This window comes from Cyprinus carpio, chromosome A9, assembly GCF_018340385.1.
Source record: "Cyprinus carpio isolate SPL01 chromosome A9, ASM1834038v1, whole genome shotgun sequence".
NCBI classification, from domain to species: Eukaryota; Metazoa; Chordata; class Actinopteri; order Cypriniformes; family Cyprinidae; genus Cyprinus; species Cyprinus carpio.
Window position 1 is genome coordinate 22,662,723 of NC_056580.1, and position 265,373 is coordinate 22,928,095.

The window sequence follows — 265,373 nt, forward strand, 5'->3', positions numbered from 1 at the left end:
TAACATTATAAATGACTTTCATTTCTTATAATTTTAATGAATCTTTGCTGAATAAAAGTATATATTTATTAAATAAATAAATAAAAAATAATAATTTTAAAAAATCTTTAACTTTTTAATGATCGTGTAGAGCAGGGGTTTTCAGCACCTGTCAAGGAGGGCGCGAGCGTCAATTAATTTAGATACGTTCCCTTGAGGATTTATGAATATGAGTTAGCAAATCTTTAGCCATCCACTAGGAGGCAATCTGACTCCCACTGCTAGTCAACAGTTAGAGCAGATTTGGCTCGACTATCAGTTACGCTTATTGACAGTGTAAGATGATTTACGGTTAGCCGTGTCGGAAATCCAACCACGGATTGGCGTGTTGTTATCTCAAAAACAGGCTCAACCATCACATTGAATGACGTAAACTGGTTATTTATTTATGTTTCAGTATAATTACGCACGCTATACCAGGGGCGGTTCTAGACCCCCCTCCCCAAAACTATCTTACCAATCAGGTCAGTGCTGCTTCCTCAAGAACGTTTGTCAGTTAAACATTAAAGTAATTTTAAGCCATTTGGTGGCTTATGGTGGGCGCATGTCCTAAAAGGTCATGTGTATATATATATATATATATATATATATATATATATGTGTGTGTGTGTGTGTGTGTGTGTGTGTGTGTGTGTGTGTGTGTGTGTGTGACCCTGAACCACAAAACCTTAAGTGTCGTTTTTTCAAAATTGAGATTTATACATCATCTGAAAGCTGAATAAATTAGCTTTCCATTGATGTGTGGTTTGTTAGGATAGGACAATATTTGGTCAAGATACAACTATTTGAAAATCTGGAATTTGACGGTGCAAAAAAAATAAAAATACTGAGAAAATCGTCTTTAAAGTTGTCCAAATGTATACAAATCCTTAGCAATACAAATCCTTAGCAATGCATGTTACTAATCAAAAATTTATCCTAATGATTTTTGCCATAAAAGAAAAATAAATAATTTTGACCCATTCAATGTTTTTTTGGCTATTGCTACAAATACACTCCAGCGACTTAAAGCTGCCTTTCCACTGCTCACGACATTCGGGCAGTCGCATATGGTCTAACCGCAGAAGTTCAAATATTTGAATGCATCCGAAGCTCAAATCGGAATTCAGCTCCCGCACTACTTTCCATTGGAAATGAATGACTTCCGGTCTGTCGCTTGTCGGAGACAGTGGAAAGGCGGCTTAAGACTGGTTTTGTGGTCCAGGGTCACATACATACATACATATATATATATATATATATATATATATATATATATATATATATATACATACATATATATATATATATATATATATATATATATATATATATACACACACACACACTGCAGAAAGCAGGAGTGAAAGAGAGACATAGACAGAATACTTTGGAAACAATACATAGTCTATACTTACACTTCATTCCATTTGTCAGGTCCAGTAGATTGAGAGATGGTCTGCAAATACGCTAAAATGCTGTTTTGCAGAAAGAAAGCACCAAGAATATTGTTAACCACATCCTGAGGTAGAGCTTTGGTTTCATTAGAAATACTCTCCAGAACCACTCTGACTGTGCTAATGACAGCTTCTGTAAAGTTTTCACTTTGGAGACCACCATCAGTGCTAGACACATGCAAAGTGTAGATTAGCATCTGAGAAACCTGCTCAGCAACAGCCAGGAAGGCTCTGTCCTCAGGGGAGAGTAGGGGAGCCATGGCTTGCAAAAGTTGGTCAAGATTCACCCCAGCTCCTGCAAGATCTACAGAGCTAAAATTCCCCTGGAAGATTGCGGCGAGTGCCATTGTCACTTGTTGGTTAATGATCCAGTCTTTTGTCAAGCTGCCTTCATTTGAGCTCAGAAGGTTTTCTGTGACCTTGATTATCATTGATATTATGGGCTGAGCTGTGTTGTTTGATGGCAGGGAATTCTGAAGCTCTGTCATCATGTTTTGATCTGCTGAAAAACAAAAAGATCATAAGTACAATTTTCATCTCTCCTACAAAATACATACAGTATATATATAAAATATAATTAGAAAGCAAGAGCAAAACAGAGAGAAAGAACAATACACAACAAATATATAGTCTCTGCACTCACAGTTCATTCCATTGATCAAATCCAGCAGGCTGGGAGATGTTATTCAGATAGGATAAAATGCTGTTTTTAATGGGAACCAGCACCACAACTGCCTCCGCTGGTAAAAGAGTATGAATCACTGCATCTATCATCTGGATAGTCTCATGTGTGAGGGTGCTAGTTTGGGCATATCTCATATTGGGGTTTAGGATCAGCTGAAGGGAACCATTGAAAGCACCAAGAATATTGTTAACCACATCCTGAGGTAGAGCTTTGGTTTCATTAGAAATACTCTCCAGAACCACTCTGACTCTGCTAATGACAGCTTCTGTAAAGTTTTCACTTTGGAGACCACCATCGGTTCTAGACAGATGCAAAGCGTAGGTTAGTGTCTGAGACACCTGCTCAGCAACAGCCAGGAAGGCTCTGTCCTCAGGGGAGAGTAGGGGTGCCATGGTTTGCAAAAGCTGGTCAAGATTCACCCCAGCTCCTGCAAGATCTACAGAGCTAACATTCCCCTTGAAGATTCTGTCAAGTGCAATTGTCAGTTGTTGGTTAATGATCCAGTCCCTGGTCAAGTTGCCTTCATTTGAGCTCAGAAGGTTTTCTGTGACCTTGATTATCATTGATATGATGGGCTGAGCTGTGTTGTTCGATGGCAGGGAATTCTGAAGCTCTGTCAACACATTTATAATGCTGAAAAACAAAAAAGAGCTTGAGTACAATTTTCATCTCTCCTACAAAATGCATACAGTACATATATAAAAAATATAATTAGAAAGCGAGAGCAAAACAGAGAGAAAGAACAATACACAACAAATATATAGTCTCTGCACTCACAGTTCATTCCATTGATCAAATCCAGCAGGCTGGGAGATGTTATTCAGATAGGATAAAATGCTGTTTTTAATGGGAACCAGCACCACAACTGCCTCCGCTGGTAAAAGAGTATGGATCACTGTATCTACCATCTGGATAGTCTCCTGTTTGAGGGTGCTAGTTTGGGCATAGCTCATATTGGAGTTTAGGATCAGCTGAAGGGAACCATTGAAAGCACCAAGAATATTGTTAACCACATCCTGAGGTAGAGCTTTGGTTTCATTAGAAATACTCTCCAGAACCACTCTGACTGTGCTAATGACAGCTTCTGTAAAGTTTTCACTTTGGAGACCACCATCGGTGCTAGACAGATGCAAAGCATAGGTTAGTGCCTGAGACACCTGCTCAGCAACAGCCAGGAAGGCTCTGTCCTCAGGGGAGAGTAGGGGTGCCATGGCTTGCAAAAGTTGGTCAAGATTCACCCCAGCTCCTGCAAGATCTACAGAGCTAACATTCCCCTGGAAGATTCTGTCAAGTGCAATTGTCAGTTGTTGGTTAATGATCCAGTCCCTGATCAAGTTACCTTCATTTGAGCTCAGAAGGTTTTCCGTGACCTTGATTATCATTGATATGATGGGCTGAGCTGTGTTGTTCGATGGCAGGGAATTCTGAAGCTCTGTCAACACATTCATAATGCTGAAAAACAAAAAAGAGCTTGAGTGAAATTTTTGTGTATAATTGTAATTTCTTATAGTAAATGTATATAGTAAATATATTTAGATATAGTTAGAAAGAGAGAGAGAAAGAGAGATAAAGAACAATTATATAGTCTCTGCACTCACAGTTCATTCCATTGATCAAATCCAGCAGGCTGGGAGATGTTATTCAGATAGGATAAAATGCTGTTTTTAATGGGAACCAGCACCACAACTGCCTCCGCTGGTAAAAGAGTATGAATCACTGCATCTACCATCTGGATAGTCTCCTGTGTGAGGGGGGTAGTTTGGGCGTATCTCATATTGGGGTTTAGGATCAGCTGAAGGGAACCATTGAAAGCACCAAGAATATTGTTAACCACATCCTGAGGTAGAGCTCCGGTTTCATTAGAAATACTCTCCAGAACCACTCTGACTGTGCTTATGACAGCTTCTGTAAAGTTTTCACTTTGGAGACCACCATCAGTGTTAGACACATTTAAAGCGTAGGTTAGTGTCTGAGACACCTGCTCAGCAACAGCCAGGAAGGCTCTCTCCTCAGGGGAGAGTAGGGGTGCCATGGCTTGCAAAAGTTGGTCAAGATTCACCCCAGCTCCTGCAAGATCTGCAGAGCTAACATTCCCCTGGAAGATTCTTTCAAGTGCAATTGTCAGTTGTTGGTTAATGATCCAGTCCCTGGTCAAGTTGCCTTCATTTGAGCTCAGAAGGTTTTCTGTGACCTTGATTATCATTGATATGATGGGCTGAGCTGTGTTGTTTGGTGGCAGGGAATTCTGAAGCTCTGTCAGCACATTCATAATGCTGAAAAACAAAAAGATCATAAGTACAATTTTCATCTCTCCTACAAAATACATACTATATATATATATATATAACAATATAATTAGAAAGCGAGAGCAAAACAGAGAGAAAGAACAATACACAACAAATATATAGTCTCTACACTCACAGTTCATTCCATTGATCAAATCCAGCAGGCTGGGAGATGTTATTCAGATAGGATAAAATGCTGTTTTTAATGGGAACCAGCACCTTAGCTACCTCCACTGGTAAAAGAGTATGAATCGCTGCATCTGCCATCTGGATAGTCTCCTGTGTGAGGGTGCTAGTTTGGGCATATCCCATATTGGGGTTTAGAATCAGCTGAAGGGAACCATTGAAAGCACCAAGAATATTGTTAATCACATCCTGAGGTAGAGCTTTGGTTTCATTAGAAATACTCTCCAGAACCACTCTGACTGTGCTAATGACAGCTTCTGTAAAGTTTTCACTTTGGAGACCACCATCGGTGCTAGACACATGCAAAGCGTAGGTTAATGTCTGAGACACCTGCTCAGCAACAGCCAGGAAGGCTCTGTCCTCAGGGGAGAGTAGGGGTGCCATTGCTTGCAAAAGTTGGTCAAGATTCACCCCAGCTCCTGCAAGATCTACAGAGCTAACATTGCCCTGGAAGATTCTGTCAAGTGCAATTGTCAGTTGTTGGTTTATGATCCAGTCCCTGGTCAAGTTGCCTTCATTTAAGCTCAGAAGGTTTTCTGTGACCTTGATTATCATTGATATGATTGGCTGAGCTGTGTTGTTTGATGGCAGGGAATTCTGAAGCTCTGTCAACACATTCATAATGCTGAAAAACCAAAACAACATAATTACAACTGTCATCTATCCCACAAAATACATACAGTATTTGTATAGAAAATATAATTAGATAGTGAGAGAGAAACAGAGAGAAAGAACAATACTCAACAAATACAGTCTCTATACTCACAGTTCATTCCACTGATCAAATCCAGCAGGTTGGGAGATGTTATTCAGATAGGATAAAATGCTATTTTTAATGGGAACCAGCACCACAACTGCCTCCGCTGGTAAAAGAGTATGGATCACTGCATCGACCATCTGGATAGTCTTCTGTGTAAGGGTGCTAGTTTGGGCATATCTCATATTGGGGTTTAGGATCAGCTGAAGGGAACCATTGAAAGCACCAAGAATATTGTTAACCACATCCTGAGGTAGAGCTCCGGTTTCATTAGAAATACTTTCCAGAACCACTCTGACTGTACTAATGACAGCTTCTGTAAAGTTTTCACTTTGGAGACCACCATCAGTGCTAGACACATGCAAAGCATAGGTTAGTGCCTGAGACACCTGCTCAGCAACAGCCACGAAGGCTCTGTCCTCAGGGGAGAGTAGGGGAGCCATGGCTTGCAAAAGTTGGTCAAGATTCACCCCAGCTCCTGCAAGATCTACAGAGCTAACATTCCCCCGGAAGATTCTGTCATGCACAATTGTCAATTGTTGGTTAATGATCCAGTCCCTGGTCAAGTTGCCTTCATTTGAACTCAGAAGGTTTTCTGTGACCTTGATTATCATTGATATGATGGGCTGAGCTGTGTTGTTTGATGGCAGGGAATTTTGAAGCTCTGTCAATACATTCATAATGCTGAAAACCGAAAAAGAACATAAGTACAATTGTCATCTCTCCTACAAAATTTGTACAGTAAATATATAAAAATATTATTAGAAAGCAAGAGCAAAACAGAGAGAAAGAACAATTCACAACAAATACATAGTCTTTACACTCACAGTTCATTCCACTGATCAAATCCAGCAGGCTGGGAGATGTTATTCAGATAGGATAAAATGCTGTTTTTAATGGGAACCAGCACCTCAGCTAACTCCGCTGGTAAAAGAATATGGATCACTGCATCTACCATCTGGATAGTCTCCTGTGTGAGGGTCCTAGCTTGGGCATATCTCATATTGGAGTTTAGGATCAGCTGAAGGGAACCATTGAAAGCACCAAGAATATTGCTAAACACATCCTGAGGTAGAGCCCCGGTTTCATTAGAAATACTCTCCAGAACCGCTCTGACTGTACTAATGACAGCTTCTGTAAAGTTTTCACTTTGGAGACCACCATCAGTGCTAGACACATGCAAAGCGTAGGTTAGTGTCTGAGACACCTGCTCAGCAACAGCCAGGAAGGCTCTGTCCTCAGGGGAGAGTAGGGGAGCCATGGCTTGTAAAAGTTGTTCAAGATTCACCCCAGCTCCTGCAAGATCTACAGAGCTAACATTCCCCTGGAAGATTCTGTCAAGTGCAATTGTCAGTTGTTTGTTAATGATCCAGTCCTTTGTAAAGTTGACTTCATTTGAGCTTAGAAGGTTTTCTGTGACCTTGATTATCATTGATATGATGGGCTGAGCTGTGTTGTTTGATGGCAGGGAATTCTGAAGCTCTGTCATCATGTTTTTAATGCTAAAAAAAGAACATCAGTAACTGTGATAATTCCTCCAAATATACATGCAGTTCGCACACACACATACACACACACACACACACACACACACACACACATATATATATATATATATATATATATATATATACTGTATATCTGTGTGTGTGTGTCAGTGTGTCAGTGTGTGACCCTGGACCACAAAGCCAGTCTTACGTTGCACAGGTATATTTGTATCAAAAGCCAAAAATACATTGTATGGGTCAAAATGATCGATTTTTCTTTTATGCCAAAAAACATTAGGATATTAAGTAAAGATCATGTTCCATGAATGTATTTTGTAAATTTACTTTTTTTGGTTTATAATGATTTATTTTTTTTTTAGTAATATGCTTTGCTAAGGACTTCATTTGGACAACTTTAAAGGCGATTTTCTCAATATTTAGATTTTTTTTAATGAAGTCCTTAGCAATGCATAGTACTAATCAAACAGTTTTTATATATTTACAATAGGAAATTTACAAAATATCAAAATATATAATCTCTACACTCACAGTTCATTCCACTGATCAAATCCAGCAGGCTGGGAGATGTTGTTCAGATAGGATAAAATGCTGTTTTTAATGGGAACCAGCACCATAACTGCCTAGATTTTTAAAAGAGTATGAATCACTGCATCTACCATCTGGATAGTCTCCTGTGTGAGGGTGCTAGTTTGGGCATAGCTCATATTGGAGTTTATGATCAGCTGAAGGGAACTGTTAAAAGCACCAAGAATATTGTTAACCACATCCTGAGGTAGAGTTCCGGTTTCATTAGAAATACTTTTCAGAACCACTCTGACTGTGTTAATGACAGCTTCTGTAAAATTTTCACTTCGGAGACCACCATCAGTGCTAGCCAACTGTAGAGTGTAGTTTACTGCCTGAGAAACCTGTTCAGCAACAGCAATGAAGACTCTGTACTCAGGGGAGAGAAGGGGAGCCATGGCTTGGAGGAGCTGTTCAAGATCCTTCCCAGGTGTTGTGATATCTACAGAGCTAATTTCCCACTGGAAAATTCTAGCAAGTGCCGTCATCAATTGTGGGTTAGTGATCCACTCCCTTGCCAAGTTGAGGTAGGTCATGATCTGAGCTTCAATTTCAGCAGGAATACTGGTGTTCATTGGGGCGCCTAGAGAATCGTAGAACGCCTGCTGGATCTCAAGAGTTCCTTTAATCAGTGCCAGTTCACCCTGCAGCATGGTCATGATTGTATTGGCAACTTGTACAAGATCCTCGCCTTCCAGAGGAAGCCTCACATGGGTCAAGTTCTGGATCTGATTCATTGTTAGTGTCACCATATCTGCTTTAGCATTGATGAGTGCCACCTGCATTTCAGTCATGCGTTTCAGTTGATGGAGAATCTCTAAAAACACACTGCCACTGGTGTCATTTCCAAGCTTGTTTAAATACCACAGTGTAATTTCTCCATACACCTTCTGTGCATACTGCCCCTGCACCATCAATGTCGAATTAATGGTGTGGTATGGGTATTGTTCTTTGAATACATTTTTCAAGAGGTCCTCCAGAATGTTGAGCTCATTTGTAATATCAGTGATGTTCTCCACATCAAGACCCTGAAGGTTTTGTCTGATGGCTGACAATGTTGTTATCAGCACTTCTTCTGTCATTGCAAGTGGGCCAGATCCAGAGATGGACTTGTTATTTAGTTTCTGATACTCTACCGCAGTGATGTTAAGCCAATCGTTAAGAGTCATTTGAGCATTCTTTGCCACAGGTATTACTCCAAGTAAACCAGAAGCAGTCTGGATGAGCTGAAGGACGCATTTGGCCTGTCCATTAGCAAGAGGCTTTTGGGGAGATTGTGTGGTTTGAGTGTTCACGCACTGTGGGATCTGAATGGCCATATTCAGAGCCTGCAGAATGGATGCTGACCAATTAGAATGAATTACAGTATTGACTTGTTCTAATTCAGAAATGGTGAGATTGGAGGCTTGTAGACTTTGACTGATGTTGAAAATAGGAGATGCATAAGCCTGCTCAAGAAGATATTGAATCTTCCTGGAAATTTCCATTGAGGCTTCTGCTGGCCAGGACATGTTCCGTGGCAGGAGCAGAGCGAGTACATCAAGCGCAACAGGGAGAGTCATGTTACCCCAAAGAGGTGTTGTTGGCATGGTGATATTATTTCCAAATGCAAGCATTGCACCAAGATTATCAAAGACATTCTGGATATCAGCTACACAGTCCTGGCCAAGAGCTGAACAGATCTCTAGATCTCGAATGAGATCATGAGTCTTATTTAGCCCTGCTTCTAACTGATACTGCTGCTCTGGTGGCAAGATGGCTCCAAGTTGGCTCAAAATTGCTTGAAGAACTGCAAAACCCTCCTCTTTGTTTAGAATCTGGATGGACCCATTGTTCAAGACCTGAAGGACGCCCATGATGACTGGGTGCATGCTGGTTGTCTGGGAACCTCCTGACAACAGGTTCTCTATCTGCCCCAGTCCAAGAGCCGCCACAATGTCGTTTAAGAGCTGAGTGTCAAACTGTTGTGTAGAATCAATGTTCGAGAGGAGCTGAATTTCTTTATCAACAGTATTAATGAGGACCAGCAACAAGTCTTTTAGTGAAATGTCACTACCAAGTAGCTGACCATGTAGGCCATTGGCAATGACTTGCTGCAAAAGTGCCAAGTAACTGTTTTGGAGGAGAGCCACTGTCCCCTGGAGAGGTCTGAAATCAAAAGAATGTAAAGTCATTATCTATAATAAAATAATCTATACTGTATCACCAATGGGACTTTTTATGTAATTTGATACATTTTGAAAATCAAATATGCACGTAGTAGTACAGAAGTTAAAAATTAAATTACTTTGGTATCAGTAAATGTCTTGCACTAAAAAATCACTACCTTAACAGGCTGGCAGGTTCTCTTGACACTTTAGAGATCAAAGAATGAATCAAAGGAACAGCTGTTTCCCAGGTAAAGCCAGTCTGACAGGTGAAGGCAGTGGGGGTAAGAGTGCCTGCAAAAACGTGCACAATTCAATGCATATTATTCATAGTATGGTTGAAATAAATAAAATACTGATCATGCAATAACTTTAGTAATTCTACTATGATGTTAATTGATAAGTAAACTGGATATGATAACACTTTGCTGTACATTGTAAATACAAATATCACATCAATAAAATTAGCAACACTTTACAATAAGACTTGCATTTTCAACTTTAATTAATGCATTAGGTATCATGAACAATTGTATGATTTCTTTCAACAATTTTTGATTTTTCAGCATTAATTAATCTGTTAAATTTCTAATAATAATAATATATATAAACAATAAAAACATTCTAGATTTAAAAACCATGTAACAAGATTTCTCATTTTTATAAAATGAACAACAATAATCAGTTGTTAAGAACCAAAGTCTTCTGATTTTTGAAAGATTCACAATTATTTTATACTCACAGTTTGGTGATGCAGTAGCATTAGGTTGGTAGGTCAAAATCCAATAAGCCATATGGAAATATGGTTCCATTGAGGGCCACAGAGAGCTGTTCTCTAGCGGAGAACCCATGTTCTCCAATATGCCAGTAACCCTTTTACACAATAAATTAAAATACAAATAAACATATAAAATTAGTTTAATATATGATAAAGGTACTTAGCTAGGCAAATCTCTGTTTCTACAGGGACTGTTATAATTCTCAACAAGTAACATCCTTGTCACATAGTAGTTATTGACAAATAGTAGGTTTCTGACCTGGTCAACAGAATCTGGGATAATCCAACTGAAATGTTCCCTGGGATCCAAGCTGCAAAATAGTCCTCATTCAACTCAGTTTGCAATTTCTGGAGGGCAGTGACATACTGAAGGGAGGTTGTGTATAGACTGTGCCACTCTGCCATTAGTATTGAGGGTGTGACATTGTACATTACAGTTCCATTCACTACACCAACCAACTGTTGAACCTGTGAAAACACATTTAGTTTAGGTAGTACTTTATTAATTCATTTCTACTTTTTGTCAAAGTTTGAATTATTCTGGCCATCTCTTCTAAATACACCCCCTTACCTTCTCGTTTACTGGCAAAAGTGATGTTAACAGCATTTCCTCAAGACGTGTGTCATTCCCAGCGCAAACTAGAGTGCCCCACAACTGAGGGTTTATAGAGCTGTAGGTTGACATCCAAGCCCAGGGACCAGAAAGGTCTTTGCAGCTAGTGTGACCCTCTAGAACCTTTATGAAGCATTAGAGGACATCCAGTGTGACAGATGAAGACTTTAATGAAAACTACAAAAGCGCACACTTTTTTTACCAACCTTGGCCACGGTTTGCACAATAGAGTCCATGGCATGGTCAGCCCAGGCATTAGCAAATGTCTCATTCTGCATTAGAGAAAGGAAGGCCTCCTGGACATACTTGGCATCCTTCAGGACCACATCAATGAATGCTGTGAAACAGATAATGATAATTCAGGTAATCAGTGTGTCAAGCATTGGAAGCTGTTTGCACAGCGTAATTCTCTGCACATGCTGATGATACATACGTAGCTGTACTTCCATTGCAACTCTTGCCACCTGCATTGACGAATGGCCAGCCATCATAAAAGTCTGAATGTATTCCCAACCAGGCATGCCTTGTAGAAAATCAAATGCTGAATTGCTTAATCCGAAGATTCTAGTGGGGAAAAATTATAAACAGGTTGGATTTCAGGTTTAACAACTTTAATAACAAGTTTTGTTTGTTCATTCAGATGTCAGATGAACCAGCAGGAAATGGCAGTGAGAATTAAAAATAAATAACCTGTTTAATAATCCATTTTCATACAAAAGGTAGTGGACTAATACTTGATAAACATTAGTGATTGATTTAAAAATCCTCCTACCAAAGTTCAAAACAACCTACATCCTGGAAGTAAGCTCTATGATATCTATAGCACACACATGGAATAATCAAACCAGATTTGGCAGATGTCATCAAAGCCAGGTTGAGTGACATGCACTCATCCTCAAAAACCACAAGCAAATCTATGTAAGGTAAGTGAAAATTCAACCCATACAATACAAAAAAAATGGGTTAGATACTGTGTTGGGTCAACACTTGGTGTGAAATACAGATCCTGAAGGAAAACTGTACTTGTTACAGAAAAACAGATCAATTTCACATTTAATTACTGCATCAAATTCCATCTAAACAGATGCAAAGTAGCCTGGGTTGACATACAATTGTTCCCCCAGGCTCTGTGGCTGAGCGTCACTGCTGCGCTGGGACCTGCTGTGTTTGAGAAAAGCATCCAGGCTTGATGGAGACACTAGGCCCAGGAAGCTGCCGAACACCTCTTTAGTGAAGGCCAGGTCAGCTGAGGCAGAGGTCTGACTCCAAGCCAATAGTACCTGTAGGGATGAGACATGAAGATGTTACTGGTATGGGCATTTACAATATTAAAACAGCATACATAATTTAAATGTGATGCAGAGTACATATGCAAGAAAGAAAAACATATGCAAGTGGGTTTGTTACAAATATAGTATGTAATATTTGTATGTAATGGTCAGTGTCACAGTCTTACTAATTACTCTGCATGTTATTTGTCACATGCTGCATGACTTCTGAATGCAAAATCATGGTGACTGGATATTGTTGTGGAGTTCCCTCTGTGTCGAGGGGAATATCTAATTGGCATTCCCTGAGGACTGCTGCAAATACATGCTTTTTTTGCAATCAGTCTCAGTTTGGCTAGCATGTTGTTTTGTGTTTAGACTGAGCTGGTTTCCTAGGTAACATGCGCAGCAGATGTTTGTGTGTTTTCCCACAAGACAGCAAGTAAGGAGGAGGAACCACAAATGAGAGTTTTTATCACCCTCTCAACTACAGCACAGGTTAGTTTGGAAGAGTTATTTAATATGGATTATTTCTAAAAAAAAAAAAAAAAAACAGATATTTGTATATACCAATATATGTAAAATTTACCTGTTCAACAACTTTCCACGTATTTACCCCTTCAAATACCTGGCCCGCTTCCCAACTCCAACAATAGGAGGCAGTGATGTTTTGGTCACATAAAAAGGTACGAAAGTTTGCCTCGTTGAACAGCACTACAATCTGAGAAGGTCAAAATATGCATGAGTTTGAATGACTGTGTGTGAATGATTTGTGTTTGTTTATATAAACTCCTAATCTTCTAACAATATAAAACAGATGAGCTAGTTCTCCGAAAACCTAGCCTGCGTAAGCAACAATAGGGCATTATACGGCAATCCCCATGTGAAAAATGTTGCCAAATATCTTTGGTGAAAAGTATTTTTATTGTTTGTCATTGCTAATCAAGCTGTCATTTTGTCAGTTTATGCAATTCAATAACTAAACGTATCAATGGTGGAAATATTCATGAAATATTCATGACATTTAGAAAAAAAATAAATAAAATAATATTAAGACAATTCTCTTTTGATGCATGCATATACACAGTTGGATGTAGTTTGTGGACAAATTACACATCAGTTAGATGGTGAAAAAGTGTATCAAAGGAATTAGTTTTCTCAAAGTCTATGGAGCTTTTTGGCATTGTACACATAGTTTAATGCATACTCATATTCTGAACATAGAATCTGCGCTGGGCAGCCATGAGAGTCCTACCTGATCGAGAGGAATCTTGATTTGGTTGATAAGGTCCTTCACGTCTGAGCTGAATAGAACAGTGCTGCTTGGGGTCATGACATCACTCAGTTTGAAATATACATCTATTTAAAACAAGAGAAAAATATGACTGCACTTTTGACCAACACATGAGAGCTCTTCTGTGACTATGCAGGCTGGCAGAGAGCATTCTAAACCACTTGAAAGTTGTATGTCTATGCACATTTTGGGGAATATGCTGGTCAAAAAATGGGGAATATGCTGGTCAATTTTTTATTTTTTTTTAAATGACTGTTTTCAAACTGGTTTCCTGAACACTCCCCCTTCCTCCCAATAGTCAAACAACCAGATAGACCTGCCCTAAACTCATATGATTGGACGAAAGCAACCTATGAATGGCTTGCATATGCATATCAGTGCATATTAAACAGGGATTTAAAAAAAACACTTTAAAAATGAAAAAATTACACCCTTCTGTTTTAGGTACTCAAATAATAAAATACATTTAGCTTTCTTCTCTAAGAACAGGCTGTAATTGTCATGTGATGATAATTTTTCACCTTGCCAAGTAGGATGCTCACCTTTTATAAGACAGGGTGTGGTGCACATCGAACACGTAGTTCGGACAGGTTTTGACAATAGACTGATTGGGCTCTAAATCCTATAATAATCAACATCTCTCCTAAAATAGTAAGCAACTTGGCAGCAAGCAACCTGGGATTATAAACCTTACTCAAGGGCAGAATGATCGTAACCATAAAAGGTTTATTCTTATCTAATGGGGGAAAAAATTGAATCTAACAAATTCAGCGTGTCCAGAGGGACTATAGTGACATTTGATCAAAATTGTGCTATGTGGTACAAATATTTATTTAGTCTTTCCAAAGCCCAAGGTTGCTTTACACAGTTAGAGGAAAAATGCGCTTGAATCACATTTATGAACCAAATTGTGTGTGTGTGTGTGTATATATATATATATATATATATATATATATATATATATATATATATATATATATATATATATATATATAGTGTGAATCACATTTATAGTTCTTTAAGGGTGACTTTTCTGTGAGTTTGTTGAAACTTGGCAGTATCTAGTCCCTGCATGCTTTTGTTTAAATGGGTGTAGATGGTCTTCAAAACAGTTTGAATAAATACTGGAATAAATACAGGTTTGGAACATCATAAGGGTCATCACAGCACATGTGACTAACATTTCCTAGCTGAAACTTTCCTGACACATAATTTCCTTATGTACATGTACTTTTTGTATTATTGACACACTTTTTGCATTATTGACACACTGTTTTCCTAATTAATGTTGTTCAGTTGCTTTGACGCAATCTTTTTTGTTTAAAGCGCTATATAAATAAAGGTGACTTGACTTGATTTGATCTCTAATTACTGAACATTTCCAGTGGTAGGCTGACTCATCAACCAAAAACAATCCTGAGCAGCCTGTGAGTGCCAATACAAAAAAAAAAAAATAATTATGAAACTACTTTCAGTTTAAATTAATAGGCATTGTCTTGTTATTAAAGAAATGATAGGTTGCCACAAATACCATGCAGTTCACAAAACGTGTCAAACAAGACATCTTCAACACACCTCTCCCTTTCCAATCACTCATGTAGTTGAGAAAGCCAATGCCTTTAGTGATGACTGGGTTTGTGGCATCAGTAGAGATGTTGGTCTGAGGGAAACTTCTTCGAAGGAAGGTCAAGGTACTAAATGCAAATAAGAGATGCTGAGATTCTTTTAAACCAGTCAATAAACACAAACATTATAAACATGTAAGTCACACATGGTGTACTGGTGTGAATATACACATCAGACTGAATTGGAAAACCAAGCTGAGCACCCCCATACTTATGTGGTTATGGAATTCCCAGAACCAAAAAACATGCACAAGAAGTAAATAGGCAACCAATTGGCTGAACTTTCCAGTGCACAATAAGTACATACACAAAGTGAAGCCTTCAGTGTCACATGATCTTTCAGAAATCATTCTAATATGCTGCTCTGGTGCTTAAGAAGTGTTTCTTATTATTTTAACATTGAAAACAGTTGTGCAGCTTTATATTTTTGTGGAAACTGTGACGCAATTTTTGTTTTAGGGTTATTTAATTAAATAGGGAATAGCATTTATTTGAAATAGAAATCTTTTGTAGCATTATAAATGTCTTTACTGTCAATTTGATCAATTTAATGCACCTTCGCTGAAGAAAAGTATTAACTGATTTAAAAAAAGTCTGACCCTAAACATTTCAAAGGTGGCGTATGTGAGCAATTTTTATTTAAACAAGTTCTCAACACTCACTTCTTAAGGTTTTCCAATTCCCCTGCTCCAACATTTAATATTTCTTCATCTGTGGGCTTCAAGAAGAGATCAGGCAGGCCAAGCAGGAAGTCCCACACTGACGTCTCCTGTTGAAGCATATCTAGGACCACCACAGTGCCTCCAATCGATCCCAATGCTTCTGTCGGGTTACTGAGCAGCATTTCTGTCAGCACCTGGTGACCCACACAAATGAACAGATGAACATCAAAGTGATGTGTAATGATTCATTTAATGTCTTCGATATTTGTGGGCATAATGTGACTAGACTGAAAGATTATAAAGAGTGTGGGAGGTCTGACCCCACCTGGTTCAGGGTAAGTAAGGATGCTTCCAGAACAGTGTCATTGGAGCTGCAGAAGTTTATTAAGCATTTTGTAAAGAGATCCTGTGAATTGGCTGATGTGTTGATGGCAGTCATGGAGAAGCTGCATAAGGATTTTTTCAAGACATTCACAGATTCCCACACTGACTCCATTGTCTATAACAAAGAAAAAAAGCAATTAAGTAAGTAATTGGACATTGAAGAATGTTGATATTTTGAAGAATGTTGAAACAGTTGCTAGTAGCCACTGATTTACATAGTATGGAAACAAATACTGTGGGAGTCAATGGCTACCAGCCACTGTTTGGTTACAGGTTTGGTTACATACACAAACACACACAAACATGGATATGTCAAGAATATGGAAAACACTCATCACTAACCTGATCAACAAGTGCAGTGTTGTTAAAAGTATGCATGACTGAAGTCACATTGGGAATGTTTTGAAAGCTGGAATCTAAAAAAAAAGATAAATAACAGTTAAAAAACAGAAACTGATTAATTTATCAATACTTTAACAAAGAGTAACTTTGTTTTAAAAGACTGATGAAAATGTACATACTGAGCATCCTATCCCATAGCTCTAGGAGCTCTGGATTTGATGTATCCCTTTTAAGGATTGAGTGAACCAGTCCTCCCTTCTCTAGATGGGCCAGTGGAGGGAATCCATGAAGCAGTGTTGGTAAACTGAAATATAAAGAGGACCATGGGAATACAAGAAGTATAATTAACTATAATAAACTAAAATGAAACTTTTGTCAAAGGACAAACTATAGTTTTGTTTCTAAAATATACCATATGGTTATATACTCTCAAAATATGTCATATATCATAGTTATGTACACAACATAGACATGTAATGTATGATTATATAAATGCTGACATTTTTGCACAAGCCTAACCATACGTCACAGTGAAGGATGGAGCATTATTTAATGATAACTAGGTGAAGGATTATACAAACAAGTCCTGTGAATTCAAACCCTCCTACACAGTATGAGCTGGTAGTGAGTTTGTTCACAGCACACAACGAAACTGAATTACTAAAAGGAAGTAGAAAAGAAGGGAATGCTGCCATTGGGAGTTTCTGCCACCCCCTTATTTTTAAATGTATTTTTTCAAACACTCAATGAAATCTTCTATTGTGTATGTTAAAGCAAACTAGTGTCTTAATGCCTTTTCTACATTTCTTCAACCTTCATTAAACTATAAACCAAATAAATTAACAAACTTTATTGTAATATTGACTCTTTCACTGTTATCTAATTTTATATATACATTTCTTTTATTTAATTTTATAAAGGCAATTCCACAGAAAAAAAAATTGAAACAAAAATTTGTTAATTCTTAATTGTAATTAATACTTTTTTAAACTTTTAGTTCATCTATATGTTAGTCTATTAATAAAGTTTGATTTGGAAGCAAAAGGACCAAATGCTTACCTAAATGTAAGGGAAAATATTGACATTTTTTTTTCTCCTTTTGTGTTTTACAAGGAAGAAACCATGATGGGTAGATCATGACCGAAATCAATATAAAGCAAATTATCTTAATTAGCTAACTTTAAACAATCTAATGTTTTCTACCACAGTGCTTTAGACAATTTTTTTTTATTATTATTATTACCTATAATCATGCAATTTATTTTCACAAATATTTTTAAGTAGCACTTTTTAAGTAGTTATATTTACAGTGTGTTTTTTGTGTGTTAATGGAAAACACCATGTAAAAAATTCCATTCTTCTTCACCAAACAATGACCCAGCAAAGGTTTCGAATACATATCATTGTTTACTCAACCTGGACATGATACAAACAGCAGTAAAAGAACTTTTGAACAAACAGGTTTAGTCAACATTTCTCTATACAACAGCCAAACACTTTTGCTGATCAACTGATCAAATAAGAGAATTCTTAGCTCTATGAATACTGACTAAGCCAAAGGGAACAGCAATGTCACAGGAGGTGCAGTATTTTGCCATGAGGTCCATTATCATCTCATCAGTGACGCATCGACTTACAGGTGTGGCCATTGTCATTATGTACTGAGACATCTTTATCAGACATCACATAGCATTGACATACAGCACATGAGATGGCTCATATGGGCGCTGACTCATAAATATCACCATTAATGTACACATCTGATCATTATAATATACCCAATATTAAAAAAAAAAAAAAAAAAAAACAGACCTCAGACTTTCTGAGAATATGGTACAACATGAAAAATCTGTTTCTGGAAATATGTTATTGTTCACAGTGCATTTACCTGTGAGATTCAGCATCCCTTCGTTGACGATGACCCGTGTACCAGTGCATTTTGGACTGTCCTTCTGTTAGGTAGGATTTGTTGGTGCATATACTGTCGGTGTTACACATGAGTGTCTGCAGGAAAGGGAAGAACCCGGCACTCGGAAGATTTCTAGGTGCCACATAGCCTGAAAGAAACAGTGCAGAGTTTTTTTTTTTATTTATTTATTTTATTCTTTTCAACTGTTAGGGGTTAAAGGAATAGTTCAACAAAAATTTGCAAAAAAAAAAAAGATGTAGAATGTAAGATGTACATGAGTTTGTTTCTTCATCTAAATAGATTTGGGGAAATTTTGCATTACACCACATGTCAGAAGAAGAGCCCAAACAACTGATAAAAACATTACAATCATCCACAAGTAATCCACACAACTCCAGTCCATCAATTAATGTCTTGTGAGGTGAAAAGCTCAATTTTTGTAAGAACAGATCCATCAAGGCATTTTAACTTTAAAGTCATGTGGATTACTTGTAGAAAATTGTGATGTTTTTATCGGCTGTTTGAACGCTCATTCTGACGGCACCCATTCACTACAGTGGATCCATTGGTGAGCAAGTTATGTAATGCTAAATTCCTCCACATCTAGTGAGTAAATTTTCATTTCTGGGTTGAACTATTCCTTTAAGGACACCCCATGGCATGAATTGTTGAACACCGTTCTTGTGTTGACATATGTTCTACTGAAATGGGACATTATACAGGACATATCCAATTCATGATTTGCCTTTGCTAATCCATGGCAGATGGTATAAGTTCATGATCTCATTCTAAAAAGAGACATTTGATTGGACAAAAATGTGTATATACGCCCATGTGTGTAAGATGAGTCATCAATATTTTGTTCTGCTTTCTAGGAAGAGAAAGACTCTAGTCTACATTTTAAATGCATATGTATGTGCTAAAAGTTTATTTAATCAACTTGTATAGGTACACTAGTATACAGATGACCACAAATCCAATAGTCATGAACCAAAAGCCGCATCTTTAGAAAAAATAAAAATATGAGTGACTGCCAATAAACTTGTTTAAAGGTTTGGTCTATAAAATAAACATCTGCAAAAACTGTGTACAATGAGGTGTCTTTATTTACTCACTCCTTAACCACCAAACATCAAAAGGAAATTAAAAAGTGTAAAAGTATTAACAAAAAAACCCCAAATGAACTATTTACTACTAATAAAACTATTATTATTTCAAATAAAAGCTTTCACTGTAATAACTACTGCAGTGTCGCTAGTCTGGAATATTAAGAATATTAGGCCTATAAATCCCGCATCAATTCAGTCTTGTACTCTATAGTTTACAGAAGCAAACAAATTTAAAGTATATAAGCACTGACACCGCAAGACAATCTGCACTTTATCTCAGTGTTTGACAGCACAGTTTGTGAATCAAAGGCTGTTCTTTTAAGTCCTTCAAACCTAGCGTAGACCACAATGAGTTTGGCCAGTCAATAAAAGTAATTTTCACAGAACGCTAAAAATGTTTAATTTTTATCTTGTTGATAACATGACACACTGAACGTTGTAATCACACTTGTAATTGTATGCTTCAAAGGGTTAATTATGACATTTTAAAATATCATTTTTTGTCTTTTGGAAGCAGCATTCAAATTAATTTGGCTCAAAAATCTGAAGGGGAACTGTCTGGAGAAAAACAATGAGATCTCAATCATGTTTTCTCAGCTTGGGTTGGTTTTGCTCTCCCTGGAGAGGGAGAATATTTGATTTTCCTGTCTTGTTTTATTGGTATAGGGCTTTCATAGAAACAAACACAATGCTTTGAGTTAAAAGGTACATTACTATAGACTATGCGTGACCACCTAAAAGGTTTCATACAGTAGGATTATTGATCTTATGAAATGTTTGTCCAGCAAACAGTGCTTGAATGAACCAAAACCATAGAGAAACTATGGAGAACGATATAAAGTAAACATGACATAATCTACTTAGAGTGTGACAAGTAAATAAATGATTTGATCAGCAACTTTCTAAAATATAAGTTAGTCATTAATACATTTAAGTTTAATAACAGATGTGACTATCATCATAACCAAAAACATTCTCCTCATATTCATAAAGAATATTAACTTTTAGGCAAACTATTCCTTTAAAGTTGCTTTTCTTCTAACCCATATATATATATATATATATATATATATATATATATATATATATATATATATATATATATATATATATATATATATATATATATTATTCCAAAATAATTACTCAGGGCAGTAACAGTTTAAACATATTTTATTTGTGAACTTACATTCAGCTATTCTTTTTAATAGTTTAATAGATTTTTTGGGATCATCAGTCATCAAAGCCCTTAAATATTGGTCACAGAAACAGAGAAAGCTGGTGAAATTCATAAAATATTCATATATTTTATTTATTTATTACCTGAAGATGACTTAAAAGAACACATATAAACCATATATTGTCACAATCGTGTTTCTTTTCTTCATGTTTCATCACGTTTTCAACAAAACATTTCTGCTTTTTATATAGCCTAGCTACAGCGATAGCCGGGTGCCTTTGTCCACATTAGGGCTTTCCTGGCACGTCATAAGTTATTACTTCAATAAGCAGTTTTTCACACTGCATGAGAGTGTTTAGCACTCCATAATAATCTAGATTTATTCACACTGGCCCTTGAAAATCTCTACACAAACATATGCACGAAAAAAATATGGGGGACGAATTTACAACAAAGTGGTTATATCTAAGTGTGTGAGTTGTTTACTTAATTTTTTTAATAAGTCTTCCCATTAATGCCATTATACTGTTAATTCAGACTGATTCGCGAATGCGCACAAACACAAGAGGTGAGATTTATCACATGAACCAATCACAGCTGAATATAATCAGCCATATCCAGGCATATCATGATGGAGGCATTGCCTGCTCTCACATGACTTCCCCACAATTACCCCCAACCAAACTCACCACACACTTTAGGGCAGGCTTCCTCAAATCTTGCCCTGGAGGGCCAATGCACTGCAGAGTTTAGCTCCAACCCTGATCAAACTTACCTACCTGTGATTTTCTAATGATCCTGAAGACACTGATTAGCATGTTTAGGTTTGTTTGATTAGGGTTAGAACTCTGCAGGAAAATGGATCTCGACGGGCAGATTTGAGGATCCCTGCTCTGTAACTTTACCCGCTGGTGTCGCTGTTGGATAATGTTTATTTAGAAAAATGAGTGATAATGTTATAATTTATAATATTGGTTGTTTTATTTTTGTACTAAGTATTTTTTTCTTATACAATATTTTGAGGAGGCACTGCTTCCCTTGCCTATTTGGAGCAAACCCCCGTGATATTTTATATATATATATATATATATATATATATATATATATACAACAGTTCTTTCTGGTTCCCGAATCTGATTGGCTGAGCGCCTGTAATATTGTAGTGATAACAGAACTCCAATGGTTTCACCGTTTGTATCACTCCGCTTGCATTTCTCACAGCGACTATCATGGCAGACACCCAAATCCACCATAATTTTATAAATAATAATGTTTTTGTGTCATTGAATGTAGTTTTAACTGTTTTTTAGGTGAGAATGTATTGTTTAGATTTCAACAATGTGGTTTGTTAATAAGGATAACATCTATTTGAAAATTTGCTTCAGCGTTTTCTGCGATGTAAGCTCCATGTAGTCAGCGGCCATTCAGCACTCATGAACCCACCGAGAGCAGCCTTACCTCGGCCAGAATTTCCCGCTGGCTTTGATGTCTCTAGTGGTTAAACATGAGATATAATTGGTTTTGGGTAAATCTAACTGGCAGTCTTTGGTCTCAATAATCTATTATTTGTTCCAGAGCAAACAGTTTTGGCTGAGGGCGAGTCTCATAATGTTATATTTTATAACTGTAATCCTGTATATCGGAGCTCTGCCTTTGTACTTTTGACTGAATTTCCTAGCAACTTTTATGATGGTTGTTGTTGTTGTTTATTAAATATTAAAATTATATAAATAATAGTAGTATTTAATAATAGTATTTAGTATTTATTTACTGTTTGAAAAACAGTGTGTGTTTTGTGGTGATTATTTTAGTTACATTATTCTGGGATTACATGGCGACAAGAGACTGTTTTTATGAGTGTGTCCACAGTAATGTACTATAGAAAATGCTAGTCTAGAACATTCCCAAGCACGAAATGGTGTATAATGTCAAATGTTCTCAACAGATATATGACATCAGCCTGCTTAAGATCTGCACCTTGTTATACACATTTAAATACTTTTAAATAAATCCAGGAAAATGAAGTAAGATATGTTCAGCTGCATACAGAATCTTCATCAAATCATGAATCAAACCATTAACAATGTTACTGTTCCATGCAAACAGGTTTCACTGTAAGGAAGTTACAGCACACTAAGTGTAATGACAGTCCCAAAGGGATAACCTTAAAGATAAGTGTTTTGCTCATGGGCATAACAGTAATAAAGCAGGATTGTGATCTCCACAGCTTCTGACTCAGACCTTCTCAGGATTGAAGCCAGAACCTTTATGTTTACACCATCTCTACCCAATGCAGAATGCCTTCAGTAACTGTCACACCATTGGGATCACAACAAACTTAGATACTTAGATGACTTCCTTTTGCAATCTAAATATAGGATGATGTTTAACAGTGGTACATACATGTGTCTGTGAGTTTTGGAGGAAACTGTGACGGGTGATTGCCAAGATAATAAAGATCACAAGTGGCCAGACAAGAAGAGCCAGCGACCAGGCCTGAAAAAAATCAACAAACAAAAGTGCTGTCAGACTTTCCTGTTGGTTATATTGTACATGGTTATTAATCTCAGTATAAATAGGAAGGACTACTAATAAAATTATGGTAACATATATAGCTCACTCTTTTAGATATGCCTGTATGTATTTATGTAAAACAATCTGAACATATCATAAGATATGCATATATATATATATATATATATATGTATATATATATATATATATATATATATATATATATGCACACACACACACACACACACACACATTGAGAAGACCTTATCGAACAAGGTTTTAAGAACACAGAGAATGTTAAAGTGATTATTCACAGCTAATCTAATGATAAAGAAAAGATCAAGAATTTAGAAACAGTGCCTTGGCATGTTAACTTAATTTTATTACAACAATAATGCAACCAAATCAGCTAACCAAAGGTGTGCAGTAGTTGCTTTTACATTTTAAAATTCAGTATTGAAAATATGTTATGTGGAGTCTGTATGGTGATATGTAGGCAGGAATCCTGAACCTACAGAGCTCCACAGAATCTGATCATCTGGTTTTTGTTGTTGTTGTTGTTCAAGTGTACAGGTACAGGTACAAGTTTACTGGTTTACTCACAGGCTGCCGGGTGACACTCAGGCCATTTTTCCAAAGAAGCAGTCTTAGTTGTTGTAAGAAGGAGGCCATCAGAGGGGAGGTGCTGATATAAATGAAAGACAAGAGTAAAATTCAGATTTAAAAAAAAAAAAAAATTATAATAATTTAATATCAAGAAACTATCAAACATAAAATTCATTAATAATTACCACAATGGTATTTATCATTCTGAAAATGTTTTCATTGAAAACGTCATAGTAAATAAAAATGTATGTAGGTTTGTTTTGAGATATCCTTATTGAACCCATCATTGTACGTTGTACTAAACTCTTGATTGGCTTCAACCAAAATCCTGAAGGCAATATCACTGGTTCCAGTTTCTTTTTAAATGCATTCATTTTAATTGTCCCTCCTATTTAAAACAGTTTTTGGTTCTATTTACATCCTCCTGTCTCCTGCGACATATTCATTTCTATTTTCATATTTGCACTAAAATGTATGTTTGTTTAATACAGTTGTAGACTGTAGGTGAAAGATTAGGGGAGTGAGCTGCTTGTCTGTATAAGGTGCCATAGAATGCATTGATACAATATTTTAAATTGTTCTCTGATAGCTACATAGAAGGTATGTGGCTTAGGTAAGGGCAAAAAACTCCACAAACTGTTTTACATGTCTATTTACAACCCTAGGATTTGTCCCTAGGTTGTCCCTGTTTCATTTTCGAGATTTGCGATTGCACATGATCTGTGTAAACTACAGCGACAGTACTTACCACACATTTTACAAGATCAGATGCTTGTTGTCAGTGGTGCTCAGGATCTGTGAATCATTTGCCATCATCCTGTCATCTCTCCTTACTCTGTTTATGTGGTAAGTGAAATCTTATGTACAGTAATGTCACAGGCTACCGCTGGCAAGCAGCTAACCATGTCCCTTCAGTGCCTCATGTTATTTTCTTAGAATGCGTATTATTTGTTCCCTTTCAAGGGAACTTCGAACTGATTTGTCTGTGTTTTGCTATTGTGTTAGCCTCATCGTGACCCGTGTCTGAAGCATACATTGAAAAAACACCAACGAGTTGGCCGGCAACAGCCTCTGACGTCACTACCGGCGCGACTATAAACAGGCAATGGGAGAACATGTCATTCTCTTCTTCGTCTTCACTGACTGTTCTGTTTGAAGCATTCATCTGAAAGAACCGGTAAGAGCGCTCTTTCTCTGTCTATCATGGCGACTACTAGCAAGCGTTTAGACAATCTGTGCATCCGTGTCGGCGTTATTTGACACCCGATGACACACAAGATCTTGCCGTCATTTGTTTGGGTTAAGAGCATGCACGCAATGTCTTTGAGGAGGCAATCTGGTTGGACTTGCCATGAAAGTGCGCTAACAAGGTGACGCCTTGAGGCCGCCTCAATGAGCGTTATCTTTCTGACCATAGCCCTCCACCTCAGGTGAGCCTTCCATTTCTGCCTGATCTCCATACAGAGATCGAAAAGAAATGAAAGAGGCAGTTTTCTTCTCGCATCCATCGGTTTCGGCATAAAAGTTGTGCTGACATCGTGGCGATGCGCGAAAACAGCTATGAGAGGATGCCCCCTGTAGAAAGAGCTTTCTTTCTGTGGGGGAGACATCCTCTCTTAATCTCCCTCCTTGCCATCTAAGCCCCTTCAAGAAATATATCTCGCTTAAATGGCAAGGCATACGCAGCAGCAGGTCAGGCTGTGGCTTTATTACACACGATGGTGGCGCTTCAAGCATATCAGACTGATCTGCTAAGAGACCTGGATAGAGGTGAGGGCCTTTTCCTGATCAGGTAGCCGAGCTGCACCGCACCACAGATCTTTCTCCAGGCTACCAAGTAGGCCGCCTCTGCCATGGGTAGGAAAAAGTATGGCGGTCATGTTGGTAGCGGAGAAACATCTGTGGATGAACCTGACAGACATCGGGAAGAAAGAAAAGGCTTTCTTCTCGATGCTCAGGTTTCGCCTTCTGAACTTTTTGGTATTTCCGTTGAGACAATGATCGAGAAGTTCTGGGAAATGAAGGCGCGCTCCGCTACTTTCAGATCCTTCATTCCACAAAGGTCCAGGTCTGAGCCCAAACAACATAGGGGTTCTGGCCTGTCTCGATCTGAGGATCAAAGACGGGCACAGAAGGCTAGTGTCGCAACTCGGGCTCCTCCCCCACCTGTCGGCAGGGGTAAGAGGAATCGTGGGTCACAAGGAGGTAAGCAGAACCTAAGGGATGTGATCCAGATGAGGCAGCATTCTCATCTGAATCAGAGCGATACCGAGGTATCTACTCGTTCCCTTTAGGGACCATCCTAATTCCCCTGTAACCACCAGCTCTCCACCTGATCGAGGTTAGGTGGAAACCTCTCACATAACAGTCTCCTATGCTGGACCTATGATGTTTTTGGCTGGTTCTATGTCTTCCTTCCATCACCTTACTGATGGTCCGGACTAAAAGGAGGCACCCCTTGAGAGGGGCTCCAGCGCAGGAGGGTGGATGGTAACCCTTTATGTATATACTTATGTGTATTAAATTGCTGGTGGTTATGTGTCTACTAATAATCTCTGTGAGTTTCCTTTGCAGTGCTCAGTTACAGTGTTTACTAAACACTCATCAGCACCAGCCATCCGGCTTCATGTTCCGGTTTTAGGTGGCTGAGATCACAGGTTTCTGCGGGAGCCTCCTTGATCATCAGGCCTGGCACAGCACTGCAGGGAATTTCATGGATGTCTGGCCAGGTCACCCTGAGGGGTCTCCTGGCCGCTTAGTTGTGCTGTCGCATCCAGCAGGAAGTGGAGGTGGCAGTTACAGAAGTCTTCTTGTATATGCTGCCGCAGGTGATGCTCCCCTCGCCAGAGGTTTGTAAAATTTGAGCTTGCCTCTCCCGTGCGGCTCAGCGCCTCTGCAATGCTTAGCAACCTCTAGGTACACACGCTAAGCTCTGTGTACTTTCTGAAAACCACATGGTGGTCAGTGTGCATGTGAACACTTTGCACACTTTCTAAAATCCACATAAGTGGTAAGTGTGCATGCAAGACTCTGTGCACTTTCTGAAATCCTGTACGGTAAGGTTATGCACTACGCCTCATTCCCTTTCTTGAGATGATTAGACCTTGGTTCCTTGGGCTCCATTCAGCCAGTGTGTATTTGTTTTTACACTTCAAGCATCACTTCGTGCCCTTTCTTGAGTTGGTAAAAGACCCGTTCATCTTGGGCGCCACTCCACCTATGTATCCTCGGTTACCTATCTAAACAGGGTGTTGCTACTAGGGCTCTGTTGAGACAGCTCCTTCAGAAAGCTTATGCGAAAGCAAGAGGTAGCCCCTGTGTGACAGGCAAGACTTAGTATAAAATGCTAGGTTCTTAGCCATATCCCTTTAAAGGAATCTTTCCTGATTCCAAGCCTTCAGCTCTACCCCGGGCTGAGGCCCTAACAGGTAAGTTGGGTATGTAGCTTAGGCCTTTGGCCGTATGGGGTACTGTCACAGACAGTCATCTAAACGTCCCAGGGGCAACTCCCATGGGAATGGTAGAGTTGGTACTTAGTGTTTGCCATGATTCTGGCCTGCACTCCCCTCAGCATGGCGGCGTGGGTATACTTTTCCCCATAGCGACCCCTAGAGGACGCAGTTCGAAGTTCCCTTGAAAGGGAACGTCTCAGGTTACGAATGTAACCATGGTTCCTTGAGTAGGGAACAAGACACTGCATCCTCTAGCTCCCTGCCATGCTTCGGACGCAAGCTTCAGACAAAGAAGTGAATGACGTGTTCTCCCGGTGCCTATTTATAGTCATGCCAGTAGTGACGTCAGAGGCTGTTGCTGGCCAACTCATTGGTGTTTTTTCAATGTATGCTTCAGACACGGGTCATGACGAGGTGTTCCCCATAGCGACCCCTAGAGGACGCAGTGTCTCGTTCCCTACTCAGGGAACCATGGTTACATTCGTAACCTGAGACGTTTTCCGTGCCTTTCTGAATACAGACACCAACCCATCCCTGCACATCACATCCCCTGCACAGTCTGGAACATAACATTTATTTCCATGATCTGCCATTTTTGCTATTATGAAACATGGGCAGTTATATGCAAATGTCGGGGTGTAACTATTAGTGATCCCGACTGTAACGTCACAATCAGTGTCATGTTCAGATTTGCCTTCTTTTCAGAGCTCTTGCATGCAAGAGATTTACATAAGAAGGAGGAACATTGGTGTTTGAGGCTCACGGTATGTCATTTCCATATACAGAACTGTTATTATTCAATTATGCCAAGGTAAATACACTTTTCCATTCTATGGCACCTTTAAGTGACTTTTTTTTTCTTTTTTCTGTTTGTTTCAGGTGTTGTTTTTTTGTATTGTATTATGTATGTGTTCTGGGACCCCGTCGAAAAAGAGATGTTAAATCTCAAGGGGCGATCCTTTCAATAAATTCAAATAATCTCAAATTCAAAATATTTTTATTGAATACATCTTTGTAATTTTGGTTTTGTTTTTTGTTTCATTGTCCATTGTCTAGCTTTGTTGCCTGTAACTACTGTTAGTAAGTTGTGTCCATGTTCTTGTGTTACCAAGTCAAATCAAGCCAAGCCATGTATGTGTGTATTTTTTATCTGCTCCCTTTTGGGCTATAATAAAACCGCACTTGGGTTCTCACAACCCTCGCCTTCAGTGGACTTTTTTTTTTTTCAATCTTACATCCACTGTCAAATGAGAATGCTGCTCTTTAACAGCAGCCTCTACTGTATAAAGTCAACCACCTGTGTTGCAAATATATTTTTTTGTAATATACTACATGCTACAAAAAAAAAACTAAATAAATACAATAAAACAATCTGACCACCTTAAGCATTATATGATATAGTATGTCTTATTGCACAAACAAAATCTAGATGTATATACTTTTATTATAATGTATTTTGTTATTTATATAAAGGTTAATATAATAATAATAATAATAATAATAATAATAATAATAATAATAATAATAATAATAATGGTGGTATATTTAATAAAATAACAAACAAAAAGTATTTAAACACAAAAATAATAATAATTCAACAAAATATAATAAAAAGACGATGATTTAAAGTTTGCTCTCACTACTTGTCTTAGTGCGCTTTATCTAAAACTGCTCGGAATCATTCATGTAAGCATTTCCTCACTGGATTGCCTTTTTTACGTCATATACACCTGTATTTCATTATTGACATATAACTGAATCTCAGATATTCACTTTATTATCGCACCTTCAAAAGTAATAAATATGCAGTAAATATAAAATTAGTATACTACTAAAAGAATATAGATGACGTTACATATTTACCTTGTTAAGCCTGGATTGGATTTAATGTATCGTTATTGGGTCCGATGCGTTTGATGTAATGAAGACATTTTGCCAGCTTATTCTTAGAAAAAAAACATTTCCATGTGATATGCCACGAACTGACAAAAAAAATGAATAACAAAAACAACGAAAATCAAGTATGTAGAGTTTATAACGCGCAGGAGATTTCTCTCTCTCTCTCTCTCTCTGTGTCGTCAGGTGTTCGCACCGCTGTCTACAGTACACACTTTTCTCTGTTCTGGACGCTCATTGTCTATACAGCTGAGGCGGGTGTTTCTCACACGTCGCATGACCGGTTTGAGGATTCCGCGCCTCATGTGTGGGTGAGAGGACAAATATGCAATCGCGAGAAATTTGATAGGTAGGCCTATTCAAAAGATGTAGGCTATGGTTGGATAACTACCCAAAGCTGTGTATTAGCGTACCTAGAAATATCCAGTGTTGGGAAGGTTGGGAATGTAATAGGTTACAGGTTACAAGTTACCTTTTTTAATTATTTTAATATAATAGTATGTAACTTTTTCAATTACTTTATTAAAGTAATGTAACTGATTACTTTTGATTACTTTTTGATTACTTTTCTAAATTTCCAATGAATGTTTATTTGCAACTGTTTATCATTTTCAAACCTTACAGTAGTGCTCAACACTGTCAGACTTTCACAATCCTTCATCACCTGAATTAAGATGATCAAATTTGAACACATCCACCACAAAATCAGACTTTAGTACTGTCTTTTACTTTGAGATTGATCTGAAGTTCAATGCAGATTTAAAGGGATAGTTCACCCAAAAATCAAAATTATGTCATTAATGACTCACCCTCATGTCGTTCCAAACCCGTGAGACCTCCGTTCATCTTCGGAACACAGTATAAGATATTTTAGATTTAGTCCGAGAGCTTTCTGTCCCTCCATTGAGAATGTATGTACGGTATACTGTCCACGTCCAGAAAAGGTAATAAATACATCTTCAAAGTAGTCCATGTGACATCAGAGGGTCCGTTAGAATTTTTTGAAGCATCGAAAATATATATTTTGGTCCAAAAAATATCAAAAACTACGACTTTATTCAGCATTGACTTCTCTCCCGGGTCTGTTATGAGCGCGTTCACAGCACATCCGGTTCGCGAATGAATCACTCGATGTAACCGGATCTTCTTGAACCAGTTCACCAAATCCAACTGAATCGTTTGAAACGGTTCGCGTCAACAATAAGCATTAATCCACAAGACTTAAGCTGTTAACTTTTTTAACATGGCTGACACTCCCTCTGAGTTCAAATAAACCAATATCCCGGAGTAATTCATTTACTCAAACAGTACACTGACTGAACGTTGCCAGATAACGAACGAAACATTGACTCGTTCTTGAGTCAAGAACCGTTTCTGTCGGACGCGTCCGATTCGAGAACCGAGGAGCTGATGATACTGCGCATGCGTGATTCAGACTGACACACAGCGCGTCTGAACCGAACTGGTTCTTTTGGTGATTGATTCTGAACTGATTCTGTGCTAATGTTATGAGGGCGGGTAAACCGAAGGCTTCAATCAAGGGCAATCATCGCCAATGAAGTCATTACGTCGAGCGCAAAAGAACTGGTGAACCGTTTTCGGCAACCGGTTTATTGAATCAAACTGTCCGAAAGAACCGGTTCGCGGAGAAGAACAGAACTTCCCATCACTACCGGTGATCCGAAAACCGATGCAACCGGTTCTTGACTCGAGAACGAGTCAATGTTTCGTTCGTTATCTGGCTCGGTCATCAGTTCAGTCAGTGTACTGTTTGGGTAAATGAATTACTCCGGGATATTGATTTATTTGAACTCAGAGGGAGTGTCAGCCATGTTAAAAAAGTTAACAGCTTAAGTCATTTGTGGATTAATGCTTATTGTTGACGCGAACCGTTTCAAACGATTCAGTTCGATTTGGTGAACTGGTTCAAGAAGATCCGGTTACATCGAGTGATTCGTTCGCGAACCGGATGTGCTGGTGAACGCGCTCATAACAGACCCGGGAGAGAGTCAAGTCAATGCTGAATAAAGTCGTAGTTTTTGATATTTTTTGGACCAAAATGTATTTTCGATGCTTCATAAAAATTCTAACGGACCCTCTGATGTCACATGGACTAATTTGAAGATGTTTTTATTACCTTTCTGGACGTGGACAGTATACCGTTCATACATTCTCAATGGAGGGACAGAAAGCTCTCGGACTAAATCTAAAATATCTTATACTGTGTTCCGAAGATGAACGGAGGTCTCACGGGTTTGGAACGACATGAGGGTGAGTCATTAATGACATAATTTTGATTTTTGGGTGAACTATCCCTTTAAAATCAAAAGAAATTGTTTACTGATACCATTTTTGAACCAAATCTTTGCATAACAGGGAACACTGCATCTACAATGTTTTGAGAAAAAAATGTTAATTTAAAAAAATGATAAATAAAAACATATACATCAACTCAAAAACGGTTATCTAATAAGCATGTGTCCTATTCTGTTTACTAAACTCCTGAAACATTGCTGTCTTTTTGTATATCATATGACGATAGTTTTCTTAAAATAAGTGAAATGCTCATGAAGTGATTCAGAGCAGTTCAAGAGATTATGTTTATGTGTTCATACTCATATATTGAGGCTGAAAACACCGCAAGCCTCAGTAGGCCTATGTGTGGTAAATGAAACCGCATGTCTGCGCCATTAATTTCCATGAGGGGCGGACTGGGAAAAAAAAATCAGGCCAGGAAATCTCACACTCATACACCAACAACAAATTCTGAAACATGACCTCACATAAAAAAGGTTTAAATGCTTAAGTTGGGGACATGCAAAATAATTAAAAATTCTCTCCTGAACTGCACCTTAACTTCCATTTTTCTTCCTGATATCTATCTCTCTCAAGATTTTAATACTCAAGATTTAACAAAACTATACTTTCTAAATTGCCTACATGTCAAAATTAGTACATCACTACAATATATTTATAGAAAAATCCTAATACTGAACATGAGTCATGTTTTTCCCTTACAAAATTAACCATGGTTTTATTAGGCTATAATAAAAGTATAGTAACCATGTTTTTTGGGCAAATGGATTACCATTTGTATTTATTTTTATTACAAATCCCATGGTTAAACTATGGTTAGTGTAGCAAAAACCATGGATAATTTGTGGTCACCATGGTTTAACAATAGTAACCATTGTCTTTAGATTTATAGTAAAATCTTACCTTAAAACCTTAAAACCTTAAGTAAGGCAGCGAACCCCCAACTGAAATTCCGTTTTTATGACTGGATTCTACGAACCAATCTGTGTTTTCCACTAGTCGGTGCAATTTGGGAAAGAAATCAATTTAATCTGTATGTGGATGTGTAAATATTCAAATGTAATCCCCTTTGTAATCGTTAACATTTTCATAAGTAACTGTAATTTAATTACACTTATTTTTCTTAGTAACTACAACTGATTACAGTTACATTTATTTTGTAATTAAATTACATAATGCCATTACATGTAACTAGTTACTCCCCAACACTGAAAATATTGAAGCTATAATTTTAACTAAATGTCTCATTGGCAATGTGGTAGCATAGCTAGGTTTAGTTTATGTGGTTGCCGTAGTTATATCATTTAGTTTCACTATATTTCGCAAAAGCTATGTGCGGTGGAAACGTAGGCTACATCACTATTGTTCAAGCTCTGTAGTTTTCTGTAGCCTATTTTTTTCCTTATTTCCCATGTGCTATTCACACAGTTATTGTTATTGAGGAAATAAATATTTATGTCAGGTTGGGAAGATTTCATAATTAGAGTGATCATATGTATGCTATCTGAATAAATTCTTTTACAGAAAAGTTGAACTGTGTTCTCATGATAAAAGTGGAGTCAACAAAAAATATAACAATATTTGTTGGCCAAAGCAGTTTCGTATGTTAAAATGTATCATCAGAAATACTGTATTCACTGAATAAAGTGTTTGAATAGGTTATTCATAATAGAGATATTATGAATCATTATGTATGTGTGCAACAACAGTACATTTTTTTCAGCCATTTCGTGATATACTTTAAATTGTGGTAAAGGACTGGTTAAAAAAAAAAAAAAAGTTCTCTATTCTATACACTGAACCAATCAACCAGTACCAATTCTTTTGTTCAGTCTGTCTTGATCAGACTATCTGGTTTTCTATGACCTTTAGATCACATTCAGTGTTTTTTTTTTTTTTTTTTTTTTTTTTTTTTTCATGATGGTTGTACAGGTTGTGAAGTTCGTAAATATTCCCTTTGTCTTTAGGTTAAAAGGAAAAAGACAATAACAGTACATACATTATTCTGAAATACATCACCTAACATGTTAATCAGTTCTAAGGCTGATCATAATAATAAACAGCCAAGATTAGGATCCACATAACACGCTATTGTTAAAATGACTGGAACTTTGGAAAGTTTACCAGAAGCGTCAACAGAACAAAAGACTGAAAAACATCTCATGCTGCCCTCTTTTCTGTGAGAATAAGTCACAAAGCATTGTCTCCACTCACAAGTTGAGGTCAAATGATAAGTATAGCTTTGAACTGGACAGATTGGCATCATATGAAACCAGATTCATGCCCCAGGAGAGAGACTGAAAAACATGTAAAAATGAGCAGAATCTACAGCAAATGTATTCTTTTATAATGTATCTAGCGGACAACTAATTACAGACAACTAGAAATGTAATTAAGAAAAAAAAAAACATTTATAGAAAAACTGCACAGATGAAAATACAGTAATGGTGACTGTGAACATAAATGTACATTTCCAAACAATAAAAGAAATATACAAAACAAAAACCTCAACTGCTTATCATCAAGTTAAAGGTGTCATATGAGGTTGCTAAAAAAGAACATTATTTTGTGTATTTGGTGTAATGAAATGTGTTTATGCGGTTTAAGGTTCAAAAAACACATTATTTTCCATGTACTGTACATAAGTGTTGCTCCTCTATGCCCTGCCTTTCTGAAACGCATCAGTTTTTACAAAGCTCAACGTTCTGAAAAGCAGGTGTGCTCTGATTGGCCAGTTATCCAGTGCGTAGTGATTGGCCGAATACCTCAAGCGGGTGACAGAACATACTGTGATGCTGTCTCCCGGTGTGACAAGACAAAACCAATAAAACCCATTACAAACGAGGCATTTGTTGCTTCCAGTGGGGACATAATTACTGATTATAAGGACTTATACTGTCTTTTTACGTGTTGCATCATGCCGCGTAAACATAAAACCATGTCTGCATTTGTGATCAGAGAAACAACAAACAACAAGCACTACTCTACACTGCTCAAAACTCGCGTTTGAATCATCAGTAGAAAATCCTTTAAATATGAAAACGTACTTACAGGCTGTAAGTCAGCTTTATTTGTCAGAACACCGGCATTGTAGGCTACTATCCAAGGAAACAGTCCTTGTCCTCCATAAAATGTGTTGCACACATCTGAATATTTGGGTTGAACTGTTTTGGAACAGAGTTGTAAATACAACTTAACCACTGATTTCTAGTTGTGTCCTCTTTTGGAAGGCCAAACAAAGTAGCTTCGCTTTTACTACAAAACACACGGCATATCCATGACATGGCAGTGGCGGCAGCAACAATAAAAGTTACGCCTTCTTTCTTTGCATGAACATTTGGGAGGTGTTATGCAAATCTTCCCACACAGTGACGTAGACATGTGGGGGTGTTTTTAAATGAGGCGTTTTAGAAAGGAGTGGACGAGTCTTAACTTTTATAAAGAAAATCTCTTTGGGTTTGAGACTTCAGTCTTTGCAACTTTAAGGATTTATCTATTCACGAACAGCTTGTAACACTCCAAAGAGAAAAGAAAACTTGAAATTGCATCATATGACCCCTGTAAGAATGCTACCATTCCTGAAGCTTATCTTTACTGACTGTGATTTTAGAACATGTACTACTTTATACCGGGATATTTTACATCATCTATTGAAAGGAATAAACACTACTGAGTGTAAAAATATTGTATGGCAAAGTCTGTGAAAGCACTTTTTTTTTGCTTGACAGGCACAATACTGACAGATACATCAAATAAACACTTATACTGTATATTCATACATATTTTTTCAGAAAGGCATAAAATGAGCTGAGACAAAAAATAATTGGCAAGTAGAGCATAACACAAAAAGCTAGACTTCAAAGGCTGGAGCAGGGGTGAAAAATCACCCCTGACCTTTTTCAAAAAGGATTGATCACAGTGTTATACAAAGTTCATCTTGAGTATCAACAATCCGAATCAAAGAACTGTGAGAACAGAGCAGCAGCATTCCATATGGACACAAGATATGAGTCAAAAGCCATTTGATATATTCCACTTTTGGCTAACCTTATCATCTTTAACTTACAAAGGTCGTACAAACTTGTTACACAATCAAAAACCACTGGCACTGCCATGAAACAAATACAAATGAAAATTTGCTGAAAAACAACTACCTTCAGGACATACAAGATGTAGATGAGTTTGTTTCTTCATCAGAACAGATTTGCAGAAATGTGGATCCTCTGCAGTGAATGGGTGCTGTCGGAATGGGAGTCCAAAAAAAAATAAAAAATAAAATTCACAATTATCCACAAGTAATCCACACAACTCCATCAGTTAACATCATTAGCTGTGTGTTTGTAAGAAACAAATCCATTATTAAGCAGTTTGAACTTTAAATTGTAGCTTCTGGCCAAAATACCAGTCCATAATAGCAATTCCTCAAATCCATTCAAATTGTCCTCTCACATCAAAATCAGGAGTTTTGAAGTTAAAAACATCTTAAAGATGGATTTTTTTTCTTACAAACACAATGCTTTTTGAGTCACAAAACGTTAATTGATGGACTGGAAATATGTGGATTACCTGTAGATTACTGTGATGTTTTTATCAGATGTTTGGACTCTCATTCTGACGGCACCCATTCACTGCAGAGGATCCATCATTGAGCAAGTAATGCTAAATTTCTCCTAATCGGTTCTGATAAAGAAGCAAACTCATCTACATCTTGGATGGCTTGAAGGTAAGCAAATGATCAGGACATTTTAAGGTGAACTATTCATTTAAAAATTTGTATTTTCAACATTGTCAGCAAAAACATACAAAAATATAGAGAATCCTCTTAAATCTGAAAAATCAATTGCAGTCTATATGATCAGCGTCAAGTTTTCTGTGTGATCAGTAGACAATTTTCCAGTGTGTTGGTTGTTCACATTCATTCTCATCATCACCACAGAATCGGTTATAGGTGGTTTTAGGATCGAAACCTAGGATCTCCCTTTCCTCGTGTATTCTGAAAGAGAACGTTGAAACTGATGTCCCAGTGAAATACCTGACAAGAAAGTCAATGCAAATGTGAGTGGGTGATGTACTCTTACAAAAGAGATAAACCATTGCAAACAAAAAGATTGCAAGATATATGTACAGTAAAATGTCATACAACAGCACGTGATATGTAGGCTCGAAGGTTATCATATCAAACAATGAGCATTTTTTCCAGTTAAGCAGGTGCTTGAGTTGAAATGATCAAGACATTACGTCATGAGGATATACATTTCCTGTTTTTAATGGAAAGAATCTTTTGAGTCACACCCAATTCAATGAAACAACAAAAAATCTGATTAGTAATAGTTATTGCTAAATAAACTTTTAAAGTTAAGTCATTATTTGAAATATTATTTTTGCAAGTGACAAAAAAAATTCCAAAACAATCCATTTTGTCATTATATTATACTCAATTCCCAATACTTGGTTTGAATCAAAACAAAATTGCATATGTCCTCTTAGACTGACACTTAATCTTCTAGAGACAGCATTGACAAAAAAAATTTTAAATTAAAGAGAGATAAAGAAAAAAAGAACTAAACACTTAAAGAAAATTCTGGCTTGAAAAGCAACTCTAAAATCGAGTAGTTGATTCATCTTTCAACACAGGTGATAAAGCAGCTTTTGTCCACCTAAAGCATACAAAAAAACTCAATGTCATTCAGTAAACGCTTTGTTGTGACGAAAAAAGGAGGACAGAGGGTGGGATTCAATACCTCGCATGAGCACAGATCCACTGGTCTATGATGGCCACCCCTCCATCCTTCAATAGCTCCAGGTCCTCCCAGGTGGGCTCGTACCGAACCATCTCAGGTAGCATCCTTTTCAGTTTAGCTAACTCTAAAAGCAGAAACAGCCTGATCTCACATACAAATACATATATATACACACTACTGTTCAAAAGTAAGATTTTTTTTTTAAATGTCTTTAAGTCTCTTATGCATTTATTTGATCGAAAATATGGTAAAAAAACATCATATTGTGAAATATTATTACAATTTAAAATGACTGTTTTCTATTTTAATATATTTTAAAATGTAATGATGGCAAAGTTGAATTTTCAGCATCATTACTCCAGTCTTAAGTCACATGATCCTTCGGAAATCATTCTTATATGCTGACTTGATGGTTAAAAATACATTTCTTACTACTATAAATGTTGAAAACCGTTGTACAGCTTAATATTTATGCGGAAACCATATTTCTTTTTTTCCTTTGATGAATAGAAAGTTAAAAAGAACAGAAATCTTTTGTAGCATTATATGTCCTTGCTGTTACTTTTGAACAATGTAATGTGTCCTTGATGTCGTTTTATTTATTTATTTTTTTAATGAAATTTACTGAACCCACACATGTAAACAGAAAATTTTAAGTGAATAATAAAAAAAAAAACGCAAAGCATTGTCTCCCCTCACAAGTTGAGGTAAAATGATAAGTAGGTTTGAGCTGGACAGATTGCATCATATGAAACCAGATTCATGCCCCAGGAGAGAGATTGAAAAAACAGTCACGTAAAAATGAGCAAAACCTACAGCAAATTTATTATTTTATAATGTATCTAACAGACAACTAATTACAGACAACTAGAAATTTAATTTAGAAAAAAACATTTAAAGAAAAACTGCACAGATGAAAATACAGTAATGGTAATTTTGAACATAAATATACATTTAAAAAAAAAACCTCAACTGCTTGTCATCAAGTTAAGAATGCTACCACTCCTGATGCTTATCTTTACTGACTGTGATTTCAGAACATGCTTTTTACCAGAATCTTTTACCTAATCTAATGAAAGGAATAAACACTACTGAGAGTAAAAATACTGTTTGGCAAAGTCTGTGAAAGCACTTTTTTAGTTTGTTTGACAGGCACAATACTTCAAAGGCTGGAGCAGGGGTGAAAAATCATTTTGACCTTTTTCAAAAAGGTTTGATCACAGTGTTAAACACAGTTCATCTTGAGTATCAACAATCCGAATCAAAGAACTGTGAGAACAGAGCAGCAGCATTCACAAATTCCATATGTGACACAAGATATAAAAGAGTTAAAAGCCATTTGATATTATTCCACTTGAATTTTCAGCATCATTACTCCAGTCTTCAGTGTCACATTATCCTTTAGAAATCATTCTAATATGATGCTTAAAAAACATTTCTTACTATTATAAATGTTGAAAACTGTTGAACGGCTTAATATTTATGTGAAAACCATCAAAACATTTTTTCTTTTTTTTAGAATAGTTTTAAGGTTTAATATTTTTGTTTTATTTTTTAAATTTTTATGTCCTCACTGTTACTTTTGAACAATGTAATGTGTCCTTGATGAATAAAAGTCGTTATTTTTTTAAAGAAATTTACTGAGCCCACACTTTTAAACAGTAGTGTTTATGAATAGAAGATTTTAAGTGAATAAAAACATTGGCCATTTGGTAATACAAAGCTGTTGGGTGGCTTCAGAACACTTATATAATAAGTATTTTACTTAATATAACACACAAATCACGCGCTACTTTTAAAGTGCTTTTACTGTGTTTTTTAGATATGCATGAATATTTTTTAAAACGTCTCCTATATTCTGCTGAACAGAAAAAAAGGCTTTGGAATGAGATTGGTTTAGTAAACAATAACAAAATGTTTCCATTTTTTTCTATTCTGTGAATGTTTTGTAACATAAATAAATAAATGTGTCTTTATGAAAGCTTAAATAATTCGTACATTGTTGTTTTAGCCTTTTTCAGTCTTTTTAATAGTGTTTGTACCTTCTTCGTCTGCATCGGTAGCAACAAAGACTTGTTGAAGCTTGTGCTTCTTCAGGAGACTACGGATCTTTTTCACTGCTGCTTTGAGGCTGGGCACATCTTCTCTGTGCCCCCAGATGAAGTCCTTTCTACGCAAGTGGACTCCCAGGTAAGGGCCTCCTTTAGCAATGCCCAGCCTGTTCTGGGTCCAAGAGTTTACAAAAGGTCATGCAACAAATATGACTGCTTTGTCACATTGAAATGACTGTGGGTGTAAAGCACATGGCAAACATTCCAGAAATGAACTGTCCTGACATGTGAACAAAAGGTCTGACAAAGCTCAAATACTTTATCTTGTTACATAAACACCAGTTTGACTATAGCTATTATGCTGGAATTAATGCAAGTGAAACATACTTTCATTTGGGTCCAGTCTTCGTTGTACGGCGTCTGGTCCTGTTTGTCTGTGGAGTTTAAATACTTGGCCCTAAACTCGTCTCCTATGATACGCAAATGTTTGGCAAACACCATACTTCGCCGCGTCTGCAGAACAATAAAATGAGATAGGTGAGATATCTTTCAAAAAGCCTAATTAATGCTACATTTTTAGCCAAATTATTTCAAAAACTTGAGAATATTAATTCATGGACTTACATCCCAGTAATCCTTCCCAGCATAATGATCATGAAGTACAGTTTCAGCTCTGTCTAGCATTATTGACCTGTGGATTAATGATAGCACGTGTATAGGACCCCATTTGCATTTAAAAGCTTTTTAATTCAAACTTATTTTCAAATTGACTTACGTAGCATTTAAGTTATTTTGTAAGACAGGAGCCAAGGTAGAGGCATGACCCTGAGCAGATAAACAGGTGACATTCAATGCTCTGGTCTCCTCATAACCCCAGAACCAACCTCTGGAGAAGAAAAAAAAAGATTTCATTAAAGAAATTGACTGAATTTCTTTTACTATGCATTTCGTTTTTTGCCGTGGAACACAAAAGAAAGTATTTTAAAGAATGTTGTTTTGTTTGGACTTTTTTTTATGGGAACAAAGTTCAAAATATATTCTTTTGCATTCAACAGAACAAAGAAAATCATACACTGAAAGAACATGAAGGTGAGTAGAGTAAAAAAAAAAATCACACAAACTATCCCTTTAAATTTTGGTTTGTTTCTCACTCAAAGCCATTGTTTGGCTTTAAAAGATAATAAAATTTAATGCATAATAATTTTCCCTTTCTCAAATTGAGCCGATCTCAGATGCCTGTCTGTGTGACGTCTAGGCATTGGCTGGTATGAGATTCTGACAGTATGATAACCTTAGATAAAAAATATCAGAGTTTCACGGTATTGTGATTACAGCTCGAAAATACGTTTTTTTGAAATGCCTGGGTAAAAACAACTTTTTTCCCACTGAACACAATATATTTTATTTTTAAGAAACATATAGAACATTTTGGAACAGTAAACATAACAGGCTATTAAATTCTTTTTAATTAAGTGCAGTCACTTAAGTGAGCCTAAACCTGCAGCTCAAAAATAATCAGAACATAAATAAATTATTTTCTGTAATAAAAAAATAAAAATAAAAAAAAATCCCTATAAATGAAAAAAATTGCAGTCACTTAAGTAAGCCTATACCTGCAGCCCAATAAAAAAAAAAAAAAAAAAGGAAATTAAAGTAGCCCAATTTTGAATTTCGCTGGAAAACCACGGACTTGGCAACACTGGCTCGCACCAACTGGAGAAGGAGGGGTTGTGTGACTCGTTACGCTCTTAGCTGCACACAACTGAGGGAGTCCTGCACTTTCTGTCTTTGACAACACGTAACTGTGCATATCGCAGGAACAGTATAACAAAAGATTTTAGTGGTTTTGAAACCGTGACTTTTCCAAACCGCGGTATACCTTGAAACCGGTTATCGTCCCATGCCTACTGACGTCACACAGACAGGCCCCTCCCACGATTGTTTCATTGACTAGCGTTTCAGCACAGACTGGACCGGCATCTTACCTTAGCTCCGCCCTGAGTGAGCTGTCATCAGTCCACCATTGTTTCATTGCCGGAGCAGATGTAGACAAGAATGACTCCTAATGATTGAGGTGTTTTGTTGTTCAATGTAATAATGAACATAGCAGTCGTCATTTACTCCTGACATCTGAGCCACTGAAGATGCAGTGGATTACGTTTGTTTTTGAAGGGAATGCGTCCCCGATCTACCTAAAGATTTATAATATTTATAATATATAATACTTGTATTTATTCAGCAAGGATGCATTAATTTAATCAAAAGTGACAGTAAAGACTTTCATAATGTTACAAACAAAGGTATTCCAATAAATGCTGTTCTTTTGTACTTTCTATTCATCAAAAATCCTGAAAATCATGTTTCACAGTTTCCACAAAAATATTAATCACAACAGCTGTTTTCAACATTTAATAATATACTAATGAAATGTTTCTTGAATACCAAATCAGCATATTATATATATTACAGTATTCTATTTATATTTACACACACATACAGTATATTTTGAAATATTTTATATTTGGGTGAACCGTTCCTTTAACAATTATTCATGTATGGCTTTAAAACTTGCAGAAACAATACCTTGCATCCTTCTATAAGTATGTCTGTCAAGAGCACCTGAACTGCAGTACCTGTAATAACCCTGTTTGTCTTTTGAGTACATTAGCTTTTCGATGCATGTACGTTCATCCACCTTCTCCTCCCATTTCCCATCTCTCCAGCCCTCGGCATAGCTCTGCAGCACAAGGATCTGATCAATAAAGGGTCCTCCAGACTCTAAGATCAATAATAAAGACACAGAATGTGGGAATCATAATTGAGTCTCAGCTTTTACTGTTTATTAATGCAGTGCTCCTACTCATTTAAATAATATGTTTGAGAAGAAAATACTATTTCAAAAAAATTGTCTTTCTACTTTACAATTCCATGTTTAATTCAGTGTGTTACTTGGTATATCTTTGTCTTTATTTGTGGAATTTACTAGCAATTTCTATTCAAGTTCAAGTGAAATTTGATTGAATATGAATAACTAGACAGTCACGCAAACTGTCCTGCATTTTCTGTGCCACTAGCGCCACCACATGGAATTGCATGTAATGTATGTTTTTTTTTTAAACCTGTTTTTCCAACGCTCCTCCTGTCTCAAATAAATTAATGACAGGTAAACGAAGCTAAATAATAAGATGTAATTGTAATCTCTCTCAAACACACAGAAACAGCATGGCTCACCAGCAATAAACTCCTCATACTCAATGACTGGTATGTTAGCCTGCAGGCTGGTTATGCTGAAGAACTCCCCCCACGGGATGCGAACCTGATGTATATCAGGACTCTGCCAGTGATACAGATGACCCCATGGAGGCAACACTAGCACCCAGTCACCATTTTTTCTCAATGTCTTCAGCAAAGAGGCCATGCGAATGTACACATCTCGGCGAAGATTAAAGCCCTCGGGTGGATTTACATCATATAGGAGGTATCTGAGCATTGCATATAACAGGATCAATGTATTTATATATATATATATATATATATATATATATATATATATATATATATATATATATATATATACAGCCTTGGTAAATAAGAACAAAGAAGGCTGTGAAAATAAACCTGCATTATTAATCCTTTTGATAATTTATTTAAAAAAAAAAATCACAAATATCTAACCTTTCATTGAGCTAAAACAATTGAAAATGCGGGGAAATCTCATTATGAAATAAATGTTTTTCTCAAATACACATTGGACACAATTACTGGTACTGGATTATAAATAGGAGGGAAAACAAATTCCCTTAATCATCCATCACAATAAAAAAATAAATAAATAAATAATATATTTCTGATGTGCAGCAAAAGATAACTGAGCTTCACAAATTACAACTCAAAACAACTAATTTTTTTCATTACATTTAGTGTGAAATATCTTCATTTTTTTCTTTTCTTTAATCAAAATGTTTCATATTGTAAAATTTGATATTTTTACTTTATCGCATTGGATATCAAATTAATACCAAACTAAATTAATTTATAAATTACAGATTTCTCAGACTGCTATCTCAAATAAGTTTATAATGAACCCAAACAAATTAAACTTTCAATAATTTATTTGGAGCATTTTTAAATAATTAAATTTTTTTCCAATAAATTTAGAATGAAAAATTAAAAGGGGATTTATTTATTGCATTTCCTCCAACTAAAATGTTTTTAAAATAACGTTTTTTTTTCTACCTCATTGAAAGTCAAATCAATACCAAACTAAATGCATTTATAAAATCTGATTTCTCAGACTGCTATCACAATGAATAATAATAATAATATATTCATATATTTAATAATAAAGTTAATAAAATATCTCAATAATTTAATTTGTGCCATTTAATTATTAAACTCAGTGTGAAATATTCCTGGCGATTTTTAATTTTTTTGTCCTTTCTCTAATCAAAATGTTTCAAACAAAACATGTTTTATTGTAAAATTATGTGTAAAATAATATGTGTAAAAATCTATTGTTTTCATATACTTCTATCTCATTGGAAATCAAACCATACTAAACACAATTCTTTATTTAGAGTAGGGCTGTGCAAAAAATCGAATACGATCACGTGCTGGAGATATACTACTAATCACAGGAGCGTCTTTACTGAAGAGATGCGCATGAAAATCGTATTCGATTTTTTGCACAGCCCTAATTTAGAGAGATATAGACTTTTTACTTTCTTACAGTATTTTAGTGAATAATGACCTTTTTAATAATACTAATTCTAAAGCTGATGAATGCGATCCAGTATGATATTAATATTATATTAACGTTACATAAAGGGGAAGTCAAGCGTTTTACTTCTGAAAGTCTCTTATAACCTTATAATCATTTATATTTAAATTACAGCATTCATATGGCACTACATTATAGGAATAAACCATCACAAAAGGACTTAACAGCTGTGGACCTTCGCCATGTAAAAGTAGGAAGCATCTTTTCCAACAAATGATTCCTACCGAACATCCCGCGATGCTGCAGCCACCGGAGACAATATCGACTGTCCGGCACGAAACGCATCGTCCTCTGTACCCGAAGATAATTTAAAGAATAAAATAGTTAGGATTAATACCGAATAATGTCGTAAACACTCATGAAAGGGAGCAGACCCAGCTGTTCCCCCCCTGTACTTTATTATTCTTTCTTTTTATTTTTTTTAATCTTTATTAAATCTTTACGATACAAACAATAAGAACACCACAAATAGAGTCATTAATACAGAAACAAAAAATATATATAAAAGAACAGATCCAGGGGGAGTTTCAAATAAATACATTAAAGATAGAGCATAACTGAATGGTTTTTTAGCAGCCTTCTTATTTTTTTGAATCATGGATGGAATTGATGTACTGTTCCGTCTCCTTACCAAACGCAATAAAAGAAGGTTTAGAATTACTAAATTTCGCTTTGTGAATATGATATTTCCCTAAAATGATCAATAGATTAACTAGGTATATTTCTTTCTGTTTTTTACTCTTGTTATCATGGAAACCAAACAGTACATTTTTCCAAAACAAAGAAAAATCAGCAATAAGATTAACAGAAATGTATCGGGACAGATCTTTCCAGAAAGTGATGGCATAGGGACATTGCCAGACCAGATGCACCATTGTTTTCTGGACATATTCCACAAAAGAACAGTTAACACATATGTCAAGCTTAAAAAATAGTTAGGATTAATACCGAATAATGTCGTAAACACTCATGAAAGGGAGCAGACTGGGTACAGTTGCGTAGCAACTCAAACGCCTCTTTACAGAACCGGTTTATATCGGAGTTTACTCCTTTTCAGAGTCATCAAATCCATTTTTTAAAGTTAAATGTAGCTTTATACGTAACATAATTAATTGGCGTATACTTGTATACTTGTTTGTTTTGTTTTTTTCTATGAAAGAAGAGCATAATCTGTGATGTTGTTTATTAGCAAAGCGCGAATGATACTGTAGTGGGCAGTGTTCGGCAGTTGTGACACATCGCGAGATTTCCTCGCTGGTGTCGCGCCACCATGACATCATGGAGCATGGCCAATGAGCAGGGGCGACAGACAGGGAGAAACCTCTCTGTACAGTGATCCAGAACATCACCTGGATCAGAGTTTTAACCATGGCATTAATAATCTTAACATCTGCGCGCAGGTGAGTGTTCCTCAAATCTCACAGGTGTGATGCATACAGACTCCAGGATTAAAGAAATATTATATAGGTCTCTTTTTAAAAAAAATAATGAATGAGATAAAGTTTGGACGTTGTCTTATGAATATAACACAATAGCTAATACAGTAAGGAAAGGGTCGTTTAAATGTTTGCATAAATTGAACCCAGCAAAACATACTTTAAAAGGTTTTAAAACATATAGAAGCAGTCTACACCTAATGCATCATATAGAAAATGTTGTGCATTGGGTTCTTGTCTACTAATGAAAGGCATGAACATAAATAAATAAACAATAATAACATACTGTGTATTTGAGGTTTCAGTTTCAGAATGTTCTGTTGCCTTTAATTGAATAATTTTGAAACCATTACCCGACAATATGTATAACAATTTGATGTTAAGTTTTACAAAAAAACAATAACACCACGGTTGATTTTTATCTCATACAGATTACGATCAGCCTGCAGATTGCAGAGAATACAAGGACACGTGGTAAGTTTGAGCCCTAAGCAGGCATCTGTATTCATGCTACATTTTTTCAGCCAGTATGGAGTATGGGCACACTTAACTAAAAGTATGATCCTTTTCAATTAATTTTTTTATGACCCTAAAAGTCTGTTGGTCTGGTATCTATTTCTGCTTGAAATAATTTGGCCTTTTTTCATCTGATGTCTTATATATACTATTATTATTATTATTATTATTATTATTTAATCAGCTTGTGATGTACATGTTTTAGTTTAGTAATATCGTATTAATTCTACATGTTTCTCCCGTTGAATATTGTTTTATTACTGTGTCTCAGATGTCCACTAAAGCGGGGTCTGAAGTTCTGTTTGAGAAAGTTGGGAACGCTGGAGTCATTACACTAAACAGACCCAAAGCTCTCAATGCTCTGAATCTCACCATGATCAGACACATCTACCCTCAGCTCAAGGTTAGGGGAGACTGGAAAGCTTTCTCACAACATCAATAATAGCCCTATTTGATCACCAAATCCAACTGTTAACCTACTTTAATCATTGTGTTTTTGTAGAAATGGGACAAAGACTCAGAAACAGATCTAGTGATCATTAAAGGAGCAGGGGACAAGGCGTTCTGTGCTGGTGGGGATATCAGAGGTAATTATGTAAGATAATCATGCAGTTTGGTTTTTCATTCACTCTTAAACGGATCAATGCATAAATGATACAGTCAAACAGATCTGACATTCACAATGAAATGCAAAAAAATATTTTCCCAGCTATCACAGAAGCTGGAAAAGCAGGTGATTCTCTCACTCAAGACTTATTCCGTGAGGAATATATTCTTAACAACACTATTGGTATGTTTTCACACTTCTGTTGCAGATTTTGAGGTTTAATGAACAGACTGATTGATTGATTGATTGATTGATTGATTGATTGATTGATTGATTGATTGATTGATTGATTGATTGATTTTAACTCTTCTTAGGTACATATCAGAAACCGTATGTGGCTCTAATCGATGGAATTACAATGGGGGGAGTAAGTATTTATCTGAAATGCTCGTCTTGCTGCACAAGTTCACCAGCAGGTGGTGCTGTCTGTTTTAATTTAGCAGAATATGGCATTAAAGGAACCAGAGGGCCAGAGGCAATGTGGGCCAGCTTGTCTTGTTTTTACAAAATATCAAAATAATTGAAGGACAAAACATCCTGCTTTTTATATAACAGTATATATAACTGTACCATTCTTTTCACTTTGTCACTATGAATTTGTCCAAAAACAGAAGGACTTATTGATACTGGCTTCATGCATGATGCACAATCTATGTATTTTCATTTGTAAACATATGCATGAAAATACTTAGACGTAAGGACCCATGAGCTATTATTATATGTATTCTTAGTGCAATTTTCAATATTATGCAGTCATATTTGACCATATGAGCTGCAAGCCAGTCGACGCACTATGAGTCATAAACCCCTCTTTTAATCCTCTTAATTTCTGTCCTGCACTGTGTATGTTATCCAGTAGGTGTCAGCAGTGAGCTGATCTTGCACACAATCTTTGGGTTTCTTAAAAATCAGTTCTCAAGTGTCCTCCCAATGGTAGGCTTTGGATTTGTGTTTGAGTAACACTTTATATTTACATTCATGTTGTACATTACATTTAGACCCAAAAGTCTTTCATTTAATAATTACAGTTGCAATTAGAGATGCATCACAAATGATCGGTATTCAAAAATTTCTACTCAAAATTTTAAATCAATTATTAATTGGGGGGTGGGGGGGGCAATTGAGAGGTGCCTAAAATTCCTTTTAATGCTTAAAGGAATAGTTCGACCAAAAAGAAAACTATTCACCCTCAGGCCATCCAAGTTGTAGATGACTTTGTTTCTTCTTTGGAAATTTATCATTGCATGAACGAATGAGTGGGAATGAGTGGCAATGAACAAATGAATGAAATGTTTCACTCCGTCTCGAATCACGCTCACGGAAAGCGATTGACAAAAAGTGTCTATTTCGTGGCTCGGTACACTTTCAACACGTTTTTTTAGTCTCAAGCAAGACTGTACGACATTCACATTACATTATGTGACTGATTTTTACGTAGAAAGGGCAACCACGCACTGCATTAAAAGAAGTGATCATTCATGTTTTCATAACCGCTGGCCAAATTCAAAAACAAAAATGAAATCATCTTTGAGAGCAAGTGGGCCCTCTGGTGTTTTGGGGGCCCTAAGCAGCTTGCTTATTTTGCGTATAGGGAGGATCGACTCTGCCATGAGCTATAGTTGTAATTTTGTTCTTTTTAGTTGATTTATTTATTTTATTAGCAGTCTCCGTTATGTTAAATATTTGTAGCTGTTATTAACGGTATAGTTTTTAATAAATTTAAGATAAAACCCTGAAAATCTCCTGCTGAATTGGGTTGACAGAATGTTCACTATTCATAATTTAACAGCTAGCAAAGGTGTAAACATTATTTGCATACTTTTTTGTGATTGGTTCTCTTTGTATTTATTTGCATACTAAATTGTTTGTTGTCTTCAGTTGTAATTATTGCATCCACACTACATTTGGGGTCAGTAATTTTTTTTTTTTTTAAGAAATTGATACTTTGGTTCAGCAGGGACACATTAAAATGATCAAAAGTGATAACAAAGACGTTCATAAATAAATTGTATAAAACATTTTTTTAACACTGATAATATAAAGAAATGTTTCTTAAGCAATTCTAATCCAGTTTTATAATATAAAGAAATGTTTCTTTAGCAATTCTAATCTAGTTTTAACACCCTGAAGTGTCTATGAGTTCCTCTCATACTTACTCTAAATCAGCTTTCCAGAAACCCTATTTAGAGATGTGAGGTAGGCATAATAGTCGCATCAGTATATGTGGTAGTAGATTATCCAATAAATCACCATGAACATCAGAATGATTTTCTCCAGTGGTCCAGCTGAATCACTGTTTATGGAACACATTTAGTAATAGAAGAAATATGCAGTCACTCAGATATGAGGCGTAACATCATATCTCACACCTGCAGGGTATCAGTCGGTGGCTCAGTGTGATCTATGAGCATCTCTTTGATTCCTCACACAACCCTGTCAGAGGGTGGCTGCGCCGCACCTTTAAAATCTTCCTGACCATCGCTTCTTATCAGCTATTCATGTTTTTTTTTTTTTTTTTTTTTTTTTTTTTTTTATTCTGCATATTTCTAGCATTTGTAAGATACTCTTTTGCTTTGATTACATAGTCAGCATTTGTGGATCACTATAACGACAGTCTTTTGGTCCCCACTGAAGCTGCATTCTCATTAACTTGTGCATCTGTGTTTAGTCTTTTGGGACAGAGTTAATTTCCAGTCACAGCTTGCAAAACTACTTTTTGGACCTTGCAAAGAATATGGGCAGCAGGATGTGACACCACACTCATGGGGGCAACTGTTATGAATAAAAGACGAATAATAATAAATTCTGTGTTACAGATATTGGAGGAGCAGTTAGAAGTAGGCCAGATCAACTTCAGATTTAAACAAATGGTAACACTTTATTTTTATGTCTCTTAACTAGTTGCTTATTAGCATGCACATTACTACAACATTAGCCATTTTTTGGTACTAATTAAGCACATATTAATGCCTTATTCTACATGGCCTTATTCTACATCTCTAATCCTACCCAATACCTAAACTATTAATAAACAGCAAATTAGGAATTTATTGAGGGAAATGTTGTAGGTAATAGTGAATAAGTGTTCCCTATTCTAAAGTGTTACCAAATAAATCATTAAACTCACATTCAAAAGATCTTTCATTTGACCTGTGCTGAGTTAATTTTGACCATCTCATTTATGTAATGAAAATCAAACCTTAAGTGCTTCTGTAGCTTGATGCTCACCATATGGTAAATCATAGTTAAGCAGAGCCACAGGACAGATGCAGTAAAACAGAGGACCAGAAAGAGAATGGCATATATATGTTATATAAAAAGGCAGCTTGAGTGCTTCTAGCTTCACAGAACTGGTGCACTGTTCCATTCTGAAATATGTAGACCACATTTCATAATGTAACTTTGTTTTCTCTATAGTGGACATGAGTATAAACTGTTGTCTTCTACTTATGTATGTTTTTGACCTTGTTGGGCATAGAAGTTATATTACCATTCAAAATTTGGGGTTGCTTTTTAATGTTTTTTTAAAAGCCTCTTCTGCTCACCAAGTCTACATTTATTTGAAAATACAAGAGCATTAATATTTTGAAATATTGTTAAAATGCACAACATATGTGAATATATTGTAAAATATAATTTATTCCTGTGATCAAAGCTGAATTTTCATCAGTCATTACTCGTCTTCAGTGTCAAATAATCCTTCAGAAATCATTCTAATATGCTGATTTGATACTCAAAGAATTCTTATTATAATCAATGTAATATAAACAAAAATTGTGCAGCTTATTGTTTTTGTGAAAACTGCAACATTTTTTTTTCAGAATCATCTGATGTCATCTTTATTTCTAGCTCTTTACAGAGAGACAGGGAAATAAATGAATAGAAGGTTCAAAATAACAGAAATCTTTATAAATGTCTTAAATAAAACATAAATGTCTTTACTGTCACTTCTGATCAACTTAATGTATCCTTGCTGAATAAAAATGTGAAGTTTTTAAAAAGAAACCCCAAACCTTTGAACAGTGGTGTAGGAACTTTTGAACTAGATTCTAACCCGTGGCTGTGTTTAAGCATGAATTTTCTCTTTTAAGTTAACAGGAGCTTTTTAGATATTTCCACCTCTGGCATTTTTAGATTCAGAGGTTTGCCAAGTGATAAAGCGGTTTGCCTTCTTTTAGGATATCTGTGATGAAACATTCCAGAACGCTTTCATATTAGAAAACCACCAGATTAAATTTTTGGCTACATTTATGTTCCATATTAGTCTCCTAAAGAGGAGAGGCTTGTGTTTTTGATAGGTACTGTTTTCCATCCTGGAGTTGATTCTTAAATTTAGAAGCTGTCCGCAAATTTTCGGTCGGATTCCAGCCAAACGTTTTGGACAACCGATGAAAGTTTCCACCGCTTCTAGGTGAATGATTTGATGCTTCCAGCTACAACATGTGCTTCCCGTTTATACATGAAAATGCTGTTACCAAACTATTCAGACAGTTTATTCATTTCTTCTGCTTCTGCTTTGGCTGTGTGACAGTTTGGATGGTTGTTCTCACTTTATCATAATCACCCTAATGAGTTTTCATGTAGGGGACATATGGGCTTCTCTGATCACAACATGCTTCGCAAATCCCCCAGGAGAAGATGATTATTGTCTCTAAATGAGCAGCCCGTTGAGAACGCAGCCCCCAGTTGGTTTCATAATAACTGATTTTATGATGTGTATTTTCTTTAACTAGATGAGTCCATGTCAGTCATGCTCTGTGATCTGATGAGTCACATCAGCTAAATATATTGAAGTGATTAAGATGACGATGCTGTCTTAGACTCATTTGTGGATCTTTTTTATGACAGAATCAGGTGGAGCTTTGCAGTGGCAACAATGAATAAGTTGTAGACTCTTGGCCATTTTATTTTGTGTAATGAAAAGTTTTCAAATTTTGCGCTTTCTGATAGTCCAGAATGTTTTCTTCAGAAGTTGCTTCTAATTTTTTGAGAATAATTTATCTACAGAGCAAGGTTGATGGTTGATATAACGTTAATATACACTATCGTAAAAAAAAAAAAAAACATGGGGGTCATTATATTTAATTGTTTGGAAAGAAATTAATAATTTTATTCAGGAAGAGTGCATTAACTTGATCAAATGTCACAGTAAAAACATGTTTAATATTACAATATTATATTTTGTAGCAAGATTCAATATCAGTATTTTGTAGCTGAAATATTAGATTTCTATTTCAAATAAATGCTGTTCTTTTGAACTTTCTATTCATCTAAGAATTCTGGAAAAAATGTATAATGGTTTCCACAAAAATATTAAAGGGATACTCCATCCCAAAGTGAAAATTTTGTCATTAATCAATTACCCCCATGTCGTTCAAAACCCGTAAAAGCTCTGTTCGTCTTCGGAACACAATTTAAAATATTTTGGATGAAAACCGGGAGGCCTGTTACTGTCCCATAGACTGCCAAGTAAATAGCAGTGTCAAGGTCCAGAAAAAGTATGAAAGTCGTCATCAGAATACCCCATCTGTCATCAGACGTGCAATCTGGGTTATATGAAGCAACAGGAACACTTTTTGTAAGTGAAGAAAAGAAAAATAACTTTATTCAACAATTCCTTTGTCAGTGGTCTCCTCTGTGTCTCTCCATATCACCGTATGCTGCGTATGCTCTTCTGTGTCAACTGCGCCATAAGGATGTGCTGTTTCTACATTTATTTAGCTTTGATTTGAAAGAAAACAGCACGTTCTTGTGGCCAAAATATCTTTAATTGTGTTCCGAAGACGAATGGAGCTTTTACTGTTTGGAATGAAATGGGGGTAAGTGATTAATGACAAAATTTTCATTTTGGGTTGGAGTATCCCTTTAAGCAGCACAACTGTTTTCAACATTAAAAGTAATAATGAGAAGAAATGTTTCTTGGACATCAAATGGCCATATGAGATTGATTTCTGGATGATATTTGGCCAATATTGATAATTTCAAAAATAGTCATTTATTTGTGCTAAAAGACCTGACAACTGTTCAGCTGTGTCTGTAATGCACCAAGAGTATCAGCTGTCTGCAAGGGTTGCTGTGTTGTTGTTGTTGTTGTGTCATGTGCACCATTTGTTTCTAATCCTACACGGTTTGTGAACAAGCTGTGGAGTTTCAGAGCACATAAAAATACAGTGTGCTGTACATCAGTGACTGTTTGTTATTCCATTCCTGCGTCTGCTGTTTATGGTTTATGTCGTGATTTATGGTCTCATACACTACTAAATCATCAAACGTGGTGTTGGTGTTTCACTATGGTTACAGTGGTTAGGAAGAGCCTTAAGTTCTAACACTGTACATATGGTATACTTTGTCCACTCTTTTTCTGCTGCACATTCTGTATTTTCACACAATAGGAGAATTTTGACATATTCATATAGATTGTTTCCCTAACATGACAATTTATAGTGACCATAGGCTTTAAAACATCAAGGTTTCCACAGAAATATTAAGCAGCACAACTGTTTTTAACATTGATAATAATAAGAAATGCTTCTTCAGCACCAGATCATATTAGAATGATTTCTGGTCTGGAGGATCGTGTGACACTGAAGACTGGAGTAATGATGCTGAAAATTAAGCCTTTCTATTACAGGAATAAATTACATATTAAAACATTAAAATAGAAAACTATAATTTTAAATTGTAGTTATATTTCACAATATTAATATTTTTACTGCATTTCTGATCAAAGAAATGCAAAACATAAAAAAAAAAAAATTGAGCAAACCCCAAACTTTTGAAAGGTAGTGTATATCTAGACACACAAGTCATATGAACCATACATACAGATTTGAAACATGAGGATAATTAATTAATTTTTATTTTTGGGTGAAATATTGCTGTAGTGTCTTATAGTTAATTGGATTTGGGGATTTGAACCCTCATTCTACAGCTCTCTCCATCTGGTCTGTGAACATTGTACCCAATTATTGATCTGTACCGGGGTTTTTTTTTCTCTGCAGGGCGTGGGTCTTTCAATTCATGGACGGTTTCGTGTGGCCACTGAGAAGACACTGTTTGCCATGCCAGAGACGGGGATTGGTAAGAGGCAGCCTGTGTTCCTCTCTCCCTGTGGGCTATAAGTGGGTTATAATCTGAGTTTTCATTAATAATGCAAGATGGCTTTGGCTTCACAGGAATCAATAGTACTTCATCCAAAAAAATAGATGTGACAAGTGAATGTAAAGCATACCATTTGCCAAAAAAGAAACTGTAGTTTTGGCATATCGATTTAAAGGAATAGTTCACCCAAAATTGCCTAAAATCTGCTCACCCTCAGGTCAACCATGATGTAAATGAGTTTGTTTCTTTATAGGAACTTATTTAGAGAAATTTACATTTACATTAGATCATTTGCTCATCAGTGGGTCCTGTGCAGTGAATGGGTGCCGTCAGAATGAAAGTTAAGACAGCTGATAAAACATCATAATAATCCACATGACTTGAGTCCATCAATTAATATCTTGTGAAGTGAAAAACTGAGTGATTGTAAGAAACAAATTCATCATTAGGGTATTTTAACTTTAAATTGCTGTTTCTGGCTAAAACATAGCTTAATCCATAATAATGCTTCCCTCAGTCTATCTCCTGTTTACATATTTGTTTACAGCTGTTTTTGCTGGTAAACAGTGCTTGATCTGTGTATATTTCTCTCCTGATTCAGATTAAACTACTTTTTACTGAAGGAAGCAATGTTATGGATAGAGGACTCGTATTTTAGCTAGAACCAATGGTTTGAATGTCTTATGATTAAAAATGTCTTATGATGTCTTAAAAATTATGATTTTGCTTATTACAAACATGAAGCTTTTCATTTCACAAGACCTTAAATGATTGATTAACTTAACTTAACTGACGTTTACTTGTGGATTATTGTGATGGCTTTTTTTCAGATGTTTGAACTCTCATTCAGATGGCACCCATTTACTACAGCGGATCCATTGGTAAGCAGGTGTAATGCTAAATTTCTCCAGATCTGTTCCAGTGAAGAAACAAACTCATCTTGGCCTGAGGGTGAGTACAATTTCAGTACATTTTCATTTGTGGGTGAACTATTCCTTTAAGAAGCAATCTATTTTTTAAAATTATTTATTCCACTTATAATTACATTGAGTTTTGTGCTTTTCCTACAAAAATGTTACACAAATATTCCTTTGCATCTTGACTGTTAGATATGTCCAATCTTTCAACTCATGACCAGCCAAATTTCAAGCAGACCAGCGTGAGATGACACAGCACACATTTCTTGTAGCTGAAAAAAAAAAACTTTTGTGATCTGCTTCATTCCCTGGCCCAAAGTCCTGACCCAAAAGCAATCTTTCACAGCAGATCGGTCAGGTCAATTTTATGTGGAAACAGTGTTGCGAGATGGTGCGGATCGAAGCACCTGTCTGATGCTTGTGGTCTCTGAATGAGCGGCATGCTAAAGCACTCCACAGACATCGTGAATCTCCCTTTTGCTCATGGAAGGAATTCTGGCGATGTGGACGGCATCCGATCAATCTGCCGCTGATATGTAAGTGGGTGGGTCTTGTTCCAACCCTGGAGCCAACAGATGATTCTTGCCCTGCAGTATGTAGATTTAATTTCCTAACCTCTCATCTGGTGTAGGTGGACAGCTCAGTTCATAATGACATAAATTGTGTTACAGAACAAAGTATTTTAAGTAATTGCCAAATTTGTAAGGTTGTAAATATATATGTTTTTTCAAAATCAAGACAAGAAGTTTTGACACTTTCAGCACTACAAATCACCTTCAGACCATTGTCATTGCAAAAATTTCTTGTAGATGCAACTTGCTTTGGTAATTTGTTGTCTAATCATTTTTATAATTTTTTTTAAGCATGATTTACACTACCGTTAACACTACTGAACGTTTGGGATCCGTAAGATTTTGAAATGTTTTTGATAATTTATGCTCACCAAGACTGCATTTATTTGATCAAAAATACATGTGATACATTTTCTCTATGATTCTTTGATGAATAGAAAGTTCAAAAAAACACTTTTTATTTGAAATAAAAATCTCTTGTAACTTTTTTTTTTTACTTTCACTTTTGACCAATTTAATGCATATTTGCTGAATTAAAGTATTAATTTCTTACTTTAAAATGTTAAATTCTGTCATCACTTACTTATCCAGAAAATACGTGGTTAGACCTGAAGTTAAGAAAATGAAGACAAAATGTTCATTTTTGGGTCCAAAGTGAATGTTTCCACATCCATCTTTCATAAGCATCCTCCTAGAATTCATCCATGTGTGCTGCATCTCGCTTTTATTGCACATGCTTTAGATTTTTCGTGCATCTTTTCATTCCATGTTCTAATCACACGCTGTGAATGGTATCTCTGAAGCCTTGATGCGGTATAAATCAGATTGTCTGTGATGAATACTTTGCCCTTGCCCCATCACATGCTCCTACACATGTAGGAAGATGTCTGCCTCGGCTATTGTAAATCATTCTGGACTCTTAATGAGAGAATTTTACAGCATTTCCTCCTGAGTTGTACAATGTCCTTCACTCTTGCAAGCCGTGGGCAAAGACTCCCTGCGGAACTGTTAGAGTGGCAGGAAGTAGTGCTAATCACGGTCTGTGACACATCTGTTGAGCATCTTTACACGTTTGTGTGTGTGTGTGTGTGTGTGTGTGTGTGTGTGTGTGTGTGTGTGTGTGTTTGTTTTTGTGACATATCAGGACACAACTCTGTATAATGACATGGGTATGACACAGGTATTACAAGGAGAGGGTGACTTATGAGGACATAACCCATGTCCCCATTTTTCAAAACGCTTATAAACCATACAGTATTAGTTTTTTTGAGAAAGTAAAAATGCACAAAGTTTCCTGTAAGGGGTAGGGTTAGGTGAAGGGTTGGTGTAGGGCGATAGAATATACAGTTTGTACAGTATAAAAACCATTACGCCTATGGGATGTCCCCACTTTTCACAAAAACAAAGAAGGAGTCACTTAAACAGAGTGTTGCTGGCAGCAACGTGTGGTGTGGTGTGTGTGTGTGTGTGTGTGTGTGTTTGTGTGTGTGTGTGTGTGTGTGTGTGTATTTGATCGAGTGAATGCACAGTGTCTTTGTGCCATTACCCGCTAATTCCATTAAGAGCTTGTGTCTCTCAACCCCAACTAAATGAATAATCCTCTTTGGGTTTGCAATTGTTTTAATGGTTTATTCTGCGGTAAGGTGGGCAGATTAATTTGTCTTGTAGCCGGGTACTTCCTTATAGTTCTTCTTCCTTGACATGAGGTGGTTAAACAAGTACTACATCATCATGTGCACATCATTTGTGTGGATCTTCAATTCACCTATTGATAAAAAAAATAGCCTATTACATTTTTTTTATTGTATTATTTATTTCAGATGAGACTCTAGTCAATGCTGTATGTTTGCCAATTTGCTATAGTTAAGTCAAGTCACCTTAATATACACCTTATTTGTATAGTGCTTTATACAATACTGATTGTCAAAGCAGCTTTACTGGGTCAAACAGGAAAATAGTTTGTCAATAATGCAAGGGGACAATAACAGAGTCATTTTCAGCTAAAGTCAGTTCATTGATGATTCAGTGATTTCATCATCCAGTTCAGCTCTCTTTCAATAGGGTCTGTGCAATTTTCTCCCAATAAGTTAATATACAGCCTATTAAAAGAATGCTATAAATAATAATCTGAAAAGAAAGAAGCTTCAAATAAATATTTTAACGTGCATGAATAAATCCAACCACCCCTATAGAGTTAAGTTTCACTTTCCATAATAAATTAAATAAATAATTTTAATAATTAATCTTATTTTAGTTATTTTGTCCCGGAAAAGTACAGAAAAATGTTTTTTATGGTTTTAGTTTTAGCTAGCAATAATAACCCTGGACTTGACAGCGTAATAAAAGTTTCTATGAAAATCTGCTTAAATAATGATTTATTGGCAAATGTTTTAAACAGGTTTTAAACATGTTTGTCTATTTGCCATAGATTAAAAAAAACCCCTAACTAACACCATTGGTTGAGCCACTGTTACCATGTTGTGTCTCTTAAACAAACAATGTTTTGATAGTGTTTACACGTTTCTGGGAAAGAAGTGGTGCTGGGAATCTTGTGCAGTTTTAAAGTGGTTTGAAGAACTGATTTTTTTTTTGTCCTGTATGCTTTAAATGCACCAGGCTAAGTGGGATTCCAGAAGGAAAAAAAACAACATGAACAGCATGGTAGCAGAAGCCTTGAGCCTTTTGTGCTGAGTTGTGGCATTCGCCCATGGTGGCACCTTCTCTGACAGTGTGCCAGCCATCTGTGTGCCGAAAATGCCCCCCTCTCCCCGTCTGCAACCTGGTTCCGCCCTTTCACCCCCTTCTGCTGATGGATTATGGGGCTATTTGAGTTTTAAAACTATGCCGGCCACGAGACAACGGCAAGCTTAATCTGCATTTATGATATTACATTTGCCTCTTGGAATCAGGTCGGGGACCTAATCCTGTCCCGCCTTATTCAAAATTGTACCTCATACTGTGTGTGTGTGAGGGAAATTATGTTATTTTTCTCAGCCCTTGCTACTAAAAAAAGCACATTGGGTTAATAAGATTGTAGCACCACACTATGCCATTTCATAACCACATCCTGCAGACTGAACAATGCATTTGATAACTGTTTATGCAAGGGTTTTACAAACTAGGGGCAAAGGACCCCCTTGCAGGTGCCTGGAAAATAGTGTAAAAAATATTTATAGAAAATGTTAATATTTAAAGAATTTAACTTTTGACTCAATAATTCATAATTTGACTTATTGTTTCAATTATTTTATATTTGTAGTGTAGTGTCCCTATGTGGCTTAAACGGTGAATTTTTTTATTTTTTTTTTAAAGAGTAGCGAGGACCAATCGTTACGGATTGAAATACAGTGGTGTCAAAAATTGTTGGCCCCCTTCCTGATTTCTTATTTTTTTGCATGTTTGTCACACTTTAATGTTTCAGATCATCAAACTAATTTAAATATTAGTCAGAGATAACACAAGTGAACACAACATGGAGTTTTTAAATGATGTTTTTATTATTAAGGTAAAACAAAATCCAAAACTACATGGCCCTGTGTGAAAAAGTGTTTGCCCCCTAAACCTAATAACTGTTGGGCCACCATTAGCAGCAACAACTGCAATCAAGCACTTGCAATAACTTGCAAGGAGTCTGTTACAGCGCTGTGGAGGAATTTTGGTCCACTCATCTATGCAGAATTGTTGTAATTCAGCCACATTGGAGGGTTTGAGCATGAACCACCTTTTTAAGGTCATGCCACAGCATCTCAATAGGATTCAGGTCAGGACTTTGACTAGGCCACTCCAAAGTCTTCATTTTGTTTTTCTTCAGCCATTCAGAGGTGGACTTGCTGGTGTGTTTTGGATCATTGTCCTGCTGCAGAACCCAATTTTACTTCAGCTTGCGGTCACGAACAGATGGCCGGACATTCTCCTTCAGGATTTTTTGGTAAACAGCAGAATTCATGGTTCCATTTATCACAGCAAGTCTTCCAGGTCCTGAAGCAGCAAAACAGCTCCAGACCATCACACTACCACAACCATATTTTACTGTTAGTAAGATGTTCTTTTTCTGAAATGCGGTGTTACTTTTACGCCAGACATAATGGGACACACACCTTCCAAAAAGTTCAACTTTTGTCTCGTCAGTCCACAGAGTATTTTCCCAAAAGTCTTGGGGATCATCAAGATGTTTTCTGTCAAAACTGTGACATGGTTTTATGTTCTTTTTGCTCAGCAGCAGTTTTCGTCTTGGAACTCTGCCATGCAGACCATTTTTGCCCAGTCTCTTTCTTATGGTGGAGTCATGAACACTGACCTTAACTGAGGCAAGTGAGGCCTGCAGTTCTTTGGATGTTATTGTGGGGTCTTTTGTGACCTCGTGGATGAGTCGTCGCTGTGCTCTTGGGGTAATTTTGGTCGGCCGGACACTCCTGGGAAGGTTCTCCACTGTTCCATGTTTTTCCCGTTTGTGAATAATGGCTCTCAGTGTGGTTCGCTGGAGTCCCAAAGCTTTAGATATGGCTTTATAACCTTTTCCAGACTGATAGATCTCAATTACTTTCTTTCTCATTTGTTTCTGAATTTCTTTGGATCTCGGCATGATGTCTAGCTTTTGAGGATGTTTTGGTCTACTTCACTTTGTCATGCAGGTCCTATTTAAGAGATTTCTTGATTGTAAACAGGTGTGGCAGTAATCAGGCTTGGGTGTGGCTGGAGAAATTTAACTCAGGTGTGATAAACCACAGTTTTAGCAGGGGGGCAAACACTTCTTCACACAGGGCCATGTAGTTTTGGATTTTGTTTTCCCTTAATAATAAAAACCTTCATTTAAAAACTCCATGTTGTGTTTACTTGTGTTATCTTTGACTAATATTTAAACTTGTTTGATGATCTGAAACATTAAAGTGTGACAAACATGCAAAAAAATAAGAAATCAGGAAGGGGGCAACAATTTTTTCACACCATTGTACATCGCCGAACCGTTTGTTCACTGACCTTGAGTTCGTAATTATTTTTTCTGCATTCATTTTCACAGTAAGGATTTAAAAAATAATAATAATAATCTTCAATAAAGAAGCCTTGAACCAAACCACCCAGCTCTGAATTACAGCACATTTGATTCAGTGTAAAATATTGTTTGAAAATATGAAAAAACATGCAGACTGAAATTACAGACTATACTAAAAGAAAATCAACTAGTCATCCCATGAAGCAGTTCAATCAATTATTTAATATTTAAATAATATGTTGTTGTTGTTGTTGGTTGTTGTTGTTGTTGTTGTTGTTGTTGTTGTTGTTGTTGTTTTCAGTGGAGAAAATTATTGGGATATTTGTGTCCAGATTTGTGCTTCATGTCATGCTCTAAATGGCTTTTGTTTTGTGTGTTTTGTTTCTATAGGTCTGTTCCCCGATGTTGGTGGTGGCTACTTCCTGCCCAGACTTCAAGGCAAACTGGGCCTCTTTCTCGCCCTGACTGGGTTCCGCCTCAAAGGGAGAGATGTTCAGAGGGTCGGGCTGGCTACTCACTTTGTGCAGTCTGACAAGGTAATGCACATAGACTAGAGATTGATCAATATTTGGCCATTTTGAGATTAAATAGATATTCGATTGTCCAAATAATTGGCTCTTTCCCTTGCATCAGTTTGTCAGCTTCCATTAATTTTGTGTACAATAAAATATTTTATATTTTTATAAATAATATATAAAAAATATTATATCTAACAGATTTTAATTTATTATTTTTTTATATTATTTATTATATTAATGTATAATATAAAACATTTTATATAATATATATTTATAATCTGCATCATAGACAAAGCCATATTTGACATATTGGCTGTGATTGTTTCACGTTGTGCAATGGTTTGACATGCAGCTCCTGGTTAGGACACAGTGCTAAGAAGCAGCTATTACAATTGTAGAACAGTTTTAAGACTGTTTCGAAAGGATGAAACTCAAATTCAAGGTAATGATGACTGGAAGGGAGCTGTGCTGGTGCTGGCCTCCTGGGCTTTTGGGCTGCAGTTCATGCATTTGATGCTGAAATGAGAGAAGTTACTGAAAGGAGAGGACTTAGTCAGCTTTTCGCAGGCTTGCCAGCGAGCTTTCGGCAGCAGGGGGCAACTGAGCCCTGACACTACGCCCAGTTCATGTGCCAAAGGTGAAAATGAGGACCAGGGCTTGGCACTGCTGGAGAGAGGGGCATACAAGCCTACACACACACACACACACACACACACACACACACACATCCTCTGGCCAATGACAGATCACCAGCAGGATCTGGTGTACACGCTACACACAGAAGTGACTTGTGATAAAAATAACCACAAAAGGGCTCTGAGGACAGGGCGTTAGTTTGTAGCGCAGAACTAGTCGTGAGCTGATTCAGTTTGTTTTATGAGCAATGTAACACAACCCTGACAATTATATATTGAGTCAGACCACAAGGGTCAGGGAATTTTAAAATTGTGATTTTTAGGCCTGGAAATCTGTGTAATTTGATAAGATGAAATTAAAAAAAAATAATAATGAAAAAACATGGGATTTCTATAATGAATATACATTTTCTAATCCTATGAAATATATAATTGATTAGAAATTGTTCTTTCCAAGTCCAGTCTCTTTAAAACCTTATCCAGTAGTCAGAAGTGGAAGAAATCAATTGTTTCCAACATGTGGGAACCTGATGGGAGAATTAAATGCCATTCTTCCTTTTATATCCTAGTGTAATGCATTCTCTTCAATATGTTAGTGTAGTGTGTTTCACAGTGCGTATACAGTACAGGTCAAAAATTTGGAAACATTACTATTTTTAATGTTTTTGAAAGAAGTCTCTTCTGCTCATCAAGCCTGCATTTATTTGATCAAAAATACAGAAAAAACAGTAATATTGTGAAATATTATTACAACTTAAAATAGTAGTTTTCTATTTGAATATACTTAATTTAAAAAAAAAAAAAATTATTCCTGTGATGCAAAGCTGAATTTTCAGCATCATTACTCCAGCCTTCAGTGTCACATGTAACATCCAGTCTATCACGTGATCATTTAGAAATCATTCTAATATTCTGATTTATTATGAGTGTTGGAAAGAGTTCTGCTGTCTAATATATTTGATGAATAAAAAGTTAAAAAGAACTGCATTTATTCAAAAAAAAAAAAATTCTAATAATATATATTCTAATAATATATTTTCTTTACTATCACTTTTTTTTCAATTTAACACATCCTTGCTGAATAAAAGTATTGATTTTATTTAAAAAAAAGAAAGAAAAAAAATTACTGACCCCAAATTACTAACCAGTAGTGTATATTGTTATTACAAAATATTTATATTTTAAAAACATAGCTTCTTTTTTTTTGTTTTTTGTTTTTTTTTTTACTTTTTATTCATCAAAGTATCCTAAAAAAGTATCACGTTCTGAAAAAATATTAAGCAGCAGAACTGTTTCCAACTTTGATAATGAATCATCATATTAGAATGATTTCTAAAGGATCATGTGATAATGATCATACAAATTCAGCTTTGCATCACAGAAATAAATGATAATTTAAAGTATAATAAATTTAAAAACAATTATTTTAAATTGTAATAATATATCACAATATTACATTTATTTTCTGTATTTTTGATCAAATAAATGCAGGCTTGATGAGCAGAAAAAACTTCTTTCAAAAACATTAAAAATAGTAATGTTTCCAAACTTTTGACCTGTACTGTAGTTCCAAAGCAGCTTGAGAAAGAATAAAGGCTTACAATTCCCTGTGAGAAATTATCCATGCAATTAGGAGTTTCATGTGAGGGCGAAAAAGTTCCTCATGCAGATTTCTGCAAATTGTCTGTGCTGATGACACTAGAAGCCGCTTGGTTTTTATAGTGACTTCTATGTGAGCAGTGTTTCATATATCTCCTCACTGTTGACAATGGACCTATTTTTGTATGCAAACTTTAGCTGAAGTGACTGCACCTTTAAACGCAATGTTGGGAGCACACTTGTGGTCCCTAAAAGGCTGTCCTGCACACACTACGTTTTGCTGTTTAATGTTGTGTATCATTGTGCCCCTGCCCATCAGGAAACACCTTGTAAAAATTCCCTTCTCTTCAGTCTCTGATCTAGACCCACTAGATTTTTTCTACCTGTGATGTTGAGAGTTTTATCATTTGTCTCACCCATCAGATTGTGTCTCTCCAGAAGGATCTTGTTGATCTGAAGTCTCCATCTAACAGTGATGTGGCCCAACTTCTGGATTCTTATCAGGAACAGGTATGTGGCAAAAACAGACGTGACCCTTTTTAAAAACTTTTACAACCTGAGTGCCTGCTGTTACACTACACAGTGGTGGACTTGTGTAAGCTGTCACCATAACAACAGTATACAACACTGATGGATTTGCTTTCAGTGGATCTTTATATAGTTACAATTAAATGTTCAGCAAGCACCAAATGTACTTGGCGACACAAATGTGGAAGATTTTCTCACATTAAAGGACCATTTCACCGAAATTACATTCTGTCATCATTTACCCACCATGTGTTGTTTCAAAGCTGATTGACTTTGTTTCCTCTGTGAATTACAATTTCTAATTGATTAAATATTTTCTATATAATTTAGAAAAATGTGACAACAACTTTTGGTCCCAGGTTTCAGTATGCTATAATGAACATGAAGTTCAGTTCCGTGACAGTAGCAAGACCGTCCAAAAGCTCAAAGTCCTCAAAAAGCTGTGTTTTACTATACTCATTACACTCATTATGGCTTGGTGGTATGGATTTATGGCCATCTGTGTTTAATGCTGTGAAGTTGTGTGTGCCGAACAGGAGTGTCTAAGTGAGGATTATTGTGACTCGTACAGTCTTTACATCACAAACCTTTCCAGAGATCCTCGGGAGGGAGGGACTTTCATGCTCCGGACAAAGCACTTTCACAGACCCTTCCCAGACCTCTTTTGTCATTCCTTTTATTTTATTCTCTTCTATTCTCAACAGATTGTAATAGTAGCCTAATTAAAAATCCAAACACTGTGATTATTTACAGGTAGTCTTTGCATTATGATTAAAATGCACTGGATGTTATTTATGTCTGCCAATGCTCCTGCTTCAAAGAGAGTTTTATATACAGCAGCTGTCACTAAACCATAAAACCATACACTCATTTCAACTTTGTTCATCAATGTTGTACTTTAAGGCCTGTAAATTGTTTGATACTGAAGATTAGATGGGGTGTATCCAGACCTGAGCAGATAAGGGAGGAATATAGACACTTTGACACAGTGAACTGTGATTCCATGTTACGGATTCTGTGTCAATGTATTGAAATAGATACAGTATATCCATGTCTGTGTATCTCTAGAGCAGTCGTGAAATGAAATGTCACTGGGATTCATGTCACAGCTTTTAAGCACTAGGAGGGTGTAAATTAGTTTGACCAGCGGTGCACGCCTACACAGAAGATGAAATGATAAATGGCTTGAATCTGAAACAGTCAGCCAACAGTGTGCTAGTTTATATATGCTCTACCAGTCAAAATGTGGATTTTTTTTTATGGTTTTGAAAAATGTTTCTTATGCTTATTCTTCAGCATCAGACACAACCATGGTGTCTGACAGGAACAAAAATGACCTCACACAAATAGTTGAGGATTGCAGTTGTCTGGGTTGAAATACAGCCCTGTATATGTGCTTCAGCTGGTGTTTAAACACAGACTGCTGTTATGTCTCCTCAGAGCTGTCTGGATGCTGAGAAACCTTTTGTGCTGCAAGAACAGACAGAGGCCATCGACAGGTAAACCTAAACGCTCTTCTCTCCTTGCTTTATTATATCCAACCCAAAATAGAATGAAACTAAAGCTCTCCCTTGAAATGGAAAATTAACCTGTGGTTAGGTGTTAGGTTTAAAGTATCATTTAAGTATAATTTTCAGGCTGATATTGCTTTTGAAATAGTCATGTATGGTTTTAGTGATGTTATAAAACGTTCGTTACACTTGCCCTATAGGCTTCCAGTGTAAGTGCACTACGTTTTTTACAATTTTTTTATTTTTTACATCTTTTCAGAATGATCAAACATTTATAATTAAGAATCAGTGTTAATGTTTTCATGCTTTTTTTAAAAAAAAATTATATATAGTTTGGTTCAACATTATGTTGCAATTCTTTTGAGATTCTGGATCAGTCCACAAGAATTAATGATCAGAATTGTAGGTTAAATGTTGATAATTCTGTTTACTGAAAAATGAAAAAGAGGACAAAACTTTATATAGATATAAAATATTTAAATGTCTATACTGTGCAATTTTTGTAGATGTACACTTTTTTGTATCACTCTGTCCTTAAGAAATCATTCTAATATACTGATTTGGTGCTTAATAAACATTCCTATCATTATCAATGTTGAGAACAGTAATAATTTTGTGAAAACCATGACACACTACCATTACAAGTTTAGGGGATAGAAGATTATTTCTTTTATTCAGCAAGAATGCATTAAATTTATCAAAAGTGATCAAGTGATACTTCACAAGTGATGCTTTTTTTTCAGGATTCTTTGGTAAGTAAAGAGTTCAAAAGAACAGCATTTATTTGAAATGGAAACCTTTTGTAGCATTATAAATGTTTTTACCATTACTTTTGATCAAATGAATGCATCCTTGCTGTATAAAAGTTTTAATTTTAAACACAAACCACAAACTTTTGAACATTAGCTATATCTCCCAGCTCCAGTATAAATCAGCATTGTATTTAACCTGTAATATTTAAGTATGAGTGACTCAGTAATTGTGTAACTGCACTATTTGCATACTGTGATGGTGACAGTGTGGTAGCTGTGAGTCAAAATCATCTGCAGGAGCAGTGCTGGCCTAATATCTGTACACTTCACACTTTTGAAACCGATTAGTTATACTTCTGGGTTTGTGTCTGTTTCACTGGATAAGCTTTAGACACCAGCCTTCAGGTTCTGGTTAAATTTGGAAACTTCCAGGCAATTTATGGCACTCTGAAAGGCCCATAATTCCACTCACAGGGAAAAAGTTGGGTTTGTTGATCAAAGTCCTGAAATGATCAGACTGATAAACACTGGACATGCTCCAAAACTCAGTTTCCACCATGACCATGCAGTGTTCCCTTCCGGGTGCTTGAGCGTTTAGTGGAACAAATTGCCATGAGCCTATACAGCCCTTGTTTACCTGTTTTTGTGGAGTTTGACTCTGCATAGCATATGAGCCTTACATAACATCAGTTGATGCTGCACTAATCTGCTGTCCCAGGATTAAATCTGATGACTAATTTGGCTTGACTGGATGAGCATGATGCAGAAAACTTCCACAGATGGGTTTTTTATACATGTTTGTGTTTGTAGGACTGTTGTTGTTCTGTTGTTTCAGGCTCTTTTCAGCTGGAAGTGTGGAGGAGATCATGGAGAACCTTAAGAAAGATGGCTCTGCTTTTGCACTCAAACAGACTGAGGTGGGTTCAGGGAGGGTGACTAAACAACACACAAAATAATGAACCAAAAGTGAAAATTACTTACAACTTTAGAAGATGGAATATAGTGTATGCTTTATGATAGATCAGTTTTATAATATTTCTATGGTGTTTTTTTATATTTTTGTATTTTGTTTAATTTTTTTGTTTTGTTTTAATCACTTCGATGTTTTACAGCCCTCAGCCCTAGTCCTTGTTCACTTTCATTATATTGAAAAGAATGGCAAGTATATGACCTTAATGGCCTTTTTGTGTACTACAGAAAAGAGAAAGTGATACAGGTTTGGGACAACATGAGGTGAATAAATTATGATAGTATTTTTTTATATATTACTTTCTGGATAAATTATTCAATTATTTAGCAGTGTAAGACCCATACGAAACTCACATGTACTCCCTACTGCAAGTGATGTTTTAATGAATCTCATAAAATGTCATGGCAATAGAGAAGGTCATAGCAAGGTTTGGTTTGTTCTTCATATAGGAGTGTGTTTCCATGTCTGCTCCTGCAGCTGGGTAAAGCGTTTGATGGTTTCTGGGATGTTTAGTGAGATACAGAATGAGCGCGTATGGCTTCTCATTTGAGGTCTGCGTGCTCTCTGCTGCATGCAAACCCTCTCTTCTATTGCGTAATGGGCCCTGAATCATATTATACCTCATTAGTATTTCAAAGCCATTCTGTTTTTCCTCCCATAGTGCTACTTTGTCATGCATGACTTTGTTTAGAGTGAGCTGTAGATAAGAAATTGATGTTTGACATTGTGTTGTTTTATTGTTGAATATTTACAGTTGCTGTTGCTCAGTATATGTCTGGACTATTATTTTTTGAGTGAAATTCTGTTTCCTGTTCTGCTGTTTTTGTCCTTTCATGACCTAAACAAAGTTACAAAATAAATAATCGTAATACCTCATTATACTGTATAATACAAAGTGACCCTGATATAAACAGAACATGCCGTTTGAATTGAATTTGAAGTTTTACGACCAAACAGGTCATGCAAGGTTCTCTCCAAACACTGTTCATGGACTGGTCCTCTGCTCATGTGGGGCCTCATTTTTTCAACAGTTCACTTGGCCATTACCCTTGTGTAACCTCCCTGTTCATACTTTTTGGTTATGTCTGGACCATTTCATGTTTTCACCAGCTCAATATTTTTTTTTTTTTTTTCATTTTATTTTAGATGTATTTATGTATGTATGTATGTATGTATTATTTAAAATTATGACCTTGTTCACCCAAAACGACACATTTTTGCAGCGTCTGTTCATTTTTGTGAAAACTTCAGCAAAAATCCATCCATCCACTGTTTTATAAGTCTTTCAAGGTCTTTGATCAAATCTAAAACTAATTAAAAATTAAATTATAAAAACTTTAGCTACTCGGTCTATCCAATTCTAATTCTGCTGCAAATGAAAAAAAAACACGTGCAAATGGGAAAAAAAATACATGCAAATAGAAAAAAAACACCTACAAATAAAGAAAACATTTTCATCAATTTGACAACACGCTGCAAATTCTCACAACACAAACAAATACAGAAATGCACTGCAAATGTTCAGAACACAAGCAAATACAGAAACGCGCTGCAAATTCTCACAACACAAACAAATACAGAAATGCACTGCAAATGTTCAGAATACAACCAAATACAGAAACACGCTGCAAATACAGAACCACAAATGCACTGCAAATGTTCAGAACACAACCAAATACAGAAACGCACTGCAAATGTTCAGAACACAACCAAATACAGAAACGCACTGCAAATACAGAAACGCACTGCAAATACAGAAATGTGATGCAAATACAGAAATGTGATGCAAATACAGCACGTTTCTGTATTTGGTTGTGTTAGTGAGAATTTGCAGCGCGTTTCTGTATTTGGTTGTTTTAGTGAGAATTTGCAGCGCGTTTCTGTATTTGGTTGTGCAATGCGTGTGGTTGTCAAATTGAAGATGTTTTCTTAATTTGCAGGTGTTTATTTACCTTTTTGCATGTGTTTTGTCATTTGCAGCACGTTGAGCTCTCTCGGCCACCGTACATTTCAGATTAACGTTTTTTGAATTTGCTTTTTTTTATTTTGCATTTTTCAATCCACGTTCATTACTGCCACACAAATCAGCATGCTCTCTGTTGGCTTTCATGTTGTAAAACAAAAAGATGATACTTTGTTGATACAGTTGGATATTTAAATTGCTATTTATTTATTTTCATTATTAAATTTGGGTTTTTGTATTGGATTTTACAGACTCTGGCCAAAATGTCCCCAACCTCACTGAAGTTAACTTTCAGGCAGATTCAGGAAGGAGCGAGAATGAGTTTGCAGGCGGTGTTGGTGATGGAGTATAGACTCAGTCAGGCCTGTATGGTATGTAATGCAATTTCCTGTAAATGCTATGCTTTATCATTTCATTACCCAAATCAAATCACCTCAAAGCTGTGTTGGCACATTTTTCACATGCCAGTTATTAGTTTAGGGGAAGTATTTGTTATTTGTGTCATGAGTTTTTACTCTTGCTTTGCAGAGAGGTAACGATTTTTATGAGGGAGTCAGAGCAGGTAAGACACCTTTTCTTCAAAAATTCACATATTAGATCCTATTAATAAACTGTATATAAGGTGTATCAAATCAGAATGTTGATTTTAAAGGGTTGGTCAGATTTAAAGTCTTTAAAGTCATGGTTTGAAATTTGAATTAAATTGGCCACAACCATAGGATGTTGAATTAAATTGAATTAACCTGAAGAATACATTTCTCTGAGTTATTTAAATTCAAAGACATTAAAAATTTTGTAAATTAAAGCAATCTTGAAGTATAATGCTCTGCCAGAATAATCCATAAAATTAAAGTTTTTTACACATTTTACACATATATATGTTACATACACATTTCTATCATCTAATGTTTCTGGAAATATCCCATATGATGTGTCTATCATAGTATGTTTATGATTAATTCATATTTGTTTTAAAACTACATTTGAGATGATGAGTTTCTCACATTTCTGTATATTGTCAGTGCATAACTGTCCGATTTTTTTCCCTCTCTGCTTGCAGTACTAATCGATAAAGACCAGAGTCCAAAGTGGAAACCTTCTACCCTGTCTGGGGTCTCAGAGCAGGCTATAGAAGAATGTTTCAGCTCCCTGGGTGAAAGAGATCTCAAACTATAGAAACGCTCCTCAAAAATCCTGTAAGCTGCTTTCACAAACCTCTGAAATTTATCAAAGAAATCTGCATTGTTATTTCTGTCAATATAGCTGACGAAAGCAAAAATAAGTCTGCTGCTTACAGCTAAAGCAAATTTTCCTCTGAGACTTCTGCACAGATTCACTGATCTTTGTGATGAAATGAACAATGCTAGTTTCTTGTGTAAATTCAGAGGTTTGGGGAGTTTTCTTTGTGCCATTCCACTGGGAAATGGAATTTAGAGTAAGCTAACAATTGAGAGCAGCCTATTCATAATTTAAAGGGAAAGTTCATCCATAAATGAAAATTGTGTCATCATTTACTCAACCCTGTTTAAAATGTAGGCTTTTACTTCAGTTTTTTATGTTAGAATGCTGGTCTTTCTCACAAAATTAACTTAAAAGAGGTTCTGCAAATATTCCAGTTTTGAGTTCGGCAGGGGGAAAAAGCAAACAGGTTAAAAATTAGATTAAGTTGAGAATATAATGACAGAACTTCCTTTTTTGGGTGAAATATAGGACAGTACGAATTTACAGCACTATTGTTGGGGTGAATCTTGTTCTGGGAAATATCTTGCATACTTTTTCCTCCATGCTGTGTAATCATTTGTGTAAACGCTGTGGAAAGAGAATGGCAGACACTAATTTTTGCACTTGCTGCAATCCATGATTAACCCTGACAACCTTGACACATACCCTGGCCATGATTCAGTTTGGTGGGATTAAAGTATCATCATGTGATGCATAATATGACTGCCATTAAGCACAGTGTTTACTACACAAGCAGTTCCACTGGCCTAGACTACAGAGTATTAAGCCTGACAGAATAAATCTGAATGGTTTTGAGACAGCGTGATGCCTTGAATTCAAATAATTTGGTTCTCCTCTTCTTTGCTCATGTAACTATGTGGATGTTCATAAAAGGTGTGCGACCTATATGTGTGCGAAAAATAAAATTATAAAATAAAATTTTGTATGTCTGTTTTTGGTTTTGAAAGCTTTATAAAGCATTGCTTATACTTAAGGTTAGGGATTTAAACAAGCACCCAAGTCAGGCACGTAATGCGCACATTGTGCTACAGTATGGACATGAATAATATCTCAAATCATGACATTTAGCGGAGAGCTTTGCTATTAATTTTCAAACAAACAGCATTTTTCTCTTGGTGGTTAATAAAATGACATTAAAATTCCCATACACTTGCACAGAAGGAGGGCATTTTAAGTCATATTTTAAGTGTTGTGATAAATATGAAACGGAAGAAACTGAAAGAAGGCAACAGTTGAGGTACTGTCAAAGGCCATGGTTGGTTTATTGGTGTAGCAGTGTTTTTCCCTTTTCTTTAAATTACAGAACTGAGATTGCACAGACTACAGGTAAATCACTTATGTCTAAAATATACACTGAAATATGAAATACAACAATTTCTGTCAGAATCATCAGCAACTCGTCAAACATTTGTGAGATGACTGGAGATCCTAGGAGAAATCAGCTTGACAGTACACGCTGGTACAAAAATAGTCTGAGACTGCTGTTTATTTATACTGGGTTTGAAGCACTTTTTTTTGTTATAGGTGATTACACACTTTTGGCCTAGTAAAAGAATGGAAGCTAATGATAGTAATAAACACCAGTGAATCATGTGCTGATTGTTCTTTTAGATGCTGAGATATTCTGATGTTCTACACTGAGCACATAACATAGTGTGCTGAAAGGCCTCATAAAATACTACTTTAAGTCCTTCTTTCATATCTTAAGATTTCACTCTGCATTTATGACTTTCTATGCAAAGGTATAATGGTCAAAGTGCAGTTCTTGCTTACTTGTCTTTGCAACAGGCCGTAACAGTGACTGCCCATGTCTTCAGTGGCCTTGGTTCCGGAAGTAATTTTCTCATTTGTTTTCTCCATAGGGATTTGAAAAAATTCTTCAGCTAAGAGTTTCTAAAGTCATTAACAAAAACAAACAGCTTCATCAACCTTTGATTTGAAGCAAAAACATTTTTGGCACTCTGAATAACGTAATTATTTTATGACTGAATTTGATAATGATATAATATAAAACAAAGATTAAAAATTAAATATAAGTATAAAATAAAACATTCAGATATGCACAAATATAGAAATTATATGAGTTTTTAGTAGTTATGTGGTTGAAAACACACTGACGTGATCAAGCTTATATCATCAGTTAACCACATCAGAGCTCATGGTAGGTCTGTCTTAAAAGATTTTTATATTATCACTAAAAATCTATTTCTCTGTGGAGAAAACAAATGTGACTTACTTCCAAAACCCCACTGTTGCACTGTATTGCCCTGGAGATCATTAAAGGGAGTATATGGCTACCTGACAGCATGGCACAAGACCCAGAAGTGCCAATATCACATCAATAAAAAGCATTGGTGAGCAGCTGTTAAAATACTACCAGAAGAGTAATTGTGCTTGTATTAACAATCATTAATGACATTGGCATGTTTGGTCCCCTGTCTGAATTTTGTCTCCAAGTGAGGGGTTCGGCAACCTGGTAGCACTAAGTTTGTTTTTATAATGTCTTGGCCTTTAAGAATTGCATATCTCAGCTGGACAGAAGAAAATCTTCTATTAACGAAATTGTCTAATGGCTTAATTTGGGAATCCTTCTCTTTTGAATGTATTCTTTCATAGCATCATGAGAATGCAGGATGATTTGTAACCTCTAAATTTAAGAATCCATGTATCATGTAGAAACAACATCTGGCCAGTGTCCACAAGGTTGTTTGTAACAGGAATTACAGTTGACAGAGCTGTCATGTCAAAAGAATTAGCAGTGATGTACACTTATCGATCCCTAGAAGCCAGCATTAGCCCCTTAAATAGAAACCGTAACCCCTGAGCAGGCGTTCTCTAAATGTGTGGTCACATTTACCATTTTTCAATGATTTTTCACGGGCAAAATCCAGTCATGTCAATAGGAATTTTGCATCAAGGGCGAAAGATTTCTGCACACAGATTTTGATATGGGTTCAAGTAGGTCACTTGAATTCTCACTGCTGACCAACAAATATTCTTGGTTTGAAAGTCATAACTACACTATTGCCAATGGACCTTTTTTGCCAATGAAATTTCACTAATGTGACCAAAACCAATGGATGGATGGAAAGTAAAAATGAGGTACTGTGTGATGTGCTGAGCCACATGAACATGAAAATACTAAAGGCAAAAAGATGAAGTATGTACTAAACATGGTTGGGATGATTGTGACCAATTAAACCACTGGGCTTTGAGGATAAACCAAAGATGCAGTCTTGTGGTATAACAGCTCTTAGTCCATTGGGCTGAAGTTGTCTATCTGAAAGCTCTCCTTTAGATACAGGAGGAGTGTAAGCCAGGCCAATCCAATCTTATTCCATCCAGTTGAAATGTTATGGCACATCACACTCAATGTAGGGGATGTCACTGTACCGGCTGTCCACCTCAGCCCACTGTTGTACTGCCCGGGCCACAATTTCCTCTGAGAGTCTCTGGGCATAGTCCAGCAGCACCGGATTGACCCGTACCGGGTCCTCCATGGAGCCAATCTCTGAGAAAACTAGAACTGCTTTCTCTCCTTGCTTTCCTGGCTTGCCATCCACTTTCTCCGATGAGCTGGAGTTCTGAGTGGGGTCGCGGTGCTTGGATTTCATGCATCCCATGATATAAATAATGTAGCATTGGTTTGAAAGCAGTGAGGGGGAGAGATGCAAAGATGGCGAGATACCAAGGTTATATTCCCTTGTTTGGCAGTTTATAGGGTTTTGTGATGTAAGGATAAGAAGCTAGGATAAGGACGAATTTCTGTACAAAGTGTAGCTGAGACACTCCAGATGGTCAGCCATGATGTATAGCCTCCTCATGGCCACCTCACACTTGCCCTGTGTGAAGAAGATGCATGGTTATTGTGAGTTATTTTGTCTTCGCCTGGCTAAATATATATTTTCAAGATGACTATTTTTCAGTGTCTTGGCAACCTTGTCCATGACATCTTAATGACTAAATCTTCACAGGAATGAGGATTTCCTTATGAGGCAATATAAAGAAAAATGTGCTTTAATAGTCTAAAGCATGTATAGTCGACTAGGTATGGTATTTATTAGGAATGGCAAGTCTGGCTCATCAAACGTTTTAAAGAATCAGTCTAAAAAAAAATAAAAAATAATAAAAAAAGATGCAGTGGTTGTTTATGCAAACACATAATTCCTCATGATAATGCTGTTCATTGTGGATTTCCTATTTATAAGGGTTTATTTTTTATTTTATTTATTTTTTGTTTGTTTAATCCCAGATTCAGACCTAATTTAAAAGCTAAATATAATTTGTATTCACATGAAACAATAGCCTACTACAAATCTACTTTCAGAAAATAGTTTTTATGTGTTAATATAATACCTGAAAACAAAACTATATTATGTTGTCTATAGCAAATGCATATATCAAACGTGAATGTAACGTTTCATAAGTAAAATTTCTGCTTGAATTCCTGAAATTTAAATCTGCTTTTAGCCTCATCCGTGACATGAGTTCATTTGGTTCACACTAAAATGCTCTTCCATCCGTTCTCGGTTCACTCCGAATCGGATTCAGTTGGTCGGGGTGTTTTGGACTGGAGAACCGCTCGGACTGATTCAGTTCGATCTTCGAACAAATCGTTCAGATCGATTTTGCAAACAGGTTCAACCTAATCGTTCAAATGATCCGACTCAAAAGAACGATTCTTTCAAAACGGTTAAAATGTTTTAACAATAATATTGTTACTCCCAGCAATATTCTCTTCTCCTGATACGCGAAGCCGTTGTAGTCTATAATGCACAGCAGCCAAAGACAGCCGACAGTCACTGTCTGGAAATCTTTCTTCGAGTAAATTCCATGGTCGTATTTGTGTCAATAAACTCAAGGTCAAGGCAAATATTTTTCCTGGTTTTACAGAATGCACAATGATCTATTTTTTTTTACATATATATTTATAATGTAATAGTAAAAGTGCAGATTCTAATGAAATACTCAGTGTGGGTACATACCTATTCGGACTGCAGGCTATGATCGTCAATATTATGGATATTAAAATCGCAGCAATGCATTAAATCCAAATCGGAATGCGTTATTTAAAATGAAAACTGGCATACATCCACAATATTAACAGACAGAAGCTTCCTCCTGTATACCAGTCCTGGTTACTCCACAGGAGAGTGAGAAAGCATGTTGATGAACTTGCTCTTGTAGGGTAAGTCCGGAGTCCACATACGATGATAACGTTTCAGTTTCATTCCAATGACAGGACAGCGAAGCAGCTCAGCAGCGCATTAACCCGTCTTGTTTTTGCATTTCTCTGTGTCCATTCAGTCATGGCCATCTATATGACTCAGTTTGAAGCTGGGAGATTCTTCACGTTTCTATTCAAGGGCACACTTGCTTAAACATTTGTTTGTAAACTGGGTAAAATAGGTTACTGCCACACACGCAGACACAGGTTGCGCCTCGGTGTGTTTTTAAATACAATCTCGCCACCTAGTGGAATGACTGTTTTCACTAATACTATAAATAAATATTTCTAACAGAGGGGTTTCCCAAACTTTTTCAAGATATAAGTGATGTCATCAGCTCATTATCACAAAATGTTCCCAGACTCTAAGCAGAGTCTTGTATTACCTTGAAAAAGTTCATTTTGCAATAATGACCAGATGACTGCACATTATCCTGTTTATTATACGGCTCCTTGCCAAATAAATAAATGGACATGAAATATTGATTTGAGGTGAAATTATGTTATTATGTAAGAAGTAAAACTGCGGAGTGGTTTTTGACATGCACAACAGCTGGCCAATCAGAATCAAGCATTCCAGAGAACTGTAATAAAGGTCATTTTAATCATAACTTATTTTCTTGCCATAATCCAACACAATTATAATTTCTAATGTATATTAGAATTTTTTTGTTTTTTTTTGTATATTTTTATTATTTTTCCACGTTTACTATCTTTATATGTATAATTTTACTGATAACTGTGCAAAAATTAGAAGGTCAGGGACATACCTCACCTGCGTTACACAAGTTATCCCACAAGATGGCGCTACGTATCTTACCCACGGGTCTAAAAAAACTTAAGAACTGCAGCTATGAGGGAGTGTTGAACAAATAAGATGAATTGTGATTATTCGATATCTTACGTTTAAAACTTTACATATGTAGTTTGAAATTAAATTCCGTTGCATTGACAGAATCTGCATGAATATTATCCAAACACATATTTTTCAAATATTATAGGCTACCACATAAAAATAGGATATAAGCAAGATTTATGTATGAATGTACTTTTAAGATTAAAAAATAAATAAATCTGTCGATTATGATTTCATATGCATAAATGCCACATGTAGCTTTTATATTAGGGGTCAGATGGATAGTGAGTAGCCTAGATGCACGCACTGAAATGGTATAGCTAATAAATATGAGTATTTTTCATATACATGTGCATGATTTGTATTCAAGTTCGGCTGATTCCTCCACGACTCCTCTAAGATGTGTCATGCCGCTTTAAGAACTGCGAAAGAAGTCCAGCTCTGTCCATTAGGTTTATTGTTGCCAGCTCAGCCAATCATTGAATCTTACGACACAATAGAGTGGCCAAAGTTGCAGTATAAAAAGCCTTGCCGAATTTAAGCATGACATCTACTTGTCCGGTGCGTGGTGAGGTTCATTTCCATAGCAAATCAGATCAAACATCCTTTAGCACGCTTTGGAACATGCATTTTTCACAGGTATTAATTTCTCTAAGTGTATTAATTGCATGCGGTTCAGTGGGTCATGGAGATATAACGGCGCACCAGCAGCCTTCCACAGCCACGGAGGAAAGCGAGCAGTGCTCCACATGTGAGTTCAGACAACACAGCAAGCTGATGAGACTGCATGCCATCAAGTCCCAAATTCTTAGCAAACTCCGACTCAAACAGGCTCCAAACATCAGCCGGGACGTGGTCAAGCAGCTGTTACCCAAAGCACCGCCTTTGCAACAACTTCTGGATCAGTACGATGTTGTGGGGGATGACAGTAAGGATGGAGCTGTGGAAGAGGATGATGAACATGCCACCACTGAGACCATCATGACCATGGCCACAGAGCGTAAGGATCGTATATTTCAAAGATTCATTCAAGTAGATGTATCCTCTTAACAATGGACAAAAAATAGGGTAGATACTTGGAGAGACCCTTTACGCAGTAAAGACGGCTATTGTGCATTAAATGCACAGTTAATGCAAAAATAATTCGCGCTTACTGATTTTTTTAAAGGCTTTGTGTTCCTCATTTATCAGCCTTGCTAAACCGATTTTACGCACGCTGAACTCGGAAGCGCAGCAAAGCGCACAGCGTCGGTCAGAAGAAAATGATTTCACCTTTACCACACGTGACATTTACAAACTGTAGTTGAACCTGGGTCATATCTCAGGCATTCTTTTTTTTTAGGTAACAAATGCGTATTATCATATAGACATTATAAGTATAGCCAATCCATTAGTTTTTAAATGCATAAATGTTTCCTTCCGCAATGCCGTTTAAGGTAATTTTAATTTAAATAACTATATATCTAAACTATATATATAGTCGATACATTTTTACATATAACTGTCTGCTGTATGTCTGTAATGTATTGTATTTTGTGGGCGTAGTCAACGTTATTTCTTTAAAACGTTATTTTTGTCTATATCAGTGCGCCACATCATGAACCGCTTTAATAATAAATCTGTCACTGAAAACCAGCAGATATAATCATATGAACAGTCCCTATAATCGCTCTTTCTCTCTTTTTTTTCAGCTGACCCCATTATTTATATGTGTGTGAAAACCAGCGGTACTCAGTACCGCCACTTCCAAATATAGGTCTTGAGCGTAAACCGTGCGCCCAGAACGTGCTTTTAGCGTACCGGTACGCTCATTTGGACATCTGTTTTAATAGAGGTGTTAATCCTTTGCCTGCGCTGCCGCTTTTCAGAGCGCCCTTCATAATGCAGCTTCCTAATTCGTCCCACCTAGAGCAGAGACTACATTACCCATACACCCTTGAGTTTTACACGTGAAAAGCGCATCGCTTTTGCCGCTTTCAGTGTCAACAACTCAACGTGGCCGGAGATGGTGTGTGAAACGCGCACACTCGGCTCGGTAAAAAATACAAATACAGTGAACAACACTTAATATGCTCTCCTGGCTTCGGACTCTGAGTACTAAAAGAACACGGTCAGAATCAGATGACTCGCTGGCTGACACCCTGTTCTACTGTTCTATGGTTATGTTATGTTTTATAATTTATTTTATTTACATTTTGTTAAAAAAAAATTCAATACCCTTTTTGCACATTTTATTTATGTTCAGTAGCTCTTTCTAAGGGTATTTTTTCAAAATCCTTTTGCACATTTTATTTATGTTCAGTAGCTCTTTCTAGCTCAAGCAAATCCACAAAATAATAAAAGGATTTATTATTTTTTATAAGGTCGTCTGTTGACTGCTGTATATAAAACCCCTTCAACATAGTTGTTGTTACCTCAGGGAATGAGGGGAGTCATCAAAAAAAAAAAAAAAAAATAAAAATATATATATATATATATATATATATATATATATATATATATATATATATATATATATATATAGGCTATAATAGAGTACCGGCACCTCTTTTGGGCCACTTAAAGCACTGGCTGACCCCATCGTTCAAGTAGATCGGAAACCGACGTGTTGTTTTTTCTCCTTCAGTCCGAAGATCCAAGCGAACCGGATCGTAAGAGCGCAGCTGTGGGTTCATCTGAGATCGGCGGAAGAAGCGACCACCGTCTTCTTACAGATATCACGGCTGACGCCCGTCACGGACGGAGGAAGACACATACGAATACGATCTTTGAAGATCGATGTGAACGCAGGAGTGACGTCTTGGCAGAGTATAGACGTAAAACAGGTCCTGACGGTGTGGTTAAGACAACCGGAGACCAACTGGGGCATTGAGATAAACGCGTATGACGCGAAGGGGAACGACTTGGCCATCACCTCAGCTGAGCCTGGAGAGGATGGACTGGTGAGTTCAGCTGCTGTGGTTACCAAGTGTGCGTTTTTGTAAAATATAACCGCTTTTAGACAGAGCTTTGCCAACATTAATTGTTGTGAATGGCGCTAATGAGAAATTATGTAGATGGTTTAGTTCTACAATTCTTTGTTTTAAATAAATAATCTTTTTAGTAAATTAATCTGTCTAAAAAAAAGTTAACCCTCATAAAACTTAAACTTAAATTTAAACTTGGGGTACTCAGTAGTACTTTACAAAAATGAATTTAAAAAAAAGATAGTACGTTTTTCTTTTTGTTTTAGTATTTTTATTTAATATACATTTTATAAAAAGTGTATTACAAAAAAGTATTACATTTATGTTTGTATATTGGTTCTGGTGATATCAGAAATGATCTTGTGATTTGCTGGGGGCCGTAACTGCAATAAGAATTAAAAAAATAGTTAATGGCACCATTAAGCAATAATAATCATGTGGAATTGGAACCAGAATCATTAGCATACATTAATGGTTGGACAAAGCTACTTTATGGTCAGACCAGGAGTTGGCAAGCGCCGTCAGATAGGAAAGCACCAACAGTAAACTGAAACACTGGCTTCACTTTGGTTTCTTTCACTCCCAGCTCCCCTTCATGGAGGTGAAAATTTCAGAGGGCCCAAAGCGAATCCGGAGGGACTCTGGATTGGACTGCGACGAGAATTCGTCAGAGTCTCGATGCTGCAGGTACCCTCTCACTGTGGACTTCGAGGACTTCGGCTGGGACTGGATTATTGCTCCAAAACGCTATAAGGCGAATTACTGTTCAGGAGAATGCGACTACATGCACCTGCAGAAATATCCCCACACCCATCTGGTGAACAAGGCCAATCCGCGAGGCACCGCCGGGCCCTGCTGCACCCCCACCAAAATGTCTCCCATCAACATGCTTTACTTCAACGGCAAAGAGCAGATCATCTACGGCAAGATCCCCTCAATGGTAGTAGACCGCTGTGGCTGCTCATGAACCAGTGCCCAGACAGGACTTGATCCATCTCATAGACCCGGACATCTGATCAAACCATCCACCATTCATTATCAGTGCTTTCCGCAAGACACTGTGCAATAGAAGGACGCTCACTCACTCTCTGGGCACTGCTTCATTTGACTATGTTTTTTGTCATTTTCCTCTAAATCAGTATCTCTGCTACAGGAGTCCAATGTTACATGGATGTACTAAAGGAATGCCATTCTGGCTGGACTTGGGAATGGACACTATTGAAATGGACGACATTCTCTGCTTTAATTCATGTTTTCACCTTGTCACAATACTCTCATTAGGATATGCAGACAACATTTTATTATGCAACCACGCCAAAATACAATCATTTAGATCTTTGCTGTAACAGGTGAGCTTATTTAAGAAGAGAAACAGAGAGGGACTCTTGAACATTGATCAGAGCTTGAATACAGTTATCTGACGCAAACTTCCACATACACTGCAATAAACACACAGTTCGAATTGTTAATCATAGCTTTTGTCCACAACTCATCTGTCGAACAGCCCTACACACTTGAAGTATTATTGAGATCATTATTAGGGGACAGAAGGACTTGAAGCAGAGGCGCTGTGAATGCGGTCTACACATTGAAATGTGTTCGAGACAGAGATATCGGAACTGTAAGAATGAATGTTAATATCACGCTAACACTCTGTCTTCAAACCACACAGTTTGCACTATGGCAGACCAATAGAAAGAATTGGTTGCTAAAAATGTTGTAAAAACTGATTTTGATATGTTTGCTAATTGTATTGTATACTTGCCATTGTTTCCATTAACAGTTGCCTTTTTTTAACCACGGTTAGTACATGTATATGAACACGAAATAGCAAAAAAAGTGTACAATATAAATCTATGTATCTGTTCAAACAAATAAAGGTGCTTGCTTTATATGTTTAACTCTATTATTTCAAATTGTTCAGAAAAAGGGTTCAAACTGCACTGAGTTTGGAATGTTTGGAAACATGCAGTTCTGTACTAATAATCAAAATCATTTGATAAAATGTGTTTATTGTCAAACTGAGCCATATTGGATGTGATCAGAGAGTTCAAAGGGGAAGTCGTTCCATGTCATGTCTTTTTCTAAGCAAAGGTGAATGTGGGGTACTGTCCAAACTGAGTTAAGAGGTTCCTTTTGGGTTGAATTTACTATCATTTGACCTTTTCATTTGTTTTTCCCGTAATGGCAGCTATCTGCGGTCTTACATAAGCCCAAATTAACAAATCTTCCCTCTGAATAGTTCAGTGTGAGCATGCAGTAGAGTTTTCTAAAAGTACTTGTGCAGAAATGTTTTGACAGCACGGCTAATTAGACCAAGGCTTATTGGAGCCCTTACTTCCGTCCAGAAGAGGGCGAACTCAGCACTGCCGAGATCTGCTTCCTTTCCTGCTGTGAGTTGGACAGATGCCATGGAAACCAGGTGGGAACTGCTCTGAAATGAACAGAGGGCTGTGGGAGATTAAAAGTCCCTGAGCAATAACATTTCTTTCCACATTTGGGTTGAGATAATGTGCCGTGGATTCAGGATCATTTGCCACATACAATAAAACTTGGTTTCTGAAAACCCCAAACAACTCACATGAACGCGCTTGAAACTATCGATAAGCGTTTTAACATCTGAATGTGCACCGATAATCAGGTGCATCCCTTCGTAATTCATCCTGATGTACATGCAGGAGCGTCCGTGCTATGAATCACGCTCAGAAGAATGATTGATTTGTTTTCTTGTGCATCTGACTTGCAGCACCGTCCTTTGTGCCAGGTAACAGCAAGTGTATGATAAACAGGAACAGTAATGGTTTCCCCGAGTTGTTATATCTGTCACACGGGAAACATTTTCCTTGTCTCCGTGGCTTGACGGCTGCCAGCACATTCCCAGGTTGACATGGAGAGGAAGTGACTGTGAGAAAATGGGAAGGCAGCGTGGCTCCTCGAGGGACAGGAGACTCCGGGGGGAAACACATAGCTCATCTCAGTCACCAGGATTCCCCATATCCGTATGAGCTGCAGGGGAGCTGGGTAGAGCTGCATGTGCTTGGACAAGAGGGAAGCACCGTGTACAAGGGGGAAGAGGGACAGCTGCCAGGTGTGGTCAAACATCTGCATCTTCACACTAACGTACAGTCTCTGGAACAGCTGGAGAAACGCTTGCTTTTGAGTGATGAGTTAAAGGTACGCGCTGCCATGAGGCATCAGGTCGAATATTGATGGCGAGGTTGCAGACAGGTGGCAGATGATACATGTTGTGCTATTGACATTTCATCTGGTCTGCTGCTGTGGTAAACATGAGCTGTACTATTACCTGTCTGCCAAAAAACAATCAAATGATGTCAGTTTTTCTTCTTAAGTTAACAGATGTCATTCAGGATTTGAGGATTATTTGCTCTAAAGATTCCAACTGCATTTGCTTATAAATATATGAATTTTTATTATTATTATTTTATTTATTTTTTTATGCTGGCCCAGTAGATTTATACATGCCCTGCTGATATTATGTGGCTTCACCCCAAAAAATAATAAATAATAATATAAAAATAATAATTCAAGTTTGGGGTGAGTAATTTTATTTTTAAGAAATTGATGCTTTCATTCATAAAGGATGCATCTTATTCATCAAAAGTGACAGTAAAGACATTTATGGTGTTTAAAGGGATTTTTTTTAGTATAGGTGCTGTTCTTTTGAAAAAAATCTTTGATTTCTGACGGATCATGCGACAATGATGATTGTAGTAATGGCTGCTGGAATAAATTAAATTTTAAGATATATTCAAATAGATTTGTTTTTAATTTTTTGACTATTTTTGATCAAATAAATGCAGCCTTGTCGAGCACAAGAGACAGAAATTTTGAAAGGTACTGTAATTTGGCTGGAAGGTCAAAGCATACAATGATCATTTAAAGAAGCAACCTACTATTTTCCCATGGTAACATATTTAAACCAGCTGAATTTGCATCATCAATCTTCAATAGACTACATCACAGAAAATCAAATGTTTAGGTCTGAAAATTAAAAAAAAAAACATGCATATGATCAATATAATTCTCAGTGACAATTAATTACTGTCAGCTGGCCCAAAACTCAAGCTTATTGTTGAGCTCTGCACTGATCTTTTCTAATTCAGTCAACAATCAGGTCCACTCAACAGGCACAATCGAAAATACCTTTAATTTAATGATTAATCTAACATTTTGCAATGCAATAATCACCTCAGTTTCCGAGGGAGGTGTGATTCAGTTCCACTGAACTTGTGCTCTCATCTGAAGAAAGCAATGAAAAGCAATAAAAGACATGGACCTCGGGCACATGGGTGCAGATGTGCAGCCACTGATGGCTGGTTGTCAGCGCCCCTGATGGATTTATCCAGAGCATCCACACCGGGCCCTGCCTTCAACACCACTTGTTTTTTCACTTAGCTGAGAAATCGACATCCGTCTCTCCCGAAACTCTATTGACCCTTGTGGAATCAACATTTGATTAATTACATCGTAAAGCTTCCGGACGTCGAGGACGGGAATGTGTCCTGTTTTAGTAATGTGTAACTCAAGATCACATTTGGGCTGGAATGAGTCATTCAGCAAGTTTCGTCCATAAGTCTAAGTTCATTTACAAGGCACCCTAATGACTGAAGTGGAAAAGGTCTGTGGCAGTAAACCATATGCCCCCAGGAGACCAATGACTGACAGTGATGAAGGATAGATGCTCCTCTGAGGAGACTGCGAGATGTCTGGATCATTTGGAAAAATGGAAACATGTCCCCTCCTGTGTCATCACAACGCCTGTCAGACAGCTGGATATGCAGGAATCTGAGGTGTCTTGTCATATGGAGAAGCAGTTTTGCTTTGTTTTGCAATCAAGGCATTAATGTCTGTATCAAAATAAAATATTGCCCATTGAAAAATTGTCTGTAATTTCTTATACAAGAATCTACTACATCTATCTATCTATCTCCCTGTCTATCTATCTATCTATCTATCTATCTATCTATCTATCTATCTATCTATCTATCTATCTCCCTGTCTATCTATCTATCTATCTATCTATCTATCTATCTATCTATCTATCTATCTATCTATCTATCTATCTATCTATCTCCCTGTCTATCTATCTATCTATCTATCTATCTCCCTGTCTGTCTGTCTATCTATCTATCTATCTATCTATCTATCTATCTATCTATCTATCTATCTATCTATCTCCCTGTCTATGTCTGTCTGTCTGTCTATCTATCTATCTATCTATCTATCTCCCTGTCTATGTCTATCTATCTATCTATCTATCGCCCTGTCTATGTCTGTCTATCTATCTATCTATCTATCTATCTATCTATCTATCTATCTATCTATCTATATAATTTTATCTGTCTGTCCATCTGTTTCATCTGATTTCTATCTATTAGTGTCATTATACATGTCAATCAAATATTGTTCATATAAGAAAAATCGTCTGTATTTCATAACTATCTACTATTTGTTTGTTCCATCTGATTTCTATCAATCTCACAATCAACCCTAACAATCATCCTGAAATCCTTAGAAACTGACCAGCAGCATGCTAGCAACCACTTAGTAAGAATGAACCTACCTTGTTCTTCTGGATTCTTCACAAGCTTTTCGACAGTTAGATCTGTAAGGCACATAATGAACACCAACTACATAAAATTCAGATACTGAATAAGCAGAGGTAACCCCTATTCCCTCACATAGCATAAATCCAACACTTATAAAGTCTCTGAGGACAACATGAAAACCACAGTTGGTCATTATACAGTGGATGCTGCCAAGTACCACAAGTCATAGTGAGAGCATTAAGGTGGTTAGTATGCAATCCACCAATTAAGGCAGCAGCAAGACTGCACATTTAAAAGAGTGGATCACCGTATGGACACATGCTTAATACTGGTTAAGAATACAATAAAATGGGTCATTATTCAACTCCATATAGAACTATGTTTATTATGAAAATTGCTAAACAAATTGTGATTTCAGCTATAAAGCAGGATGATAATATCCACCCAGTCCTCATGGTCATCTGTCTTCTGAGCCACAATGTTTCTTAACCTTCGACCCCTGTTGCAGAGGCACTGGAATGGCATTTGGCACGCTCTCTGACCACAATGTGCAGTCCATCTCATGCCAGAGACCCTCCTACAGTACTCTGCTTCCACCAGTGCCAGCTGCTCGCTCTTTAATTAATGAATGCCATTTGCCGGCTAATTGTATACATTACGAATTTACAGCACATTATGCTGATTCGCACTTTGATTGTTTGCGAAACATTTGGTTGAAAGGATAAAAATGGCATCTGAATAAACAGTTAATAGCTGTAAAAAAAATAAATAAAAATATATGAATGATTAGTAACACACACACAAACACACACACACACACACATATATATATAAACACAGAAAGGAAATGTCTGAAATCAAAGCAGCTCCAGCAGCTACTACAGACAACCTGTCTGGTGTGCAGATTATTTAAGTCTTGTAGCGAACATGCCTCAATCATCAACTTTCTTGAAGACTTTGAGGGAAAGAACACTTTTCATGTGATGTACAAATCAATAAAAACATTGTAAAAAATAACAGTAGCTAAGGCTACTTCAAGCTCGTCGATGTAACAACTCAAATGGGATCTAGCAATTGTTGTTATGGTTACGTCCTCACACAACTTTAAAAAAAACTTTTCTTATGATGTACAAATCTATAAAAACCTGGAAAAATTTAATGTACTTGAGGTTTGTCGATGTCGATTAATTCACAAATACAAGTGTGTTAGAAAGTGCTTGACCACTGATATAAAAACAATATTTAGATTTTTAAATTTAAGAATGTATACAGTGTATATTTGCTGTTATTGATTTTATAACAGTGGTTAAACATGAGTTAATCATGATTAATCATATATATATATGTGTGTGTGTGTGTGTGTGTGTATATATCTGATAGATAGATATTCAATTGCAATTATTTGCTTAATATGCATTAAATGTAGTTAATTCAATATTTTATTGAGTAATAGCACAGAACTGTTCTTTTATTTTATGATTTCTATTAAGAGATAAGCATGTATTTAAATTTTCACTTATGGCTAATGCTCACTTAATAAAATAATAATAATAATAATAATTCTAGCTAATATGACGTTATATTATGTTGCTACAGTCTCCAAGACATTTGCCTTAGCAGAAACATTTAGTCTTTTTTCCAGCCTCAAAATTTTGTTGGCTTGCATTTCCATGTTAAGTTAATGGCTTAATGATAAAGTTGGGCCAGTGCAGATTTCACTTCACCCAGGAGCCTCAAAATCCAATAAAATGTCATTCTTTCCCTATTATTTGACAAAAAGCATAATTGCCTTGCATTTACACTTATAACAAGACTAGACTAAAATAATAAAGTAAAATAAAATAAAATGTTTTGTTTATACCAGTTGGCATGCTACACCATGTTTATACTGGCTCTAATGAGCTCACATGTGCTGAACCTGAGCGCAGAGCCCACGTGGCAGTCAATCTGATCATGTAAAGGCGCTGCAACTCAATAGCACGTCAAATGATAATATTGTATTTAACATAGGGAAAGGTCAAACCACAGCACACATTTTAGTTTTCACGGCCCTGTGCTGCGACTTCAGCACTCGCTCTCGCATAGCCACAGGGTGCAAATTCTAAAAGCAGGGGAGAGGTGAGGCAGCACTCAGGGGCCTCATTTCTCATTGACCCTTGTTTGAGACTTCCATTAAAGCTGGGAATATGTGTGCCTGCTCTCTCGAAACAGCCAGTGCGGCGTTTCCCAAAAGCATAGTAAGCGTATGTTGATCGTAGCTCCATTGGTTTCAATGGGTCTACGATGTACTTAGGCTTACGATACTTTTGGGAAACGCAGCCCAGGACAGGCTGTCTGATAGTCGGAATTAACCGACGATCATCTCAAGAGCATGTGAACACTCAGTTAAAAAGATCACACTGGATTTATTTTACCAGCTCTCATTGGTTTTAGGTCAAAAATCAGTTTCCTTCAGAATACAGATGCAACAGATTTGCTTATTGCACTGTGGTGTGAAAAACCGAGCCTGCCGGATAACATGGGTTATTTTGATATAGATGCTAGCTCCCCATCTGGCTTTGTGTACAGTAACTTTGCACGTTAATCAGGTCCAAAATGAAACAACACATGCTACGTGCATCTACTCCGAGCTATTCTTAGTTCAGTGATAAGAATTGAGAAAGGCCAGATAAGCACCACACCCACCTGTTTTGATTTAGCAAACGGAAACATGGCACAGTGCATGACTGAGCAAAATTTGCTGAGACAATGCACAAGAAATAATGTCATTATTTAAATCTTGTGCTGACTCAGTATGTATTGGTCAATTGCAAAGGGGGCTATAATACCTGGAAAATAATAATAGTAAAAAAAAAAATCTATAAATTAGCAGAAAATCTTCAATATATATACCATATTTCATTTTTAATTATACTTTCTAAAATTCTAAAACTTTTTCTAAAATTCTAGTTCTGGGTTTAAATGAAAAAATAAAATCCCAGATGTTTTGGGCCCAGTTTAACCTTAAGACTCCAGAGACCTGTTTCAAAAGGCTTTTAAGAGCTTAAATGACAATAAAGACTGACAGCAGTGACATTTAACACAGAGCACATGTTTCTTGAGTCCCTGAGTTAAGCAGTGCAAGGTAATTGCTTTACAGCAGCTGATTGGCAAAATTATGGCCGTATGAGGACATGCATCAGAGTAATTTAGCTCTGCATTAGAGGCTGAACTCAATAGCTCCGTTAATTATGTGTAATATTTCCTTGCTCCCAAAAACAACCACCTGGCGCAACCGTTAATTCTAGACAAGAATCACTGTGAAACCAATATAGTGACACTGTGGACACCAAAGGGACTGCAAGCATCAGGTGGGATATTCTGAATGAATATAATAGCTTTGTGAGCTGTTATTTACTGCTGCAACCACATTGAATCAGTGAGAGATCAATCTGATTATTGAGTCAATCATTCAGACTTAATCAAATGGATCAAACAATTCATAAAAAAAAAAGATTTGACTCAAAAACAGATTCATCAGACATTTCATCCTTTCATGTGAATAATTACGAAATCCTATTCCTCACAATACTTTACCAGTTCACCTCATAAATTTTCTCCAGATGTTTTTTTTATTACTAGAGACACTAATGTTTATTTTTTTATTATTATTATTTTAAAATATTTTTTAAGGTTTTTGAAAGAAGTTTATGTTCACCGGCTGCATTATATACATTTAAATAACTGTTTTCTATTTGATTATATTTTAAATTTAATTTAATTTATTCCTGTGATGGCAAAGCTAAATCTGGTGCTCAAAAAACTTTTCATATTATTATCAATGTTTAAAACAGTTGTGTTGCTTAATTTTTTTGTGGAAACCATGATACATTTGTTCATGAATCTTTGAAAAACAGAAAGTTGAAAAGAACAGCATTTATTTGAAATATAAATATTTTGTAATATTAAGTCTTTTACTGTCACTTTTGATTCGTGTCCTGCTGAATAAAGGGATTAATTTCTTTAAAAACTAAAAATTAAGAGTCAAAATTGTGGACTCATGTCCTCTATAGAAGGCGAAAATGAATTACTGGGTCCCCAGAGGTTAAAATGCAGTTCGTGGAACTGATCAAACACTGAAAAACCACAAACCATATGGCTGCAGGGGAGCAACTGTTAAAACTTCACAGCATCTGAGCCTTATTATCAGCTGGTAATTGGAGGTCCCTGACTGTGATTGTACACTTTTCGGCAAACCCCAGAGGCCACCCCTTTTGGCTTTATGGCCCCCTAGCACCGACTTTCATGATCAGCATTTAAGGTGCTGATTTTTGGGGGAGAGTGAATTTACAACCACACTGGATTGAATTTTGTGGTTCACTGGCATCTGCTGTGGGGTCAGTAGTTCTGGCTTGTTTTCTTTTCTAATCAGAAGTCAACAAGGCAAACTTTTAAAGTCTAGCACTTGCCCTTTCCTTCATTACCTGTAATGGCAAATGTTCCCACAATAAATTAAGACAGAAAAGCAAAATACATCAATTAACATCACTGAAATGTGGTTTCAAAATCTTAATGTGTTATAACTGATATTCAAAATTTTTTAGCTTTGCCCTCATAAAATCGTTCCTAATATGTAAAATTACTCATGACCCATCGCTGTCATTTCTGGACTGAAGTAGCTACTTAATGCATTATAATTACAGCTATTTTATTTGCATATGATGTTATGAAAGATAAAATGGTGATGGTAAATGGTGAATACATACAGTACGCATCTCGATTAAACATTCAGAATCCAGTTTAATAAGTATTTATACATCAAGTCATGAATAAAAACCATAATTCAGTAAGACAAACATTTATTATTCCAAATGACAACTTTCATACTACTATATGGTATAATAAATGTTAGTGTGCCATTTGGGTCTTACAACAAAGTCCTTGAAATCCTTAGCAAGAATTAGACATGATTTGCAGAGCTTCCTGCTCAGTTTCAGGAACAGTAACCAGATCGTGAAAAAATGGTCGTCCATGAATGCAGACCCAACTTTCTTCTTCAAGATCCCGTTTCATTCGGCAAAGCGTGTTTGTAACATCAGCTCTGGAGAGGTTCAGAGGTAACTGTCTAGCTAGTCTCACAGCTTCACTCTGAAAGAAAAAGTGGGAGAAAGAGAGTTTTTAAAGCAAAAAGGAAGCTAAAAAGATACTAACGCCAGTCTAATATTATTAAAGAAACAGTTCACCCAAAAATGTATTTATGTTGAAAATTTGCTCACCCTCAGGTCATCCTCTGCAGTGAATGGGTGCCGTCAGAATGAGAGTTCAAACAGCTGATAAAAACATCACAATAATCCACACGTCCAGAAATGAACATCTTGTAAAGTGTAAAGCTGCGTGTTTGATGTGGCATTTTAACATTTTAACCATCACTTCTGCCTCCAGTGAAAAAGTCCATCCCCTGTTGTCCTCTCACATCAAAATCCATAACCATATTTCTTTAGAACTGTTTTTGCTTATAAACAGTGCTTGATCTGGGCATTTTTCTCTCCTGATTCAGATGAGATTACTTTTTCACTGGAGAAAGCAATATTATGGATAGAGGAGATGTATTTTAACATGAAGTTTGATGATGAATGTGTCTCTTACAAACATGCAGCTTTTTTCACTTCATAAGATGGACTGGAGTCGTGTGGATTACTTGTGAATTATTGTGATGTTTTTATCAGCTGTCTGAACTCTCATTCTGACGGCACCTGTTCACTGCAGAGGATCCATCTGTGTGCAAGTGTAATGCTACATTTCTCCAAATCTGCTCCAGTGAAGAAACAAACTCATCTACATCTTGGATGGCCTGAGGGTGAGTACATTTTCATCAAATTTTCCTTTTTTTTCCATTAAACTCTCTAAGTGTGCTCATATTTTGATACTGTGATGGCAAATAAAAAATGGATCATTAAAAAGTATGCCCCAAGGAGCATCCCTCAACCTCTACGTAGTTTGAGAGGTCTACATTGCTCCACGGTTTTTGCAACCCGGACCTTTATGGCCTGCAGAATCTCCCTCAGGTCTCCTATCCCGAGGAAAGGCATGCAGTCGGCCATGCCCGTCACTTCAACATGCCTCTCAGAGGACGAAGAACCTGGCCAAGAAAAGCAACAAGCAAGGATTAATAAACTCCAAGTACAACATTCTCCAGGAAAAAATAATAAATAAATATTGTGATTTACACTCTGGGTAGAAACCAAGTCAGGCGGGCATTGCACCAAATTACGCTATTACCATGTCTTTGTGGACTGGAAAGAAAAACCAAGGTGGAGGAGGTTTTCAACAGATGATTTAAAGATGATTGCTTTTCCCTAGATGCATCTCAATGAAGAGGTGAGATGTATGGAAAGGTCATCAAGGAAGCACAGACAAAACATTTTCTCCTTCCCTATGCACTTTAAAAAGAAATCTGACTTGATCTGCCATTCTTACAAAATTATATTATTGGTAATGTGATACAAATTAACTAGACACTCCAAAAGTGACTTTCCCATTGCAAGTACTAAATTTGTATTATTTATTTCACCAGGGCATTGCTACAGTAAGTGGTTGCTAGGGTGTTTTTGGGGATTGCTAGGAGGTTTCTTACTACAGGCCAAGTCAACCCAGCTTCACGTCAGTGATATTGTAGTATTTATTAATATTTTTATATTTTCGGTTTTTCAGCAATTTTGTGCTTTTGTCTTTTTTATATTTTATTTTATATTTATATTATTTCTTTTTACTGTAGCATTTTTTCAGCTTGAGTTTTAGTCATTTTAGTACTTCAGCTTATTTTCAGTTAGTTGCCAATGCAACATTTATCATTTTACATTTTTTATAATTATTTTTATTCTAATTTTTGAAAGCTTTATTTCAATTGACACAAACATTTTTTTTATAGCTAACAATAACAACACTGCAAGTCTCTATGATATTCTGTTCAATGCAAGACAGGATTTTTTCAGAGCAATTTTATCAGCCATGTGTAAATTTGATCATTTGCAAATGAAATAGGACACTTCTCCTCAACAAGCTGAACAATTTGAGGTATGATTCATATTTGTAGGACAAACAGTGCGGGGTGAGTTTTGTGCCAAGGTTTAATACTTTGGGGTTTCGAAAGGGCTAGAAATCTGGTGCATGTTTTTGCCAAATCCCTGGAAGTTGGCTCCGAAACTATTCCCTTTTGTAAAGGGCAATTTTTCTCCACAGCACCACACTTTAGTGCAAATCTACTGTGTTGGCAAAAGCTCAGGCAGTGAGCCAGCTTCGACCATGATGACCCTTACCAGTGCCAACACGACACTTACAGGAACAGGGCTGAGGGGGAAGTCTTGAGTGCATTTCATAACAACAGGCAAAATAAGGTCAAATGAGGACTAAGATGGCAGCCTCCTCAGAGAGAGGACAAAATTACAAAATAAGCTGATTCTAAACCTGGAAAAGTGTTTGCACAATATATAATTATTAACACATCAGTTATCTGCTCATTTTTTATTTTTCAATGTTGGATATTAGATATTTGATTGATTCTGCTGGACTTTTGTTAATATCAAACTTAATTTAAAGGGACAGATTAATGGAAAAAACAATAATAACAATAAAAATAGGGCCTGGGCATCCATGCATATAAATGAGTTTATTTCTTTAACATATACCTATGTATTACCATTAATTTAAAACTAATAATTTTATTGAGCATGGATGCAATAAATTGATTGCGTGACAGTATTGGTTGTTTAAATTAAATTACACTACCATTCAAAATTTTAGGTTCAGAAAGATTTATTTTTTTTAAAGAAATGTTAAATTAAAGGACACGTTAAATTAATCAAAAGTGTGAATAAAGACAATGATAAAGTAGAATACTATTTCAAATAAATGCTGTTCTTTTGAACTTTCTATTCATCAAAGAATCCTGGAAAACATATCAGTTTCCACAAAATATTAATCAGCATAACTTAATAATAAGGAATGTTTCTTAAGCAACAAATCAGCATATTAGAATGATTTATGAAGAATCTTGTGACACTGAAGACTGCTGAAAATTCAGCTTTGCCATTACAGGAATAAATTAGTCGAAATATAACTAAATATAATCTGTTTTGCCTGTATGTTATGAAATATAACAATAAATTGGTCAAATATATTTAAATTAGTGCTTTCAAATGATTAATCATGATTAATCGCATCCAAAATAAAAGTTTTTTTTTTACAAAATATGTTTGTGTACTGTGTATACTGTATAAATTTATATATATATATACAAACACACACATATGCATGTATATATTTAAGAAAAATATGTTACGTTTATATATCAAATATATTTATACATTATATAAATTATATTAATATAAATATATTCATGTAAATACATTAAATATTTTCAAAATATATGCTGTATATGTGTGTGTTTATATATACATAAATATACACAATACACACATATGTAAACAAAAACTTTTATTTTGGATGCGATTAATTGTTTGACAGCACAGCACTAATTAAAATAGAACAATTATTTTAAGCTGTGACAAAATTTCACAATATTACTGTTTTTACTGTATTTTGGATCAAATAAATGCAGACTTGGTGAGCACAAGAGACTTCTCCAAACTTTTGAACAAGAGTTTTTATTAATGTTACTTTGAAAATCTGAAAATGCATTAATGTCTCATTTTATGAACTTATATATATATAAATACATAAAACACTAAAAACTAATAGTTTGTGAATTAAGAACACAGGGCATTTATTAAGCACTGTATGAAATCAATAAGGCACTTGATGCCATGGCTCAAGTGGCTATTGTACCTCATTGCTTACTTAAAAATATGCAAAATGAAAGGTGGTTACATTAATATTCTTTTTACAATAAGTTTAAAAAGTGAGGTAATGATTATGCAGTATTGGCACACTGACACTAGAAACCCCTGCAGTAACCTAACAGAGCTGTTTTTATAATATTAGAAGGCATCTAAAAAATGCCCACGAAAACATTTAAAGCAAACACATTTCTTTCATTCTTCACTAATCAGACACAAGCAATTCTGTCAGAAATAATTGACAGTAATCCTGTTATTCAAGCCGTTATATTTGACATTTCAAAACAATTTGTGAACTGTGGCATTAATGATGTCCAGTGGGTCCAACCTTTGTTAAATCAAATTGGACAATCCTAGAGACCTTTAAACAGCATGACCCTTGAATTAATAAAGCCACATTTTCTCAAGAGAAACCTGGCAAAGAAAAAAAAAACGAGTAACATTAATTCAGAATCTCTCCCACTCCAGTCCACAGCACATGATAGTGAAGTGTGATTCAAGTGAACGCACAAAATGACCATCTCAAAATCCCAAGGCTGAGTCATACAGGAAATGAACCGATCCCTTAGAATCAAGCCCCCTCTTTTTAAAAACAATTTCATATGATACATGTGCCCACACTGAGCTGTGTAGGGGAATAGAAGTGCTGACACAGCACTTTCCACTTAAGCAATTTGTATAAACAATGACTTCATCACTCGGCGCAGAGGGAATTAACGTCTCTAAGGTAATAGCATGGATATTAAAAGTTATTAAAAACTACAAATTAAGCATTGTCATCATACAATGGAAGCTGAATTATATTTTCCAATGCCTATAAAGAAGTAGTTCACTCCATTTAAAATAAGACTTGCATAAGGGATGCATATGTAATGGAAAAGTGAAACACAGACAATTGTTTAAATTTGGTGACAGGCTCCAAAGCACCCAAACAGAACGTGTCTATGGAGGAGGAGCAGTGAGTCCAAATCAAATAAAACATTGTGTAATGTCAAACATTATTTTTTTTATGATCATGACTCTTTTAGAGTTATATTTATAAAACAGGTATGATGGATTGGCTGAAGAGCGTTTCAAGAGTGTTGATATACAGACCGTTCCTTTTTTTCTTCTTTTTTTGTATTGTTCTAGACTATTTTGTGAAATAAGTTGAATGTAATTTTTTATGTTTTGCCTGGGGAAGTCGAGCTGATATAATGCCAGTATATACATAATATGATATAATGACAGCAAATTAGATTTGCACAAAATTTCAGAACATTTTAGAATAATTATCAAATACAGCACAATATATCAGTCTATCACTAATTAAACAGAAGATAAAAAAAGATATTTTGACTAAAAAATATATATATTTTGAATACTACTGGTGAAAAGCTTGGAATAATTAAGTTTTTTTTACAAGGCTGTATTTATTTGATCAAAAATTCAGTAAAAAGTCACAATTTAAAATTTAAAACTGTTTTCTATTTTAATATAATTTAAAATGTAATTTATTCTTGTGATGGCAGTTGAATTTTCAGCTGCTGTTATTCCGGTCTTAAGTGTCACATGATCCTTCAAAAGTCATTCAAATATGCTGATTTGGTGCTCAGGTAACATTTCTTATTGTTATGTTGAAAACATTTGTGCTGCTTAATTGTTTTTTTTTTTTGGGGGGGGGGGGGTGTAAACTATGCCTTTTTCTTCTTTTTCTTTTCTTTTCTTTTCTTTTCTTTTCTTTATGAATTTAAATGTCTTTGAGTGTTACCTGGAATCATCCTAATCTCAAAACCATTTGCCACAAGCCTAGGATCAGTAAAGTAGACATCTCCGTTAAAGCAGGGACTGTCTTTCTCCATGTTCAGGAGAACATCCATGTACTGTGGCCCACCAAGCACCCTGGGAAAGGAAGTGTATGTTAATATGCAAATATAAATGATAAAGAGTCGATTATGTATTGCAATTTAGAATAGAGTGGATTAATACAGCTATTACTAACTAAATGAATGCATTTATGCATACTCAAATCCTTATTTTAACATTTTCTTTCTTTTTTTTTTTTTTTTTTTTTTTACATATTTTTACAATTACATTGTACACATCCAGAATGTCATCATTAGGTGAGAGAATGAGACAGGCTACCCATCTGTCAGCTGTACAGGGGTCTGCAGCCTCACGGTTGGAAGTATATTATTCTCCAGAAGTCTTTTAAACAGCAAGGCCTCCTCCACTCGAAACGGGTTCATCACCATGAGCTTTCTGCCGCATAAAACGACCCAGGCACCGTGAGAAGCCAAGCGGTTTACAAGCCTGAGGCCCTGCGCACTTGAGCTGTTCTGGTAGGAGAGGAGGTTAAAACTCTGCTTGAGGGTTGCGATACTGAACGGGAGGGGTTTGGAGAGCTTGGCAGGGCTCCTCTTACTCGAGGGCTGAGAGGAGAAGAGTTTGTCCAGGGCCTGCTGGTTGGCGAGGGGGGCCTTGCGCTTCACGCCTTGAGCTTTGTTCAATGAAGACTCGGCACTCATCTGCTTCTTGCCCTCTTCACACTGGCCACCTCCCTCTGCTGCCCTCTTCCTTTGAAGGTTGTAGGCGTTCAGAGACTTTTCTGCCTTGCTTTCATACCTAAGATGGGATGTGATAGAAGAACATGTATTTGTTATAGTCCTAGTTTTACATTTTGTATTTCCTTTGTATGTATGTTCGAATGTGTTTGGAAATAACACTTTGTGAGGACAAAGTAGTTGATAAACACTTGATCAACATTTTGGGCTGAATTTATGTTAATGCACTTTTATTTAGGCATGAGCTTAAACGTTTGAAGAAGGGTTCTTATAATTAACTCCAAACTAAATTCGGCTGGGTAAAAAGCATTAGACTGAAATAAACATTACCTGACATAAAATAACATATAAAAAAGCTTACTTTATTTCACGTAGTTGCCAAAGCAACATTTTTAATTTTCATTTAGTTGAACTCAATGTACAAAAAACTAAAAGTGAAATTAAAAAAATAAATATATAAAAACTACATACAGGAGGCATATTTAAAAAATAATAATTAAAATGACAAAATATACAACAAAATTACTAAAACTTTAAAATTAAAGGAAAATTTAATAACACTGGTTTCGTAGACAATGTGAATTTCTTCACAAAATTAAAATGTATTTTTTTATTTGCTCATTAATAATGATCCAACTAATAAGATATATTTTTTAATTATTAAAATAAAAACAATTTCAATATTGTTTAAAAAAAACTGTCCCAGAATGCAACCAATGCAAAAGTATGGCTACTTTTGAAGAAACTAAAATTCTTTAAAAATAGTTTCTAGGTTTCTTCCCTTACTTCCAGTTTTGTTGTTTAAAATTTGTATTAATTCATTGTTATACTATGAAAAATAGTAATAATAAAGATACACACACACAAAAAAGAAGACTGATTGTTTGAAACACTGCTTTTGGTCCATTAATTTGCACTAAATATAAAGACTAATTAAATATCCTCAATTCACACAAGAAACCTTGATTTAAGTTGTTCTAGTGATTCTAAGTCGACTGCTGTAAATCAGAGTGTAGAAAATGTGCAGAAACAGGCGAGATAAAAAACATCTGCTACCTGTGACCAGATGGGGGCCGGAGAGCAGCGAGGGAGGGAGGAGAGGGCCTGTAAAAACATGCAGCCCTGAGCCTCCACTGGACGTTTCTCGATGGGCTTGCCAATTAACAGCTGTGCCATTGCACAGAGCTTGCTACTGTACAATAGACCAGGCACAATTTCAAACACATTGTATGGTTTCGGAGCATAAGGCTCGGGTGCAAGAAAAAGATGCAAATCAACTTGCAAATGCTGATGAAACCAGACCAATGAAGACGAAGGCATGAAATGTGCTGAATGCAAGAGAAAAGCAGTAGGGGGCCAATGGGGGAGATAAATGATTTCATAATGGAGCAGAAGGTTGAAGCTTGAGGGTATCCCCTGCCATGTACACTGAAATGAGTTCTTGACCTGAGGGCTTTTGGACTTAAGTTTGCATCTTGAACACAGTGAAAATATATAAACAGGCATTGTGGCTGACATTTACATGCACAAAAAAACAGGAAAAAAGCTACTAAAAATGGCACATTATTTTTCAAGACATTTGACCAGCACCACAGACAATTATTTTGACTTGTGTATACATATACACTAGTGTTCAAATGTTTGGGGTCAATTAGATTTTTATTTTATTTTTTCAGCAAGGATGCATTAAAGTGATTAAACATGACAGTATATTTATAATTTTACAAAAGATGTGACATTTAAGATTGGAGTAATAAAATTTAGTAAAATTTAGCTCTGCCATCACAGGAATAAATTACATTGTAAATTACATAAATTAAATTGTAATAATACTTCACAATTTGACTGTTCTTGTATTTTTGATCAAATAAATGCAGCCTTGGTGAGCCCTTTTCAGTGAGACTTCTTTCATAAACCCACATCGTTTTGCCACTAAAGCAATTTTCTCAATTGATGGCCATATAAAAGTAGCTGTGTCTGTGCAGCAAAGTGAAATATTTTTATATATTTTATATACATATAAAATAGGACTGAAACCACAGAACATTCAGATTATAATACTTCAGTTAAAAATCTTCAATAATTTATTATGACTTTACAATTTAGAATTTAACTTAATATCTCTGCATTCATTTACCAATAGGCTTTAATTAAGGCACATGAAGCATGATGCTTCATGCTAATCAGTGGCTGCATCCAAAATCACATACTTTCCTGCTATATACGATGTGAAAAACAGAATGTGAACATAGCAGTATGTTCATATTTACATGTTTCATAAAACAGTAAGTCCCTAGATGACCTACTATTTCATCCCAAATTCTGAAGTGTGTATTATAAGGACACTTCACTATCCCATAAGGCCATGGGAGAGGATTTGTGGATGGCAGTGATGCGATGCAAATGATGTTCATAGGTCACATGACACATGTAGTATGTCTGGATTACATTTATACTACTCACATTCATACTACACAGAACATAATTTTCTAATGATTCCAAACTTATTCAAAAGAAGTAGCAACATTTGATTGGACACATAGCCTGTGTTGTGCAGAATGAGTCATCAACATTAGCCTGTTTTTCCAGTAGAGAATGATTGTAAATTTAGTGTATATCAGCTAGAAGTGAATTTTGAGTAAACTCATCCACTAAAGCATACAAAATTCTCATTTTGATTTCATGGGGTGTCCAAATGTTATGGCCTCAAATCTCATCACAGAAAGACAAAATGTAGCCATAATTAAGACTGTGCACCAAGGTTATTATCTTTAACTAAAACTAAAACCATAAAACATTTTTGTGGCTACTGGTAAAATAAACATTAACTAAACTAAACCAAACTTAGCTAAAACCAACATGCTATGTTAAAAACACATGCTAGTTAAAAAGTTACTTTAGTTGGTTGCCAAAACAATATTTCCATTAATTTTAACTTTTAAAAAAATCAAAAAATCAAAAAAATCAAGTGAAAACAGAAAATCTAAAATAAATATAATAATAATAATAATAATTCAAAATATTAAGAAAAACTAGTATATCAACAATACTAAAATATCACTGCCATGCACATCAAATAGTCAACCAGAATATCTCCAATGAGAGAATGAGTGTGGAAACAACACAGATGCAGCTCTTGCCTCCTGAGATGGACCTCAGTGGACACTCGCATACATGATGAAAGCCATTTAGGGAGCACGGTTTGCATTTTCAGCCTGGAATTCATAATGAGGATCAAACGCACATAAACCGTTGCAATAAGAAAGCAATGTTCCCTTGGCGTGGGCACTTTGGATGTAAACCAAGTTCATATAGAGTCCCTGGATCAGCGCCAGGCATTTTATAGCTGCATCAGACCACTGCAACCAAAATATAACAAGCATGGTACTCCCTCCCCCAAACATCCATGTCAACAATCTCTGACCCTTTAGCTCAGCATGCCCATATGTGATGCTACATGCATCCATGTAAATATAGTAACTCTCAGAAGTGCGTGTTACCTGATAAGGCCTATTTCATCTTTAAGACGGCAGTAATGTGCAACAGCATTCAGATGTCTTTTTCCATGTGTTACATAAATGCCACTAACAGTGCCGAGATACACTTTCCATTCATTTAATTATGCTGACTTGGCACGCTATGATTTAGAGTATTTTATAGGAGGGGATATCCTCTTTTTGTGATATTGTGATAACAGTATTTCTGATGTAATTTACTCTTAATCTGAAGTTAGGAAATTACAAAAATCATGGAATTACAAAGACCTAAATTTGAGCTGCACAACTTTAAGTTGTTTTGAGGTCATCTATATGCTAGTGTACTTGACAAAATTCACTTGTAATAGATATAGCCACATTTATAGTCTTTCACCGTGTCTACATTGGGCACCACAGTTGTGTCGCACCGCGCCGCAACAGCTAAATCTTTCTACACTGGACATGACAAAGCAACCGTTGAAAATCATTTGTACTTTGTGTCAGTACGTCAGAAATAGAACGAGGCATCAGTTTACTGTGGAGGATTTGTTATGTCACATCCAGTGTAGACAGCATCATTGATTATAATGGGATCTTTTTTACCTATATTAAACTAGTACATAATACCTATAGTACAGTTACTAGTGGGGTTAGTAAGATGTTATTTATTTATTTTAATTAATTTATACTTTATTCAGCAAGGATGCATTAAATTGATCAAAAGAGGCAGATAAAGACATGATGTTATACAATATTCCTATTTCAAACAAATGTTCTTTTGAACTTTCTATTCATCAAAAAATCCTGGAAAAATTAAGCAGTCTGTTTTCAATTTCTTGAGCACCAAATCAACATATGTGACCCTAGACAACAAATCCAGTCGATTAAGGGTTAAGGGTCAATTTTTCGAAATTGAGTTTTATACATCATCTGAAAGCTGAATAAATAATCTTTCCATTGATGTATGGTTTGTTAGGATAGGACAATATTTGGTTGAGATACAACTTGTTGAAAATCTGGAATCTGGGCATGCAAAAAAAACAAAATATTGAGAAAATCGCCTTTAAAGTTGTCCAAATAAAGTCCTTAGCAATGTATATTATTAATCAAAAATTAAGTTTTGATATATTTACAGTTTGATAAATTTACAAAATATCTTTATGAAACATGATCTTTACTTAATATCCTAATGATTTTTGGCATAAAAGAAAAATCTTTATTTTTATTTTATTTTTTTGGCTATTGCTACAAATATACCCCAGTGACTTAAGACTGGTTTCATGGTCCAGGGTCACATATTAGAATGATTTCTAAAGGATCATGTGACACTGAAGCCTGAAGTAATGCTTCTGAAAATTCAGCTTTAAATCACAGGAATAAATTACATTAACATTTATTTAAAATAGAAAACAGGTATAGTAATCTGAAATCAAATTTCACATTGAATGGTAATGTATGCTGAGCCCTTTTTTGCTGCTTTTACATGTGTGTCTTTCTGGGCTCATTTATTTAAAAACATAAGAATTAACCCAATGCAGAGAAGCTTTTTAATTAGCTTTTTTTATGATGACTTAGACCAGAGTGTCCACCGCACATGGGAACTCCTTTAGAACAGTTTAAAAAGTATCCCAGGATGCACCTCATGTCTAGAGCTGGAATGAATCTAGGTAACATGGTTAACCTTTTTCATCACTACATATTTCCCATACTTCTATTAGTTCTATTTCACAGTTTGATGGTTATCATTCTAAAATGTGGACAAGAGCAATAATAAAAAAATTAGTAGGTGTGTCTGAACATTTGACTGACAGTCTAGAGCAGGGGTGTCAAACTCAATTCCTGGAGGGCAGGAGCCTTGCAGAGTTTAGATTCAACCCTAATTAAACCCACCCGATCCAACTGATCAAGTCCTTCAGGCTCATTTGAAAAATACATGGAGTGTGTGTTGGAGCAGGGTTGGAACAAAACTCTGCAGGGCTCCGGCCCTCCAGGAATTCAGGAATAGAGTGATAAAAAAGACAGATCCATATATCCAACTCGAGTATTCCTTGGGCACATAAACAACCAATAAATTAGTCAGATTTCATCTGGTATAGAATGAACTGGAATCTTCTGGCACTTGAAGGAACTAAAAGAATGAGGCATTCTTTGGAAAAAAAAAATGGAATACCTCTTTTACAATGGAAAACAGGCCTATTGTGACCATGAAACTAAGTAATCAAACACAGTTTTCTGGAAAATACAAACACTTCATCAATTCTTCCTTCAGGTAGCAACGCGACCAGGCCAGGCAGATTTTCCAATCCATATTTTACACACGCTAGTGGCAGATCTATTTTTCTCTTGCTACACACAGAGAGTGAATCACAACAACTGGAAACTGCGTCTTCGAGGGTGAAATCTGGAAACTTACTTCTTGCGGTCTTCCTCCCCGAGGCTTTCCCATCACCTCTTTCACAGCAGTTGTGACATCCTGAGGACTGGCTCTTGGGTTCTCCTGGAGGACCTGCGATCTGGTGTCTTGCTCAAACAGCGAAAAGGCAGACGAGGGCTGACGCACGGAGCGGTTGCTGATCAGCTCGTAGGCTGTCAGCTTGGCCATTTAGTCCATAATGACGTTAGAAGGCCTCTTGGACGGGCTGGACCTCATATTTGTGGGCTCGGTTCCTCCGAGGTCTCCATGTGTTTTCGGGACATGGAGTTTCACAGTTTCTAGGCATTCTCGGGTGATTCAATTTGAGAAGGCCTTGCCAGTGCTCCAGCTCTCAGCAGATATTTCACTCTCCTGACCTGGGCCACTGTCACTCTTAGACGCCTTTGGGGAGTCACAGTTTAGATCAGATGTAGAGTTCATTACTACATCGTCAGCAGGTAATGAGGAACTAATACTGTCAAAATCATTTGAGCATCTGTTGATCACCCAATCTTCTGAAATCGAAGAGGAGCTGGTGTTTGCAGTGTTGCTCAAGGATAGATCACTGTCTTGTTTATCTTCATTTGGGGGAGAATTCTCAAGTAATTCTGGATCGTCCAAACTAGTATCTGTGGTTGGTGTAGGCTTTACTACATTAGTGTGTTCAGATACCTCCACAGAACTAATGCCAGGGCGATTTCCTCCTGCTTTGAGATCATCATCGCCAATAGAGTACCCGTACAGGTAGATTAACACAGTCTCCACCGCCAACAGGACTCCTTCCTGTTAAAGTTTGATTAAAAAAGCATTGTCATGAAGGGAACAAAGTTTTCCATAGTGTAAAAATGTAGGAAAGAAAGTCTGAACTTTCTGTACCTTGTTCTGAAGCATCACTTCAGTTTTATCAGGTGTCAGGTTAACGTCCACAGTTGAGGCGGGTATGGTGATGTTCATCATTAAAATGGGATAGCGAAGGTTTGCAGATTCTTTATTAGACTGAGCACTGTTGTAGTATTGCTTGAGAAGCTGCAGGGTAAATGTGCATTCACAAGAATATTGTGAGTACCATACAATCATAAATGATAAGAGATAATTTGATAAGAACAGAACTAGGCCCAAACGAAATCTATGGATTTTTAATCAGCATTTCTGCACTAATCTGTAGGAAAATCCACATAATTGATTTAAACATGCATGGGAATAGCTGGGAATAGTACACTTTCATTGGCAGCTACAAGTTAACACGCAAGAGGCAGTTTTTGACCAATGAATTTCTATGATTTTTCCAGTTGTTCATAATTAGTGCATGTCAGAAATAACCCTTGGAATTAAGAAACTTAAATCATTTTATTTCTGAGATTCTCAGAAATAAATTTACATTAACCAGAAATGTCCATGAATCCAGTTTTTTACAAAGGCACACTACCATTCAGAGTCAGTAAGATTTTTTTAAATGTTTTTGAAAAAAAGTCTCTTATGCTCACATTTTGCTTTTCTGTTTCATATATATTTTAAGTGTAATTTATTCCTTTGAATGCAACTTAGAATTTTCAGCTGATTTGGTGCTCAAATATTTCTATTTTTCTTAAAAAAAAAAAAAAAAACTACTGACTCAACCATAGTGTAAATTCCATGTAGGCCTGAACATAATTATAAATAATTGAATGTATGGATGAATGTTCAAGGTTTGGGATATCACAGTTATACAGCTGTTCAAGGACATTTAATTTTACAGAAAAATTTCTATAATATTTACACACACAACAAATAAATGTAGGTAAATTAGTATTGAGGGTATACAGCAGATCCTTTACCTTAAGTATTTCTTGGGGATGCACAGGTCGACTATGAACAAAGATGTTTTAACAAAGAATGTTTTATCAGGGCGAAGAGGAGCTGGTGGAATTAAAATCTGAGCCCGGTTTGGGAAAGAATCCATCAACGCCAATCTGTACAAACATAAGACTTCTGTGAGTATCAATTTCAAGCCATGACTGCATACCAAAAGAGTCATATATCCACATTTATTGAAACGTGTATTAAGAAGCTAGATTTTCATGTTAAATCTAGTGTAATTTTTCTTTATTTTTCACAAACCATACTCATTAACTGTCAGGGCACATTGAGGCTTCTATGAACTTTTTCCAAAACAAACAAAATGACACACTGCTGGCCTTCAGCCCGCTTTGCAGTAACCAATTAAGACTTCACTGTGCTATCAGAACCCATTTGTCATCTCCTAACTATGAAGTTGCCATGCTAAAGTTTGCAGTGTTTCTGTTGGCTAAATGCAGCACCGGCGAAGTGGCGGGATGAGAAACAGCTCCAAATTAATCAGTGATCTAGGGCTAGATTGTGATGCTTGAGCTCACCATTTGGAATTAACAAGCACAGCAGTTGGCTGGCAAGAGGACATTTTAATTGGAGTCTCTGACAAACTTGATAATCAGGGGCAGGGCTCTGGACCGGTTCAAGGAACGAAAACGAAACCCGGAAACGAGCGAAATTTTGACAGGAACAGAACCAGAACCAGAAACGAAATTAAATTTTATAGTTCCGAACAGAATCAAAAATTTGAAATGGCCATTAACTGGTTAATAACGTTATTTTATCGTTCCATTTAATATTTGAAATTTGCTGTCAACCAATCACGAATTCCAGTATTATGTCCTTTGCAAATGTGACGCTGAAGCCAATGAGTGAATGATGAGTTCAGTTGTGTTCAGTTGTGAACTCATCATAGGTAAGTCGCAATGACAATGCACCGCCCTTAGAGTTTATCTGAGGATAGTGTAAGATGAATTCAACAGATCACATGCACCTGCAGCGCTTCTGTGAATGGAGAAAACAGAAAAACTATAGGCTTACATAAAAAGGAATATAGGCATATACTACACAAAATATATTTCACTTAAATCATATTGACAGATTAACGAAATGAATGAAAAAATGTGCTAAATTACGGTTCATTGTGACACGTTTCAAAGTTTTCGGAAAGGAAAACAAAACAGCAGAGAGTAGTTTTTTTTATTTTGCAAAAGCTTGACAGCTTTGAATAATGTCTTGCTTCTGTATAACCAACCAGCGTTGGTATGACCATCGCGCCGACGCCTTACACGCCACCACAACATAATTTTGCTATACTGAAGCCTGTAAATTATCAAAATAAAATACAGTTAAAGAAACAAATAAAAAGTTACACTGCACCGTAGTACAAAATTTGTTGTGTTCAGCGTGACCGCGCCTCGCTGTGCTGATATAGCCGATGCGAAGGATGATGTTTTATGTCGATGAAAGTACATACATTATCTAATAAATAATATTTTAGCATCCAGATACGTCAGGATTTGGATTCATGGCGAATGAGAGAAGTAGGCATCAGCTTCACCTTAAATTATTTGTTTTTGGATTGACGTTTTTATAGCCTAAACTTTAGAGGATTTGTTTCGGAGAGAAACTAATAACTGTTTTTATAATGTTTGTAAACATTTTGCTTTAGCCTACAGGCATTTTAGCCTTCATTATTTCGGAAAGTAATAGGGCTAATAAAATGCAACGTGAGTCCGGCTTAGGCCTAGGCCTATGTTTTTTTTCACTCTCAAAATGCAATCTTATACATATGTTTTTTTTTTAACAATGCAGCAAACATTTTTAAATATCTTAAAAATACTTTGATGTCTTTTAAGTGTTGATAGAATTTTTTTTTACATTTTTTTTTTTTAGTAGCCTAGCCTACATTTGGCCAAAATCTAGACGAGATGATGCTGTATTGGCTTTGACTAAGCTCAGCGGGTTATTGGCCAATGTTACCAGATCTCTCTTTATTCCTTTTCTTTTTGAGTAAAGAAAACACTGTACTTTATTATTATTATTATTATTATTATTATTATTAGGCAAATTATAGGCAAAGAAAATTGTTTTTAAAAAATAATGTTATTAACCGGTATTTCTTCCACCTGAACCGGTTTCGGAACAGTAATAATATCAGAACGCAGTAACAGAAACGTTAAAATATCGATTCTGCTCGGAGTGAATCGATTTATAATTTTTTTTTCATTTTTCAAGCCCTGATCAGGGGTATTGTGACTTTCACAATTAACACTTATGCTCTGTACACTTTGCCACATTTGTCAATTACGGTGGCGTAGGTGGCCCAGTCCTTTCTGTTTTGTGCACTGAATGGAGGTTATTATTCTGGACTCTTCCACGGCAGAAGGATCTCGGCCACAGCACAAAAACAGTCAACTGCAAAAATGTTCGATTCTCACTCAGAAAACCTGTCACCATTCCAGCACTTTGAGAAAACTGATAGAAAGCACTTTTGATTGCAAATATATAATGCAAAAATATATTAGATGTTCTAATAATAAAAGCTTGCGAAACACATTTGAGAGCAAAAACATGAACACTTCCAAGTTTCTACAATATTCTGATATGACTCACGTCACTCTTTCGATGCAAGTCGGGACTGAAGCGGATTGGCTCATCATACGCTCAAAAAAATAAGCATGTTTAGTGAACTTAACTAAATTAAGGAAAACTTTTCCGCACAATTAGTTCAAGTCCATACAACAAGACTAAAACAGGTTCAAGTAGCTCAAGTTGGTTAAACAAAACATTTACAGTAGAAACAGTAACACTGTTAAACATTTTTACATTTAATATTTTAATTTATTTTAAAATGTGATTTATTCCTGCGACAGCAAAACTGAATTTTCAGCATCATTACTCCAGTCTTCAGTGTCACACGATCGTTCAGAAATAATTCATGCTAATTTAGTGCTCATTAAACATTTCTTCTTATTATTATCTATATTAAAAACAATTGTGCTGCTTAATGTTTCTGTGGAAACTGCGATACTTTTTTTCAGTATTCTTTGAATAATAAAAAATCTTAATCCCCCCAAACTTTTGAACAGTAATGTATATGTGCCTATTCATGATTATAAGTTTTAATGTTAGGCACAATAAATAAAGTTAAGCAATTAATTGTAAATAACATTAGAAAAGTTTCTGAGATTATGCAAGATTATGATTCAAAATGTGAAATGCATGACACTGTTTGCTACCGAGGTTTATGAAAAATCGAACTCACCACTGCAATCTGCAAATGGCTTCACATGTCAAAGTGGTGAGGGGTGGGGTGAAGAGTTAGCAATGGTCTTGGCATGGAGCTCGACCTGATGATGAGTGTGCACCTAATGACTGATTACTCCAACAGATCCTCCTCTCAAAGCCATAAATTAACTCCTGGTAAAACCCACTGATTCCTAGAATGCTAGGATGACTTACAACTAATAAATGGTGTGCAATTCTCATCTGGCACGTGGCTTTACAGAACATTTACGCAAAACCATCTTTGAGCGTAGCTGTATACGTAATGTGTTCTGCTATATGTTCAGCAGGAGAGGAGCGAGCTGCCAAGATCAGCTCGAGCCAAACACTGAAGTGTGCCTACAGAGAATTATTCCTACACTAACAAAAACACAAGCAGGGACTTTGTACAAAACGCAGCGCTGTACTAAATGCATGTTCTGTAAGAGGACACTTAGCATGAATAAATCACATGTAAATGAGCCAGCAAATTTAGACAATGCTTGCGTTGTGCATTCTTCATCAGCCTCACGTATCAAAGTAGGACACCATGTGTGCACCAACAATAGCATCCTCTCCAGCAGGGCAGCGATGAGATCAGGCCAAATGCCTGAATTAGAATCACCATGTCATGCATGCACTGTATGACCTATACAGTTCTGCGTAACAGGGAGATAATTATAGAACGAGAGGCAGATTCTGCGATAGGAGAGCCTTTAGCTGAAAGAAGGGGAGATAAGAGAGTGTTATAATGGCGTAATTAGAAAAGGTCAAATGGTTCATTTGAAGGTAGGAAAAAATGACCAGAAGAAAGAAAGGTACATGGGTTATTCCTATTCTGCTATCTTAATAATTAATAAGCTTGTGTTGTAATTTAAATATGTATTTAAAAAAAATACTTTCAGAAATATGCCCTGGCCAACATCAGGCACTTCAAATTTATTAATTATACCCGAATATTTACACAACAGCAAATGGACAGAATGCCTAACAGGATGAAAATAAAGAGCTTTTGAGACTTAGCCTACATGAGAGTATTAATGTCAAGTTACTTTAATACAGATTTTTATTATTTTTTCCAACAGGATGGGATGTTTTACACTGTGACAAACCAACTAATACCACAAAACATCTCAGAATTCATCAAACCATTTCTAACACTTACTGATGTTTAGGTGCAGTTGATTTCCCCCAAAAACTGACCTACTTTCTTGAAGATGATTTCAAGGAACTCACTTTTGTAAGATAGGGGATAATGAAGCTGAGCCCATAATTTTTTTACTATTTGTTTACCAATATTAATAAAATACTAATAAACAGTATTTGATTGTCCTCAATACTTAAGCATTATTATTTTATTATCAAAGATTTCAAATTTATTCTATAATAAAGATGTTTTGTTTGAAATATTTTGATTAGATAAAGGAGGGGAAATATAAAATTCCAAGATTATTTCTTTAAAAAATAGTAAATATTTCATCTTAGAGGTGCACAGCACCCAAGAACAAAAAAATAACAAGATTCCGTGTTTAAAAATTGAGTTTAATATATCCAATCCATTAATGATGGAAAATAAAAAATAATGTGAAATTAATTACCAATAATAATAATAATGGATTATTAATCTCATAATAATATCATAAATAATAATTAGAGAAATGGAAAAATGAAGAAATAGCTGGAATTTTCTGTTTAATAGTGCAGAAATGGCAATACCCAAACAAATCTAAGTAGTAAAATTATTTAAAATTAAAAAAAAAAAACTAACTAATATGATTAACATCTTTTATGATTACATCCAATACATTAATGATGGGAATATACTTGAAAATATACTGCATAATAGGAGTGACCCAAAAATGCTCAAGATTAGTCAAGCAGGATTAGTGTCGAGGAGAAAACCTGCATGCAACACAGATACTCTCTGCTGCTGCACATATTAAATCTTCATATGTGTGTCTTTGTGAGTGAGAGAAATGTCATTAAACTGGACTAAACCAAGCTTACAGTTTTTTACCAATTCATAATACTATACATCACATATTTGCTTGAACGAATGCTTGCTCGTTGCATTTGTGAAAGTGTGTTAAATCCATGCCAGAGCAGTGGCCTCTGGCCAACACAGGCAGGTTACATCCCTCTGAGACCCTTTCACCAAATACATTGCAGTCCCTGAAGGCTCCTTTTATTCACTGCTGTATTTGATGCAAATTTTGCTACATTTGGTGCATAGGTACACTGCTGACACTGTAACGTGATCCATCACTGACCGCCACACTGGGTCTGGCAAAGACACATAGCCTTTCAGTATGTGGAATTCTATAGCCTACAAGATTAAAATAACACAATTTTAACTCTGAAAAATTTGCAGTGTGCTGAAAATGTATTTGGACACTTTAGACACAGTTCAAATGTATGAAGGTAGTTGCATTAGATGATAAAATATCTAACCAAAGAGGCATTTCTTTTAAAGAAATAATAGCACAAATACACTTTTCAGGCAAAAACAAAAAGATTGTTAGGTTACAAATTACGTAAAAATATATTTATTTTTCAAATTTAATATATTAGTATATTTGTACACTTGAGACAACCTTAAAAATGTATCAAAGTAGTTGCATTAGCTAACAAACATATCAAAGTGAACAGCATATCAAACATAGTGGCATTTATTTTTAAAGAAATAATAGAACAAGTACCACTTCTCACACAAAAACAAAAAGTCACTCTGCCATGACACCTGTGTGAGCTTGAGGAGAACTGACTTCAAATTTTGTTTGCAGATGCCCATTGGTTTGATATTTTGACATCTATGCAATGACATACAAACTGTTATATGCGTGATGATGTCTCCAAAAGTGTCTATATACTCTTCAGGGCCACAGTATTTCTATGTATACAGACCAATTTAGCTAGAAATTTGAATCCCATCCTAAAAATTAAAAGGCTTTATATAAGGTATAACCTGGGTAAGAATGCTGAGTCATTCATGCAAGAAGTCATCGCTGCGGAATGCACGACCAGGAAAAAGAGAAACAGCTCTCCAGGGAGAGGAAAGCCGTTCGGAATTAAGTTGTTACACGAGTCTTTGGGTTTAGCAACCTGACAGAAGTGCAGGGATGTTTAAAGTCAGTTCAAGACACATGCCATTTAAATGAACCCCGATTGTTTGAACCTTGAAGCACACTCCCTTATGAAAACATTCTGTGGAAAAAACAGTTTCCTATCGCAAACCGTCACGGCAGCCCCAGAGCTGGTGCATCTGTGGAACCCTACTGCTCATGCTGAAAACGATAAATATGCCCGTGTTTTCTCAGCGCTTCACTGACCTCTGGTTGCTCCTGGTGATGCTGGATGGGGAGCATGTTGGCTACGGAGGCCGCTCCGAGCACAGCCATGAGGGCAGTTCGGTGATCCGACACCCTGGACTTCTGCCAGATCACAGCCTGTAACAACACGATAAAACAGGTCAAGTTATTTTTCGGTCATCCTAAAATAAGACCACCTGTGGGATTGCATGATCGCAAACAGCCATTAGCCACCAATCAAGTCTTCACAATAAACAATTATACAAAATCAGCTGCGCAGGGAGCACTGCATGGATAGATCTTGCCAGCTTTTCATTACTTTTCATGAAGATTTTATACCATCTGGCAGCATCAAGCAAACACGCTTCTTGCACAAATGTCATTTCAACGTGAGGAGCACAGTTATGCATATATTTTCACACCCATGCGTTTGCCTGTCGTTGGCACTTCCATGTGCAAGTATATATATCCAAGGTGTTGATTTCTGAAAGCATGCGGTCCACAGCACACATCTCTGCTATGAAATATACAATTTGGTGACTGTAAAGAGATCAGACTAGTAAACAGCTTTTCGAGAAGTCATGAAACCCAATGCAGGGCGAAGTGCAAAGTTTGTGATACGAGATATGCTTGGAAGTGCTGATGGCATGAAATGAGTGTATGGCCCTCCCCCGATGATCTACAACCTGAATGATAGGAATTTAATGAAAGGTATGCAAAGTCTCACCGAGCAAGGCCAGATACGTACGCTATCATGAGGCCAGGCTGTTATTGGACTTGCGAAAACACTCAGAGAACTTATAACACTTAGCTTGTTACTTTAGGATCATGTAGCAGTGTGAGATTCAAAGGCTTAGTGGTTCATCCTGTGGTTGCATTGCTAATTTTTTGACGAGATGCAGGACGAAATGTGCACTTTCCCGGGTTACACTGTAACTGATTCATGCCTAAATGCTGGAAATGTCCAGGCTGTCATCATAACATGCTCTTATTATCAAATGAAGGATTTTTTTGCATGGGCAACTTCAAGAGTTTTCCTACAGGAATTAAATTGCTTGTGATCTTGAAACAATTCATTGTATTACATCTATGCATCTGTTAACTGGAAGAGCATGCTACAATGTCTTTTATCGCCTTTGCTGATTAATATCAGGATTTAAAACATAAGATTGAAACTGCTACGAGGAAGCACAGAGTCAATACAGTTGTGAGAAACCACAGCAATAAACAAGTTACATAAGTTCTAATTAACGACAGCCTAACAGTATTAGCACAACTGATATCATGTCCTGTGATGGTTAAATGTCACTGAATGTGGGTAAAACCCTTAGAGAGTAATCCCACAGTATTTGTTGATGTGTGACGCCACCTTGTGGTCAAATATTCACTACCATTCAAGAGTTTAAGTTCAGTAGGACCTTGTATTTTAAGAATTTTTTTATTTAGCAAGGTTTCATTAAATCAATAAAAAACTGACAGTGAAGACATTTATAATGTTACAAAATATTTCTATTTCAAATAAATGCTGCTCTTTTGAACATTCTATTCATCAAAAATGAAGGAATTTATGATGTTAATTATTTTTTTTTTTTCAAACATTTTATGCTGTTTTAATGTTTATATTATTGATAAAAAGAATGATAATTAATTAATTAATTAATTAATATACATTAAATTGAGCATCATATCAAAATATTATAACGATCTAAGGATCAAATGACACTGAAGACTGGATTAATGGCTACTGGAAATTAAATAAATATATATTAAAAATATTGCAAAATTATTTCACCATATTATTGTTTAACTGTATTTTTGAGCATAAGAGACTTCTTTTAAAAACAAAATGTTTTAACTTCTTTAAAAAAAAAAAAAAAAAGTCTCACAAACCCAAAACTTTTTTTAACGACCTAATACTTGAACTTTTCAACAATATATAATTAAAGACAAAAGTGTGTAAGGTTCATTTTATCCATCGTGACATATTCTATTTAAAAAACAGTATGAAATTCTAAAAGTATTGCTATATCTCCAGGCTTAATCCTAGATTTTATTCTCAGACCTTTGGGCAACACACATCTGTTGAGCACTATTCTTGTTCAAAGACATTGTAGTTGCACGGTCAAAACCACAAGACAGACATAACATACCTTGTTGTGGCTCAATGTGATCCTTAACTCAGGCTTAACAACAGCATAGGCCATGAGCAAGTTCTGGACCCTCTTCAGTTCCTCTTTGCATTTCTTAGAGTTGGAATAATACTGCCGTCTGACAGGGAGGTTTTTGAACAGATTTGCTGCACACACAGTGGTGCCTGAGGGAAAAAGGTCTGTTAGAAGCAATCTGTTCCCATAAATCAAGAGTATTAAAAAGATGCATTAACAGAAGCCTACCCTCGCCAAGGTGTGATGGCTTTTGTGTGACGATCCGTCCATTGTGATCGACTGAATACTGAAGGCTAAAATCATCATCTGTGGTTTTAGTAGTAATGACCACCTGGTAGGTGAAGAAAAGGTCAATTACTGAGGAAACATTTGTAACTGAATGATTAAAATGATTCTCATGGACTCATTGGAGATGCACTAGATTTTGCTACCACTGTAATTATCTGCCAATATTAGCATTTTTTATTTATCAGTGGCAGATACAGTATGGATGCCAGAGCTTCTCCTCTGAATCCATAAGTCTCTAGGCGCTCCAGGTCTTCGTGGCAGGAGATTTTAGATGCATCACAGGAACATCAGTAGCATTGATTCCAGAACCATTGTCTCTGACTTCAATGCGATCCAATCCATAATTCTCCTGATCACAAGGGAACATGAACACAGATTCAGCACAGCTATTAAGAGTGGCCCCGACAATATTTGGACACTTTGGATTTAAAATCAAACAAAGACTCATCTGCAAACTAAGGATGCTAGAGCTTACAGGTGCTGGTCATATAATTAGAATATCATCAAAAAGTTGATTTATTTCACTAATTCCATTCAAAAAGTGAAACTTGTATATTATATTCATTCATTACACACAGACTCATATATTTCAGATGTTTATTTCTTTTAATTTTGATGATTATAACTGACAACTAAGGAAAATCCCAAATTCAGTATCTCAGAAAATAAGAATATTACTTAAGACCAATACAAAGAAAGGATTTTTAGAAATCTTGGCCAACTGAAAAGTATGAACATGAAAAGTATGAGCATGTACAGCACTCAATACTTAGTTGGGGCTCCTTTTCAATGAATTACTGCAGCAATGCGGCGTGGCATGGAGTCGGTCAGTCTGTGGCACTGCTCAGGTGTTATGAGAGCCCAGCTTGCTCTGATAGTGGCTTTCAACTCTTCTGCATTCTTGGGTCTGGCATATCGCATCTTCCTCTTCACAATACCCCACTGATTTTCTATGGGGTTAAGCTCAGGCGAGTTTGCTGGCCAATTAAGAACAGGGATACCATGGTCCTTAAACCAGGTACTGGAAGCTTTGGCACTGTGTGCAGGTGCCAAGTCCTGTTGGAAAATTAAATCTGCATCTCCATAAAGTTGGTAAGCAGCAGGAAGCATGAAGTGCTCTAAAACTTCCTGGTATACGGCTGTGTTGACCTTGGACCTCAGAAAACACAGTGAACCAACACCAGCGGATGACATGGCACCCCAAACCATCACTGACTGTGGAAACTTTACACTGGACCTCAAGCAACGTGGATTGTGTGCCTCTCCTCTCTTCCTCCAGACTCTGGGACCCTGATATCCAAAGGAAATGCAAAATTTACTTTCATCAGAGAACATAACTTTGGACCACTCAGCAGCAGTCCAGTCCTTTTTGTCTTTAGCCCAGGCGGGACGCTTCTGACGCTGTCTGTTGTTCAAGAGTGGCTTGACACAAGGAATGCGACAGCTGAAACCCATGTCTTGCATACGTCTTTGTGTAGTGGTTCTTGAAGCACTGACTCCAGCTGCAGTCCACTCTTTGTGAATCTCCCCCACATTTTTGAATGGGTTTTGTTTCACAATCCTCTCCAGGGTGCGGTTATCCCTATTGCTTTTACACTTTTTTCTGTCACATCTTTTCCTTCCCTTCGCCTCTCTATTAATGTGCTTGGACATAGAGCTTTGTGAACAGCCAGCCTCTTTTGCAATGACCTTTTGTGTTTTGCCCTCCTTGTGCAAGGTGTCAATGGTCGTCTTTTGGACAACTGTCAAGTCAGCAGTCTTCCCCATGATTCTGTAGCCCACAGAACTAGACTGAGAGACCATTTAACTCCCTTAATTTTAATTGTTTAAATTATGGGACGCTTGGCGCTCTTTTTTTTGTTGTCCTTTTTCTCTATAAAATCTTTTAGTAATCATCATAAATTATATATCATTTGAAAGCTTAGAAGCCAAAGATTCATCCTGTGAAAACCATTTTGAAATCGGATATTGCGTTACCATGGAAATGGTACTTTAAAATCTTATGGCGGTCTCCTCCCCCTTAGTGGGCAGTGTCAAGTGTCATATTACAAAATGCATTACGGTCTTTTAGAATCAAAATTTTTTTATAATCTTGGCAACAGACATATCATTGGAAAGGTCTGAGTCTCAGGATTCCATATTTGGTGGTTATTTTGAGATAGAAGTAAAATTGACAGAGAAATCTAGAGAAAAAAAAAACATTAAACAAAATTCAAAGGAGTTTTGATGGCTCCCGGTGGCTGTTTGTGGTATGATGCCCTAAATAAAATCTCACAGGAACCTCAATTTTTTTTTCATATCAACTTCAAATTTGGAACATAACTTATTTAGACACAAGGCTTTAATTTTATGCCAATTTTAGGGTAAAACCTGTTATGTAAAATATTTATAATAAATAAAATAAAATAAAAATAATATAGCGCATTTTATTTACAGTACATTTAAACTTCTATAACTTTTTTTTGATACTTTAATTTTTTGAAAAAAATTCCACTTTTGCCAAAATCTGCTAATTTTCTTCTTTAAAAAGAGACCAATCTTAGGTCTATATTCCAAAGTGTTCATAAAATACAACAATTTAAGTTTGGATAGTGCACTTTAATGCCTATTTTAAAAAATGGGGGGTGACAGTTAAGGGGTTAAAGGCTTTGCAGGTGTTTTGAGTTAATTAGCTGATTTGAGTGTGGCACCAGGTGTCTTCAACATTGAACCTTTTCACAATATTCTAATTTTCTGAGATACTGAATTTGGGATTTTCCTTAGTTGTCAGTTATAATCATCAAAATTAAAAGAAATAAATATTTGATTTGTGTTAGTCTGTGTGTAATGAATGAATATAATATACAAGTTTCACTTTTTGAATGGAATTAGTGAAATAAATCAACTTTTTGATGATATTCTAATTATATGACCAGCACCTGTATTTCTGGTCTAAATGTTGATTTTAGTGGATATATGAAGAAGTCAGATCACCTCAGGTTCACACACTGGTGTCATCCTTCATTTTGTGAAATGTTTTTTAAAAGTGCAATTTCTTTAAAGGAAATGTAAACAGTTTTATATTTTGTTGTCTAATTTAATGACATGAATACATTTATAAGTGTCCTAATACTGGTCAGTATGTTTGTTGATACAACGTGCATTTACCAGTTTAACTTCAAGGCTTGAGGAACCAGCATCAAGTGAATTTTCAACCAGTTCTTTGACAACATTCAGGACAGATGTTATAACCTGAGAGCTGCACAGCAGACACACAGTCTCAGGTGGAAGCACCTCATAGTGTCCTCCCTAAAAAAAAAAAAAAAAAAATCAAAACTGAGACAACAGTGGTCACAAACCGGTCATTTTCTTAGATTATTGACAAAAACTGCAGGGTAATTTAGCATATATTCTAACAGGACTCGTGACAATAACATTATGATACGTTAAACAATTATATTTAAAATAGCCCAATATCTTCTTACTTACTTTATGTAAAATAATAATAATCCGTTAAAAGATAACCAAAAAATTCATAACACATGTTTTTATGACTCGCTCCAGGATCGGATATGACTTAACTGGCTCCTAAATTACGTCATTGTTGTTCTCTGATTTGAATGGACGATTTTTTTTTTCTTTGTCGTATGTTTATATATTTATATTGCTTATAAATCAATAAATGGTCATTTTAATAGTTATGGCTATCCCTAAGAAAGTATACAAATCCACAAAACTTAGACATAGCATATAACTGTTGTAGCATCTTTTCAGAAATGGTCAAATAAAACTCCACACATTATTAAAAACTGACTAGATAACAGTAACCAGTTCTTATCCAATAATCAAAAAAAAAACTGATTCGATGCCTTTGCTAGTGGTGTTTTGTTTTGCAAACATCATCATGCCTTTGGTGGGCGTTGTGCACCAATCTCGCGATGTTTGATCTCATAATCCCGTTAGCTAGGGGATAGCATGTGTGCTAGCGGAGCGTGAGCGGTGAGTCAGCCCGCAGTGCGCGCAGCGGAGGCCGGCAGCGCTCCAGCCTGCTTCACCCGAACACAAATAAGGTACCGTTACTCATATCTTACGAATCCAAGTCATTTGTGCCGCTACTTTAAAACCCAAATGTGCGTAATGAGGTCGATAATTGGGGGTTCGTGAGCTTTTATTGTTGTTTGAGGTGTTTAATGGAAGTAGAGTGAAACAAAAGCAACTAGTGTTTGGTATGAAAGCTGTAACGTTAGATGCTAAATCAAGAGCATTGCTCATGACATGCGCAAAACCTAAAGCAGCTCAGTATAATAGCACAGACAGGAGAATAAGCATGTTTAAAGAGTGTTATTTAAGTGGTTAAATGGAAGAATACATTAAGCTGTGCAGAAATAAGACAATGTTTTGTCAGGTAGCTGTGTTGCTAACTCTGTGTCATGGACTTGTTTATCTCCTGCAGCTGCTACTGAAAAACCAACATGAATTTTTATGTAATATTTATGTAATTTTATATAAATGCAAACGCTCAGCCTGCAGTCTTTATCGTTCACATGAAGCTGGTTATGAGCAATATCTATTGAATAATACTTACTCATAACTGTGTTGTGTCTCAGGGGATATTAAATACATATATACTACATACTTAAACACAATCAGTGAGTGGAGGATCAATAGACTGGCTATTGACAGATGTTGCATTAACAGGATTTCAACCTTTGACCTCCATCTGCTTTGCTTTTATTGCATTTATGTGTAGAAGAGCAATATTAAGAGATTAAAAAACAATGCCATTTTGTTGTGGATGCTTTCTATAATTGTTAAATATATAAAGAACCAATTGACTTGGTAAGCAGAAACCAAGACGAGCCATGATTTTGGTGAGAAATCTTGAGACGAGAAGCAACCAAACAAAATAAGCTTTATATTAGGTAACATCGAACCTTGACTTTCAAACAGCTGCCCAGACTGTTTACTCTGGCGGAGAAACCAAACAGGCCATGAAATGTCACTTCCACCCTTTTTGCTCTTCCAAAGAGCTTAACTCTTGCTAATAATTGGAATAAGTTGGCCCGCATGAACAGTAATGCATTAGGGCAAAGTACTACAAAGAATCACCCCATTGTAAGTTTGTGAACATGCTTTTGTTGGCACATAGACAAGACCTCATCTGTAAGACAGCTTCTATTCTTAACTAGTTTTTTTAAAGCCATTAAACAACAGCTGCAGACGTAGATTGTAGTAGTGCATAAATGATCATTAATTTGAATAGTTAGCAGTTTTACATCTTATTTCATTGGAATTAACTAGACTGCTGCTGAATAGACACTGACATATCATTTTTAGTTATGATGAGACCAGAGAAACTCTTAATCACAAGACACTTTTATCAATTTTAGTCACTTTATCAATTAACTCAAGTTGATTGATTAGCCAAATAATTTAATGTTGGTTCTTTTTTTTTATTGTCAGTTTTAATCATTTAGAAGAAAGAAAAAAAATACATTTCTTAATTTTTAAAAGAAGAATGTTATGCTTTATTTATTAATTTTATGTATTGTATTGTGTATGCTTATTTTAATGAACAGCATAATAAACAGTTAAGTAATTATTTTTATTTAATGATTTTATTTATACAGCTTTTTTACACTATGCAGAAATATTGTATTATTTGACACTTTCCATTTTGACATTTTGGACTACAATAAAAACAATCTGGTGTATAAACAGTCTGCACTCAGAAATTGCTAGTTCATTTCACAAACAATAACAAAGAAACAGCAAGTAAGATTGAATTAAATGTGCAATTTTGTAATCGAAAAACTGAATTAATATTTTCTTCTCCAGTCAACTTTTATTTACAATTTCGAAAAAATATTTTTTTTTACAGTGTAGCACACTGTTCTTGTTTTTTTTTTTGTCTATCAACAGAAAAGCAAGATGAACGTTGGTGTGGCCCACAGTGAAGTGAACCCAAACACCCGTGTGATGAACAGTCGGGGGATATGGCTGACATATGCGCTCGGTGTAGGAATGCTTCACATTGTACTGTTGAGCATTCCTTTCTTCAGTGTTCCTGTTGTGTGGACCCTCACAAATGTTATTCACAATTTTGTAAGTGTCCTCTGTTGAATAATCCTGTATTATATTGCATTTAATTTCCCTGTCTATGGATTGTAATTTTCTCCGCAGTGCCCTAAGGTCAGCTGAATCTGGACAGTTGATGCTTCTTTAGTAGTCTTTGTGGCATTATGTAAGGACTCGCTCGCCCAAAGATTCAAGGTCAACAGCATGAAATCATCAACCAAGTTTAAGCTCTCTGGCACAAGATGATGTATTAAAGCTTGTGCCACAATGATAAAGCCAAGCTATTCTTAGGGATACTGTAATGTTTCTGTTGTCCTGACATGGAAGACAAATTTAGTGAGTGTAATAAGTCTGCAGCTATACAATAGCTTCACATGAAGAGAGGACAACAAGGTCTGTGTACTTTTTAGTCCATTTATTTTTTTTATTTTTAACCCAGAAATGAAATATGGAAAATGTGATTTTTCTTTAATGGTTCAAACACTGATGAATAGAATAAGCAGACACAAACTAACATTAAAATTTAAATAAAGCATGTATATAAATGCTAAATTTAATTTCTAGCTTTTTTAGAATCTCTATACAGATGCTGTAAGCGCTACTGGAGGGACAGAAACTTCTCATGCTTCATTTAAAATATCTGAAATTGTGTTTAGAAGATCAACCAAAGTCATACAGGTTTAGGATGACATTAATAAATGAATTTTCAATTTTGGGTGAACTGTCCCTTTAATATTAAGGGGCATCCCATTGTTAGAAGCTTTGAGAATGGTGTGTATGACATTTGGATCATCTTTCAATCTTCCCACAGGGTATGTATGTGTTTATGCATGCAGTGAAAGGCACACCATTTGAAACACCGGACCAGGGCAAGGCAAGACTTCTCACACACTGGGAACAGCTGGACTATGGCGTGCAGTTCACATCATCTAGAAAATTCTTTACAATCTCACCAATCATTTTGTAAGTTATTTTTGCCATCTTTTGCGCAACATTTACACTCTTAAAGATATTTTTAAAGGGGTCATCGGATGCTACATGCACTTGTTTCAGTTCAAAGTTGTTTGAACTGAAATGTGTGTTGGCAGTGTGTGTACACAACCACCCTATAATGATAAAAATCCACCCAGTGATTTTTTTTTTTAATCTGCTAAAATCTTTACCCCTTTCTCAAATCGAGCCAATCTCAGATGCCTGTCTTTGTGACGTCAAAGAGACAGGCCCCTCCCACGATAGTTTGATTGACAGTAGCGTTTCAGCACAGACTGGACTGGCGTCTTACTTTAGCTCCGCCCTGTGGATTGAATTAGGCAGTGGATTACATTTGTTTTTGAAAGGAATGCGTCCCACATCTACCTAAATGCACCTATGTTCAAGCGAATCATTCGTGATCCAGCTTCCCCAACAGAAGAAGTGTGTAAGGTTTTTTTAATGAATCTTTGCAAATCGCCTTTCCTAATAATGTGCTAATTAGCAAGTTTCACGACCCTAAAGAATCATATCAACCTGTGGAAAATCATCCGATGACCCCTTTAACAGACCTGATATAGGTTTTTTATATGGCTCTTTAATACTATTTCAACCATGAAAATAGCCAAGAAAGCTGGCCTGGTGTTTGAACAACATTTTGAACTAAATGCATCCGGAATGTGTATAGACATACCTATTAAACCTTTATTATATAAGATCCTGTACTTATTTTGAAGTGTAACACTTGTTCTTTTATCTTTGCAGATATTTTCTCGCCAGCTTTTACACTAAATATGACACAGCTCATTTTGTGATAAACACAGCTTCGCTTTTGAGTGTTCTCATCCCAAAACTGCCACAACTCCATGGAGTCAGGATCTTTGGAATAAACAAGTATTAAGCCCAGTGTTCAGAGGGCACAGACCAACTCAGAGCTGTTGTCTGATTTGGGAGAGGAGATAACCCTTTGTACTTTGTACCGCAGCTGTGTACACTTAGCAGTTTTGTACAGTCTGTGTAATTGTGAGTCTCTTTGTTTGATATATCTTGAGAAATTGTTGTAGGGACATGTTAGGAGGACAATTCTACAAGCATTAATAACTTAAGATATTTAATGTGTTTTTGTTAGTCGTTTTGTGATCCTTGTGGATCTGGGCTGGCCCAGGTTTCATGGTTAAAGTTTTTTGTTAATTAGTTTTTGTTTGTTCAAATGTGCTCACAACACTGATACACTAAGATAGATTTATGCTTTTAGCGTCACTTCACATATCTAAATACATTCTTAGATAATGCCATGAATTGACAGAATGTGTTTTTAAAATCATTTAAAAGCCATGAAACCTTTCTGCTGTTTCGTTAATGTTTTCATTGCTTCAGAGACTAATAAAAAGCCAGTTTGCATGATTTTCTGAAAAATATTTGTTCAGTCACAATACTATTTATAGTTTTGTTTAGTTAATGTCTTACAGCTTATAAGTGACAATGAAAAAAATATTAACATTAACAAAACTTTTAGGATTTTAAGTACTTTCACATCTATTAGAGTCAACATGAAATCAAAAATAGAACTTTATTCTGGTCTCATTTTGCACATTTTATCAGTGCACATTATTTCAAAGAATATTTCTTCGTATTTTTTGAACAGCTTCCTCTGCCCTGAAACAAACATCAAGTTCTTCCCTACATTCTTTCATCTACTGTTTGAATCAGAAACTTTCATGTTGACTCAATTTCAGTATGTCATTGAAAAACTCTGGATTATTACCAAGCTTCAGCAAACCATCATGATTCTTTGCTCTCTTTTCCCTCACAGTATTATTGAAGTTGAGAAACTGTAACATAGCCCTATTAAACTATTTGTATTTTTTCACTTTCTCATCTTTTGACAATATCTGCGAAGGCTCAAATGTGCCAATTGTTTTGTCCTTTTGTTTTGAGAAAAGGTATGATCAGAGTATGTTATGTGTTGTATGACATGCTCTAAACAAATAAAACTTTGCAAAGTATTAGAAACACTGTTGTTCATTAGAAAAATAAATTATTTGTGTGAAATACCAAATACATTTGATGTAAATCATACACTGTCATGTAAGTTTTTAATAAAAATCATAGAATACACACCACTACTCAAAAAGCTGAGGTTGGAAAGTTGTTAAGAAATAATATTTTTACATTTTAAAATAACTGTTCTCTATTATATCATATTTTAAAATGTATTTTATTCCTGTGATGTTGTAGCTAAATTTTCAGCATCATTACTAGTGATCACTTCAGTGTCACATGATCCTTCAGAAATCACTCTTATATGCTGATTTGCAGCTCAAGAAACATTTCTTATTATCAGTGGTGAAAACCGGTGTACAGATTAATATTTTTGAGGATTTTATGATTAACATATATGTAAAAAAAAAAAATATATATTTATATTTATATTTTTATATGTATATTTTGGTGGTAACTTATATATATATATATGATTTATAATATTTAAATGTATTTACTGTCGCTTTCATAAATTTCCTGTGTCCTTTCTGAAATAAAACTTAATTTCAACAAAACAAAATTATTTTGAAAGGTTATATATATATATATATATATATATATATATATATATATATATATATATATATATGACACATGCTTTGATGGTCTGATAAATTTAATATGATATTTAAAAGTAGACAACAATCCAATCCAATTTCCCTTCCATAATTTTAATTATGGTCCTATCAAAAAAAAAATACAAAAATTAAAAACGTAAAAAGAATTAAGATGTTATCATAAATATCAGTGTAATATTGTATCTATCTATCTATCTATTTTGAATAAAGCCTCACATGCATTTCGCATCACCCCTTCATACACTTCAAAGTGATGATTTAAATCTTTTTGCAGATGAATTTTATACTTTGTTCCGAAGGCACCATCTGTAGAGGGTGCTCCATAAAACACTCTTTTGATTCTTGTGTGGACCAAAGCCATTGCACACATCACACATGGCTCTCCAGTGACGTAAAGGTCATATCCGGTGCAGATATAAGGCTGTCCAGTTTCTTTGGCATAGCAGGCATTCCTAAAGGACTCAGAGCTGCTAAACCGACAGACTGGATATTTCTCATAATTGTAGGCGCCTCCTCCTTGCCCACAGGCCATGAGATCAATACAGACCATGACAGCATGATGGAGTGGATGAGAGCCACATTTACAGTCATGACCCACTGCAACAATCTGCTCAGGTTCTCCAGCCTCTACAGCCGCTGTCATGTACTCTTGCACTTTAGCTTTCTGTTCGGCAGTGAATAACTGGCCTCTCAGAGCAGATGTCACTTGTTTGTCCTCGTAAAATGATGTAGGTCAGTGTTTACTAGCTTTTTCAAACTGTGGTCTAGTTAGTGAAGGATTGGCGGGTATTTTGACAAGAAAAGGTTCTCCTAAACCAATGGAGTCAAAAGACTGTGAATGAAGCAGATCAGCAAGTGTAACTTCTTTGCAGTCTATCACCTGCACATCCCTGGCCAAGCACACGATGACCTCCAAAGGGTGAGGAGTGCTTTTGTCTTTGCAGGCCCTCACTCTTTTTATGTGCTGCAGACCTGGTAAAGGGTAGATCAGGGAAGGCTCTTTAACCAGGCGAGATGTTTGTCTTTTCTCGATGATGGGTGCAGCGTAGGTCGGCAACAATTCAGTGTCCCGGGACTGTTCATCAGAGAGAACTGGAAGAACATCCCAAGTATCATATTTGTCCATTTCTTTTCTTCGTTTGGCTTGTGGCTCCATCTTGTTCTATTCATTTAATAATTTGTCTGGGGTTTCCTGATGTCTTCTGTAGAAGCAGAATGTGACAAAAAAAAGTTACTGCCTGAAGAACTGATTTTAGACTCAAAATGTCCTCATCATGAACCTGGCTAATTATAGTTAACTAAAACCATAATAAAATATTCATTACTTGAAATAAAACAAACTTGAACTTAAGTAAAATATTTTAATAAATTAAACTTTTTTTTCAGCTATTTAGCTTAACAATGTACTAAACAACTAAAATAAAACTAAGATAAAAAATAGACATTAAAAAAACTAATAAAACTGACAAAATATGCACAAAATTAATACAATTTTAAATAAAAATAAAACGACATAAATACTACGAAGCCTATGAAAATACAACCTAATTCAAAAAATAATAATAAAAAAAACTATAATAGTATGACACTAAAATAACACTATCATGGACTTTGTAACACAGAAAAGTATGTAAATGGATAATGTGGACAGAAAACAATTGTAATATATTGACCCTTTTTTTCAAAAATAATTGTCATGAACTTGCATATTATAAAAAAAATTGGAACTTTGTTAAAATCCATAAAACCTACCAAATACAAACACATAAATTTTAATGTAAATATTAATTAATTGAAATTTTAATGAATGGATATATATATATATATATATATATATATATATATATATATATATATATATATATATATATATATATATATATATATATATATATATATATATATATATTGTGTGTGTGCAGAGCTGGGTAGTAACGGATTACATGTAATCTGGATTACGTAATCAGATTCCAAAACTCAAGTACTTGTAATTAGAGTAAACTACTTTTTAAAATACTCGTAATCAGACTACAGTTACTTTTTTATGGATTACATGATTACATTTTATTTACACTATGGTAATAAGTTGTTCACAATTCATTGATTCTCCTTAATTTCCTTTTTTTTAACGTGTATATATTTTCCTGTTAAACCTGCCACATATATACATTTGTGATTCTTCGAGTTTTTCTGGCGGAGAGGGGGAGGGGTGTCAGAATCGCACTCAGAAGAAATCAGCAACAAGATAATGGAAAATGGAGGGGAACATGGCCTTTAATTTGTTCTATAATATATTTTTTAAAATGTTGATTTTTCTTCATTGTTACTACCTTATGCACTTCAAATGTTTTGAGATGCAATATTTAACTTAGATATGGTAATATCTGTTTATATATATTCTTTATATATATATATATATATATATATATATATATATATATATATATATTTATTAGCAATGCTATTGTTGTGAGTTTCATGTTCTTTAATATTCATTTTTGTAATATTGTTTGTCTTTTCCTCATTGTTACTTTGCACTTAAAATGTTTTGAGATGGATAGAAATTTCATTGCTGTGTGAATTTAGTCTTTTTCAAAATTCATGTTTGCAATGTAGCTATTTTTTTATGGTTTTCATTGATACATTCATATACACTTCTAGTATTTATTACATTAAATATTTGACCTGGCAGTGATATTGCTGTGAATTTTATGTTTTTCAATATTGGTTTTTGTAATTTAGCTGTTTTCTAAATTTACTTAATTATGAGTAAATATCCTTTAAAATCATTAGATGTGATTTTGTTTTATTTAGTGTTACTAGCAAATACTAGTGTTAGTATTTTGTAAGTATTAACTGTCCATACATTGCACTTGAAAAAGAAGTTATTGTGGCTCTTGCTGGTGAATTAAATATATTTTGTGGAATATATTTTTTCTTTGTTTATGTCAAAATATTACAAGCTTAGACTCATATTCAATATATGTGATATCAAATAAGGATTAGCACAAATGTAATCTAAATGTAATCCAAAAGTAATCAGATTACGTTACCAAAAATGTGTAATCTAAGAGATTATATTACTGACTACAAATTTTGTCATGTAATCTGTAATCAGTAACTGATTACAATTCATAAGTAATCTACCCAGCTCTGTGTGTGTGTGTGTACATTTACATGTGCACACATTTTTTATTATTTCTATTCGATAATGGTTCCCGTATTGTTTTTTTGTTTGTTTGTTTGTTTTGTTTTGTTTTCTACTTATTAGTCATTTATCTATGATATTACTATTAGCGTACTTATTTATTTATCAAATTGGCCTAGGCATCTGGTTTTCTCTACAACTATTTATCATTTGCATCTTAAAGGAAGTCTAACGGAACCCAACTTCGTTTGTTGTGAGTAGGGCTTATTTATATGTAACGCCTCGATCGGACAGGGTCATAAATGAAGGTTTACAAGGAAAGACACTTTTGGCGGTGTTTTTGAGTCACTTGAATTGTTGAAGCGTGTGTTACCTTTCAGATTACCGTCGAGTTAAATCAAGCAGTGTTAACGACAGTGAACCGTCAGTGTTATCAGCATGCTCCCATGCGCTTTGAACGGAGCTGCTCGGTGCTGCATGGAGCGCAGCGCGTCAGGAAGAGCCTTCAGCACAGTGCGCAGGTTCGTTCTGGGCATCGAGACGAGCTGCGATGAGACCGGAGCGGCTGTGCTGGACGACACTGGAGCGATCCTGGGGGAATCTCTGCATTCTCAGAAACAGACACACCTGGAGTAAGGATAGCCACTGGCTTCATCAATAACCTCAGCTGATACAGAGATCAACACTAATCACACGTGTTCATTATGATAAAGAAACAATTCTCTAAAAAAGGCCTTTCAGTGGTCAAATACTCGTCGTCACGATATTCCAAGGTCTTAAAAAAGAGAAAATCATAAAAATAGTCATATGACTTCTGCACTATACTTCAATTAGGGTTATTTTAGTATTGTTTATGAACCATTATTATAGTATTATATTATAGTATCAATATTTTAAATTAGCTTTTATTTTATATTTTTAGTTTTCATTCAGTATTAGTTATTTTGTTAATTGCTTTTGTAATTTTTTATTATATATATATTATATATATATATTATATATATATTTAATTTTTTTTTTCAGTGTTAAAGTAATTTTAGTACTTATTTAAACTTTTTTTTTTCACTCAATTGCCAAGGCAACATTTCTAATTTTTATTGAAGTTTTTTATCTTAGAATTATATTTTATGTCAGGCTTATTTTAAGAAAAACAATTTAGTTTTAGTGAACAATAACAACACTGAATATCTTCTATAATATCTTCTATAATAGCTTTGTTTATAAACTGGTTGAAAGCAAAGTTGTTATTCACTGAAAATAACAGCTGCAGTGTCTATTCACTGTTGTATAGAAAAGAACAGCTTTGACATTCTGCTATGAATTACTTATAATTTTACTTATTTTTCAGGTGAAATTTTCACACTAGAAGTTCACAGGCTTTTAGACAGTAGCATTAGTAATGGCTTTGTATGTTGGTTTTACATACCTAATATAAAACCCTCATAATTTATTTTTTTCATGAATTCTGTCATCTGAACAAACATTTTAATATAATTATATTTCATAAGTTTTTTCCATTAAGTCTGGTGATTTTCAGATCAGGACTATTTAAGTAAACACCAGAAATAGCAAAATGGTGATTAAAAATATACAGTTTGCCTTATTTTTATACACATAAGATAAGGATAAAAATTACTCCGTTAATGCCGTATTATGTGCATTTAATTTCACTTGTTCTCTTACAGCGCGGGTGGAATTATCCCACCTGTGGCCCAACAGCTACACAGAGAAAACATCTCTAGAGTTGTCCAGGAGGCCTTAGACAGAAGTGGCATTGAACCCAGTGAACTCACAGCTGTGGCCACAACAGTGAAGCCTGGTCTCGCCCTTAGCTTAGGGATCGGCTTGGATTTCAGTCGGAAGTTTGTGAGACTTCATGAAAAGCCGTTCATCCCTATACACCATATGGAGGCACATGCCCTCACTGTAAGAATGCTACACCCCGTAGACTTCCCTTTTCTTGTGCTCCTTGTCTCCGGGGGTCATTCTCTTCTAGCATTGGCCAAAGGAATAGATGAATTTCTTCTGCTGGGGCAAACATTGGATGCAGCAGCCGGGGACACTTTAGATAAGGTATCAGGATATCACGTCAGTTTCAAATACAAGGAAAGCAGCAGGATGTTTATAATATAAACTGTTTGTATTTCCGTTCAATGACAGATTGCTAGAAGACTTTCTCTTAGGAATCACCCCGAGTGCTCGTCTTTGAGTGGTGGACAAGCCATAGAGCTTCTGGCAAAAGAGGGAGATCGACTCGCATTTCATTTCAAGTCACCCATGGGGCAGCTCTACGACTGCAATTTCTCTTTTGCTGGTTTGCGAAACCAGGTGACACTGGCAATAAGCAAAAAAGAGAGAGAAGAAGGTACTTTATCTGTCCCGTTTAAACAAAAGAAACAGGTTCTTTTCCAAAAGCTAGTGAGCTGCCTACATAAACAGCTGCCTTAATTTAATATATTATATATATATATATATATTATATATATATATATATATATATATATATATATATATATATGATATATATATATAGATATATAGATATATATATAGATATATATATATATATATATATATATATATATATATATATGAATAATATATAGATATATAGATATATATATATATATATATATATAGATAGATATAGATAGATAGATTCATTCATATTGAAGTATCAATAAAAAGTTAATAAGTATCAATAAAATAGTTAAACAAATGTAAAAAATGGTTATTTGTATGTGCTGTACATGTTTATTCTGATTGCATTAGAAAAAAATTTGTATTTATATAATCCTAACCATTATTATATTACTGTAATGTTATGTTTCCTCAGGTGTTGAAAAAGGACAGTTATTATCATGCGTTAAAGACATCGCCGCTGCCTTACAACACACTGTGGCGTCTCATATAGCCAAACGAACACATCGTGCCATTTTGTTCTGTAAATCCAAAGGTCTTCTACCACAGCATAATCCAACTCTGGTAAATTCACAGCACTCCAGGACTCGGTTGAGGCATTTCGTATTAAAATTCATTTGAGCTTGGCTTAATCGTTTTACAGTTTAAAAACTTCTACCAAGAAATGCCTGTGGTGAATTGACATTTGGTAAAAATTCCACTCTAACCTTTCAATCCCAACCAAAACTTCAACTCTTCCACTTGTGCACCTCTTTAGGTCGTTTCAGGGGGAGTAGCGAGTAATGAATACATCAGACAGACTCTGAAAATTGTCACAGATGCCACTGGATTGCATCTGCTTTGCCCTCCATCAAAGTTTTGCACTGATAATGGAGTCATGATTGCATGGTAAGAACTTAAAATGGTGCGTATTGCCTTACAGCCTTGATGACATGAATAAGACACTGACTTTTGTTCCTTACTATTGTTGTTAGGAATGGCATAGAGAGACTAAAGCAAGGAAAGGGGATCATGTCCCATAGCGAAGAGGTCAACTATGAACCCAAGTAAGTTCTAATGGAAACCCTGATGTAATGTGATGTTTAATGTACTACAAAATAAACCTATTCAAATCTATGTGATAAGGTCAAAAGTAATCCAATTAGATTACCTAAAATGTGTAAAATCTAATAGATTACATTACTGATTTTCATCATATAATTTGGAATCATTAACAGTTTGTAAGTAATCTACCCAGCACTGATTGTGTATGTTAAGAGTCTGTTTTGATGTAATGAAATTTTTCATTTATTTTTAGGGCACCACTTGGATTAGACATTACTTCAGAAGTTAAAGATGCTGCGATCAAAATTCCCCCATTAAAACTGAGGATAAATTCTTGACATTGTGTTGAAAGGACATTTCCCACATATTAATAAATGATTATTTATTTAAAGAAATTTAAATGGTTCTGTTTTGCATATTCTTTGATTCCAAGTTTATGATGTTATTTATTTTTTAATTACCTTTTGGTGTGAATGGCAGTGCTGGAGTTCTTGACCTTTCAGGTATTTTCATTTAACCTCTGTTTTGGGGCATTGTGGCAGGACGTCTGTCCCGTTGTGACTCTGGGGTTGGCAGTTCTGGCCCTCTGTCTTACATGCTCTGGCAAAAGAGCTTGTGTTTCTCTGTCCCCAGTTGCAGACTGACACCTAGCGTTCATTCTCTTTGCCAGTCCTGGTGAGAATGATATAGCGCAAACATCTGTATGTGAGATATAGTCCTCATTGCTCTAGCCAGCATCACAATATCTCTCTGTCATACATAATTCAATTGAAATACCTTAATTATGATGATGAGGTACAGGAGGGCTGCCATTTATCTCCAAACTGCAATGGAGAAAACAGAAAGAAAACAAATAATGCTTGTGAATTATCAAAGGCCCCATATTTTAGCTACTTCATTTTGACTTCATTTCATACTTTCAATTTAAAGCACCAGAGGGATGGAAACCCTGTTCTTCTCTGTCTTTCAGACTCTGCTGTAAACAACTGCGATATTCAGGCATCTTCAGCTAAATTCTACATTAGAAATTCATATATGTGAGGGGATTTTCTACATTTCGCCAGAAGCTGTCGATGACTTGCACAAGCTGTTCGAACCTAAAATGTAGGAGGGAATAAAGTATATTATTTTAGTTTTTAAAATCCTACAAATACTATTTTAAGCACTTATTTTTTGACTGGGAAACACTGAATTTACATAAGCTGATTCAACACAATCTACCTCTTCATCTTCTGAGTCCAGATAAGCAGAAAGACGCTCTACAGCACACATGGTGACAATCGCAGTAGTAATACCTGCTCTCGTGTGAACCAGGCTAGCAAGTAGTTGTGCTGGAATAAGTCAAGATGGAACATTATACAAGATGATTTTCTCATATACATATATACAGTCATGGCCAAAAGTTTTGAGAATTACATAAATATTGGAAATTGGAAAAGTTGCTGCTTAAGTTTTTATAATAGCAATTTGCATATACTCCAGAATGTTATGAAGAGTGATCAGATGAATTGCATAGTCCTTCTTTGCCATGAAAATTAACTTAATCCCCAAAAAAACATTTCCATTGCATTTCATTGCTGTCATTAAAGGACCTGCTGAGATCATTTCAGTAATCATCTTGTTAACTCAGGTGAGAATGTTGACGAGCACAAGGCTGGAGATCATTATGTCAGGCTGATTGGGTTAGAATGGCAGACTTGACATTTTAAAAGGATGGTGATGCTTGAAATCATTGTTCTTCCATTGTTAACCATGGTGACCTGCAAAGAAACGCGTGCAGCCATCATTGCGTTGCATAAAAATGGCTTCACAGGCAAGGATATTGTGGCTACTAAGATTGCACCTAAATTAACAAATTTATAGGTTCATCAAGAACTTCAAGGAAAGAGGTTCAATTCTTGTAAAGAAGGCTTCAGGGCGTCCAAGAAAGTCCAGCAAGCGCCAAGATCGTCTCCTAAAGAGGATTCAGCTGCGGGATCAGAGTGCCACCAGTGCAGAGCTTGCTCAGGAATGGCAGCAGGCAGGTGTGAGCACATCTGCACGCACAGTGAGGCGAAGACTTTTGGAAGATGGCCTGGTGTCAAGAAGGGCAGCAAAGAAGCCACTTCTCTCCAAAAAAAACATCAGGGACAGATTGATCTTCTGCAGAAAGTATAGTGAATGGACTGCTGAGGACTGGCGCAAAGTCATATTCTCCGATGAAGCCCCTTTCCGATTGTTTGTGGGGCATCTGGGAAAAAGGCTTGTCCGGAGAAGAAAAGGTGAGCGCTACAGTACCATCAGTCCTGTGTCATGCCAACAGTAAAGCATCCTGACACCATTCTTGTGTGGGGTTGCTTCTCATCCAAGGGAGTGGGCTCACTCACAATTCTGCCCAAAAACACAGCCATGAATAAAGAATGGTACCTAAACACCCTCCAACAGCAACTTCTTCCAACAACAGTTTGGTGAAGAACAATGCATTTTCCAGCACGATGGAGCACCGTGCCATAAGGCAAAAGTGATAACTAAGTGGCTCGGGGACCAGAATGTTGAAATTTTGGGTCCATGGCTTGGAAACTCCCCAGATCTTAATCCCATTGAGAACTTGTAGTCAATCCTCAAGAGGCGGGTGGACAAACAAAAACCCACTAATTCTGACAAACTCCAAAAGTTATTATGAAAGAATGGGTTGCTATCAGTCAGGATTTGGCCCAGAAGTTGATTGAGAGCATGCCCAGTCGAATTGCAGAGGTCCTGAAAAAGAAGGGCCAACACTGCAAATACTGACTCTTTGCATAAATGTCATGTAATTGTCGATAAAAGCCTTTGAAACGTATGAAGTGCTTGTAATTATATTTCAGTACATCACAGAAACAACTGAAACAAAGATCTAAAAGCAGTTTAGCAGCAAACTTTTTGAAAACTAATATTTATGTAATTCTCAAAACTTTTGGCCACGACTGTAGAGTTGATACAATTTGTTAATGGTTTTGAAAGAAGTTTCTTGTGCTCACCAAGATTGCATTTATTTGATAAATACATAAAAACTCTGGAGTTTTTGGTTCCCCATCAGCACACAGGCGAGAGTCTGAGCCACTTGCACCTAATGTGATTTAAAAATACTATAAAGTTACTTCCTATTTTAATCTCATTTAATTTTTGAAACGAATACTTGCCTTGACCTCCAGAGATTCATGGGATTTTAAAAGCTCTAATATGACCTTTTCTCTGCAAGTAGTAAGTGCCACTCCTGCAACCACAAAACAAAAGTTTTATCCTTTGCGCTGTAACACAAAGCTATTCATATCAAAGAAATGGAAGAAAAAGTGTGAGATATTACCAATGCACAAACAACCCAGGGCTTTGATGACACTGAGCAGGGTTTTCAGCGCTGTTTGAGACCCTCGAAGCAAATGCACCAAAGGCGGAACCCCATTCTCCCTGCAAAAGCCATCCTGATGGGCACAACTATCTTGGCTAGATCGGCCCCCTGTGAAACAACAAGATACGTGAAGATAACATTCTCTGGGGGGTGGATGATTTGCTCCAAAATTGTAACAGTATGAATGGAAGCTTGTTTCTTCCAGGGCATACAAATGGTAATTGCAACTTTTTATCTCACAATTCAAAAAAAAAAAAAATTCAATTCCGAGAAAAATTAAAATTAAAATTGCGAGATGTTAACTCACAATTGAGAACTGAATTGTCAGATGAAAAGATGCAATTACCTTTAAAAAAAAAAAAAAAAAAAAAAAAAATATATATATATATATATATATATATATATATATATATATATATATATATATATATATATATATTATTTGAGAAATTAGTCAGAATTCTGAGAAAAATAAAGTCAGAACTTTATATACCATTACATTTATATTTATTATATTTATACATTTTTATTTATTTATAATTTTTTATTCCGTGGCGGAAACAAGCTTCCACAGTTATGAAGGTGCAGACAGTTCTGTCTGAAAAAGATTTTGAGGGAACATCTGTCTGACAAAATGTTTTAACAGACGATCCAGTGGAGACTCGATCCAGACACCTGACTGAAAAGGAAGCACTCTTGGAATATAGCATCGTTTTGGAATCACAGCCTGTAAACGGGTCATAGTTTAACACTAATAGCAATACAAGAGACACAGCAACTCTTGTAAGCAATGTTTACAGAGAAACCCACAGGGGGAATAACATTCCACTGTGGATGCCTTCCTGTCTTATGAATCTAACAGATCAGTGCTGTCTCAAGACAGGAAGTACTGGCCGCTTACCCGCTGGACCAGACCTGTTCTGTCAGTGACAGGGAGAAGCTCAGGTAGTCAGTCTGCTCAGTTTATCCAGTGCCTGTCAACACGTAGTCAATGGGAAGCTGTTTTTATTGCATTTGGTGCTTTTTCTGTCTGGACGACAGCTTTGCAGCGAGAGTGTTACTTACATTCATGGGTGACTGATTGGTTGGATGGAACTGGGTGATCTCTTTTGGGACGGTGTATAATGAGACCAATTTGTATCTGGCCTTACCCGCATATTGCATTTTGTCTGAAGAGGACTGAAGAAGGTCAAGGATGACCGGGTAGCCCATCTGTTCTGCCATGAGTTTCTGTTGCTTCAGAGTTTGTCCTGCCAGGGCCCACAGAGCTGTTGCACCCTGTTCCCGCACTTCCAGCTGGGACACCTGAACACAGGGTGAAGTTCAGAAAGAGTTTTCTGTGCCAATTACAACAAGGGTTGACCATTCTCTGAAATCTTATCAAATCTTATCATTCTCTGAAAGTTATCAAGAACAGTTCAGGCAATTCAACAAAAAAAATATGACCTTTTGATACACTTGTTGATATAAAAGCAAGACTAAAAAATGCTAAATTACTAAAGAATGAACTAAAATCAAAAATTAATATAAAAAAAAATATTTGGAGGAAAGGGCTTTTTTTTTAAAAAAATAGATAAAAGGTTTTTATTTATTTATAATATTATTCTAAATAAATTACTAAAAGCATACATTATAAGCATATTCATATTTGCAGTCAGTCACAGGAGGTCAGGCTGAGCACTTCTTGCAGTTCTTTGCGGTCATATTTCTGAAGTAAAGTCAACGCAGCACGAACAGATGGTTCGCCATCTGTTTTTCTATGATACAGACGATATGAGTACGGTAAAACTAAGGTAACTAATTTCCTTTCAAAAAACACCGTTTAGGTTCCCCTCAAAAGATTGAGTTGTCGGATTAATTGTGTGAGTTTGAAGAGCGTTGCTCTTAGCAACCAGTGACTCACAGTGACGCTTCTGCAACTCTTCAGATCGACCAATAGATGGCGCTGTTGCACGTGTTTGCGGTCGGGTCAGTGCTATATGCAGGATTAGCTCATGATAGAGTTTGATTGATTAGTTTTTTTTTTTTTTTTATTAATTAATATTATTATATTTATTTTATTATTTTATTTAAAAGGGGCGGTTCACATTCATAAACATTACTGTAAATGAGTCAAAGGCTGTTCCATGAACTGAATGTTATAAAGTCAAGTCACACACACCCTAAAAAAAAATACAGTGTAAACTAAACTTGACGTACGTCATGACGTTTAAGAATCGCTTAACTGATCAAAAGATCCGATTCCCGTTTTTTATTGTTAGTGTCACAATGATATACATAAAAAACAAATGCAAATCTAAGAATGAACAATAAATAAACAAGATAAAAAGGTATTAAAATATATATTACACCTTGACAAGATATATTGCTTTCTTTAACAAAATAAATTAAACCGATTCGTGTAAATTATTTCGACTTCCTATCACTTACGAATAAAACCAGCAGACAGAACTAGAGAGCTCCTTGAGAAACGCTCCCTGTCGTGCTGTGAGATTGCAGCGTCTCGTGACGTAATTAATATTCATAAGCTAAGTAAGTTTTGCGGAAGTGTGAGTGCTTCGACCAGCACTGCGCATGTGTGGGTCTGACTGAACAACACACAGCAACCTTTACCCAGAAAACTATCTTGGCGAAACCTTTCGAACGTGCAAAACTTTACGGCTTAACCAACTTATTTAAAATCACATGTTGATAAGAGCTTTTGTCAGTTTCATTTTCAGCTGACAATGAAAGCTGTTATTTTAGCTGCAGGTTATGGAACGAGACTGCAAAGGGATATCGAGAATGACCCTACTGGGAGTTTCAAGCATCTGGGGGGCATCGCAAAGCCGCTGCTTCCTGTCGGCCCATGTGCGCTTATCACACACTGGGTCCAGGCACTGACCAAAACAGGATGTGTGGACACAGTCTATGTGGTTGTGAGTGCATAATAACTCTTTAGTTGTTGTTGTTTTTAAATATGACCATATTGAGCTTTTACAGTCAGTGTTTGATTAAATGATTATCATGCACAAAATAATAAACTGTATCATCTATTGAACAGACAAATGATCTTTACCATGAAGCATTCCAGCAGTGGGCTCAAGAATTCCCCAATGTTCAAATAATAAATGATGGTACAGGAAGAAATGAGGTGAGCACACACACACACACACACACACACACTACCGGTCAAAATTTTGGGATCAGTAAGACTTGTAAAAAGTCTCTTATGCACAACAAGGCTGCATTTATACAGAAAAAAAAACCGTAATCTTGCAAAATGTTATTACAATATAAAATAATTGTTTCTTTTTTAATATACTTTAAAATATAATTTATTTTTGTGATGCAAAGCTGAATTTCCTTCACCCACTACTCTAGTCTTCAGTGTCACATGATCCTTCAGAAATCATTCTGATATGCTGATTGTTTTTCAAACAAATGTGTCTGCAGGAGAGACATGGTGCTGTTGCCTGTCTTCAGCTGACGGTCAAGTCGTGTGCTGTGGATGACCACTTACTAGTTATCGGAGGGTATAACCAGCAACAGATTAAATAATGCATTGTCTCCAGGGAAATGTTTGAAATGGCTTTAAAATGAGGGGGAAAAAAGTTAATTTTTAATTTTGCAGAGATACTTTATTCAAAGAGGATTTCAGCCTGAGGAAATTCACAGAGAGGTTCTTTGAAGTGCAAAATAAAGACAAAGAGAGCAACTTAGTGCTGTCATACCAGTGCAAGGATGAAGGTAAACAGAACATTTTTTTTTTTAATAGGTTAATTTATGATCACTAATTTTTAAAACTATTTCCACCTTCAGAAACATCCAAATATGGGATTCTGGAGTTGGATGAGAACCTTAAAGTACACTGCATGAAGGAAAAACCTCTCTTGAGTGAAACAAATTCACGTAATGCAGTACGTTTTCTTTTGTATTGTTTGATACAAGATGACTTTTCAGTACTATTTGTCCTTAATATTAGAGTCAATATCTTTAATGTGTTGTCCTCGCTTTGCAGTGTCCTTGCTTTTACTTGTTTTCAAGAACCTCACTTCCGCTTTTGGACATTTTTCTCAATGAGAAGAAGGTAGAGTTTATATTTATTTAAGCTGTTCCATCATGTTATGTTTCTTAATGTAACTCTTCTCCTTGCAGAATGCACCCATTGAAGAGCGGGATGCACCAGGGACCTTTCTTTCATGGCTCATATTGAGGTTACTTACTGGCATTTAATAAGGCATTGTGTTTTCACATTCAATGACTTTAATAACCTTCTGTTTATTTTAGGAGGTCTGTGTACGTGCACAGGATATCTGGTCGATTTGATGTGGGAAATCTTCCATCATACATAGAATGTGACAAATACTTCAAGGACCAACTTCAAAATCCATCTGTTTATTTAATGTAGTTCAAACATGTAAAGACATTCAGAATAAAACTGGCTATCATTTATTTATTTTTTTGTGAGTGTGTGTGATTTATCGCCATAAATGTATTAATTGTACTCATTCCCAATTCCCCAAACCAATCATTTGAGGAGCATATTCATGTTAAAATAACAGAACCAGAAAAGACACCTGTCAGAATATTAAATTAGGTGGTGACAAGCCTTTTGCACTTATCCGAGGCCTTTTCATGGTTGTCCTCTAACTTAGCAATTCTGGAGCCGAACTGCATGGCTCTCTTAGGCAAGAGAGCAGAGAGTCCCAATCCCAACTCAATAGCTGCTAACCTCAGTAACAGCTTTTCTCCGACCCCTCTAGGTAGAGACAAGTCAGCCTTCTCAGACACAGGTAGTCCATTAAGGAAACTGACTACATCTTCATCCAAGTACGGGAATCTGAGATAAAAGGAGTATATGTATTATATACAATACTATAGCATTTCATTTTTGATTGAACAAATACTCCTTGAGCTGCAAAGTGTACTTCTTGCCTGGCTTCTTTTCCATGGTCCCCAATGATTCGGTCATCCCTTCCAAGATTTCTTGAGGATATTCGTCCCAGTTCCATAGCCAGTTCTTTGACAAGTCCTTCCAGTCCTGAGTGCTTATACCGCACCCTGTGTCTGGAGTATCCCGCCAGCTGTTCATCTGCTCCGATGCCAGTCAAAACCACCTGCGAGAAGAGGAAAATATAATTTTATACAGTATGACCTAAGACTTACATTAAAGAAACAATTCAAGTGCAAACAGAAAAACAAAGTTACTTTTGCTTCTGAAGTATAAAGTTCTTCAACGCCCTTATTTATGGCGCCAGTTCCTCTGGCGGCAAACCAGACGGCACAGCCAAGGCTATCATCCAGAACAGTGTCCAAAGGGTGCACCAAATGACAGATGCGTTTCTGTCGCATTTCTTTAAGCTCCTCTTGAGTTATGTTAATTTCGATAAAGTTCCACTGGCGCTTCGGACTGAGGTTTTTTAGTTCTTGCAGACCAGCTCTACCGGTTATTCTGTCTGGCACATCAAAGCAGTTAAAGCTCTGTTGATCCGATTGCGTTTCAGCAGCATCACAGTCTTTCTTCTTATGTCTCCCTTTCTTCAAAGACTTGGGAGGCACTTTTCCTTCTTGGATTTTGAATGCAACATTGAGCAGGTCAATGGGTTTGTCTGCAGGGATGTGCCTATCAGCAAGGACAGCTAATATCATTGAATCAATTCCCCCAGAGAAAAGAATGGCAATATCAGCTTTCATATGATTGGGGATCACCATTTCATCTTGAGCAGGAAGGTACTGTACTCTCTTACGGACTGCCTCACTTAGAACGTCAATGAGCGCGCTAACCATTGCTTTCTTCTTAGAGTTTGTTAGGAATTCTTTCAGATTCTCAACAGAGGTTTGAGAAACATTCTGAACTTGTTCAGTTGTAAATGATTTAATGGATGTGTTCATTGGAAAAACAGGAGAGGACAGGTAAAGTCCAGAACTATTTATAGTGACAGATGTGGGAAGACCTTCGCATTTCAATTCCGGGCTTTCATTAGGGTCTTCACCACTGTGGAAAATCCATGGATAAAATTCAAATACAACTGGACCTAAAGCTGAAGAGTCTGTTAGGTCAAACCTGTAAACTCCACTAGGTGGTACTTCCTGCCATTGGGACTGAATATTATCTACTGGCATGGAAGCAACTGATGAAAGTGTGAAAGATGTTCCTTCAGGATCGAATTTCCAAAGCAGACTTCTTCTTCCAAAAAAGTCTCTCCCAAACCAGATACAGCGCTCTACTTTTTGGTAATATATAAAGGCCCATGGTCCTTTGAGTTGTGATAGTAAAGACAGCATATCTGAGGTGCACTGTGCCATTGACAGGTGATGGAGAACAACTTTGGTGTCATTTTCTCCCTGATCTACACTCAGACCACCAAATACCTCTCCGTTCCAGAGAAGCATGTTTCCATTCTCATCTCGAAGAGGCTGAGGTGTCAGGCTTCCTCTCATGTGAAGCACATGTGCAGAGAAAAGGAGACTGCAGTTTGAGATTGTTTCTATAATGTCATGGCTAGAGCTGGGCCCTCTGTGCTTGAGATTTTCATGGACATGCGTATCCAGTGGATTATGCGTTGTGGTCAAACTGACCACGCAGCAGATACCACACATGATCTCAAGGCACTATATATCTTGATATTCTTTTCTCATATTATCCAGATCCTCTGTGAGAGACAAGATGGTCGTATTATGAAGCACTCTAATGGTACAATTATTATTTATAATTATTATCTGTCATTTATGAATCATTATTGATGAATCTTACCTTTACAAGCACTAAGGGTCTCTCCTTTGTCTGCCAGGAAGAATATATTGCTGTTGGGCTGCTGGGTGTACACTGTCTGTAAGAATAAGCTTATGAGTACCAGAACATGATATCCTAACAAATCTACGATCTAAACAGGAGTCATTATAATTCTTCAAAAACAAAATTGGGTCTAAACGTATGCCATGAGAAGACCACTGACCTTGAGGTACATTTGGATATCTCTTACATGTAATTACATGCTAAATAAAAGCAATATTCTCAAAAAAAAAAAAAAAAAAAAAAACCCATTGTATTATCTGAATCCCAGTGTTTTGGAAAATAGCAATAGATTATATGCATGTATGTGTATATAATTTTCGGGTCCTTTTTTTTTTTTTTTTTTTTTAAAGTATTATGAATTACGAAGTATTATGAAGCAGTGACAAGCTTATTGAAGAAGCTTTTAAAATAATTAGAAATGTTGATTTCAAAGATTATTGATTATACTATTACAGGTTATAGTTTAGTGTTTTTCATAATATATAGGAACTGTGAAAACTGCAGTTTGTTTCTGTCAGCATCTGCTACTCCTAATGTAGAATGAGCCTTATGACAGAATAATTAATATAACATACCCTGTTTTTCTTCAAAGTGCTCAACTCGTCAACGACAATCTTTTGCTCTTTTATCTGTGAATGAATCGTTAAGGTTTGTAAACATCAATTAAAAGCATAATTTACTACTAAATATGTTAAACGTAAAGTTATGATTATGATATTATATAGGCTATACAAAGTATTTTTGAAAGGAAACCTTCTTTTTCAGCTCCTCTTTTTGTGCATGCTCTTCTTGAGCTCCGTGTTCCGTTCGCTGGCGGTTTTCAGAGGACATTTTATATGAAAACGCTTTGGATGATTCAAGAAAACATCTCCACATTACTTGCATGCAAGTGGCTCGTTCGTCGAACACCAATGACGTATGCGGGAGAAGCAGGCAGCGACGCGTTAAAAGTACGTCACGTAAATGTTTACGAAATCATAACCTCTCCCCCCTCACAACAATGCCTTATGTTACGATATTGACTGTCACTGTCCACTCTGTTCAAATGTGGATGAATGGCTACACATAGATGTGTCCAGAGCTGTGTGAGATCACTACATCTTGCTTTTTTGGGGGTGGGTAGGGGTGTTAAATAATTATTATTTTTCCCATAGGTTTTAAACATTCTAAAAGCTCTTTATTCTAATGATACTACAAGCTAGTCAGTGTATTCAGGTGTAGGTGTAATGTATTCTAAGTTGCTTCAGAAGTATTGCAAGTATTACATACAAACCATAAAACAGTGCATTGACATAAAAAAGGAAATTTACTTTTGGTACTTAAGTACTTTTAAAAGCAAGCACTTCTGTACTTTCACTCAAGTTATGGACTTTGTCTGCCTCTGGTAATGTGTCTAGAAATATGGGATGTAAATTGTCAAAAACAGCTCACATAGGTCAAGCGCAAAAAGTTTTTCACCACCAAAAAGTGAAGTGAGTGAGTAACATACAGCCAAGTATAGTGACCCATACTCAGAATTGGTGCTCTGCATTTATCCCATCCAAAGTGCACACACACACACTGTGAACACACACCCAGAGCAGTGGGCAGCCATTTATGCTGCGGCACCTGGGGAGTAGTTGGGGCTTCGGTGCCTTGCTCAAGGGCACCTCAGTCGTGGTATTGCCGGCCTGAGACTCGAACCCACAACCTTAGGGTTAGGAATCAAACTCTCTAACCATTAGGCCACGACTTCCCCTGCTGATATTTGTCTGAAACTGATATAATCTGATACTATCCTATCTGATTTCCTACCATTCTTGAAGGTCGAAGGCCTAATAACTAGGTGAACGTGATTTCACCAAGTACAACATGTTCCTGGATCAACATCCTTGTTGATCCTGGAACAACATTCCTGTGAAACATTGAGAATTGAGGTATTGTTTTACAGGTAATATCTGTTTTAGGCTTACAATCAGGGTTTGGTGCTTCTACACCCTTGTTAATCATCTATCATTTCACACTGATTTTAGGAATAAATTATGGGTAGGGTTAGGTTTAGAGGTAGGGATTGGGTTAAGTCTATATTTTTGGCCAGTTATGTTGATCCAGGATCAACAAAAGATGTTGATCCAGGAACATGTCTTACTTGGCAAAATCACGGTGACCAACTATTATCTGATACTATCCTTTCTCATGTTCTACCACACTTAAGGGGTGGTTAAAAAAATGAACATGATATCATAACTCTTGTATGCAACATCTTATCCAAAACTAATCCAAATATTTTTTGTTGCACTGTAACCGTAGAGTTTTGCTCAAAACATGTCAAAACACACTGTTTGCATTTTAACCTTCAAAAGCAGTCTAAGCTGACAAGATTTCACTGTCTTACTGTAAAAATGTTGATACAAGAATAGTATTTAGTGTACAATGGAGCCTTCTGAACACTAAATAGCCAACATGCCACAATCCTAAATCCATGAGATCATCGCTTGTGATGACAAACGGTTTTGTAACAATATAGGTCAATAAATAGTATTATGCATTCAAACAGATTTAAGAATATTTCACGCCCAGTGCAGTGACCCTCTATTAGAATTTTTTCATTACCAAAACAGCTGATGTCTATATTAACTTATACTATCATATCTGATATCCTACCATACTTGGGGGGGGGGGGTTAAAAAATTAACATGATAATCGTAACTCATTGTAGGCTACGTGACATTTACTTATCCAAATATTTTTGTTGCCCTGTAACTGGAGAGCATCGCTGACATGATCATATTGAGACAAAATACAGTTTTTGATTTAGTTTTGATTAAGATGATTAAATCAACATATTTTCAGTAACTGTCAAATACGTAAAAGGTATTTTAAAAAAGACTAAGGTAACCAGATTGTTAAAAATATCTCTAAAATCTCACTTGTTATTATCTATGCATCAAAAAAACAGGGATAATATATTTTTGTTTGTTTTTGTTTTTTAAATGTTGTGGGTAATGTTTAAATGTAATGTTTATAATTTCTGTTATTATAATTATTAATTGTTAACACAACTTTGTTAATTCAACTTTTTAATATAATTTATCAAAAATCACACTATGAAAAATATTAAATAGCAACCACTGCTCTAAACATAGAATCCATTGGTTTTGGTAATCATTCCTATTTTTAATAGTTAGATCCCAGTCTTCTGTTTCGTAAATTCTAACCTCATTCATGACACCAAAAAACCTGCATTTACTGAATTACAGTGTTTGTGTTTGTGGTCCTGTTGATTGTGCATTAGCCCTTGTATTGTACAGTTCTGTTGAAATGTGTGGTCACCCAGGAAAGGCTTAAGTGTTAAATCACGTGGACAGTGTTTACTTGTGTGTTTCCACCTCTACTATCACAAACACACTAGTTTGTTTGGGTTTAGTCATGGTCATGGCAGTAAGTGAACTCTGCACACTCCTGTATTGATTCTAGACACCTGTTTAAAGTTTGGATCCTTATCAGACGAAAATTGGCAATATCCAGGGTTACTAAATATGTTGGAAGAGTTCCAATTTGTCAGATCAAAGAAAACCAAATTTGATTAAATGTAGATTTATGATCAAGCAAGGTGTAAAACTCGTTGTAGAGTTAAGAGACTGACAGAGTCACAGAGAACAATACCAAGTCTGTGACCCCGAGTAATCTGGATCCATGTCTCAAATTTCTGTGGATAGGATGGTTCTGTGTGCAACATAACTCAACTTTGAGCCTTGCGTGAATCGGATGCTTCCTAATCGTCAGACTTTTTGATCAAGGCCAAACCATTAGATGTTGCGTTGTCATTCCATGCAAATTCTGCAGCAAATATGAGAACCATTAACTAAGAGTTATAACGATACACAATCCTTTCTGTCTGTTATGTGATTAAATGTGACATATCATTGCATCATGTTATTACTTAAAAATAACCAAACCGAGCAAAGCATTACTTCACTTTTTATACATTATAGTGTCAAAAAAATAAATAAATAAAGATATAAACATAATAAAAAAACATGCTTCTGCATAGTCATGTTAAATGAAAAACATCCACTCAGGCTATCAGTTATAAAAGACTGAAATGCACTCTTTTGAGCCTCTTGTGGATAGGCAATAATTAGGTTGAAGAAGTGAGTGTGAGTGTTCCTTCAAACCAAAAACAGAATGCAAAAACGCATTCCTGGACATACACAGCTTTTTTAATAACCGTAGCTTATGTTTTTCTAATATTTCACATTATGTTTGTTTGTGTGCTCAAACTGCTGCGTTAATACTGACACTAAATACTGACCTGAATAGAATAAATCTGGATACTATTGGGAAGAGCCAGTCACTGCCAAGCTGTTGGGAAATATCTGTCATTGATCCACAGTGCAACTCAGTAACAGCGAAAAAAGAAAACTTCCAGCTGTTCGTGAATGTTGAAAATAAAAGCAAACTCATCTATCTATCTATCTAGATCAGGGGTCTCCAAACTCTGTCCTAGAGGGCCGGTGTCCTGCAGAGTTAAGCTCCAACTTGCCTCAACACTCCTGCCTGGAAGTTTCTAGCATGCCTAAGACCTTGATTAGCTGGTTCAAGTGTTTAATTAGGGTTGGAGCTAAACTGCAGGATACCGGCCCTTCAGGACTGAGTTTGGAGACCCCTGATCTAGATGCTTGGTATTTATTAAATGTTGACACTGATTTTATGTAAACTCTACTGTTCATCGAGGCCTATGTTGTAAAATTTACAAATGACAGAGATGTACTGTGCACCTTTTAGGTCCATGAGTCAACAGAACAGCCATCAAAGTATGTCATGGTGACACATAAAGAGATTATCTGATGCTAGTAGTGTTGATACTGATATGGGTTTTTAATGGCATACCAACTGAATGTTAAACTAATAAGATATATAGGCCTGCATAATTTGAAAGACACAAAAAAGTGTATTATATATAGTGATATGTGTAGGAGAGCATGGGGAGTTGTCACACACCAGACAAAAATAATAATGCTACTATTAATAATTACTTAAATATTAACATTTCTTCCATTATTACCCATGAAAAGACGGAACATGATTACATTTTGTGACAACATGCCCCAATACCCCAATTATATTATGGCTGACCCTTATCTTAATGTAACCTATTATGCTTTCAGTTTGTTCATTTAACCAACAGCTATAGCATATGCCAAGTATGGCAGTATTAAATTTTACTTTGAAGGATGGAATTCACAAAAACATAATTTAACAGGGGATTAAACTAGGTGTTTGAAATCATGTAGAAGGCACTTCTGGAGAAACAAGCGCATGTGACAACTAGCCCCGTCTCCCCTATAATAATAAGATGTATAGACTTTATATATTAGCTCTGTATATTTTTAATTTTAGATGCATTTTGCAAATCCATTTAGTGGATCAGAATCATAACTTTGACCTTATTAGACAAGCTCGAGAAACACTCTTTCTGGTGCTGCCTTTGTTGAGCGCGAAGGGGCGGAGTCTATTGTCGCTATATTATCAGCAGCAGTCTGCTCGAGGCGCTGTGTGGTGAACACGGTGCTCCGCTGCGTCCGTGAGCGCGGATCTGGTGCTTTAGGGAATTATATGTTTTTACACATTTAGTCGTTTTAGAAGAGGTTATTTCTCTCCAACTTCAGCTACAGTGATAGCTAAGTTTGGAGAGGAGAGAAGGGAAATATTCGTGTTATTTTGCGCAGGAAGTATTTGCAGCGAGGATTTACTTTTCCTGTTGAACCTGAACAATACAAAGGAATTAAAACCCTGACAAATAAAACCGAACAAATACAACCGATATTCAACGCACAATGGACAGAGCTGCAGCTAAAAAACCTTGCTGTGGTAAGTGTTTCACGAATTCGTCTGCAGTAGAATGCTGTGAAGTATAAGAAGAAAATAACAAATAACCTTGCACTTGCGTTTCTGTCTCTTCAGAAAGGTTTTGCGAATTCTTTAAGTCTGCGAAATTCCTCATTTATCTAGGACATGCCTTGTCAACATGGGTAAGAGTCTCTTTGCATTAGGATCTGTTTTTGACAGCTCGTTCCTCTTTAAAGAACAGAGACCTATTTATTTCCATATGTTGCACACATGTCGTTCTATCTGATATATTTTGCTGTTGTATTTTATTCATATTACTTTTATTTTGTATTTGTATTTTAGATTTTTACACACACACACGCACGCACACACACACACACACACACACACACACAAGCACACACAAATAGATATTTTGATTAAATATAAGATTAAATTAAATTGAATTATTTGAATTACTTTTTCCTACATTTTTAGCAGGACGGAAGGATTAAAGTCTCCAGAACTTTTGTCTTAAAATCCGGGAAATTTATAAAAATCTTTTTTTTTTCATAAAAGCTTAATTTATTTTCTGTGTAAAATTCTAATTAATTTTAATAACCGAAAACCATAACTTAAGTTATTTGGCCATATTGCTAAATGATATTAGCACATTTCTTATCATCCCAAACAAACACACACCATATATATATATATATATATATATATATATATATATATATATATATATATATATATATATATATATATATATATATATATATATATATATATATATATATATTATATACACACATTACATTATATACACAGAATGTTATGTGCGTTTTATATATATATAATTATGTATGTATATTTTTATTAATATGTTGTTAATAAAACAGGTAATGGAAGCTGCAAAATACTTAAAACTAGTTTTTTTTTTTTTTTGCATGAACCCCTTATAGTATTTTGACTGAAGATCATTGTGTCGTTATGTTACAGGGGGATCGGATGTGGAATTTTGCTGTGGCTGTGTTTTTGGTGGAGCTGTATGGCAATAGTTTACTCCTGACAGCTGTGTATGGACTGGTGGTTGCGGGGTCTGTCCTCTTACTGGGCGCTATTATTGGTGACTGGGTGGACAAAAACCCCAGACTGAAAGGTAAATATGGCAAAGCTCCAAAACAAAGAGCATGCAGAATTATTGTGCAACATAACACATTACTGAGAGCATGCATCACTTCTCATTATGACAATTATTCCAACAATTTCTTTTTTTTTTTTTTACTAAACGCAATTTGAATCTTTTTCTTTCTCAATTTCAGTGGCACAGACGTCGTTGGTTGTCCAGAACAGTGCTGTCATTCTCTGTGGTGTCCTTCTGATGGCCATTTTCCAGTTTAAAGAACAGCTTACTATCTTGTACAGCGGATGGTTGCTTGTGAGTATTTAAAAAGACGTGACAGTTTGTCATCGGTATTTGCTGAATGTGTAAATAGTTCTTCAAAAGCACTCAGAACTAATCTAGATTCATGTACAAATAAAGAAATTCTTCATTTCCAAAAACAGAACCTTCTTGCTGCAGTTCTTGGTGGCCTCCAGTTTTATGCAAATGTTTTTACTCTAAACATGCCTTCTTGTTTAAGATGTTTGAAAAAAGGTTTTTATTCGTAGCTGGCAGTGGCAAACAATCTCTTTATAACAGGATATTCAGAGTTCTGTCAAGCTTGTCAATAATTTCTGACCTATATAGGAGGTAATGTTGTCTAAAACATAGAGCTCCCTTCTTTATTCTGCATGGACTCAACTTAAGTTCTTGCTACTGAAACATGACCCCTTGATAACAAAGTGGTGATGTGCTGTCAGCAGAATCCAGGGATGTCATGTGAGCAGGAAGGATGTTGCTTGCTCAACAGGGCTGGAAAGCTTCAACTTAACATATTTAATAACAAACAAAACCTGCTGTTTGTGCGGGTGTCACTGAGCAGCAGACAAAATTAGGCTCTTTTTTTCTGGACTGTTCCTGAATATCAAGTCATGCTTTTTATGGCAGTGGACTAACAACAAATAATGATATTTGCCACTATTTTGGACACAGTGACATATTTTTTAGTTACATGTTTGTTGTCATTGCAGACAACGTGCTACATTTTTGTCATCACCATTGCTAACATCGCTAACCTGGCCAGCACAGCTATGTCCATCACCATCCAGAGGGACTGGGTTGTGGTTGTGGCTGGAGATGATCGGAGCAAATTGGCAGGTCAGGATTCGGAATGTTTCACCTTCTTCAACCTTCATTACAATGACCCCAAATATATGTGAACAAAACATAAAATGTATGAATTTCATCCTATCGGATAACAAAATATCAAATTAATGTTAACCAACTAGTCTCATGGTGGTTTTAAGTATTTATTGATTTATAAAGTTAGTTCCTAGCAGAGTAAACACAATAGACATGTTCCACAACAAGGCTGATAACGAAAAAGTGTCCAAATCAATTTGTCTTTATTTTGACCAATATATATGTTGTTGTAAAACTGAAAACAAACATACTATAGTAAAATCATTTTGAATTTTGTGTATAATTTAGTATTTGTATATATATTTTTCTGTTATTTAATTTAATGTGGCTTAAGTGTCCAAATACATTTTTCAACCACTGTACTGTCTATAAAACTCATTTCACCTAGTCAAGGAAACTCATAAAATAGATTACAGCTCTTTCTCCATCAGTCATCTTATCTGAATAGAATGCATGCATCAGCTGTCAGTCCTTATGACTCTCAATGTACCCAGTGAACCCACTAACCTGCAGGAAATCCATGAAAGTTAGCACATAGCCAATATGTATATTTTATAGGGCTATACATTACCATTCAGAAGTGATAAGGGTAGTATGATGTTTTTTTTTAGTTGAGTTGCACAGCTGTTCTCAATTTTGATAATAATAAGAAATGTTTCCTGAGCACCAAATCAGCATAATATGAAAATTCAGCTTTACCATCTCAGGAATACATTACATTTTAAAACATATTACAGTAGAAAACAAATATTTTATATTGCAATAATATTTTACAATATTACTGTTTTTACTGTTTTTTATGAAGTAAATGCAGCTTTGGTGAGCAGAAGGGACTTCAAAAGCATTTTAAAAATCTTACAGACTCCATAATTTACTGAATCACTGTATCTCTCCCTCTCTCTCTCTCTCTATATATATATATAATCACAGAATATATCCCATTTTTCACACCTGTACTTCCTATTGTTTTCTATATTTCTGTTTTGTTAGATATGAATGCAACTGTAAGAATAATCGACCAGTTAACCAACATTCTGGCCCCAATGCTTGTGGGCCAGATCATGGCATTCGGCTCCCATTTCATCGGCTGTGGTTTTATCTCGGGTTGGAATGTGTTCTCCATGTGCTTGGAGTACTTCCTGCTTCGGAAAGTTTATCAGAAGACTCCAGCACTTGCCTTCAAGGCAGGACAGAAGGACACTGATGACCAAGAGATGAAGCATCTCAACGTACAAAAAGGTTTGTAATACCACCCAAACTCTCTTGTCAATTTCCACTATTTTTTTTTTAAATAACCATGCTGTTTAGAGACGCTGCTGCAGCCTAATTCACACAAGCTCTCTCTCTCTCTTTCTTTCTCTGTGCGTCTCTCTCGCTCTCTCTTTCTAATAACTTCATTAATAACGGCATTAGAATGCTATCAACGACTCAAGCCTCCATTACCAGCTTTAAAATGACGTTTTAGAACCAGCAAAAGAGGCGTTGGATAATATGCAGAAGAAATAATCCTACTCACAATAGTGATTTAAGTACAAAAACCGGACAAATCCCTTTAAATATATCATCTGATCGATGTCTTGAGGTGTGGTAACCCTTATATAAGCGGAATAATTGACTCCGGGCCATTGAATTATTAGAAAAATAATGCACACCTGAGGTGGTGATGCGGTGATCCTTACTTAAAACACAAATTTTCACCTGCCACACTTTGTGCACAACCCTGTAAATTATTATAAATTGTGACACCCTGGAAGATTGTAATCTATTTAATCAATAAGTTACTCAAACTGTAGTGTTCACTGCACTTGTCAAGCTCAACCATCTAACCATATTACTAATGTTTTTTAAATAATTTTTATTTTGACTAGCCATAAACCAGCATTTGTTCAGGCTAAATCTGAAACCCTCTTACTAGCCTGTTATTTCCAATTCTGGATTAGGTCTTTTCTTCCATATTTTTTTTTTCTTTTTACAAATTTTGAAGATTAAGCACCTTTTCACTAATCATTTGCTAAAAAACAAAAACATTTGTTTGTCCAATTCACTGTTGCAGAGATTGGAAATAATGAAAGTCCAGTTGAAGGCTCCCAGCTGATGAATGAAACTGCTGAGGTGAAGAAGAACACCAGTTGCTGCTACCAAATGACAGAACCCATCCGCACCTTTAAGGATGGCTGGGTGGCCTACTACAACCAGTCCATCTTCTTTGCTGGCATGTCTCTGTCTTTCCTCTACATGACCGTTCTGGGCTTCGACTGCATCACCACAGGCTATGCGTACACTCAGGGCCTGAACGGCTCTGTGCTCAGTCTCCTCATGGGAGCTTCAGCTATATCTGGAATCTGTGGAACGGTGGCCTTCACCTGGATCAGAAAGAAGTGTGGCCTGATCAGAACCGGCTTCATCTCTGGAGTCGCCCAACTGTCTTGCCTCATACTCTGCGTAGCATCTGTCTTTGCACCTGGCAGCCCTTTCGATCTCAGCGTCTCACCCTTCGATGAGGTCTTAAAGCATCTGTTTGGAGACAGCGGCTCGCTGCGTGAGGGTCCTACTCTTGTTCCTACAGTTGAACCACAGATCCAGATTAACGCCACTGTTTTTGAGGAGGCCCCACAAGTAGAGTCCTACATGTCCGTCAGTCTTCTTTTCACCGGTGTCATTGCTGCTAGAATTGGTGAGTAAATGAGCAACCAACAGCAAACAATAGAAATAGTTTTAGTCCTTATTTCCTGTTATCTTCAAGGGGAAGATGATGATATCTGTATCACCTGAAAGTTATAAACCCAACCTTTGAGACCAAAAACAACAAGGCATGTTTGTGATAATTGCGTATTGATGCATTATGTTTTAATTGATTCTCCTGAATTGCTTTCAGGTCTTTGGTCCTTTGATTTGACCGTGACCCAATTGATACAAGAGAATGTGATTGAATCTGAGAGAGGCGTCATCAATGGCGTCCAGAACTCCATGAACTATCTTCTTGATCTCCTACACTTCATCATGGTCATTCTTGCACCAAATCCAGAGGCCTTCGGCCTTCTCGTGATCATCTCGGTTTCCTTTGTTGCTATGGGACATATGATGTATTTCAGGTTTGCCTATAAAAGCCTCCGGAGTCGAGTCTTCCTGTTCTGTTCACCCGAGCAGAAGCCAGATCCCAATATTCCCTCACTTCCCAACTCTGTATAACTTTTAAAGAGACCGTAGGCCAATTTCTGCTAGAGTATGGCATGCTGTGTTCTTCGAGAACCTCGCCGGGAACCTGTTCCATCTGTTTTACCAACATGCATGCTTTTGCTGCCTGCGATGCTTGTGCATTGAGTATATAGTCTTTGCGATTAGCCAAAATAACAAAGGCGAGAAGGAGCTCTCCTTAGCGTAGCTTAGAATTACGGATGTCAAAAAAGCATACATTACTTCCCTCAATCATACGTTTTGTTCAAGGTGCTGTAAAATTGCCTGAGAACTACTCATAGGGGAAACATACGAATAGGAACTATGGTTCTATTGGGTTATAAATGCTTTAATTACTTTTTTAAAAGCTCCTAAGCAAAAATTGGCATATTTATTCTACTTTTACGTATTTTATTAGCTTTTCGACTTTATGGTCGTAGTTAACCTTCAGACTAGGTATATAAGTTTTACAATGTGCTCTACTTAAGATAGTGTAGTTTTGTAATGCCCGTCCTTCAATTCTTTTTGCAAGCCATGGTTAAAGTCTCTTTAATAGTTATTTGGAGTGTGCTAGTTATTCGTGTAGGAATGCTTATATAATGCTTACATATTTATATACATGTAGTCAGTATTCTGTATCTCCGCTTCGGTGGTGCTATATTGATATTATAACTCTTCTGGAAAGCTATATGCAGACATATACGCTTTGTACATGTAACCAAAGTGGATTTTTTCACCATGTGGAAGTGAGGGAATTGCAGATGTTTTCTTGTGTTAAACATTCCGAATATTATTGGTGTGAGAATTAGGCCCTGATACACTTTCCACATTGCAACTAGAGTTTTTAGCACAAGATTTGTTTTTGTTCTGTTCGATTTGAAAGTGATTTTAGCACATAATTCTTTTTGCAAAGATTGTTACACAAGCACTTTACATGATTATCCTTTTTCCATTACAAAATAAGCGCAACGAGACACTTCAGGTATTAAGACATTTGCACAAAATAGTAGCAGTCCTGCATTAAAACAGCATTTTTTTTAAAGATTTCATATCTGCTTAAAAATTGCAACAAAATTGGGATTTTAGAACTAGCTAATAACCTCAAACAACCTCATGATTTTTACTGCTCTGTAAGTGATAACACACCTCATGTTTTCCCTTTATTCAAATCAAATGCTAATCTAGATGGCACAAAGTAAACATTAAAGACCTGCCTATGAGCCACAATCGTTCAGGTACTAACATCCTTTTGATAACCACAACTGGCTCGACATATTTATAAAGTATTTTGTAATAGTTGTGTAATATTGATGTTGGACACCAGCGGGAATCCACCATATGCACAGAACAGAAGGGATTATTGAGTCCAGTGTGGATGGCTGGAGTGCAGCTGGTCACAAAAACAGGTGCCAAGTCCCTGATAGTTTACTTTACTTATGCAAGCATTTTTAACTTGTCAGGATTTTTTCATGAGGCCCTTACGAACACTGTCAGTTTTTAAACACTTAATTGCTTCAGTGCATACTGTCTTTCTATGAATGTGAAGCCTTATTTACATCTGTAAAAAAAAAATTATATTCTCATGTTGACTAGTTTTATTTGAATTCAGTTTTGTCCTCCTATGTAACACCACAGAAGATCTTGCCCTTGACACAATTACAAAATGAAACACTTAAATGCTTAAAACCCAGTTGATAATGTAAGAACAAATTATTTTATGGGAGCATACTCCTGTTGTGTGGTATACTTGCAATAACTGTGGTTCACACAACACTGCAGGGGGAATATACAACTCAAAACTTGTACCGCATCTTCCTTCAACCGAAATAAACAGATTTGTATCCAAATGCAATGTTTGAGTGATTGAAATAAGTAAAGGAGCGATTTCAAGAGGTCGACTGTGACCCGGCAGGAGCTGGAACACATCCAGCGGCAATAGGACAGGTTCACATTCCTCAGAAGGGTTTGCTGGTAATTTTCTCTAAAAGGCCCTTTCAGACTTTTTTTGGTTAATGCACCAATTAAAAGCCGAGTTCCTCTTGGCTTACATGAGAAGCAAAGACAAAGAACCTGATTACATGGCAGTGACCAAAACAACGCCTGCCCTTCTGGGTGGGTGGCAAATCAGGCCAATCTGCTGGGTCTAGACCTGAAATATGGATACAACTTTGAGTTTTTAGAACCAATACTGAGAATTATCTTCCATGTATATCAGGCCCAAATTTAAAAGCATGCATTTGATTGTACAGTTAAAACCCGCAGCAAACTGGGAGCAAAGCTCAGCTGAAGTTTGAATTTGATTGAATTAGATATCCAGACAATGGTGAGATATTCTCCTTAGTGTTTCGAAATGAAATGCACACGTGAAGTAACTTGCATCCCAAGCAATTCATTTTGTACAATATCAGTCTATAAAACAATGACCTTTGATACATTTAACAGAAAGCAGTTAGGTTGACATTGTTTACCATGTCTGTAGTTTACATTAGTACATAGAAAGAGAATAACAACTGAAAGTAACTCTGAGATGGTACCACTAGAGTTATAGATTATATATATATATATATATATATATATATATATATATATATATATATATATATATATATATATATATATATAGTTTTATGAAGATACATTTAAAACCAAGTAACTTTTACTGTACCTTTGGATCACACAGCAAAAAGATTATTACTCATTATTTTTTTAGTTTTCCAGTGCAATCACATTGACTTGAGAAGCAAAATGACAAGAAGTCTTGTTTTACTGCCATTGTAAAAAAAAGTGAGTTTAAATAATTGCCAAAGGTCTCAGAAAAATCAACTTAACTCAACAGGAAAACAAGCTTACATACCCCATTGACAGATAGTTGAAGTTATTTCGTTCAGTTTCTCAGAAAACAAGACATATGTTCAATTTGCCTCTCAAGTAAATGTATCCTGATTCAAGGGTGTTTAAATATTTTAATTGGAAAAAAGTTATAAACTGAACATTAAAATGCACAAATATACTGAAATAGATTCAACATCACAGTACAATGTTCAAAAAGGCATTATAAATTATTGTTTTTCTAACAATCAGAGTTACAAAATAGAATTGCTGTCCTTTCTGTTCCAAAAGGAATCACTTATCAAACCACTAATGGGCTGCTGCAGTCCGAATTAACAAATGTCTGGATCTGAAGCAAGCTGGGATGAATAAACAAAAACACATAAACAGGACTGTGAAATTGCTCCATCAGGGTTTGGACGCAATGAGGCCAGCCATCCAGCTAAAGTCAGTCTTTCTGACCCTCTTCAATTCCCTCTCTTGTGCTTTAGAAAGCTTCGGTGTCACCTCATCCACTGAACCCTGAACTCTGAGCTCCTGCTGACTATCACATGCCTCCATTTCCCCCTCAGAGTCCTCTTCCTCTTTCTCACTGTTCATTTCCTGCTCAGAAGATTCCATTTCCTTTCTGTAGGCATGCCAGAAAATACAAAAAGGAAAAATATAACATTTATGTGCTTGCAGTACACAGCATCTCAGGAAAAAAAGCGAAACTGAGAAGCAAGTTACCTCTGATTAACTTTCAAAAAAATAAATATATTGATAAATATTTATTATGTATGTGAACAAAGAACCTGAGGGGGTCTTGCAGAACTCCAGTGTTGGAGATCAGGAGGGAACTGACAAACATTGAGCACAGGACTGACGCGGGAGGTAGAACGTGAGCTGGTGTGTGTAACAACTAAAAAAAAAAAAAAAAGACATTACAAGAAATAAATACTTGAAAATATACAAACACACACAAGTATATTTTTACAGTAAAAACAGTAATACTGCTAAATACTAATACAATTTAAAATAACTTGTGTCAAAGGGGAATTTTCAGCAGCCTTTACTCCAGTATTCAGTGTCACATGATCCTTCTGAAACATATATATATCGAATAGACAGCCTACTTGAAATGACTTACTTCTGTGATGGTAACGGAGCCCTGTGGCTGTTGGGGTCTGTCAGCTGCTTGATGGGACGGTGTGTTGAGTTTCTGCTGCTGTTGTCTGTGTTTGCCCAACAGCAGGTAAAATGGTGTTACAGCAACACTGTCATCAATGACAAGCTGTACCAAAGACACACAAGTGAAAAGTTACTCTGGGGTTCTTCAAAATAAATGAGAATAGGGATGGTGTAAGAAAGAAAACTGTACCCGTGTACTTGAAGACAACATTCTGTCCTCCTCAGTTGCTGTGCTGAAGGTCAATAAATCCTGATAATTGAACACAGTGCATTTTAGTAGAAATGTCAGGACACAGTATAGTATTAGAGCATATTTACAGGATACCCACAGCTCACCAGGACTATGCAGTTGTTTACAATTATTCCTCTTACAAAGAAATTTAATCCGTATCAAGCTCATTAAATACACCTTTTTTATTATTTATCATATTAAATGTATAATTTACATTTTTATCTTTTAAATATTTAAAATAAATAAAATCGTAGCATTTATTATAAATTTAAAATAATTTATAAAAAAAAATTCTGATTAACTTTAACCTAAATTATATAATTTTTAATATAAAAAAAATATATTTTTCAGGAGTAAAAAAAACCCACTTAAAATCAGTCAAGGTTTTCAATTGGTGTAGGAACTGAAAAACAAAACACAAATGGACCGTCCTACAGTTATGCTTATATGTGTTTTTAGGCCATTGTGTGATTACAGATATCACTGAAATACCATGTTCTGGGTGAGGAAGTACAGTTGAGATCTGTTGAGCCACTGAGAACTTTCATCACAATTGTTTAACGGCTCTTCTCGAGGAACAAAGACGGCACGATGTATCTTCTCTGAACACACGTTCTTATGGGTGAACAGAGGCCTCGGCTCGTTGGGTTTGAAAACAAACACTGTATAGAGACCAGAAAATGAATCCATTAAAACTAGTTTGTGCATAAGTCTGATACATTAAAGAAAGAACCTAATATAGTTTACTTCTAAATGTACTGCTAACCAAAAGAGATGCAGAACGTGTCAAGAGGCGATGAACTATCCAACACTTACGGTCTGTGTGTTTAGACTGGTATGAAAAAGCAGCCACATTTTCTGACAAGGGGTCTGACTGCAGCTTGGAAACTTCCACAGATGTGCTCCACTCCACTGTGAATGAAAGAGATTTGACATTACATAAAACTGACCTTGCAAAACCAAACAATGAATAAAACCAGACTGATACAGCCTAGTTACCCAAGAGATGTTCACCCAAAAATGCGTTTAAGCTTCCAAAAAGCCCATGAATGTACCATAAAATTAGTCATTTCCTCCTTGTACCTTAAGTTTGGAAAATGCGCTTTATAAATAAAACTTATTATTAATATGACAGGTTCAGATTCAAAATTAGCTTCTTTTTTTTTTTTTTTTTTGAGCTGGACAGTCATGTTTGCTTTGAAATGTTATTGTATGAAAAGCAAAGCCACAGAATTTCTTTTTTTGGGTGTGTGTGCTCGACTGAAAAAATTAAATCTTATGGCTTGTTTTAAATAACTTGCGGCTGAGTAAATAATGATAATGTTCATTCTTGGGGGAACTGGAAACTGTAAATATGAAATATGAACCAATATTAATGACTACTTACATGCACAAGTGAGAAGATTCCAGCAGCAGAGAAGGTTTCTGGTGGTCGTGGAAATCAAGTATTTGGAGCAGCTTAATCGGCCGAAACAAAGGTCCCTGGTGGATCAAAGTAGCAGCCTTTAGTCGGTTTCACCAATTCAAAGACCACCATGATCAGCATATTTAATATTCAAATACTTACATAATTCATCAGATTAGTCTCAGTAAATGATAATTAGCTGCCTTACTCTTAATCAGAAATTGTAATATGACAGCAATGAACAGTATCAAAAACATGAGCAATAAATATCCTGAGGTATTATAATTTTATTGAGGTTTACAAAATCAAATTTTTGTGTGTGTGTTTGATAATATACATCAAACATGGTGCAAAGCCGCCTATGACCTTATGGCTCAACAAATCAGTGTGAGAGGATTGGAAATACTGTACAAAAGAGATTTAGCACTTGCTGGAGTTCCTAATTACTAACTACATATCCACATTCCATTCTTCATAATACAGTAAAATACTATTTTGCTGGTACTTGGACAGGTTTAGGACTGCTGTGGACAGCTGAATCCCAAAGCTTTTGATATTGTTCATATTCTTTGCAGTGGTTCATTTGCAGCAGTAACAGAAATTAACATATTCAGTATGTTTAAATTATTATTATTATTATTTTTTTTTTTACATTTTATGGGCATTTTTACCTTTATATGGCCATTTACTTCCCTAACCTAATTAAATGTATACATCATCTTTTGTGTCAAATTCTTACATTTAATCAATAAATTCAAATGGTAAGATACTTTAGGGCTACCAATCAAATGAAATCAGTATCAATAAAAATTGTGTTTGCAATGCAGAGGTGGCACAGACTCTGCATCTTAAGTGGCATTTATATGCATTCACACAGACTGTTTAAATTGTTTAAACAACAATTACGATATTATCGTAGATGACGTACATCGCACACCTCTAATTGTTACTTTTCTAATCAATGCACCAAAGACAGCTAGAGCAGATGCGAAGATGAAAGTCAATAACTGCTTTAAATTTCAATCAGTTCTTTAAACAAAGCTATCATTTATTATTTGTGATATGTTGTACAAAGTCATACAAACCACTTTTGTGGAACAACTGCACTTTCACTGCAATTGCAAGGAAAAGTAACAAATATATTCTGTTTGTGTTCCACAAAGAAACTTGGACCTTCATGACGGTGAATAGATGATATGCTTTAGTGAACACTTCTTTAAGGACCAATTTACTAGTGCTGTCACAATACTGGAATTTATAACTTCCATAAAATACCTTAAAATGGCACACCATTAGAGGCATAATTTAAAGCAATTAATTTACTTTTGACCATCAATAAAGTATTTTCTTTTCAACTGAATCTGAGATTCCTCAGGCCTGATAGCTTTAATACTACTACAAAATTATGTGTGTGTATATATATATATATATATATATATATATATATATATATATATATATATATATATATATATATATATATATATATATAAAAGAAAAAAGAAAAAAAAAGAATATTTCATAAGTAACTGAGACGTTGCATTCCCAAATGCATGTTAAACTCAGAGCTGGAGTTCACTGCCTTCACAGTCAACGGAGTCACTGAAAATACTGGATTGTGATTGCTTAGCTTTAAAACATGCAGTAATATACTTATTTAATTAAAATACAAATAATTTTTGTCGGAGAGAGAAGGGAAAGTGAGAAAGTTTGATAATGCAGAAGACTGAAACCATTTCAAATATTTCAGTATGTATACTTATTGAAAAAATTGTTTTAAAACCCCTACACAATTTACTACTTGTGTTACACAGAGAAGAAACAACCGAGAGCAGTTGTTGACAAGGAATGCCATTATTTTTTTATTGTGATGAAACCCAGCTACACCCTAATGAACTTCCTTTTTCAAAAATACAATGTTGAAGCTAAACTGTGTCCCTGGTGACCCTGCAGGACTGGGCTTGCACCCAATTCTTTAGCAGGACTGAATCCCCCAATCTAAATCTGTGCAGACAGTTTGAAAAGAGTTTAGTGAATGCTAATCCAGCGCTCTGAATGGGACACACATCTAAAGACCTCAAGAAACCTGTGCAACCCATTCTAAACACATCAGAAAGTGTTTGGACTGACTGACTTCAAGACAGAGAACATATACAGTACCCTGAGTGATAAAACAACATATCCCACCTTATTACTCCAGGTGGTTGGCAGAGGGTGGTGAGCAACTCCCAGGTGTCCGGGCTCCATATGGTAATGACTTCTTGGAAGCTCACCGCCAGGAGAGAGCTATCGGCTGAGAAACTGCAGTTTGTGGGCTTCAGGTTATGGTAGCTGCCCACAAAATCACATGACCAGAAGTTCTGGTCCTCTAAAACACAAATGGAAAGGTTGCGGTGAGACAGGTATGTCTGGATTCAGACTCGTGACCTTTGGTGTTTGGCTTCTTAATCCAAAACTAACACCTTTGCAAATGTCTGAAGGGTTTGACTCACGTTTTGTGTCTGCATCAACACCCTGACACCACGCTTTGAACTGGCCGTCTTCTGCTATGGTCACCAGCATGGTGGTCTCCTCAGAAGAGCTGAAGCACATGGATATAATCCGATCCGTGTGGGCGGCAGTGATGGTAGTGTTCAGTACGAAACTAATGGGTCGGAACAATACACCATTACAGTCCAGAAATAAAGTCTTTTTTTATTTTTATACTATCATTCAAAAGTCTGGAGTCAGTTTTTCAACAAATTAAAAGACATACAGACATTAAAGGCATTAATGTTACAAGAGATTTCTATTTCAAATAAATGCTGTTCTTTCTAACTTTCTACTTCTCAAACAATCCTAAAGAAAGGAAAAAGTATCCACAAAATAATTAAGCAGAACAACCGTTTTCAACATTGATAAGAAATACTTCATAAGCACCAAATCAACATATTAGAATGATTTCTGAAGGATCATGTGAAACTGCAGTAATGACTGCTGAAAATTCCCATCACAAAATGACATTTAAAAATAGATTTAAATGGAAAATAGAAAGGTATTTTAAATGGTTATAATTTTCCATCATTACTGTTTTTTTTTCAATCATTATTGTTGTATTTTTTATTAAATAAATGTAGCATTTGTGAACAGACTTCTTTCAAAAACATAAAAAAAATCTTACTGATCCCAAACTTTTGAACTGTACTATAAAAATATATTTTTGCCACTACATATACATATATATATATATGTGTGTGTGTGTGTGTGTGTGTGTGTGTGTGTGTGTGAGTGTGAGTGTGAGTGTGTGTGTGTGTATGTATGTATGTATATATATATATACACACACACACACCTACGGTACATATACATAGTTGTTGCATTACTTACAATAATTGCTATTAATTTATTTATAAATATCACTGGGGAAAAGACATTTGGGACTTAGTCAAATTTTAACTCATACAAAAAAAAAAAAATATACACAAAGTCATCATAAATACACACTTCTCACAATTTGTGTAAAAAAAAACTGAGACCTTGAAATATCAAGCATATGCCTTCATAAACCTGCACTAGTCCTCACATTCCAAACTGTGAAGTGTGTTTTTGCTTTTACCAATCATTTTTTATTTGAAATTTTATTTAACTGCATATTTACAGTATATTCTGGTATTGCTTATGAAGTATTTTTTTTTATTAAAATTGTAACATTTACATTTTTTCTAATAAATGTATGGTTTATGTGATAACGTCATGGTTATATAATACAGAATGGTATGAATATAATTATTTTCAACACTGATGAAGGACCAGAGCCAAAATGTTTGGCTGTTCCAATTGATTAAATGGAAAATTTATTTGCATTATTTGCTTGTGGACCATAAGAAATAGCAAATGTCGTGGCAAAATCCTACATTTCTTGTATGAATCATATATTTGACATCATTCAAATCTGTAATCTAGTGTGAATACCTTTGTGTTCTTTCATCGTAAGACCACAGTTTGAGGAAAAATTCAAGATCGGCGGACTTTTGTCCCCTTTCCTCCACTGTAGCAAGCCAATACCCTTTTATGTCAAAGGCAGCCTTCACCACTTCAAACTGATCCAGACCCGCTTCATAAATATATTCTTGCTGCACTATGTCCAGCTGTGAATGCAACAGACAGAATGTTATGCACAAATCTACGCATAACATGATGAACAATATTTGACAAGAAAACGGGCCCACAGATCATGTGATTTCATCTGACATGTCAGGTGACGAAAGTTTATTACCCGTGTTAGCAGAACGCACAAAGATAAAACTACCGCACCATCATGTGATCCAACATTTTCCAGTACATACTTCCCTCAAATACTTGCTTATTTCAGAGAAATGTTAAGCTTTATCATAGTATTGGCTGAGGCAGACTCACATTGTAGAGATGCTTGTCACGCAGCAGGGAGTAGAACTGCAGATGACCCGGTTTTCCATTCAGCACTAAAGCTTTACTGCGCGGGTCAATCATTAGATCAGTCAAAACGGCATCTCCTGAAAGCATTAAAAAAAATCGGAAGAAATAAACATTTACTGCAACAGTTATGAAATCTGAATGGTTTGTGCAAATGAGACTTTACAAACCTTTAACTAAACCCTGAATTACTCCACACACTTTGAAGCTGCTCTCGATAACTGTGATCTCTGAGGAGGAAGAGAAGGTAAATGACAAACCAGAAAGCAGTCCGAAATCACACCATAGTAAAATATATTGGTAAAGACTGACTAAGGTTGAAAATTTACATATAATTCATCCACAAAACAACAGTATAAATTACAATCTGCATGAAGAAAGTGAAGCCATTAAAGGGATATTCCACCCCAAAATGAAAATTTAGGCATTAATCACTTACCCCCATGTCGTTCCAAACCCGTAAAAGCTTTGTTCATTTTCCGAACACAATTTAAGATATTTTGGATGAAAACCGGGAGGCTTGTGACTGTCCCATTGACTGCCAAGTAAATTACACTGTTAATGTCCAGAAAAGTATGAAAGACATCATCAGAATAGTCCATCTGCCATCAGTGGTTCAATCATAACGTTATGATGGAACGAGAATACTTTTTGTACGCGAAGAAAACAAAAATAACGACTTTATTCAACAATTTGTCTCCTCTGTGTCTCTCCACATCACCGTAGTGACATTTTGGAGAATATCCGCTGAACGCAAACTGCGTACGCTATTCTGTGTCAGCCGTGACACAAGGATACATTTTCTAAGTGTATTTATGCTTTGATTTGAACGAAAACAGCACATCTGTGAAGAGCGTATGCTGCTTGCATTCAGCGGATAGTCTCCAAAATGCCGCTACGTTGATGCGGAGAGACACAGAGGAGACAAACTGTTGAACAAACTCATTATTTTTGTTTTCTTTGCATACAAAAAGTATTCTCGTCGCTTCATAACATTACGGTTGAACCACTGATGGCAGATGGACAATTCTGAAGATGCTTTTCATACTTTTCTGTACCTTGACAGTGTATTTTACTTGCCAGTCAATGGGACAGTCACAAGGCTCCCGGTTTTCATCCAAAATATCTTAAATTGTGTTCCGAAGACGAATGAAGTTCTTTACACTAAATAAAATTTCTTTTAGCTTAATTTTGGAGGGAAATCCCAGATTCATCACAAAGCTGAAGACTTACTGTTGTCTGAATGAGAGGTGCAAAACAGCTGCCCATCAGATGATGCTGACACATGTAAAATGGATCCTCCGAGACGGGGCAGGAACTCTTTCCTGTTGCCTGTCCCATACTGCCACTGCACAAGCACTGACTCAATGCCTCCACTCAACAGATTAGTGCCTGCACAGACAATAACAGTCATGTTTTCTACAGATGGGGACTGTAACATACATTTGACACAGAGAATGAAGTGAAAAGGTGTGAAACAAAGCCACGCCACAGTACAACCCACCTTCTGGAGTAAAACACAAAGTGTTCACAGCATTGTGATGCCAGTGCTGGGTAGAATATGTGTACTCTTTTTTGTGAATGAAGTTTCTCCTGTAGCAAAATCAAAGTTAATTTAAACCTCCAATTCTGATCACATGACCTGCATATGAACTTGAAAAACTGGATGGTGAACTCTGGCCTTACCAGAGGCGGATCTTTCCGTCTTCATGACCGGTGGCGATGCAGTCGTCTGTTGGGTGACAGGCTATGCATGTAAATGCATTTTTGGCTCCTTTCTTATCTGTGGCTTTTAGGGAAAAACTACAACGAGAAAAAAAGAGTGGATATGTAAAGACTTACTTCACCCAGAAATAAAAATTGCCATTTACATTGATTCAATGACTGACTTCCATTTAGCACAACAGGAACATTTTTAAAGGATATTTAAGTAATGAAAATGAATACGAATGGGTGCTATCAAAACTTTTTTAGAGTAAAAAAAAAAAAAGAAAATGTACAGATACAGTTTTTTTTTTATGTTTAAGTGTCCAATAACTACTACATTGTACCAAATAGATTTTTAATTGTTTTATTTTTGCTATTTGACAATTAAATAACAACAGCAACACGATAGGAAATACATTTCATTATTAGTAATAATCTGTCATTTTTTATTTCAGGATACATCTAATTGTTAAGATACACATACTGTACACATTACACATGAAAACTCTTGCGAGTCTGCAGCTGCAGTGACGATGAAGGTACACTGATGCGAAGCACAAGCTTGCGGTGTGAAACAAGAGTCTTTATTTTCTCTCTACATCAGAGCCACTGAGGACGCAGTGTTTTAGTTTTGTTTTTGATGGTAACGTGCCATCGAACATGCAAATACTGTAAGAGAGCAGTGGGGTGAGCAGAAGCTCATTATCATTTAAAAAGACATGAACCGAAATGGGTCGCTGTGAACAGAGCTGTTTTTGTCAAGGTAAAAAGGTGTTGTTTTACACGACCAACGAGGAATTTTAACCAAAGTATGTTGCAGACATTTCTTAAAGACCCTAATGAAACATACCAACTTGTGGAAAATGGGCATCCGATATCCCCTTTAAAAAGCACTCAAATTATGCTATTTATTAATAGACCAATAACCAAATTACTTGAAAAGTGTGAATATTGGTCATCCCTTTTGAGTTCAATGAAAAAAAGTCATACAGTTTTTAAATGACATCTTCATTTTGAGATGAAATATAAGGTGGTGTTGTCTCAACTTACTTGTTTTCAGAAAAAAAATGTAAATAAAAAGGAAAAACCAACAGTAAGGCAATGCCCATAAAAAGCTCCATGACATGTGTCTTGCTCTGGGGCCAGTAAATAAGCAGTGCGGTTGGACACGTTCCTACATGTTCTGACCATAAAAAGGCTATTTAGGATACAGCGGTTATTACCTGTATGTCTTCTGCTTCCTGAAGAAATAAACATTTAATTGGAGATTCCTGGCAAACGCTATGTATTGCCCCTGAAGATACAATATACAGAAAACACATGTTAAGAAATGACTTTGTCTCTCGAGCTAATTGTAAAGTTGCTGGTTCAATGTCTTGAGCTTGAAGAAACATACAGGTCTTTCTTATTTGCCCACAACCACAAATAAGGTTCAGAAGTCATGACGTGTAATGGCTGTACCAAAACAACTAGTAAAGGTGCGACAGGGCACACAGCACTCAAGTCTACAAAAATAACACCGGCATGTGCCACACTACTTCAAGCCATGTTTACTAAACCACATCAACACTTACACGGCAATGACTGTGCAGGAAGACAAATTTATCCATAACAACCTGAGCAGGTATGACATAGTGTTCAACAACCTGAACTAACATTTAAAATTAAACATAAAAAAAAAAATAAAAAATAAAACAGGCATGCAAGTTGGATTTTAGGACCTCTTTGGTAGGAAGATATTAATACAGATTTTCCCAAGTAGTCTATATCATTGGTAACTGCAGAATTTTTTTTTTTTTTTTTTTTTTATATATCTTGCCTCTTTAAAATTTCTGCCCGAGTCTTAACAGAAATATCCAATATTGGCCAATCCTGAATATTTTATTGTGCATGCCTATTACCCATATTTCACACTTACATTAACATAACACGCCATCTAATATTCACATTTAAAAACACTAATAATTTAATACTGTTAAATGTAGTCTTTAACAGACCTCAAAGTGAATATCCATATACATTTAGAAGATCAAGAGAAGATCTATTAGTGTTTAATGTTCTGTTTTGTTGGGATTTACATGTACAGTGAAGTTTCAGCAACACAAAGTATGTGAATGGAGTGTACAGTTGATTTGTACATTAAGAATTTTTTTTAGTGAATTCAAATGAAATAAGTCCACAGTACTCATGTACATCTTAACACCAACTTGTTGGGTTTTAGAGTATAATACACTTGTATTATTGTATTATAACATAATCTGTTCCTGTTCCAAGCTGTCACGGTGTATTTCTATTGATTTTATTATCAGATTTTTCACATTAACGGATTTTTATTAATAGAAAACGCATAGAAAAGGACCTAAAACATGGAAAAGAGTAACATCGGCGATGTTTATAAATGCCAGATTTGTTCAGGATGGCTTGTTTTTCCTGAATCCATGGCAGAGTGACATGCCCTACGTTTTAACACTGTGCTTGTAAATCCTATCGATGTAAAGTAGGTATTAAAAATTTAATCATTTAGTCTAAAAAGAGTTGTAGACAGATACCTCAACGATTTCCACAAAATCCACTAACGGACAAATCTCTAAAAAAAAAAGGATGTAATAACCACACTTAAAGAAAGTGCTGAGTGAGCTCTTACTTCTCTACCGAAGGCCGTGCAGCTGGGGTTTGGGCTGATATGACTGGAAACAGCAGACAGCTCTTTGGCTTCCACCTCCTGCTCTGCTGACTTGGGCAGATGTACAGCAACCAACTGAAAACCCTCTGGACATGCAGACACACAAAGCATTCATTTCTATTAATCTTGTGTTTTTTGTCAAAATTGTCAAAGGGCTTTCTGAATGGTTTAAACGTCTGAAAAAAGGTCCGAGGTAAACACAAACTCAAGATATTTTCCCATTTGATCCTACAACACAATACATCAGTAACACCTCCTTGAAGCATTTACTTGTCTTGAAAAAGGCGATTGATAACAAGTGGCTAAACGGGACTTCAGAGGTTATCGGGGACACTAAATGTCATCACAGTGAACAAGTAAACTCATTCTCGCTAGTCCATTTTTACAGCCTCATTGTATTTATAATCACACTTTTGCAAACTTTTCTAATGTTAAAAATGTTAAAAATGTTTTTTAAATAAAGACTTAAAAGAGTTGCTGGCCGTTTAATGGTGCTGACGCTTATATAACGAGACCGTAGTGTAGTTTGTTTACCACCTACGTTTAGCTTTTTACCTCATTTAGGTCTCAAGATTCATAAAAAGTGATTATCATGACAAGCAAAATGTGTAAGCATCAACTTTTGTTTGTTATATTGTGACAATCAATTTTAGATTTATCTACCACATGTAAAAAAAAAACAAAGCAAACTGTAGTTGGTCACTTTACATGGGGCGGTCAGGTGGTCTACATGGGCGGTTCTTAACAAAAATAAGCTGCAATGTGGACCAGAATTAAGTTTGGCTATGCTTAATATTAATATTTAAAAAAATACATATTAATATTTCTCCTTTCAGAAAAATAAGTCAGAAATTGAGTTTCCTACTTTATTGGTGAAGAGTGCCTGATCCTAATCACTGCATCACAATGATGTGCCAAAAACTTCATTAGAACTGAAATACATACCCTTTTTAGAATCTGTATCCATGGCAATATGAAGAAAAACAATTCCCTCATGTTTCTCGGACACATATATTGCGAACAAAGGGTATCCAATGATAAATGTCTGAAAAAAATTAAAAATAAAAAAACATGAAAGGAATGAAAATATTTACTGCGACAGAGGACCTTGGCTTTACTCACAACAACATCAACAACTGTACCTTGATAAGGATGCCGTCAATGAAGTCCCATAACTTAACAGTGCCATCTGCAGAGCAAGAGTAAACCTGCATGCAGAATGAATGAATAGGTTGAAGAATAAATTCTGCTGTTGAAGTAACAGTAAGCCATCCAAAATAAATCCGGCAAGGAGATCATGAGGTTTATTTTGGAACAAATTCTTCAAAAAGGAAGATGATGAATGATTATAAGACATTTTTCTGCTATAATAACGTGCACCTCAAATACCACAACATCAGGAACATGCAAATAATTTAATGTTGACTTTAAAGAAACCTCAGACAGAATTCAAACATGTCTGAATATTTTTTAAATGGTGGGGAAAAACCTACAAAACACTCCTACATAAGCTGGTTAAGTATTCATTGGAATGCTGACTGACAAAAGGAACGCAAACAAAACTGATCAACTATCTGACACTTTCTATACAAGTGAACTCAAGTGGTGCACACAGACCTGCAGGTGATTGGCAGGATTCAAGGCGATGCCTGTCACTTGGTTGGTGTGGCCTTGCAGACTATGGAGCCACTCTTCTGTGCGTGTGCTATAGACCTTCACTGAATCCCCAGAGGTGCACAACACAAACCTGCAACCATGAGACAACTTTAAAATTTAAGTGATACAGACCATGCCTTTGCACTTTATACTTGCCATCCAGAGACCCCCAATAGGTGACCGAAAAAAAGATTCTTGTTCAGTGAATTCAACTCACATGTTATTTAGTTTTCTTACCATAAAGAGAATTTAATGCCTTAATTAATAACTAAAAGCATGGGTTTAATTGTGATTATTTTAATCCCTTAGCAGCCCCAACATTTTAAATAAATAAACAAATACATAAATACATACATAAATGTACTTTGGCATAAAATATAATAAATATAAATATTTGTGTCAATTAAATTTATTTTAATTGCATTAGTATAACGCAGGATTATAGTATTTGACTAAATGACATAAAAACATACTCGTTATTTCTGTGATTTGCCATCCCATTTTCATCTAGTTTAACCCGATGCTCTAAAATAACTAAAACTTTGAAAAATTCTAAAATATTGATAAAACTAACACTAAAAAAATAACACCCATGCAATGACAAATAAACTTAATAATGGAGCCACTTGGGTTTAATATCATGAGGCTTACTTTTTTTTTCCACACAATATAAATGTTTATATATTTTATTTATGCATGACTATACAGCTTTCTTTTATTTTAGGAAGAGTCCCTTTCAATGGGATCATCATATTGGGGGGGGGGAATTAAAAAGTGTAATAATAATAATAATAAAAAAAGGCAACCCAGGGTGGTTGCAGCAAACATAGTTCGTGATTTTTCCTACATATGTGTAATATCTTTACTGTGCTTTAATGTCACACTAATGTGATTTACATTATTACTGATTTTTCTGGTAACGCAACATGCATGATGTGTGTCTGGAACAATGATTAGCTGCTTTACAGAAACATCTTTATCTTTGAACACAAAACCAACAACACATTCATCAGCAGTGTAAACAATTACTAAAGCTCATCACACTATAAAGATGCAGATGAACCTGTCATTTAGCCAAGTGTTCAGACACACATGTAGATCGGAGGCTGGTCACGCATCCCTTTTGGGAACTTCATTCCCTCCAGCACGGCTCAATGTTTCAGATGATAAAATTTAGAGAATATACAGACAACGTCAGACACAGAAGTTCACTTGATTTAGCGGATACCTGGAGTCAGTGGAGATGATCGGAGGTCTAAGGTTTATTTTGCTGCCGCCGAAGCGAACCACGCGGACGTCACTCTCCTCCACCATGTTTTTCTGCCTCTCTCTGAAAGTTCACGCATGTGCGTTTCTTCTTCGTCTGTAGTGAAAAGAATCTGACGGAGCACAGCGGCCTCGTGCGGCCGGGCGTTCAGTCACTGCGAGAACACTATGCGAGAACATGCTTATTGTAGTTATAGAAAAGAAATGTTACAGTAAAAAAACGTAATTTGGTTTCAAAAATAAAACATTCAATTTTCCTGTCAAAACGCTTGAATTTTTGAACCATTTTCGTCAAGAAAATTTACATTATATTAAAAATGGCAATATTTTCACAATAAAATTTTGTTAAATTACGTTTAAACTGTAAAGTAAAAACAGTAAAAAATTATTATTGTTTTTCTTTTTAAATAATACATGTAATTTATGGAATGGAAATTGTTAGAATGTGTAATGTGTGTGGATAGATAAATAAATATAAAAATAAATGTAAAAAATAAATAAATAAATAAATATATATATAAATAAATATACATAGAAAAAAAGGATTGATTATTAATTAATTTTTTTATAATTTTAAATACTTTTTTTTACACATATATGTATATATTTATTTTTTCCCATATTTATTTATTTCTTCTTTTATTTATTTATACATTTATTCATTTATACATTTATTTATTTGTACATTTATTTATTTTTACATTTATTTATTTCTACATTTATGTTTTTCTACATTTATTTATTTCTTCATTTATTTCTTCCTACGTTTCTTCCTGCGTAGGGTAATGAGGAGGGCGTGGTTTGCCTCAGACATAGCAATCGAGCTCAGAGTAAGCGAAGGCGAAGGGTTGAGGCCACAGTGACACCCTGTGGCGAAATACAATAAGTATCACTGACGTTGATACGGTCTGTGACTGCGAGGTATATGGTTAAAAATCTTACTGTGTGACATGGATATGCTCGTCTTTATTCCGGACATGGTCGTAGAACATCGTTTGGTCTGGATTTGTAAAATGTCCTGGGCTAACAAACATGAAACAGGGACTCTGAAACGGAAAGCGCCTTTTATTTTTTCCATTTTTCGGTCAAAACTCACGGAAAGGAAGCAGGGCACATAGGCTACAGTGAAGTCAACGCAAGCATATTGACCAATGCTTTTTGAAACGAGACCATTGCATTTGAATGTAGCCTAATTTCCAAAAACAATACTGACAGCAACAGCCTTATTAAATGTATGAACGTCACGTTAATCCACATCGATAAAATCAGTAAATTCAGTTAGAGGATAAGACTGTAGCCTATAGGGCAGTTAGCCTACCACTAAAATCCAACCAGATCTTCATCAGAGCCATCAATACAGAAGAGATCTTAATGCATTTACACAGCAATTAGCCTACAAGTGATCCAACAATATTTTGATGTGTGTTATGAATACATTTTGGATATTTATGTATTTAATGATGGATTAGAGTAAGTGATAGCCTAAGTTTAATATGAAACTAAAACAGACACCAGGTGGCTGAAAGTCACTGTCTTAATGAGTGAGTTCAATCCACTCGTTTGATACACCGAATCAAAAAAACAACTCGACGTGTTGAAGCGATTTGTTTCTGATCATTTATATTTAGGCCTATGCGTTATCTAAATAATTATAATAGACTAATAATAATAATAATAATAATAATAATAATAAATAAATGACCAAATGCTCAAAAAGTTGGCAGAGAGGGGTCATGTTCGGGGGAAACAACATAATTGTTGATATAGGCTATATTTTTCGGGGCCATGGGTTTAATGCGCAAAACCTGCGTGACCATATAGCAACTATTCAGAAATGGAAATAACGAATGCATTAATATTTTGTTTTGAATTTAAGAAAAGTCGATTGAATATTTACAGGTTTTTATCTCGTTATTATTTTCAGAATAGTAACGTCTTTGTAACCAACCACAGTGATCAAAAATCTCTATCTAATAGGCTACTTCAAAGATCAAATCAAATTATATATTGTAAAAGTTTGTACAAATGTATGTAGCCCAAAAACATAACAAAAAATAGTCTACATAACTTTTTAATTATTATTATTATCATTCTTTCTTTCTTTTTATTATTATTATTATTAGGCTATTGTTATCATCATCATGAGCAGCTGGCAAACCATAATGGAATCTATTTAAAGGGAATGATTGTGGTTGGGGAGTTTGGTCAAACTATTGCAGTGATAGCCTACTGCGAATATAGATGGTTTCAACGGCATCAACATAAACAAACGTTAATGCGCGTGAGCGCTTTTGTGGACCTAACTTAACTTCCAAATAGAATCAATAACAACAGTCAAGTCCCTCTAGAGTAGATATTTTTTGATAACAAACAAAATATGTTTGCTGCGTGGATCAGGCGGACTTAATGAATATGCAAATTCATTCTTTGCCAGCAGGAGATGTTTTAAAGCATAGACATAAAGCGTGAGGAATAGAGGTTTCCCCAGTAACAGCTGTAAACAAAGCAGAGCTGGTACGCTCATACGCTGCTATCAGGCATATAACATGCAAGTCCTACTTCAGAAATACAGCGATATAAAAACAACTGTGCCTCGTTTTGATATTTAAACATAAATGTAAGGAATTATTATTATTAAACGTGCAGTACGTTACGTAATGTTACGTTACTCATGTTTATTTAACGAAGCCTTTTTGAAAATCGAATCAGTTTTAAAATTGTGTCGAGTCTCCAAAAATAAATAAATGTATGGGAAACACATCCCGCAGCACAACCACCTGAGCCCAACTTCAGTCTACTCATCACCTTGGCTTTAACTGCGTTTGTAGATGGCACCGCAGCCAGACCGATATAACACAGGCCGGAAGTTAACTTAGGTCCAGGCGCGTGCGCCCGATGAAACTGTCTATAACGGGTTGAAATAAAAGACGGCGCCGTCCACAGAGACATTTCTATGTGCACTATTTCATCCGTGAAAACCTTAGTCCCCTGGCTATCATTTCAGAATCTGCAATTCAAAATAAATTTTGCCTACCACTGCAGCAAATTCAGCAGCTTTTAGATATTGTTGTTGGTCCGACTTTGTCAAGACAAACCCGACGGAACTCAGCCCCGAAATTCAACTGCTGTCGCTCTTCTCTTTCTTTACTTTCCGCTGTAGCTGTTGGGTCCGTGTATATTTTGGTCATTCGATTTTCTATTTAAAAATTAATAAAGATAAATGTTAAGAAACGGAAAACGAAAAATTAGTTAATACGAAAATTTTCGTATTTTTGTTTGTGGGTAAAAAATGAGATTATGCTTTAATATTTGTTTGAATGTGCGGGTGGCGCTGAAACGCCCCTTTCATCCCTTCTGTACCGCACCGACAAGCGGCAACCGCAAGCTCAGTTCATTCATTTTCACCAGGAGAGAAGCGGCAGACAGCAGAGTTTATTAATCCTGCGGATTCTTTGCTAGGGGTGCTTGCAAGCTTTATATATATTATATATATATATATATATATATATATATATATATATATTATATATATATATATATATATATATATATATATTATATATATATATATATTAATTCAAATGTCATTGAATAAATTAATTTCTGTTTATATAAAAAAAAAGGTAAAAAAAAAATATATATATATATATATTTTTTTTTTTTTTTTTTTTTTTTTGACCAAACAGAAATTAATTTATTCAATGACATTTGAATTTTACTGTAGGATCTACAATGGCATGAAATGTGCAGATTTTTAGCCTACTAATTTTAATCTATGCCTATTTAAGAAAAACCTCAGAACATGTTTTCATTTGCTATACAAACAACAGCAACTGAAGCTTTATCTTGTAGAGTGTAGTCTGCTGCACTTCTCCGATCGGCGGATCCCGATCCACAGCTTCCATCCCGATAACAGGAAAGAGCTTCAGCTCCGTCAGTTTGGGTCGTAAGACACCCTAAATAACATTAAAAACCTTAACAAAACTCAACAGGATTTGCTTTCTGCCATCTCGGGCTACATTAACTTCTTTCTGAAACGTCAGAAATGAACCAGGCTCATGCATCAGACGAACCATGTCTAGCTGGACATGTCTACTTTTAAAATAAGCCATTTAAATAGAATAACAATAATAATAATAATAATTTTATATTTAGGCCTATGTAATTTAAATGAAACCAACCAGAGGTGCAGTGTTTCCTGTCTGAACTCATTATCTGTAATTATGTCACACCATCACTATATTCAAAAGGTCATCTACAGAATTCGTGAATTCAGTTCATAATTCTAAGTAGCCTATAGCCTATAATTAAAACATTTTTAAAGTAGACTAATTATGGGGAAAACTTATTTTAATATACATTTTATTATAAATGTGGGGTTGGATTTTTCCCATTTTATTTTTTTTATGAATGGCCTAGAATAAAATAAGTAGGCAAAAAATTAGTAGCTAGGCCTATATTTTATTCCATGTCGTTGTAGATCACCGGCTAAAGTAAAATTCAATTGGTGTTTTATGAATAAAGTTGTCAAGTCTGCTTTGTCAATAATATGTAGCAGCCGGAAAAATATAATATTATTTTTTTTATTTTATTATTTATTTAATTAATTTATTATTATTATTATTATTATTATTATTATTATTATTTTATCTTGCAAGCACCACTAGCAAAGAATCCGCAGGATTAATAAACTCTGCTGGTTGCTGCTTGTCGGTGCGGTACAGAAGGGATGAAAGGGGCGTTTCAGCGCCGCCCACACATTCAAACAAATATTAAACATAATCTCATTTTTTTTACCCCCACAAACAAAAATACGTAAAAATCCAGCTACATTTTCTTTTTCCGTTTCTTAAACAAAACGAAAAATAGAAAAAACGAAAATCAAACCGTTTCTCATTTATCTTTATTTATTTATTTTTAAATAGAAAATCGAATGACCAAAATATACACGGACCCAACAGCTACAGCGGAAAGTAAAGAAAGAGAAGAGCGACAGCAGTTGAATTTCGGGGCTGAGCTCCGTCGGGTTTGTCTTGACAAAGTCGGAACAACAACAATATCTAAAAGCTGCTGAATTTGCTGCAGTGGCAGGCAAAATTTATTTTGAATTGCAGATTCTGAAATGATAGCCATGGGACTAAGGTTTTCACGGATGAAATAGTGCACATAGAAATGTCTCTGTGGACGGCGACGTCTTTTATTTCAACCGTCTATATTCGCAGTAGGCTATCACTGCAATAGTTTGACCAAACTCCCCACCACAATCATTCCCTTTAAATAGATTCCATTATGGTTTGCCAGCTGCTGCTGATGATGATGATAACAATAGCCTAATAATAATAATAATAAAAAGAAAGAAAGAATGATAATAATAATAATAATTAAATAAGTTATGTAGACTATTTTTTGTTATGTTTTTGGGCTACATAAATTTGTACAAACTTTTACAATATATAATTTGATTTGATCTTTGAAGTAGCCTATTAGATAGAGATTTTTGAGTCACTGTGGTTGGTTACAAAGACGTTACTATTCTGAAAATAATAACGAGATAAAACCTGTAAATATTCAATCGACTTTTCTTAAATTCAAAAAAAAAAAAAATTAATGCATTCGTTATTTCCATTTCTGAATAGTTGCTATATGGTCACGCAGGTTTGCGCATTAAACCCATGGCCCCGAAAAATATAGCCTATCAACAATTATGTTGTTCCCCCCCGAACATGACCCCTCTCTGCCAACTTTTTGAGCATTTGGTCATTTATTTATTTATTTATTATTATTATTATTATTATTATTATTATTATTATTATTATTATTATTAGTCTATTATAATTATTTAGATAACGCATAGGCCTAAATATAAATGATCAGAAACAAATCGCTTCAACACGTCGAGTTTGTTTTTTGATTCGGTGTATCAAACGAGTGGATTGAACTCACTCATTAAGACAGTGACTTTCTGCCACCTGGTGGTGTCTGTTTTAGTTTCATATTAAACGTAGGCTATCACTTCATTGATTCCATCATGTCATATTTATGTCTTCAAAATTGTAGGCGTAAGACACTTCATAATATTTGTATGCACTTGTAGGCTAATTGCTGTGTAAATGCATTAAGATCTCTTCTGTATTGATGGCTCTGATGAAGATCTGGTTGGATTTTAGTGGTAGGCTAACTGCCCTATAGGCTACAGTCTTATCCTCTAACTGAATTTATCGATGTGGATTAACGTGACGTTCATACATTTAATAAGGCTGTTGATGTCAGTATTGTTTTTGGAAATTAGGCTACATTCAAATGCAATGGTCTCGTTTCAAAAGCATTGGTCAATATGCTTGCGTTGACTTCACTGTAGCCTATGTGCCCTGCTTCCTTTCCGTGAGGTTTGACCGAAAAATGGAAAAAATAAAGCGCTTCCGTTTCAGAGTCCCTGTTTCATGTTTGTTAGCCCAGGTCATTTTACAAATCCAGACCAAACGATGTTCTACGACCATGTCCGGAATAAAGACGAGCATATCCATGTCACACAGTAAGATTTTTTAACCATATACCTCGCAGTCACAGACCGTATCAACGTCAGTGATACTTATTGTATTTCGCCACAGGGTGTCACTGTGGCCTCAACCCTTCGCCTTCGCTTACTCTGAGCTCGATTGCTATGTCTGAGGCAAACCACGCCCTCCTCATTACCCTACGCAGGAAGAAAATGTAGGAAGAAATAAATGAAGAAATAAATAAATGTAGAAAAACATAAATGTAGAAATAAATAAATGTAAAAATAAATAAATGTACAAATAAATAAATGTATAAATAAATAAAAGAAGAAATAAATAAATATGGAAAAAAATAAATATATACATAAATAAGGAAATAAATGTATAAATAATTATTTCTTTTCGTTTTTTTTGCTTTTCTACGTATATTTATTTATATATATATTTTATTATTTTTTTTCTTTTTTACATTTATTTGTGTATTTATTTATTCAAGATTGTAAAGCTGGTCTCCAGTCCATCAGGCATTCCATAGGTAATTATACTGCAAAACTAATAGGAAAAAGAATAGGAAAAGGAATCGACCTCGAGGTCATGAACGCATAAATTAACGTTTCTGCATTTGACTCTGAGAGCATAGGTCGTAATTTAGATATATTTTAAGACGGAAAAATCTTTGAAAGATTGCTATCAAAGAGCACAGCTCAGGTGTTAGACGGTGTTGTGTCATCTGTATTATCAGTATGTGTAACACCTTTCTTTTAATGCTATAAATGCAGTGAGTGGTGAGTTCATAAGTTTAATGAAATGCATGCGCCATTCTGGAGATGTGAGTCAGACTGTCAATATAAAATACCCTGTGAACACGCTTGAGATCATATAGGGGAGTTTCCCTTGTAGTTTTTTTTTCTGCAACGACGTTTCCGTGTTCTCGAAGTACTCAACATTTCCTTGAAGAACCCACCTGTTTACCCGTTCAGTCGTGATCGCTGGATAAGACAAGTTGACATTCATGCCCGAAAGGACTTCATTCATGAGAGGAAGCGGGACCGTACACGCACCTCCAGACTTCTAGGAGCATTTGAAGCGCCTCTCGCCGGTAGGGTCTGTAGTCTGAGCGCAAGGCTCTTGAGGAACTCAAAGCATCAGGTTTAGCAGGTGCATTGTGTGAACTTCTCGGGAGTGTCATTCTCGTAAGAGCAGCAGGTAAATCTTTGGACCTTAGTTTCGGTTTTAAGCAATTTTTACAAATGAATGCATTGGCATTTGTATTCGAGTTGTTTGTTAAAATGTGATTTCTAAACCGTATATGGAGAGTTGTAATATTTATGATGTTTATATGAAAGCTACTGTAGGGGAGATTGGGGAACTTTGTAACACATTGTCTTTTTTTTTTTACACTGTCTCAAACTTTAATATAATACTCCCATATGTGTCTAATACGCATTAAAATAGTTTGTAGACATATCAGACATAAAAACAGAGGTTTTACATTTTTTGAATGAATTTATTGTGGTGATCTTATTTCACAATGAAGTTCACAATCATGTTAGAATACACACACTGCATTCAAGGTCAGTTCAGTTCATGCATTCCCTTAGAAGTGAACCCTGTTGCTCTACACTTAATTTAACATTTAACATGTAGTAAACAACATATAGGAAATCATTTAATTTATAACAGCGAATAAAACAGGAACAGCAAATATATAAACACAGGCTACTACTGTATAATAATCTATTATGTTTCTAGAATTATTAGTAGATATTGTAGTTTTCTTTCATGCAGAAATAAATCACATGATGACAAATCAATTCATAAACCAGCTCTGAAATGTACTAGTTTTATTCTTTTTGTCATGTAAATCTCAATATCATTTTACAAAGAGTCTTACAACCTCTCCTGTCACCTCAAGATGATGATGGTCATGTTTGATAGTGGTTTCACCCTGTAGCTTGTTTCTTGGTTACACTATTGTTGTCAAAACATTGTTATTGTTATTGCTATATCTACAGTATAGTTTTCACGTATTTGATATATTGCAGAACATTTTTATTAATTGCATTTTGAACATTGCATTTTTCATCCCAGTGCCACTATGAGTCAATGGAAACAAATCCAGCAACTGGATATTAAGTTCCTTGAACAGGTGGACTATTTTTATGATGACAACTTTCCAATGGAGCTGAGGCAGGTGCTGGCCAACTGGATTGAAACCCAGGACTGGTACGTGGCTCAGAATTTGTATTTTCAATGTTTATTAAATCGCATTTCGAATTTCCGGCTTGATGAAAACACAAAACAACCACCCTAAAATATTCTGTAGTTCATAATATGAATTATGCATTTGTAACGCAACTCCAATGCGTAAGGGAATGCATCTTTCTGAAGCATTTTTGTCTTTATCACCTCAGGGAAACAGCTTCAAACCATGAATCTATGGCTACTGTACTCTTCAATAACTTCCTCATTCAACTGGAGAGGCAGTGTTCTCAGGAGCAGAACTTTCTTCACAGACACAACCTAAAGAGAATATTTCATCAAATACAGGTAACAGACACACACTGCCCTCCTGTTACTTACACATGTGTGGTGCGTGAGTGCCATATCCACATTGTAAAAAATGATGTTTCAGCAGCAAAGATTACTGGAGTACATTTTACAAGAAAATACTATTTCAGACTTTATACGTCAATATTTCATGTTTAATTCAGTGTGTCACTTGCCATAATTAATTGTGAATTTTGCTAGCAATTTCTGAGTGAAAATGGTTTCTACACCAAATTCTTTCAGTGTAGTTATGAAAACATTTTTCTCGCACACTGAATGAATGTTGCCTATCAGAAGCATAGTTTCATTTAGTGATGCCTCCATGCCTATATTTACACACTCTCTGAAACAAGAAGTGAGAGGAAAGTGAACAACTTGTGAACAAACCTGTGACTATTTATTCAACAAATGCATGCTCTTATTTTCTATGATCAGTTATCAGGAAATTATCTAATAGTCAGTTTTGAGATTTACCAGTCAACTAGTAATAGTCAACAAGCTAATTACATAGAATCTCTGTTGTGATTCATAACTCTGTGACAACAATGTCAATTATTTTAAGTGCGTATTCAGTTGTCAACGGAAGCTTGTGTACTCAGGTGTGGTTTTGCTAACTTATCAATGACTTCAGTGGAAACAGTCCTAACCTATATTTAGTTCACTTACCTCAAATATAGTTTACCACATTTAGTAAGTAAGAATATTTATCAGCAGTCTATAAGCAATGGCTGCCATGTACACTATTGTAACATACCATTTTGATCTGTAGTTACAGTAGTGTGCATTCCTACAGTCTCGAAAATGTTTCTATAGTAGGTGGACAACAAGAAAATACGAATCCAGGATGTCGAAGAATCTAAATTCACTGACTCGCAAAACTCTCGATGTAGTTTCAGACTGCTGAACACATTTCTTTTATTTATGCATTATTTTCATGAGTAGGTGCTGTGGGGATTTCTCACTAGATCAATGTGAGAAAAAAAAAAAAACTTCCACAGAAGAATCAAATGTCAGGGGTTTCGCTTGTTTAAAAAAAATACATCTGTCTGTAGCTGGTGTTGTATGCCACCCACAAAAAAACAAAATGACAGAGCACAGCATGGGGGAAACCATTTTTTTATTTTTCACATTGACTGTATTTAGGACAGCTGCAAAACAATTATTTTCGTTCTTGAATCATTTATTTTGTTCTGAAAAGCCTCTGGAAATATCAGTCAATATTGCATGAAAAAAAATAAACGCTTAGACGAACCGCCCACAATATTGTTTTGTCTAACATTAAAGTTCAAATGAACTTAACAGATGATTGTTGTTTTCTGTAACTTCTAACAAATGTCATAAACTCCTGAAGGAATATCAAAACCTCGATCTCTGTGCACTCAAAAATGATAGTGCACTCTCCTAAAACCCAAATGCATGATTATATACTTTCAAATCATATTTGTATGATCGTTATATGATTTCAAATCAAACATGGGGCATTTAGACATGTTGCATCAGGTTGGACATTAATTATAACATAAAACGTCATTGTTTTTGCACTTTGTGAATAAATGTCATTGACATCAAACTTTAAGTTTTTTTGCTACATTTTAAGGTTTGCATGAACTAATCCTTTGTGAAAACAAAACAGATCTACAAAACTTAATGCGTGAGATTTTAACCATAAAGTGTTTCATTTACGTCAATAGTATATATAATATTTGTTTGAACTTTCACTTTACAAGGTTACTTCACTCCTTGTAATGCCACATTCCTCGTGAAGCATGTTTCCTGTAAATGGTGATGAGTTTTTACTTGTCAGGCAAATTTCTAATTTCCAGGTATTTTCACTGTGTGTATACATAATACATGTGTTTATATATATATATATATATATATATATATATATATATATATATATATATATATATATATATATATATATATATATATATAATGAAACAATAAGCATACAGACAAGGAGTGTAAGATAAAACATTCACATTAGCAAATTATGCTGTAGATCTTATTTTCAAAGTTCTAAATTCTAAGTTCAAAGATCTTAAATTTTCAAAGTTCTATTGATTGCAAACCTTTGCAGTAAACCTCATTGGATACCAATTCCACTCCTTTTCCTTACTTGGAGTTAGATTCCCCTTCTTTTCACCCATATTGCAAAACAACCTTCAAGCTGAACAGATATTCATTTATTTTCACCAGTGTACTTTGAGGTGTGACTAGATATTGCTGGTCTCACGTCAGTCAGTAATTGCTGTTGCGTAACTCTTTCAGGGAAAATACAAGGCGAATCCTCTGCACATGGCCACTGTCATCTGTAACTGCCTGAGGGAAGAAAGACGCATCTTATCTACAGCCAGCATGGAGGAACAGGTACTGCCAAGACAAACAGCATGCAAAAACCACATATACCCCATGCAACCATGTTGTTAACCAAGCTTCAGAGATTTGCAGCATACTTACATATTACAGTATACCAGTGTGGGATCCAAAAGGTGCTTCAGTCTGACCTAGTTAACATGGCCAATATTACAAATGCACTTACTCTATTTGTGACCTAGAACAATACATATTTGATTTATTTCATGTTGTGATGCTTAGGATGTATACATTTACTTTACATTTAAATCTTCTGTTTTCCATGTTTCCATTTTATTAATGGCAGGGGCCACTGGAGAAGTCAATGCAAAGCTCAGCTGCCTTGGAGAAGCAGAAAGTTCTTGACAACAAAGTGGCAATCATAAGAAGCAGCGTTCAGGTAATTTACCTACAGTATTGCTTTCCGTTATCACAGCTTTGGGGGTTTAGATATATGAAAAAATCCAGTGTGTCATTATTTCGACATGCTTTTTTTCAGATGCTGGACCAGGCTGTGAAGTATCTTGAGGACATGCAGGACGATTTTGACTTTCGCTACAAAACACTCCAACTTCGAGGTGAGCCTTTAACATCCGGCAAAAATGTCACCCTCCTATCGTCTTTACGACATAATAAAGCAAATAATTTAATATGGACATATAAAAGAGGGTTTTTGATATAAAGATACATCTTCCTCTGATATCCTGTAGATCCAGTTGAGAGAAATTCTTTGTCCATGAAGCAAGAAGTCACTACACTTCAGGAAATACTGAATCGCCTGGATTTCAAAAGAAAGGCAAGTGTATCTTTACTCTGACAGAACTCTTTTTTTTAATAGTTGTGCTTCACAACCATTTCCTTTTCTTCTTGTTTGTAAAAGGTTTTGTTTACTTAGATTTTATTATATTTTTTGAACTACCCTGGGAACTTCCTGCCTCAGACGAGTGGCTTTGAGTGGTTTTCACACATCTTTGGTACATTTTGCTCAGGTGTGTGGTGCCACTATATATGTTGTTGTCGGCAGGTCATTGTTAACCACTATGTTTGCACTTTGTTTTACCTTTGCAGGAGATTTTGTCAAAGATTGCAGATGTTATAAAGGAAATTGATGCCCTGATTTCCTCCCAGCTCAACCCTGAGCTTAAGGAATGGAAACGGAGGCAACAGATCGCCTGCATCGGAGGACCGGTTCTGATAGGACTGGACCAGCTCCAGAACTGGTATAACCATTCATAACATAAAGAAATAGAATAAAAATAAAAATATATACAATTTAAGTAATGCTGTTTAATATAGATTATTGTTTTAAATGTTGTCATACTAATAAGACTGTCACAATGCTCACAGCAAAGACAAGAAGCAGGAAAAAATGTGTGATGTACACTACTGTTAAAAAGTGTGGGGCCAGTTTGATTTTTTTTAAAGAAATTAATACTTTTATTCAGCAATGATACATTAAATTGTTCTAAAGTGACAGTAAAAACTCCATCTGAGATTCATCAGAGAATCCTAACAAATGTAAAAATAGCTTTCAACATTGAAACAATACATTTTTCTTGAGCACCAAATCTTAGAATGATTTCTGAAGGATCATGTGACACTGAAGACTGGAGTAATGGAACAATTTAAAAATATATCAAAATAGAAAACGGAACTGTAATAATATTTCACAATATTACTATTTTATATTACTGTATTTTTGGACAAATAAATGCAGACCTGGTGAGCATAAAAGACTTCTTTCAAAAACATTTTAAAAATGTTACCGACCCCAAAGCTTTGAAGGGTGTAGGTCGTTCTAGGTTGTTGCTAATGCTTTCTGAATGGTTGCTAGGCAGTTGCTAGGATCTCCTGTCTGATTTTGAGGTTGCAAGGGTATTGTTATTGTGAGGGATTGGTCTTGTTTGATTTGAATTTGAATCAAGCCTAATTTTTGTGTGAAATCACTTTTATAGGTTTACCCTGACAGCCCAGAGTCTTTTCCAGATTAAAAGACAGCTAGACAAACTGGGTGAGCTGATCCTGAAAGTCACTTACGAGAGTGATCCAATCCCTCTCCAGAGACCTCAGATGGAGGAGCAAGTCAAATACCTCATCTATCATCTCATTAAAAGGTAACATTTAGGGATTTCATGTGGTTTGTGAACAATAAAGGCACAACAGTTCACTTTGTGTGGCTTTAAGTGCCGTAAATACATGAAACTCAAAGAATGCAACACAATATAAAGGCTGTGCTGGGTGACCAGGAAACCTGGATAATCTGTCTTGGTCATGTTTGCAGCTCATTTGTGGTGGAGAAGCAGCCCTGCATGCCTACACATCCCCAGAAACCTCTAATCATCAAAACACAGGTGCAGTTTACCACCAAGGTCAGGTATGAACCACAGCCTCCACCAAACTCTTCATGTAAACAACTCTGATTTCACAAGGAGTTGACTGCCTTTAGTCGAACACAAATATTGCCCATTTAATTTCACTTTTTCTTTTCAGATTACTGGTCAAGTTACCTGAGGTGGATTATCAACTCAAAGTCAAGACAACATTTGATAAGTATGTTCCCTGAGTTATGTCTACGTTTCATCTTTATAACCTGGGTCATTCTTGTTATGCAATACATTTGCAATAGTTACAATAGTGTGCAATACATAAACTTATTAACTTATTAAAAAGAAATATGCTTGTGATGTAAAAAAGCAGACTTAAAGAAGTATGATCTGATTGTTAAAACATTAATTATAACTTCTTTACTTACAAAATGACAAATTTTTAAATGTGTGTATCATAACAAGATGAAAAAAGATAAGTTAATACTGATATTTAAAAAAAAAAATGTAATGTCTAGATATTATACAGATTATTATTATTATTATTATTATTAGACAAAGATAAACAAACTAAAGCCACAATACACCACCTAATATTCATCTTAATATTTACTGATGTTGTGCTGTTGTTTTCCTACCACACATGATGTCACTTCCTGGAAGATAATGTAATTTCAATTTATTATATATCTTGTTGTTGTCTTATTTTCGTTAAATAATATTGAGTCCAAGTTTTGACTCAGTTGTTGATGAAGCTATATTGAATCTATGTTGAGACCAATTAAGTGATATTACAGGGAAAATCTGTAAAAATCTACAAACTGATTAGTACCAAAACAATATTCCTACAACAATATGCTTTGTTTACCTCATTTTGATTATTATAAATAAATAAATAAATAAATAAACAAACAACTGTAATATTTCTTAGACATCAATGCAATATGCATTCAATCTTAATTAACAGTAGTAAAATTATTGAAAATTATTTTCCTAAAATAATAATCTCTAATATGAATTCCATCTTCCATGTATTATGGCATTCATGATAGGGACATGAAAGCATTGCACAGTAGGAATGACCCAACTATGATTATGGCTATAATAATTAATATCATTCTCACATTTATATGCAAACTTTTGTTTTCACTGTTCACAAGCCATGTGAGCAATGTTAGTGTCACAGGTGCATTAAGCCCAACATGACCGTGTTTTTCTACTCTTTTCTATTTTTGTGTGTGCAGAGACCTTCCACCAGGCAAAGTGTGAGTGCACTCAACCTCAAACAGAAGAACCAACTTCCTGTTGTTTATTTAGGCCAAATCTCAATATGAGTTTTTCAGCTAAGTGTGTGGGGGAGGGGGACAGCAGTGTTTTACGTGCTAAATTCTATTCAACATAGCAGGTTACTGTAATTTACAGTACAGTGGAAGTTGTGACTAAACAGGAAATATCAAAACTAACATTGCTGATATTTCCTTGTAGGAACAGACAGTTCTTCATCCTCACCCACAACACCAAAGTGATGGACGTTGAGGAGTCTACTGGATGTCTTTCTGTAGAATTCAGGCATCTGGTACTTCACTCTGAATTCTAGCACATGAATCAAGACCAATACTGTTGCTAAGGCTTTGGTGTTAAATATATTTAAAAGAGCTCTCCCACTGTAGGAAAATTAATTAGTCATTATTTACTCACCCTCATGTTGCTCCAAACCCACATTCTGTTATTTTTCCATGGAACATGAAAGGAAAAAATGTAAAGATTTTTTCCAATACAAGGACAGTTGGTAGTGACCATGACTCCAAAAAGTGAAAAACTTTTTTTTTTTTTTTGTACTTTTTTAACTCTTTATCTCACATAAAGTTATTTAATGTCAGAAGACTTGGAATATTTTAGTATTGTGTGTGTGTGTGTGTGTGTGTGTGTGTGTGTGTGTGTGTGTGTGTGTGTGTGTGTGTGTGTGTTTGTGTGTGAGAACTATAAACTGTTGTTAGAATAAGCTGTGTGAAAATGAACATGAGGGTGAGTAAAAAACATTTTCATTCTTTGGTGAACTATCCCTTAAAGAGAGGGAAGCTATTTTATGAAATCGTTGTGTTTTGCAGCAGCTGAAAGAGAGAAAGTGTCCTACTGGAGGAAAAGGAAATGAGGTAAGACTGTATTATTTCTAATATCTGCTGCTTACTTTACAGGTGTATCTCCTCTAGTGGCCCATCTTTAAATTTTAAAAGGCCTCCATCATGGCTTGAGCCTGTTTACGTGATAGTATTTTTGCCATGTTGTATGTTGCCATGTCAGTGTGGAATACATCATCTTGCCAACAGAGGGCAGCCTCACACAGTATATGCTTGATTTGGCATTTACATGTGATCAGAATGTGTCTCTCTATTGCAGGGTCCCCTGTCAGTAACAGAGGAGTTACACTCTCTTAATTTTGAGGCCATGCTGATGTTACAGGGCCTGGATATAGATCTTGAGGTAAGTTTTATTGTTTGATATATATCTCAAATACTGTATACTAATTGCCATATGTGACCATATATAATCAAAAGCAAATTTAAAGCTTCATTGAAAATTCATAAATATTTTTGTCTGTAATGTGTGTGTGTGTGTGTGTGTGTATATATATAAACATTACAGATGATTTTCAATGCAGCTTTAAATTACTGATCATTACCGTTTCTGTGCAGACTTGCTCCCTGCCCCTGGTGGTCATCTCAAATGTCAGTCAGCTCCCAGGGGGCTGGGCCTCCGTCATGTGGTACAACCTTCTAACTGACGACCCCAAGGTGAGCTTCAGACGCAGATGCAAAGAATGGATGTCTAGCTTATAGTATCTTGTTTATAGTTTGCAGCACTTGGTAGAAACATGCTTAAAGGTGCTGTATGTAAGATTTTGACACTACTAAAGCATACAAATATCATAATATGTTTGCAGATATTTAAGAAACATACTAAGTTAACATACTTGCTTATCTGAAAAACAATGCTACAGTCAGTTGTTCTCCTTTGAAATTGTGCGTCCGGGCCAGAATGTCAATCTTTATTTTGGTTTGTGAAACCTGCCCACTGCCAGTTTGCCCAATTGTAATTTTAGCACACCGGGTTGCCAGCTGGCGGAAAACACAGCGTATTTCATTTTATTAATCGTCAAGTGCGCTCGTTCCTGTTTGTGTGGTCAATCTGGCAACCTGCGTGTGTGTCAAGTCTAAGGAGGAGGGGGTGGGTGAAAAACCCTCTCCAATATTTTGAATTTGGACTGCAATACCTCGTTCAATCACTCGGTGTGAACCCTACAGATCTCCTCATGTATTATATGACTAAAATAACTAGAGGTGGCAAGCTTGTCATACAGTATTATTTGCACTTCTCTGATATGTTTAGAACCTTGGATTCTTCAGTAACCCTTTGCGGGCAAGTTGGAGTCAACTCTCAGAGGTACTTAGCTGGCAGTTCTCAAGTTTTGCAGGCCGAGGACTCAACAAGGAGCAGCTTAACATGCTGGGAGATAAACTCCTGGGTATGTTTTCTATACACTTGTTGGCTTATGTGACATTAAAGAATATTTCTATGATTGTCTGCTGCATTACACTGTATGTTTGATTTTCTCTAATGTTGTTTCATAGACATGTAGAAAGCACAGTTTTTGTGAACATATTTGGCCTCCAGCTAAACAATGTTTTCTAATTGTTTCTGGGTCAACATGCTTCTTATAATGACTGCCAGGTTTCTTGGTCCAAGTTCTGGAAGGTAAAACTGAATAAATATTATATGCTCTTGCTATACTTGAACTGTAACAGTTTAAATCCAATATGTTTTTTTTTTTCTGTTGCTGTCAGGAAAACATTCCTGGCAAGTCATTTAGTTTTTGGCTGTGGCTGGACTCGATCCTGGACCTTATTAAGAAACATTTACTTCCTGTTTGGATTGATGGGTCAGTGGCCTTGTCATGGCATTCAGATGCATGATAAATATAAATAATAAAATATTAGCTCTGTTATTCTGATAAGCATGTAATAAAAAAGCATGTAGTCTATTTTTATTAGGTGTTTTATCAGAGTTTTATCAGTATATTTATCAGTATATTTATAATTGAGATTTCTCTTGATCTGCTTTCTGCTTCTCAATGGATTCTGCTATTTTTTGGTTCTCAGTTACATAATGGGATTTGTGAGTAAAGAGATGGAGCGCGCCTTGCTGAAGGAAAAGGAGCCAGGGACATTCCTGCTACGCTTTAGTGAAAGTCACCTTGGAGGAATCACCTTCACCTGGGTTGAGCAGGATGAAAATGGTTTGTCTTCTATATGTTATCAGGTTTTAAAGGAATAGTTCACCAAAAAAATGAAAATTTGCTGAAAATATACTCACCCTTAGGCTGTCCAGTACTGTATGTAGATATGTTTATTTTCCATCAGAACAGATTTGGAGAAATTTAGCACTACTTTCTCACCAATGGATCCTTTTCAGCAAACGGGTGCCGTCAGAATGAGAGTCCAAGCAGCTGATAAAAACATCCCAGTAATCCACACAGCTCCAGTCCAGTGAATTAATGTCTTGTGAAGTGAAAATCTACATGTTTTAACCCTCTGGTATTGTTCATTTGAGGGTCACACTTGTGTTGTTCACGGTCGAAAGTGACCGAACACCTGAAATGTAACTTTTTTTTTTTAATTTTCAGTAAAATCAATGTAATATATTTTGCTTCAATAATATTTTTTTCTTTTTTATTTCATATTTTGAGAGAATTTAATTTACATTAATTAATATTTATGCAATAATTATGATAAAAAAAACAAATTCTCATAGAAATAATACAAAAAAAAATAATATTTTATATTACTTATTAATTATGGAAGTATTTCGTGATAAAATGGAGACAATGCCTTAAAATCCAATTTTTGAAGGCAGATTAGTGACATCTGGTGGGAGAAAAAAATCATTTGAAATTCCATGGTTTAGTCACTAGATTCTTATATAGCTCTATGGAAAAAGGCTTATAAATGTTTTTAGACATAAATACTTATTTTAATTTTATTAATAAATTCATCAAGACAGTTTTAACGTCAAACCGTTGCTTCTGGTCAAAATACAAGTCCATAATCCTTAATAACACATCCTCCAGTATGAAAGTCTGTCTGTTGTCAGTCTGTAAAGTCCCTGTTGTTTTTCACTGACATAGTTGTTTAGAACTCTTTTTGGCTTTTTTCACTTGTACAAGATGACTTATTTTCACTGGAGGAAGCATTATTATTTATTTTTTTCACTTTCAATTTTCACTTCACTTTATTATGGATAGAGGAGTCATATTTAAGTGGGAAGCAGCATCTTAATGATAGATTTGTTTCATGCAACAAACATGCAGCTTTTCACTTCATAAAACATTAATTAATGGACTGGAGTTGTGTGGCTAACTTTTGGATTATTGTGATGTTTTTATCAGCTTTATGGACTCTCATTCTTACGGCACCAATTCACTGCAGAAATTAATGCTAAGTTTCTTCAAATCTGTTCCAATGAAGAAACAAACTCATCTACATCTTGGATGGCTTGAGGGTGGGAATATTTTCTGGGTGAACTATTCCTTTAAGAATAATATTCCCAGTACAGTCTGTAATGTTGGAGACATTATGTTACAGGTGTCCAATTGTAAAACAAAGATAACAACATAAGAATCCTAACAAGTTCTTCTATCCAGTCAATGGTTGAAATATTCTGAAAGCACACACATGTTAAAGGTTTTAAAGTTAAGGAACTCTTCCCAGGTTAAGCAATTACTGTAATTTCCACACTTGGCAAGACCATACAATGTCTTGTATTTGCTGAGGGAAATTCCACCCTGGAGATGTTCCAAAATTTAGCAGGTGCCGTTTATCCTTTTATAGAAAACATTTTTTTGTTTCCTTATTTTCAGTGTGCATTGGAGAGTTTAATTGTTCAGATTGAATAATGCCTGAGGAAAAAATATGTTCTTATGCCTGGCTGTTTTGGTGCTCAGTGCATTTTTTTCATTTGTCTTTATTGTAGTAAATATGTTACTAAATAATCTTAAGCACATGTATTCTACCTACAGGAGACCCAAAGTTCATCTCTGTAGAGCCGTACACGAAAAACCGTCTCAACGCCTTGCCCATTGCTGATATAATACGGGACTATAAAGTCATTGCAGATGGTGTTGTCCCAGAGAATCCTCTGAAGTTCCTTTATCCTGACATCCCGAAGGATGAGGCTTTTGGGAAACATTATAACAGCCAGCAAAACAAAGGTTAGATGTCTATAAATGTATCTGATTTTTAATATTTTAGCTGTGCCCCATATGTTGTTTACACACCTGTTACTTTTTGTCCATTACAAAAAAAATTCAAATTGACACCCAAGAAATGGCAGGAAGGCATGTACATCGTCATTTCCCATTATCTCAGTTTTTAAATGTATTGTATTGTTCACTCTATTCGTCATGCTCAACCATCATGTTGCCAAACTTATTCAAAAAAAATGAATGTATCTATATTAACAATACAAAATTTCTTAAGGTTAAGCACCTCTTTTCATTGATGATCATTATTATTATTATTATTATTATTTTTTTTTAGAGTTTCAGGCCATACTTTTTATTTATTTATTTTATTTTATTTTATTATTTTTTTTTTGGGGGGGGGGTTGCAGAATTATAAATATCATATGCTAAAATGCTTTGTTGTTGTTGTTTTTTGTCTTTCACAGTTTGCCCTTACATTCAGACACAGTTAGTTCCGATTTCCCATCGGAAGTGAGTATTTTAATTCCTTTCACAACAAGATTTAATTTTGTAATTTGTTTCTTCCCTGTGTTGCATGACTGTATGAACTGATTGTGAACTAAAAAAAAAAAATCTCTCTTCAATGTCCTCAATTCTCAGTGGTCCAGTCCAAAATGCATGTTCCTCTCCTGAACCCCCCATGTCTCCTGGAATGTTTGAAATTATCACCCAGCACCTCAGTCCCTTTGAGTTTGAAAGCGCTGTAAGTAACATTTTTAACATATTTTAAAGCTTGCTATGATGCTGTCATGTGATGATCGTCCATCATGATTTGAGAATAATCCAAAGAGCATATTATATTTTATTAAAAGCAAGAACATCTGACTTGAGTTAACATGGTCAGTGTCCAGAAACTGACATGACAATTTTTTTTTCTTGTTTACTTTGCAGATGAGTTCACCCTAGAAAGGGCAACAGCCACATTTCGTTTGGATCCAAGATTATAGATGCGTTCAAAGATTCTCATCTCTTTATTTTAGCTTCTTTTGTTGTTCTTCACTTTTCTGGCTCTATGCCACTACAGTGGATCATGTCATTTTCATTTGCTGACAGAGAGTGTATATTCAAAAATACTGTCAGTTTGAAGATGTATCATATGTATTATTAATGTCATAATTCTAAATTGCAGCAATTTATTTCTTATTTACAATATATGACTAGTCTCAACTACCTGTAAAATTCAGATTTGACCAAACCTTAATCTGCCTTAATTTTATAACCATTTTACTGTTTATGTATATATAAAAATTATTCTTTTTTAAATAAAGAATTTCATGGTTTATCTATGGTATTAGTAGTAGTAGTAGTAGTAATACAATAGTAATGTGCACTCTTAAAATACAATGCAATATATTGGCACACTGAGTTGGAATTGTGGTTGTTCACATTATGAGGATGGAAATGTTGTTGAGTGGGCGGCAGCCAGCATGTTACATGTAACATGGGAGAAGTTTTCACCCACATTTTTCCTGTCAGCATATGTGAAGTGTTTGCATAGTAGAATCCAGTAATTTAGAGCTAGAAGTAGGAATCTAATCATGATTTCCTTTATAGTATGTAGATATTAACCTTTATAAACAGAAAACTTCCATTAAAGTCTGTGATCAGATGCACTATGTGCCTGCAATATGATTTATATTGATTAAACATCTATTTTTTAGACACCTGTCTGAAAACACTTTTAGACATCACTTGATATTTTTGAGTTGCAAATATGGCATGCAAAATATGAAATATGAGTAAGTCTTTTGCATTTCTGCAACTAAGAATGATAACAATTTGACATCTACTTCATTCACTTTGGTTTGTCATGCTGGTGTGTGGAAAAAAATACTGATGTCAGAATGTCATCAAACAAAACTGCTAACAGAAGTATGAATCATAAGGTGATTATTAGCTGAACTGAGTTTCGTTTCTGTAAAAATCTAGACAATACTATACAGTACATTTTCATGTTCCTGTCAAATGTCTTAATATACTGGATAAAATGTTAAATTCACAATTTAAAAGTAGAAATCATATTTTTATCTTAATATACTAATTAAAGTGATAGTTCACCCAAAAATGAAAATTTGCTCACCCTCCTGTTGTTCCAAACCTGCATGAGTTTTTTTTTCTTCTGTTGAACACAAAATGGGATATTTTGAACCAAATAGTTTGACGGTAGCCATTGTCTTCCATAGTATGAAAAAAAAATACAATGGGAGTCGATGGCTACCGTCAACTAGTTACCCACAGTCTTCAAAATTTTGTGCTCAACGTAAGAAAGAAACTCGATACAGGTTTGAAATGGCACTGAAGTAGGAATGGGCATTTTCAAAAATATTGTATTCAAATATTTGTGCTCATAAAAAAAAATGCTTCGGTTACTTAACGTAACCTCGGTTCCCTGAGATAAGGGAACGAGCATTATGTATGTATGTATGGGAAAACTCCTTTTTCCTTTCTGCTGATTTGTTCACATTTGTGTAGCATTGTGTATTTTTTTTGTATGTATGGGAAAACTCCTTTTTCCTTTCTGCTGATTTGTTCACGTCCGTAGCGCCATACATCAGATCATTCGACTGAAGCGACGATCATCGATTCATGCAGCTTGTAAGTGACATAATGCTCGTTCCCTTATCTCAGGGAACGGAAGTAATCGAAGCGTTCCCTTTCAAACGTTCACTCACGTTATGTATGGGAATGAATCCAATTACGCCGTACTACAAGCAACAATTAGGACCATGGATCTGCGACCACACGGCAGAGTCTGAGGGCCCTAAGGGACCTAGGCATTATCTCGCCCCGAGCTTAGCTGAGGGCATGAGAAACTACTACCCACATGGGAGGTTCAAACAGATAGAATCCGCACCTGGAGGGCGGGGATGTCTAAGTTATAGAATCTGCCAAAAGTGAATGGCGACGACCAGCCGGCGGCTGCACAGATCTCACTGATAGATATCCCACTGGACCACGCCCATGAGGAGGCCATTCCCTTTGTGGAGTGGGCTCTCACACCATTAGGGCATTCTAGTCCTTCTGATGCGTAAGCCAGAGCTATTGCATCAACAATCAAGCGAGACTGTCTTTGCTTAGTAACCGGCAGACCCATCTGGCGGCCTCCAAAGCAAACAAACAGCTGTTCAGACTGCCTAAACAGTTTAGAACTTTCCACATAGACTCTCAGAGCCCTCACAGGGCAGAGAGCGTTCGGTCCCTGCTCGCCGTCAGCAGCGGGGGGCACCAATAAGGATATTACCTGCGCTCTAAAGGGAGTGGAGAACACTTTAGGAACATAGCCGTGTCTCAGTTTCAAAATGACCTTGCAGTCATTCAGCCCAAACTCCAGACACGAAGCGCTGACCGACAGCGCTTGTAAGTCTTTTTCCTTTCTGCTGATTTGTTCACATTTGTGTAGCGCTGACTGACAGATAAGGGCTGCAAATCAGCCGATTTGAGCGTTTCATATGGGGTCTTTTTTAGGTCACATGGGAGAGTGGATAAGTCCCAACACGGCACAGTCTGAGGGTGACCAAGTCGTTTCTGCCTATTGAATGGCCGGCCTCGAGAGAGTGATTTGCTGCGATGGCTGCCACATATACTTTGAGTGTGGATGGGGTGCGCCCCTTATCCAGCAGCTCTTGCAGAAAATTGAGGGAGTGGTTTGTTGAGATGGGTTCCACTTGTTGTTTGGGTGTGGATTTGGTGAGTACTGACCATTTCTGGCCATAGAGCCGTCTTGTGGACGGCACCCTTGCCTCAAGAATGGTGTTGCTTACTCTCGCTGGGAGCCTGTCAGACTCCCGTCGAGGCACCAGACATGAAGGCTCCACAACTCTGGGTGGGTATGCCAAATCATGCCTTTCGCCTGCGAGAGAAGGTCCCTCCTCAACGGGATAGGCCACGAGGCCCTCGTCACCAGCTGCATCAGCTCCGGAAACCAAGCCTGGTTCTTCCAGAGCGGAGCTACTAGGAGGAGGGAGCATTTGGTTTCCTTGACTCGCCTGATGATCTGGGGAATCAGGGCGATAGGAGGAAATGCATACAGACCACCAGCTGCACGTTTTGGACCATTTTTGTTGTATTTGTTGGGGAATAGGTCGACCTCTGCCCTCCCAAAGACCCCTCCTTTTCCTCTCTAGTGCCTCAGGACGGCTTCAGCAGCTCAGGGTCCAGCACAACTCGTGGGCGGGGACCTTGACGCTTCGGGAAGGGGAAGTGTTTCATCGGCCTGGATTGCAGTTTCAGCCCAGGCTCCGTTTTTCGCTGAGGCTGATGCTGCGCTGGCTTTGCAGGCTGAGCAGCGGGGCTCTTCTGGCGGCCCGCAGCCGAGGTGCCAGGCTGGCCATGGTCTTGCCAATCACTTGCGCTGTGGCCTTTGTAGCACAGAGTGAGATCTGTTGCTGTGCACAGCTCCTTAAAGGCCTCCTGTTGCTCTTGGCCAGACTCGTCCATACTATGGAGGAGTTTGGCTTGAAACACCTGAAGGATCGCCATTGTGTGCAGCGCTGAACTGGCCTGTCCAGCTGCTGCATAAGCCCTGTTGGTGATAGCCGAGGTGGTCCTGCAGGGCTTAGATGGATTAGCTGCATGGCCCTTTAAGCTGAGGGCAGATGGTGGGCACATATGTGAGGCGATCGCTTCCTCCGGGGGGCGAAGTTTGGTGTAACCCCTTTCGTCAGTGCCGTCAACGACGGTGAGAGCTGCTGCAGTAGAGGGGTTCACCCGTGCCGTGTAGGGGGCTCGCCACGTCTTGGTGAGCTCGTCATGGACGGTTGGCAAGAACGGGGCTGTGCGCTGGCGGGAGGATTGCTAGCGGGTCTCGGGTAGGAACCATTCGTCCAATAAGCCATGGGAGGCTCGTCCGGAGCCGACCACTCGAGGCTTAGATCCTCCACGGCCTTTGCGAGGACGCGGATTAGCTCGGTGTCTGGCTTTGGCCTCGGCACTTGAGGGGGAGGGCCTGCTTCAGGCTCCTTGCCGGAATCACCCTATTCCTCCATTTCTGATGCTGCCAAGGACACAGAGTCGTCTGCGGTGATGTCATCGATGACGATGTCCTCCTCGGACACGCTGAAAGAAACCAGCCACTCGCAGCTGAAGAGGGGTGCTGGTCCTCATGTAGGACACGCTGAAAGAAACCAGCCACTCGCAGCTGAAGAGGGGTGCTGGTCCTCATGTACAATGCACGCAGGCGCTGCCCCGCTGTTTTTATATATATAACATTATTAATAAAAACAGAAGCATTCAAATGGAAAAAATAAAGCAGACCGTGCCAATTACAGTACATTACAGAACATACACACACACACTTGAGTCAGCATGTTTATAATGTTTATATTGTCTCTTATCATGTTATTGTTGTGAAAACCAATAATATCCACATGGAAGTTGGCTCCTTAGTTTGATAATAAGAACATGAACACAGGCGTTCCAGAGAGACACACAGATAATAGTGTGTTAAGCAAACTTTCTTACAGCACTTTGTGTTTTCTGTTCTGAAACCACCCTCCCTGAGGAAACTTAAAGGAAGCATATGCCTCACGATAATTTCGCTATCAGATAAGCTGTCTTTTCAGTTCACTCAGGCTACAGCTGCGCTTGCAGTCTGAATGCTGTGATTGATGTGTTTGTTTGCTGTGTTTACTGAGTACTTTTTATAGTTTTTATAGTATGTAAAATGAAGGACAGATTAGGACTTTTGAGCCAATCATGTTGCTCATTGCACATCACCCCATAACACATGCACATCTCATCCACATTACATGGTAGATGTCTGGTTACTCTCAAAACTGCCTGTCCCTGGTACACAGTTTCCCCTTATGTTGTTTTTCAACCTAAAGCAGTTACATGCACAAGTTACATAAAAAACTCAATGTCCCTATGGACTATATACTACCTTGATCATTGTATGTTTAAAAAGATACTTAAATGAGATGAATGCAATCAATGCAAACTTAACAAAATAACAAATTTCCATAACACTCCTCCCTTTTGATCATTATTGATCACTTATATTGATTAATGTAGATAAAATTTTCAAACACATTACCCCTATTGTTTACATTAAGCATGTAAATTTATTAGGATTTAAAACACCATCACTCTCATAAGGGTGAACAAAAGCATTTGCATAGTTTTTTATGGAACATAATCATTCTTAACATATAAGAAAGCTATAAAGAAAACAAACAACTCTTATATTTGATTAGGTAAAAATCTTAGTGTGATATTCAAACAGAAGAAACTTTCTTATCTTTCCTTCGTGTTGCATCATTTCCTAACACAGACAGTGACCTGCTTTAGACCCTATTTATTCTACAGCATAGAATAATAATAATAATAATAATAATAATAATAATGCTTACTTACTACTTACTTACTACTCTTCTTCTGTAGAGCTGCTGCAGGTGTCAGATTTAAGCATCTCATTGTCTTTATTTTCATTAGAAGCACTCACATTATACTTACTTTCACACAAGACATTGTACATTACCATCTGATGAACTACTGAAGATTTCATGTTTGAATTTACAGCTCTTCTAATCATTTCCACTACACAAGGCCAAATACACAGCAAAAATAAAATCATGGCTAGTGCTGAGACAGCAATTAACCCAATGTATTCTGCTTTCTGCCATAAACCCTTAAACCAATTCCATCCTCAGTCATCATTGGCATTTACTTCTCTAGCTGTCAACCTGTGAATTGCATTAGTCATGTTTTGAATACAGTTCCCACAAGTACACGCACCCCCGCCAGGAGATGCAGTGAGCTGGTCCAGAATAAGTCGGTCTTGCAGTGCAGTCAGCTTCAATCCTCGTAGTTCCTCCTTGACGCCTTCCATCATCACAGCATGGAAGAACTTCTCCGCTCCATTCCACAGCCTGTGTTCTCTCGGAACATAATTGTCTCTTGCCAAACTTGATTGTTCTGCTTGGTCTTTCAGTGAGGACACTTTCTTTTCGTTCTCTCTCTTGGCTCTTGTCAGATGGTTCACACAGCCAATACCAGTCTTCCAGCACACTGGTACCCTCGTTGTCAGGCACATGGGCATTGTGGTAGGCCTCTGTGTGTAAAAGTGTTAAGCAGACAGCCCATGCACATGTTTCACTTGTCGAGTTGGTCGTGTAGTTTCTCTGCAGTGGTCAGATGGTATGTTTCCTAACAGCTCAAGTCCCTCGCTATCATCTGTTGGCCCATACTGACCTCAGATCACTCCCACACAGTGATGTTGCTGCATTGTTCAGCTCCCATACACCACTGTATGTTTGTTCACCTCAGTCAGCCAGACGTCCCCCTAGGCACGGGGCAGCTGGTCAATCACTTTACTGAGCTGTAGCCCTATGGTGGCGCTGTAACCTTCCTGCAGTGACTTGTGTGCACCCTTGTAGCTCTCTCTGCCACTTTCACCACAATGTGTGTTATCAGCAAGACCTGATATCATGCAATAGTCCTTCCGCTGGCTTGGGCAGAGTGTCCTTGACCTGCTGAGATATCTGAGAGAGAACAAGAGACAACTATGGACAGTAGTTTAGCATGTCATCTTTACACAAAGCTGTAGAGGGTAATGGTCGTGGTTCTGGTCATACTCCAATGGAAGCTAGCCTGCCAAATCAAATTTCAAATGGACTCAAGTTAGACTTTGTTCTTTTTCTCAGTCTCATATACATTAACACAATGGGGAGTGCTTTTACCCAAGACAGTCCTGTCTGCTCACAACACTTAATTTAGACGTTCTTTAATGTCCCACCTGAGTGATGACTTAATTTGCAAAAGGTGTGCCAATGTCACTCAAACATTATATGATTGAATGGCTGGTTTGGAAGTGGGTGTGCCGCTTGAGGCATCATTTGCCCTCTGCCCACATTGCTTGTTGCACAGATCATACACTATTGACAATGCTTGTCCGCAAGGAAGAGAATCCCTTGGTGAACCAATATTTAAATTTAGCAAATGAAACATTCCCCTTTACTCACGTGATCTAAGGCAATGTACAAGTTTTGCATAGTGTGGGAAAAAGTGTTTTGGCAGACATGGTCTGTTCTCATAGCTGCGTCCTTTGCTGCAGTATCAGCATGATTGTTTCCTAGAAACAAAAAATCATCACTTTTGGAATGTGCGACGCATTTGCAGATAGCAATTGACTTTGGTAGCAAAATTGCTTCTAACAATGTTGCTATTTTATTATGGTTTAGAACAGTCTTACCATCAGACTTTATAAATTTCCTGTGTTTCCACAATGCCCCAAAATCATGACAAATCCCAAAATAGTAATGAGAATCTGTGTAAATGTTAACTGTTTGCCCTTTAGCAGTTTTGCAAGCCTCCGTCAATGCTACTAATTTTGCCGCTTGCGCAGAGCAATGTGTGGGGAGCGCTCCAGATGTTATTGTTGCATATGCAGTGGTTTCAGCTTAATTTGCTCTGTTTTTGCCAATATTTGGGTCTTTAGATGCTTAACCATCAATTAATAGAATTAAGTCAGCATTTTCTAAGGGGGTTTCTTTTAAATCTGGTCTTGGTGTACAGATCTGTTCAAATGTGGCAAAACAGTTGTGTTGTTTCCCCATCCTGCTTCGTAGGGAGCAGTGTAGCAGAATTTAACACTGTGCATCTTTTAATTGTGATGTTTGGCATTTCAAATAGAATTGCATTGTACCTGAGCCATCTGTTGGTTGACAAATGGGATGTTTTCTGTTCCAACAGGATCACAGAGACCGTGCGTGTGAGGAGTATGGTAGTTTAAGAGTACTGTTCAATCAGGATCTTAGAAACAGCATCCTGAGCTGCAGATGCAACAACTCTCATGCATTTTGGCATGCCTGCTGCTACCGGAACGAGCTTACTCGAAAAATAGGCCACAGGTCTCCCCCATGATCCTGTAACAGAACAGAAGTCATGAACCCGTTCTCTCATCAACAGTTTGTACAAAATTTCTCTCTAGGTCTGGGAGTCCCAACGTTGGTTATGTTTTTATCAGTAATATATTCTTAAATGCTTTCTCTGCTTCTGGGATCCAGGTCAGTTTGTCATGTGGCTGCAAGCCCTTCCCGTGAGCCAAAGCGTTTAGGGTTGATTCTTCAGTCGCATAATTTGGAATGAACGTTCGACATTACGAACACATGCCCAAAAATGACATTAGTTACTTTTGCGTGACAGGCTTTGGTGTTTTTTTAGTTGCATGTTTTGGTTTTTTTGATTTGGATTTTTTTTTTTTAGTGATGCGATGACCTAAAAGTCACCTCCCTTTTTACAAACTGCATTTTTGACAAACTTGCTTTGCGACCCTCAGTAGCCAAATGTTTTATAAGTTTTACAGTGTCTTGTTCGCATGTTTCTTTATCTTTTTAACAGGGAAAATAGGTGTATGCACAGGAGAATTTTCACAGTGCACAATTACCCCAGCTGCTCTTAATGATTCAAAAACTTGCATTATACCTTCAGTAGCCTCTCTCTTTAGAGGATATTGAGGTTTACAGGGTCTGTAATCAGACTTTGGAGTGACTTGAACTTGTTCACAATTTTTAACCAGCCCCAAGTCAAATTTGGAGGAAGCCCAAAGTATTTTAGGGACTTCTTTTAGCGCTGGGTGTCTCTACTTCCTCTTCTGAGATAAAAGGATTGTGTTGTTGTCATTGCGTCATCAATCACACAGACTGTGTGTACAGCTTTAACAGCAGGCCCGTGCAAACATATTCGGTAAGCAGACAGTATTGGATTGTATTCAACATTGTCCTTTGCTGACTCCATCCAATTCACATGAAAAATACACATTTTTACAAATAAACCAATGTCTTTCTGGACAACGCAACATGTGGAAGAGAATCAACAACATCAAAAAACATTTGCTGTTCATTTCTCAAATCAACAGCAACAGCGCATCTGTCTTCTGTCCAGATTAAACATTTCAGGTCTATTCAAAGATTTCATCTTTTTCAAATGATACATGTGCTGAGCATTGTAATTCAGAGAATGGCATAATTCAGAATTAGGTGAAACTGCCTTTTGCAGCATTGACAAGCTTTTCACATAATTCATCATCTTTCAGTTTCCACTGGTAAATATACAACTGCGATTGTTGGATTGTGGCTAAAGTTTGAATTTGGCACTGAGCTCTCCCCAGTTTCACATTAAATCTCTTTCTAAAGAATTTTGAAGGCAGTTTTCTGACAGTAGAAAACAATGCTTAAAGTTCATGGCATTCTCATCCTCACATCTCAATGGCACAGTGAATTTTTTTTTGACAGTTTAACCAGATACAGTAGTAGACCAAACTAAATTTCCACTTAATTTTGGAATTGGATCTATTTCATCAATTCTAATTACTGAGTTGTCAGCCCTTTCAACTACTTTAACACATAATCTAATCTGTGGCTTTTGTTTATATGATAAATCATTCAGATGACTATATGTCCCTATGTTCCTGTTGAGAGAAGATTTGTCTTTTTCTAATCTTTTAATGTGATCATGTATAAAAGCAAGCATATTTTCTTCATTGCACTGAGCATAAACATGAGCAAGCATACTTTCTTCATTGCAGTGAGCTTTAGAGAAAATGTGTGTGTTTCAGACTTATCTGTTTGTGCTGCGTGGCCTTGGTGGACTTTGCTCCTGACTCCCCCCTCCTTCTCCAGCTTCTGCTGTGAAAGTCTCTGTTGTCAGTCTGCCTTAGCTTTCTCTGGTCCAGCCGCCATTTAATTGATCAAATGTGGACAGTTAATCTTCCAATATCCCCTCTGTCCCCACAGTAAAAGCAAACATCTGGCTCAATCTGAGACAGTCTTTGTCCTCTGCCCCTTTCGCATGACTTTGGTGGTGTTCACTCTAACTGGAAAGTCAGTCTTGATCCGTTGACACAGTGTTTCCACTGCCTGGCGATATGCCTCGTTGTCGGCGTGATTCCAGTCTGCATTCTTCGTTTGAGCATTGCCTGTAGGGAAATGTGGTCTTATCTTGTGCCAGTCTGTTGCCCCCAATTTGAGCATAAGCAAACGTTTCAGTTCTTGCATGGTGGGGCTAAATTCTTGACAAAACATGTCCAAATCCTTTGCAAACTTTTCACCAGAGTCTTTGGGGTGAGGCAAGTGTGTCATAGCCTCTTTTAAGTCCTTCTTGTTCCATGGTCGAGAGACCATCACAGTTCCGTTCGGCCCAGCTACTTGAATCATGGGGAAAGATTCAACATGCTCCTCTTTCCTCCAGCTGCAGTGTCACTCTCTCATGAGCTTTAGATATGGTGCTGACTCCAGTCAAGGAGTATTTTACTGCTCTTACACCTTCACTGGTGGCAGAGCAGACAGTTTGGATGATGATGATGCTGTCGAAGTTGTTGCCGGCAGTTCGAAGAAGTGTGCTTGTCTTTCGTCAGGCGGCAAGGACTGCGGTTCAGATGCAGTTGCTCTGTAGGATGGAGGCAATGGTGGTGGCTGAATCTGGTGCTGCTGGGCATTTGTCGATGGGATGAAACCAGGAGTCCAGATCAAAGTCCACTTTGGCACACTGCAATTGTCTAAGGGAATAAAGAGAAGAATTCTTTTCTTTTATCGTCACATGCTACAGAACTATAATTTTTAGTTCATTCCTAAATGGCACTGAAATTTATTTCTCAGCGTTCTGCTGCTTCACACCTCTGATTTAAAAAAGTAAAATAAAAATTCCTATGTTTCTGAAACTTGTCTTTTTGTTTGTTTTTCCACTTTTTATATTCTCTTAATTTGTTTTCACAAGCTCTCTTTTACTCTCTCTTTTACTCTGTTGAGGGGCTGTTATGCTAAAGGTACCTTTTCTTTTTTGGAAAACCATGATTCTCAACCCAGGGTATGACTTCCATAATTATTTCCCATATTTCTTACTCGTGAAACGGGGTGGCTTGGACTTTCATCAATTGAGGTTTTAGGCAAGTAAAGTCTGGGAATACCAGATCTTAATTTGCCAAATTAAAATCCCAATTTGTAAATTTTCAAGGTTATTGGAATTTCAAAATTAGTCTCACTGTTTGTAGCATGCGTTTTCTGATTCGTTGAGAAACCAGCAGTGAAGGTTCACAAGCCCTCAGACATTAGTCCCCCCTTCCCTGAAGCCTTTTGGGGTTTAGGGCTAAAACCTTTGTGGGTTTAGGGTGATCAGCCAACTAACATCCTCAGGTCCCAGACGATCAGCTGTGGAATCCCGTCACTCGTCGCCAAGTTTGTCATGGAAATTCTAATTCAATAACAATTTGTAGAGACTGAGAATGAAAAACCAAACAGAGTTTTGTCTTTGTATTGCTTTAATTTTCTGCAGAGAATGATCTGGTTTACACACAGCTTGAGTCTGTGTGCAAAGAGATAACACACAGACTCACAGCACACTTTTTATAGTATGCAAAAAGATACATTGAAGGACAGATTAGGACCTTTGAGCCAATCATGTTGCTCAGTGCACATCACCCCATAACACCTGCACATCTCATCCACATTACATGAAAGATGTCTGGTTACTCTCAAAACTGCCCGTCCCTGGTACACAGTTTCCCTTATACAGTATGTTGTTTTTCAACCTAAAGCAGTTACATCCACAAGTTACATAAAAAACTCAATGTCCCTATGGACTATAAACTACCTTGATCATTGTATGTTTAAAAAGATACTTTAATGAGATGAATGCAATCAATGCAAAATTAACAAAATAAAGGAAATTCCATAACAGAAGTTTTTTGCAAAATCCTTTTAAGTGCCTCCAGATAGCACCAAGAAGCACAAGGTGTTACACAGAAATTGTATATAAAAGTGATAAAAAGCGGGGGACCGTCACTATACCAGCACATGAAAATACTAGCCAGCAGATAGCACCGAGGGGCATGAGGTGTTTCACTGAATCTGTATAGGATAAAAAGATAAACTGGAACTGTCAGTATACCAGCTTGGAAAAAAAACACTAGCCACCAAATAGCACAGAGAGGCACAACGTATTGTACAAATTTATGTAAGATGAAAAAACTGAGGGGGGAACTGACAGCAAATTGATCGGTAACACTAAACACCAGATAGTACCGAGAAGGTCACCGAAACTCGACTGAAGAACGACCTATCACAGACAAGTAAGAAAGTGAAAGAGACGTTACGTTTTTGGTCATTAAATTATTATTTTCAGCATGTATTTGGCTTAAAAACACGAGTGTTTTGTAATGAATGCCAGATGAAGGTGTTTTAGATTATGCGCTGGTCAGTGGTTTAGTTATTCTGAATGGATCCGTATAACAGAGTGTACAGTCAGGTTAAGGCAACAGGTTTGGTGGTCTTTTGGCGTCTCGCTGCGGTCCTGTTTGGTATCGCAGTTTAACTGGTGCTTATTTATATTAAAAATGTTTTAGACAATTCTTTTTTTTTTCTTTCTTTCGGAATTATATACATACATTAGGAATTATGAAATTTTATTTATGTATTGATTTATTTTATAAAACACTTTTGGGGTGTGTGTGTGTGGGGGGGGGTGTTGGTATACCGGCACTTCTTTTTTTCCCCACTTCAAGCACTGATTACAATTGTAACTAAGGTTTTTTTCTAGCTTAAAGGATTAGTTCACGTTTACGTTAAAATTTCCTGATAATTTACTCACCCCCATGTCATCCAAGATGTTTACATCTTTCTTTCTTCAGCTGAAAAGAAATTAAGGTTTTTGATGAAAACATTCCAGGATTATTCTCCTTATAGTGGACGTCAACGGCTATCAAACGGTTGAAGGTCAAAATTATAGTTTTAGTGCAGCTTCCAAGGGCTCTGCATGATACCAGATGAGGAATAATGGTCATATCTAGCGAAACAATTGGTCATGCTTTATAAACAGAAATGCTTGCATTGCATTGCTCTGCGATGTGCGTCCATGGCTTCACATAATATGTAATTACGTTGAAAAGGTCATGCTTCAGGTAGGCGAAAGTACCGACTTTAAGTCAGTGTTTACAAATGTGGAGAAGGAGGACCATTCAAAAGTTGTTGTATGTTCAATGACACATACTCAGATTGTTGCATTTGATAAGGATCACACTGACACAGTGAGTAACATCAACTTATCATATCTTTTTACTTAACCTCTTTGTTCCAGATCCCAGTAAATGATGAACACATACATTGGTCAGGCATGACAGAATGCTTTCAGCACAACCAAACTTGATGCATCACTGAACACAACATTTCCCCCCTCCTATGGGGTTTCAAACATGCAATGTTGACACAAAGTCCTGTAAGTTCCCTGGGCGATAATTTCCCAGGCCGTGGAGAAACAAGGGGATGAGGCTGGGTAGCCTGTGATGGGCAGGCACACATCTCAGCTGGCAGGTTGATAGGCATGTCTGGAGCCTGTGCAGGAGCTATCTGTGGTGTCGGCTGAAGCACTGGTGTGTCCTGCCAAGCTGGGGGTGTGGCTTGAGGTGTGACGCCTGTTGTATGTGCCAGGGGCGGCACTTTGTGGAGGCGGCTTGCGTGCCACTGTGTGCCATTGCTGAGCAAGAAGGTGGCTGGTCCCAGCTGATGAGTAACTTGGAGAGGGGCAGACCAATATGAAGCAAGCTTGTTGTCTCTGTGGGGCCTGCAAACCCTGACCCAATCTGCGGCCTTTATGTCAGGGACCTTAACCCGTGCTGAGAAATCGAATTTCTGCTTCATCCTCCTGTGCTGGCGGGTGACAGAGGCAGTGCTCATATGCAGTGCTCGCCATCTCCTCATTAGACGCGCCTTTAAGAAATGCATCTATACGGATTATGATTATAATGAAAGAATTTTTGTTTTCGATATGTTTTATTTCATTAAGTAATAATTTAAAGCTGTCTATAGATATATTTATCATGTCTGTGAGGCATGTATTCGCCAAGTTTCAGTTAATTTTTGTGAAGCGCTCCTGTTCAAGACCAGACGGCAGAAAGCACATCATGTTTGTTTTCTTTATTTTATAAGAGCAATAAAAAATCGGGTCGGTAATTCTGATAAGCTGTCGGACACGGGCCGGGCTAGGGCCTGAGTGTCTCGGGCCAGGGCCGGGCTAGGGCCTAATTTTAGCGTGCATGTAGGGTGCTGGGGATGACTGTGCAGAGACCGCGTGCCACACAGGTGTCATTCCAGCAGGACAGCTCCTGCTTTATTCTGGAAAATGCTGCCAGCATTCAGGTCACTTCAGGTCATAGTTATACTGGCGAAGATGGTCGGACCAGTGGTGTAGCCTTAGTGGCCTGTCCCAGATGTGGAAAGTAGTGCAGTCAGGGCATGGTGATCTGTCCTTAGAGTGAAGGTGTGGCCATAGAGATACAAGTGCCACCTCTCGCAGGTCCAGATGCAGGCTAATGCTTCATGTTCCCCCACTGAGTACCACTGCTCCGTCTGATTGAGGGCCCATGACACAAAGGCGATGGGCTTCTGAATGCCCTGCTGGGTCTGTGACAGCACTGCTCCTATAGCTGTAGCCGATGCATCACAGGTCACCCGGGTGGGGCTGGACATATCAAAGTGAGCCAACACTGGGGCTGTGGTTAGCTGTACCCTGAATGCACGCACAGCATCAGCATCATGCACAAAAAGGAGACTCCCAAGCAGTGCAGTTACATCGCTTTTTTGTGGCCTGTGCTCACATCAGTCAGCCCCACTGCCAAGATGAAAGTCTCAAAGGACTGTAACCAGCGAGTCCAGGGAATCGGAGGCTCGCCGGGTAGATCAAGGAAAGGAGCAGAAGGTGGTAGTGCGATATCAGCCATCCTTGTCGCCAAATGTTCCGTTTGATAAGGATCACACTGACGCAGCGAGTAACATCATCTTACCGTATCTTATTACTTGACCTCTCTGTTCCAGTCAGATCCCAGTAAACGAACATATACTTTGGTCAGGCATGACAGAATGCTTTCAGCTCAAACTCGATGCATTACTGAACTCTAACTCAATGCATTATCAAAAAACACTTGTGTGAGAACACAACACAGATTTTTTGTAAACAACAAGACTTAGTCTTTGCACGTTCGACTTGTAAACACTGAGTTGGTACTTCTGTCTACGTCACGCGTGACCTTTTCAGCGCGATTGCGTATTATGTGAAGTCGTGGACACGCATTGCAGAGCAATGCAGAGCAAGCATTTCTGTTTAGAAAGCATATACATTTTTTAAAAATTTTTTTTAGAAAATGACAGATCATTTTGCTAGATAAGACTGGTATTGTGTAGAGCCCTTTGAAGCTGCATTGAAACTGTAATTTTGACCTTCAACCTTTTAGTAGCAGTTCAAAGGGTTACTCCACGAAGCTTCGTTTGTCTTCGGAACACAATTTAAAATATTTTGGATGAAAACAGGGAGGCTTGTGACTGTCCCATAGACTGCCAAATAAATAACAGTGTCAAGGTCCAGAAAAGTATGAAAAGCATCGTCAGAATAATCCATCTGCCATCAGTGATTCAACCATAACATTATGAAGCAATGAGAATACTTTTTGTACGGTTTGGAACGACATGGGGGTAAGTGAATAATGACAACATTTTCATTTTGGGATGGAGTATCCCTTTAAGTCCACTATAAGGAGAATAATCCTGGAATGTTTTCATCAAAAACCTCCATTTCTTTTCGACTGAAGAAGCAAAAAGACGCAAACATCTTGGATGACATGGGGGTGAGTAAATTATCAGGAAATTTTAATCTGAAAGTGAACTAATCCTATAGCTATATTAATCAGTGGTTGCAACCTGCCCCAGTTCCTTAATGACATCATCCTCCAGGAAGCGAGATTATTTTGGTAGGTTAACAACAACATAAACATCAGCAAGTATTTGCAAAGGATTTTGTGACATAGATGTATACATGGTTTGTTGGTTTGTTTCACTCTAAATCTAAATTTGGTATATCCTTTATAGAACCATTTCTTACAACAAGCATTCATTTAATCAAGGTTTTTCAACATATACACAACAAGAATGACTCATTATATCTCATCATGAGACCATTTGTTTTTATACAGTCTGTGAGTAAAACAAGCATCACATCATGTTTCTATCCGTTTGTCAGGGGCGGATTTAGTGAATTGGGGGCCCCAGGCAAATATAGGAATGGGGCCCTATACATTTGCACACATTTACCTAGACTGGATTATTGAAAATGCACATTCATTCTCTGCCAGTAGGAGGTGCTTTTGGAGTCAGAAATATAGTGGTTTCCCCGGTAACAGCTCTAAACAAAACAGCTCAGCTCATAAATGGTACTTTATCAGGTAAAATGAAAATGTGAGTTACCAGCGTAAGCCTACATTTTATTTTAGTCATTTTAACTTAGGACTGTCAATCAATTAAAATATATAGTCACAATTAATGGCATGATTGTCATGAGTTAACTTGTGAATAATCGCAACTTAATTGCACATTTTTTATCTGTTCTAAATGTACCTTAAATGAATATTTTCCCCATGGTTTCACAGACAAGGCTTAAGCTAGTCCCAGACTAAAATGCATGTTTGAGCTGTCTCAACTGAAAATATCTTGCTCTGACATATCTTAAAACTCATTGTTCTGTGTCAATATGCACACCTGTAACACTTTCTTTTAAGGCATTTTGTAATGCAAAAATTAATTTATGCAATAAATGTTTATTATTAGTGAAACCAGTTAACAGAGCATGAAGAGTAGACATGTTTCATAGGTCATAGATGTTTTTCAAAGAACTTGTTCATGTCTATTAGACACATGAAAAAAAAAAAAAACATAAATACTAGCTTCCTATTACTTCTCTTTCTTTGCACTGAGCACTTTACACATACATTGTTTGCATTTTCGCATGACAGGGCAGCTCACTTCTGAACATGCAAAATGTACATTTATTATTTATTATTACATTTGTTTGCCTCTCTGTGCCACATACTGTATTTTGATGCAGCTAAATTCTCAAAACTGTTTTCATTGATACATTTGACTGTTTGTTGTCAGACAACCGGATGAATATGAAATAGTGACTGAAACGCGACCCATTAAGACTAACCAGCTCTCCCTTCCGAGAAGTTAATCTGCACAAAAATATATAATCGTGCCGTCGTCTGATAAAAATCAAATAGGCTACAGAATAGCTTGAAGACAATAGCTGTGCTGTGATTTCAGCTATACTTATATGTAAAATTAGAGAAGCAACATATCAGTGTTTTTACTGAAAGCGCAGCTCGTTTCAGCCGCGCGCTGAACGCAGAGAGAGAAGTGTGCGCGCGCTGGGAAAGAGGGCCCTCGCGCTCGTGCGGCAGTCAGCTTTAGATGCATAAAATTTTATTTTGCTACAAGCTGGATACACAAGAAGCACGTTCAACTCGGACGCGCAGACAATTGTCGTGCATAAACACCGTAAACAGCAACCGTTTCGCGTGTCCGCGCTTAATGCGCATCTCCTATATGAATAGCATTAGGGGGCCCTTGGTTTTGGGGGCCCAAGGCAGTCGCCTACCTTTGCCTAATGGGTAAGTCCGCCCCTGGAGTTTGTGGGTCTATTTTTTTCGTCTATGTTTGTATTGTGGGTAAGGGGGTCTCCTTAAAACATCCAGTGGCGTATAGTAAAATAATAGGGAATTGACGTAAATCCAAGTTTCGTTTCTCAGTTTCATTCCTGCGCTGAGTTAAGTTTAGGTCTCGCTTTCTCAGAAAACGCGTGCTTGCCTGGTGGCTGTGCCGTGAGTTTCACAACCCCCGCCCAGACCAGAGTGTATCAGCGTGAAAGACTTCGACATAAGGTCAGTAATGGACCAGAAACTGCTTTGTCTTTTAAGATAATAATCAATTCTTTGTCGAGTTTTATGAACTGCTTTTATCTAATTACCAAACTTCATTTAATAATATTCCAGTGTTTCGCTAAGTTTCTGTTTTCACATCAGTTCCTATTCTGAAAAGCGCTAGACAGTAAAGGGAGGACCGCGTTTACTGAGAACAGCCATTCGCTAAAGCGGCGCGGCTTAGCGTACGCATTAGAAAATGATTGGCTGTCATCACTGGTGTATTTGCATATGATAATTACAGCATTCCGATTGGACTACAGGACCAATGTGGGCTGTAACCTGCGTCAGTATTTCATGTTTTACCATTATGAGGGCATTGAAGAGAATATAAGTCTTACGCATAAACAGTTTAGTCTACTTGTATCTTGTATCTACTTACCCTGAGATATACTGCTTTTGTGCCTTGACCCAACTTCTATGTTGAAAGGTAATTTTCTGCTATGTTATCTAGCGTTTTATCTAATTTTGTTCTTTTTGCTAATGTTATCCCATGTAAAACATTTTTTTTCTCTGTTTACACTGGAATGAAACCTGAGCATAAGACATATTATACTATTTTACATTTTTTACATGCAACTTTAAAAAAAAAAAAAAAAAGAATGGATGTGAAAATATCAATAGCATAGAATAAAAGCATTTAAAAATCTCTAAAATTATATTTTGCTCTGCTATAAGGTGGGGTCACACTACACTTTTCATTCTATTGATTTCCATTCTTAATCCTGCGAATGCGGGAAAGCGAAAACAAGCTCATGCGAAAAAAAAAAAAATTGCGATCAAAAAGTCCAAGATTGGTGAACTTGAATTCAAGGATTTGATGACATTTTTAAATATTTAGTCTAAAACTGTCTAAATACAAGTCTAGTGTGACAGTGGTCAATGATTTTAAAAGATGAGCACAGCACTAATACTCTTAATATTATTTCATTATTAACAATTTTTTTTATTAATATATTGCAATTTTATTTTTTGTATTATCATGAAAGTCTTATATATTATTTAATATATTTATGCATTTTTCTAACACATATTATTATTATTATTATTATTGTTATTATTATTATTGGCTTAATGCCTAATGTTATACAATTGCTCATGAAACAAGGAGCTAGGAGACAAATGTAAACAGGATGTTGCACGTAACCGCTCTTACACTATTTCATATGCGAGTCTGATTTTATATCTTCAGATGACACTGTGGAACCAGCTGCAGCTGCTGGACTCTCTGTATTTAGAGCAAGTTGACCAGCTTTACGATGAGGCTTTTCCAATGGAGATCCGACAGTATCTCAGTCAATGGATTGAGAGTCATGACTGGTGAGAATTGTTTTAATTTATTGTTTAATTTTTTATTTATTTAATAATGTATTGTCCAGTTGCACATTTGAATTTATGCATCATGAATTGCTGCAAAACATTACATCTTTGACACATTATTGTTGGTTGCAGGGAATCCGTTGCGAGTAATGTATCTTTGGCAACCCTGCGCTTCCATGAACTCCTGAACCAACTGGATGAGCACTACAGCCGTCTCAACCTAGGGAACAACTTCCTTTTACAGCATAACATACGCAAAATTAAGCGTAACCTACAGGTGCCATTTTTTATATTGTTTTCTAAGAATATTACATTCAGTATACATTAATATCCTTAATTTCATTATTCTAATATAAAATGGCAGATCTAATGAAAATAATTGTCTCCCATTAGGAGCACTTCCAGGAGGATCCTGTTCACATGGCTATGATCATAGCTAGCACTCTGAATGAAGAGAGAAAGATACTGGAAACTGCACTTAGTACTCAAGTAAGGCTTTAGTCTCGCATTACAACTGTCATTTCAAACCTGCACACGTGTTTATCATTCATCTTAGTAATTTTGCTTTTAGGATAAAGGTGGCTCGTCACAGGGGAGTTTCTTGATGGAACAGCAAAATCAGTTGAGCAACAAAGTCAACAATTTGAAAACGAGTGTGCAGGTAAACCATCTCAGTGAATAATGATAAGGTTTTCGAGCTCATATTGAATCCTTTTGGGTCTTTACCACAAAAAGGCTTTAAATTACACAGATTTCTCTAAACCTCACAAGTAACTACAATGTTTTAAACCGCTGCAATTGTGGAATATTTATTTGCTTCTAGGAAATTGAACAGGACATTCAGGTTCTGGAGGATGCGCAAGATGAATATGATTTCAAGAGAAATACTTTGCAGAGTCGAGGTGACATATATTTTTAGCATTTTGTTCCTGGTATCAACTCATATTTTGTGATATCTGTACTTGGTTTGATCAATATTGTGCTTTTTACAGAGTCTATGTGAACATAAATGGTGTGAATTTACATGAATGAGAAATTGATTTGTTTTTTTTATATTTTCAGTGGAAGGTGAAATGAATTGCCAGATAACAAAAGAGATCCAGCAGGAGGAAATGGCACTTAGACAAATGTTTGTTGGGCTGAGCATGAAAAGAGAGGTAGGTCAAGATTTCAGTAGTGCACCTCTACACAGATTTAGCTGAAAGTTTGAGCTCAAGAATATTCATATCTAGGAAAACATAATTTTTTTGATAGTTTTTTTTCTTTTCTGTTGTGACAATTAACCAAAGCCGCCAAGGTTAACACATAAAAGTGTAACACAAGACTTAAACGAAAGAGTGGCTTCACTATGTTGAATAAACTGCTTTGTGGGAGAACAGCTTATCAAACAGCAAATCTTCAAGATGTTTGGCATGTAACATTCATTTTTGGTTTGATCTGTTTTTTAGAGCTTACCCCAATAAAAAGTGAGAAGTCACATAAAAAAAATTGCGATAGGTAGGATTCAGTTAATGGTATTTGTTAATCATTTCTGTTCACAACTCTGACAGAAATTTAATGATTTAAAGACTGGTTATCAAGTTGTTGTCACGCTTTCTCCAATGGTGTATCCGCGGACTTTGATATCTCTCAATAATAAGACCATCTCTGGCTTCTCAAACAAGAACAGATATGGAGTGGCACTTGATTTTGTCCATCGGTAATTGATTGGATTGTTTGATCGTTAATTTTGTCCCACCTTTACACCAGTAAGCGTGTAATCAGAGAAAAGAGATGTCATTACAATCGGGTGGGGAAGTTATTTTGGTTAAAGATTACAAGGGCAAAATGTCAGTGTTGATTTCAATGTGGCTTTAATGTCGCAGTTTTTTTCAGTATCATATTTTTTCTTAAATATAGCATGTATATGTGTGCAGAACGTGATAAAAGAAATCGCTAAAGCACTGACTGTAGCAGAGCAGATCCAGCTCTCACTCGTATCAGAAGAGTTACCGGAGTGGAAGAAAAGACAGCAGATGGCTTGTATCGGTGGGCCGCCCAATGCCTGTTTGGACCAACTGCAGAGCTGGTGAGAACCTCGCTTCAAAATGACTTGTAATGCAGCTGGAAACAAAATAATCATAAAAAATATATAAAATAAATATTTTATATTGATATGAAAAATCCTTAAAAATAATTGGTTGCTCCTGAGGGTCATTAATAAAAGTATTTCCATATCCAGTGTACAGTAGTCTCATGAGCCATCATGTCCTTTTGTTTGTTTTGGTGCTATCCATGGTATGGATGTATTATTTTTATAATTAGCTAATACATGAATTGTGCTCCAGGTTCACAGCAGTGGCAGAATGTCTCCAGCAGATCCGTCAGCAGCTGAAGAAAATTCAGGAATTGGTGCAGAAATTCACTTACAACAACGACCCCCTCACTCTGGGCAAGAGCCAGCTGGATGAGCAGGCCCTTTCACTCTTCAAAAACCTTTTATTAAAGTGAGACACAACAACTTAACCGTTCATACCGTCCTGTGTCTTTATATGTAGAGCACAAGCTGTAGAAAAAAAAATCTGATGGGAGGATTTGTGGGCTTATAGATTCAAAGGGGAATTTGAATATATTTTGTGGTGTGCGTCACTTCTTAAAGATTCTAGTCATGAACAGGATAGCAGTGATTTTGATGTGTCTTTCAGTTCTCTTGTGGTGGAGAGACAGCCTTGTATGCCCACACATCCTCAGAGACCCTTGGTGATAAAAACAGGAATTCAATTCACAGTCAAGATCAGGTGAGCTTCTTTGAAGTAAGTTACCGTCAATAACACTGTAATGTCACTTATTTTAACTGATGGTAAATATCTGAAAAAAAAAAGGATTGTGAAATTTCAGTGATGCCGATGTGTATCTAAAATCTAATATCTTAATATTTTGTAGATCACTAGTCAAACTCCCAGAACTGAACTGTCAACTCAAAATAAAAGTCTCTATTGACAAGTAAGAAAAATCTCTCTATCTGTCCGAGTATCCATCTATCTACTTCTCTGTCATCTGTGTATTCATACTGTATATTTGTTTTTCCCCTGTAGAGATTCAACAGAGAAAGACACAATAAAAGGGTATGTAACATATTACAAAGAAATTTGATTTTTTTGAATGTATTTAAATACATAACATAAGTAGAAGTTTCCAGCATTTAATAGTTTGTGGTGCACTCATCAACCACAAAAACATCTGCATTTGACAAAAGTCCAAACCTGCAATCATATTACTGTACAGTAACACATCGATCATTATAATAATCAGAAGATAATGAGCTTGAAATGCATAATTGAATAAAATATTTAAACAATTTCTTATTTATCAAGGAACACCATTAGCATTTTTATGCATGTCTCCAAAGCTCAAATAATCTGAATGTCTGTTTTCTGGTGTCCTAGATGTAGGAAATTCAACATTTTAGGAACGTTTTCTAAAGTTCTGAACTTAGAGGAATCCAGTGGATGTCTAGCGGCTGAATTTCGTCATTTAGTAAGATGTGAAAAACAAACAGATATTACTGCACATAATAAATACAATATAATGTCTAATGATACATTTATTGTTGATCTTTCTTTCCCTCTCATTACCACAGCAATTAAAAGAGATGAAATGTAGCAACAGAAACAGTGAGGTAGGATAAAATACACATACAGTCATGTCAGATAAAATGAACCGTAGGAATCGCTGATGTTTTTCATTCTTTACAGACCCCTCTTATCATTTCTGAAGAGCTGCACATACTTCACTTTGAAACTCAACTCATTCAGCCAGAACTGTGTGTTGATTTATCGGTAAAGTACTCTGAAATGTAACTATTGTACCAATTGTGACATATCAACTGGAATGCTGACCACACCTGTTTACTTACTGTATTTAAACAGATCACATCACTCCCTATTGTGGTGATCTCCCATGTGAATCAGTTACCTAGTGCCTGGGGCTCCATCTTATGGTACAACATACTCTGCAGTGAACCCCACGTATGGCCATTTCCCATCATCAATGTTTGTGTCCTCTATTGAGGTTTCCATTCTGACTCTTGCTGTCCATCTCTCTCTCTCTCTCAGAATCTGACATTCTTCTTGAATCCTCCACCAGTGAAATGGGAACAGCTTTCAAAGGTTTTAAGCTGGCAGTTTTCTTCTGTCACTAAACGAGCGCTGAACTCTGAGCAGCTGAGAACGCTGGCCGACAAACTTCTTGGTGAGTTTATTTGTGCTTCCTTTTACCTTTTTTAAATGGGACTGAGTAAATGCTCATAGTTCTTATATTTAGCACACTTTTTTTTTTTGCATCTGTTTTTTAGGTCATGAAGCCCAAGGTGACCCTGAAGGACTCATCAACTGGAATACATTTTGTAAGGTGAGTTTATGGAAACAGTTAAAACAAAGAGAGGAAAGTTACTTTCGCTTTCTTTAACCAACATCACTTTAGTTTGTTTCTCTGCTATCACCACATGATTTGCTGCTAAAACAAAACTGTGGAAGTACCTGATCTTTCAAAGAACAGCTGGGGTTTCACTCGACACTAACTGAATATATTTAATATTATTTGTATTATAAAAGGAAGTGCAATAAATATTGTCACAACATTGACAAAGCAATGCCATGCTTTAGTTAATCAAATGGAAGTAGAGTACATAACTTGTGTGTTTTCACCTAGATGTCTCCTAATGAGAGGGGTCTACCGTTCTGGCTGTGGATAGATGGAATTCTGGACCTTATTAAAAGACATCTGCTCAACATCTGGAATGATGGGTAAGAGTTCCAACATTACAGACAAATACTGTACCATCGAGAGCTGGAATGATCTGTCAGCTATATATTAGAATCTGTTCCATTTTAGATGTGCACAATCAGCCAATGTTTATTATTATTATTATTGTAGATTTTTTTTTTAAATCCTAGAATTCTACATTCAACATGAAATCAACATCCACCCCATATTTTTCATAATACATCTTTCTGGTCTTAATGTGTACGATTGATCAGTCTGCTTTATTCCAAAATGTAACTCTGCCTCTGCTTGCTCCATTTTGATGTATAACTCCCACTTTTCACAATCCAAGCATTCCAAATAGATAAAATCAAGACCCATCCTACATTTTTTCTTTTGAAAATCTGATTTCACGCAAAAATATGTAAGATGTTGTCAACCCGAGACAAAGTGATAATATGCCAAAACCTCCATTCTCTAAATCTACAATCCAATTGATATTACTGTGCTGCCATGCACATAGGCATTTTTATCCAGTCCAATTTTATCTGCAATTTTTATTTGCATTTTTTTTTTCTTCACATATATAGGTATATCATAGGGTTTTTGAGTAAAGATCGAGAGAGGGCTTTGTTGAGTGGCAAACTCCCGGGCACTTTCCTTTTGCACTTCAGTGAAACTTGTCGAGACGGAGGAATCACCATCACATGGGTGGAGTATTCACAGGACGGTGTGTGCTGGTTTGAATTGGACTATTTCATTTATTTAGTTTCTGTCTGGCAGTCTTTTAATGTACGTGAATGAATGTCATCAAATACAGGAGAACCTAAGACACATTCAGTGAAGCCCTACACTAAAACAGATCTGGCATCCATCTCCTTGCCTAACGTCATCTGCAGCTACACCCTCACTGCTGCAGAGAAGATTCCGGTGAACCCCCTCATCTACCTTTACCCAGACATCCCAAAAGATGACGCCTTTGGTCGCTACTATACCAGCTTGGATGGTAGATTTTCTTTATTTAACCATTCATTTATTCAAAAAAAAAGAGGGTGAGACTTGAGTGAAAAACTGACTGAAACAACAGATGTCAATAACCAGCTACAAAAGGCTATGATGCACATCTTACGGATACAACATAACCATAACACAAAATAAATACATTGTATATATTTTAATATATTATAAATGTATATATTCTTACAGTATAAAGTGGCCCGAAAAACTATAGTCACATTTAAAAATATTTATGTCATTGCATTAAATAACAAAATGTTGAACCATTTATTTAAATTTTTTCAAGCAAAATAGTTGAAAAAACATAAGAAATTTCTATTTTGTCATGGTAGAAAACAATACTGTTCACAAAGACTATTTGGGGATTTTGCTGTTGAAAAATGTTAGTGGAACTTTTTAACAATATGTTAGAGACCATGTCATGTGTGTTGTCAATATCGACATACCTTACATTATTAATCTTTTGTCCCTCAAAAACAGAAGAGATGGAGATAGACAAGCCTATCAAGCCATATTTAGACAGACGCATTATTTCTGTGTCAGATGAGTAAGTAATACTTTTCTTTTTTTCTACTTTATTTTTAATATATATTCCTGTTACTGAAAACAATATTCATGTCTTATTTAGACCTTTTTCAAGACCCCGTAAGTGTTAAGAGCACATCAAGGCAAAACTGATACGAGGAACGTTTCTCCACCAATGCATCTAAATTTAATCCAGAGCTTTTATATAAAGGAAGATGAATCTGTTTCTAGAAATATTGTATCTGGTACACAGATGTCTATAATGAATAATGGAAACAAATAGTGATACACAAATGATTTATCTTTTCTCTGTATTAAATTAGTGTTAAGAATTCGACTACATTTATTCTCCACAACTGTGTAATCCTGTCTTTTTGTTTGTTTGTTGTTTATATAAAAATGTGAACATATGTTAAAGAAACTCGCATGTTGCATGGATTTTAATTTTCTGTGTACTACCAGTCTCTAAGATAAAGATACTTATGTAATGGATATATACAAATACTCTGAAAAGCTGTTTCTGTGAAGACATTTGTTTGTGAAAAGGATATCCCTCTCCATCTTGTGAAGCACTTATTTATTTTTGCACATCAAAATATCTTTACATACATACAATGCCTTAATTGCACATGTACAAACACACACAGTCCTTTTACAGTCAGCAATACTATACAGATCCAAGCTAGGTCTAACAGGCAGTGTTACTTAATGTGAAGTAATAATAAAGACTATTAAATGGTTTATATTCATGTATTATGCTCTTTTTTTTTAACAGCAGTTTTCTCTTTTTCATCCATATTTTTCTCCTGATGGAAATCTTTATGAAGCTTAAAGACAGGCGCCAAATAGGACTGCAAAAATAAATAACGACATACCAAAAAATAATATATTCAGTGTGAGGATTATGAAATGTATTGATCAAATCTTTTAATAAAATTTAAAATAATAAATAATTAAAATACCCAAAGAAATAAAAATGCTTTATTTGCTTTTTTTTATTTTTATTTCTTTGGGTATTTTCATTATTTATTAAAAGATTTGATCAATACATTTCATAATCCACACACTGAATATTATTATTATTTTTTAATTCAATGCATTTACAAGCTTAACTTTCAATGAAGAATTACTTAATGCTCAAAATGTGCAACAGGATAATTAATAATAGTTTAAAACTTGTTAATTAGGTTATGCTGAACTTTAAAGCAATCATATAATGGATAGAACAATCCAATTTAACCCATTAAAAAGCATTGTTGAAAAATGAGAATTTTTTTTTTTTTTGGGGAATGTTGTGATGTTTTTTTTTTTTATGTTTTTTTTTTTTTTTTTTTGCCTTACACACTAATCCCAGATAAATAAATCAAATCATGTGACTGCATTCTGTATCTGTGATTTTTCCAAATTTATTTATTTATTTATTTATTTTTATCAGTTTTAAGTCATGGGGACAATTGATTAATTAATTTATTTATTGAAATAAATGCTGTACTCATTTCTGCTTCAACATATTTATTTAATATCTATGTTTGTAGAAGTAGTATGGTAGCATTTTATTCTAAGCATATACATACCATGATTCTCATCTAGTGAAACAACTTCCTGGTAAAGCAAAACAAAACAGCCTACAGTACACAATGTCTCTCTGCTCTGTTCTCTTCTCTAAATATTGTATTGAAGATATAATAAATATAATTTTATTTTGTGTAGCACTGACTTCGGACAAATTTCTCCTAATAGGAGCACTTTGAGAAATATCTTGTTCACATGGCTATGATCATCCAGCACCCTGAATGAGAAGGCAATTGATTCTCAATGCTATTCATCCTTTTTTTAAAAACATAGTTTTTGTAGAGACATTCATTGGTGTACAAGTCTGATATTGTGTTCAAAGTAAAACTGTCTCATCACAGGGTGGTATGATGGAACAAGAAAAAAGACCATAAAGTAAACATCCTGAAGTGGAATGTGCAGGTACAGTATCTTAATCAAATAGCACTTTACTTTCACATTAATTCATTGAGACTTAAATTACTCTTGTAACAGACTTCTTGTTTCTTGAAACTTACACTACAGTAGCTGCCTTTTTTCAATAGGAAATAGAACAGAACATTCCATTTTTGGCAGATCTGCAATATGAGTATGACTTAAAGAAAGCAAATCATCAGAGCGATGAGCAATATTCTGAAAGAAAATAATGGATATCAAATGACAACGCACACAGTTGTATTCAAAAGTGTACAATATTTTAACTAAATATTTAGGACCTAAATATTTGCGATTTAATTTTGAAGAAATGTTTCATAGAGGACAGTTTAGTGGATATTATCATTATTTATATTTTTAGTAGAGGTTGACATAAAGGGTCACACAACAAAGGAGAGCCTACAGGAGGAAATGGTCATTGGACAAATGTTTGCCGACCTAAACATAAAAAGAGAGGTAGGTTAGTAAATTTAGCTGCAAGCTAGGCCTCATGAATATTAATATCTGTAGGAGTGGGGTCGAAGTCGCAGTTTTCCTCAGTAGCATCTATCTGTAATGCTATATTGAACAGTGGTCGCATTATAGCATCCTTTAAAAAGGTGAATTTCTGAAGGACATTCACATCCAAAAGTGAGTCACTCCTTTCAATATGACGACACTCATCGATGAATGGGCTGCCAAGCTCCAAAATTACAAAGAGTATCATAACCAGGGCTCGGATTGAGGGGGGATGCGGGTGATGGCATCCCCCTGGCTGAAAAAAAAAATGACACAAAGCATCGAAACCACCCCCTCTTACCATCCCCTTTGGATTAATAATGTGTATTATGTAAAACTTATCATGCAAATGTTAAAATTATGTACTTGAGATAATTCATAAATAAGGGCAATTGGCCAATCAGGACTCTGTAACAAGCTGCACACAAGTGGAAGCAAGTTTTTGTAATTTTTCACGCAAAATGGTTCAAGCGCAACTTTTGAATTTTTTAAAAAGAAGACAACAGAAAATGTATGATTTTTCCTTAATTAGAATTTAAAAACTTTCCCCTGACATAATGTTATTGTGCTTTATGTGTAGCTGTGAGGGATTGAGAGAGCTGATATTATTGGGTCATCGACCTTGCAAAAACCAAACAAAAACATGTCCAAAAGCGTTCACTGCGCGATGAAGTCTATTAGAATACAGGTAAAATAACCTTATAATTCAAGCAATTAAAGAAAAAAAAATTATCTATGTATGTGTTTCAATGAATCATTTATCAAAACAGGGGCTTGCTGCCACCTACTGGTGGTTTTATTGTCATCATTATTTATCCATGACAGGCCTAAACCATACAAGGTTTCAACACAAAAGCACATTTAGCAACATATTGTTTAATAATCAGTAATGCTGATTATTCCTCCATTTCAATCCCAAGAAGGAAAACAAAGCTTACAAGTAATAGTTGATTTAATAAGGCTAACTTTTCATTAAATTAAAACCTTTTTTAAAAATTAGACAAATTTTGTAATTATTATGTAAAATTAGCTACAGGACCCACATACAGTTCGACCACTGATCATAACAGTAGTCTGTATGACTCGTGCCTTTTGTTCCAAGTCTTCATAAGTAAGTGTTGAAATAATATATTTCAGCTCTTTATCTTTTGATGCCATCTGACTATTCTCAGTCCTTACATGGGCCCATGGAAAGAATTATGAACATAAAGCCAATTGTCTGTTCACATACTTCTTCCAAGTTTATTATTACATTCATTATTACACGTGGTGTAGTGGTTTATCCAATAAGAATAGTACACTACATCATATAGGAATGACTAGCAAACAAAGGGTTTTCCTTCCTGCTACCCGACAGGATGTAGCCCACAGGATGTAGATTACATCTGTATGTTATATAAAATGAGAATATGGGCAGCAAGTTCTTCTGACCATATTAGGAGCACATCTGGCAAAAGGATACCTCAACCCTAAACCTTTTAACCAAAGTTTAGGGTTGGGGAAACGTTAGGCGTAGATGTTAATAAAAAATTTTGCTTCTGAATTATTCTACCATCTGTTTTAATGGGAGGTACAGTAGCAAAATCTGACAGGGTAGCACAAATTGTCAGAACAGTGGCGCGACGAGACAAAACCAATAAAACCCATTACAAACGAGGCATTTGTTGCATCCAGTGGGGACATAATTATAGATTATAATGACTTATACTGTCTTTTTAGGCATTGCATCGCGCCACGAAACATAAAACCATGTCTGCATTTGTTATCGGAGAAATGACAAAGAACATGTTACAAACAAGGGTATGTAACATATTACATTAACACAGAGCACAAATAAATGCTAATTACAATTACTGAATTAACATTGCTCACAGCTCATAATTTTAAATAATTATTGTTGGTGATTTTTTGATATAGTGTTTTGGTGTAGAGTGTGAATCTTTTGTTTTTGACATCAGATCTTATGTTCAGACAGATCACATGTCTTCCTGTGGTGGTGTTAGTCAGTGGTATATCTTGGCTATTTAGTGCCTGGGGCTCCAACATACTCTGCAGTGAACCCCACGTATGGCCATTTCCAATCATCAATGTTTGTGTCCTCTATTGAGGTTTCCATTCTGACTCTTGCTGTCCATCTCTCTCTCTCTCTCAGAATCTGACATTCTTCTTGAATCCTCCACAAGGGAAATGGGAACAGCTTTCAAAGGTTTTAAGCTGGAAGTTTTCTTCTGTCACTAAAAGAGCGCTGAACTCTGAGCAGCTGAGAATGCTGGCCGACAAACTTCTTGGTGAGTTTATTTGTAATTTCTTTTACCTCTTGAAATGGGACAGAGTAGATGCTCATCATAGTTAAACAAATAGCACATTTCTGTTTTTTTTTTTTTTTTTTCAGTTCAAGAAGCCCAAGGTGACCGTGAAGGACTCTTCCACTGGTATACATTTTTTAAAGTGAGTTTATACAAATGATTGAAACAAAGGCAGGAAAGTTGCTTTCACTTTCTTTGACAACCTCAGATTAGTGTTCCTCTGCGGTCACCACATGATTTACTGCTAAAACAAAACTTAGTGAGAACACGATACTGCAAAGAGCAGACATTAACTAAATGCTTTTATAGTATATGCGATGCTTTGTGATGAGAAATAACATGATAAACTAGATAAAAAAAAGTTTGTCAAGACAAACTTTAAGTTGGCTTGAGAAAGCCTGACCAGAAAGTTTGAAAAGTTTAAGAAGTTTAATAAAGCAAGTGATTAGCATGTTGCTAAATGCTTTTATAGTATATGTGATGCTTTGTGATGAGAAATAACATGATAAATGACAAGGTGAAGCAATAGTTTCTCTATCACAATATATATTGCATAGAATAACTTTTGTGTTTTCATCTAGACCTCTACTGAGACTGGTGATTATAAACATTTGGAACTTACTGAAAAATACTGTGTGTGCTCAACATCTGGAATGACAGCTAAGAAATCTAAAGGGGTTTAACTTTTATCATCTAAATGTTGCTCTTGTGTCCTTCATGTGAAAGCCAACACCATTTAAAACTGGCTCATTTTCAACATTTCTGGCTTCACACAAAGCTGTTTTATGTCTTCAGAAGACTTGGAATATAGTGCATGAGTCACATGGACTACTTTGATATAAACATATGTACACATTAAGGGGTTTTTGAGTAAGGAGAGAGAGAAGGCCTTGTTGAAAGACAAACTCCCAAGCACTTTGCTGTTGCGCTTCAATGAAAATGTGGAGGAATCATCATCACATGGGTGGAGCGTTCACAGGATGGTTCGTGCTGGTTTGAACTGGAATATTTCATGTTGTGATAACCATGAGTTTAACTATGAGACAGTAGTTTTACTAAGCAAACATTTCTCAGTTCATCCTGTCAGGAGACTGATAACAAGCAAACAAAGCACAAAAAAAAAAAAAAAAAAAAAAAATCACCTAATAAAATTAGCCACATCTAATAATTCTCTGAACAACTTTGCGTCTATTCTGAGACTCTTAAATGTTTGTGTTTTTGCCCTGGTATTTGCACACCATCAGTAAAATTCTGTTCTCTTTTAGCTCTAGGAAGGATGAATGAAAATCTAAGATTGTACAACAGCATGTCAGTGAAGACCACGGGTTGGACATGATCGTATGTGTTCTGTCAGGATTTAGGCTTTGAACTGGTAGAGAATGTGGGTAGAAATACAAAGGTCATAGGCTGGATTCCCAGAGAACTGATAAAGTGTATACCTTGAATGCACAGTAAGTTGTTTAGAATAAAATACTTGCTATTATAAGGAAAATAATCTTGCTATTGTGCTAGACATGCCTCACTGTTACTGTTGCACGTGTATATATCATCTTGCACCGTTTCAGCTATGAGCATGACTTCTGCTGATTGTTTAGATTATTGTGATATTACTTCCTTACTTTTTTTTCTAGTCAGAATTTGTGTTGCATGTATTTTTGTCCACTGTAATTATAATGTACGAGTAAAATTACACCCTTTTAATTACTAACACAATTTTATTCATTATTGCACATCAAAAATGAATCTTTATATACCATTGCTTTAATAGAACATGAACACACACTGACTTTAGTCAGCCAGATACAATCTAATAGAAATCAGCAAGAAATATGTGCTTCAACGAATACTGAATAATGCTAAAGTGTCTTTAAAGTAGTTTACATTCATTTACTTTGACATGAACTAGATTTTTGTCCAACTAACTGACTTCAAGTGTTTGGTCCGGGTGAACAGGTTTGACATCATCTTTCCACTGCTAAAACAATAGAATACACTTACAGTATTGAACACTTCATAAAGTATACATAAATGCACAGGTGGGAGTCTAAAGGAGTTTTTAATTGTATCTGATAATGATTTAAGCTGGTGTTGACGATTTACATTAAATATAGTTTATCATTTTAGTATTATTTTAATATTATGTCCTCTGTTCTTGGGGTAAATCTTCAACCTTGCCCTCTGAATGCTATATTTGGGATTCTTGACCCCTCACTTGCACTTAACCCTACACAAAAGGACATCATAGCTTTCACATCCTTGCTAGCAAGATGCTTATTATTGTTACATTCGAAGTCTGTTAAATATCCTTCTATCTCCCGTTGGCTCAGAGACGTCATGTATTTTTTAAAACTTGAGAAAATTAAATACACGTTGAGAGGATGTACAGTCAAATTTTTCCATAAATGGCAACCCTTTATTTCCTATTTCACTAATTTAGTGGTACTACCCAATTGAATGTGTGCCTGTTATTGTTGTACTGTTTGTACTGCATAAAGAACCAGTAATATGTGTGTTGGTCGTGGTGAGCTGAGTCGGGGAGTGGGTGGGGGGTTGTTCATTGTTTAATACACGGTACTCTGTGATCTAATTTTTTTCTTATCAGTGTTTTTATTTTGTTCTTTATTTTTTATGTGTATACGTGTCCGTGTACATATGCATATATGTTTAAAAGAAAAAGGTAAGGAGGGGGGAAAGAGGAAAAGAGATAAATTGTATTTGTGAATGGAGATATTGTTTTTTTTCTTTTTTTCTTCTCTCAATAAAAAAATAATAATGAATATATATATATATATATATATATATATATATATATATATATATATATATATATATATATATATATAGTTTAGAATGTGATTTTTATAACTTTCTCCTTCCTGTTATCCAGTATACTTTTATTTTTGATCACTTTTGTTCTAAGATTAACATTGTGCACTTTCTCTGTGTGTAATGTTACGTCCAGTGACGTTGTCTTGTGTTTGTACTGTGCTGGTGAATGTTCTCTCTCTCTTTCTTTCATGCAGCACTCCAAATCGTCCGCAGCTGATGCTAATTAGCAGGAGCGTGGCTTTTCTTTTGGCAGCCTGTATAAAGCAGCAAAGAGACTGGGATTGACAGGATTCCCTCTCCAGCTATCCCAGACATTGTTGTGTGAACTGCTGTTGAAAAGAGAACTTATATTCTGTTGCAAAATATGAGTGCACTTAAGAATACATAGTCCATCTTTCTGATAATAGGCCTACAATAAAGACTAACAAAAATAACTATCTTTGGCAGTGGTTAAAATGTTCAAATAATGAGGTGTGATTAAATAAAAGTGATATGCATGTAAAAAAAAATGCATGCAAACTTAAATATTTAAAATTATTCCCAATTTAACACAGGACACGTTCTCGCATCTTAATAATAATCGTCGTTCGTGGCAACACCGATTGTTTGGTAATGGAAATACTATATACTTGCAAGTCTATTGTCTATAGGCTATATATATATATATATATATATATATATATATATATATATATATATATATATATATATATCTTATATATATATATATATTTTGTATTTAATACTAAGCGGAGAAGGGGAGGGGTGATTGGGGAGCCACTACCAATCCCATTGCAGATTGCTGATAGGGTGGCCAAATTTAAAGGACAGGCAATGTGGAAAGTCAGCTGGGGTCCTTGTAGCACCAGTTAGCCGTTTGGCTAGTACCCGTGTGGGGCTGGGTGTCCTGTGGTGTAGCTCTTTCTTGCAATTGAAGGTAAGCCTGTGTTTTTGTGGTGTACTACTACAAGGGATGTTTTATTGTGCTGATGCAGTCACCAGCACCAGTATAGATTTAATTGTTTTTTTAATTGAGGGTATTTGAATCCATTAGTGCATCATGGGGGTATAAGTTTGTAATGATGGTAATATGGTTATTGTATTACATTTTAGAACTGTTTGCCGGATGGAATAAATTCAGGACCATCATGTATTTGTTTGGCTGTGCACCTTAAAGGTATGGTTAGTAATTTTGAGTTTATTGTTTTTTTTTTTTTTTTTTTTTTTTGTTATTTGGATGGACTGACACTCATGAAAAATATTCTATTTTTGTATAGGGTGTTGGATGTTGATTGCTAGTCGCTGTTCTCGATATTATTTTGTTTGTTTGTTTGTTTGGTTTTATGTGATAGCTGTGAAAGTGACTGCTCCCTGACTTATTTGTGGTAATTAATTTCCTAGCCAGCTTTAGGTGTGGTTGTTTGTTTATGGTCTTTTTGTTTGATGTATTGGTGGCTGGCTAGTGGAATTGTTGATGATGTATTTTTTTTGTCTTTTTTTTTTCCTTTATGTATTTAATTTAAGCTGTTCTTTACCCTGGATCAAGCAGCAGGGGGTATTTTCCCATCGTGATCGGTGGAGAACTAGGAGTACAATGTAACAGAGCCCTTATAGGTCTTGTGGGTGGATTTGGTGTTTACTAATTGTGAACGTGTATCACATACTCCAGTTTGTAGTGAAGGGCATATGGGGGTTTGCTGTGGTTTTCCTAGAATGCAGTGAAATGTCTCCTGTATGGGTAGTTCAGGTTTCTTTGTATTCCTAGTTGGTCAATTTAAGAAGACTGTTCCCCCTGTTAGCTGACTCAGTTCATGTCCTGAATAATTTTTATGGTATTGTTTAATAAAGAATTTGTTTTTTTCTATGACTTATTGTCTTTGATAGATCTCTTTTTTTTTTTTTTCTGTTTTATTTGGCCCTTGTGGGTGTTATTTATATATATATATATATATATATATATATATATATAATATATATATATATATATAGATATATATATATATATATATATATATATTATATATATATATTATATATATATATATATTTATATTAAGACAGCATAAAGTAGTGAGATATTTGGGTAGCAGCTTTTATGCCGTGAGCGTTTGCGCAACCTTACCAAATCTCGCCGTTTTGGTTTCATTCTTATACTCTTGGGTTTAACGTTAACCGTTTGCCCTGCAGGAAAACAATGAGATCGCTGTAGTCATCATCCTCACACCTCGACCAACCTTTCACAGGCACCAAAGCATATAATTATAGCGTCTGTTGAGAGTCATTTCGCACCGTTAAATATGGCCATCATCGTGACACACACCCTTTCTTGCAAAGAAGTAGTTGTGAACAAGCCAAACATTTCTCACAAAGGCATGTAAATCTACAGGTGACAACCTGAAACGAAAAAAAATTGTACTGACAAAAAAACATATCACAAAAAAAACACGCACACTGATCTTGAGAAGGGGCAGTGTTTCATGGGCTGTTCCACAAGAGTGTCTTGTAGTGGTAGAACAAAAGTTTACGTCTCCAGCCTCCCATCCAGGTGTTTTTCGGTGCTCTGTTTATCTGCGTCCGCGTGCACCGGTGGGTTGTGTTTACCGCTGTACTCCTGTAGAAGCGCGAGCACCTCATGATGACCAAAGTGTGTCGCCTCATCTATAGGTGTATTGCCCCACCTAGAGAACATACATGTTATTTATTTAATTTTTATAGTTTCCACATATTTTCTCTAACTCTTCAAATCGTTTGATAACTGTATGAATATTAGATAATAATAATAATAACAACTATTAATATTATTAACGTAAAGAGAGAATTAGACTAAGTTACTATTGCAATTCAACTATAAGAGGAATATTTAAAAACAATTATTTACTTTACAACAGTAAATCAAAACTTCTATAATTTCTACAATATAAAAGATTTATTATTAAGAGAAGTGTAACAATATAATTCATTTGCATAAGCAATATATTATACTTGATTTATATTTTAAATGAGTTGTTTTATGTGTGTGTATATGTATATATATATATATATATATATATATAAATATATAAAACACATACAATGAAGAATTATGTATATATATATTTTAATGTATTTAAATATATTTCTTAATGTAATAGTATATGAAATTTGATATATTTTAAATTTTAAGTCATTTTACACATATTGCACTCACAAAGAGAAAGTTCTACCCGATTCTTGTTAGAAATCAATTCCGGTGGCTTATGTGACTTTTTTTTTGGATGTTATCAACATCTAATTAAAATTTAAAATCCTGAAAAGTTTTCCAAGACCATCATGGGACACCTGATTGTCTTACAATCACTTAATTTCTAAATATAAAAGATTTACTCTAAAATCAAAAGTGTTTGCTCACCTGTCCTTGGGACCAGGATTCACCTTGCAGGCCTCTAACAGGAAACGCACAACCTCAGTATGTCCTAAAATCAAAAGGAATAGATTTGTTCATACAAAACATACTATAGATTTAAGTTTAGACGTAAAACTGCAGTGCATCGAAAAGCATGAAATAAAGATCTGGATAATTTCAGAGCAATATAGTATTTGAGGACTTATATTTATAGTGATTAAACTAGAATGTAAAGACATAAATACAAAATAGATACATTGTAAATTAACATTATTTAAAACATTACCACTTTTGACCACCAATTGGCGCTGTTACCAATCTTATGAGGCATTTAAGGCCTAGTGACAATGACATGCACATTTTGAGTCAAAACGCAAAAGCAAAATACAGCCTCACTTTCTACCATTCTTTTTTTTGTTATCCTTCAGTTCATCGATTAACAGCCATAAGGCAAACAATCAGATACCAGATTAACAGACACCACTGGTTCTTGTCCCCTAATAAGTGACAAACTACAGTGTCAGCGTGTGCATTTTTGTACCCTCAGCGGCTGCTATGTGCAGCGCCGTCCTGGAGTCATAGTCCCGCTGCTCCATGTCCACAGAGGACAGTGCAAACCTGCAGTCATGTTTAATGAAAATGTTATAGAAACAGAACAGAAAACACTTCAAAAACTTGTAGGCATTGAAGACCTCAGTACCTTCTGAGAGCAGAAAGATCTCCTGTGTAGGCAGCAAAGAGGAGGTTGATGACAGATTTCACCTGGAATGATAGAAAAGAGCCTTTGTGGAATAGAAATAAGTTATTATGGTCAGATGGTGGGCAGAAACTGAGGCCTCCGGAGTGTCTCCTTCAGCTTTAGCAGACAGAAATGAATAGAGAACAGCTGAGAGGAAACACCAAATAGACAATGAAAAATTAAATCAAGTACATTGAAATATGAACACTTGAATTCAAGGGGCACCTAAATTCAACACTTCTTTCAGGTGGATTGAGCGAAAGCGAAAGGGATCCCCTCCTTCATACAGTTTAAAACTGAAGGTTGCATTTTAAGTCTGCCATATAATGTGTATATGATCATATTTGATATTTTATAGACAGGGTTCCCACACCTTCTAAAGAAAAGACTCTATAAATTCTATTTGTGCCAATTTAAGTAAAAATTTTGTACAAAAAAGTGATCATAAACCAACCAAAACCATCAATTTGAATAACAATCAGATGTTCAAATACAAATATGATCTGTGTTACGACACATAAACGCTTAGTATTTAACATTAGATAAAAATGTGCATTTTACATAAAGATGAATACAAAAAGGTCAATACATAATGACCATGCATTTAGATTCAGATCTAATGAATGCTTAAATTAAAGTTAGTTTAACTACACTTCAATACCTCACTGTGCTTATTATCTTCTAATATCCAGTATTCTTGCTTTCCTTCCCACAAACATTCAGAGTTAGACAAGTTGTCCGTGTCTTTGGCCCAAAAGATCATCCGAGAAATGTCAGAATCTCCGTGTGTGTGTGTGTATTTAATTATAATATCTATCAAACTAATTACAGTTATAAAATTACAGTTTAATGTCTTAAATAGAAACGCAAAACACTATTCCTGTCTGTAAACATGTAATTATTCTCCAGAAATGTGCATGTTAATTTCAGATAAAGTCAACTAGAAAACCAAGACAAACTTGCTGGAGTTTAAAACTGCTTGAAGGTCATTCTGAAGGTTCTTTACATCTTATGTTGCTTTGAAGGATTTGCTAAGATGTTAACAAGTGAGAAAGAATGCGAGATGGATAGATGAGGTGAAGCATGTCATCTGTGTATCAAGTTACCAGTACACTGTCAACCACTGCTGTATGAATGGACATCTAACATGAGTCAGTGTTCACGTTCACATGTACAGTTAGAACAGCAGGCTATATAAAAATCAACTAAGTTTTTGCCAAGTGATACTACATGGGAGGAGTAAAACTATGTAAAATAATATAATGAGGTAAATCTAATATTTATCCCAAAATCAGACATTTTGGAATGAAACCGTATTACATCAACACAGCTACATATTAATTCGATTCATTTAGCTGCATTTCTAACAAACGATGGATCACAAGGAACAGCTAACCAAACACTTATTTTACAATGAAGTGCATCAGAAGGCAGCAGAGCTACAATGGATGGCAGTTCCCAGTTCACATATCGTGCAATATTACTGGATGAAGACTTCAAACACGCTCACAAAAAGCAACTTCTATAGGTGAAAAAATATTTTATATAAATATAATAAAAAGCATCTTATAATAATAATAATAATAATAATAATAACAAATAACAATATCAGGACTTTTCAAAACTTAAAAAATAAATCACAATTTTAAAATTCTCTGCAACTTTCATGTTTTCCTTGAACATGGGAATCCTTTCATAAAGATATTTTTTGTTTCTGTGGTTTTCATGCAAGCTGTAGTCAAGTAAAGCTGTCAATCAAGCAATCAAGAATGTTTTTTTTAGACCAATAGTGTCAGAACACAAACTAATAAAATGACTTCATTTTCCAACACACACACACACACACACACACACACAAGCAACAAATGGAATACAACTAATGAGATTAGATGAAATACATTTATTAATGATACAAAAAAGAAAACCAGAAAAAATGACAAATACACAATGACAAAAGAGAAAAATAAACAGAACTGTTATGACAGAGTAAAATCAGATGATAATATATTGTGATGAAGCATTTGTCAGCTGTTCTGTTAGACTCAGGACAGTTCAAGTAACCAGATGTAATGAACTCATATATTGACTGTTAAAGCTGTCAGTGAGCATGAGAAACGCTTCTCCACTAAAGCAGCACAAAAACAAGACATGAAAATAATAATTAAAACTTGTGAAACTAAGCAACAAAACCCAGAAATATACAAGCCTGTGAAAGCAAAGCAAATCATGCAAAATTTAATGAACATTTATATTTAAAAGATTTAAAAAAAGAAAACATTTTTGCAACACACACACACACATATATATATATATATATATATATATATATATATATATATATATATATACACATGTATATATAAAAAGATAATACTTAGGTTCTTCTTGATACTTAATCAGCATCCTTCCACCAATACAACAACTTCAAAAGCTTACTGAAGTTTAGTTTGATATAAACCAGCATATTTTGAACTATCAATAATGAGCATAAATGTTTCTAGCAATAATATACAGACAGAAATGGAACTAAGGGCAGGTGGAAGAATGGAAGCTTTGTAACCTGCAGTGATTTCACTGCAAATGTCTGATAGGAGGTTTAGCTGGCTGCTGAGCAGTACTAGTGCGGCTCTATGATGCAACCACTGCCCATTACAACAGTCCTCTCAGGACACGCAGTCACCAAGACAAGCAATTCAGTAGGAACGTATTGTGACTAATCTAAAAATGAATAACTCCTTTGCAACATGAGGTCCCTTTTAACCTTAACGCTTGGTTGGAATGTGTCCTAAGGGAGCAGTAGAAAGGGAATAGTTCAGCCAAAATGGAAAATACTACTTCACCTTAATGTTGTATGTCATGTTTTTTGAAGAACCTTCATGCAGCTCTTTTCATTGTAACCTGTCGACCTTCAAAAAGGATCAAAAAACAACCATAAATGTGGGGCAGTTGTGGCCTAATGGTTAGAGAGTCAGACTTGTAACCCAAAGGCCGTGGGTTTGATTCTCAGTACTCTCTTCCAAAACCCACGACTGAGGTGCCCTTGAGCAAGGCACCGAACCCCCAACTGCTCCCCAGGTGCTGGCTGCCCACTGCTCCAGGTGTGTGTGCACTTGGATAAGTTAAATGCAGAGCACAAATGGGTATGGGCTACCATAGTTGGCTACACGTCACTTATACAAGCGGTCCATATGACTGTATGTTCCAAGTCTGCACTATATTCTAATTCTAAAAGTCATGTAATAGCTTTGTGTGTGGACTAAATTTGAGACGTTATTCAATGATAATGCAGATACCAAATTTGCACCAAATGCCATTTTCTAAAACTTAAATGTTCATATTTTACCTTATAAAAGCTAGTATATGGCTTCAGAACACTTCAATTAAATTTTAATAAGATTTTAGGCCTCGTTTACACTACTCTGGCGTTTTCAACCCTTGAAAACGGAGACTTTTGAAAACGCTGCAGACCCCATTTTAGTTTGAAAACTCTGGGGTTGCGTTTCAGTGTAAACGGACCAAAACGGAGACTTTTGAAAACAATGGCGTGGCTTCCCATATTCGCTCTGCGTATCTTTGACGACCGTGTAAACAATAACATCATGTGCATTGTTGTACCCATAAATGTATATGTAGATTCCCCATTCGATCGTTCCAAGCACGTATATGCATCCGCAATCTAAATAATAGGGCTATACCTGCATGAATGTCATGTGATATGTGTTTTAGGTTGTGTAGTGTAAACGGAGATCGTTTCTGAAACGCAGCAGAAACGGCAGTGTAGACGAGGATCGTTTTCATTCTAAAACGCTGTTTTAAAACAAAAATGCACTAGTGTAAACAGGGCCTTAGTTTGGAATATGGAAAAAAGTTGCATGAAAATTCTTTCAAAATTCTTTTTGTGTTCCCCAGAAAAAAACAGCAGTATAAAGGGTTAAAACAACACGAGGGTGAATAAATAATAAAGTTTCAGAAGACGTCCATGTGTTTGTGACACCATCAAGTTAAAGACCTCACGGACGACTCTACATCTGGTAAGACGCGGTTAATTATACATTCAATCGTAGTGCAAAACAGAACCACCTGCGGTCTCTGTTCTGCAGCTAATGCTCAACTTACACAGAGAAAAACAAAACAAAAAAAACACTTTCTGGTATATGAGAGAATAAAGTCTATAAATCACACTGCACCTAAAATTCATGCAGTCCAAGTGAAGAATAAAGCCCTCTGCTATGCTTTTTAGTGTAAGCACAGATAGATTAACAGAAGCCAAGGCTTAAGGACCACATCCTCTACCATTGTCATTCATGTTCACCAAGACTGGTGAAGAACCAACATGTGCCCAGAACCAGAGTCATTGAAAATAAATAACAGTTAAAGTACATAAATATAGACTGTCAAAGAGCTCGCCGAGGTCAGCCAGATCCGTTTTAGTTGCCATCTCCGACATTCTCCATCCTATAGACTACAGTAGTGGAGCTGTCCTCATTGCACTCAGTGGGCGAGACTTTTGTCCACACAGTGTCTTTGAGAGCCAGCTCTTTCTGAAGGCTCTCGTAATCCAGGGGTCCAAAGGTGTACTGCTGTGTTGAGCAACACGGAGAACAGATTAGTTTTTTAGGGGCCTCCAGGGAAAGTGTGTGACTCACACTGTTCAATATGGTAACGTGTGTACAGATTTCAAAGTCAACAAATACAAACTGTCACAAAGAAAGCCTCCGTATTCACACACCCGGGAAAAGGTCACATTTTTCATCATTTTAAAACAACAACAACAACAAAAAAACATAAGGGGTCTGTCTTATCACAGAAATTGCACATGCTGCAGTAGTCTGATTTAAGTCATAATCATTACTAACAGATGACCAGGCCCACACGGAATCAGTGCTTGCAGGTTAATAACAATAATAATAATAATAATGATGATAACATTTTAGATTCAATAATATGATTAATATAAATAATAGAAGAAAGATTTATTATTAATAACTATTATAATTATTGTTGTTGCTGTTGCTGAGGCAATTGATAATGTTACCCTTTCCAAAAAAAAAAAGTAGTATATTTTGGATTCATGAAAAGCTTTTTAATTTGTTTTTCACTTATTTTAATTGGCAACTTATACTTTTCAACAGTATTTATTTTTTACTTATTTTTTAATCAGGTTTGGTTTCAGGTTTAAATATTTAAATCTGTTTAATTTTTCAGATATAGATAAGAGTATTTTTTTTAGTGTTTTTTTAATTTTTTTTTGCTTTATTTAGTTTGTTCATATTTTTTTTGATGTTTTGGAGGTGTATAGATGTGGTGTGTTGCTGTTGATTATAAATCTAAGAATCAGACTGAAGAAATCAAAACAGAGACAACCTCTTCCGGATAAACATGTACTAGTGGAGCTGTCCTCAGTAGGCCAGACTTTTGTCCACACAGTGTCTTTGAGAGCCAGCTCTTTCGGAAGGCTCTCATTATCCTGGGGTCCGGAGGTGTACTGCTGTGTTGAACAACACGGAGAACAGATTAGTTTTTGGTGGTCTCTAAAGAAAGTAGCACAAAGAGAGCCCTCCTAATCAGACATCAGGTAAATTTCACATATATTTTTTACATTTTAAAATTAAACTAAAAAAAATCTGTCTTATAAAAATTGCACAAGCCTCATTTATTAATAATAATAACTCACTGAATTTGCACGTTACATAAATTACATATTTTGAATTCAAAAGCCTCAGATGCCATGACCACGGACCCCATAATCTATCACTATAGTTTTTTTGTGCCAATGAAACTATATTTTATAACAAATATTTTTGCTATTTTTATTTATTTATTTATTTTTAAGGAAAATTGCCCTGTAATAACCGTTTTTTTTTTTTTTTTTTTTTTTTTTATCGGGTCTGTATTCAGCTTAAAAAATTGAGCTAACCTGCTTATTTTTTCAGCTATAGATAGGAGTATGCTCAGCTATGTTTAACACATTTTACCACGTTTTACCACATCCATTCCACAGATTATCTGAAATGCGGATTCCGTCTGGGCCTTCTGATTACAAATCTAAAAATGCAGACTGAAGCAAGCAAAACAAAGACAGTCTCTTAAGATAAAATGGCATAAAACATGGCAAAACAAGAGATGGCAATCGACATGCAAAAATTTGAATCTCATGCACAGATCTTTGAGGATTAATTAACCGCTTCTCTTTACTCGCTGCTTTAACTGTGCTGCTTGATGGAGACGACAGCACAGCAAAAACAGCCGCAAAACCAACTAACCCATTTGGGTTGTAATGTAGCTACCTAATTAGGCATGTAGTGTCAAAATGCTCCTGCAGGGGGCTGACTACAGGCCCTATACAAGGCGTTTAGTGGAAATATAAGTCCTCTGCGGTATTCTCAGCTTGGGACTCTTGGGTAATTTATTACATGCAGTCATTCATACAAGACGTGGTGTAATGCGTCGATGGAGCACATGGGGAGGGCAAGGCTGGCGGGCAAATGGAAGAGGGCACTCACCCGCTGGTCCCCTCCCTCTCGGCGGGGATCAAGCTTCTTGGTGAAGTGCCTCAGGTTGTCATAGTTGTGGAAGTTGAACAAGGACACTAGATCCTACAGCCGGAGAGAAGGCCACAGGGGTCAGTGTCAGAGGCCAAAGGCTCAAGCACACACACACACACACACACTGAAGGACTGCGTTGAGTGTCTGAAGGTGGTCTGCTAGTGACACGAGAGTGTGCAGCGCATAGAGAAGGCTTTCATTAAAGCCCTTTGTACCAAGATGATGCTGAAATGAACCTCCTTCACAATGTCATTGAACTTCTCAGATTCCAGAATTATTCTTTTAAAGTCTTTTCTTCCCTATTGTGACACATATCAGGGTGAAATGACTTCTTGAACAAGAAAAAAAAAAAAAAATGTATGAAAAATCTTGAATTTGTTGGGAACTTAGATTTGGCAGAAATTTCTGAATGTCTAATATTACACCTATTTTCTGTCTTGTGATCCTCTGACTTGCCAGTTGTCACCGTTCTTTTGGCACAGCAACACTGCTCACAGAAACAAAGCCTTCCATTATCACTGTGGCTCTGAATTCACCACTGATTCTGTGACTGTGTGACGGTAGAAATCTGTCAACTTCTCATATAAACGATGTAAAATTCTAGTCATACTTCCCACCCCAGAATTAACTCCACCAATTAGCTCTGGTCCCCTTGCCGGGGTCATCCTGAGTCAGACTATCACCACTAATGAGTCAAAGACATGGATTGTGGCGGCACTGATTTCCTTACGACACACAGGGAGTAATTATAGACTCCTTGACCTTTAACAAGGGTCTGAGAGGCTGCACTGATATTCAGACCCTAATAAGTGCTGGTTCTCAGAAAGACATAAAATAACACAGACAGATTCTAATCATTTTGCAGGTACATGATGAGAAGCATTCACAAGGGACAGGATCATAGGATCAAAACTACAGTAAACAGAGAAGACAAACTATACCCGATAAAATGTCCCATTCATTGTATTTATGCCGATATGCATCTAGGGCCAGGTTATAACGCTTGACAAAATAATGAAAATAAAAATAGGAACATTATTTTCCAAATATATTTCAATGTTTCAATGTATTTCACCCTAACTTTAAAAGACTAGAAATCTACTTAAAGATTATTTAGTATTTTACAATATTTTTAACATTAATAATAAATAACTAAAGTGAATCATGTATATGTATCAATATAACAAAACACAGCAATAAATAGCTATAATAATGGGCAAAAATTGGGGTCGGTGGGATTTTTTTTACGTGTGTGTTTTTTTATGTTCAACAAGGCTGCATTTATTTTTCCAAAAAGAAGTTAAACTGTAATATTGAAATATTACTGCAATTTAAATGCAACGGTTTTCTATTTCAATTTATTTCTGTGATGGCAAAGTTGAATTATGGTCTTCAGTGTTACATGCTCCTTCAGAAATGATTCTATTATGCCAATGTGATGCTCAAGAAACATTTCTGATTATTATCAATGTTGAAAAAGGTTGTGCTGCTTAATATTTTTGTGGAAACTGAAAATTGTTTTCTGAATTCTCTAAAGAAAAGTAAGTTCAAAATAATTTATTTGAAATATAAATCTTTTGTAACAATGTAAAATATCTTTAATGTCACTTTTGATCAATTTAATGTGTGGGAAAAAAATTACTGACCCCAAATGTTTGAACATTAGTGTATATTTACAATAATATCTTGATGAACTTTCAAAATTATTTTTAACCCAAATTTCCAGTACATTTGGTTGAACTTTATAAGAAATTAATTTGTTTACATGTGTGTAGGTGTCAGCAAACAAGAACATTCACATACCGTGCAGAACTGGATGCCCCGGACACTGTTGCCGAGTTTGTCCAGTGGAGGAGACCAGCACATGATGCCCATCACATTGGGCACAACCAGCAGAATACCACCAGCCACACCTGACTTGGCCGGAAGACCCACCTGAACAAAATAAAAAAAAATACATTAACATTACAAATTATATACAGATAAATATGACAACTATAATTGAAGATGTTGTGTTTGGGTGGAAGATTCTGAGTGGGGCTCACTAAGAATAAATACTGTGGTTTATTTTCATGTTCTAAAATTAGCTTGATTTGCATTTAAATAAGGTGTGTTTGCCAATAAAAAATGCAAACCACAGTTATGTTGGAAATAAGCTTGAATAAGCCTGAAATACTGCATGCTAAGTTTTAAGTGGATCTGACTTTGAATTTGAAAAAAGTGTACTTTAATTAAAAAAAAAAATGGACACAAATATTCTCTAAAAAAAGTTTATGTGGACTTTAAGAGCATACAAAAAACTTTGGATTTGTAAAAAGCAATCGACAATTAAAAACATGCTTTTTTATGTCGTTCTGAACTTCTGAAAGCTAGGGGGATATGATTTATGTAACTTGCATCTGATGTGTTTACACGTGTGAATCTGCACACACGAAAACTTACATGAAAGGCGAACTGTCCGGAGAAGTCATACATGCCGCAGGAGTGCATGAGGCTGAGGGTGTCTCGCACGGCCTCGGGGCTCAGCACACGCTCGCCCGTGATTGGACAGAAGCCACCATTGGCCAGTGTGGCAGCCATGACGCTAGCGCTCTCACACGTTACCTCGATGGAGCACAGCTGCACATATGGACGCAAACACAAATAAACACATATGAATAAGAAATGTTATTAGGCCAGGACACCAAACCACAGTTTTTATTTCAACGTGCTTCATTTGAGAGCTTTCCTCATGGATTTTACTAAAAACAACACCCTAGGAATTTGTAAGAGTTTTTGCTGCCCCCAGACTGTGTGTGTGTGTGTGTGTGTGTGTGTGTGTGTGTGTGTGTGAGAGAAAGCGTCAAGGGACAGAGTCACCAGACTGAAGCAGGGTTTCTACAGACATGAACAAGCTAAATTTAAGACTTTTTAAGACATTTTTAATACCACCTTATTTGAAATTTAAGACCTAAACCTGTAATGGAAATACACATTTTATTACATATATATGTAATATCTAATATGTTTAAATTAAAAAGAAATCAAAATATCACTTCTGTAATAAATTATATTTATTACTACGATATACAGTGAACTTTTAATGTCAGCAGACAATATTCCATACAAAATATCCCTGCAAAATAACTGCATCACTGAAATTTTTGGTGGAGTAAACAATTTATTCTGAAGCAATATTTTCATCAGTGTTCTATCAGCTTTTAGATACTTAAATCCTCATATTTTTATTTACCTTTACAAAGGCCTATTTCTAACCTTTTTAGATGTATGCATCATCTTTCATGTCAAATTATTACAATTTATCAATAAATTCAATATACACTATAGGGCTCCAAATCAGATTAAATAATTTACACTGCAAATAACAATAATTACAACTGCAATAATGTTATGAGATTAATATTTTAAATGCATTTATGAATATACAAATAAGAAATGTTGAGGGAAAAAAATGCATATTTTCCAGCATACTTCTCAACTAAACTACCAGTAAGTGCAGGCGGTAAGTCACTTAATGAGTGAGTCACTGAATCATTCATTCAACTGATTGAGTGTGTTATCACACTGGTATCTTAAGGACTTTTGTGGACAGCTGACTCCTAAAGTTTTTGATATTCTTCATATTCTGTTTGGTGGTCTGATAAAAATGAATCTTTTCCAATAAGTTTAAATAGATTTTTACCTTTTATGTGCGTATTTTACATTTATAAAGCCATTTTTCTATAAGTGTGCATTATCTTTTGAGTCAAAATCTTACATTTAATCAGTGAATTAGAATAATAATAAGACATTTGGGCTGTTATTAAGCAAATGAAATCAGTATCAACAAAATATATCTTTGCAATCCAGACATACAGTAAGCTGCACTTGAAGTGGCATTTAGAAGTATTTACACACTGTTTAATGCAAAACATGTATGCATTTAACCTGCAGTTACAAATGCATAAATAATCTGTTATATTAAACAAAACGTTGAATACTGATATTTGAAATGATTTAAAAAATGAAAAGATAATTTAAATGTGAAATTAAAACCGCCAGCAGGTGGCAGCATGTCACTGTTAATAAGTGAGTCACTGCGACTGAACCGAATCATTTAAACGGGTGATTCATTTAGGAACGAAACGCCGTCAAGTTGTTCAAAGACGCAAAACAGCTTGGTGGCTTTGTTTGAAATTATTTTTGTTGGCGAAGTAGAGCAAAAACAAGCGATATGGTGTCTAAAACGTAAGTCTCTTAATAAAACTTCTAGTTTATTGAACTGTCAATATCACATTTGTATATGGTAATTTTTGGAGGGAAAAAATGCATTCTTCCGTGTGAAATTGATTAACTATATTAAGTGGTATAAATATACACATTTTCTGCCCGTGTCTTGAATTTGTGATAATTCCGAATGTGTTTTAATAGACTGAATCATGCAGTGAAACGAGGCACTGGAAATGCATGCGCACGCGCACTAGACTCCACGTAATGCGTGCACTCTGTAGTAAAGGTTTTTTTTTTTTTTTTTGCATCGTGAGAACATTGAGCAAAATAGCTCATTTGTCATGGTGTTACTTAACTATATTATGTTATGAACAAACTCAACATTTTGAATTTTTACATCAGTGTGTTTCTTCTGAGTTTATGTGTGCTGTCACGCTCATTTGTTCTGAAGTCTCTCATGAAGAGACAAACCGACAAACAGAGTGAGCCTCAGCGCGAACTTGTATTCTGTATTCTGCTAACTTACTGCAATTATCTCTGATGACGCAGTAACATACCGCGGGGAAGAAAAAAATCTTCGGTCTGTTCAATGATTGTAAACAGTCATTAGGTCCATCAGATTTAATATATTAGCGGTAATGTGACCAAAAATATTTAAGACCCATCGAATCCGAATTTAAGACTTTTTAATGCCTTATATTTGGAAAACGTTATTTAAGACATTTTAAGACTTTTTAAGGACCCGCGGACACCCTGTGATGTACTGCCATGCTTGTGCCTTGTCAAACTAAGCAAGAGCCATTCATGTCAGCAAATCAACTTTCTATGATCTCCAAAAACCACTCAGTTGTAGTGCATCAACAGTGCCTTACAGATTTCTGATTCTGATTTGCAAGCTCTTGCTTTGATTCCAATTTTGATGTTATTTCTTTATATTTACATTTACATTTATGCATTTAGCAGACGCTTTTATCCAAACATTCAGGCTATACAATTTTTACCTAACATGTGTTCCCCTGGGAATCGAACCCACAACCTTTTGTGCTGCTAACGCAATGCTCTACCACTGAGCCACAGATATATTGATTCAGTTGGTAATATACTACCATTCAAAAGTTTTTTTTTTAAGAATTATTTTTTTTTTCAGCAAGGATGCACTGAATTGATAAAAAGTGAGTGAAACACTTAGATTTTTTTTTTTTTTATTTCAAATAAAAGTTATTCTTCAGAACTTTTACTTCATCAAAGAATCCTGAAAAAAAAAAGGTTTCAGCAAAAATATTAAACAGATTTCAACATTGATAAGTCACCAAATCAGCATGGCCATAACTGGAATAAATTACATTTAAATAAATTAAACATTAACATTTTAAAATTAATAAAATAATTTAAATATATATTTTTTAAATAATATAATTTTACATATTGTATATATAAAATATGTTTTTAAATCACAATAATATTTCAAAATATTACAATTTTATTGTATTTTTGATCAAATGAATGCATAAAAAAATTACTAACCCCAAACTTTAGAATGGTAGTGCATATCAGTTACAATATCAACATTTCAGAAGGCAACCCCAAAATGCATTGTAACAAACTCTTAACTTTTATGTTTCAATCTGACAGTAACTCAGAAATGGAAGGCAACTCTGTACGCACCTGAAAGTACAAGTCCAGAACAGAAGTCATGTCTGTACCATCTGGAAAGCACTGCGTACAAGAGAAATTCAGATCAAAACAAAGAACCACTCCTGTAAGTAAATGGCCAAAGGGGCCATTCACACACAATATGTTTTTCCATTCCACTGGACTACTTTTCTGTTGTTTTTCTATGTAAACATGCACTAGAGAGACATCTTTGACCATGGCGCATCTTTGAAAGATGGTTTGGTGCAATAAATCACTTAATCACATCAAAATCTCCCTGAGATACTAACCTTCTTTTCTTTCAGGTAGTAGCCAATAGCGAAATTCCTGTCTCCTGACTCACGCTCCGACTGGAATCTACATCAGTTGACATAAATAATCAATTGCTTTAATCAAACCCAACAACACAAATCATGCATAACATAAAATCAGATACTGAATGTACTGAAGAGGTCAGGACTATATACATTTTGACTATTTGCCAACTGTATCTATGATCAAATCTACAGAATCGTAAGCTCAACATACGTGGCATTGCTGAAACCAACATATTCATTTCCAGCCATCTTCTTCAAGAAGTTCATCAACTGCAAGATAGAAATCAGAAAAGGGAAATCAAACTCAAAAACAACAGCTCCTGTGAAAAAATGTTATCGTAATCTTTTAATAAATGACTCACATAATCAAACTTCTCAGCATTGCCTGCACCTTGCTGTAAGACACAGGAAAGAAATAAAAGACATAAATATTCTGTCCTTCTAACATTAAAATCGATAAAAATGCATTTCTTAAAGAAGCATCATGGGGGAAAAATCATAACAGTAACTAACTCATACAGATTAGCAGTAAGGAAATATAATCATTCAATTCCTTTAATATTACCAGTACAATGCTAAAATCATCAGTTATTAATCTTTTGTTAGAAATCAATGAGATCAAAATCATTTCATAAGTGTACTACAGTGAAGTACTGTTATGGTCTACAAAGGAAATGATGATGAAGATGTACAGATACAGAGGAATGGATTTAGTTGTGTGTGTGAATTGTTTGTTGGACAGAAGTGGATGTGAATCAGCAGGTTTGGGAACGTCTTAAGATGATGTGTGAGGAGGGTCTGTGCATTGTGTGTTGATGCGTTTCTGGGTGAGTGTGGATCAGTGTGCATTAACTTACAACATCCTTCCAGACTGAGTGTGGGTTCAGGCACCCATCAGATTAATCCAAAGAGCTAAGAGCCACTGGTAATTGCAATAAATCAAGAGTGACTAATGTGTTTGACTGTCTGATAGACTGCTGAACATCAGGGGTGTAATGTACTCAAATAATTGCACTTAATTACTATATTTATGTATTATTTTGGGAAAACTGTATTCTTACCTAATTACATCTCCGAAGAAGAGAAAAGAATTATACAAATGCATTAAACCTTGACATGTATAAACACCATCATTCAAAAGTTTTGTTGTTGAAAGAAAGTAATGCTTTCATTCAGAAAGGATAGATTAAACTGATCAAAACCTACAGTTTTGAAGACTTTCATGCCGTAACAAAATAATTATTTCAATTAAATGCAGGATTTTTTTTTATTTTAATTTTAATTTAATTATTACGGTTTTCACAGAAATATTAGGCTGCACTTTTCAACAAACAAAACTCTTTTCTAAGGTTTCTTAAGCACTGAATCAGCATATTAAAAAGATTTCTGAAGGATCATGTGACACTGAAAACTGGAAATGTAATGGCTGCTGAAAATACATACACGCATACATACACACACACACACACACACACACACATATATATATATACAGATACACACACACACTCATATATATATATAATACATATTTTATGTAAATAAGGTTGCTATTACATCTATATTTTAAGAAAACTATAGTCTTTGAGCATTACAAAGACAGAACACTAAGAAAACTGAATTAAATGGGTTACTATACAAAGTTTCTCTGTACATTTTACACCCCTGCTGAACATAATTTTTTATAAGGTGTAGGAAAAAAAACCTGAATGTATTGCAAACCTAGATTACTTCAGAAACTCACAAAGGCCATGCATCAATATTTCTGTGTTGAGATCTTAGGAAATAATGCAGAATAAAATTACACATGGCCTCTATGGGTTTCCATAATTTCCAGCCCTAAAGACCATTTGGACCTGCACAGATGCTCTATTTTATGCAGTCGCCGTCTTATTAAGGAACACAATGGCACTACTGATATTTTAGTATCCAGGCTTGTTCATGGGGAGGGAGGGAAAATGGAAAGGAAAAATTACCAATGTCATTGACCTGCAGCAGTGGTCAAAAAATCCCACAGATCCTACGTCTGCAAAATATGCAACAACATAAAACAGCACACAGATCCTTCAACAGCATATCACATGCTTTTAGTACACGCTCATGGCGGGGCTTAAGGACTCAGAAGGAAAGGGAGGAAATGACGTCATGCTTTAATTAGGTGCAAAGGAAACCGACAGGCACGACTTACATTCAGCACTGACCTACCGGAACACATCGGTGGGGTGAAAGACATTTTGCGCCACACGAATATCATTCACAGGAGAACAATATGAGAAGAGCAATCACAATGGTTGATTTTAGGTGTGATGGGAGATGTGAGGTTGAACTTCACAGCTGCACTGTTCACGCAGAGTGACGAAGCATCCTTTCAAAGTGTGGATTGGTCCTGGGTTAAAATTTCTTCTAGGGCTGTCAATTGACTTTTTAATCAAATCAATTACATGGTTTGTAACAAATTGATAAATTGCAAATTTGCTGAAAAAAAAAAAAAAAACCCAAAAGAAGATCAAAGTATTGATTAGACTTTACAAAAATTGCCTTTAGACATCAATGTATTCCCACAGAGCTTCCTTTTGCAGTCGAGTTTGTCATAATCTCTTCAAGGTAGGCTTATTTTGTCCATCCACAGTGTTTTTCTATGTAAACAGGCACTAGATATACATCAGTGACTATTGACTAAATTGACAGCCCTAATGAATGCATAAACTTATGAACTGTTTTTTTATTATGTGAGCTTGCCAAAGCAGAGGAGGAAGATACCTTCTGTTTCCTAGAAATGTGCATGTGCGTTTGTATGTGTGTTTTGTTTAGAAATGATCACTTTGCATAAAACTCACACATGCATACTGTATGCAAGCCAGGGTCAACTGTGAGCATATATTACAGTGTCAACAACTTTACATAAGGCAGCTAGAACCTTTGAATCTACAACATCTATATTACAAAACCCCCACTAACCCAGCTGGAGTGTTTTTCTTGTCTTGTGTGTTTGCACATGGATCAAAACAGATAAAAGACACAAACACAACCAAAAGGTGCAAACAACTCCAAGAAATACCAGCCAGGCTTCAGAAATACTCATAGCAAATACTCTAAATATATAATATAATGCATTTTATGGACTATGGATAATTTTTTAAAATAAGGCACAAGTAGGGCTGGGCGATATAACCAATATTCACAATATATTTGCAATGATTTTTCCTGTGATGTAAAATCAAGCAACACTGTGAATATCTTGAATATCATATCATAGTTTAAACTGTCTGATTCAAAACTTCGATTCAATTATTTGTTTGCTTCTTGTGTGAGACATATGTTATATATATATATATATATATATATATATATATATATATATATGTAATATATGTAATTTTTTTTTATTTTAATTTATATATATATATATATATATATATATATATTTAGTATTAGATTTTATTAAATGTGAGTTAAAGTGTGTTTGGTATATGAATTTTTACCTATCATGTGTTCCCGGGGATTGAACCCCCAACCTTGCGCTTGCTAACGCAATGCTCTACCACTTGAGCTACAGGAACACTGTGTGTATGTATGTGTATGTGTGTATATCTATCTATCTATCTATCTATCTATCTATCTATCTATCTATCTATCTATCTATCTATATATATACATATACATACATATATATATACATATATATATACATATATATATACATATACATATATATATACATATATATATACATATATATATACATATAAACATAAAAACAACTATACCAGTACATTCATAGATAGATAGATAGATAGATAGATAGATAGATGTGTATGCATATAAAATATGCCATTACAAAATAAATTTTGTTACATATTTACCAGAAAAATACAAATAAATAAATAAATGTGTGCCTATTTAACTCTCAGAGAGGCACTGAAATGAAACAGATTATAACTTTTTTTCTCAAGTTGCTCTGACATTTATAAATAACATTCTAGTATGCTTATGTTCTACAGACCGCTCTTCTCACGATCTATAACGCAAGCACTTGCAATAATTACGTATAGTTTAGGCTGCTGAATGAGCTCTGTTATGTATACAAGATAACTTTTAAATAGTTTTTGTGCATTTTTTGTATAAACCATTTATTTATTTTGTTTTATCACCCAGCCCAAGTCACAAGAGAGGGCGGGAAAAAATGTGGAGAGTAGAAAGTCTGAATGACTTTTACTTAAAATTCATTGCAAACAGATTCTAACAATAATGATCCTGAAAACGGGATGAACTCCATACATTTTTGTTTACAATGAGAGTGGAGGCCTTGACTAGATGTACTGTGTGCAGTGATAAAACAGAGAAAAGACAAGAAGCACCTAGAAAACACACTGATGGTCAAAACTGGTCCAGGCAGCACTGATCACAATCACTTGTTCAAAATACAACTACAGCCAAAATCTCTTAAAATGTGATTACTGCATAGGTCTCAAACACCTTTATCAACAATCTTCAATATCATAATCTGTTCTGGCTAATACAAATAGGAAAATGTGAGTACAGTTAGGAGGAGTAGTCAAAAACAACTTCTAAATAGAAAATGAAACAAAAAACAGGTGGAAGAAGCTTACCTTGATAAGAGAGGTACACACGATTGCACCAGCATTCACCATTGGATTATGGGGTTTATCTGTAGGAAAATATACCTTCTTGTGTTCTTTGTTTTGATTTTTAGGTTGCATAATCAAAGGACACATTATGATCAAATTTAAGGCAAATGCTGAAACTGTTTTCTGATAGTAGAAGAGAGCAGTCATGCTGAAGCTGATGGTTATAATCCTTACCGTCCTCATTCAAGAAGAGCTTGTTGAAGCGTAAGCCACTGGGCTCTTTCCCAATGAATTGGTGCACATATTCAGTGCCATGGTCATGCACTGCAATAGCGTACTTGAGTGGCTTCACGCACGACTGCAGGCAAAATGGCACTTTAGTGTCACCCACTGTGTGTCTGTGCAAAGGGTAAACAGAGATCAGAACCAGAGACATAATCCTATGGTCCATATAAGCAAACAAACATAATAATGATTTTAAAGCTGAACCTAACAGCCACACTGTGACTCTAACATGATATGAAGATGTTTAAAAAATACTGAAAAAAAAGACATGGGCCTGACTGACACACAGACTCCAAGGCATTTAAATTTATGATATATTTTTTTGCTTTCTCCAATTGCTCTGACCTTTCTAAACAGCTCTTTTCACACTCTATAAAGTCTCACAAGGAAAACATTTTCAATAATTATGTATGATTTAGGCTACTAAATGGGCTCTGTTGTGTGAATTACATACATTTGTACATATTTTTTTTCTGCAACAACCAAAAATGTCAAATTTATATAAAAACAACACAAATCCAATATATAAATATATAAATAAACAACACAAATCCAATATATTTCTAAGGGTATTTTTTTAATGTTTACGTCTAAATACTATAAATAAATAATAAATTGTTTTTTTTTTCTAAAATTAATCAAAAATAGTTGGCAGTTGTGTCAATGGGCAGTGCTTTTTTAGTTGCTTTGAGATTTATTCAAAGTATGAGCTGTTGTATGTAGTTTTCTTCTTTTCAAATTTAGAAAATAAATAGATAAATGAAATAGAAAATAAGTATACAGATAAAAGGATTCTGTTGCAAATTTGCTTAAAATGTAACTATCAGTGTTAATTAAGTTAATCAGGCATTTTGTGTAAAGGCATGAATAGAACAAAGGTGTTATTCCATCAATCTTTGTCAATAGGTCAAGACCAAAAGAGTTGTTGTTGACCAAAAGAGCTAGTTACTGTGTAACTCTGGTGAATGAACATAGTAATCAACACAGAAGTATGTATGCACCCATGTATCTTTACAACAAAGCCTATATAGCATGGGGTAAAAACATGCAGATTATCTCTTAGTATGTCCTAAAGGATGCACCATGACACACGGGTCTAAGTGTTGAGGGAATATTAATGACTGTGAGTTTATAGTCCTGTTATCAATAATTCTCAAATGAGAGGATTAACATTAGCACATTTTATCTGCGCTGGGCGACTAGTCCAGGAGATACGTGGAGCATTTTCTGAATGATAAGATTAGCTGCTACTTTATCTGATGGTTTTATAACCAAAATATATTAAGCAATTCCGGTACCTGTCATAATATACATAGTAATGTACACTCAATTCAAGTGGTCTAGTTGATAAGTACCCAAAATGATAATCAAAGGTTGTTGAAATATGAAAACTGTAACACTCTGACATTGATGGTAAAAAAAAAAAAAGTTCCTCTCAATAGATGAAGCCAAACTAAGCTAAATCTCAAGCTAAAATAGTAGCTGTCAGTAGATGAAGGTGTATGATTCATACCTTTGTCCATCTACTGTGCAGAGGGAAACGGCCCACAGATCTGGGCTGAATTTGGCAATTTGGGGAATGTAGTCAGCAACCTGTGAGCAAAAGAAAAAAGTGATCAGAAACAAGTCAAGTTGAAAATAATCATAATAATTATTATTTGTGTTTCTCTCATCTTACCAGCCCCCCGGCGAGCTTTCTGGCCTTTTCATAGAGTGTATCGATGTGGGAAGCAAAAGGCTGGAAATCAGGAATGACAAATTTCTTCCGGAAGGCCTGCGTTAAGAGAACAATGTTGCTCTGGACACACCTGGAGAAACAAAGAGGACAGAGCTGAAGAACTAAAACCCACCAGTGGGTTGCCCATCGGTTCTGGAAGAAAGTATGTCTTTGTGTCTATTCGTGTATATAATCGTGTGTGTATTCATTCCCCCGCCTCGCCCCCATGTAATTATTCAACAAATATCAGCGGTAAAAGCTACTTAAATGAGACATAACTTCACTATTACCTTGACTAAATGAATGTTAAAAATGACATAAATTAAATAAATTGGCTCAATCCTGTTGATTGGATGCAAATAGTTTTTAAAAAAGTGGGCATTGTAGGGTGAAAAGTGTTTAAAATGCAACACTTTTGTATTCTGTATTTATTGCAGGCCTCAAGAATCAATTCAACACGCATAAATATAGAAACACAGACATTTTATTCTCTTGAAACAATAATTTACACTCCTTCCTCAAGAACCTAAATGTTTATTTCCGCATTGATTAAAAGGTAAAAGAGCCACAGGTTGGATCTGTTCAAATTAACATTTCCCACAGGAAAATGTAAAATATCAAAACATCTATGGTGTGAGAAAGGAAGCCATGGTTGGTTTCACAGAGCCAGGTTGTTCACTTCCACTAAAGCAGAGGGAAGCAAAGCATCCACAGGCTTCATAAACACAGACCTCTCCAGTGGCTGTGTCTGAAATATCGGTCCAGTTGCTTCACCAAGGTCCCTGAATGGACATGCACGCTCAAAATAACTGTGCACAGTGCTGCTGTACAAATTTATGTGGATGTGAATTTTCAAAAGGTAATATATTACTTGCTATCTGAAGGGCAGAGAAGCTAAAGAGGAGCCCATATTATGGATGGCGTCTGAGGAGTGACACACAGCTAGAGGGAGCGGACTGTCAGGGTTTGCTCATAAATAAGATGCAGAGTGCCGTCCACCAATCACAACTCCTATACAATGTATAATATAAACAATCATATATGTGTAGTATGTAAATGTGCATGAGAAAGTGCATATTTCTTCTCTCTTCTCAACTGCAGGGAATTATTTTAGCTGACAGACTAAGAATTTCTCACCTTTACCAGAGTAATTGCCTTTGGGCTAATTATAGTTACAGGAATAATAGGTGCAGCTCTGCAGTACACAGTTTGTAGTAAACATACTTTACGATATGTATATTTTATGGATGTATGGAATATCTAGATGTCAATCCACATTTGCAGATGTGCAGTATACAACTGTAAACACTGCACATAATAGTGTATTTCAATGCAACGAGCTTAAATTAATTTGATTTCTAAACCATCTTAACAATCCATCTGATGATCAACCAGGTTTACAAGAAAAAAAAAACGGGTTTACCAACATTTTTTGCTTTTATTTTTTCAAACGTCAACAGCTAGAATCAGTTCAGTTTAAAAGTTTGTGGTCAGTAAGCTGAAAATTCAGCTTTGCATCACAGAAATAAATTACATTTTAAAATATATTCAAAAAGACTGCAGTTGTTTTAAATTGCAATAATTTTTCTACAATTCTATTTACTGTATGATTAAACAAATGCAACCTTGGTAAGCATAAGAGACTTCTTTCAAATATGTTTTACCCAAAATTTTTGAACTGTGGTGTACACACTCCATGCCATTTTTACATTTTACTAATCACTCTAAGCCTGGAAAACAACACCTTCTTCATATTTTCTGAAGAAACCATGAATATGCTACAGAACATTAAAAACAGTGTCAGCTTACTTTTTGAACAGGTGCCGATCCAGCATTACGCCATCTGACGTGGATTTGAGGGTGACTTTCAACATGTCCATACATTCTTTCAGCCGTGGATCTCCTGTTCGAAGTCCAGTGGCCTTCAGTGCCTGAATGCATACATAAACAAGAGATTTCCATGAGCACAAATAAGAGTTAACAGCTAACTGTCATTGGGCTTACTCATTACCATCATCAATCACAACACTCTTATCAGGGGATTTTACTTCCTTTGTCGGTGAGGTTTGATAAGATAGTCTTAGTGTAATAAAACATGGCTCTGTGCCCCATTTAGTGGTGCAGATAACAGCAACAACACAGCAGTAATTGTACACGCTGACCCTTCGGTCATACTATCACTCACGGTAATGAATTTGTGAGCTGGGATCCTCTCCTGGCCTTCAGCAATACTGTAAAACAGCAGGTCTTCCAAGCTGGGCAGGATGCCAGCCTTCCTTCTCCTAAAACAAGAGAGAAAAGGGCATTGACATTGAGTGATATGACTTTAATCAATGACTTCTAACCATGAATGAAACTGCCACAATCTACAGTTACAAGATATATTAGATCAGCCTGGAGTGCATTTTAATGCCATGTGTTCAAATACACAATGAACTGTTAAAGGAATTTAGTTAGTTGGGGTTAAATTCAGAGAAAGATGGACATGCAACAAAGATTAACAGAAAAAAAAAAGATTCGGTAAGTGAGGAGTTAAAGAGCACATGAAATTACTTGATTTAATTCTTGTGCTGACAATTTTCTTTTAAACAGAAACTGTATAGACATGTATAGCATTTAAATATATTTAAATAACAATTTAGAATAAAATAGAATTTAATTATAATATGGATAAAGAAATATAATAATAATTATTATTAATTGTATTGACAGTTCTAAAAAATGTAAAAAATTCATAAACTAATAAAATAATAATACTAAATAATAATAATACATTGGTAGGAAACAGTTATAGTTTGGTAGAGAAAGACTGTAAATTTAATATTTTGAAAAACAACTCCACAATTATCTCAAATATGCAACAGGTAAATATTTATTCGGGTTTTTAATTGTTAGCTACACGGGGGAAAAAATAAAATATCTATTTATTGTTTTCATTAAAATATGTGACCCTGGACCACAAAACCAGTCTTAAGTCGCTGGGGTGTATTTGTAGCAATAGCCAAAAAAAAAAAAAGTATGGGTCAAAATTATGGATTTTTCTTTTATGCCAAAAATCAAAAGAATATTAAGTAAAGATCATGTTCCATGATGATATTTTGTAAATTTCCTACTGTAAATATATCAAAACTTATTTTTTGATTAGTAATATGCATTGCTAGGAATTTACCCTCAGATTCCAGATATTCAGATGGTTGTATCTCGGACAAATATTGGAATGGAAAGCTTATTAATTCAGCTTTCAGATGATGTATAAATCTCAATTTCGAAAAATTGATACTTAAAACTGGTTTTGTGGTCTAGGGTCACATATGACAACGCATATTTTAACTGTGCTTATATCACGTTACTGGTCTTCAGCAATGCAAACACGCATTAACATTGCACAATACACAAGTGTGCTGTAGACAACCTCTTGCCAAGTTTTATTAAGAGCCAACCGAACTTAGCCAATGCATTATCACATTTAGATGGCTTTGAGTTTAATGGAGCTCTGCGTAAGCTGCTGTGGCACTGAGTCACAACAGAGTCTGGCCAGGACTGTAAATCCCAGCAGCCTAACAAAACATCCTCTCACAGAGCACCAACAACATCACACACCACAAACATTCCCAGAACTGAGACTTTCCTTTACCAAACGTCATTTACATTTCATTTTCCTAGAAATTATTTGATTATGTTTCATTTGAATGATTTTTTATTTATTTAAATTCACATCAAAGGGAGACATGGGAATGACACTGAAAATGTTATTTTGATCTTTTGGGTTAATTTGTGAGGATTATAAAACATAGAAAGGGAATTTGTTGAGAAAGGATTGATAGAGGTGAAAGACTGGAAGTGACGATTCAAATCATACTTACATACAAACAAACAGCAGGCAGAGCAATGAGGGAGAGAAAAACATGCAGAATGAATGAGAAACATACAATAAACAGATCAATCAAATCAATTATGATAAAATTAAAACTGATCAAATATAATCAAGAATCTTCATTTATGTATAATAAATTTAAAATTCAGTTGCATGTGTTTTTTTTTTTTTGTTTTGTTTCTTGAATAAAAGATCATATGAATTTACACTACCATTCAAAGTTTAAGGTCAGTACGATTTTTATTTTTAAAGAAATTAATACTTTTATTCGGCAAGGACAAATTAATTAATTAAAAGGGACAGTAAAGAAATTAATACTTTTATTCGGCAAGGACAAATTAATTAATTAAAAGGGACAGTAAAGACATTTATTATGTAATATTTTACTATTTAAATTATAATAAATTATATAATATATATATCACAATATACTTGAAAAACAATGAAATTAATATATATTTGAAAAACATTATGAAATCGTACCAAGCCCAAATTTTTGAACGGTAGTGCATTTCTGTTTTTGGCCTATAATTGAGCATTATAAGGAATTATATATTTGAAAAACATTACCTTTGTTATTGGGCAGGAATATATATAATATATATATATATATATATATATATATATATATGTATATATATATATATATATAAATGTTAAAAACTGATACAGTAATCCACTTACTATGAATAAATTACTAAAGCCAGTTAATTATTTTAATTAAAAAGTAATAAAATAGTTGGGACTACTTTTTAAAGTGCTTGAACCTCTGGTCATGTGTTAATAATGTTGTGGCTGAATTGCTGTGGCTAAAGTTTCCTCCATGTTGACAGTGCTTTACAGATAGTTATGACTATATATGATATTAATCAGTGGATCATGCCAAAACACGGGGTTAACCTGCTAGTCCGACAAGCATTTGGTTTAAGTCCCCTAGCCTGCAAAATGACGGATGAGCTGACACTATGTTCTGTGCTAATCAACATTTTGCCACAAAATGCATCCAAAATATTCCCATATAAGAATAATAAGTGAATGAAAAAAAAAAGAAAGACTAAAAACAAGTTACACAAAGGAACATCTAACAATGCAACCCACAAACAGCTCAACAAGTCATGCAAAATCCACAACTGTCGGTTTTTCCAAAATAAACTATACTATGCAGATACAGAGCTGATTTAATTTGAAGTGAGTTCACTTGAACTAAATAGTCAACACCCTGCCTTATGTGATAGAAAATCAATTGTGTGCTCATCAGAATTGTGCTATCAGCTTGCAGCAGAAACATCAGGTCTGTAGTTCTCTCTAATGAAAGCGAAAGATCAATGAAACAGGAAATGGGTGAATCATCGGCGCTGGACCTTTGAGATCTAATTAGCAGCAAAGGGTCTTTGGTGTTATAAAAACAGCACGTCTGCCTGACTCCGGCCCATTCTCCTCTCCTTTCATCATTCGTCTCTCCGTCTCTGCAGTATATGTGTGATCCTCTACATGGGATTCCAGGGATTCTCAGAGAGCCTCATCACCCTCCTGCAGACTTAATAAAACAAACATTGTGCGCCTATTCACACACCACTGACGGCTCAGAGAAGACAGACCCAGCACGGAACCAAAAACCACAGACTGTGCAGACACTGTGACCTGACAGCAGGGATTCTGGGTTTATTTTAAGGCAGCACAATTATTCAAATAAATAATAAATAATATGATTACAGTGACTCCCTACACAAAATACATATTTTAATTTACAGTTTATCATTTCCAAAATTTGTAATTAATTTAAATCAAAATAAAATTTGATTAAGATTTTCAAATACAATTCTGAAGATTTTAAAATCCTGAACTGCCAGATAAGGATGTGGTCAGTACTAGTGGTAGACCGATATCGTGCATTCGTGCTTCCTCTAAGACAAGCTACTCAGCTGTGAAGCCAGCACCTGACAGACAGTAAAATGACCAGTCGCCATTCACTTTCTAACGTGACGCTGTGTTACAAACAAAAACACTCAAGCGTGCAGCAAAGTCTTTCATCAATCAAACGTACGTGAGACATCAGATCCGCAGTACAGCAGAAGCTCCGGTGGGAGACACAGATGTGATATGAACGAATTCAAACAAAAATGAAACCATGTTTACCTCACAAACAATCAAAAATCCCAAGACTGGCTCTTCCTCAGATATGCACGTTGTTCTCAGTCATTGCTTTCGGAGGTGGATGCTTCTGTTTAGAATGCAGTTGTGCAAGATAGTTCTGGGAAGCAATTATAGAGAAATACTTTGACGGCAGCAGACTTTGCCCGGGCATTTTCAGAATTACCATAACAACATTTCAGATGCCGTGCAATGAGATCGTTCTGCTGGTTACCCTGTAAACATAGCTAATGTGAATCTGAAATTGAAACTGAAAATATGTATTCACTATCTGGCTATTTAACTATCTAGAACTTCCTGTTTTCTTTATTGCATCAGTGGTCACATGGCAATCAATTTTCTATACCACACACTGAGCAAACTTGTTTATTGGCCTAAAAGGCTTGATTTTCATTAAAGGACACTATGTCCCTCAGGGTAAGTTTGTTAAACCTCCCGGTGGTATTAATGGACACTTGATGCTATATATGGCACCTGTTCTTCCTGTCTGTGAACTCACACAGGGAAGGTCGATACTTTCATCAACAGAGTTCCCTTCTGGCCCTCGATACAATGATTCTCCAACAGGAGGTCTTGATTTTAATTCATCATTATGTATATGAATTCAAGGCCTTGACAAAATGACAGTTTTCATTTTGTGCTCAACTATACTGAGCTGGTTACTGGGATATCCTTTGTTACAAAACAACTTCCTTATAAACTGTTTAAACCTATGAAGCTGCTGTCTGAATTATGTTCAGCTGACAGCTCTCAGTGAAGACTCAAATGAACCTGGTGCATTAGCCGCTGTGTAAATCGGCCAGTCTAGGCTCATGGTTCAGTGTTTGTTCTACAGAGTGCATGGGGCAGGCGGGGGATATGGACAGGACAGGCTGTATTCTAGTTACTGCTGCTGACACAGCGGCATGCTGCTCTAAACCATGTGCCAAGTGGAAATATGTATTCTGGATTCAGAGACAGATAGCCTACTGTAGGTGAGGTGAGAATTTAGCACAGAGACTTAAAACATTAGCACTTTTCTTTTAATATAGAGATTTGTTCACAGAAAATGTTGTTACTAAATACTTGCAATTGTAAAACTGGAAGATATATCCATTATTCACGATATATTCACAATGATTTTGCTCGCGATATAAAATGTAACATTGTGAATTTTATAAAAAGTATTTTGTTTGGACTCTATTCAATTTTCTAAAGATTGACATTAAACTAGTTCCAGAAATATAATTAAGACAGAAATGTTTTAATAGCAAACAAAATTTTTTAAGTTTGTTGAGAAGTCGGATTTATTTCTGTAAATCAATTAAAACTGAAGATTAAGCGAATCAGTTCAAAAATGTATATCTCATCGCTCTATATATATTAAAATATTTTAATAAAGTAAATATCACTGTTAATTAATATTAATTGATATAGTGGTGCACATAAATGAAAATGATTTCTTTTTCATTATATACTTGCAATCAACTTGCATTAAAAAATGTCATACTTGTTTGTTTGGTTGAAATGATGTTCTGCAGTAATATTCTTTAGAAAACCCTGTTGTTCAGAAATCATTCTACAGAAATACACTGATTATTATCAATCTTTAAAACAGTTGTGCTTAATATTTTTTGGAAACCATAGTACATTTTTTAGGATTCTAGTTTGTTCAATAGAAAGCTCTAAAAAACAGCAATTTTAAAATGTTTTTACTGTCAGTTTTTAATCAGTGTCATGCATCCTTTCTGAATAAAAATATTAATTTATTTTACAAAAAAAAAAAAAAAAAAAAAAAAACTCCAAACTCCAAACTTTTGAACGCCGGTGTATAATTCTCAACACTGTACACTTGGCCTTAGGATGGAATTGTTTTCATGCCCTTATCAATAAAAAAATTGCAATGTTACAGTCCTGTGCCAAGTGCCATGTGAAGCTCTCTAGAGGATTGTGGAAACTTCTGTTGCACCCCTGTGGGGCCCTAGGGGTGAGAAAGCATGTACCTCTGTACCACGTGCTACTCAGGAGAATAGTCTCTGCAGGTTTCAGGTGTCGGATAACTTTACTGCACCTGTCTGACAGACAGCAAAGGCTGGCAGATCAACCTGTTATAGTTATGCAATAATTGCAGGTATCATATCTTAAAGTTTATTCACTTCATGTATAGCAAATCCCAGCAATTTTAATACACACTTCTGAGACAGAGGGATTAGTTTCTGGCATGCCAGACAACCAGTTACTGCTAAGAAATGTGAAAAACCAAAAGCAACTATCTAATCAGTCTGATTCATTCAGGAAGCATGTGCAACATACTGGCTTACATAGAAATGCATGTATGCATGAGATAAAATGAGCAACAAAACCCCCATAGATCTTTACGTTAAAATCAAGTTTATCCATCTAGTATCATTGTTAACAATGATGAATATCAGATCAATATTCTCTGAAGTCAAACTCCAGGTCCTTTGGGGCCAGATGGAGCCATGTTTGACAGCTTTTAGCAACATCTTCACTGATTTGGAAAACAAGTTCCCTGGCAGACAAGGACAAGAGCTCAGTCAATTTTTTACACTCCGTCGCCTTGGACACAATTAGCTGAACTGTCAGAGAAAGCCTGAGTGCAGCTATTTAACTCATTACACAGAAGGTTAGTTGTCAGCGGTGAATCAGATTCCCACAGGTGGCTTTCCAACAACAATTGAACAAAAAATCATGATTCAACCAGTACAGTTAAAGTTAGACACAGAGTTTCAAATAAATGTAAGATAAAAGTGTACTTTAGTGATCGCAAGCACAGATGATATACTTATGGCACACAGGCCATATGTTTTGGCACAGCAATCATCCATTTTTTGTAATTTTTTGGCCACAGAGTCAATAGACATAACCCCTCACTGCCTGATATTTTTACTGACAACTCATTCAGTTATTCCTACCTCCTGGAGATAGTTGCAGGGCTCGCAAAATCGCTAACCTGATGTTGTATCTTCCAGTCGGGCTACCAAAATGTATCACCGCCCTGCTTGTCTTCAGAAAAGTTTTGATGGCATTTTCATTTCATTTTTCCTGTAATGCCTGATAAAGCAGCATTTATGAGTGCAGCGCTGGTTTGTGTACAGCCGTTACTGGAGAAACCACAATTTTTCTGCAGTTTCATTTCATTGCTGAGAAAATTAATTTGCATTTTCAATAAGCCTTTCTGCTCTACATCAAAGATCAATGTGAATATCGACCCATGTTTTTACCCAGCAAACACATAGCAAATGTGAAAGCTAATGTGCCTTTAAAAAAATCTAAATAATTAAAGACAATAATATTTACATGTTTTTAATTAAAATAATAATTTATACGTTTGACTCATCCTTTTTCTCAAAAATAAGACATGTTATTTTTGTGAAAACCTTTATCTGAACTGTAAATCATGTCATTTTACGACTTAATATGTTACCACAGAAATTGCCCAACCCCACTAATACGGTGTTCGTTGTATTTGTGCAGGTCTTAAAAAAAGAGTTAAAAAAAAGCCTTAAAGGTGACATATATCATGAAAATCTGACTTTTTCCAGTTTTAATTGCTGTAATTGGGTCCTCTGTGCATTTACCAATCCAGGAAATGTGAAAAAGATTAACCCAGTAACTTTGCTTTGGTAAGCCTTTTTGTGCATGCGTCTGAAAAAACAAGTGCGTCAGATTTCACTCCCTTTGTGACGTGGCAAAGGGATCAAATTATAATATCCCCGCCCCTCAATCTGCATGTTTCTACTCACGGCGCTTACATTTTTGTTTTCACAAGCGGCAACGGTGTACCAGTTCTAGTGTCATGGCAAAAGTTCGAGCATGAATGCAAACTGTTCTATCATTAGCTGCACAGACGAGCACAGAACACTATTTAGAGTCCCAGCATCAGAGCAGACAAGAAAGCAGTGGATTTATTTATTTACCGTATATTACGCTGCTACCACACAGATCTAACAGAAACATGCAATTTCTTTCCCATCTATTTAACTTCACAGACATAACAGACTGTTTTTGTAACTCGTGTTTTTAACATAAACTTTTATGTATTTGACAATTTAAGCACAATGGGCCTCATTTACAAAATGAATGTACGACAGAAAATTGGGTCGTCGTTTCACACGGTCGTTTCAACGCAAAACTTGGAATTTATCAATATGGACGTAAGTGGTGGCTGCGATCAAATCTCACCTCTGGTCTCAGCTCATGTACACAAGTTTTTGAGTTACCTGAACTTGCATGCAGCATAGTAAATACAGTGGTTAATTGTAGAATGACAGCATTTTGTTAATTTTTATTTTCATGACTGTCAAACGAAGCTCATTAGTCGATCGTTAACCAGTAAGATTAGAATGTCTTTTTTTTTTTTATACAGGGCTTTAGCTTTATTTGTGCGAATAGCAGCATAAACCACAGATCATGAGGATTCAATTGTCGCATCATGCACATGCAGCGTATCTGTGAAAGGAGAAAAACAGAAACTAAGTAAAATAAAAGGAATAAAATAAATAGGATCGCAAAAAATATATAATAGGCTATAATATAATTAACAGATTAACAAAAGGAAAAAAAAAAACACTGTGCAACAAGTATAGGCTAAGCTCGTTTTTTGTGACACTCTTAATGCATTTCGCTACTTTATATCTTTATTTGATTTAATTAATCTGATCGCACAGGCATTTCACTCATCCATCATCAAACTAAAACATGTTTGCATGTTGAATGCAGTCAACCAAACTAAAGTTACACTGTTTAATTTAAAAGGTCCGCTGTAAAATCAGCGTGTAGCACCCAAACAAACATTTTTGCGCATGTGAAGGATTTTACACAGATATTAGAGCATGAGTGAAGTATAAAGCCCTGTTTAGGCTACACAATGAATAATAGTTATGCAAACAAATGTTACAAATATGGCAAAAATGGAAATATTTGGATTCTTGTGGTATGAGACAGGCTCGTGAGCCCAATGCAGTTTCAGTTTTGCTTGACATTTGTATGCTGTTTATAATGAATGTAGCCTAATTGTTTGCAATTACAAGGTTAACGGGTGTTTTTGGAGTAAGATCAATTTCACTTTGATGAGATTACTTCCTCTTTTTGGCCGGGTTTCATTTCTCCGTGTCATAAACTCTAGGGGCGTGGCTTCTAAACCGGGTGTTTTTAGGGGCGTGATCTTCAAATGACGATTGTTTTCTGCCACCACATTTATCAACATATGATCATTTGTACGATGAGTTTGGCGGCATACGAATGTTTCATGAATCACACGTGAACACACGTAAGTTGGTTTGTATGCATGGATCTGCACTCGTTTCTACGTTAGATTGATAAATAAGGCCCAATCATACATGAAGAGAACTTAGTTTAGTACTCACATGCCGTGAGACAGTTGCTTTCTGTGCGTGTGCTTCAGATATGTGCGTTCAGAAAACACTATATCAGACGTTTAAACTAACATGACTTTAAAACGCATGATTTTAGTGCGATAGACATGATAATCAAAACCAAACAGATGTTTTTTATCAGAGTATCTGAAATACGAGCTGTAAAGGAACAGCCCTGTTCTGGAAAAGGGGGTGGGGAGCAGCAGCTCATTTGCATTTAAAGATACAGGCACAAAAACAGCGTGTTTCTGATTCCTCTCAAAATAGGCATTTTCAAAATTATATAATAAATGATCCGTGGGGTATTTTGAGCGGAAATTTCACAGACACATTCTGGGGACACCTAAGACTTATATTACAGTTATTGTAGAAAGGGGCATAATAGGTCACCTTTAAATTTTGAGTCGTGCTGACTCATGACTTATGCCTTTAGAACTTCATATTAAACACCCATTGTTTAATAATTGCATATGTGCTAGATTGTCATTAAAATGACTTGCACATTGTTGACGAATGCAGGCTCTTTGAACGGCTGTGTTCTAAAACCTAGTGAGCTAGTGCCTACATGGCAGCAAGCACCTGAAAGACGTCACTAAAGACTCTGGTGTCAGCATGTTGCTAAGAGAATGGCATAATAATCGAATAAGCATACACGGCACAAAACACAAACACACACACACACACAAAACAATAATAAAAAATAATAAAAATAATAATACACAAACTTTTCACACAAATAATCAGTAAAATATTTTTAATATGATTATCAGTAATTTTCATTATTTGATTATCAATATCTTAAAGTCAGCATTAAATAGAAACTCAACCTATCTATTTCATAAATGCATCATATATAGTATAGAATATAGACAATCTGTGCATCCATTTCCAAACATTTTTTGAGCTTGTAATTTTTAACCAAAATGTCATATCTTGATCTACAGGTTTATTCCACTTGAACCCCACTCATTTCTTACAACATTAAACTGCTGTCTAGTTTACTAAACAGGGCTGCTCTAAAACTGGCAAAGGGTAACATGTTTTAAAAGTTAGATGAACTGCAGTCTTATTGAATGCTTCTCAGAGTATGCAGCATTCCTGGTCTCTGGTTATACAGCCACCACACCCATCATGACGGAAAATTACAACTACAAGAGTGGAATAAAAGTGCTGAAATATAACGATCAGAGTGCTTTGAAACATGCCAAATAAATAAATAAATAAATAATCACCAAAATAAAACAAGGATTGATATCTTTGAGTGGAAGGCCATTCATACGTCACTCCACAAGAGCCAATCTATTAGAGATGGAGAACAGAAAGGCCTTCTGGGATCCCAAAGAGATGAACTGACGTCCCACAGATCAATAAGAGAAATGAGTGTAACCTTCAGAATGGCCTTGCTGAAAATAGGGATGTGCAGTATGAAGAAAATCACCTCATGGTAATAGCATATACTGTAACACAATGAAAGTTTTTGTATTAAATAACCATGTGGTAATGCATAGCCTATTTTTGCATAATCCAATGAACAAAATACTTTTCAAATGAAAGGAACTTCTTCTTTTGATAAGTCAGTTCTAGCTATTGAATAAAAACACTACATTAGAGTGTTATCCGAGTTTATATGTCGGAGCAATTCCTCAACAAACGTCGCTCTCACACCTTCATTATAACCTGTTAGTCTTGTTGTCAAGGCAACAGCACTACTGTGAAGCTCGGAGAGTCTGTGACAGCATGCATCTGGTGTTTGTGATTAGCTTCACGACCAAACCAGCAGCCTGTGGCCTCACTTTCACCCATGACATCAGCAGCTGATCATTCACCTCTCCTCACCTTCTTTGAGAAGAATATCCCCATGACAACACAACAATCAATATCTAATTTTCATAGGACTGCAGAACTGATTGCTTCAAACTGGACGTGTCGGATCGCAGCCTCTCACTGCATGTATGAAGCCTCTTAATAAGATGAGTAAACACTGCAAGGCCAAGACAGGCTAAGTTAAAACAGCCTGCTTATATGGAGGTATTACACATTAAATTATATCATGATTATGCAATTTACCTTCTCAAATTACCATTCTTCTCTCTAGATATCATCAGCCATTCAAAAAACTCCTATCAGTCAGCTATTAGACTGCACTCAATCCAGATTACGACTTTACAGCACTTTTAATTGTGTAATCTCTGTGCTGCAACATGTTATCCATTAGCCCAACACGTCACTAAACAGGATTATGCATCATTAACTTATTTATACCATCTGAACAAATCTAAATAAAAGTCAGTCTGTAAGGAGGGCAGAAATTCTCACAAATCTCGCAGAAAATGACTCTTAATATGACATTTTGTCTGGGAAAACAGTGGTCATGTTGCCCATCGTGAGACAGAACTGCATTCATGAGAGGATGATCAAGCTCTCGATTAAAGTCTCTCTGCAGGGACAGCATGATCCTTCTGCGTCATCTTATAAATAATCCATATGGACAGATGAGTGATGAGTCACACTCACTGTGTGAACCGCGAGCAAACAGAAGAGCATGAGTAAAAAAAAATCGATTGTACTGCCAGGGAGGTTTTTTTTTATATATACATCTATAAATATGGAGAAAACTGTTGCACTGAAAACTGCTTGCATAAGTGCATTATTAACATTCCACAGCTGCCGTATGAATGGTGTCATAATCCAGCAGCTGATAAGAGCTGCCACCACTCCCATCTACAAATTCCACAAAGTAAACATTAATAGTGGTTTTATTTTGATTCATCTCAGTGACTCAAACCTTCTGTATGTTCAATAAAAAAGTTCACTGAATCAATCAGTGGCTCTTTCAGCAAGTCACATTATTATGGCAGCAGTGATAACAAGTCTGTTTTAACAAGTTATGAGTGAGCATTGAACCAATTGCTAGAGGCATTACAGGCGTCCACGCCCAAAACGAGTCTTATTATGCATAAATGCATAAATTATCTACAAATCTACGAAGACTTCAGAAAGAGCATCCGATCATTTTAACCTCACCTGACTTTCACCTAGCAATAAAAACAGGCGTAGCCTACATAAATTAAGACATTCAATAACATATGGAACACATTCATATTTGTTACACCCATATTCTGGAAACTAAAGTCCCATACATACTAAGAATAACTAGGGCTGGATTGACAATATTGACTAATCGTTCTATCTTCATTTTAATGAACCAATATTCTAGAATTCCAAAATCAGTGTTTTATCTTTGATGCTTTCTGGTAATGCGTGAACAAAAACAAAACTTGACTAAACATTATTTGTTGCACGCCTCTCATCTAATAAACACAATATGCCCTGTGCTTTGTTAGATTTGAAATGAAAAAGTCTCAGCTTTTAAATTCTGTCAATTTTATTAATAAATGTTGTTTTAATGCTCTTTAATGGGAGTAAGATCGCTATAGCTGCCTCAGTTCAAGAGTGTGCGTGAACGATCATCTTTTCCTCTTTACTACTAGTTATAGCATGAAATAAAACTTAATGAACTATAAATGAAACTGTCGTTCTGTCGTCAGTTGCTTTAAATGCTCAAGTTTTTTGAAGTCGGGAGGATTCTGGTTGCCTGTAAATATTTTTTATCATTCCTTAGCTGGAAAATATCATTCTGAAAGTGATTCCAACTATGTACCTCTGCTTCGGTATATTACAGCTGTGGTGAGGACTTCCCTGTTCTCAAAGATTTTGAACTATTACCTAAACATTATAGTTGTTATTATTGTAGTTTTTAGTGCGAACAGGCCTTAACCCATACAACTCAACACATTACCTTTTTTGTTCAGATCACTTCCCGAATATTTCAGTTCATTTAAGAACTAAAATTCTTTGTTCCCATTTATTATTTTTCTTTGTCATAAAAAAACGTAGTTCATTCAGTTGGTCGACGAACGAAATTTCACCGTTTATTCAGTTCGTTCACAAGCGAGATGCTTCGTTCTAGATTATGTCACTCATGAATGATAGCTCCGTTCATTGATGTTATTCAAAAAGTCTCGGCTGATTCGTAGGGATGGGCGTATCGATCCTGAAGTATCAATATATCAATACTGATACGAGTATCGAAAGTATCGATACTCAAATAAAAAGAATATCGATACTAAGGTGTGTTTTTGCCAGTGATTTTATTTAACAAAAAAATGAATGCCTACAATATGCATTAAATTGGACGAATAATGTTTTAGTGAATAACTGTGTAGGATAGAATGCTTTTGGGAATGACAGCCCAGAGCAATGTTCATCAGACGACAGAAAAAACATATGTTTGAGTTTTTTCACAATAAACAAATTAAAATTGTAGCCTACATATTTTGTGCAATTAAATCTATTTAAATTGAACGTTAAACGTCCATATTGATCACGTTATTCTGTAATGTTAATATAAATCAAACAGTTAGAATAAAAAGGTTACATTTTATGCATGCAACAGCCTTTCACTGGCAGTTTTACTGAAGTGACCATAGTTCAACTATAGTATTTTTAGTGGTTACCACTATATACCACTATATTTTTAACCACGTGTAAACAAAAATATAACCTAATAAGTTGCAATTAAAGCGTATTGAATGTTTTAAATCTGTTTCAAATATAAAAGTTAAGTAGGTATCATTACCCTTTTTACTCTTAGCAATTTAATAATCAAATAAAATTCTTAATTTAAAAGTTCAGCGCAGAAGTATCGTATTGGTATCGAAATCGATGATACTTGCCCTTAAAAGTATCGGTATCGTAAACAAAATAAGCGGTATCGCCCATCCCTACGATTCGGTAGTTCTAGCGGTTTCGATTAGGATGAAACCCGAAGGGGGCGTATCTGTTCAGTAGTCTCAACCAATGAAATGCTCATTCACAGCCCACACTCGAATACTATTGGCTCGTGCTGTATAGTTGGTCTTTGATGACAGAACAGGAGTCACGCTTCAAAAAGAGGACACACTTCAGTGAACGGGAAAAAACGAGCCAGTGCATGGAAGTGAACGAGACCGATTCACTCAACTAAAAAGACTCATTCAAAAAGACCACAATGTCATATATAGACAATTAACTACTGTCCTTCAAAATAATGGGGAGTGTCCATTTCCAAAAATAAACACTTTATACTTGACCTAAACCTATCAAACTCATGACATTTGATTCTAATATGAAGTATAACTTACTACTAACACATCTTCTCCACCCACTTGCTGTAAAAGTGTACAGACAGCGCCACGTTGTCAACCATTCGGGGATATTTTGGCTCGCGTGCTGAACACATGCTGTCTGTATACTTCCAATCAATAACATTGAATATCTCATGCGTCACGGCCAAATGACAAATAAATAATTTTCGTACTTATCTGCCGTCGCTTCCTGAACGGACTCATCTTTCTTCACTGGTTCTGCTGCAGGGTCAATCGCTCCTTCTGTCTTTGTACATAGAAATCTTCTCCCAGCTAAAGGCTGAATGAAAGGTCTTCCATTACAGACAGTCTTTAATTTAGATATTCTGACATCCGGGTAAGCAGCGCTGCAGAAGTACGCGTTTGGTAAAGTCTTCTTATGCCTTATAATGTGAGAAAACGAACGCTTTGGGCTGGTTTGAATCAACTCCTTCAGCACAACTGAAGCCCTAAACTGTAACATCTCAATCCTGTCGAGCTAATTCAGTTTAATGTCTTTATTTTTAATAATACTAGAAGACAACTTGTAGTTTTAGATACTACAGCACAGTCAAGTCCCACACTTTGCGCACCTACTGATAAGAGAAGCTTTTAGTGAAGATTAACCACGGTCACGCCCACATAACCAGCTATTGGACAACATGCAAATATATGCGCATATTCTCTCACATCATTGGCTTAATAACACGTTTCATTTTTGATTGTCATGCATCACATCCTGCAATAACTCACTGTATGACCCGCACTTTATGTATTTCTGACTTTGTGATGTCTACTTCAGTATAAAAATTGTGTGAATGGCTGAATGCTTTTTGTTGTCCTGAAATTAATTGTGCATTTAGCTTTTTTCCCCAGTGACCAACACCATATTATATTACAAAAACTCTAGTGCTTATGCACAATTATTATTCTGAATTAACTTCTCTTTTTATATTTTGTATATTTTATATTTTTATTGATATATAGGTGTATTACACATTTTTATAGGCCTATTTTATGTATATATATTTAATACCTCTATATTTATTTCAGTATACTTCAACTTTAGTTTTTCTCTAATTTACAAGTATTTAATATGAAAAGCTCATTGAGAGGCCTACTAATTTTAAATTGTATTTTTATTTATTGTATGACGTTTATAAATGGTAATTTAAGCCTAGAAGTCATTTATGATCTTTTTTTGTCTCATGCAACATCTCATGTACCTTTCTGTATGTATATGACCTCAATGAAAAAAAATTGTGCCATCAAACTGAAAAGTCATGGATGCAACTACTGTCCTTTTGGAAAAAGACATATAATACCAAGTGCAGTTCAGTTAGACATAAAATCTGTCATAATTCTACAAATAAATAAATACATGGTGCGTAATGATGCAAGGATATCATTATTACCTGTAGCTTTTTAATCTGGCGCCAGGAAATGTTAGCACAAGAAGGAACCAGACAAGAAGCTTGCTAATGACAAAATTGGAATTTGTGGCATGTTTTCGAGAAAGCTGCTTATCTCTAATGGATGTAAAATAAAGAGCTCGAGTCTGCACGAAGCTCAAGAGAAAACTCTCACTTTATGCTTTTATGTTCCCATATGTGAAACACAAAGACTGGATTCAAGCAAGCTGAACATCAGTCCAGGTGTCAGAATGGGGTTGTGAAACCACTCAGTGGCAGTTCAAGGAGCTGTTAAGCAATCTTTACATTGGTAAACTTTAGGAAGGAGTCACTAAAGATAAAAATAGCTTACAGTTTTGGTCTGAGATCATATTCTTTTGTGCCACAATAGTGCAACAGTAGGCCTCTATAAGTAGCACTTCCATGAAGCATTATGAAAATGTTTTGGTGGGAATGGGAATGGGAAATATAATTTTGCAACTGGCAACTGAAAAAGTAGACCTCACTGTTTTGTTTTGCTTAACTGCAGACCAGCAAACAACTCTGGCATACTATCCTATCCAATATCTTAGCAATCTCCTGACTATCCAGAAAAATAAATGCCATTTTGTTAAGTATTGGAACAATTTTATTTTCTGTGTGGGAATTATTTTTAGACTGCATCCCTACTCTTTCTGGAAACTTCTAAACTTGAATGAGGGCTAAACCAAAAGGGAATGTTTTTGTGCATTTTTTGCCTCCTACTGTCACAGAGAGGTAATTACACGACTTCACTCTTGACTTCAAAAGAAGACTGTAGAAGCACATGTACAGTGTGATGCTGCCATCTTAAGGAGCATGTGTATACTGTATTGAGAAATGGGACTAACATAGGCTACTGTATGTAGATTAAGCCTGGAATAAACTAAGCATAATGAAATAGCAAGAGTTATAAGTTTAACCCAATTATAAACATTATTATATATCTTTATATGTTTTTGTGTTATACTTTTGTGACCTTATGTGAGCCAAAATATGCAATTTGTAAATTTTGTATTTTTAAAAAGCAAGATGAAAATCTGATAACTACATAAAATGTGTATAAATATCAGTTGTCACTCTATATTTCCAAGTAAGATGATAATATGATATTTAAATGCTTACTTTTATGATCAGAGTGCTGTAGTTTTTGTTGCTGGGGCAATTCATAAAATTCAATGCAATACAATGATGATTAAAGGGATACTCCACCCCAAAATTAAAATCACTTACCTCCATGTCGTTCCAAACCTGTAAAAGCTCCACTCGTCTTCGGAACACAATTTAAGATATTTTGGATGAAAACCTGGAGGTTGCGCTGTCGTTCCAAACCTGTAAAAGCTCCACTCGTCTTCGGAACACAATTGAAGATCCTTGTGGCGCGGATGACGCAGAAGAGCATACACATCATACGGTGATATGGAGAGACACAGAGGAGACTGCTGACAAAGGAATTATTGAATAAAGTCTTTTTTTTTTTTTCTTCGTTTACAAAAAGTGTTCCTGTCACTTAATATAACCCAGATTGCACGTCTGAAGGCAGATGGAGTATTCTGAAGATGGCTTTCTTTTATGGACCTTGACACTGCTATTTACTTGGCAGCCTATGGGACAGTCACAAGCCTCCAGGTTTTCATCAAAAACATCTTAAATTGTGTTCCGAAGATGAAAGGAGCTTTTACGGGTATGGAACGACATGAGGTAAGTGATTAATGACAAAATTTTCATTATTGGGTGGAGTATCCCTTTAAGAGCTCAAGGAATAAACCATCCTCAAAGCCTGATGTATCTTTAATATTCCAATATTAGTATGAAAAAATATATATGTATGGATAGTAAACCATCAGCTGCTTCAGTCCAGTAAGTGTTCGTCTTAAAATATTACTAACAATATAAGAGTTTTTACGTTTACTTTATAAAAAATCAAAACTGTAAAAATGTCACAGCAAAAGGCTACACACACAGGCACACACAGAGAGAGAGAGAGAGAGAGAGAGAGAGAGAGAGAGAGGGAGGAGTATATAACCGAGATTTCTAATACACTTGAAATTGCATTAAAAAAAAAAGTTTATTTTTATTTATTTTTTTTTATTTGAAAAAAATGACGTCATTTGTAGTCTCATTGAACACTTTTTTATTTTCCATATGCACTA

General features: G+C 36.0%; 18 protein-coding genes, 2 long non-coding RNA genes and 1 pseudogene across 29 annotated transcripts; 10 read left to right on the forward strand and 11 right to left on the reverse strand.

Moving 5' to 3' along the window:
* Positions 1–6,754: 6,754 nt before the first annotated feature.
* On the reverse strand, positions 6,755–29,733 carry LOC109091150. The gene is given in 21 exon segments (XM_042764163.1): positions 6,755–6,890; positions 7,425–9,608; positions 9,787–9,901; positions 10,350–10,480; positions 10,645–10,853; positions 10,957–11,121; positions 11,205–11,335; positions 11,432–11,562; positions 12,109–12,278; positions 12,856–12,987; positions 13,522–13,625; positions 15,136–15,254; positions 15,848–16,041; positions 16,173–16,346; positions 16,574–16,647; positions 16,753–16,877; positions 18,462–18,630; positions 23,175–23,204; positions 23,207–23,267; positions 23,889–23,970; positions 29,207–29,733. Coding segments are annotated over 19 exon segments (4,395 nt in total). The 5' UTR covers positions 23,958–23,970; positions 29,207–29,733; the 3' UTR covers positions 6,755–6,890; positions 7,425–7,516.
* A 6,442-nt stretch (positions 29,734–36,175) lies between these two features.
* pofut2 (protein O-fucosyltransferase 2) lies at positions 36,176–44,481 on the reverse strand. The gene is made up of 9 exons (XM_042764164.1): positions 44,352–44,481; positions 42,579–42,829; positions 41,981–42,125; positions 40,123–40,233; positions 39,972–40,038; positions 39,735–39,860; positions 39,339–39,519; positions 37,297–37,420; positions 36,176–36,548 (listed from the first exon to the last, which is right to left on the reverse strand). Exons 2-9 carry the CDS (start codon positions 42,763–42,765, stop codon positions 36,434–36,436), a joined length of 1,056 nt encoding a protein of 351 aa, XP_042620098.1. The 5' UTR covers positions 42,766–42,829; positions 44,352–44,481; the 3' UTR covers positions 36,176–36,433.
* A 675-nt stretch (positions 44,482–45,156) lies between these two features.
* Positions 45,157–70,902, forward strand: hibch (3-hydroxyisobutyryl-CoA hydrolase). 2 transcript variants are annotated; one of them, XM_042764165.1, is made up of 14 exons: positions 45,157–45,527; positions 45,995–46,037; positions 46,351–46,482; positions 46,582–46,666; positions 46,789–46,869; positions 47,001–47,053; positions 53,688–53,766; positions 60,657–60,802; positions 63,442–63,528; positions 64,987–65,045; positions 66,645–66,726; positions 68,994–69,113; positions 69,271–69,304; positions 69,803–70,902. In XM_042764165.1, exons 1-14 carry the CDS (start codon positions 45,496–45,498, stop codon positions 69,916–69,918), a joined length of 1,149 nt encoding a protein of 382 aa, XP_042620099.1. In that variant the 5' UTR covers positions 45,157–45,495; the 3' UTR covers positions 69,919–70,902. The 2 variants fall into 2 exon arrangements, with proteins under 2 accessions (XP_042620099.1, XP_042620100.1); XM_042764166.1 differs by lacking the exon at positions 45,157–45,527 and having other exon boundaries at positions 45,995–46,119.
* Positions 70,903–72,070: 1,168 nt separating this feature from the next.
* Positions 72,071–75,428, reverse strand: LOC122146153 (small membrane A-kinase anchor protein). The gene is made up of 2 exons (XM_042764168.1): positions 74,970–75,428; positions 72,071–73,826 (listed from the first exon to the last, which is right to left on the reverse strand). Exon 2 carries the CDS (start codon positions 73,605–73,607, stop codon positions 73,338–73,340), a length of 270 nt encoding a protein of 89 aa, XP_042620102.1. The 5' UTR covers positions 73,608–73,826; positions 74,970–75,428; the 3' UTR covers positions 72,071–73,337.
* Positions 75,429–76,602: 1,174 nt separating this feature from the next.
* On the forward strand, positions 76,603–80,927 carry mstnb (myostatin b). The gene is made up of 3 exons (XM_042764169.1): positions 76,603–77,067; positions 78,639–79,009; positions 79,620–80,927. The coding sequence occupies exons 1-3, from the start codon at positions 76,611–76,613 to the stop codon at positions 79,998–80,000; spliced, it is 1,209 nt and encodes a 402-aa protein (XP_042620103.1). The 5' UTR covers positions 76,603–76,610; the 3' UTR covers positions 80,001–80,927.
* A 7,993-nt stretch (positions 80,928–88,920) lies between these two features.
* pms1 (PMS1 homolog 1, mismatch repair system component) lies at positions 88,921–112,828 on the reverse strand. Its single transcript, XM_042764170.1, is given in 11 exon segments — positions 88,921–89,730; positions 90,621–90,721; positions 95,188–95,318; positions 95,562–96,041; positions 101,870–101,901; positions 101,903–102,652; positions 102,746–102,895; positions 103,684–103,818; positions 110,293–110,409; positions 112,422–112,585; positions 112,665–112,828. Coding segments are annotated over 10 exon segments (2,148 nt in total). The 5' UTR covers positions 112,476–112,585; positions 112,665–112,828; the 3' UTR covers positions 88,921–89,532.
* A 3,815-nt stretch (positions 112,829–116,643) lies between these two features.
* ormdl1 (ORMDL sphingolipid biosynthesis regulator 1) lies at positions 116,644–121,756 on the forward strand. The gene is made up of 4 exons (XM_042764171.1): positions 116,644–116,773; positions 118,626–118,808; positions 119,593–119,744; positions 120,516–121,756. Exons 2-4 carry the CDS (start codon positions 118,635–118,637, stop codon positions 120,649–120,651), a joined length of 462 nt encoding a protein of 153 aa, XP_042620105.1. The 5' UTR covers positions 116,644–116,773; positions 118,626–118,634; the 3' UTR covers positions 120,652–121,756.
* A 639-nt stretch (positions 121,757–122,395) lies between these two features.
* Positions 122,396–130,379, reverse strand: LOC109072016 (annotated as a pseudogene).
* Positions 125,766–129,379, forward strand: osgepl1 (O-sialoglycoprotein endopeptidase-like 1). The gene is made up of 7 exons (XM_042764173.1): positions 125,766–126,151; positions 127,205–127,592; positions 127,680–127,884; positions 128,356–128,504; positions 128,698–128,828; positions 128,915–128,986; positions 129,238–129,379. Exons 1-7 carry the CDS (start codon positions 125,958–125,960, stop codon positions 129,320–129,322), a joined length of 1,224 nt encoding a protein of 407 aa, XP_042620107.1. The 5' UTR covers positions 125,766–125,957; the 3' UTR covers positions 129,323–129,379.
* A 1,535-nt stretch (positions 130,380–131,914) lies between the features above and the next one.
* Positions 131,915–134,842, reverse strand: LOC109096179 (ankyrin and armadillo repeat-containing protein-like). The gene is made up of 4 exons (XM_042764174.1): positions 133,978–134,842; positions 133,500–133,653; positions 132,307–132,456; positions 131,915–132,216 (listed from the first exon to the last, which is right to left on the reverse strand). The coding sequence occupies exons 2-4, from the start codon at positions 133,570–133,572 to the stop codon at positions 132,119–132,121; spliced, it is 321 nt and encodes a 106-aa protein (XP_042620108.1). The 5' UTR covers positions 133,573–133,653; positions 133,978–134,842; the 3' UTR covers positions 131,915–132,118.
* Positions 134,843–134,900: 58 nt separating this feature from the next.
* zgc:136439 (uncharacterized protein LOC678627 homolog) lies at positions 134,901–136,786 on the forward strand. The gene is made up of 8 exons (XM_019109728.2): positions 134,901–135,266; positions 135,392–135,481; positions 135,784–135,863; positions 135,962–136,077; positions 136,150–136,247; positions 136,349–136,417; positions 136,486–136,544; positions 136,618–136,786. The coding sequence occupies exons 1-8, from the start codon at positions 135,075–135,077 to the stop codon at positions 136,736–136,738; spliced, it is 825 nt and encodes a 274-aa protein (XP_018965273.1). The 5' UTR covers positions 134,901–135,074; the 3' UTR covers positions 136,739–136,786.
* Positions 136,705–138,930, reverse strand: asnsd1 (asparagine synthetase domain containing 1). Its single transcript, XM_042764172.1, has 3 exons — positions 137,539–138,930; positions 137,266–137,447; positions 136,705–137,170 (listed from the first exon to the last, which is right to left on the reverse strand). The coding sequence occupies exons 1-3, from the start codon at positions 138,928–138,930 to the stop codon at positions 136,924–136,926; spliced, it is 1,821 nt and encodes a 606-aa protein (XP_042620106.1). The 3' UTR covers positions 136,705–136,923.
* Positions 138,720–140,016, reverse strand: LOC109096051 (ASNSD1 upstream open reading frame protein-like). The gene is made up of 4 exons (XM_019109727.2): positions 139,880–140,016; positions 139,702–139,755; positions 139,085–139,160; positions 138,720–138,983 (listed from the first exon to the last, which is right to left on the reverse strand). Exons 1-4 carry the CDS (start codon positions 140,009–140,011, stop codon positions 138,943–138,945), a joined length of 303 nt encoding a protein of 100 aa, XP_018965272.2. The 5' UTR covers positions 140,012–140,016; the 3' UTR covers positions 138,720–138,942.
* Positions 140,017–144,648: 4,632 nt separating this feature from the next.
* On the forward strand, positions 144,649–152,269 carry slc40a1 (solute carrier family 40 member 1). The gene is made up of 8 exons (XM_019109729.2): positions 144,649–144,979; positions 145,073–145,140; positions 145,943–146,102; positions 146,266–146,381; positions 147,077–147,203; positions 148,239–148,487; positions 149,302–149,922; positions 150,124–152,269. Exons 1-8 carry the CDS (start codon positions 144,946–144,948, stop codon positions 150,435–150,437), a joined length of 1,689 nt encoding a protein of 562 aa, XP_018965274.1. The 5' UTR covers positions 144,649–144,945; the 3' UTR covers positions 150,438–152,269.
* Positions 152,270–152,791: 522 nt separating this feature from the next.
* Positions 152,792–167,931, reverse strand: wdr75 (WD repeat domain 75). Its single transcript, XM_019109730.2, has 21 exons — positions 167,764–167,931; positions 166,497–166,626; positions 166,022–166,087; positions 165,825–165,924; positions 164,841–164,965; positions 163,420–163,490; positions 162,176–162,292; positions 161,994–162,082; positions 161,723–161,881; positions 160,660–160,719; positions 160,454–160,569; positions 160,010–160,185; positions 158,551–158,702; positions 158,246–158,426; positions 156,041–156,135; positions 155,470–155,565; positions 155,146–155,315; positions 154,612–154,671; positions 154,381–154,524; positions 154,046–154,152; positions 152,792–153,879 (listed from the first exon to the last, which is right to left on the reverse strand). Exons 1-21 carry the CDS (start codon positions 167,847–167,849, stop codon positions 153,660–153,662), a joined length of 2,520 nt encoding a protein of 839 aa, XP_018965275.1. The 5' UTR covers positions 167,850–167,931; the 3' UTR covers positions 152,792–153,659.
* Positions 167,932–168,154: 223 nt separating this feature from the next.
* On the forward strand, positions 168,155–189,441 carry stat4 (signal transducer and activator of transcription 4). 2 transcript variants are annotated; one of them, XM_042764177.1, is made up of 25 exons: positions 168,155–168,217; positions 174,834–175,504; positions 176,390–176,524; positions 176,713–176,848; positions 179,123–179,221; positions 179,514–179,606; positions 179,706–179,784; positions 179,917–180,002; positions 180,275–180,426; positions 181,162–181,320; positions 181,488–181,580; positions 181,697–181,756; positions 182,775–182,795; positions 183,016–183,106; positions 183,642–183,683; positions 183,928–184,011; positions 184,224–184,322; positions 184,918–185,053; positions 185,231–185,283; positions 185,373–185,467; positions 185,688–185,824; positions 187,604–187,795; positions 188,254–188,299; positions 188,429–188,531; positions 188,720–189,441. In XM_042764177.1, the coding sequence occupies exons 3-25, from the start codon at positions 176,397–176,399 to the stop codon at positions 188,732–188,734; spliced, it is 2,199 nt and encodes a 732-aa protein (XP_042620111.1). In that variant the 5' UTR covers positions 168,155–168,217; positions 174,834–175,504; positions 176,390–176,396; the 3' UTR covers positions 188,735–189,441. The 2 variants fall into 2 exon arrangements, with proteins under 2 accessions (XP_042620111.1, XP_042620110.1); XM_042764176.1 differs by having other exon boundaries at positions 168,156–168,217; positions 183,639–183,683.
* Positions 189,442–193,858: 4,417 nt separating this feature from the next.
* LOC122146155 lies at positions 193,859–196,539 on the reverse strand. The gene is made up of 2 exons (XR_006160855.1): positions 196,473–196,539; positions 193,859–195,899 (listed from the first exon to the last, which is right to left on the reverse strand). It is a non-coding gene; the product is annotated as an uncharacterized LOC122146155 (long non-coding RNA).
* A 9,886-nt stretch (positions 196,540–206,425) lies between these two features.
* On the forward strand, positions 206,426–214,909 carry LOC109095780 (signal transducer and activator of transcription 1-like). Of its 2 annotated transcripts, none has more exons than XM_042764179.1 (23): positions 206,426–206,522; positions 207,754–207,881; positions 208,014–208,158; positions 208,275–208,370; positions 208,453–208,542; positions 208,705–208,783; positions 208,944–209,038; positions 209,798–209,949; positions 210,209–210,367; positions 210,566–210,658; positions 210,804–210,863; positions 210,956–210,985; positions 211,307–211,397; positions 211,501–211,539; positions 211,616–211,699; positions 211,790–211,888; positions 211,976–212,111; positions 212,215–212,270; positions 212,571–212,665; positions 213,215–213,354; positions 213,445–213,630; positions 214,122–214,188; positions 214,270–214,909. In XM_042764179.1, the coding sequence occupies exons 2-23, from the start codon at positions 207,754–207,756 to the stop codon at positions 214,295–214,297; spliced, it is 2,148 nt and encodes a 715-aa protein (XP_042620113.1). In that variant the 5' UTR covers positions 206,426–206,522; the 3' UTR covers positions 214,298–214,909. The 2 variants fall into 2 exon arrangements, with proteins under 2 accessions (XP_042620113.1, XP_042620112.1); XM_042764178.1 differs by lacking the exon at positions 206,426–206,522 and adding an exon at positions 206,839–206,991.
* A 3,514-nt stretch (positions 214,910–218,423) lies between these two features.
* LOC109096058 (signal transducer and activator of transcription 1-like) lies at positions 218,424–222,310 on the forward strand. Its single transcript, XM_042764455.1, has 5 exons — positions 218,424–218,450; positions 218,581–218,715; positions 218,803–218,938; positions 219,043–219,098; positions 220,222–222,310. The coding sequence occupies exons 1-5, from the start codon at positions 218,424–218,426 to the stop codon at positions 220,225–220,227; spliced, it is 360 nt and encodes a 119-aa protein (XP_042620389.1). The 3' UTR covers positions 220,228–222,310.
* A 232-nt stretch (positions 222,311–222,542) lies between these two features.
* Positions 222,543–234,803, forward strand: LOC109070270. Of its 2 annotated transcripts, none has more exons than XR_006160856.1 (3): positions 222,543–222,722; positions 222,899–222,962; positions 234,228–234,803. It is a non-coding gene; the product is annotated as an uncharacterized LOC109070270 (long non-coding RNA). The 2 variants fall into 2 exon arrangements; XR_006160857.1 differs by lacking the exon at positions 234,228–234,803 and adding an exon at positions 223,063–223,515.
* glsb (glutaminase b) lies at positions 223,809–262,413 on the reverse strand. 6 transcript variants are annotated; one of them, XM_042764181.1, is made up of 18 exons: positions 261,985–262,413; positions 247,408–247,498; positions 247,032–247,153; positions 245,184–245,313; positions 245,019–245,098; positions 243,455–243,618; positions 243,242–243,300; positions 238,994–239,026; positions 238,843–238,901; positions 238,605–238,671; positions 238,327–238,377; positions 234,895–235,071; positions 234,256–234,387; positions 232,410–232,502; positions 225,868–225,929; positions 225,709–225,785; positions 225,174–225,237; positions 223,813–224,463 (listed from the first exon to the last, which is right to left on the reverse strand). In XM_042764181.1, exons 1-18 carry the CDS (start codon positions 262,272–262,274, stop codon positions 224,307–224,309), a joined length of 1,908 nt encoding a protein of 635 aa, XP_042620115.1. In that variant the 5' UTR covers positions 262,275–262,413; the 3' UTR covers positions 223,813–224,306. The 6 variants fall into 6 exon arrangements, with proteins under 6 accessions (XP_042620119.1, XP_042620115.1, XP_042620114.1 ...); XM_042764180.1 differs by having other exon boundaries at positions 223,814–224,463; positions 247,408–247,504; XM_042764184.1 differs by lacking the exon at positions 261,985–262,413 and adding an exon at positions 251,233–251,812 and having other exon boundaries at positions 223,814–224,463.
* Between the last annotated feature and the right edge of the window lie 2,960 nt (positions 262,414–265,373).

Excerpts from the sequence above, each read along its gene's own strand:
- pofut2 (XM_042764164.1), bottom strand. The coding sequence starts at position 42,765 with ATGGCCTCTTTGCTGAAGACATTGAGAAAAAATGGTGACTGGGTGCTA. Across the intron at positions 40,234-41,980 it reads GACAAACAGGGTTATTACAG|AGGTTGGTTCTGGGGTTATG; the intron begins GTACTGCAGTTC and ends TTTCTTCTCCAG. Across the intron at positions 36,549-37,296 it reads TGGATCTGTGCTCATGCGAG|AATACACGAGGAAAGGGAGA; the intron begins GTATTGAATCCC and ends GTTCTCTTTCAG.
- hibch (XM_042764165.1), top strand. The coding sequence starts at position 45,496 with ATGGCATTAATAATCTTAACATCTGCGCGCAG. Across the intron at positions 45,528-45,994 it reads ATCTTAACATCTGCGCGCAG|ATTACGATCAGCCTGCAGAT; the intron begins GTGAGTGTTCCT and ends TATCTCATACAG. Across the intron at positions 69,114-69,270 it reads GACTCAGTCAGGCCTGTATG|AGAGGTAACGATTTTTATGA; the intron begins GTATGTAATGCA and ends CTTGCTTTGCAG.
- LOC122146153 (XM_042764168.1), bottom strand. The coding sequence starts at position 73,607 with ATGGGATGCATGAAATCCAAGCACCGCGACCCCACTCAGAACTCCAGC.
- mstnb (XM_042764169.1), top strand. The coding sequence starts at position 76,611 with ATGACATCTACTTGTCCGGTGCGTGGTGAGGTTCATTTCCATAGCAAA. Across the intron at positions 77,068-78,638 it reads CATGACCATGGCCACAGAGC|CTGACCCCATCGTTCAAGTA; the intron begins GTAAGGATCGTA and ends TTAAAGCACTGG. Across the intron at positions 79,010-79,619 it reads AGCCTGGAGAGGATGGACTG|CTCCCCTTCATGGAGGTGAA; the intron begins GTGAGTTCAGCT and ends TTTCACTCCCAG.
- ormdl1 (XM_042764171.1), top strand. The coding sequence starts at position 118,635 with ATGAACGTTGGTGTGGCCCACAGTGAAGTGAACCCAAACACCCGTGTG. Across the intron at positions 118,809-119,592 it reads CAAATGTTATTCACAATTTT|GGTATGTATGTGTTTATGCA; the intron begins GTAAGTGTCCTC and ends ATCTTCCCACAG. Across the intron at positions 119,745-120,515 it reads ACAATCTCACCAATCATTTT|ATATTTTCTCGCCAGCTTTT; the intron begins GTAAGTTATTTT and ends TTATCTTTGCAG.
- osgepl1 (XM_042764173.1), top strand. The coding sequence starts at position 125,958 with ATGCTCCCATGCGCTTTGAACGGAGCTGCTCGGTGCTGCATGGAGCGC. Across the intron at positions 127,593-127,679 it reads CCGGGGACACTTTAGATAAG|ATTGCTAGAAGACTTTCTCT; the intron begins GTATCAGGATAT and ends GTTCAATGACAG. Across the intron at positions 128,505-128,697 it reads CACAGCATAATCCAACTCTG|GTCGTTTCAGGGGGAGTAGC; the intron begins GTAAATTCACAG and ends GCACCTCTTTAG.
- LOC109096179 (XM_042764174.1), bottom strand. The coding sequence starts at position 133,572 with ATGGCAGAACAGATGGGCTACCCGGTCATCCTTGACCTTCTTCAGTCC. Across the intron at positions 132,457-133,499 it reads AGACAAAATGCAATATGCGG|GGGGCCGATCTAGCCAAGAT; the intron begins GTAAGGCCAGAT and ends GTTGTTTCACAG. Across the intron at positions 132,217-132,306 it reads CCTGGGTTGTTTGTGCATTG|GAGTGGCACTTACTACTTGC; the intron begins GTAATATCTCAC and ends TTGTGGTTGCAG.
- zgc:136439 (XM_019109728.2), top strand. The coding sequence starts at position 135,075 with ATGAAAGCTGTTATTTTAGCTGCAGGTTATGGAACGAGACTGCAAAGG. Across the intron at positions 135,267-135,391 it reads TGGACACAGTCTATGTGGTT|ACAAATGATCTTTACCATGA; the intron begins GTGAGTGCATAA and ends TCTATTGAACAG. Across the intron at positions 136,545-136,617 it reads CTTTCATGGCTCATATTGAG|GAGGTCTGTGTACGTGCACA; the intron begins GTTACTTACTGG and ends TGTTTATTTTAG.
- asnsd1 (XM_042764172.1), bottom strand. The coding sequence starts at position 138,930 with ATGTGTGGTATCTGCTGCGTGGTCAGTTTGACCACAACGCATAATCCA. Across the intron at positions 137,448-137,538 it reads TTTATACTTCAGAAGCAAAA|GTGGTTTTGACTGGCATCGG; the intron begins GTAACTTTGTTT and ends CTCTTCTCGCAG. Across the intron at positions 137,171-137,265 it reads GACCATGGAAAAGAAGCCAG|ATTCCCGTACTTGGATGAAG; the intron begins GCAAGAAGTACA and ends CTTTTATCTCAG.
- LOC109096051 (XM_019109727.2), bottom strand. The coding sequence starts at position 140,011 with ATGCAAGTAATGTGGAGATGTTTTCTTGAATCATCCAAAGCGTTTTCA. Across the intron at positions 139,756-139,879 it reads AAGAGGAGCTGAAAAAGAAG|ATAAAAGAGCAAAAGATTGT; the intron begins GTTTCCTTTCAA and ends ATTCATTCACAG. Across the intron at positions 138,984-139,084 it reads GACCCTTAGTGCTTGTAAAG|AGGATCTGGATAATATGAGA; the intron begins GTAAGATTCATC and ends TGTCTCTCACAG.
- slc40a1 (XM_019109729.2), top strand. The coding sequence starts at position 144,946 with ATGGACAGAGCTGCAGCTAAAAAACCTTGCTGTG. Across the intron at positions 147,204-148,238 it reads TGATCGGAGCAAATTGGCAG|ATATGAATGCAACTGTAAGA; the intron begins GTCAGGATTCGG and ends CTGTTTTGTTAG. Across the intron at positions 148,488-149,301 it reads GCATCTCAACGTACAAAAAG|AGATTGGAAATAATGAAAGT; the intron begins GTTTGTAATACC and ends TCACTGTTGCAG.
- wdr75 (XM_019109730.2), bottom strand. The coding sequence starts at position 167,849 with ATGGTGGAGGAGAGTGACGTCCGCGTGGTTCGCTTCGGCGGCAGCAAA. Across the intron at positions 155,316-155,469 it reads CCAGTCTAAACACACAGACC|TGTTTGTTTTCAAACCCAAC; the intron begins GTAAGTGTTGGA and ends GTCTCTATACAG. Across the intron at positions 154,525-154,611 it reads TGTTGTCTTCAAGTACACGG|CTTGTCATTGATGACAGTGT; the intron begins GTACAGTTTTCT and ends TCTTTGGTACAG.
- stat4 (XM_042764176.1), top strand. The coding sequence starts at position 176,397 with ATGAGTCAATGGAAACAAATCCAGCAACTGGATATTAAGTTCCTTGAA. Across the intron at positions 176,525-176,712 it reads TGGATTGAAACCCAGGACTG|GGAAACAGCTTCAAACCATG; the intron begins GTACGTGGCTCA and ends TTATCACCTCAG. Across the intron at positions 188,300-188,428 it reads GTTCCGATTTCCCATCGGAA|TGGTCCAGTCCAAAATGCAT; the intron begins GTGAGTATTTTA and ends CTCAATTCTCAG.
- LOC109095780 (XM_042764179.1), top strand. The coding sequence starts at position 207,754 with ATGACACTGTGGAACCAGCTGCAGCTGCTGGACTCTCTGTATTTAGAG. Across the intron at positions 211,398-211,500 it reads CGGCTGAATTTCGTCATTTA|CAATTAAAAGAGATGAAATG; the intron begins GTAAGATGTGAA and ends TCATTACCACAG. Across the intron at positions 213,631-214,121 it reads CTACTATACCAGCTTGGATG|AAGAGATGGAGATAGACAAG; the intron begins GTAGATTTTCTT and ends CCTCAAAAACAG.
- LOC109096058 (XM_042764455.1), top strand. The coding sequence starts at position 218,424 with ATGACAAAGAACATGTTACAAACAAGG. Across the intron at positions 218,716-218,802 it reads TACTCTGCAGTGAACCCCAC|AATCTGACATTCTTCTTGAA; the intron begins GTATGGCCATTT and ends TCTCTCTCTCAG. Across the intron at positions 218,939-219,042 it reads GCTGGCCGACAAACTTCTTG|TTCAAGAAGCCCAAGGTGAC; the intron begins GTGAGTTTATTT and ends TTTTTTTTTCAG.
- glsb (XM_042764180.1), bottom strand. The coding sequence starts at position 262,274 with ATGTTACAGTTTAGGGCTTCAGTTGTGCTGAAGGAGTTGATTCAAACC. Across the intron at positions 239,027-243,241 it reads TGTGTACCTCTCTTATCAAG|CAAGGTGCAGGCAATGCTGA; the intron begins GTAAGCTTCTTC and ends TGTGTCTTACAG. Across the intron at positions 235,072-238,326 it reads TTCTGGACTTGTACTTTCAG|CTGTGCTCCATCGAGGTAAC; the intron begins GTGCGTACAGAG and ends CCATATGTGCAG.